General features: G+C 35.6%; 28 protein-coding genes and 4 long non-coding RNA genes across 46 annotated transcripts in view; 20 read left to right on the forward strand and 12 right to left on the reverse strand.

The window, feature by feature from the left end:
- LOC118435494 overlaps positions 1-7880 on the forward strand; it is a 26151-nt gene extending 18271 nt beyond the window's left edge. For both annotated transcript variants that reach the window (XR_004834806.1, XR_004834807.1), the window contains exons 2-6: positions 970-1348; positions 4401-4512; positions 6751-6824; positions 6918-6996; positions 7089-7880. This is a non-coding gene — a long non-coding RNA (uncharacterized LOC118435494). The remainder of the gene's footprint in view (positions 1-969; positions 1349-4400; positions 4513-6750; positions 6825-6917; positions 6997-7088) is intronic.
- Positions 7881-15612: 7732 nt separating this feature from the next.
- Positions 15613-18377, forward strand: LOC110849434. The gene is made up of 5 exons (XR_002547817.2): positions 15613-15807; positions 16740-17103; positions 17237-17903; positions 18024-18145; positions 18215-18377. It is a non-coding gene; the product is annotated as an uncharacterized LOC110849434 (long non-coding RNA).
- A 9267-nt stretch (positions 18378-27644) lies between these two features.
- LOC118435344 lies at positions 27645-28196 on the forward strand. The gene is made up of 2 exons (XR_004834722.1): positions 27645-27699; positions 27824-28196. It is a non-coding gene; the product is annotated as an uncharacterized LOC118435344 (long non-coding RNA).
- Positions 28197-66484: 38288 nt separating this feature from the next.
- LOC110848953 (ubiquitin-like modifier-activating enzyme 1) lies at positions 66485-72853 on the reverse strand. Its single transcript, XM_022096327.2, is given in 10 exon segments — positions 66485-66643; positions 66735-67247; positions 67341-67475; positions 67545-68252; positions 69556-69800; positions 69898-70500; positions 70586-70624; positions 70627-71353; positions 72447-72584; positions 72683-72853. Coding segments are annotated over 10 exon segments (3423 nt in total). The 3' UTR covers positions 66485-66499.
- A 5291-nt stretch (positions 72854-78144) lies between these two features.
- Positions 78145-78854, forward strand: LOC118435459. Of its 2 annotated transcripts, XM_035851550.1 has the most exons (4): positions 78145-78255; positions 78347-78436; positions 78515-78609; positions 78716-78854. In XM_035851550.1, exons 1-4 carry the CDS (start codon positions 78202-78204, stop codon positions 78729-78731), a joined length of 255 nt encoding a protein of 84 aa, XP_035707443.1. In that variant the 5' UTR covers positions 78145-78201; the 3' UTR covers positions 78732-78854. The 2 variants fall into 2 exon arrangements, with proteins under 2 accessions (XP_035707443.1, XP_035707442.1); XM_035851549.1 differs by having other exon boundaries at positions 78347-78609.
- Positions 78855-81603: 2749 nt separating this feature from the next.
- LOC110848954 (prolyl 4-hydroxylase subunit alpha-1) lies at positions 81604-87927 on the forward strand. Its single transcript, XM_022096328.2, has 8 exons — positions 81604-81748; positions 82762-82883; positions 82976-83185; positions 83657-83971; positions 84588-84851; positions 86480-86536; positions 86622-86772; positions 87713-87927. The coding sequence occupies exons 1-8, from the start codon at positions 81604-81606 to the stop codon at positions 87814-87816; spliced, it is 1368 nt and encodes a 455-aa protein (XP_021952020.2). The 3' UTR covers positions 87817-87927.
- Positions 87928-91598: 3671 nt separating this feature from the next.
- Positions 91599-96666, forward strand: LOC110849275. Of its 2 annotated transcripts, none has more exons than XM_022096674.2 (7): positions 91599-91895; positions 92512-92751; positions 92955-93154; positions 93216-93395; positions 93467-94181; positions 94510-95172; positions 95486-96666. In XM_022096674.2, the coding sequence occupies exons 2-7, from the start codon at positions 92616-92618 to the stop codon at positions 96145-96147; spliced, it is 2556 nt and encodes an 851-aa protein (XP_021952366.1). In that variant the 5' UTR covers positions 91599-91895; positions 92512-92615; the 3' UTR covers positions 96148-96666. The 2 variants fall into 2 exon arrangements, with proteins under 2 accessions (XP_021952366.1, XP_035706962.1); XM_035851069.1 differs by lacking the exon at positions 91599-91895 and adding an exon at positions 91983-92404.
- A 143-nt stretch (positions 96667-96809) lies between these two features.
- On the forward strand, positions 96810-102327 carry LOC110849371. The gene is made up of 9 exons (XM_022096777.2): positions 96810-98403; positions 98599-98938; positions 99197-99295; positions 99382-99543; positions 99806-99933; positions 100006-100144; positions 101499-101574; positions 101643-101696; positions 102107-102327. The coding sequence occupies exons 1-9, from the start codon at positions 98384-98386 to the stop codon at positions 102205-102207; spliced, it is 1119 nt and encodes a 372-aa protein (XP_021952469.2). The 5' UTR covers positions 96810-98383; the 3' UTR covers positions 102208-102327.
- Positions 102328-102498: 171 nt separating this feature from the next.
- LOC110848485 (protein MTO1 homolog, mitochondrial) lies at positions 102499-109793 on the forward strand. Its single transcript, XM_022095713.2, has 14 exons — positions 102499-102796; positions 102926-103009; positions 103064-103182; positions 103261-103435; positions 103619-103795; positions 103858-103970; positions 106870-107142; positions 107523-107729; positions 108105-108276; positions 108353-108530; positions 108663-108881; positions 108951-109011; positions 109405-109606; positions 109680-109793. The coding sequence occupies exons 1-13, from the start codon at positions 102604-102606 to the stop codon at positions 109543-109545; spliced, it is 2112 nt and encodes a 703-aa protein (XP_021951405.1). The 5' UTR covers positions 102499-102603; the 3' UTR covers positions 109546-109606; positions 109680-109793.
- Positions 109596-110917, reverse strand: LOC110848487 (pre-rRNA-processing protein TSR2 homolog). The gene is made up of 4 exons (XM_022095716.2): positions 110776-110917; positions 110605-110695; positions 110281-110546; positions 109596-109788 (listed from the first exon to the last, which is right to left on the reverse strand). The coding sequence occupies exons 1-4, from the start codon at positions 110857-110859 to the stop codon at positions 109651-109653; spliced, it is 579 nt and encodes a 192-aa protein (XP_021951408.1). The 5' UTR covers positions 110860-110917; the 3' UTR covers positions 109596-109650.
- Positions 110427-113827, forward strand: LOC110848486 (charged multivesicular body protein 7). Its single transcript, XM_022095714.2, has 8 exons — positions 110427-110561; positions 110957-111783; positions 111841-112036; positions 112105-112452; positions 112518-112637; positions 112734-112838; positions 112897-113110; positions 113380-113827. The coding sequence occupies exons 2-8, from the start codon at positions 111467-111469 to the stop codon at positions 113454-113456; spliced, it is 1377 nt and encodes a 458-aa protein (XP_021951406.1). The 5' UTR covers positions 110427-110561; positions 110957-111466; the 3' UTR covers positions 113457-113827.
- Positions 113828-115606: 1779 nt separating this feature from the next.
- LOC110848048 (retinoid-inducible serine carboxypeptidase) lies at positions 115607-120525 on the forward strand. The gene is made up of 8 exons (XM_022095143.2): positions 115607-115888; positions 115965-116034; positions 116112-116153; positions 116398-116855; positions 117743-118036; positions 118463-118817; positions 119206-119359; positions 120046-120525. Exons 2-8 carry the CDS (start codon positions 115968-115970, stop codon positions 120110-120112), a joined length of 1437 nt encoding a protein of 478 aa, XP_021950835.1. The 5' UTR covers positions 115607-115888; positions 115965-115967; the 3' UTR covers positions 120113-120525.
- Positions 120329-125799, reverse strand: LOC110848049 (BUB3-interacting and GLEBS motif-containing protein ZNF207). Of its 3 annotated transcripts, XM_022095144.2 has the most exons (9): positions 125618-125799; positions 125362-125488; positions 124521-125006; positions 123817-124089; positions 123683-123750; positions 123507-123615; positions 123183-123402; positions 121648-121775; positions 120329-121093 (listed from the first exon to the last, which is right to left on the reverse strand). In XM_022095144.2, the coding sequence occupies exons 1-8, from the start codon at positions 125656-125658 to the stop codon at positions 121684-121686; spliced, it is 1416 nt and encodes a 471-aa protein (XP_021950836.1). In that variant the 5' UTR covers positions 125659-125799; the 3' UTR covers positions 120329-121093; positions 121648-121683. The 3 variants fall into 3 exon arrangements, with proteins under 3 accessions (XP_021950836.1, XP_035706626.1, XP_035706625.1); XM_035850733.1 differs by having other exon boundaries at positions 121007-121775; positions 124548-125006; XM_035850732.1 differs by having other exon boundaries at positions 121007-121775.
- Positions 125800-125844: 45 nt separating this feature from the next.
- LOC110848047 (COP9 signalosome complex subunit 1) lies at positions 125845-129363 on the forward strand. The gene is made up of 7 exons (XM_022095142.2): positions 125845-126100; positions 126179-126366; positions 126816-127236; positions 127470-127702; positions 127982-128270; positions 128667-128837; positions 129056-129363. Exons 1-7 carry the CDS (start codon positions 125984-125986, stop codon positions 129122-129124), a joined length of 1488 nt encoding a protein of 495 aa, XP_021950834.1. The 5' UTR covers positions 125845-125983; the 3' UTR covers positions 129125-129363.
- A 2027-nt stretch (positions 129364-131390) lies between these two features.
- Positions 131391-134097, forward strand: LOC110848955 (Y+L amino acid transporter 2). The gene is made up of 8 exons (XM_022096329.1): positions 131391-131748; positions 132274-132427; positions 132513-132581; positions 132700-132812; positions 132944-133072; positions 133440-133614; positions 133740-133863; positions 133951-134097. Exons 1-8 carry the CDS (start codon positions 131391-131393, stop codon positions 134095-134097), a joined length of 1269 nt encoding a protein of 422 aa, XP_021952021.1.
- Positions 134098-134596: 499 nt separating this feature from the next.
- LOC118435195 (cystine/glutamate transporter-like) lies at positions 134597-136865 on the forward strand. Its single transcript, XM_035850731.1, has 4 exons — positions 134597-134663; positions 134787-134945; positions 135572-135800; positions 136549-136865. Exons 1-4 carry the CDS (start codon positions 134607-134609, stop codon positions 136629-136631), a joined length of 528 nt encoding a protein of 175 aa, XP_035706624.1. The 5' UTR covers positions 134597-134606; the 3' UTR covers positions 136632-136865.
- On the reverse strand, positions 136636-146272 carry LOC110848956 (sodium-independent sulfate anion transporter). Of its 4 annotated transcripts, none has more exons than XM_035850728.1 (14): positions 146136-146272; positions 145959-145994; positions 145752-145843; positions 144821-145644; positions 143923-144156; positions 143401-143430; positions 141738-141955; positions 141020-141215; positions 140616-140655; positions 140326-140509; positions 139584-140079; positions 139113-139253; positions 138487-138732; positions 136636-137545 (listed from the first exon to the last, which is right to left on the reverse strand). In XM_035850728.1, exons 5-14 carry the CDS (start codon positions 144071-144073, stop codon positions 137031-137033), a joined length of 2217 nt encoding a protein of 738 aa, XP_035706621.1. In that variant the 5' UTR covers positions 144074-144156; positions 144821-145644; positions 145752-145843; positions 145959-145994; positions 146136-146272; the 3' UTR covers positions 136636-137030. The 4 variants fall into 4 exon arrangements, with proteins under 4 accessions (XP_035706621.1, XP_035706620.1, XP_021952022.1 ...); XM_035850727.1 differs by having other exon boundaries at positions 146092-146230; XM_022096330.2 differs by lacking the exon at positions 143401-143430 and having other exon boundaries at positions 146092-146229.
- A 77-nt stretch (positions 146273-146349) lies between these two features.
- LOC110848659 (SWI/SNF complex subunit SMARCC2) lies at positions 146350-151242 on the forward strand. Of its 2 annotated transcripts, none has more exons than XM_022095924.2 (9): positions 146350-146491; positions 146601-146789; positions 146853-146972; positions 147044-147148; positions 147329-147630; positions 147812-148374; positions 148545-148972; positions 149041-149279; positions 149526-151242. In XM_022095924.2, the coding sequence occupies exons 2-9, from the start codon at positions 146676-146678 to the stop codon at positions 150853-150855; spliced, it is 3201 nt and encodes a 1066-aa protein (XP_021951616.1). In that variant the 5' UTR covers positions 146350-146491; positions 146601-146675; the 3' UTR covers positions 150856-151242. The 2 variants fall into 2 exon arrangements, with proteins under 2 accessions (XP_021951616.1, XP_035706619.1); XM_035850726.1 differs by lacking the exon at positions 146350-146491 and having other exon boundaries at positions 146503-146789; positions 149526-150863; positions 150963-151242.
- Positions 151243-152035: 793 nt separating this feature from the next.
- LOC110848037 (alpha-mannosidase 2) lies at positions 152036-159487 on the forward strand. 2 transcript variants are annotated; one of them, XM_035850734.1, is made up of 18 exons: positions 152036-152219; positions 152335-152738; positions 153158-153457; positions 153523-153670; positions 153760-153989; positions 154200-154443; positions 154587-154652; positions 154734-154857; positions 154921-155098; positions 155185-155375; positions 155532-155677; positions 155743-155791; positions 156008-156287; positions 156606-156760; positions 156840-157046; positions 157205-157386; positions 157654-158420; positions 158496-159487. In XM_035850734.1, the coding sequence occupies exons 2-18, from the start codon at positions 152613-152615 to the stop codon at positions 158652-158654; spliced, it is 3552 nt and encodes a 1183-aa protein (XP_035706627.1). In that variant the 5' UTR covers positions 152036-152219; positions 152335-152612; the 3' UTR covers positions 158655-159487. The 2 variants fall into 2 exon arrangements, with proteins under 2 accessions (XP_035706627.1, XP_021950812.2); XM_022095120.2 differs by lacking the exons at positions 152036-152219; positions 152335-152738 and adding an exon at positions 152952-153103.
- Positions 159405-165242, reverse strand: LOC110848038 (protein IWS1 homolog A). 4 transcript variants are annotated; one of them, XM_022095122.2, is made up of 8 exons: positions 165089-165242; positions 164788-164978; positions 164678-164711; positions 163846-163976; positions 163579-163780; positions 162714-163162; positions 161527-162280; positions 159405-161142 (listed from the first exon to the last, which is right to left on the reverse strand). In XM_022095122.2, the coding sequence occupies exons 4-8, from the start codon at positions 163924-163926 to the stop codon at positions 160091-160093; spliced, it is 2538 nt and encodes an 845-aa protein (XP_021950814.1). In that variant the 5' UTR covers positions 163927-163976; positions 164678-164711; positions 164788-164978; positions 165089-165242; the 3' UTR covers positions 159405-160090. The 4 variants fall into 4 exon arrangements, with proteins under 4 accessions (XP_021950814.1, XP_021950815.1, XP_021950813.1 ...); XM_022095123.2 differs by lacking the exon at positions 164678-164711; XM_022095121.2 differs by having other exon boundaries at positions 164678-164978.
- A 1629-nt stretch (positions 165243-166871) lies between these two features.
- On the reverse strand, positions 166872-170640 carry LOC110849214. The gene is made up of 6 exons (XM_022096590.2): positions 170496-170640; positions 170162-170251; positions 169984-170059; positions 169857-169909; positions 167823-168083; positions 166872-167371 (listed from the first exon to the last, which is right to left on the reverse strand). The coding sequence occupies exons 1-6, from the start codon at positions 170572-170574 to the stop codon at positions 166977-166979; spliced, it is 954 nt and encodes a 317-aa protein (XP_021952282.1). The 5' UTR covers positions 170575-170640; the 3' UTR covers positions 166872-166976.
- Positions 170641-170821: 181 nt separating this feature from the next.
- LOC118435429 lies at positions 170822-172571 on the reverse strand. The gene is made up of 2 exons (XM_035851470.1): positions 172071-172571; positions 170822-171750 (listed from the first exon to the last, which is right to left on the reverse strand). Exons 1-2 carry the CDS (start codon positions 172397-172399, stop codon positions 171051-171053), a joined length of 1029 nt encoding a protein of 342 aa, XP_035707363.1. The 5' UTR covers positions 172400-172571; the 3' UTR covers positions 170822-171050.
- A 658-nt stretch (positions 172572-173229) lies between these two features.
- Positions 173230-176051, reverse strand: LOC118435259. Its single transcript, XM_035850980.1, has 5 exons — positions 175937-176051; positions 174977-175511; positions 174391-174624; positions 173457-174150; positions 173230-173376 (listed from the first exon to the last, which is right to left on the reverse strand). The coding sequence occupies exons 1-5, from the start codon at positions 176049-176051 to the stop codon at positions 173230-173232; spliced, it is 1725 nt and encodes a 574-aa protein (XP_035706873.1).
- Positions 176052-176254: 203 nt separating this feature from the next.
- Positions 176255-181811, reverse strand: LOC110848958 (large neutral amino acids transporter small subunit 1). Its single transcript, XM_035850982.1, has 12 exons — positions 181499-181811; positions 180958-181111; positions 180830-180898; positions 180599-180720; positions 180411-180542; positions 180188-180344; positions 179161-179284; positions 178960-179078; positions 178397-178493; positions 178187-178336; positions 177248-177449; positions 176255-176476 (listed from the first exon to the last, which is right to left on the reverse strand). The coding sequence occupies exons 1-12, from the start codon at positions 181809-181811 to the stop codon at positions 176292-176294; spliced, it is 1824 nt and encodes a 607-aa protein (XP_035706875.1). The 3' UTR covers positions 176255-176291.
- Positions 181812-182095: 284 nt separating this feature from the next.
- LOC110848959 (Y+L amino acid transporter 2) lies at positions 182096-187061 on the reverse strand. The gene is made up of 15 exons (XM_035851615.1): positions 186680-187061; positions 186435-186607; positions 185722-186312; positions 185507-185526; positions 185310-185443; positions 184906-184974; positions 184720-184841; positions 184517-184645; positions 184013-184193; positions 183769-183892; positions 183511-183635; positions 183309-183405; positions 183096-183242; positions 182433-182637; positions 182096-182334 (listed from the first exon to the last, which is right to left on the reverse strand). The coding sequence occupies exons 3-15, from the start codon at positions 186164-186166 to the stop codon at positions 182213-182215; spliced, it is 1920 nt and encodes a 639-aa protein (XP_035707508.1). The 5' UTR covers positions 186167-186312; positions 186435-186607; positions 186680-187061; the 3' UTR covers positions 182096-182212.
- A 12-nt stretch (positions 187062-187073) lies between these two features.
- Positions 187074-188370, forward strand: LOC110848792 (LDLR chaperone boca). Its single transcript, XM_022096114.2, has 5 exons — positions 187074-187209; positions 187447-187665; positions 187731-187817; positions 187879-188039; positions 188103-188370. Exons 2-5 carry the CDS (start codon positions 187453-187455, stop codon positions 188272-188274), a joined length of 633 nt encoding a protein of 210 aa, XP_021951806.1. The 5' UTR covers positions 187074-187209; positions 187447-187452; the 3' UTR covers positions 188275-188370.
- A 94-nt stretch (positions 188371-188464) lies between these two features.
- Positions 188465-190481, forward strand: LOC110848137 (MYG1 exonuclease). 2 transcript variants are annotated; one of them, XM_022095273.2, is made up of 7 exons: positions 188465-188562; positions 188671-188868; positions 188943-189038; positions 189202-189432; positions 189501-189711; positions 189954-190129; positions 190221-190481. In XM_022095273.2, exons 2-7 carry the CDS (start codon positions 188714-188716, stop codon positions 190399-190401), a joined length of 1050 nt encoding a protein of 349 aa, XP_021950965.1. In that variant the 5' UTR covers positions 188465-188562; positions 188671-188713; the 3' UTR covers positions 190402-190481. The 2 variants fall into 2 exon arrangements, with proteins under 2 accessions (XP_021950965.1, XP_021950964.1); XM_022095272.2 differs by having other exon boundaries at positions 188498-188868.
- Positions 190482-191021: 540 nt separating this feature from the next.
- LOC110848138 lies at positions 191022-191982 on the forward strand. The gene is made up of 4 exons (XM_022095274.2): positions 191022-191145; positions 191230-191292; positions 191366-191573; positions 191643-191982. Exons 2-4 carry the CDS (start codon positions 191261-191263, stop codon positions 191880-191882), a joined length of 480 nt encoding a protein of 159 aa, XP_021950966.1. The 5' UTR covers positions 191022-191145; positions 191230-191260; the 3' UTR covers positions 191883-191982.
- LOC110848136 (proliferation-associated protein 2G4) lies at positions 191983-194771 on the reverse strand. The gene is made up of 8 exons (XM_022095271.2): positions 194543-194771; positions 194341-194469; positions 194167-194272; positions 193949-194105; positions 193632-193853; positions 193463-193555; positions 192902-193162; positions 191983-192814 (listed from the first exon to the last, which is right to left on the reverse strand). Exons 1-8 carry the CDS (start codon positions 194625-194627, stop codon positions 192686-192688), a joined length of 1182 nt encoding a protein of 393 aa, XP_021950963.1. The 5' UTR covers positions 194628-194771; the 3' UTR covers positions 191983-192685.
- Positions 194772-195184: 413 nt separating this feature from the next.
- LOC110848432 (KAT8 regulatory NSL complex subunit 3) lies at positions 195185-201924 on the forward strand. The gene is made up of 10 exons (XM_022095652.2): positions 195185-195555; positions 195620-196222; positions 196312-196565; positions 197030-197290; positions 197769-198030; positions 198727-199221; positions 199566-199879; positions 200161-200846; positions 200939-201033; positions 201112-201924. Exons 1-10 carry the CDS (start codon positions 195376-195378, stop codon positions 201772-201774), a joined length of 3813 nt encoding a protein of 1270 aa, XP_021951344.1. The 5' UTR covers positions 195185-195375; the 3' UTR covers positions 201775-201924.
- LOC110848961 (mucin-2) lies at positions 201810-203558 on the forward strand. Its single transcript, XM_022096334.1, has one exon. It carries the CDS (start codon positions 201810-201812, stop codon positions 203556-203558), a length of 1749 nt encoding a protein of 582 aa, XP_021952026.1.
- A 3492-nt stretch (positions 203559-207050) lies between these two features.
- LOC110849292 lies at positions 207051-207840 on the reverse strand. The gene is made up of 2 exons (XR_002547792.2): positions 207421-207840; positions 207051-207345 (listed from the first exon to the last, which is right to left on the reverse strand). It is a non-coding gene; the product is annotated as an uncharacterized LOC110849292 (long non-coding RNA).
- Positions 207841-253842: the final 46002 nt, after the last annotated feature.

Below are 253842 nucleotides of genomic sequence, written 5' to 3' on the forward strand. Positions count from 1 at the left end.
AAATTGTTTGGCCGGGTGAAAGTGAGACATTTGGAGAAAAGAGAGAAAGAAAACAAGTGGGCACTTTGCGGAGTGAAACATTTCCAGTCATCAAGGAAAAGAGAAAGTAAAATCGTTCCCGGCTTCCTTCCATCCAATAATAAAAATCGAATCCAATCCAACAACTGCGACCCAGCAGGGTGGGCCGTGCAGGAGAAATGGCGTTACTAAAATCATTACTGAAAATGGGAACAATTTTTTACCACTGAGTAAAAAAAAGAGATTTTTGAAATCCCGTTTTCGACTTTTATAATGATGAAACAGAGCTACGATTTATATACAATGAAACAATTCACGCAGTCCTTTCTAAATTTTTAAATATGTGCGTTTTGTAAAAAAAAGTCTTACAAAATAAAGAGGTTCGAGTTAGTTTACAAAAATTTGGAAGCCAATTTTCCTTACAAATATTTGTAAAAGTTTATAAAGGTTTGCAAATTTAAGGAATTTACGGATTTAACACAGTTACCACGCACTGCGTGAATTGCTTCAATTCATTGTTTTTCATGTACGAGAGAATTAGTTTGAAGCATTTCTTCGAAATTCATACCTGAATATCTTTAAAATTTTAGGCGACTTTATTAACAAAATTTTGTAAACTCTGCTTAAAGCAACCTGGGGAAAACTGTGTTGTGAAAATTTCGAAAAATCCGAATTTACAAAAAAATGCATTATGTAAAACGGATTTCCGCTCCCTTACTAACAAACAAATCCACCTCGCCATCCTTAACGCACACCCTTCCCCACCCAGCCATAGAATCCATTGTCTCCCCGACTTTAACTAGTTTTCCCAAAATGTTTCCTTTTCCATAAACTAAATCCAATCTCTTCCACTTTCTCGTCCACTTTTTCCCTAAAAAAAGAGAAATCCTTCTCCAACCCAACAAACAAGTTGAAGCAGTTGACCATTGTTTTTTCTTCCCTTATTTGCAGATCACCACATACATCGTGAGAAAAAGAGAGATGGACGAGACGAGGGCAACATCGCGGTCAGAGAGACAATTCCAATTTCCTCCCGATCTCATCCCATCCAGCTGAGTCGGGCGAAAATAAGGCGACTTCAAATCAAAAGAAGAAGAAAAAAACCGATCAGTTTCTACACCAAGCAAGCAATTTCCCAGCTGGGAGAAGAAGAAGTTGATCAAAAAAAGTATGGTGTGCTCCTCCTATAATTTCCTGACTTTCACTCTCAACACGCCTCATTGGCTGGGGAAGGAAGGCAGAAAAAAGGAAATGAGATTTCACTTCCAGGTAAAAAAAGACGGTGGGGGTCGGGCAGAAAGGATCACGGTTGGAGGCACGTAGTGCAGAGGTGAGCAAAATATTTTGGCAGGATTGATGCAATTTGCACAGTTCTTGGTAGAAAAATGATCTGAATTTATTTTTGCCTTGACTTTCTCTCTGCTAAAAAAATTAGACATGTTTGGAGCCAAAAGTTTAATTTTTGTTTTTCTATTTTATTTTAAATTAAACCAAGATTAGATAAAAAGCAATCGACAAATAGGCGAACAGTCAAAGTTTAAAGTATAATAATCATGTGAGTCACGCGGTCCCTGGTAACTTTGCAAAATCCGCAGGTAAAATAATTTTACATACTTTTACAAAATGAAGAGAAATCCTTGATCTGAGTAAGTTTACAAAAATTTGGAAGCAAGTTGTCCTCAGAAATATGTAGAATATTGTATAAAAATTTGTAGGTTTACACAAGTAAGTTTAGATTTTACACAGTACCAAGCACTGAATGAATTGTCTAGTATTTTGAGCTATTTCTTTCCAGGCTTGTATTTCCGGGGCTGTTACAAACGAGAATCTGCATACAACAGTCATTCGAAAATATGTATGGGGTTTATGAAATAATTAACTTTTTGTCGTGGTCAAAATTGCTAATTTTTAAAGTATCGTGGAAACAATGTAAATATTACCAATTCCTCCAACCAAGCTAGTTCTAATGCGAACTAGATTTTTGAGATTTCGTTCAAAAAATATTTTAAGTAAGAAATTTTCATTTTTTATGGACTTTTTAATTTTATTTTATTTACCTATTTGAACGCCATTTTACTAGTACATACCGTAAATACTCTATTTATAGCCGGGGCTAAAATCCAAAACTGGGTGTCACAGACCCGGCTACAATTAGAGACCCGGCTACAATTAGAGACCCGGCTAAAATTTGTTCCGCCGTAATTTTAGTCATTATAAAATTAGCGAATAATTAATGTTAACTCGATTTGAGTTATTTTATTTAGCAAAATATGACATCAGTTAAATATTCGCTTTTAATCTACTTTTTTAGACGAGGTTTTGTAGTTTTTAAAAACTTTGTGTTGTGATTATATGCATTCTTATTAAGATCTTCACACATAATTGGGTAAATTTTGACCTTATTCATTGATTAACTGGATGTTCAGTATTCTTCTACGATTGGGTATGAACGGGGACACAGCGAAAAATAGAGGCCATAATTAGATACCCGGTTATAATTGGGGACCCGGCTGTAATTAGAGACCCGGCTAAAATTTTGAAATCTTGGTCTCCAGACCCGGCTATATTTGGAGACCGGCTATAATTAGAATAGGGCTATAAATAGAGGTTTTACGGTATTTGGACAACTATTAATCGGTAAAAAGTACAAATTTAGATTACTACACGGTGTGCATCCGAGTAAAACGCAGCAATAAGTTTAAGTTTTAAACTTTTGCTAAAATTTATGTTTGTTTGTGAATTTTTACTTTGAATTTCCTGAATTTTAACTATGAAATTTACTTTAGCATAATTTGAACGCCATTTTGCAGATTAAAATAACTTTGTAGATATAAAATATATTATTAGATAAATGCTTTTGCTTCCATGAACATAATTTAAAGCAAAAAGTAGAAATTTTCAGAAATTTAAGAAACTTATACTAAAATTTATTTTTTACGAATTTATTGAATTTGAATTTTATTTTATTACAATTTGAAGTCCTTTTTACACATCAAAAACTGGTGACAAAAAATATTAACTAATTCATATAAAATACCCATCATCCACTGATCTTAATTACAAACATAGTTTATCAACTTTTTAATAAATTCAAAGCCGGCAGCAAACAAATCATTTGCACTATTTTATTAATACAAAAAAGGTAATTTTGTCGTTTTCTCATAAAATTGTATAAAAACTTTTCTCAGTGCGTTTGGTGGCATAATTTTACAGAATATGTTATCTACCAGCTAAGGCCTGCGTGAATTGCTAAAATGTATTTTGACAACGATAAAAAGTTAACTTCTTCACAAAACGCACGTAGTTTCGTGTGTCTTTTGTACGAATTGTAGTCTTTTTGTATTTACAACAGCCTTGGAACTAAAAAATACTGTATTTTGGCCAGCTCTGGACAGATTTACGTGTCAGAGAGAGGGGTTAAAATCCCCCAAAAACCTAGGTGCACGACCCTCCTCGGAAAATAAGTAGAGGAACGTGTAGTCTGGGAGAAAGTGGAGATTTTGAGCCAGGGGGAGAGCAATGTAGTGTGAAGTGAATTGGATTTGTGTGCTCCTCCGATATTTTGCCTGTGACAGTTTAAGCACGCTTACGTTTTCTCTTCAACTACATAAATAGTAAATTCCGTCGAAATCCTATTTCCCCGGTGGCGGAAGGCGAGGCAGAGATAACCGAACGCGACGTGGCCTTATCGAGCCTGCCACAACCACCCAAATCGACTTTTTATTACGAATCATTCACATTATTTGGGGGCTGATGGGGTTTTAACGTCCATCCACCAACCAAGTAAAGGGCAGATTTCGGCCGAAAACCGGCAAGTCAATGGGGAGGACTTGAACCCTTAAAAATGCTAGAAATCAAATTTTGTCCCGTAACCGGGAACCAAAATGCTCGACAAATTTTCAAGAAAACTTCTAAATTTCGATGTAAAACGGTCAGTAAAAATGCAGCAAATCAAATTTTCTTCCTCAACCGGGAACCAAAATTGTTAATAAATTTCCAAGAAAATTTCATAGCTGCGATGCAAGATGTAAAAATTCAACAATCAAATTTTGTCGTCTTTCCCAAAAATCAAAATCCTCGCAAAGTTACTAAAATTTTGATCATTTCTGGTAAAATTGTGCATTGAACCCTTAAAAATCAAACAAATCAGATTTTGCCCCCTCATTCTTAGCCGAATCGTTGATAAATTTTGAAGAAAATGTCTAAATTGCGATGTAAAATGATACCTTACAAACCAAATTTTGTCATCTTCCCCAAAAATCAAAATCCTCGCTAAATTACACCCAAAATTGTGTCCATTTCTATTAAAATGATACCAGAAATGTGGTCGATTTATGTATCTACATGGTCACTGAAAGCAACTTATTCCTTATTTCTTACAGAATTTCCAACTGTGTTTATCCAACTTGGTTGAGAAACGGCAGGAGGGAAAAGGGTTGGTTTGGTGTGGCTATTTAGTCGGTGGGTAACTTTAGTCGGTGGAGCCCGAGGCAGGTAAATAATAGTACTTTTGCTTCGTATCAGATTATTAACAGAGTCAGAAATATGGGAGAACGAAACTTGACGTAATTTCCTCTCCGCTTCGTATCACGTCCTACCATCTTTCCCCAGCAAAGTCTCCTCCACGGGTGCACACATCTTCCCCATTCCGTACATGCAAGATATCAAATTCCACGGCTAAATGTTTAACGGGATCCAGGGTCGCAGGCACGATGGAAAAAAATGTAGAATTTTTTTACAAGGTTTTCAGTAACCTATAATCTTTAAAGTGGAATCAATTTCATGAACTCTAAGATATACATACGTGCAATTTGCGTTAGTAGATAATTTTTAGCACTGCATGTACAAAACTATAGCTCTTTTTTTAAAAAAAAACATAAAATTTCATGCATTTACCATTTTTTAGAACAAAATTTCTCAAATAATTGAGAAATAACATGAGTTTTCGCGTCAAGTAGAAGTTCACTGTTCAGTTGCAAATGCGAATATTTAGCATATACAAAACTATGCTTTTGAAACAAGAATTTCTTGAGTTTGTCATTTTTAATAATAAATTTCCTTGCAAAATTGTAACAAAACCTTCATTTCTCTGTAAAAGCATGAAATTTATTCCATTTTAAGCATCCACTTGTTCATCTCAAGCGTATGATCTTCTCATCCCAACCCCATCCTTTCCGCACAGCCCCTCCGCTATCTATTCTCTCCTTTTCCAAAAGTTGTCTCACCTGCCTCAACTTTTTATTTAGCCTGGCAACCCAGTAGTGCAAACTAGACGAGCTGTTGATTGTCCTTGGAAATCAAAGTTGCTCATTTCCTTTTATTTTAAGACTGTGGAATAAAAGGGAAACAACACCTTTAACCTCAACCCTCCATATAAACCATCAAATCAATGACATGTCGTCCCCACCAAACGCCTTATTTTACGTTTATATTTCACCACCACCACTCCGACTTTATCTTGACTTTCACTCCGCTCGCCCTTTTGACCCACTTTATCGCAACGATGCGAAGTAAAATGAAAATGAAGACTGTTTTTACAGAAATACAAAATTTCTGAATTTATTTACTTACTTTTGTCTGTCGACTTTCTCTCTGCAAAAAAATTTTGGCTTGTTTGAAGTCAAAAGTTGAGTCTATTTTATATTTGAGCAAGTAAACAGATTTTGGTCAAATTTCAAAGTTAATTTTCGTTGGAAATATTCATAAAATTTTGTAAAAGTTTGTAAGTTTACGGAATAGCAGTCTTAAAAATTTTGAGGCAAATCACGCAGTCCTTAATTGGTAACTTTATAAAATGTGTAAATCTTGTAAAATAATTGTACAAACTTTTACAAAATACAAAGACCCTTGATCTGACTACGAGTGAACTTAAAAATGATTTTTTTTACCTATTTAAGCTATTTTTCCTGAGAAGTATTTGTAAAATTTTTGTAAGAATTACAGAATTTACTATGTCACCGACGACGATCGCCTCATGTGACGTAATTATAAATAAATTGAACAAGTTCGAAGTCAAAAGTTTAATTTGTGGAAATTATTTAAATTAAACAAACTAACCAGATAGTGTAACATGACACTGGTAACCTAAAAAAACTAAATGTTTCTAAAACTATAAGAAAATAAGCAAAACATAAAGAATTTGAGTTATTAAGGAGAAATCAGAGGCAATTCACCCATTCCTTTGTAACTTTGTATAATCGATGCGTTTCATAAAATAATTCGACAAGCTTTTCTAAAATATAGAGACGCCCTTGATTTGAGAAAGTTTTTAAAAATTTGTAAGCTAATTTTCCTTTGAAATATTACCAAACTTTAAAAGAATTTATGGATTATACAAAGTTACCAAGACCTGCATGTACAAACAAATTGAGTAAGTTTGGAGTCAAAATTTAATTTTTGGATTTTTATTTTGAACAAGATATATAAATAAATATTTTACGCTTTTCGCTTTGGTTGACACTTGCAAGTAAAAAATCACAATTTAAAAAGAGTGATGTTTCCACCAAAAAAGATTCACTACCGAATATACAAATTAATGAAGATTAATCACAAAAATAAATAAATTACAATTCCCATTTACTTCTTGTATACCTTTCTTGTCTTCATCATTCAATTAAATACAAGTTTCCCCGTCTGTGCAAAATGCGTATAAATAATTTCGCTAAAAAGTATGCACCCCATTTTTTCTATCTAACCCATAAATAACAAATTCTTGTTCTTAAATAATTTCAGGTGGGGAAAAAGCCTCTCAAAACATGACAGTGTCTCATTGATAGAAACTTTATATCTTGATTCAGTTTTCCCAGGTATGCAAAAACTGTAAATATTTGTGCAAAAAAGTATACATGCCATTTTTTCAGTCTAATCAACAACTAATCCTTCTTCTTAAACAATTACAGATAGGAAAAGCCGGTCAGAACATGATACTTTACTATTTTCGTCCAATTTACCGTAATTTTTTGCCTTCATCACTTTTCCGTGTGTGCAAAACCTCCAAACATTGTGCAAAAAGAGTACACATGCCATTTTTTAAGCTTAAATAACTAATTCTTCTTCATAAATAATTTCAGCTGGGTAAAAAGCCGGTCAAACCAAAAACATGACAGATTGACCAGGAAGAGACGACCTTCGCCTTGCAACAAAATAAGCGAACTGCATCCATCTATAACGTGTAGTGGAAATACATAAGACCGACGACCGACGCCGCGACTTGAGCCTCTGCCATGCCACGCCACTTGAGAGAGGAATAATAATAAACATAATAATAATACTGAAAATGCAGCTCGTCTTGATTAGATGTGATTGTCATGAGCATGGTCTAAATAAAACCTAAAGATGCGGATTAAGATAACCCACACACCATTCAATCCAACACCACGGCCACCACCGCCACTTGACTCCAACCAAATTATCACATCAAACTCCAATCATTTGTTTATCCCCAATCTTTACGGGCTCATTTCATAAATGCCCAAATTTTATCGACCCCTCGTTTTCCCGACAACCAACCAACCACGGGTTATTTATTCATTCATTCATTTCGGGTATACACGTTTAGGGGAGGATTTTGCAAGGAATTTTCACCGTGCAAATTTTATATGAAAAAACTTTATGCTCTGGATTTACAGGAATTTTGGAGAATGTTTTCACCCCTTTGTTGCATATTTTTTCATAAACTTGGAGAAAATCGCATCCTAATTTCACCCTGAAGAAGTTTCACGTCTTTCTCATATTTCCAAGATTTATGCAAAATTTATATTAATAACTAGATCAAATTAGACTACACAAAAAAGAATTTTATTTACAATATTTTTTTTGGACACAATTTTTACCATCAATTTCATAATTCTTTAAAACCTCACAAAAATGGAGAAAATTGTGTGCAAATTTTTAATATCTCTTGACTCTTTGCTCCAAATTTTCCATATACAGATAAATCTTTCCATAGTCTACATTTACAGGAATTTTGGACAATATTTCCACCCAATTTTCTACAAATGTTTTCACAAAATTCAATAAAAAAATCCTTCAAATTTCACCCTGAATAATTTTGACAAAATTTTCACCTCGAACCCTATCAACTTTATAATCCTTCAAAAACTGGATAAAATCTAGTCATAATCATTCCCTCATAAATTGAATTTTAGCCCAAATTTTCTTTCCCTTCTTTTTCCTCAAAATTTTTCCATAATTTTATTTTTGAAAAAACTCGATTCCATAATCGCCTGATCCATAATCACAGTCATTCCGCAGCTGTGTGTTGCTGTTGTTGTTGTGTTATAGCCATCAATTATTTTATCCTTGTGACATGGCATGCGTGCCTGTAACCACCTCCACCTTCACATAAAGCGCAATCAGTCACAAAATTTCGTAATTACATGGATTCTGCTGACTAATCAGACAGACATCCGCAGACATTGGCTGGCTGGCTGGCTGCCTGCTCATTCATGGCTTTGAAGTTGTTGTCCTCCTTGTTTTTTGGAGGGGCATTATGTACATATAATGAGCACTTTGTAATTACATACACGGCATGAATCATGATGTTGCAATGCAACTCTTTCACCAGAAAATAGACTATGTACATGACTGCCCAGGGGAGAGACGCGATCCAAATTCCGTACAAAGACAAACCCCATATTTCAACAGCAGCAGAAGCAGGATCATCATGAAAGTGGGACACTCTTAAAAATCTGGGGAATAAAATCGTTCGGGAAGCAATTTTTGTGGAACGAAATCATGTGAAGAAAATTTCATAAAAATGTCGATAAAAGATTATATATTTGGGCTCAATTTTTCCCCTAACTTTAATTTTACTAGCAATGTTTACTTATTTCGCATCTCGAAAATAATGGGGTATTAAAATGAGATTTTTGTCAAAGGAATTTGCCAATAATGATAATGTCTAAAGTTAAATAATAATACAATATTTTAGATATACAGGGCATACTTAAAAATTTTGGACTGGTTTTATTTTAAGTGTTAACAAAAATATTCATGTAATAAAATAAATCGTAAAATAATGAAGCAATTCACGCAGTCCTATGTAACTAACTTTGTAAAATCAGTACATTTTGTGCATGAACTTGCAAAAATTTTAGAAATATTTCCACCTTCTACATTTTTGTAAACTTGCTTGCTCAGAGATAAAGGCGCCCCTTTATTTTGCAAAAGTTTGTAAAGCTATGCTACACATATAAGCTACATATTTTATAAAGTTACCAAGCACTGCGCGAATTACCTTCCTCAAAATTTACTTTCACTGTAACCTTAATCAACTAAATTTTACAGAATTTTTACCCCTTTCCTAGACTCCATTCCCTTAAATACCACTCTCCCAATGTAAATTAAGTAGCTAGCTCTTTCTTCATAAAATACCAAACTCCCCCAAATTTCTAAGAGTGCCCAAAGGCTTCGACCGTCCCCATATTATTATTATTATTTCCACTTATTCGTTTATGTATACAATTGAATCGGACCAATTATCAAGATTAGAGAGGTCCACGAGTACATGGCTCGCTCAATAATTCATTTCCACTAGCATTCAGACCCTCGCCTATTCCTCCACCAATCCCGGCCCACATTCCAATCATCCTAAAAATTGTTCTACTTCATTTTTTTTACACAAATAATTGCCCAGACCAGAGCCGACTTGCTTGTGAGAGAATTAGATTTTCTTTCCTTCGTGAATCCAATCCAATCCAATCCACCTTCTTTTTCGAAACGAAGGAAGGAAAAGAAGAAGAAGAAGGAGGTCGTAAATAAGGTGAGGCTTCGTTTCCGAGGGAGGCGAATTCTTGGACGGACTATAAATTCAAAAACGAATTTACTCTCTTGTCAAGCCAGACCATTACATATTTCATCCCGACTGATTAACTCATGCGGCTTAACGAACCTCATAACGTGCACGGGGCAGGGGGCCCAGTTTTTAAGGTGTAGGTTCACCAAGGAAAAAGCGAAATGCTTAATGTAGAGCCCCCGAAGTAACGGAATCTTCTTGGGGTTTGAGATCAATAATAAATTGAAATCGTTACATGTACGAAGGAAGGCAAGGAACGAGTTGGTTCGATTTTTAATGCGGCGTGACGGCTGAAAAAAGTGTGAAAATAAATATGTATCCGTAGTGGTAATAACCAAGTTGCTCGTTAATGAAGTAAGTCTGTCGTGATGATACTACTCATTGTTGCCTTATTTTCATAATATTTTTCTTCTCGGGATGAATTGTGTGACACGGGGATGATTTGAGAATTGAGGATCCAATTATTTCTGCAGGGATGAGAGTGAGACGCGCCTCCTAAATTATTTGCGTTGAGAAAGTTGGACTCATTGTGTGCATGTGCATTCATTGTGCAACAAATATTTATCTATTTCGTGTCGATGCAAATTAACGGGTCAAGTATTTACTATGATCTGGTGCTGGTCAAACTCGTTACCAACTTGGTTACAAAGTTGTATCCATTTTTTGGTTAAAATACCTTGATACAATAGACTCTCATCCATGGGGGAACAATGGGATACAAAATTTCCGAAATTCCATGGCACATTTTTATTAACAAAATTTTTGCCTTTTTTCAATGCTCCAATTTTGAACATCTTTTATGATAAAATACTGTCCAGAGACTTGCACCATGAAGGAATAAAAAAATTCTCAAGGTCCGAAAACCACCCTCAATTTCTCGTTACCAAGTTCATAAACAAATTTCAGTTTTTTTAATGTCCAAAATTTTAAACATCTTTCACGATAAAATACTTCCAAGAGAGCTTCCCATCCACGAAGGAACAATAGTATACAAAATTTCCAAAAAATTCCACCCCACAAATTCCCAAGTCAGTTGTTCCCCTTACATTCATGTCTCAAGTTCCCTTCCGTTCCCGTCCCCGTTTTTCTGAACTCAATAAAAAAAGAAGAACGTTCTTTTTCTCTCTCTTTCTCAATTTCTTTCTCTCTTTTTTTCTTTTTCTTTCCGTAACAAATAAATTGACACCGGGTGGTCTGGTGAAAGTGCGGGTGGGTCCGGTGGAGGCAGCCGTCTCGTGGGAGTCGTCACTTCTGATTGGAAACAGACAAATATCAAATCGAGGGGAAACAAGAAGATGAGAAAGTTCTCTCAGGAATAGCAAACTTTGCACAAAAAGAAAAGAAAACGAGGCTGGAATTCTTAAAATGTTTCTTCTTTCCTCAACAAAATTCAACTTTCTTCGCTTTTTCTCAAATACACACTCAAAAATCGGTCAGATTTTACCGGAAATATTATGTTGCATGTCTCCAAGGCTCATCAAGTTCTTGGTACATCTGTATCAGTCTGTCAAGTTTGTTTGCTAATGGGACAAATTTGACGACCAAATTGGTCAGTTTTTGTAGCCAGTTTGGTAAACTTTTGTGACGAAATTGGTAAAATTTTGTGACAGAATTGGTAAAATTTTAATTCGCTCGAATTTTGTTATTAATCAGTCACCAAATTTGTTGTCGAATTGGTAAAATTTTGCTGTTAATCAATCACAGTTTTATTTACCAAATTGGTAAAATTTCGTTGCTAATTGTGCACCAATTTGTTACTAAATTGATAAAACTTTGCTGCGCAATTGTCAAATTTTATTCTAAATCGCTAAAAAATTTTCTCTAAATTCATCAAATTTTACTCCAAATCTATCACAATTTTGTCCCTAAAAGACCCAACTTTACCACCCACTCCTCAAATTTCGTCACCAACTCGGCCCAAACCAATCCCTTGCTCTCCTCACAAATCTCTTCCTCCATTAAAAAGTGTGCTTGTCTCTCCCCGTCGAGAGAAAGTAGAGAAAGGAATTATTTACTGAAGACCACACCCCATCCTCCGCAGCCAGACAAGTTTCTCCAACTTTCTCCATTTTCCTCAGCTCTCTCTCTCTCGAGGAGAAAGTTTCTTTTTCTTTCTCCTCCGCTGAGAGAGAATTAAAATGAATGAAATTCTGTCCACATCTCACATTCGCTTCTCCACTAAATTGGATTTCTCGTCTCGAAACTTTCCATTCCGCCCCAAATAAAACTCCATCATCTCCCAGAAACCAGTTTGTAGTCGAGACTCGTACCCAGAATTTCGGGCTCAGAAAGTGTAATTCACCACTGCTCCGAAGAAAGGGGCCCCCGTTAAGGGTGGGGCACCCTTAAGAAGTAAGTTCAAGTCGGGGTAAATCGAGGACATTGGTTTTGCAGGGTCCGAAAAGTGGAAGGAACGCGAGGAGCGAAGGAGAAGGAGCCGTTTAATTACGAGAACATAACATGAGCACCATTTCCTAATTAACCTGTCATCATTCGATCCCATAAATTTCAATTACGTCTCCAAAAACGGGAGAAAACCGACCTCCTGTTGCCGCCAGGGATGATTTCTTGAAATTGTGAAATAGAAAAAGTCTAGAGTTTATGAGAAACTTGAAAATATTTTGGGGTGGAATTTTAGAATGAATTTCAAATCTCAAATTTTCAGAGGTATAGAAATTCTAGAATTTAAGGCTTGAATTGAAGTCCAAATTTCAATTACATTACTAAAAACGAAAGAAAACTGGCCTCCTGTTGCCTCCAGGTTTCCAATCATTACTCAAAATTGTTCAAATTTTGTGAAATAAAAAAGTCCAAAATTTCACAAAATAAAGTTTTCAAAGTTTTAGTATTCAATTTTATCATAAATTTTAATTCTAAAATTTTCTAAAATACATAAAACACTCCACCCTTGAATTTAACCTAAAACTTCCATAACATTTCCGAAAACTTGAGAAAACTGGCCTCCTGTTGCCTCAAAATTCACTTCACAAAATTCTCAAATTTCTGTCTAGCATACACACACAAACTTTTTCGTGTTCCAAATTTAATCAAAAATTCATCCCCCGCATTCTTTCAAGAAGGGAGACTGGGAATTAATTATAATATTTCTTCCTTAATGAGTCCTCTCTTCTGCGGTTGCATGGAAATCATGAATTTCATAAGAGGAGCCGGAGACGGAGCGGAAATTTAATTATTTATCCGGCAATAAGTACCAGCAGAGAGAAAGAGCAAGCCGTGTCATTAATTTCTTGGGAAGGGCGCATAATATTATGCAATCCGCATCCACCAGTGGCCGCGGAAGTTGGGGGGACATGGGGACGTTAGTAAGTTGAGATAGAAGGAGGAGGGGCTTATTTAACATGAAAGATCATACCTGTTCACATTCATTCATTTTACTGATTATGATTGTGAATGATAGTGAATGAAAATGAATTTTCTGTTTGTTATTTGAATCAAAATGACTGAACTCATTTCAAATGAATGACCGTGAATGAAAGGATTTTTCACTAATTTCATTTTTCACCCTATGCTTAACGCATGGGGCGAAGCAAGAAATGAAGTCCGATGAAGTAAAATGAAATGAACTTGAATTTGAAAGAAAATAACTGAATGTGAATGAAAATCTTCAGCCAGAAATCGAGATGATTGACTTTTGAATGAAAACTAAATTTTTGAACAGGCATGGGCAAGACACGATTTTGCTGAATTTCTGAGCGAGCCATGTCCCCCTGCTTCCGCCGCCAATGGCATCTAAAGACGCCTGGCATCCCAAAATACATACTCCAATTTCGCCTCGTATCCACAAACCTGGGCGGCCCGAGTATGAAATTCATTTGTGGAACGACACCTTAAAATTAGACCCAGACTCGCATTCTCCTCTTTGTTCGAGGCTTTTAATTAAAATATAATTCATTTATTACAACGACGAGATGTCGGCTAAAATCTTATTTCTCGGGAAAGAATTATCGCTTCAAATGTAATCTCGAAATCCGGAGGAAAGGTCGCTTCTCAAAATAAGAAACCGACCATTTTTTCGAGATATATGTAAATTTGCCGAAAATAACTATAAAAAATAGACAGATAAGAGGGCAAAAATCTTGTACATATTTCGCATACCAAAAATAACGGGAGATGAAAAATATAATTTTTGCAATACAATTTGGTGAAAGAATTTGCCAATATTAATAATTCTTAAATTTTAATAATGCTTAAATGTTCTGATAGGTGCATAGATGTTGGGATTTGTCATTTACATTAATGGTATTATGTACCTGGTATTTTACCTATAGAAATGTAATACTGGAGAAACTAGCAAAAATAAATAAATAAATTAGCAAGTCCACGCCGTCCTCCTTCGTAACTTTGTAAAATCGGTGCCTTTTGTAAAATAATTTTACAAACTTTTACAAAATAAAGAGACGTCCGAAATAAGTCAAGTCAACCTTTATTCAAGTATAAATAGATATCAGATTACAAATCTTGCTTATAATCCGTTACACGTATTGACTATAAGATTTGTAAGCAAGCGTTTGTAAGCCCTTGATTTGAACAAGTTTACAAAAATTTGGGAGCTAATTTTCCTTCGAAATATTTATAAAATTTTGCAAAAGTTTACAGAGTTTCTCGAGTTCTCGGGTCGGTGAGTTGCCTCTCTGTCGCAATTACAAAGAACTCTAAACTGGGCAAGTTTAGAGTCAAAAGTTTAATCTTTGTGTTTTTATTTTATTCTTTACGAACCAAACAGATACGATCAAAAAAGTGGAAAAATAAATATAATCAAACAATTTAAATTTAAAGAATATTGAAGATTGATAATAAAGATAATATGATAATAAAGAATTACAAAAATTGTGAGCTAATTTTCCTCACAAATATTTCCAAAATTGTGCAAAAGTTTACAGAATTTCCGGATTTTACAAGGTTGCCAAGGCCTGCGTGAATTGCCTAAATATATTTTTAACCAGCTATTATTATTTCCCCCATGACTCCAGTTTTCCTACAATTTTATTTTTTAACAAATAAATAAAACTCTTTTTTCATTTCCAGTTCTACCACACCACCGCTGTGCTCATGATGAGCATTCCCATGGTCACATGCTAAGTGTACGTACATCGTGGATCGAGAGACCTGAATTTCTAAAATTAAAAGGGACCCCTCCAACCAAACCTAGTTCATATCCCAAATTTTGACCTGACCTTGCCGTCCATCAATTACACACAAAAAAAATCCTGGTTGGACGCCTTACTAACAATTGAGGTCTCCCAACGTATGCTCACCGATTTGGACCAAACTAGCGTCAATCGATCCAAAACATAATTAGTACGAAATTTGCAAATGGAACTATCTGTAAATGCTCAAGTTTAGCGGAGATATTTGCATAAAAAGAGGAGAAAAGCACCCCCAAGGCTGGCGAATTTTCCAATTTCCAAATTTGCTCCGCATTTTCCCTGCTTCGGATGCAAATATCTCCGCCAAACCTGCACATTGGCAGATAGTTCCATTTGCAAATTTCATCCTAATTATTATATTTGTGATCGATTGACACTAGTTTGCTCCAAATCTGTGAGCATACGTTGGGAGACTTCCATTCTTAGTAACCCCGCCTGTACAAAAATTACATCCATCCATCCTGCAAGGTCCCTTGCGAGAAGGAAAAGTAGAATTCCTCCAAGTGCCCCCAGGACGGTGGAAAAGTCTCTCATTATGAGCCATTTAGATTCCGAGGAGGGCCGGTCTCTCTCTGTAATCAACCCTTTCCTACTTCTCTACCTTATTTCTTCTCCTTCCTCCTTCAACAATGGGCACCAGAACCAGAACCACCACCACTACCACAACAATCATCACATATTATTATACAACGCCGCGGGGAAAACAATGGCCGACTGGTAACAAAGACAAAACCAAACCCTGTGCACAAGCAAAGTACCAATTATTTAGTAAAAAAAAAGAGTAGAAACAAGGACGAAAAGTGTAGGATTGGATTGGAATCGACGGTAGGTTTCTATTTCTTCATAATAAATCATTAAGCGTGAAGAAATGTTTGGGTGAAAATCTCAATTTCTGAAATCTACACGATTTCCGAAAAAACAAGATACAAAATTCTGTATAAATCTCAAAGGGAAAAATAAACCTTGAAATTGACAAGTTTTCTGAAATCTCTGAAATTTATATGCTTTCCAAATTTATTATAAAGTTCGGGAAAAAATCAGAACTGAAATTATCAATCGAATTTACTCCATCTAGGAATTTACAGTATTTTCAATCTCTGAAATCGGCCCGACTTTCAAAAATGCAAAATTCTGCATGCATTTCTGAAATCCCTGAAATTATCAACTTTTCTGAAATCCCTGAGATTTACATGCGTTCCAAAATTATTCTAGATATGCACACAAATCTCGTAGAACAACTAAAACTGAAATCAATTCCTAAAATCTACAAATTTACACTTTATTCTTCGTACGTAAATTTCAAAACAAACCTTCAACTTTTTCTACCTAATCTCTAAAATCTACGCCGTAGCAGCCAACTTCCAAATCTGCAAAAATAGACGGTACTTATTCGATCCCGTCTCAGATTACAGATTATGTCATGATTAATGTCCCCGTAATTTCATACCCGCCCAGCTACACAAGCATTGTTTATCATGCCGAGTAAAAAAATATAAGTGGATTTATTTCCCAATTAAAAGCTCGGTCGGGTTGCAATTAATTATTCCTCGAGAGAGCGCATAAAAAGAGGTGAGTTGACTCCTTAAGAGACCGGTGAATAGATTAGATTACAATCGCAACAAACCGACCATCCAACTTTTGTTTTCTTCTTTGTCACACAAAATAATTACAATTTTCTTCTCATGATTGCGTTTCATGCCATAAAATCGCAACCCACTCGAATAAGAAAACAACTTATCCACCCGATTTTTTAACAGGGAGGAGGCGACCTTAACTACCAATCCAATCCAATCCAGACTCGCAACAATGTCACACACAGTTAAAAATCCTATCAATCCCATTAACTTGGCAGGAGGAGTGCTCCTTCAGATGAGACATCTCTAATTTTAATGACTCCAATAAAACCAGTTTCCATCCATTTTAGTCATTGTCATTACACATTCGAAATCTGAAGAGATAAAAGGACGACAAGAAGAAAACAAGAAGAAGCACTTTTGAAAATGCGTAACGAAATTCACATCAAATCCAGTCATAGAATTTTATTTTATGCGTTTCATTTCATTCCGGCTGGAAATGAGAGTCTCAAAAACTGTGTCAAGAGAGGAAAAGGTCTCAATTTAGGTGAGAAGTAATAACTCACTCATTCTCAAGCTGCTTCTAAATAAAGAAAAAGAAAAGAAATGCCACCTTGATTGACATCTCAAAAAAAAACGGCAAAAGTGCCGTTACTGAAATATTGTTGTCTTATTTTCAGTGTCCAAAACTGTCCAGTCCCGTTAGTTTCCCGGCGTATTTAAGTAATGAAGACCTTTTTTTCTTGTTCTCTTATTCCCATAAAAATCCAGTTCAGGTAAAAAAAATCCACGACTCGATGAAAACCTGAGTAGTGGTGGCACGAATTTCACACAGGGCTTGGTAACATTGTAAAATCCGTAAATTTCTTAAAGTTACGAACTTGTACAATATTTCACCAATATTTCGAAGGAAAATTAGCTCCCAAATTTTTGTAAACTTGCTCAGATCAAAGGGCGTCTTTGCATTTTTTAATACTTTACAAAACTTACGGATTTTACAAAGTTCCTTATGGCTGCGTGAACTGCCTCTTTGTGAGACTATCGTTACAGTTTAGGATGGAGTTTTGCAAATTTGTTCATAATATTACAGGACTTTACGTAATGCGTAAATGATCTGCGATCTAAAATTATTTCATATATGAATTTATCAAGTTTTGCATTAATTGACGCTCAGATCTAACAAATTTTAAAAAATGCAGGTTAATTTCGCTTTGTAATCTTTGTAAAAATTGCGTGATTTAGCTCATTAGGAGAGACTGAAGTTACAAAACTATGGGAAAACTGGGCAGATATTTTAGAAAACATCATCTTTGTCGGAAATTTACTATTCTCTCGTCTTAAAAATAGGTCAGTCATCTCATCATCACATTATTGTCACCAATCGCCCGTGTAGATTTGACCTATTTTTAACTAACCAAAAGCCTTGCACGTTTCTCTCCTTTTTTTACAACCCAACAATCCCATCAGGTACTTGGAAGGGGAACAAAAGGGTAACAATGGCGGGGTCATGATGTCCTTCGATCATCCGTGATCATCATCGGTATACACGACAATAATGCGGCCATAAAAATACTTCGACCTCCAAAGAGGTAAGAATTTGTCCCCATTTTTAACCCCAAAACTTTGCTTTGTTTTCTCTTTTTTCACCCAATTTTCAGTCCAGTACTGGTCCATCGGCCAACCTGGGAAGAAATTCGTCCCACGATTTTAATTCTCTAAAAAATTATCAAAATTCTGGTTGGACTAATTTTGTGCGACTTGTGTTTAAGAAAGTTCTGAATAAAAATCTCTCGACATTTGAGACGTACAATTTCCTAAAAATTGTTTTTGTAAATGTGTGTTTCATACAAATTCTTCTCAGGAATCAAATTCACAATAAAATTGTGCCATAAAATCGCGAAAACCTGAAAATACCCTAAATTTCTCGATCGTGACAGGAGAATTTGAACTGCATCTTCCTCCTCCGTCCTTTATAATGCTCCAAAATTCATGAAAAAATTGTGCCATAAAATCTTAGAAACTTTTCAAAGCCGAAAAATCCCTAAATTACGGAACTAAATTCATGTTTGTTTAATTAAAAAATTGTGTCAGAAAATCGTAAGAACTAAAAAATTCCTAAAAGTTTCAGTTCCGTTTCCGTCATCCTCACGTCAAATTTCTCTTAACGTGAGAATTCCTATGTTGCAACTGCATCAGAACAGAACCAAATTCGTGAAAAAAATGTGCCATAAAATCATAAAAACTTTCCAAAATCAAAAAATAAATTTCTAAAATTTCCATTTCAATTTCCACCTCAACTTCCACGTTGCAACTGCATCTTCCTCCTCTTCTCGTCTTACTTCCACTTCTTCATCATCAGTTAAGTTTTACTCCCTCATTACGATTATGATTACAACTACTTGACGGAGAAACTGGGCAGTTAAGTTTAACTCGACATTTTAAAGTGTTGTTGTCTTCTCTGTGTGTGTGTGTCGCAGGCAGGCATTCATCCCCCATAAAAGTAATACTAATGGGGAGCCAGTTAAAGGGAGGGATAAACGTAAAAATAAAAATAAACGGAATGAAGTGTGAATAATGACGGGACGGTTTTGTAAAGTAAAGAAAAGTCATTGTCTCCTCCACCACGACGACTTATTCTTCATCCTCAAGAAGCACAAGTCATCACGACCAATTAAACTTCAATTAAAGCCGTCTTAACTCATCTTTTTGCCATTTCGGAGGCAACTTGCCTACCACCAAGTTCTTTTCTTTTGGGTGGGAAAGGACCCTTCGTAAAGGATGGAGTGGATTTTTTGGCAATAACTTAGCCGCTTAGATTCTTCGCTAAACGGCCAAACGTAGGATTTTGGGCTTGTGGAAATTTGCAGGGTTTTATGGAAAAAATGCGTGTTACTAAAAAAATATAGTTTTAGTGCGTCTTACGGTGTATTCTTATTTTTTACTGGGGTTTCCTGGACTTTCCTCCGTGTTAGAAGGTAAAATTGAGAAAATACAAATTTTCCAGGTTTTTGTCACGTTCAGAAGTCGGATTTAATTTGTGATAAAATATGATTTAATTTAAATAAGTTAGATTCATCCAAGAAGGAGGTGGTTTATTTATTCTTATTAAAAATAAATTCGCATCATCTTTATAAATTTCCGGATAAAATAATTTTACAAACTTCATCATCAAAATTTATAACTTTGTAAAAAATGATACATTCACAACGAGGCAATTCACACAGTCCTTGGTAACTTTGCAAAATGATTTTACAAACTTTTACGAAATAAAGGAACGCCCTTGATCTGAGCAAGTTTACAAAAATTCGGGAACTAGTTTTCCTTCGAAATGTTTCCAAAATTTTGTAAACTTTTGTACGTCTACAGAATTTACGGGGGATTTACAAAGTTGCCAAGGCTTACGTGAATTGCCTCATGGTTTGACGTACACATTGCATTAAATTTTACGCATGTAAAACCCTAATAAAATTTAAGTAGTAAAAAATCTACCAGATTTTACAAATTTGAACCCCGAGGTCGCAATACTGCCGAAAACTGACCTTAATTTGATTGCATCTTTTACGCATGGCCCCCTGATTACTCGACGAAATTTACGAATGCTTGACTGAGACAAGAACGGGTAACGAGAAATAAATTGAGAAAAGTGCACATGATTTATTCTCGCGAAAGCCTTTGTCGTCATGTCATCCTCGGCTCTTTGCAAGTAATAAAAGTGACGATAAATCTCCAATTAAAAGAATCCACTGACAAGAACAAAGGACGGGGAAGAAAAACAAAGTTGTCTGACCAAAAAAATTGAAATTTCTACTAAATTCCAGGCGTGTCTGGTTTTTAAATTTTCTCACGAAACTCCATTCTTCATTGACAAGTTGATTTTGATTAAATTATTTTAAACAAAGACAAAGTATGGCAGAAAAGTCGGCATTAAGGTGCTATTGGATATGACGATTTCATGCATCATAAATTTTAAATCTCACTCTACCCCTGCTCAATGTCTGTAAATGAACATTTCTAAAATTGCATCAATTTCGTGAGTTTTCAGATAAATGTATCTTTTCATACTTTTATGGAAAATGAATTTTTTTTATAAAACTGTGGATTTGAAAAAATTGCCAATTCCTTTGACATTTTTAATTCGCTATTTTTTAAAAATCGACAATTTTGTAGCATCAAAAATTAACTTCGATTAAAATATGAAAAGTAGGATTAATCTCAAACGCTTAGAAATTTATGCAATTTTAGAAATTTTCATTTAAGGACATTGAATCGGGGCAGATTGACGGAGTAACCTTATACGCAAATCGCATTCTTTACCTTTTAGAGGCAAAAGTTTTCCAATTTTTACCCATTTTTGATATATTCGACTCCCCATCCATAACTTGTTAAATTCTTCACCTTCTCTTCCTCCCCCAGCTTTCTCTGGAAAGGTGGAAGGCGAAATAAGTAAGTGGTTGATTTGATGTTGTGACCTGTTTGTGAAGTGGTGTCAATTTGAAGGGATTTAAAACTGCACAAAGTTGAACGGCGGAGCAGTTTCGTCTCTATTTTATTTTACTTTTACTCCACTTTTACGTTTATTATTACTACTACGAGCCCAGGGAGAGAGGGCGTCGTATAAAAACCATCCGCACAAAATACCCGGGCATTTAGGAGACGACGAGTGGGTGTAGTCATAGCACATCCGGTGCACTTTAATACTTTCTCCAGTTGTCGTTCACTTGATGGGGGTGCAAAATTTAACCCATATTTCTTACATAACCGGCTAAACGTATGAATACATATGAATTTTCTTTGTTACAATTAATAGCGAGCAGTTAACCTTGAAAATTTTGGTTTACTACGATAATTTTGGTGTATATTTCTCACTCATAAAGCCGAGATTTACATCGATGCAATTCACGTCGTCCTTGGTAATTTTGCAAAATCCGTACGTTTTGTAGCATAATTTTACTAATTGATACAAAATAAAAACGAGACGCCTTTGATCTGAGCTAATTTACAAAAAAATTGTGAACTAATTTTCCCCAGAAATACGAATAAAATTATGTAAAAGGTTACATAATTTACGGATTTTATAAAGTTACCAAGGACTGCGTGAATTGTCTCTATTTTTTCACGTCATAATCATTTCATAAAAGTTTATCCATTTAAATCACGGTTTTATGCAAATTAATGACAAGTTGATTATTTATCTACATTTATCGTATTATATTAACAAAATCGTTGTTTTTACAAATCGACTTCAATGTTCGACACTTGAACTGCATGAATTATTTAACTTTACAAAATAAAAAGCCTACCTTGATATGATCAAGTTTACAAATTTTTGTAAATTTGCTTTACTATATTGTACAAACACAAAACAGTTTGTTTGAATCTAGTTCATACGTTTTTATTCCATATCGAATATAATTTTTTCATGTGGCGTTGAAATTACTCAAATTTCATTTTTGTACCAAATTATTTTCGATTATGTTTGATAACGTTTTTGATAATGGGGTGAAACTAACTTCGAAGTGAAAACAAAGATAAATAATGCCACAAATATTCCTGAGGAAAATTAGCGAACAATTCTATATAAACTTGCTCAGATCAAGGGCATTTCTTTATTTTGTAAAATTATTTTACAAAATTTACGGATTTTACAAAGTTACCAAGCCCTGCGTGAATTTCCACCTCGTTTTCCCTACATAATTCTTCAACCGAAAAAAAGTTGTGCCTACCAAATTTTTCGAAATCTAAATTCCCTGATTTTCTTTATCTCCCCAAAATTTCCACGCATCTGAACATCACCCAGTTCGTTTCCCGTTTTCATTAGTTTTCGCTCGAACGAAACCACAAAACCGCACAAACACAGAGTAAAAACAGCTCAGTGTCTATCGCTAGTACTTGCATTATTCGAGAAAAAGCCTGGGTTTGGTTTTGGACTTTTGTTCCCTTTTGTCTAATGGAGCGGACGGAGAGATAGTGATAATAGCGTCGGAGAGAGTTGTTGATTTAGTGTGGCTCCAGCCTGCTTCACTAAAATTTCCTCCTCCTCCTACTCCTTTCCTCCGGCGGCACAATTTATGACGACGGCCTCGGAAGGGTTGAAATATGGAATGGCTTTTCCCACCAACTCCGAGCTCCTCTCTGACTCTCCATTACTGCACAAAAGAGAAAGTTCCCAGGGGCCGGGCAAAAAGAAGGTCGACACATAGTTTTCCTATGGGTGTGTTTTCACTTTGCGAAAAATGGAAATTTTTTTGCTAAAAATTCACCACAGAAAATAAGGCAGGATTATTTCAAAAACAGAAAATTAACTGGTTAGAGCTATTCAAAACCTATATATCTAATTGGGTGTCAAAATTGGGTGTCAAAATTTCATTTGGATGGGATACAATCTTGAAATTTCGCTTTTTTGGAAGACTTTCTCGTACATTGAGGCAACTCAATAGGCCTTGGTAACATTGTAAAATCCGTAAATTCCGTAAACATGCAAACTTTTATAAAGTTTGACTTATATTTCAAAGGAAAATTAGGTTACGAATTTTGTCAATTTGCTCAGATCAAGGGCGTTTTTTTATTTGGTAAAAGTTTTAAAAAAATTACAAATTTTACAAAGTTACCAAGGACTGCGTGAATTATCTCATTATTCTTTAAATACTCATTACTTCTTTACTTGCTTATTCTCATGTCCCATTCTAGCTCCTAGACATCTTTTCAGTTGGTAGAATTATATCAAAAAGTACACAATTTCAACTTTTGGCCCCAAACTTGCCCAAATTTATTTTACGGAGATTTTATAAAGTTATCAAGGACTGAGTGAATTGCCTCAATAACTTTTGGACGGATATATAGTTAATTTGCGTTTATTTTGTAAATAAACGCAATTTTATTTGTGTTGATTTAAAAAAATCTTACGTAAAAAAACAGTATCAACTAATAAATCGACACCCCTTCTGCAACACCCCAACTCTGAGCAAATACGAATTACAGAGTTAATTTACGAGGGAAATTTTTGGAGAAAGTATTTTTACAGGGGAGAGGACGCGGGGTAAAGTGCTGCCATATCTCTCGGCCGGGGAAAGCATTCCTGTCACGGCGTCGGCCTCCCCAACCCAAGCACGACCACGACCAGAGATATCGCCGCTGAATTATCCCTTTGTCTTCTCTCTAGCTCGCAAAATAACTTCTTTTTTTAACCGGAAAACTAATGAGGCAAAGAACAAACTCTTGAAAACGGACCAACTTTACATTAAATCTTTAGAAAAAAAATGAGAAAATTCGTTTCAACGCTTCGAAATCTTAACGTAGGGCTAGGCTCGTCAAAATCAGCACATTTTTAATCATTTCTCGCCTCTGGGAACTTATTTTAAAATTCTGGACGACATATTTGTAGTCAGAGAGCTGATTAATAGAATGGCGATTAGTTTTTTAAGCCAGTTTCGATGAGCTCCGATTTTTCTGAAGGCTTCATAACCTTGAGATCTTCTCCTTCAAAAAGGGTCAAAATCTGGAGTGTTTATTTATCAAAAATTGGTAGCAATTTACTGACTAAAAATTTGTCGGTCAGAAATTTAAAATAAATTTCCAGAGCCAAGAAATATTAAAAATGTGACGATTAGTCATCGAATACGTTAATCGCTTGTTTTATTTGTCACACATTTTTCTCACCTTTTCTAAACAAGAAAAAACTGCTACGAAACTTTTAATCCCGCGCAAATTTCCCCCAATATTTTTAAGAGTAAAAATATATCAAAAAAACTTTTTTTAAAAACTTGGACCGAGGACGAGAAGACGGGTTTATTTTATCGGGTTGATTTTTCATGGTGTCACTCCACACTTTCTTCTTTTATCTCGTCATTATTTATGTGACGACTTGGATTGCTTTCCGGGCATTGGATGGATGCTGCTGCTCCAAAATTGCTCTCGGGGAGAGAGAGAGCGAGAGAGCGAGAGACAAGTGAATAAAAGGACGCGATGGAGTCAGTGGCCGCGAAAGCCGTGGGGACATTAACATCATACCTGTTCACTTTCATTCATTTGACTGATTATGATACTGAATGAAAATGAATTTCCTATCGTTTGAACGAAAATGACTGAAAGATTCCATCATTTCAGATGAATGACTATGAATGAAGGATTTTTCATTTGTTTCATGGTTCACCCAAAGCTTAATACATGAGGCCAAGTAAGAAATGAAGTCCGATGAAGTGAAATGAAATGAAATGAATTTGAAAAAAATAACTGAATGTAAATGAAAATCTGCAGTCAGACGTCGGGATGACTGACTTTTGAATGAAAACTTAAATTTTGAACAGGTATGACCCCAAGTTAAAGAATAATTTCCAATCAGTACGGTAATAAATTGTTACCAGGTTTAAAAATTACATGGAAAACACAATACTATCTTCATACTTATTTCAGTTTACGAACTATTAAAAAAATAAATCTTGGCATTAAACATAAGCATTTAAAATTCTAGTATTTGCTTTAACATTTTATAAATTATAAATTGTCACAGATAAAAGTGTGAAAAACCGTGAGGACATTATTGTCCCCACCCATCCGCGGCGCCTGGATGCAGTCTCGTACATGCAGAAGAGTCCTTTTTCCTTGCATGTAGATTCTCTTCTCCTGGTCTCGAGAGTTTTGTTACTTTTGGCATTCTCTGAGCTTCATTTCCCTTTAAATACTCGTCATAAATTCACCCCCACACAGAGACTCGTTCAAAATTCGAATCCATTCCTGTCAACTGCAAAGCCTATTTATTACCTCGCCACGCCACGGCAAGCCACGCTACGCCGCTCTCCAGGGGACGGGGCAGGATGGAGGTCATCCTTTTTAAGGAGGGGGTGCCCTTCATTATTCAGGGCAGGGTTGCATAGGGTATTTATTTTCAATAATGGTTTTGTAGGCAGGGTTACATAATTTCGAAATTTTGAAAAATCAGATTAATGAAAATTTTAATCTGTGGGAATTTTGATGGGGAAGGGTTGTAATTTTAATGTAGGAGAATTTTGGAGTTTACTTAATTTTGATGATATGTTTTGCTTGAGGATAGCTTTGCGTCAGTAGAATCATCAAAATTCCTGTAGGTTAAAATTGCAACTTTTCAACATCAAAATTTTCACAAATTAAAATTTTAATTAGCCTGAATCTTCAAAATTTCGAACGTGATATGGGAACCTTCCGATCCAGCACATCCTTTACGAAACGCCCCTCCCTCGAAATACGGAATACTTGATAAATTTAAATTCAAAACCTACTAAACCCAACTTTTGGTAACAATGGAGCGACCGAGAAGTCGCTGGGATGCAATTTGGGAAATATTTTAATGGAAAATAGACACGTATGGGGATTTATTGGATTGGATCTTCTCTTCTCTTGATTTCTTGTGGTTCGTCTCCTTCTTTTTGGGGCGTTCATCCAAAAATGACTAGTTTTGAGACTGGTTTTTATTTTAATAAATTTTATATGAATATTCTTCATTTAAAAGATTTTACAAATCAAGGTCACCCAGTTATTAACGATGAATTATTAATCTTTTATTTCGTTCGGTATGAAATTAAGGTGAAATCACGTGTACATGAATTTGTACCAATTATTAAGGCAATTTGTAAATTCCGTAAACTTACAAACTTTTAGGAATATTTCGAAGGAAAATTTAGTTCCCAAATTTTTGTAAATTTAGTCAAATCAAGGGCGTCTCTTTATTTTGGAAAACATAAAAATGAGACAATTCGCACACAACTACAAGTATTGCTCATGCAGGATTAAAGTCGATTTATAAAAAGTTGATTTTGTTAATATTATATGATAAATGCAGATGAGTACTGGCTAAACTTCACGTGAGGTTTTAACGGATAAACTTTTATGAAATGACCAGAAATGAGGAAAAATAAAGGCAAATCACGCAGGCCTTGGTAACTTTATAAAATTCGTAAATCCTGTAAATTTTTACAAAATTTTAGAAATATTTCAAAGGAAAATTAGCTTACAAATTTTTGTAAACTTGCTCAAATCAAAGACATCTCTTGATTTAGTAAAAGTTTGTAAAGCTCATTATTTTACAAAGTTACAAACAAAATCATGAATTGCCTCAGAGAAACGGACTAAATTGGTACATAAACTCGATAAAATTTACATTTTTAAAAGTCTTGTTTCAATGAAAATTTGGAAACCTACAAAATTTTAAAGACTAAAATTTCCATAAAAAACCGGCTTCCAATTTTATAACCCATAACTATTTCGCAAAAATACTATATTTAAACTCACCCATTTTTTACATGGAAATTTTTCATGCATTTTTCTCTCGTCTATGTAAATTATTTCAACTTCATTTAAAACCCTGCCTCCTTCTCGAAACTTAACAAGCCGCACAAATAAGTACATAATGCATTTTATTTTTTAATGAATAAATGCATATCCGACCAGACCAGACCACCATCATAAATCGCAACATTTTTTTATACCCTGACCGACCGACCGACCGAAGGTAAAGTAAAGGCCTGCCTTTTACCTGGGCAAGGAACCAATAAAGCAGGCAGGGAGCGAAGAAGATGAAAAGATTTGTGAAGATGCTGGGCAGAGATAAATTGCTATTTATTACGACTGGACTGGACGAAAAGGGTGAAGTGAAGGCAGGTGGGTGGGTGCACCGACTCGATTCCATTGGTCGTGGAGGAAATATGTGTAAGCAGGTAAAAAAAACTAGCATACAGAATCTCCATTTATTTATTGGAGAGTGAAACTAATATGAATCGTAATCGTAATTATGGATTGTGATCTCATCGAGCAGCGTAAAGAAGAAAGGGTAGAAATAATAATACAAGTAGTTAATTCTAAATTTGCATGTATGTATGTGTGGAAATGATTATTAATTTAATGTATGTCCCAAATATCCCTACTTAATATAGATGGACAATGGAGGTCTCTCAGCGTATGCTCTGAGATTTTGAGCAAATTAGTGCCGATTAATCACAAATTTAATTAGGATGAAATTTTCAAAATACACGATCTCCCAATGGGCACGTTTGCCAGAGATATTTGCATCCGAAGAGGAGAAAACGCGTCCAAAAGTTGACAAAATTTATTAAAGTAAATTTCCAAATTTACTATGCGTGTTTTCTACCATTTGCAAATTTCATCGTAATTAAAGGTATGAAATTTTAAGCGTCATACATGCTAATGATTTTTCGGAACATTAGTAATAATAATAAAATATAGAAATTGTCACACAAAAAAATAGCTAATTTCATATTATCTTTTGTGCAAATTTATAGAACTGTATTGGCGAGAAAGAGTACTTTGCTTGGGACCGGCGGGGATATTCCTATTTATTCGGACCTGGTGGGGACCACCACGAGCGACTCTGTTTTTACCGTACACATGGAAATTACAGGATTTTTAGAATATCCCATAAATAATTTGGAAGCTATGTCGTACAATTTTGATGGATATCTCATTGAATTTGTATTTTTTTAGTTCATAATTTTATGACAGAAATTTACTGAGCTTAATATAATTTCGCAATTAACCCTAAACAACATCCAGACCTTTTAATGTAGTTATCTGTTAAATTATCCCATAATTTCTTTACGGAATAAAAGTTTGACAAAATTTGGAAATATTTTTATAATAAAACTAGAAATTGAAGGATTTTTTTAATTCTTAAAATTATTTTTAAACCCGTGTCGTGAAGTTGTATTTTTTTGTAAAGTTCGTAATTTTATAATAGATTTACAGAACGTAATATAATTTTGTAATTAACCCTAAACCCTGTAAACATATTTTAATATTATTATCAGTCAAATCTCTCCATAATTTCTGTATTGCGTAAAAGTATGCGACAATTTGGATTGTCGGATTTTTTTAATGCTACAAATATTTTGGAAGTTGTTACATGTAGTTGGATTCATACCTTATTTGCATTTTTTTCGTAAATTTCGTAATTTTATAAAAGATTTATGGAGTTTAATGCAAATTTGTAATTGCTGAAATAATTTAATATAACTTGTCAGTTAAATTTCCCTATGGGTTCTACATGACGTAAACGATGATAAAATTTGGAAATATTTTTGCTGGAAAATTCTAATTGTCTGATTTTTTTAACCGAATTTGGAAGTCGTATCGTATATATAAATTTGTAACTTACTCTGCACAAATACCGTATCTTTTAGTATTATTTAATAGTTAAAGTCATCCATAATTTCCATATGGCGTAGAAGTATGACAAACTTTTAAAATATTTTTATCTTTACGGTAAAAATGGAAATTATCTGATTTTTCTAAACGCTACACATATTTTGAAGTTGTGTCATGTAGTTGGATAGATACCTTATTTGCATTTTTCTCGCAAATTTCGTAATTTTATGAAGCAGCTTAATATAAATTTGTAATTGCTCAAAGAACATTGTTATCTTTTAATATAACATTTCAGTTAAATTTCCCTATAAGTTCTGTACAGCATAAAAGTATGATAGATGCAATCAATACTTTGGAGGCAGCTGAATCGATACGTAAAGTTTGTAATTTTATATAAAAAAATTATCAAGCTTAATATAATTTGTAATGAAATACAAAGAGTGTGACCAATCTCCTAATATTATTCGTTAGTTAAATTTCCCATAATTTTTAAATTGAGTAAAAGTTGACAAAGTGTGGGATTATTTGTACATTAAAAATGAAAATTGTCGAATTATCTTAAATGCTATAAATAATTTGGAAGCCATGTCGTGTAGTTGGATTGATATCTCATTTGTAATTTTTTGATAAGTTCGTAATTGTGTAAAAGATTAAATTTGCGAAAGACACGATCTCCAAATGGGCATGTTTGGCTGAGATATTTGCAAATTTAAGGACACTTCCACGCGGACAAGCCCCACCCCCTAATTTGTCAACTTTTTTACATTAAAAACATTTGGCCTCGAAGTTCTTAAGTTAAACAATTCCAACGATTGAGGTCGCCTAGCGAATGGTCTCAGATTTGAGTAAACTAGTGTCAATCGATCTCAAGTTTAATAAATATGAAATTAGAAACAGACACGATCTCCCAATGGGCACGTTAGGCAGAGATATTTGCATCCGAAGAGGAACAAACGCGCCCCAAGTTGGCAAATTTTACAGTTTCCAAATTTACTGTGCATGTTTTCTCCTCTGCGGATGCAAATATCTCCGCCAAACGTGCCCATTGGGAGATCGTGTCTTCTGCAAATTTCTTCCTAAGTAAATCTATGAACTTTTAAGCGTCATACTAATGACTTGTTGGAACATTCATAATTATAAAAATATGAGTACGAAGCAAATAGCTAATTTCATATCCTTTTTTTGTGCAAATTTATAGAAATGTATTGACCTCCTAATCGAGAAGGAATAAATTGGGACTGACTGGGATTCGTATGTTTTCGTACCTGGCGTCGTGTGCTTCCGTGGACCACGCCCTTTACACGAGCGACTTTATTTAAGAAAATAGAAATTGCAAGATGTTTTACAATCCCATAACTAATTTGGAAGCTATGTCACGTATTTTGATCTATGCTCATTTGTATTTCTTTGTAAAACTCGTAATTTTATAAAATACTGACTGACTTAATATAAATTTGTAATCGCAGAAAGGAAAGAAAAAAACCTGGTAATTAATATTAATCAGATAAATTTCCCCATAATTTTGATTTGGAGTAAAAGTATGACAAATTTTTGAAATATTTTTACGTTTTTTAAGTTAAAACTGGAAATTGAAGAATGTTTTGAATGCTAAAAACAATTTGGGAGTCGTATCGTGTAGTTGGATCGATGCGTATCTCATTTTCATTTTTTTGGTAAATTTCATAATTTTAACGGCGTAAAAGAGGAGAAACTTTTATAAATGTCATAAACAATTTGTAATTCGTGTAGTTTGATGGATATCTCGTTTGTGTTTTTTGTAAAGTTCATAATTTTATAAAAGCTTGACGCAGTAATAAACCCAAGGAAAATTCCGCACCTTGTAATATTAATTGCCAGTTAAATTTTCCCATAATTTCCATATGGCTTAAAAGTATAACATTTATAAACATTTTTACGTTTTAAGGTAAAAATTGAAATTCCAGGATTTTTTAATACTATAAATATTTTGGAACCTACATATGTCGTGTAGTTAGATCGATCCCTCATTTGTAATTTTTTGTAAAACTCTTTGTAAATTCTAAAAAATATTGACTGACTTAGGATTAATATAAATTTGTAATCATACATAGGAATTACGACACCTTTTGATAATATTTATGAGTTAAATTTCCCCATAATTTTGATTTTAAATAAAAGTATGACAAAATTTGAAAATATTTTTACGTTTTTTAAGGTAAAACTGGAAGGTGAATGATGTTTGGAATTAATTGGAATTAAGGATTTAGAAGAGAAGAATATTTCGAATTAAGGATACATTTTTTTAAAATTCCATAATAATAATTCGTAAAAGATGGCAAATAATTTTATAAATGTCATAAACAATTTCTAAGTCGTGTAGTTTGATGTATATCTCGTTTGTATTTTTTGTAAAGTTTGTTATTTTATAAAAGCTTGAAGTAATTTGACACAAAAATGTTATTGGGTTCTCGGGATTCATCTATTAATATTATTAGTTAACTAAATTTCCACATAATTTGTAAATGGAATGAAAGTATGACCAAATTTTGAATTTTTTTGATTGCTTAAATGGAAATCGTCGGATTTTTTAAGTGCTATAAATAATTTGGAAGCCGTGTCGTGTAGTTATATCTACCAATATATCTCATTTGCATTTTTTTGTAAAGTTCGTAATTCTATCAAATATTGAAGCAGCTTTTAAATACAAATTTTGAAATTTTAACCAGAAACCAAACAACCTTTTAATATTATTTATCAGTTAACTGTTCGATATGGAGTAAAAGTATAACTTTTTAGGAGTAAATGGAATAATAGTATGACAAATTTGGAAACATTTTACAGTAAAAATAGAAATTATTTTTTGTAGAGTTTGTTATTTTATAAAAGTTTGAAGTAACTAAAATAAAAATGTTATTGGGTACTCTGGGTTCACATCTTTTAATATCATTTGTTAACTAAATTTTCCCATAATTTGTAAATGGAATAAAAGTATGACAAAAGTTGGAAATTTTTTTGACAGTAAAAATGCGAATTGTCGGATTTAAAAAAAACCTAAATAATTTGGAAGCCCGGTCGTGTAGCTGTACCGATATTTCATTTGCATTTGTTTTTGGTAAAGTTCGTAATTTTATAAAAGATTTATGGAGTTTCATATAAATTTGTAATTAATGAAATAATTTAATATAACTTGTCAGTTAAATTTCCTTATAGGTTCCATATATTTTTACGAGAAAATTGAAATTGTCGGATTTTTAAAGCGATAATTTGGAAGTCGTATCATGCAATTGGGTCGGAAGCTTTTTTATAATCTTTTGTTAAGTTTGTAATTTTATAAAATAATTATCGGTCTTAATAAATGCATGTAAATTTGTGTTTTAGCTATACATAAATTACTAATCTTTTAATATTACTCGATAGTTAAAATCATCCATAATTTCCGTATGGCGTAAAAGTATGACAAAATTTTGGAAATATTTTTACCTTCTTCGGTAAAAATGGAAATTGTCTTATTTTTCTAAACGCTACACATATTTTAGAAGTTGTGTCATGTAGTTGGATTGATACCTTATTTGCATTTTTTGTAAATTTGGTAATTTTATAAAGCAGCTTAACATAAATTTGTAATTGATTAAGGAACATTGTAATCTTTTAACATAACACGTCAGTTAAATTTCCCTATAAGTTCTATATGGCGTAAAAGCAATAAACAATTTGGAGGCAGCTGAATCTATACGTTTTTCGTAATTTTTAGTGAAGTTCGTAATTTTATAAAAACAATAATCAGATTAATATATTTTGTAATGAAGTACAGTGGGGAGTAGCTAAAGAATGGATGTAAACAAACAGATCGGGGTGGGGTCCATCCAAAACAATGTGTATATAAGTGGCTCTATTGACCGTGGTCAGAAGTATTACTTAAAAATTATTGTGTAAATAATTGTCATAAAGAAATAATGAGAATTTTATGGTTATCGTAATTTGATGGTTATCATAAGGACATGGTACCTGGAACATGACACGAGTTTTAACCTCGCGGAATCTTATACATACAACACATGCCTCGTGTATGTTTGTATGGGATTGTAGGTTACTGTGCATTTGTCATAAGTTACATTAGCCGAATGAGTGAAAATGAGTGAAAATAACTGGTGTTAAATAATAAAATAATTCCGCTCATTCGGTTAATGTAACTTATGACAAATGCACAGTAACCTACAATCCCATACACACATACACGAGGCATGTGTTGTATGTATAAGATTCCGCGAGGTTAAAACTCGTGTCATGTTCCAGGTACCATGTCCTTATGATAACCATCAAATTACGATAACCATAAAATTCTCATTATTTCTTTATGACAATTATTTACACAATAATTTTTAAGTAATACTTCTGACCACGGTCAATAGAGCCACTTATATACACATTGTTTTGGATGGACCCCACCCCGATCTGTTTGTTTACATCCATTCTTTAGCTACTCCCCACTGTAGATAAAGAACTTCGTATCTGCTAAAATTATTCGTTAGTTAAATTTCCCCATAATTTGTAAATGGAGTTAAAGTTGACAAAGTTTAAGATTAAATATTTTTACAGTAAAAATGAAAATTGTAAAATTTTCTTAAATCCTATTAATAATTTGGAAGCTTCGTGTAGTTGGATTGATATCTCATTTGCCATTTTTTGGTAAGTTCATAATTTTGTAAATGATTGATTGGTATGGAATTTGCGAAAGACACGATCTCCGAATGGGCACATTGGCAGAGATATTTGCTAATTTAAGGCACTTCCACAAGGACAAGCCCCACCATAGTTTGCTTATAGCTCTCAAAGTTCCTAAATTTTGAATATATTTTACATCCCGTTCAACAAAACTACTTATATAGGATCTGTGACATTTAAATCATAAAATCATCTTTTTTACATTGGGGCTCCTCAGTCACATCTCAAAAAATTCGCTTGATTCGCTTGGTTAAAAATTTCGCTGCATTAAGCGAACTAGCGAAGTAAATCTGACTGAACTCTTTTCGCTTAATAATTCGCCCAAAGATTTGCTACAGCAAAGAGAGACAAACAGTTAAGGTGAGACTGTGCGCGAATTTTAAAATTCACAACAGCAGCAGATGAGGAGAGAAAAAGTAAGCGACACTAACTCTACTCGAGAGCCTCGCTTCCCCAGATTTTCGCTCGCTTAGAATGGCGAGCTCTGATTGGTTGTTTGAGTGACGGTGATGATGCACCTTCGCTAACGTAAGCGACATTTCTAACCAAGCGAAGCAAGCGAAATTTTTGAGATCTGTCTGAGGAGGCCCATTAAAAACATTTGGCATCGAAGTTCGTAAGTTAAACAATTCTAACAATGGAGGTCGCTCAGCGTGTGGCCTCAGATTTTGATTAAACTAGGGTCAATCGATTTCAAATTTAATAAATATGAAATTTGCGAAAGACACCAACTCCAATGGTCACATTTTGCAGAGAAATTTGCATCCAAATAGGAGAAAACCCTCTCTAAAGTTGACAGACTTTTAACTTTAGAAATTTACTATGCTTGTTTTCTCCTCTTCGGATGCACATATCTCTGCAAAATGTGACCATTGGAGTTGGTGTCTTTCGCAAATTTCATCCTAATTAAACGTATAAACTTTTAAGCGTCATACTAATTACTTTTCGCAACATTAATAATAATAATAAAATATGACAAATTGTCACACAAACAAATAGCTAATTTCAGATTATTTTTTTTGAAAATTTATAGAAATGCATTGGCAAGAAAGAAGGAGTACTTTGAGAACGACAAGGATATTCCTATTTATTCGGACCTAGCCTAGCAGCTCGTGTTCTTCCGCCGACACCCTTCACCAAGAGCGACTCTATTTTTACCGTACAAATGGAAATTACACCATGTTTTAAAATCCCATTATTAATTTGGAAGCTATGTCGTGTAGTTGGACTGACGTCTCATTTATGTTTTTTTTCGAAGTTCTTAGTTCTATAATCAATTTACAGAGCTTATGTTGTAATTAACCCCTCTGCAATATTATTGTTAGTTAAGTTTCCCCATAATTTCTTTACGGAAGAAAAATTTGACAAAATTTGGAAATATTTTTATGCTTTAAGGTAAAACTAGAAATTTAAGGTTTTTTTATGCTAAAAATTATTTATAGACAACGGGACAGCAAAAAAGGTGCATGTCTATGATTATGCTATCCAAGCGGACGAGGACTGGTATGACCTTAAGGATGACGGCACCATGACAAAAAGAGCTAAAGGCAAACATGCACCTCCAAATCGTCCCCGACCCAACCAACAACGACGCGATTCCTCAACATGAGGATTCGGCCGCCCTTGCAAAATTAATGAAATCCCTGTAAATAGCTCTACGAGAACGAGAATTATCTCGTGGAATGTGGATGGACTTCGGACTAAAGACTTCTTTTTTTATCAAGAAATTATTAATATGAACCCGGATATTTTATTTATATGTGAGACGTGGTGCTCCGACGAGGAGACACACACCACCAAAAACTTCCTGCCTTCTTACAACTTCGTATCGGTCGAGGCAACCAGAATAAATACTAAAGGGAGGAAAAGTGGGGGGCTCCTCCTAGGAATCAAGAGCGGAATCAAGGTTGTCCAAATCTCAACAACCAAATCCTCCATAAAGCTAGATTTAGATGACTTTTCCCTCCTCTCTTGCTACTTCCCCCCAAATGAACAAGGAGATTCCTATTTTAATGATTTTTGCGAGTCAATAGCTGAGCTAACAATTAACACACCTAATCTTATCATCATAGGTGACCTCAACGCTAGAACCGGCGAAATCCCAAATTTATCAGACACAAATTCCGAGATGAAACGTGAATGCCGTGACAAAACCAGTAACATTAGAGGGGCAAAATTGATAAACTAGTCCACTCCAATAATCTATGCATTTTAAATGGATTTGCAACCAACGACTCTCCAGGGCGTTTTACCTTTACCAACGCGAACGGTGCCAGCTCTCCTGATATTTGTCTCGTTTCCAATAATATTCTACACCAAATAATCAATTTTAATGTCAATGACTGCCTATCCGCTTACCATCATCCTATCCAACTTGAGATTAATAATAACAGCGCCTCTCCTTTGCCAACCTTCACTTCAGTAAAAGGAATATCTACGTCAACAATAATACGAGTAAAGTGGGACCCCTTCTTGACCTATAAATTTACAACATGCCTACCTCCAACAAATGATTCCAACCCATATACCACCTTCATTTCTAATGTTGTACAATCTCTCACTGTATGCGAAATGATTAAAGATATAAAAATTTCCCCCAGTACCAAAATAACGAAAGCAAGTTGGTTCGACACTGAATGCAAACTACTAAAACATCAAGCCCGCTCCAGTCTCCGAACCTACAGAAAAGATCCCACTGATGAATTACGACAAATATATTTATCCAGAAGAAATTCCTATGTGAAATGTAAAAGAGAGAAAAAACTACAATAAACCCAAGATTACGTCAAATCACTCCTTAATCATAAACGACCAGATAAATTTTGGGAAACAGTCAAGAAACTGCGACCAAGAGTCATTACCTCTTCACCTGTTACCCCCACCTCCTGGATTGACCACTTTTCATCCCTATTTAAAGAGAAATCTGCTCACACTCAAATTACTGGGCATCCTCGTCAAACCTACTCTGATGATGACGTTAGCTCCCCCATCACGTATGATGAACTGAATTCTGCCCTCAAACAAATTAAACCAAAAAAAGCCCCTGGGCACGATGGCATACCCTCAGATGTCTGGAAGGAATTAACATCGGCTTATATAAGTAACCTTACCGCATGTTTCAACAAAATCTTGGAGGACGGCTCCATCCCAGATGAATGGTCAGTGATTCTCCTCCAACCAGTTTTCAAAAAAGGAGATAAAAATGAACCATCCAATTATCGACCCATTGCTCTTGCCGCAACTATTTTGAAATTATTTACATCCATCCTAACAAAAAGGCTGCAAGCGTGGTCTGACAACAACAACAAGATCGCACCTGAACAAGCCGGCTTTAGAAAAGGAATGGGAACGCTGGAACATGTATTCTCCCTACTTACACTTATCCAATCCAGAATTCGAAAACCAGGAGGTAAACTATTCGCTGCTTTCATTGACCTTAAATCTGCCTTCGACTCTCCATCACATACCAAATTATGGAGTGTTCTCTCGGAGCAAGGAGTCTCCCCCAAAATTATTAGAGTCCTCAGAAACCTTTACAGCAAAGCCAAAGGTCAAGTGAAGACACCATTTGGCATTACGGATCCTTTCCCCATGGAGAAAGGTGTTTTTCAGGGTGAACCCAGCTCGAGTTTATGTTTCAATTTATTTATCAACGAACTTGTAACCCTTCTAGAGAAAAACCAGTTTCCTGTGACGATGGGTGACGCCAAGATTCACCTGCTACTCTACTGTGATGATATTTGTATTATTGCCGACTCTGCCCACGCTCTCCAACAAAAAATTAACATAGCTGCTAACTTCTTCAAGGCCAGAGGACTGCAAGTAAATATTTCTAAAACAAAAGTTATGATATTTGCGAAACGGAAATCAAAAAAGATGTGGAACTCCACGAAAATTACCTGGGATGGTGCAGAGCTAGAGATTGTGATGAAATATACATACCTCGGTGTCACTTTCCACTCCAACCTTGCTTTCTCCAAAACAGCACAGGACTTTCGTCAAAAGGCTAATGTAGCTCTCTCCAAAATCTGGGATATATGTAAGAAAACCAAAGTGCCCCCGATGGAAACTCACCTCAAGTTATATAACGCTATTGTACAATCTACCCTTTTGTATGCTGTTCCAGTTTGGGGGTGGGGACAAGAGAAAATTCTAGAAAAAGTTCAATCTAAATTCTTGAAGACACTCCTTCGTCTCCCCCCATCAGCGCCAAACTATTTTCTCCGACAAGAGACAAATATGCCACCAATTCAGATCCCCATCATGAAATCGACTCTGGCTTTTTGGATTAGAACTTTAAAAAGACCACCATCCTCCCTTCCTTACATTTGTCTAATGGAACAACTCAAGTGGTCTAAACAAGCCAACAAATTTAAAACTTGGTCATCACTACCCTTAAATATGTTTAAACTAGCTGGCTTTTCCGATGTGTCCATTCTTAAGGATGTCACTCAACTGACCAATCTTAAAACAGATATAGTCACCAATCTTCGAGAACACTTTCTCCAAGCAGATGAAAAAAGGATGCAAGTTTCCTCTTTCATCCCCCTATATCAATACATAAGGACCTGCCCTGATAAACCAAGCTACCTCTCCGGAACCTTTTCTATGCCCATCGCCCAACTGATGGCCCAACTCCGACTTAACCGATTTAGTATCAAATTAGGTCCAAACTATATAAAACTAGAAACAAAATGTACACTCTGCACATCTACCAATCTAACCTCAGCTCAACATTTCCTATTTGAATGTAAACCCCTTTCTCTTGAACGTGCAACTCTATTGTCTAGACTAAACTTCTCCCTTACTAATCATCACGGAACTGATCTTGTCAATTTACTGAAAGAAAGCATTTTAAACATTGATCATTGTAAAGCTATATTCTTATTTTGGACGTCCGTATCAAAAATGCTTGACATGTGCACTGACTAACATGCTTTAGTGTAAACTTTACGGAAAATCTACCCTTAATTATAATCATAACCTAAATTCCATACTATATATTATACAAATTTTGTAAAATTATTCTAATATTTCTGCAAGGGCCGTTGGCCGAATATGCAATAAATTTGATTGATTGATTGATGCTAAAAAATATTTTTAAATCCGTGTTGTGTAGTTGGGTGGGCATCTCATTTGTATTTGTTTTGTAAAGTTCAGAATTTTATGACAGATTTACGGAGCTTAATATAATTTTTTCAATTAACCCTAAAAAACCTCCAGACCTTGTAATATTATCGTTTGTTAACTTTCCCCATAATTTCTTTACGGAATAGAAGTTTGACAAACTTTGGAAATATTGTTAGTCTTTAAGGTGATGTAATTGGATTGATACATACCTTATTTCCCTTTTTTTAAATTTCGTAATTTTATAAAGGGCTTAATATAAATTTGGAATTGCTGAAGTAATTTAACATAACTCCTCAGTTAAATTTCTCTATAGGTTCTATATGGCGTAAAAGATGACAAAATATGGAAATTTTTTGACTGGAAAATTAAAATTGTCAGATTTTTTAAGCAATAAATTTTGAAGTCGTATCATGCAATTAACTTATGCAAAACTTATTTATAATCTTTTGTAAAGTTAGTACTTTTATAAAATAATTATCGATCTTAAGAAGTATATCAGATATGTAAATTTTTAATTTCTGCCATATAAATCGACAATCTTTTCGTTCGAATTATTTAAAAGTTAACCTCATCCATAATTTCCATATGGCGTGAAAGTATGGCAAAATTTTGAAATATTTTAACCTTTGATGTTAAAATGGAAATCGTCTGATTTTTTGTAATGCTATAAATAACTTGGGAATTGTGTAATATAGTTATGGATTGATACCTTATTTGCATCTTTTTTGAAAATTTCGTATTTTTATAAAGGATCGTGGGATCAAATTTCCCTAAGTCCTATATGGCGTAAAATTATGCTAAATGCAACCAATAATTTGGAGGCAGCTGAATCAATGGTGGAACCTTTTTCGTAATTTTTTGTAAAATTCGTAATTTTATAAAAAAATGATCAAGCTTAATATAATTTGTAATGAAGTAGATAAAACGCTTCTTATCTCCTAATACTATTCGTTAGTTAAATTTCCCCATAATTTGTAAATGGAGTAAAAGTTGACAAAGTTCAGTAATATTTTAAAAAAATGGAAATTGTCGAATATTTTTAAATCCTAAAAATAATTTGGAAGCCATGTCGTATAGTTGGATCGATATCTCGTTTGTATTTTTTTAACGCGAGCTCCTATTTTTTGGAAAAGTTCGTAATTTTTTAAAAGATTGAGGCGGATCACACCCTTCGCCACATGATTATTTGTCTGACTAACAAGAAAAAAATCTACTATGTAATGTCTAATGCTATATTCTTAATAAAACAATTCAGGAAATTACGTATCAAACGTTCACCTAGAAAAATATGCGATTAAAATTTGTAAGATAAAAACGCCAACCAAACTTGAATGTACAATTCGTGCACTATTTATGTTTAAGCTAGATGTAGTTCAATTGTTTCGAATAAATTTCCAAAGAAAATTTAACTCTTACATATCCACTCTAATAAAGTGGTAGTATGATCCCTGCCTGTCGTGTGATCGAGTCCAAGTTACCCCGTAGAGGAGACAAAGAATGAAGCGGAGCAAAAACTGCATGAATTGTATGCATGAATGAATGAAATGTACATACTGCTCTCTGCTGCATGAGTCTGAACTTCGCCTGCACGTGACTTTCACGTACGTACACTTGCCATCAAACTCAAATTAAATGCCTTTGTATCATGAATGTAAATACTATGTTAGAAATTCATGCTTTGTATATAAACACAGTGTGCAAGTAAATTGAGTGAGTGCGCAGCACACGATAAGAAATGTAGCTCTGTTAGATATTCCAAGAATATTCCAAGATATATTTTGTCGTATGAGTGCGCAGTATACATACATCACTCATCAATAGTGGTTATCATGATAAGTGATCGTGATAAACACTATTAATTAATTATTTTAGTTTGAAAAACTCCACCCACAGCGAGTAGCATATCAATTCGAATGTATTTTTGATGCTGAATCCAACGCCGCCAATGGTTTTGACCTCCGAGGCCCCCGTGACCTTCCCGTGACCGTGGGGTTCAAATATGGCTTATTCGTGATGTCGCATATCAATTCGAATGTATTTTTGACGCTGAATCCAATGCCGCCAATGGTTTTGATCTCCGAGGCCCCCGTGACCTTCCCATGACCGTGGGATTCAAATATTGCTTATTAGTGATGTCGCATAACAATTCAAATGTATTTTTGAGGCTGAATCCAAATCCGTCAATAGCTTGGCGTTAATTGTAGAAGTTAACGGGGTTTATGGAACTTAACGGGAGCGTGGGAATTTAAATAGTTAGCTATGCAGTTACTCCCTCGCGACGGGAATTTAAGTAATTAGCTATTCAACTACTCCCACAGGGGGAAATCAAATTGTACTGTGACCAGGTTAATTAAAAAGCAGTATGACTTGGGCAAACCCTCACTCTGATGTATGTATGTAGTATGACAAAGTCTCCACTGGGAATTATTTAAAGTATAGTATGACGGATTTTTCGCTTTGGGCACACCCCCTACTGGAACCCTAGAACCCGGCCTTGGCCGGGCTATACGCTAGTGTCGTATGAATGTAAGGAGACTCGATTTAACGACATGCAAGAGAAGCCAAATTTCCAGAGTAAGAATGGAGGTCTCCTAAAGTATGTTCTCCGATTTTAACGAAACTAGTGTCAATCGATCACAAAGCTGATTCGGATGAAATTTGCAAAAGACACGATCACCCAATGGGCACGTTTGGCGGAGATATTTGCATCCGAAGAGGAGAAAACAAGCCCTAAAGTTGGAAAATATTTTACACTTTCCAAATTTATTGAGCATTTTCTCCTCTTCGGATGCAAATATCTCTGCCAAACGTGCCCATTGGGAGATCGTGTCTTTTGCAAATTTGTTAAACGTATGAACTTTCAGCGTCATAATACTAATGAATTTCTGGAACATTAATAATAATAAAAACATCATAAATTGTATCAAAAAAATAGCTAATTTGATATTCTTTTTTGTGCAAATTTGTAAAAATTTATTGACTTCCTAATCAAGAAGGAGAAACTTGGGACCGACAGGGATTCTTATTTATTGGTACCTTGCCTCGTATGCTTCCGTGGGCCACGCCCTTCACCACAAGTGACGCTTTTAAAAATTCAAAAATTGCACGATTTTTTTTGCAATCCCAAAACTAATTTGGACGCTATGTCGCGTAGTTTGATCGATAGCTCGCTTGTAATTTTTTGTAAAACTTGAAATTTTATAAAAGATTGACTGACTTAATATAAATTCGTAATCGCCAATATGAAACGAAAAACCTATTAATAATATTTGTCAGATAAATTGCCCCATAATTTTGATTTGGAGTAGAAGTATGACAAAATTTGGAAATATTTTTACGTTTTTAAATGTAAAACTGGAAATTCAAGAACGTTTTAAATGCTAAAAACAATTTGGGAGTCGTATCGTGTAATTGGATCCATACACATCTCATTTGCATTTTTTTTATTTCCGTAATAATAATTCGTAAAAGGTGACAAACAATTTTATAAAATTTTAGAAATGTTATAAACAATTTGTAAGTCGTGTAGTTTGATGGATATCTCGTTTGTATTTTTTGTAAAGTTTGTTATTTTATAAAAGTTTGAAGTAACTTAACATAAAAATGTTATTGGGTTCTCTGGCTTTACATCTTTTAATATTATTTGATAACCAAATTTTCCTATAGTTTGTACATGGAACGAAAGAATGACCCAATTTTGAATTTTTTTTATGGCTTAAATGGAAATCGTCGGACTTTTTAAGTGCTATAAATAATTTGCAAGCCGTGTCGTGCAGTTATATCTACCAATATATCTCATTTGCATTTTTTTGTAAAGTTTGGGCACGTTTGGCAGAGATGTTTGCATCCCAAGAGGAAAAGACGCGCCGAAAAGTTGGCAAATTTTACCGTTTCCAAATTTACTAAACGTTTTCTCCTCTTCGGATGCAAATATCTCTGCAAAACGTGCCCATTGGGAGATCGTGTCTTCTGCAAATTTCTTCCTAAGTAAACGTATCAACTTTTCAGCGTCATAATACTAATGACTTTCCGGAACATTAATAATAATAAAAATATCATAAATTGTATCAAAAAAATAGCTAATTTCATATTCTTTTTTGTGCAAATTTATAGAAATGTATTGACCTCCTAATCAAGAAGGAGTAACTTGGGACTGACAAGGATTCCTATGTGTTCGTACCTGGCCACGTGTGCTTAGAAATAGAAATTGCAAGGTTTTTTACAATCCTATAACTAATTTTTAAACTATGTCGGCTAGTTAGATCGATAGCTCATTTATAATTTTTTGTAAAACTCGTAATTTTATAAAATATTTACTGACTTAATATAAATTTTCAATCGCCAAGAGGAACAAAAACACCTTCTTTATAATATTTTCCAGATAAATTTCCCCATAATTTTGATTTGGAGTGAAAGTATGACTAAATTTGGAAATATTTTTACGTTCTTCTAAAGTAAAATTAGAAATTGAAGGATGTTTTGAATGTTATAAACAATTTGGAGTCGTATCGTGTAGTTGGATCGATATATATCTCAGTTGGATTTTTTTTTGTAAATTTCATAATTTTAATGGCGTAGAAGATTGCAATATTTTATAAATTTTATAAAGATCATAAACAATTTGTAAGTTTGATCGATATCTTGTTCATATTGTTTGTGAAGGTCGTCATTTTCTCATTATAAAAATGTTCTTAATTAGAATCCCTGGTGTTGAATCTATTAATATTACTTGTTAACTAAACTTCCCCATAATTTGTAAAATGGAATAAAAGTATAGCAAAATATGGAAATATTTTTACAGTAAAATGGAAATCTTCAAATTTTTTAAGTGCTATAAATAATTTAAAAATTTGTGTGGTTGGATTGATATTTCATTTGTAATTTTTTAGTTAAGTTATAAAAGATTGAGACGGACCACACCACAAGCGACTCCTCCCGAAGACCATCTCCTCCCTGCACCACATAATTAATTATTATTCGTCTAACCAACAAAAAAATGTACTATGTAACATCTAATGCTATATATTGAACGAAACAAATCAGGAAATTACGTATCAAAATCTCTAGTAAAAAATGCGACTAAAATTTGTAAGATAAAACGCCAAACAAATTTGAATTTATTTACAATTCGTGCACAATTATGTTTAAGATGGATATAGTTTAACTGTTTGGAATATTTTTTTTTATTAGCGACAATTTACACTGGCCGTAGTAACTTTGTAAAATCAGTAATTTCTGTAAATTTACAAAACTTTACAAGTATTTGAAAAGGAAATTATCCAGGTTTTAAATTATTCGTATAGGATTCTCAACAATTTTAAATCTTTCACTCGGTATGAAATCACGACAAAATTTTAAAAATTTTTTGAACCTGTGAACATTTTATAGCTCATGAACGATAGCTCATTTATAATTTTTTTGTAAAACTCGTAATTTTATAACATATTGACTTAATATGAATAAACTTGTAACCGTACACAGGGACGGGGACAGGGACGGAAACACCTTTTGATAATATTTATCAGATAAATTTCTTTTTCTTCGTGATATTATTTGGAGTAACAGTATGACTAAATTTGGAAATATTTATACGTTCATTTAATTTAAAACTGGAAATTGAAGGATGTTTTGAATGCTAAAAACAACTTGGAAATCGTATCGTGTAGTTGGATCGATACATATCCAATTTGCCATTTTGTGGTAAATTTCATAATTTTAACGGCGTAAAAAATGACAAAGTATTATAAATTGTATAAAACAATTAGCGATTCGTGCAGTTTAATTGATATCTCGTTTGTATTTTTTGTAAAGTTTGTTATTTTATCTATAAAAGTTTGAGGTAACTTAATACAAAATGTGATTAGGGTACTCTGGTTTTACATCTTTTAATATTATTTGTTGACTAAATTTTCCCATAATTTGTAAATGGAATAAAAGTATGACAAAAATTTGGAAACATTTTTACCGCAAAATGGAAATTGTCGGATTTTTTAATAATTTTGAAGCTGTTTCGTGTAGTTGTATCTATATCTCATTTGCATATTTTTTGTAAAGTTCGTAATTCTATCAAATATTGAAGCAGGTATTAAATGCAAATTTATAACTTAAACCAGATACCAAACAACCTTTTGATATTATTTATTAGTTATCTAACTGTTCGAAATGGAGTAAAAGTATAACTTTGAAGTAAATGGAATAACAGTATGACAAAATTTGCAACATTTTTACAGTAGAATAGAAAATTTCAGGATTTTTTTACACACTATAAATAATTTGGAAGTCGTATTGCATGCAATTAGGTCGGAAGCTATATATTTATAATTTTTTGTACCTAAGTTTAAATGTTTCTAAAAAAAATTAAAATTTAACTTAACCCAAGCAGCTTAGCGAAAAATATCCTAAAATTCAATTCATCAGTTTCATTCGATAAGTAAAATATTTTAGAACATCAATAGCTTATCGAAAAGTCATTATACGCTTATCGATCAGTAATTGATTATCGATAATAATTAAATAAAATTTCTAGAGGTGGTTTGTAGTAAGTTTGCAAATAAATGCGATTATTTTCGCACCAATTTTGAAGTTTTACTTAATTAAGTTCTAAGTTTTGCAATAATTGTAAGATTTGCGTGCCTAGATGAGAATCAGTTAAAATTGTAATTTAAATTTATTACGTAGATAAATATGCGAAGAGGTTTTTAGCAAGTTTTTGTCTTTTTGCAAATGTTTTAATAATTTTATAGGATGATATTTAATGCAAAATTTCACCAGTCATCGTAATTATTTACAAAAGTGGGATCAATTTTGTAAAAACTATAGGTTCTTGAATGAGATGGTTTACAAAAATTGTAAAGTTTATGTGCCAAAATGAGAATTATTTTAACTTTGTAGGTGGTAATAATTTACGAAGATTAACGATTCCCTAATTTTTTGTAGCCCTGACGGCTAGTTATTTATTTCCGAATAATTAGACAATGCGCAAAAATTGAGTGCCAAAAATTTTGTCATCCAATATTTCCTAAACATTTTAACATACTTCTTACATACTTCCGCGACGATGGTGTACGGAGAGGATGACCGAGTTCTGTTACTGCAGGTCTTCGCTGGAGGTTATCATCACGGTCCGAGCAGTAGAGGACGATGATGAGTTGTTATCAATTTCTAAATCGCAATGCCAAACGGCGGGGACGCCACTAGCTTCAGAAAAAAATCATGAAAAGTTAAATGAATGTGGAGAGCATGAGATTAAAAATAAGTTGAAAAAATCCAGCAAAATTTGCCATGTTTTCATCGCGATCTGATTTTTGTTTCAATTGCTAAAAATTTTAAATTTTGTCAACTGAGATGAAAATATTATTGTAAATTTCAAAACAAACTAAAATGAGGCAAAAACTACGTTTTTATCAGTTTCAGTTTTTCACATGATTAAATAAATTACAAAAAGCTATCAAAGTTATTAAGTCTTAATCAATAACCTAATTACGGTCTCATTAAAGTTTTAATTACACAACAATTTAAATTTAATTACATGAATACATGGGAGAATTTTAAAAATCTACCAAAAGGCTCCTAAGCAACCTATATATAAATTAAAATAATATGATCTAAATTAAATTGTTCGAAGTTTCTCAACAATTTTAAAACTTTCACTCGGCATGAAATTACGACAAAATTATAAAAGTTTCTTGAACCTGTGAAAAAACCATTGATTTGTAAAATTAGCTGCAGACACGTTTAATTAAATTATGTCAAATTTGCATGCCGAATAAAATATTGTAAGTTTTTAAAATGATTTACATTAAAGTCAGATAGCGAAAAACCAAATTATTGGTCGGTATTAGTAATTGCAGACATAAAATAACTGCGTTTAAAAAAGTTGAAGTTAAAATCTATTTATAGGCTTTGGTCACTAAATATTTTCAAATTAATATTCTGGCGTAAAAACTTGATAACCAAAAAACTTGATAACTTCACAAATTCTCAAATTGTTTTTAACGCAAAATTTTAAAGGTTTCCTATGTTTTCCTAGTGGACAGGATCCAGGATTCAGTCCTTATAAATAATTACACTTTTTGAATTCTCGCCGAAAATGAGAATCAATATCAACACACAACGATTTCCGATGGATTTTGTAACAATTAGTTTAACTTATGTTATAACTTAGGTTATTGTGTAGCATTAAAACAGGTAACTTAATACAAAATGTGATTAGGGTACTCTGGATTTATATCTTTTAATATTATTTGTGTTAACTAAATTTTCCCATAATTTGTAAATTGAATAATAGTATGACAAAATTTTGAAACATTTTTACAGTAAAAATGAAAATTTCAGGATTTTTTTTAATGCAATAAATAATTTGGAAGTCGTATCAGGCAATTGGGTCGGAAGCTAATATATTTATAATCTTTTGTAAGGTTAGTAATTTTATAAAACAATTGTTGATCTTAATAAATGTATATATGAAAATTTTTATTTCTGCTACATGAATTTCCTCATATTTTAAAATTATTCAATAGTTAACATCACCCATAATGGAGTAAAAGATGAAAAAAATTGGAAATATTTTTTTTGCCGTAAAATGGAAATTGTCGGATTTTTTTTAAGGGCTAAATAATTTGGAAGGCGTGACGTGTGTAGTGTTTCTCACGGGTTAACCCGAACCATTACTATTAACATTCGGGTTTCGGGTTCAGGTTTCGGGTCCCATGTTAATAGTAATGGTTCGGGTTAACCCGTGAGAAACACTAACGTGTAGTTGGATCGAAATTTTGTGTTTCTCAAACCAACAAGATAAAATCTATGTAATATCCAATACTATGTACTTAATAAAACAGTTCAAGCAATTACGTATAATTTCCGACAAAAATGCGATTAAAATTTGGACGATAAAACGCCAAACAAATTTGAATTTACAAATCGTGCACTAATTATGTTTAGATAGGTATAGTTTAATTGATTGGAATAAATTTCTGCAAAGAAACTTGAAGAAAATTTACACTGGCCGTGGTCATGTAGAAGGTCATCTTTTGCCTGAATTGGACATACAGCTCGGCCAGACGTCCCTCGTGCGAGAGGAGTTTACTCTGCAGACACGTGACGACGGATTCTGTCGCTTTTTGGAGGCGTTTTCTCTCTTTGATGTCGACATCTTGCGTGTCTTGCGTCGTGATGGCGGTTTTCCGGTGACCAATTATCGTCGACCGAGATGATGAAGACGACAACGATGGACAGGTCGCACCCGAAACGGACGTTGGAAACGAGTCGCTCGAGCAGACGTCAAAATTATGGTCTTTTTTGGCATCCAGTGATCTAAATATTTAAATGATAACCTTATCTATGTACTTATCTGGACAAGTTCATCCTTGACCTTTGACCTTACATACCTTTCGACATCTTCATACTTATAAAACCGTGAATTTTTCAGGTTCTCCTCAACACCCAGGTTTTATTTTCAACATCATTTTTATTACAATTATTCTCCACTTGACATAAAATTTCATAATTTACGCTTGGTTTACATGAATTTTAAACAAAATCAAAGCCGTGACCGTGTTTCGCCATGCACCATAAAGAAAGAGACACATTCTTAAAAACAAACCTGTTTACGACTCCTAACTCAGATAAGCCCTCAGATAAGCTCCACTCCTCACGAAACAAAATCTGGGTCGAAAGCATGACCAAAATTTATCAAATCCGTTTTACAACAAAATTTCCATATATCGCAAAAAAATCGTAATATGAAACTTTATCTAGTTTCCTTGAAGAATCTATGTGTTTATAAAATGGTTCAACATTTATAACTCTGTCTTCTGGCATGCAAACTGTCCAAAATTTGTAAAAATACAAATTTTTAATTTTTACAAATTTTTATAAAAATTTCAAAATTTTATATTTAGGAATAACAATCGAAACATCAATTTTGTTACCCGTGTTGTGATAAGCTTGTAAAAATTTGTAGCCTGCATTTTGATTTGACATGCATCTCGTAAATCGTAAATTTTGTCGTGAATTAAATATATTCGAGTCACGTGCCAATTTGATTTTGCATGAGAATTTCACATAAAAAGCATGATTTCAGGGAATTTTTTAACTTTTTGTTTTTCATCGCATTAAATTAAAGTAATACATAAAATGCTTACAATAACTGGGACCAAACCTATTTATAATTTAAATGATCCACACTTTTAAATTACTTGTGTGGAATTAAAACTTTACAAATTTAGGAAATTGTATATCTCTAAAAACGCCATTTAAAACCAAATTCCAGGTTATTATTGCTTTTAGTTTTTCATTCATGCTGTCAAGCATGAATATTTCCGAGATAGATACTTGGCAAAATTTTATATTTTTAAATTTTCGTTTTAATACGAAATTCGATAATGCTACTAGATTAGTTTTTTTAATATTTATTTTTTTCCATGCTATTACCAAAACTATGAAATAAATATGGACATCAAGCTTCAAACTATAAAATTTAATCTACTTAAACAAATTCTCCAAGTTAATTGCAATTTATATCTAAATAAAGAACTTCAAATATTTAGATGACAAAAAACTTAGAAAATTTTCCTGTTCCTGAAACATCTTGTATTTATTTGAAATATTTGTATTTAGATTGTTTAACACTTATAAATATTTTATCCGGCATAAAAGCTTGACAAATTTTAATTTTAATTTCTGAAATTAATTTCACGATTCGCTTCTAAAACAAAATGCTTCGTCATGCAAAATATTTTGCTTTTGTAGGCAATTAAGAAAAGGGCACGTCAAAATTCAGAATAGATTTTGCTAACAAAATCTCCAATTTTGCAAATTTGCTAATTTAAGTTTTTCAAGGGTTTTCGGGATAAAAACTTGACAAAAGTTTATATTTCTCAAATCGTGGTTTTACAGGAACCCAAAATTTGACTGAATTCAACCATGTATAACTTTCCTTTGGAGCCATCCACAAATTCATCTAAATAATTGAAATTTATGTCTCGCAAAAACCTAAAAAAATGTAGCTGGCATTAAACATTTCCAAAATATTTCATTTCTGAAATTTTGGAGAACACGATCGTTTCCATGTTTCATTCAATTGTGTGTTTTTTTTTATTAATTTTTCGAAAATTCGTGCCATTAAAAGAGTTATAGTAAATTACAATTTATTACTATTTTTCATACAATGTGCGCCATGTGCGCGGACAACGATTCATCTTACTGTATTTAAAACCATTGTTAAATCTACTAAATTTTTTTTGTGGCATGTAAACTTTACAATTTTAAATTTCTGAAACACAAAAAAGTTTAACTATTTCTAAAAAAAACTAAAATTTAGCCCAAGCAGCCGATGTGCAGTTACCGCGTTAAGAATTCCATCTTGTAAATCCAATTTAGCGAAAAATATCCTAAAATTCAATTCATCAGCATCACTCGATAAGTAAAATATTTTAGAGCATCAAGAGCTTATCGAAAAGTCGTTAAGCGCTTATCGATCAGTAATCGATTATCGATAAGTAATTACTGGCAAAAATATATTTTTTCAAAATCCATAATTTTGAACCCCGTTCTACCAAAGGCTTAGATTTCTGAAGCTGTTACATCCACATAAAAACGGGAATCTAGATACATGAAGAAGGAAATAGTCATACGAAAATACACATTTTCTGATACACTTTTCAAGATAACTTGAGGCAATTCACGCAGGCCTTGGTAACATTGTAAAAGCAGAAAATTTTGTATTTTTGTCAAATTTTCATGCCAGAATGCAAATTTTTAGAATTTTGACTAATTTAATATGGAATTATTAGGTATGGTCTTAATTTCGGGTTGGTTGGGGTGACTTTTTGATGTATAAAATTATTTACAAATTTTATGAATGACAGACAATGAGAAATTGGAGATTTTGCGAATCTTCCGAAAACCGAAAGATATCACACCCTCAAACCCCCCACCCCCATATTTTTACTCGAAAAAAAACGTATCTTAAGATATTGAGTAAATAAAATTGAGTTAGATTACATGGAATTTTCTTCCTTGGGCAGAGTAAACTTTTTGCAGAAATGCGTAGCGAATTCTTGAATAAATGTGATGGATGTTGAAAAATGATAATTTCTTAAGTATAGATTTTATAATAATTTTAAAGCAATTATACTTAATTACATAATCAATAGTTATGAGATGCAAAGATTGTAAAGTTTACGTGCCAAAATAATAATTGTTTTGGAGTTTTGACGCAAAACAGTTGGTGAGGTTATAATTACTCATTTGATTTTTTAATAATTTCAACTATTAAAGTTATGTCTGTGAAATTTTGGTCCAAATTTTATCATGCCAAAAAAATATATAATTAAATTATAAAAGCATGTTTTTTATGAACGGTGCAAATTTTTAGAGGCGATTTGTAGTAAGTTTGCCAATAAATGTGATTATTTTTGCACCAATTTTAAATTCAAATTGGAATTTTTGCAATAATTGTAAGGTTTGCGTGCCACGATGAGAATCAGTTAAAAATTTGAGTATAAATTTGTTACGTAGATAAATTCTTCGTCAGGTTGTAACAATTTTCTTTTGCCTTTTTTGCAAATCCTTTAATAATGTTATAAGATCACATTTAATGCAAAATGTCACCGGTTATCGTTACGAAAGTGGGATCATTTTTGCAAAAATTATAGTTTCTTTAATGAGATGTTTTACAAAAATTGTAAAGTTTATGTGCCAAAATGAGAACTGTTTTAACTTTGTAGTTCTTCTTAATATGTTGAGATCGACAATTAGTAGACTCCTATGAATTTTTTGTAGTTTTGACGGCTAGTTATTTATTTCTGAATAATTAGAAAATGTGCAAAAATTTAGTGCCAAAAATTTTGCCATCCAATATTTACTAAACATTTTAATATACTTCTGCGACGACCCTGGTGTACAGAGAGGAGAGGATGACCAAGTTCCGTTACTGCAGGCCGTTGAAACCTCATAACGTTATCATCATAGTCCGAAAAGTGAAGGATGATGATAAGTTGTTATCCGACTCTATTTCCAAATCTTAATGCCAAACGGCGGGGACGCCGATTAATTCGGAAAAAAAATCATGAAAAGTTAAATAAACCGTTACAACGCATGTAACCAAGGGGTGAAAGGAGTGCGTCATACGTCAAAGTGAATATCAAATTATGCGAAAATTTGTTAAGATTGACACTTCTGACGTGTTTTCGAAGTTTGTGTCTTATTTGTGTCAAATTTAACTGCTGATAACCCTTATGTGACCTTTATATGACCTCTGAGGTCAAAATGGAGGTCACCATTGAATTTGGGGTTAAATTTCAGTTCAAATTGACATAGATATGTCCTATGACCTTTACATGATCTCTGAGGTCAAAATGGAGGTCACCATTGAATTCGACGTTGAAAAATAGTTAACAATGACGTGTCACATGCCAAAACTGACACGTGACACTTTTTCGTCACTGTGACGACGTCATCGTCACAAGTGACGTCCAAGTGCAAAATGACATGAATTTTCGAATTCCTCATTGAAAAATAGTTAAAAATGATGTGTCACATGCCAAAACTGAAATGTGACACGTTTTCGTCACTTTTCGTCACTGTGACGACGTCATCGTCACAAGTGACGTCCAAGTGCAAAATGACATGAATTTTCGAATTCCTCATTGAAAAATAGTTAAAAATGATGTGTCACATGCCAAAACTGAAATGTGACACGTTTTCGTCACTTTTCGTCACTGTGACGACGTCATCGTCACAAGTGACGTCCAAGTGCAAAATGACATGAATTTTCGAATTCCTCATTGAAAAATAGTTAAAAATGATGTGTCACATGTCAAGATTGACGCGTGACACTTTTTCGTCACTTTTCGTCACCGTGACGACGTCATCGCCACAGGGGACGATGTCACAGTGTCCATCTTCGAACTCGTCCTGTCTTTTGACGTTAGGAGTTAACGTTGAAAATTTCAAGTCTCTATGTCATTCCGTTCAAAAGTTATCGGAGCTACGGACAGACAGACGGACAGACAGACGGACATAACGATCTTATAAAGGGCTTTCGCCCCTTAATAAATGTGAAGAGCATGAGATCTAAAAAAGTTGCACAAATTCAGCAAAATTTGCCATGTTTTCATCGCGATCTGATTACAATTTTAATTGAGGAACTGTTAAAATTTTCACATGCAAGGATGAAAAATGACAAAATATACTAAAATTATAAAATGTTCAAACCACGAAAGAAAAGATTCGAAAGGATACAAAAACAACTTTTAGATTTTATTTCGTCTTCCTTCACCGTTCTACATCACAAGTATAGTTGTAGTTGTTGGACCAGGTACTGGGGAAACTCGAGACTTTTGCCCCGTATGCCTAAACCAACTATGAGGGATCCAGCGGCGTGCGTGCAGGGTATGATGTATTTTGAAAGTGGATGGGTTGGGTGGGTTGTGATGTCTTCCGGTTCGGAAGACTCACAAAATAAAGATTTTGCTTCGCCCTTCGGGCTCGCAAAATCTACTATTTTAGTTTTCACACGATTAAATAAATAAATAAAAACTCAATTCTACGAACTTCCTTGTATCTAATTTCATTTTTTAATAATTGCTCCACATATTTAATTTTCTTACCTGGGATGAAAACGTGACAATTTTTTCTAAATCTTTGCAATGCAAGAATATATTTTACTATTTCGAGTTTTACTTTTTATTAAAGAAATTGCAAAAATGTATTGAAATTCTGGTAAACTTCGCGGCGATCTAATTGCAGTTTTAATTACTTAAATTTTGTCAACTGAGCTGAAAACATTGTAAATTTCGAAATAAACTAAAATGAGGCAAAAAATACAGTTTTATCAGTTTCATTGTTTCATGTGATTAAATAAATTACAAGAAGCTACCAAAGTTATTAAAGTCCTAATCAATAACATAATTACGACCTAATTAAAGTTTTAATTATACAACAATTTCAATTTTAATTAAAAAATAATATATTAATTATATTTTTTGATCTAATTTTAATTGTTCGTAGTTTCTCAACAATTTTAAAACTTTCACTCGGTATGAAATTACGACAAAATTTTAAAAATTTCTTGTCAAATTTGTATGCCAAATAAAATATTGGTAAGTTTTTAGAACGATTACGTTAAAGTCAGATAAAAAAAATTGAATATTAATAATTTGTTTTGTCTTTGGTGCCGGAAAAAAAATTTTAATTTGTATTTAGACATAAACCGTAATTAAGTATGTAAGTCTGTTGATTTAAGTTAAGATAAATTTATAGTTGAGTTTTCGTAATGAACATTATTATTGTGAAATGTTTGAAAATTTGAGATTTTTGTCGTTTTGTTATTAGGTAATTGCTTACATAAAAACTGCATTTAAAAAAGTCGAAGTAAAAATCTATTTATAGTTTTTGGCCGCTAAATATTTTCAAAATAATATTCTGGCGTAAGAACTTGACAATGTGACAATTTCTCAAATCGTTTTTAACGCAAAATTTTAAAGTTTTCCTATTTCAATAACTTTTGAGTCTTAAAATTTAATAAAATTTTAAAGTTGACATACATATTTCTCTGCAAGAACTTGCGTTAGACGGAAAGGACTGAATTTTGACGAGTATCTCCTGAATCGTTATATAATTTTGATTGTCTCATTTTCAGAGACTTCGGCATGTGCACTTGTTTACAATTTTTCCGTCACTCATGAGAATTTATTTTTCGTAGCAAAATCCACGATTCAGTCCTTATAAATAATTACACTTTTGAATTCTCGCCGAAAATGAGAATCAAAATCAACACAAAATGATTTCCGATGGATTTTGTAACAATTATGCTTCCTTAAATCCTTAAGTAAGCGTGATATTATAATAATTTTACAATCGTTGTCATTATATAATTAAGCGTGGATTCGATTTGTGGTACAAACAAACATGTTTGCTGGGAAAGTGGGGAGAAATTTTCGAACATTTTTCAGAAATTTTGAATGATTCTGGGAATTTTCGAGCATTTTTTGTCTATTTTTTTTACAGGCGGTGTGAATTGTTTGAGATCTTATCCCCCCATTTTTCGGGAATACAGCAGAAATTGCACCCACGGAATGAAGCAAGTGCAAGGTTTTTGTAACGATTGTAAAATCTATGCGTCAAAATGAAAACAATTTTAAATTATTAATGCAAAATAGTCCTTCAGGTTTGAGGTTAGTCATGGTTGGTGCTATTTATTTTTGTTTTTTTGCAAATAAAGAAATGGTTAATAATAAAGCTGCCGCTGTGAAATTTTAGGTAAAATTTTATCGTGTCAAAAGTATATAATTATGTAAATGCTTCGAAAAATTTACACATTTTTATACCTAAAGTACATAAACGCAATTGTTTTTGTACCAATTCTAAATTCTTACGTATTTCAATTTGAGATTTTGAGACAATTGCAAGGTTTACGTGCCAAAATGTGAAACAGTTTAAAATTTTGTATGCGATTTTATTAGCTAGATACGTCCGGCAAACGGGTTTAGCTTAGCCATTTTCTTTTGTGTTCTTTTTATAAATTAATTAGTTACTAAATTTACAAAGTAATAAGTAAGATTTTGTATAGTAAAATTTCTTCGGTCATCGTAATCATTTACGAAAGTGTGATCAGTTTTGTAAAAATTGATTATGTAAATGAGATTTTTCCTAATAAATTTAAATTTTTCATTCTGTCAGTCATAAAATAATTGCACTTATCAAAATTGCAGTGAAATATATGCTCAATTGCAACAAGAATGTTAAATTTATCCACGTATTTATTATTCATTCTTTGACTCCAAATTGTATAATATGCGTTCTGGCATAAAAATGTGACAAATTTGTAATTTCTCAAATCGCTGAACTCTAAAATTTAAAGGGGTGCATGCATACTCTTTCAGAATCAATAAATTTAAAACCAGGTTAAAATTTCTTACATCGTTTTTAAGACCGAATTTTAAAGCTCAAAATATTTAAGAAATAATAACATTGCATTGTAGGTGCATGTTACATGGTATCAAAAACAAAAATTTATGTCTGTCATAAAAATGTGATTAATGTTAAGAAACACCCAATATTCCCATTTTTCAAAAATTGAGAAATGTTATCTCGACAAATGTTAGGCGAGAAAGTTAACTAAATTCAAACTTCTTCTTAATATTAAGCGAGAATACAAAAGAATTCAGGGGTTTGAGTTAAAACATTATATTTTAATCAAAAAGCCTGAAAATTCGTATTATTTTCACTTTTTGCCAAAAATATTAAATATTCGGTTTTTTTAAAATAATTTCCAATAATTTTAAGTCCATATTTCACCGAGTTTTCAGAAATATAATCATATTAGGTATGTTCCACATTTGTGTTAAAAACGATTTGAGAAATTTTTAATTCTGTAAAGTTTGTATTTTCGAAAATCAATTCGAAAATATTAACCAGCTTAGAAACATGCCTAGGTTCCTATCTAAATGGAACTGTTGGGTTAAATGAACCAAACATGTTATAAGTTCTGGATAGTTGCACTCTAAAATTTAAAAATTACATATTTCAGAAAATTTTTACTGATTTTGAACCCAGACTTACAATGGAGGTCTCCCAACGTATGCTCACAGATTTGGACCAAACTAGCGTCAATCGATCCCAATTATAATTAGTATGAAATTTGCAAATGGAACTATCTGCCAATGCGCAGGTTTGGCGGAGATATTTGCATAAAAAGAGGAGAAAACGCACCCCCAAGGCTGGCAAATTTTTCATTTTCCAAATTTGCTGCGCATTTTTTCCCCTTTTTATGCAAATATCTCCGCCAAACCTGCGCATTTACGAATTTCATACTAATTATAATTGTGATCGATTAACGCTAGTTTGGCCCAAATCTGTGAGCATACGTTGGGAGACCTCCATTGTAAGTTTAATTGCAACGTAGTTAAATCACTGAAATAGTACAGATGCTTCTGGTAGAAATCTTCAGATTTTTTTTATATTTTCGACCCCAAATCAGTTTAATTTAAAAATAGTTTTGTACTATACGTGTTCGAGGTACGTTAAACTTATAAAAAGCCGCAAAAAAACAAAAGATCAAAGATAAGAGATAAAATTTCTCAAATTATTGCAACATAAAATTTAAAAGTTTGAATATTTCAGAAAATTTGTACTAATTTTGAACCCAGGACCAGTTTAATTGAAACGTAGTTAAATCTGTGAAGTTTCGATGCCAAGCGAGTTTAATTTTAAAATAGTTTATTAAATTCGACATGTTCCAGGTGCACACATCACATGCAATTTGCAGGATGCAAAAAAGCCGACAAAAATGAAGAACAAATTGTAAAATTTTTCAGATCGTTGCACTCTAAAATTTAAAAGTTTACATATTTCAGAAAATTTTCACTGATTTGCTAACCCGAACCAATTTAATTGAAACGTAGTTAAATCTGTGAAGTAGTACAGATCGTTCTAGTAGTTTTTTTTTGCAAATTTGGACGACAAATCATTTTAATTTAAAAATAGTTTTATTCTATAAGTGTTGGAGGTACACAACAATTGCATAAATATAAAAAGCCTCAAAAGAAAAAAGATCGAAGGGATAAAATTTCTCAAATCATTGCAAAATAAAATTTAAAAGTTTAATTTTGTTTGCAAATTTCGACGAAATTGTTTGCAAATTTCCATATATGAAAATTCGGATTATTCGAAATTTGCAATAATAGTGCAGATTCCATTCCTTCTGCAACCAATTAATAAATTTGGGTTGAATTAGTTTCATACAACTTAAAAGGTTTGCTCATTCCCAATTTTTTAATTACTTAATTAAACAAATGGAGCTTATCTCCTTTGAACGTAACTCATCACTAAAATCGTAAAAATCAGCACATATTTAAGCATTTTTCGCCTTTGGGAATTTATGTCAAATTTCTGGACGATAAATTTGTTGAGCAGATCGTTGCCAATTTTTTAAAAATACACACACCAGATTTTGACAGTTTTTTAAGGAAACCTCAAGTTTAAGAAGCCTCCAGAAAATTTGAAACTCATAGAGACTTAAAAAAACCACCGCAATTAAATCAATCAACTCATTGACTACAAATCTGTCGTCCAGAAATTTTAAAATAAGTTCCCACAGCGGAGAAATTATTAAAAATGTGATGATTTTGACCATTTTGGTGATGAGTCATCGAGTCCTACTTTAGCGATTAAATTGTAAATAAATTAAGTATCACGTTAAGTAGTACAGATTTTGTAATCTCGCATTGCAAACTTGTTTTGGAAACAAAATTGCTTACAAAAACTTAACAGAGCAAATTTAATGTCCCAAATTTATAAAATTTAAAACGTTATTCCCTATTATTAAAATAATCTAAGTTACTCTTAGAGTGACAAATATTCTTTATAAAGTATACAATTGTATACAATTGGCAATTTCACAAAGTTTCATTAAAAATAGTGCGAAAAAGCTTCCGTATGACTTTAAGTGCAGGAATGGAACACATATTGCTAACATCATTATAAACACATTTTCTAAAAATCACTTCAAGACGTATATATTAAGCAATATCAAAATTTCACATAATTTTAAAAAAATCCAAAAAAATAGTACGAAAACAATTGCACGTATTACTGTAAACACAGAAACAAATCTCATCTGCAGAAATTTTTGCCAAATTTCGCTCAACTTTAATGCTTACTAAATTACAAAGTTCGACGTGAACCTGCCCAACTTCATGCAACCGAATTTCTTGGTATATTCGTAGATAAACAATGCTCCATAAAAAAGCGTCATTATTCTACACGAATTGTTTAGTTAATTTTTATACTTCGAGGACAATAAAATTTATACCGGGTTCATTCAACGCTTGAATTTGTATACTGTGTAAAAATAGTCAGAACTCTAATATTTTTAAGACTCCCTGTTCATTCACGCCAAGTATTGTAAACTGTGTAAAGACTTTACCAAATTTAGAGTAATCTTATTTCTGCTAATTTCCGACTCTAACTTTACGTTTTCCTCGCCATTCAAAAAACTAATTTATAAGGTTTAGCAATCGAAAAATTGACATTTTTATCAAAATCTACAGAATTTTGAAAATCTACTGAATTTACAAAGTTTGCTCAGTTTTTATCAATACTTACAAAAACCACTAGTTCTACTAATCATTCTGTTTGTTAAAAAATAAGCAAGGTTTTTATTATATATTTCGCAGATTTGTATTTTATTTAAGCAAATTTCGTAATCTTATTTAATTAAATTTATAAAATTACAAAGTTGCCGGTGCACATCAGAGCTCCACGCCGCCGATTTTTCGCCGGCGCGCCGCCGACGCCGACCCGATTTAACACGCCGCCGCCGCCGAGAAAATTCATCGGCGCGCCGAGGCGCTCCGCCGCCGCATAAGTGCCGGCGCGCCCCCGAGAAAAAAGATATTTCGTACAATTAAAACCAGTTAAAACGAGAAAAAATGTCAAATTTTGGGTTTTAACGGTTTCGTGATTGTGAATGTGATTGACATTGAGAAAATGAATAGTTTTTTCCCGATACGCATTTTTAATTAGAGATCAGTTCAAATTTTGACGCCACTTAAAGAATAGATAACGTATATTTAAAATATGATATTTTGGGCAATACAAATTGAGTACATAAATAGCCTGACTTTTCGAAATTGCTGTTTTTTGAGAATCTTAAATTTTGCTTAGTCCTGTGGTTTTTTAAAACTTACAATTACAAAGATACAAACATTCCATTTTATGAAAAATCAAGCAAACTTTTAAATTTTCGAATTTCCGTCAAGAATCGAGTTACATGGCTATTAAGGCTGATGGGTTTAGTCGAGAAATATTTTTGAAATTCTGTAATGCAGAAAACTCGAATTAACACGAATTAAAAAATGGGTCGGCTTATTTTTTTTCGCTGAACCAATTAAAATTAGCACGCGAAATACATTACTATGTATTAGAAAGCTAAATAAAGAGGTCAGTTATGATCACTGACTGGTAAACTGAGGCAGAAATATCGGCGCGCCGCGGCGCGCCGCCGCCGCCGACGGTTTTCACTAATCACGCCGCCGCCGCCGATTTTTCAACGGCGTGGAGCTCTGGTGCACATAATTTTTAGAGTTAATTTAGTTATCGTTCTTTCTTTAATTAAACTGAAACAATTGTTAATTAAATTAATCATTGGAATGACTCCAATTTACACCTTTGCCAAATTTCCTTCTATCCTCGTGCTAATTTTTTCTGCAAATTTTATCCCCATTGTTTTTGCACAAGAGGATTTTTTTCCATTGGATCAAGACCAAGCCGGCCATGACCCAAGCATGACCTTTCACCAGGCACCACCATCCGGCGTTGGCGTGCATTACGCCATGTCGCCCATCCATCTCACCTACTTGGCGAAAGGGGAGGCGCAAATCTACGAAACGCTCTCCCTCTACGAAGAAGCGTTGCAAAATAGGCTGGAAACAATTCGGAGGTAATTCACGTATAGATTTGTAACTCAATAAATTTCCGAAAGTCCTTAAAACATTGAGGCAATTCATGCAGGCATTGGTAACATTGTAAACTTACAAACTTTTACAAACTTTTATAAATATTTCTAACTTCTTCTGTGATAAATATTTCTGAGGAAATAAGCTCCAAAATTTTTGTAAATTTGCTCATCAGATCAAGGGCGTCTTTTTATTTTGTTAAAGTTTGTAAAATTATTTTACAAAACGCACTGATTTTACAAAGCTACCAAATTGCTTCATATGGCACATTTTATGTAATGTGTAGCAATTCAGTTCATATTTGTACAATAGTAGAATTTGTAAATAATCTTCATTGTATATGCTGTACCTGTTTGGTTACATTTGCGTCGATTTTTCTCAAATTAAACCGATTCGGCGTCTAAATTTTTAGAAAATTATAGAATTTTTTATTATAATTTGTCGTGGCCTGATACATTAAATTATAAAGAGAGACGACACCTTCAATGTCTGGAAACTATTCAGACGTATTTCACGTAAAGATGTGTAAATTCTAGAAATTTTGTAACGTAGAGGAAACTCAAATCGGTTTATTATTTAAACATTGCAACTTCTACGCAGATTTTTGTAAGGCGGTTAAATTCCCAAAATAATTTTCGATGTGAATCCCATTTTTATTTTTTGTTATAATTAAATATTGAAAATTTCAACATCTCCGAATTGGTCGTTGATATTCGAGCTAAGATTTGTAACTCCATAAATCCCGAATTTTTTTTAGTCTAGTTAAGTAAAAAAAATATGTTTGCAGAACGTTACAAATTTTGGCGTGGTCATGGCGTGTAGCAATTCACGTGGGTGTTCATAGTCTCGCAAACCCGACATGAATTATTTTAGAAATGCTCATCTTATTTTTATCTTTGGTTCAAAGTTACTAATCGTGGAATAAAATTCGAAATAAGAATTAAATATGACAAGAAAATCTGTTACATTTCACTTCGTAAATCATTTTCGTATTAAACAGATTCGGCGTCAATTTTGTAAAGGTTTTTGAAAATTCTTTGAATTTATAGTTGTGATTCAAGCTAATATTTGCAACTTAATAAATTCCAGGATTTTTTAAAACTCAAGTCAAGAAAAATTCGGTTTACAGAACGTTACAAATTTATTTTACACACATTTTTTACACACGCCGCGACAACGCTTATCTTTCTAAATTGGTGACATAACTAAAATTTTTAATGGTGTTAAAATAGGGAATTTTTGTTAGTGGAATTTATCGTTACGTGATAACCTTGTATGAAAATAAACTAAATAGAAGGAAAAAAAAATTGTTATAAATTTCCGAAAATTTCACTTGAGATTTTCATTTAGGTACTTGGAAAATGTCAATAATCGTAAAAATCATAGTAAAAATCTAAAAAAAATGGTAAAAACGTGAATTTTGGTTCCATTTATGTTCAAACTTTTTATAAAAGTTATTACAAAATTTTAAACTAATTAACTTTACGCAATACATTATTCTCCATCTTCTAAAGGTCTAGAAGGCAAACCAGGAGAATAAAGTGCATTTTTGTTTCACTTATGTTCGAAAATTTCTTAAAATGCGTATAAAATTTTGAATTAACCAACATTTTGGAAGTAATGAAGGAGACCTTTAATAATTTAGAGACTAAACTATTTGTTAATTTTTTAAAAATTGACGTCGAAATTTGTAAAAAGTTAAAATTTCAACATTTAGGTTTTTAGCATAAGTTTGTTAAAATCTGGGATTTATGTTGTTGTAATTAATTATGACATGATAGATATCAAATAAACTTGATTCAAAAAATTGCTGAATATTTCAAAAAGTAACTTTCACTGGAGATTTTCTTACTTTGAAAATTTCAGTAATCTTAAAAATCAATAAAATTTCAAAAAAGTTATAAAAATGACAAAGGTGCATTTTGGTTGTGTTTATCAACAAAAATTTGCTATATATTACTAGAGAATTTTTAATTAATTAACAATGTCATAGTTTCATCTATTATAATTTACGGGCTAAACTATTTACTAATTAAAACAATTTGGCGTTGTACTTTGCTAAAAGGTTAATTGAGGCATGAATAATTGATACAATTGTATCAATTAAGCTTCTAGTAGTTCCACATGATATCAAAGCGGCGCTCAAAGTTTTTTAAAATTTTCAAAAAGAACATTATACAAAACTGAATAATCATAAAAATCAGTTTAATCAATTTAAAAAAATAACTTTATGAGGATAAAAATAAAAATATGCCATTTTGGCTTAATATAGCTTCAAAAATGTTTTAAAATGCGTATGAAATTTTTAATTAACTTATTTAAATCACAGAGACAATGAGAGCAATCTTTTAAAGGGTAACAGCTAAGCCATTAAGCCATTTGTTAATTAAAATAATTTGGCGTATAAATTTACCAAAAAACAGTCTAAAAACCAGGTGTGCAAAAAGGCAGCCTTTTTGCTTTTTCTGCATGCCTTTTTGCCTTCTTGCCTTGTTCAATGCCCTTTTCCCTTTTTGCGGCCCTTTTGCCTTTTTGATGCCTTTTTGCCTGTTTGATGCCTTTTGCTCGATTTTTGACGATTGAACCCGATTTATTGTCGTTTATAACGTATTAAAGAAATTGCAGAATCTGCAATATGTTTTTAAAATTGTATTGGAGGGTTCTGACTTTCATCAATACTTCAAATTAGTTGAATACTTTTCCCTAGATATCTTCAGCGTTGTTTCTACATCGCCATCAGCTTAATTAATCAAGTTTTGACTCTGATGGTCATATTTTGAAAAGTATAAAAAAAAGTCATGAATAACTTTCACTTTAATTTTATCACGGAGTTTTCGTCTCATCTCGCCCCAAATTAGCAAAAGGGCAAAAAGGCACAGATTTTTGTGGGGCAAAAAGGCACAGAGGCAGGCAAAAAGGCACTGCCTGCCTTTTTGCTCTGCACACACTGCTAAAAACATCAACATGTAAAATCTTTCATGAATTACTTATTTGTAAAGTATAACAAACTGTAGACAGAATAAAATTAGTAAAATTGATGCATTTTGATTTCACTTATCTCCAAAAGTTAAAAAAATTAGTTTAAAATTTGTACTAACTAAAATTTCAAAAGTTTTAGAGGCTAATATTGAACAAACTTTTGAAAATTAAACTAATTTGGCATTGAAATTTGCAAAAAACATGATAACTTGAACATGCTAAGTTTTTTAAGTACTTAACTATAGACAAATAAAAAACTGTAAACAGATGTAAATTGATGCATAATATGCATCACTGTTGGTTTAATTTTTCCACCAAAATTTTATAAAATGATCAGAAAATTTTAAATTAGTCTAATCTCTGCACCTTACTCAAGAAGACAGCGATCTTTTATACACATATGGTTTCATCCCTAAACTATTATTTAAACTTAATTGGCTTCGATGTTTGCATAATATTGCATAATCAATGTGTAAAATCGTCTTTTTAACGTGATTTCAAGTAATAAAAGACCTCATGAGGATAAAAAGATATGCATTTTTGGCTTATTATACCTTCAAAATATTTTTGAAATACGTATAAAATTTATAATTAGCTAAACCCATAAAAATATTGAAAGTGATGTTTTTTAATTATTTGCTCATTAAACTTGAGATGTAAAAATGTTTTTGGTGTGATTTCAAGTTTAAAAAAACTTTATTAGGATAAAGATGTGCATTTTGATTTCACTTATGTTGGAAAATTTTTTAATAAATACAATTTTGAATTAACTAAAAATTTGAAAGCATTAACACAAAAATCTTTTACACTTTAAGCCCTAAACTATTTGCTAATTTTAAAAATTTGGCGTCAAAATTTGTCAACCGTGAAAATTTAAACATGTACACGTGATTTACAGCATAATTTAGTTAAAATCTAGAATTTACGTTGTTGCAATTTATTGTCACGCCATAGATATTAAAGTAAAAAAAATAAACTACAGAAACAAAATTTTTAGAAAAATTTGAAAAAATCAATAATCGTAGAAAGCAGTAAATTAATAAACAAGGTCCCAAAAAATGGGAAATCTTAGTGAGGCAGTGCAATCTCAACTCAGAAATAAAATTAAATTGCAGAATTTTTGAATCATCGCTCTCAGAAATACACCTCATTAATAGTAGGATGTGTATTTCTAAAACATAATGGTCCATTATATTTGATCTCAGTTAATTTAGCACATTTCTTTTTCACTAGTAAAAACGCATTAAATTCGCAAATTAAGATTGGAGAATTCATTCTTATAAGCAAAATTTAGTGCATCCAGTGAAAATGATATTCAGAGCGGTGATGCAAAAATTCTGCAATCTAACTTTATTTCTGAGTTGAGATTGCACTGCCTCACTAAGATTTCCCATTTTTTGGGACCTTGTTTATTTAAAACTTGTAATTCGGTTGTCAACGACATTATTGCACCGCATTATACTTGCATCCACAGTAATTTTACTAAATTTTTAATTTTCAAAATTGAATAGCGTCGTGATTTCTTAACCGATTTCGGTCAACTTGGTCTTAAAATGATCAGAAGGAATCAGTGTAACTTTTTCCAATAATTTAGGACAATGTGATGCTCTGAAATGGAACAATGGATGGAAAGGTGACTCCGAGTGCAAATTTTTGCTCTATTTCGCCCATAACTAGGGTAAAAATAAAAAATTCGCCAAGTCAACTAGTACATCGTTTTTAAATCCTGTAACAATGATGTATGCAAAATTTCATCAAAATCGGTTGAGAAATGGCCGAGAAATCGACTTATGTCACTTTTTTTGGGTGGGGTAAATGCATACTTAGTAAATTTTTTCCGTTGTTAGGTATTTGCCTCACTAAGAAAAAAAACAGAACATAAAAAGTCAATGTACATATGTATACCCATATTTATAGACAATTTTATTTTGCATAAATGCACAACTGCTGCGTCCAAATTTCCAGCAAAACTTATAATTTTAACATCTTGTCAACGTGAATAATTGTCAATGGTGGTCCAGGCGTATGCTCTCCACCCTCCGGTCCCGTTTTGACCCAATTCGTATCAATCAATCACAAATTTAAATGGTATGAAATTTGGGAAAGACACGATCTCCCAATGCGCATGTTTGACAGAGATATTTGCATCTGAAGAGGAGAAAAGTTGTCAAATTTTACACTTTGCAATGTTACTTTGTGCCCTTTTCCCTCTCATTTAAAAATATTACACACACAAATGCTCCGAAACTTCTTTTGTTTCTTGACCTAAGAGGTTAACCTCTTAAAGACTAATTACACACATTTGTGTAGTATTTTATTTTCCGTTGAGGACGAAATACACAAATGTGTGTACGTAAAAGTATGTATGTATGTATTTTGAGAGGAAGACTCCTCCTATCGTAGGAGCCCACTGCTCAGATCATCCATCAGATCTATTGAATTTCCTCTTACTTTACACCGTATGGCTATCTAGTTGCTCAGGTATAATCCCCATACCTATTGATGAGATATGGGGATCGAGAAACCATTTAAGGATAGTAAGATGGGAAGAGACGCCGGCTTGCCGTAAGCACCACCGCTCACCCCTGCACTTACGGGGCCAGTCCCACTCCGCCCATCCTCTACCCCATGAAATACCACAGAATATAGATTCTACCAGAAGAATCGATCTTATGTATTCGAGTGACGCTTAGGAAGAACGGGGAGAGCCAACCAAATAACTCGGTGTACATTTGGCCCACCTGGGGATGGCACCTCCGCATCATCATCATCACCACATCTCCTGGCATCAAAAAATGATGATGGAAGCACATAGGTGGCGGTGGCACCTCCATTTGTGCACCAGAACACACCATTCTGAGCTGCGTCTCCACGAATTTGATGCTCTACGAGGGTGTGTTTTGGTGCACAAATGGGGGTGCCACCGCCACCTATGTGCTTCCATCATCATTTTTTGATGCCAGGAGATGTGGTGATGATGATGATGCGGAGGTGCCATCCCCAGGTGGGCCAAATGTACACCGAGTTATTTGGTTGGCTCTCCCCGTTCTTCCATAAGCGTCACTCGAATACATAAGATCGATTCTTCTGGTAGAATCTATATTCTGTGATGAAATACTAATATCAAATGGAAGGGGAAACAAGGCTTTGTTTCTCCGGACGAGATTTCCTCGCCTTTTGCATGCACGCAGGTTTGGGCTGGCATGGTACTCTATGCTGTCTCACGATTGTCTCACTTTCCTCTCCCGATGCAGAAATAAATACGACACCACCACCACCACGACCAAAAATATATATTAAATGTTCATTACTTGGCACTAAAGCTTATAATAAATTTACAATTTTTTGTTAATAACTATTTACAATTTAAATCATTTCATTTCTCATAATGTCAAATTAATAACAAGTCACACACCACCAAACACACAATTATTATCGTTAATATTACAACATCGTATATCAATAGTTAAAACATGAGAATACACAAAGTAATAAAAATTACTAGTCTACTATTTTTTAATCACTCCTCATTAGGCATTACTGTTAATTATTTAATAGAGAGGGTGGTATTTCGTAGCGGACGTATGGTACTTCGACATCTTCCCCGTCCCTATCATTGCAACAAAGTTCGAATACAAGAGCCTTCACGTGCGGTTCGATGGGTCTCCTGGATACCTCCCTTACCACCTAAATAGATTATAAAGTTATATAATAAATATATTTTGTAATTAGGCTAAAAAATATATTAATTAGTTAATTAATTAATTTAACTAGTTACCTGCACCAGCGGAGATTTTAATCGCTCCTCCCTCTTTTCCTTCTGCATAAAGAAAGAGTACAGCATACAGACGCCTTGACTCAACATGGTGATTTCAAGGTTGTAGCGATCCTTGAAATGGTCCAAAAATTCCTTCAGGGTCATCTCTCCCTGAACTTCAAATCGATCCCATAAAGTAAATTGCGTGTCGTGATATTTGAGCTTAAGGGCGGCGATCGGCTCACTAAATCCGAATAATGGAAGAGCCAAATTGACAAAGCCGTTCTTGTACTTTTCAATGTTGGTTTCTCCCCCGACACGCTTAATGAGTTCCAAGCAGACGAGTCCCGACATGACAGAGGTTGTTGTGGCGATTGCAGGGATGCTCTTTCCAGCAATCAGTTTCGATTTGAGACGATCAGCCAGCTCAATCGAGTAGTTCGTGGCCCTGGCGTTGGATGCAGCAACAATAAAGTCCATGTGGAGATTGGAGTCGTCATCCTTCTCAAATTCGATTGGAGTGATCTTCAGTCCCTGAAAAGGATAAATTGCAATGCGTAATAAATACATAATACAATGCATGAAGAATAAATATTAAGTTAAAAAACATTTAGATCGTTAGTTTACCTGGAAATCTACACGATTTTTCAAAGTAGTCTTCAACTCCTCCAAACGATCCGAATCAAGAGTTCCAGACTGTGACTGGGCTTCAGCTTCAGTTAAAGCGATCCGCACCCCTGTCCTTGGCTGGAATACCGGAACCTATATACACCATAAAAACAAAAGCAAGTGAATAAATAAAACAATACAATTTTTAATTGTCTCCCTCACATGAACAGCAGCACCCATGTTACCAACAAGTGTCCTATCCCTAACTTGCGGAATTCCGTACATCTCTGCCCTCAAATTGGCCCCAGCGAAGACAAAGTCTACACACAAGTCATCTTCCGTGGTGAAGGTCATTGCCTTCGGGCATCTCTTGGGGGCTGACCAAAACGGCTGTCCCGTGCTGGTCGTTTGGTCTGGGGGAAAATTAAATAGCAACTGTTGGATTGTGTTGTTGAACGAATCCTCCCACAACAATCTTGCCCAGGTCACGCACCCTTGGAAATCTTTCGGTTGATCATCCATCAAGCACTTTTTAACCGATTCCAATATCTCTAATGGTTGACTACCCGGCAGCTTTAGGGTTCTCTCCAAATATCGGGGATCACTTAAAAATTGAGCCGCATTCTCCGCACTTTGTTTAAAGATTCCCTCAAACAAGTCTCGAGCCCATTTCAACGTGTGTTCAATTGCGTTTGGAAAATTTTTCAGAGTGCAGATTGGAATACTTTTTTCGGGCGGGTCTTGGCTCGAACTGTAGCTCTCAGTCATGTTGGGATTGACGACTTGCGTACTTCCTTTAATTCCTAACGTTCCAGATTCAAGAAGAGGTTTCCGATAGTAGACACATCTACGGTCCATATAAATTCGGGCGTCGACATTGTCTAATGCGTTGGCCACTCCACTCAAATTTTCAAAGAAATCGTCATTGTACTTAGTGTGCCATTCGGAAGTGTCAATAGCCATTTACTAAAAAACAGCTGGTCCAAATTCAAATCTAATAGGTGCATCGTGTTCCTCATTCAATTCTAAGTAAGTTTCAATGACTAATTTATCCTTTTCTAACAACCAGACGAGCATGGATAACCTAGAAATGAAGCGGGCGGCCATCATTTTTCATTACCAAAATGGGAAGACAAATAGCGAAATTGTAAAACTTCTAAAAAATTCAAAGGTCAATTATAACTTGGTCAAGCGGACCATTAAAAGGTTCCTTGACACTGGGTCCACCATTAAACGACGAAGAACTTACACTCCAAGGCCTAGAAGGACCCCTGCAATGCTGAAGGCACTGAAGGCCAGAATTCGAAGAAATCCACGCCGCTCCCGACGAAAACTGGCCTTGCAGATGAAGGTTTCAAGGCAAACTATCCAAAAAGCTCTTAAAGAAGACCTTGGACTGAGGGCTTTGAAACGTGGTACTTGCCATATGTTGACCATCCCCCAGAAGATAGCACGAGTGAAGAAATGTCGATCCCTCCTGAAGCGGTACGGCAAAAAAAAAGTGGAAAGGATCCTGTTTACTGACGAGAAGATATTCACTGTTGAGGAATCTTTCAATAAGCAAAATGACCGTATCTACGCAAGATCTGTCAAGGACATCCCCCAATGTCAAAGAAAGGTCAAAAGGACCCATCATCCAGGATCTGTGATGGTCTGGGCTGGTGTTAGTTGGTGGGGCAAGGCTCCACTTCATTTTGTCGAAAGAGGGGTCAAGGTGAAGGCAAAAAATTACTTGGACGATGTTCTCGAACCAATAGTACGTCCTCTTAATCAGTCTTTATTCAATGGAGAAGACTGGACTTTCCAGCAGGACTCTGCACCTGCTCATAAGGCGAAAATGGTCCAAAACTGGCTTCACAACAACATTCCAGACTTCATCTCCACTTCAGAATGGCCATCGGCATCGCCGGATTTGAATCCATTGGACTACGCTATTTGGTCAAACTTGGAGGCAAAGGTATGTGCTAAACCCCACACAAGTATTGAGGCACTTAAGAATTCTTTGACCATGGAATGGGAGAAATTGTCCATGAAATCGGTGCGTACTTGTATCGAGGAGTGGCGCCCGCGTCTTCAGCGCTGCATTAGTGCAAGGGGGGGAAATTTCGAAAACTAAATAATATTTCTGTTGCGAAATTTCACTGGCTTTCCAATAAAATTACCTAGAAATTTGTAATATCGAAATTGTAAAAGTTACATCGTTTTATTTGCATTGACACTTCCTCGTGGCCACCTAGTAGGTTGCTTCCGTTTCGGGACCAACTCTGTTGACATGGTGTTCAATGGTAATTCCGGGATTCATTTCTAGCACAGCTTGTGCAGCGCAGACTGACTTGGCCTGACCGACGTCTTTGGGCCGGAAGAGAAATTGACGATTTAGATTGGACCGCTCAATCAAGTCCATGTCAGTCACAAAAATTTTTCCCTTGTCGCCGCCACCGAGTCCCAACATTGCAAAATTTTTTAAGAGTTCGCATCCTAATTACATAAAAAATAAATCATTGTTATTAACTATGAATCAGTCAAATTAATTGAAAATCATGAACAATAATTAACAATGAAAGTTTAGCTGTACCGATTGCACCCGCTCCAACCACAAACCACTTTTCATCTCCCAAAGTTCGTTGAAATTTTTTCCCAAAAACTGCAATCTGTGAATCGTACCGCGACCCGCTCCCCTGGAAATCTGTCTCGTCCAGCGTACTCATGACCGCACCGGTCTCACCATCAAACTCGAACGGAAGGCACTCAATTGAATCAAAAAACATCCACTGGCAGAGAGGGTGAAATTTTCCGCTCACAGATTTCATGACTTCTTGAGCCGCGACGCCACCCACGAATCCATTCATAGGACAGACTTGTCCAGAGCAGATGAAACTAAAAATTCGGGCAACTTTCACATTAAGCGTGATTTCCCTCCTTGTAGCCAACTTTGCTGCTATCTTCACAAAACTGTCGGCATCCTCAGCGTTGTATGGACGAGGTCGGCAGCTGTGTTGATTGACGAATGCATCCAGGGCTTGGGAGGCAATGTTGATCGTTTCAGTATGGTCGAGCTTGCCCCAGTCCGCAATTATGTATACTGGAGCGGCGATGGATTCCTCCAACCTTTTGAAGGAGAGTTTCTTGACCATTTTTACTTGAGTGACAACGCCACCTCGTATATAGTTCGTCATGCCTACAAGTAATTAATAAATGAAATAATTATCATTTACTTGAAAAAGAATTAATTTTATTCACATTTTAAAATAAAATGTTCGCACCTCTCGTATCAAGCTTGAGTTTAAAAGTGTACGGCCCGTCACCTCGATCTGGATGGGAGGATGATCATTGAGTTCAGTCATGCCTTGAACTTCGAAAAACTTGACGAAATCTCCATCTTGAAATCCATCAGGACTTCCAAGACATGTGACCACCCCTTGTTCTTCCTTGGTCACGCCAGCAATCAGTGTCGTCACAGGATTCTCACCGTTGACATCAAGCACGCTGAAGTCTGGGCCAAAGTCGCAAAAAATTCTTGAGAAAAGTCCCTTTGTTTCAGCCAAGATGAAAGAAACCCCATTGTCGTGACACCAGTTTCCAATTTCGAGCAAGTTGGAAACTCCGCTACTCTCGGTGACGACGACCGTGCTGTATTTTTCTTTTCCTATGAGTTCCGGAGTTAGTGGTTCCTTCGAAGTGAGAACTGATACATCAGGATTCAGTTCGCTTAAATGTTTGAGACATTGTTCTGCCCGGTTCTTCCCAATGTCGGCTTTTCTCAAATAAAACTGAGAACATAGATCATCCCAGGTTGTAGTGGTGGCATCTTGCAAAGTAACAGACTTGACTCCAGATAGAATCACGTTTTTCGCCACTTCCACTCCAAGTCCGCCCAGTCCAGAGATTAAGATATTTGACGCCGCCATCCGTGCCAGAGCTTCTTCTCCGAGGACATAGCGTTGCCTGGAATACAGATTTTCGTCGATCCCTGCTCCGTTGTTGTTAGCGGACGATCCATAGTACGGAACAATGTTGACTTCAATTGGTTCCTAAGTATATAGATATTTCATAAATTTATATTAAAATGGCTTGAACTTCACGTGGCAAGGATTTTTTCCCAAAATAATCCCAAGCTCTCGGTCGCAAAATTTACCGTCAAGTGAGTTAACGTTATGTAGAAACGTAACTAACAATGGAACCTTTCTTCAAACTACACCGGGATCGACTAACGAGCAGGGGTGGGCAAGATACTTTGGTCGGAAGATACAAGATAAGATACTTTCTAGGATAAGATATAAGATAGAAGATACAACTTGTTCAAGTACACAAGATACAAGATACTTTCCTAAAAATTGAGTAGTCAAGATACAAGATATGTATCTTAAGCTACTTTTATACTAGATAAGATACTTTCTTTTTTAGCTTGGTATTCATGTCCAATTAGTCATGTTTAATTATTTAAACGAAAAAATCTAGTGAGTACAAAATTTAAAATCATTCTATAATCATCTTACAAGTTTTGTTTCCAGTGCTTATACTTCGAAAAATTTCTAAATTTGGAAAATCTAAAACTCTACGTAACATATTTACGTTTATTTTTAAGAAGTTGGTATTATTTTTACAATATTCCCTGCTTATTGAAACTAAGCCCTATAATATCCATACACTAGTTCAGTGTATGTATGTACATATCATGTAATGTGCAACGTATGTATGTGTACAAATGTACGAGTACACATGAACATATATACATATGCATATAAAGATATATATACAATATGAATATATGTACATATGTATGCATTTACAAGTTTGTTACCAATTGGAAAAACATAAACTAAAATTTCGCCAAAATCTGGTTACGACAAATTCATGGTCAAATTGGCTGCCAGTAGTAAAAAATTGACTTAATTTGACGGAATTTTAAGAAAAAGTATCTTGAATCTTGTCAACTATCTTAAGATACTTTTCTGCCAGGCGTATCTAGATAAGATACTTACACAAGATACTATTCGACTTTTTAAAAGATAGAAGATACAAGATACTTCTGTGATCAGGAGACGAAGATACAAGATAAAGATATTATCTTGTATCTTTTAATTTCTAGATAGTTTTGTCAATAAATAAATTAATGCAACGTACCTTGCTATCCAAATTGATGAGCAGGTCAAGGCCGCCACCATCGTCGAATAGGGATTCGTCGTAAATGACGCTAGGTCGAGGATGTTTGGGCCACTCACCGCAAATCATGCTCATTTCAGAGCGTTTTCTCTTACAACTCTGTAATTTAAAAAATAAAGAGAGATTTGATGTACGAAACACTATGTTGCATTTCTTTTCTGGCATTATTAGAACGGTAAAAACTAGTCATTACTTACGATTTCTCGAGTCAAGTCCGTCATGATAACAACCTCATACGGGCGATGGGTGCCTTTGGGCTGAATCAAGGGGACAAACTTCTTTTCAACTGCTTGGACGACCTCGGGAATTCTTGTCCAAGCCCACCCCTTTCCACTGCTTCGCTTAAAAACTTTGTTAAATTTGTCCATTCTACCACAAAATTAAAAGTAATTAAAGAACACTTCACTTTCTCATTATCTCACTTTTTTATACGTCCAAGAACTATTGATGTAGTCACAAATATTTACACAATGTATAATTAGCTTTCAGTTTTACTTTTTTAAAAGTCTGATTCGTTATCAACTGGTTGAATTATGGTCCGATTCCCATCTTTCAATTCTTTCAACAGTACATAAAACTTTATTCTCAAGATGGTACACACTATTTCGGTCCTGTGACTCAAACAACTTTCAGAAACTTTAGAATCCGTCAAAAACTTATGTACTGTGGAATCCTTCTTGAGTTCTCTCACTACACTCGTTCCAAAATCATTTTGAGATGACATCACGGCTGTGTGATACAGCTCGTTAACTTTGAGAAAAGTATTCTGATGATTTCTATGCAGCAAGTGGCCATATCCAAACTCCTTAGGGTTAGTAAAAACGTGGGGATCGTAAGCTTTTAATTCTGTTAAGGTTTCAGGATCAGTAAAGCATTGAGATGGACGATCATTTACGAATTCAAGGAGGTTGATCTCACACAAGTTGCATTTCTTTGTTTTGATAATTTTTTTAACAGCCCATGATGATAGATATATGGCTGCGTTTTCCGCTGCAGCATTGGTGACTTTTGCTATACCTTCAAAGTAAGAATTTATTTGGTAACTTATTCGGTCTTCATCGTTTGACTCATCTCCGTCAGATTCAAATTCGTCATCGGTTTCATCATTTGTAACTGATTCCTGCCTCGTTTGCCAAGCAACACTTTAATTTTTTCCATAGTCTCTTCGGTTGTTTGATCTTCTTCAAAGGACTCGCAATTCGCACCAGATGGAGATTTCATCATTGCACAAACAAAGAAATATCTATATGCTTGGCGAAATTGTTGTGCCGTAATCTTGTTGCATGGTCCAACCCGAGACTTTACGAATGAGAAAAAGTGTTCTAGAAAGTCTGATTGTATTCGCCTTGTGAAGACATAGTCGAACCCATCAAGTTCCAGGTCACTTAGAAGCATGTACATCGAGTGGAGAGTTAATTGAAAGTTTTTCAACGTAGGGACGTGAACGCGTCCATTGGATTTAATTACTTCTAGCTGGCTGATCCATGTTTTGTATTCTAGTAACTTATCTTTGTGTCTAAATATATCCTTGCCACGTTTCAATGGGTTACAATCATCGGGCATGCTACCGTTCAGTAAGTCGAAAATCTCATTGAACTTCTCAGCTATTACAGCGAATGCAATGTGGTTATAAGGAAGTAATTTCTTTTCTACCATGACTTTGATGCCGGCTGCAACGCTTCCGCTTAGCGTTTGAGCAGCCAAAGAAACTTTCATTTTTTCCCATCTGTTGGGTTGCAAATGACGCTCGGTTAACTTGGGAAACACCCTCGATGAGCCTTTCACATCCAACCTGTATGCGTCTTGTAATTGACATTTTTCTGCTTTCATTATTTCTGCACTGTACTCTCCGACAAGATGATGATGTTCTGGTAGGTTACCAACATCCACTGGGACGAGAAAGCCGTAATTGAACAAGTTATTGCGGATACATTTGATCAGATGTGGCACGTCGTACAGGGCATAGATCTTGTTATTGTTGTGCTCAAAGAAGGGTGCTTCCATCGTCACACCAAGTAACTTGTACACTCCTTGATTCGAACCACCTTGATCGACCACGGTAGCCCGAACTTGTAAGCCTATTTTCTGCAAGGACGAAATTGATTGAAGTAGCAATGACTTAAGGAGCTGAGGTGACATTGACGATTTGCTGAAGTGATAAGTCAACGGATATTTCCAATTTGTTGTAAGGCCTCTCACCATGATCACAAGAGCATGGTCAGCTGCGGTCATAATTGATCCATTCTGTGCATGTGTGGGGATGCCCTCGAGTGCATCAAGATATTTGTTATATTGAATAAGTGGGGTAATATCTGTTTCATCCATTGAAATAATGCAATTTCGTTCTTTATTATTAAGGTTTTTGGTAAGAGACAAATCAAGTAACAAATCAATGTCAGGTCAATGTTGTTAAATATGTATTGTACACGTTAAATATGCATATGAGCTTGTGTGCACGTCTAAACAAAATTTATATTTAGAGATTTAGAGATTTCTTTAAATTATCGTTATGTTTTAATGTATGCATATAAAAATGGCATTAAATTGTGCTGGTGTAGTTGTACATACATATTCTGATAATTCCTGGTTCGGGCTATGCAAAGTTGTACGGTGAGATTTAATTAAGTTTCCCCTCAAATTTATTTAGTGATTTAGCTTAGTGATTAATTTTTTTCCCAACTTAATTTTTTACTACTTATTTACTAATTAGCAATTAAAAATGAATTTAGTAAAATCAGTAAAACAGTAGTTAATTTCAGTGTTGTTTAACTACACATAAAAGTTGTTGAACTACAACTACTTCGGTTTCATGTAGTTAAATTTTTACATTTCTAACTACATTCTAAAATCTAACCACTAACTACTTTCAACTGCTTTTTAATTACTTTCATTTATCTACCTTTTACGGTGTAGTTGAATGAAAGGAAAACTTGTACCTACTTTACTTAACTTCTTGTTAAAATCATTAAAATAAGAAAATTATTAGCAACAGATTCATTGTAATTCCCTTAAAAACATAATTACGTTCAGGTAGTTGAGATTTTTACTGAATTTGATCTAGCATTTTATCACTTTCTGAGAATAATTAAGGCAGCTAGAACACCATGAATTTAAGAAGATTTGAAAACCCCAATTTTTCATTAAAAAGAAATTTGAGATTAGATGACATGTAGTTAAAAAGTAGTTGTAAAGTAGTAAAAATGTAGTTGGTCAACTATACCTTAATAGGAGAAAGTCGTTTAACTACATTTTCCAACTACTTTAAAAAAGTAGTTAAATCTTAACTATAACTATCTTTTGCAAAAAATTGTAGTTAACTACTACGAAACACACAAATTTAATTTAACCAAATTAGTTTGCAAAATCCGTCAAATAAAACGCAAGTTGTTTTATCATCGCAACTTTTCACACCATTCCAAAAATCCGTTTTATTTGCGAGTAAAATCATTCCATTCTCGTTCCATTCCATCCAAAAATCATTCATTCTATGGCAAATAAAACACACCCATTAATCAACCTAACGACGAAATTTGTCGCCCAGAATTTTAAAATAAATTTCCACAAGGGAGAAATATCCTGCTTTTGACATCGGGTGCTACGTCAATTAATCATATATGAGGAATGAATATGCAACTCACCTATTTCACAATCACGGTCTCTGTATCAGTCTTCTTTTTGGCTGCGGCAGAGCCTTCTTTCCACCCCGTTTTGGAGACGCGGATGACGTAGCTTTGCGTTTTGTCGCAGTTTTCTTCTTGTTGGAGTACGTCTTCTTGGCAGCCGTTGTTGTCGTCGCACCGGCACCACAAAAACGCAGCTGGCCCCCCTGAGTTTGGCGTAGGTTTTACCACAACAGCGACAGGGGAATTGGAGCGCTTCTTATTCTTCTTCTTGTTCGGCTTGGGAGAAGCTGATGCCTCGAGGGGAATAGACCCGTCGTCTAGTTAACCAAAAAAATCAGATAATTAACTCATTTTTCTCCGCTTTGGGAATATGTTTCATACCAATTAAATGTGTTATCGATTGAGAATAATTTAGTCAAAATCGTACCTCAGCCAACAACGTGATTTTGATAAATTTGCAAATTATTCCACCAAGACAGTTGATATTGTTGTCGTTGAATCAATGTTTTAGTAGTTATCTCGATTGTCTGCAAAATAAACAGTTGATTAGTGGAAATTCATTATCGTCACTTATGATGACAATCGAGCGACTTAATTACTTATTCGATTTCCTCACCAGAAACTGAGAGCCGGTAATTTTTCGCTGTCATTTCGTTATTTGATGTCCTTTGCACAATTACTGTGGGAGGAAAGGAAACTTTTGTCACGGCTTGGAACCAGACGGAGAACAAGGCGACGAACAGGGTCAGGGTGAGCCCAGTCAAGGACACGGTCTTTGAAAGACGATGACCTCGCTTGACCAACGTGGGCTGAATGGAGGGAATTTTCCTTGAAATGGCAACTGTAGAGTGGCAACTGCAAAGTTGCCTACAGCATTTGGGTATAACGCTTCACGCCTGAAACGAACAATTATTCATTATATTAATAATTGAATTAATATATTCCAATTTATGATCTGATGAAGGTATCTGTATGTGCCGAAAGCTTGTCAGTAAACTCAATTTCAAAGATGTGTCCTCCAATGCCGATCAATCAAATTATATATGAATAAATATATATTTTTTAGTGTACAATTTAAAAATACACATACCTAACACCCGACCTAATACAATGGCAAAGCGAATTGTCGAACTTTTAGCAACACAATCGATTGTAAATATTACTCAACTCATTTGACTTAAATTAAATTAAAGTCAATTGAATAAAATTAAAAAGTTAGTCAAGTAGATTAAATTTTGTGGTTAGTGTGGAGGAGAGAGAGCGAAGTTTGCCATGAGTTTGTTGGCTCAAAGTTGGCACACTTTTCTCTTGGCTACGCTGAGATCGGCGAGAAGTGTAGATGCGAGTACGCGACCCTACGAGAAAAAATACGTGTAAGTAGCCATCTATATAAGCGAAGCTCCTCAGTCATCAATGCCTCTACCCACCACTGCCTATTCAATTTTACTGTATGCCCCTTTGGACGCGAATACTACCATGGAAAGGTAAGTATGCTCAGTCCACTCTACTGAGTGTCCAGCTACAATGTGTGTAACTGGCACTCAGGGAGGGCTGCCCCAGCTGCCGAGATATGAGGGATCGAACCATAGACCTTCCGAGTGCTGAAAGCCACCGGTTCTCACCCCCAAGCCAAACAGCCATGGCTACGTAAAAGTACAAGTAAAAGTGTGTACGTAAAAGTAAGTTGATAAATTTTGCACTTTCTAAATTTAATGCGCGTTTTCTCCTCTTCGGACGCAAACGCCCCCACTGGTAGATCGTGTCTTTTCCAAATTTCATACTAACTAATTGTTAATACAATTGTTACGATGGACACTAATTTACTAAAAATCGGAGAGCATAAGCAGCTAGACTTTCATGGTTAGTAGTAGTTGAAAAGTACAAAAACTGTAGTCAGATATGGTCGGGGCATCATAATTAAAGCCGTTTTTACATGCATTGCTAATGTAAAAATAACCTTAATTTTAATACATCGACTCATAAAACTGATGCATTTTGGCTTCATTTATCTCAAAAAATTTTACAAATTGAGTATACACTCTTAGCAACTTGGTAAAGAATTCCTAATAAGCGTCTTTACCGAGCTCTTGGTAATGACGCGTCCTACAAAAATTATACCGGATTATTACCGTATCAATACCAACCGGGTAACTGGCCTTCCACCACAATATTTTAAGTTATCTTTATAATTTTGGTAATAAATTCCTACGAGCTGGTAATTATATCCTTCAAATTTAGATAACATTCTTTACCATAATTTTAATCAAGTGCACTACAAGTTGTGGTGCTGACGAGATCTACATTTTGGTGTGGTTTATTACCATAGTGGTAAGAATTTTAATACATTTGGTATGGATTGTGAGACGCTACACAGTGGCGCATTTTTCAGTTTTAGTTTCTGCTCAGCTCAACTCAAGTCAAAATGGCGAAATTAATCCTATTCTGCCCGTGGAAGAAAGTGATAAAAACTTCTGGAAATTATATAGAATTTTTGGAAACAGGTAAGTATCAAATTATCATATGTAGGTGCCTTGAAGATGGTGATCGAGCACGACCACCATCTTAATAGGAACGAGTAAATAATAATGTTATGTTTATTTTTTTCAGTGAAGCAAAAATTTGAGTTGGAAATCAGAACAGAGATTTTTCTGCAAGACGTCAACCGGTGTGGGCTCATCCAAAATCGACTGGAGATTCATCGGAATTTGAAGGGGGGACAGACGAGTGTCAAAAACCATAGTTTGCATTATACTTAAATTTTATACTTATGTAAGTATGTTTTAAAATGGTTTTACAATAAATATAATTGATTGAAAGATTATTGTAAAGAAAATAAATAAATGTATTATTTTCGGTGGAAATCTGCACAACATTTGGTAATAATGGGGTATACATATAAAAAGCATTAATACCGGTATGAGTAGCACGCCGTGTACAAAGTGGTATGGTTTATTACCAGGCGGTAGACATTTTACTACATATTGTAGTACATCTGTCATACATCACGGTATTGATTTTATCCCTAAAGGTGTTCTTTATTACCACTTCGGGTTCAATCAATTTCTTTACCAGCCGGTGGTTATTATTACCGTTTTTGCAGAGTCATATACGTGTGCATTTTGGTAATGATTTGGTAATGATTTTATTTTGAGTGTATTATTTTTACTAACTAAATTATTAGAAGCGGAAAAAGCAATCTTTCATAGGTAAATAGCAAAAATGTTTCAAATTAAACTAATTTGGCGTCGAAATTGGCAAAAAAAATCTGAAAACTTCAACATATAAAATCTTTCCAGTATGCATAGAGTATAAAACTGTAGACAGAAAGTTAGTAAGAGCGATGCATTTTGGTTTAATTTTTCTACCAAAATTTTATAAAAATTATTTAAAAAGTTTGAATTAACCTCGATTTTGGAACTGATCTTTTATTTGTACTGTTCACTCGTTAACCTATTTTTTAAACTGAATTGGCTTGGAAATTTTCGAAATATTGGAAACTCAATATATAAAATCTTTCTCACGTGATTTCAAGTTAAAAAAACTTTATGAGGGCAAAAACTAAAAATGTGCACTTTTGGTTTCACCTATATTCTAAAATTTCTTAAAATGCTTATAAAATTTTTAATTAACTAAACATTGAGCAATGAGTAGGATCTTCGATGTTTTATTAAGTACGCTATTTGTTAAATAAAATAATTTGGCTTCTAAATTTGCAAAAAAATTTGAAAATTTTATACATGTAAATTTATAACTGTAAACAAATAAACCTGATAAAATTTTGCATCCTAATTTAATTTTTCTACTAAATTTTTATAAAACAGGTATAAACTTTTAATTTTTATTAATTTAAAACTAAGAAGATTCAGCGACTAAGGAAGCAGAGCTAAAGAAGGATATTTCATAGTTTGATAGCCAAATTATATATTAATTAAACTAAATTGGCGTCGAAATTTGTACAATATTGGATTTTCGATATGGAGAATGTTTCTAGTGATTAAAAAACAGGATAATAATGTGAATTTGGATTTCACTTATGTTCAAAAATTTCTTAAAATGAAAATAAAATTTTGGTTAGTTAAAATTCTAGTGTCAACGAAGGGGATCTTTACATCTTACTAACTAAGCTATTTGTTACTTGCTAGGCGTCGAAATTTACAAAATAAATCTCAAAATTTTAACATAACAAACAAACAATAAACAACTTGTTTTTTATTTTTCTGATAAAAATTATGCATAAAACCCAATAATATTCTGAATTACGTGAAGTATGCTAGATTCCCATCTGCAATAACAGTTAACTTCAAACTATTTTATAAAATTGAACCAATTTGGCTTGGATGTTTTGAAAATTTGGTAAAATCTAGAATATTAAGTGTGATTTAATGTGGTCATTTTATTTTTGGGAAATTTGAATAATCGTGAAAATCATTGTAAAATTCTAAGATAAATCTATAATTAATTTTTTACTAATAAGCTACTTGAAATACTCATTTTTCTAAATTTGCGAACAATGGAAATTTCTACGTGTAAAATTCCTTGATTTAAATTTATTTAAAGTGAACAAACCTAATACAAATGTAAATTTTATTAAAAAGAGTACAAAATTCAGAACGAAATTAAAACCAAAATGTCCTTCAAAATAAGGTTTACAAAAACATTTAAATTGAATTTCGGATACAGATCGATGAAATATTTTATTTAATATATATTTACGAAAAAGCGTCAAAATATTTACGAAATATTATGAAAACAACCTTAAAAGTAAGAATTTTTACATTTGTATTTTTAGTACAAATTCTGTTGTTTTTGTGATCCAATTTCTTAGAGGAAATACTTACAAAATATATGTAGGTACTTTTTTAAAACAATTTCTAAAATATCTACGTCTTTTTTAAAATAATCTCGGCATTATTTATAAATAAATATATACATGTGTCTGAAAACTGCGACAATACATGGGGAAAATTTATTTTGTGATCTATGCATGGAACACACCCTCAAAGTTTGACCATCAGTCGTTAATAACGACTCGTTATTAAATGAAAATGTTGAAAATAAATTCATATCCGCCCTCTGTTAATAAATTCTCGAGATTTTAATTTAAAAAAATATATACTTTTCTTTCTCCATTTCCTACCTTCAGAAACTTAACAGGCTAAATAATTCTAAATTAAGCTCTTTTGGGGTTAAAACTTGTAAAATAAATTATAAACCTTACAAAGAAGCAATTTAAGCAATCTTTACTAACTTTGTACAATCCGTAAATTTTGCACCATAATTTTACAAACTTTTATGAAATAAAGTGACGCCCTTGATCTGAGCAAGTTTTAAAAAATTTGGAAGCCAATTTTCCTTCGAAAAACTTTGTAAGTTTACAGAATTTACGGATTTTACAAAGTTACAAAGGTCTGCGTGAAGTACCTCTTTGACCTTTTTAAAAATAAAATTTCGTCCTCAGGTATCGTATGGATTATGAAACGTCCGTCTTCCCAGCGATGTCCGGGTTTGGAAGAGGAGCGAGCGATTGGGCGACAGCGACGCACCTCGCGTCACACCCACTCCTACTTTTCCGCATGATGCAGCGCTACTCCGTCATCCTGCGCCAATTTTATGACGATGTCAACGATAACTTGGAAAATGGTAATTATTTGGTAGCGGAACGACCACGCGGTAAACTTTTACCGTGAAATAGTATTTTATAAAAATACCGAACTATTGGGAATTACTTTTAATACACGTCGTCATCATGGTACGGCTGGGAATCTTGTTACCAAAATTTTTTTGTTCCTAATCGTATCGGTTGTGGTAAATATTTTTGTTACCAGTTTGGTAAAAATTTATATCATCAAGTTAGTAAATACTTTTCTTGCATGTGAAAGATTTTCAAATTTGGTAAATATCGTTTTTACTATTTTGGTAAATATTTGTGTTACCAATTTGGTAAACGGTTCTGTTACTAATTTAGATAGTAATATTTTTTCTGTTACCAGTTTGGTAAATGCTTTTGGTCACCAATTAAAGTTCGAGTTCGGGTACAGTCTGTGCATCCTAGTGAGCGAGTTGACTTTTCCTGCTCGCCACTTACCAGTAATGTAAATGATTTTTGTCACCAAAACTTCTAATTTGCAGCTAATACAAAATGGATTGATTTCGTTTTGGTGGCAATAAATTCCTGAGTTTGTGCTTTACAATTTCCATTGGGCAAAAATTCCATAATAAATCTCAAAGAAAAGTATTGGACTGAAACATGTAAGTTATCATGTTTTTAGTCAAATACTTTTCGTTGAGATTTATTATGGAATTTTTGCCCAATGGAAATTGTAAAGCACAAACTCAGGAATTTATTGCCACCAAAACGAAATCAACCTATTTTGTATTAGCTGCAAATTAGAAGTTTTAGTCGGGATTGTTCTTCCTTTCTGGTTCGCGATGCCCCGTTTGGAGTTTGGGAACGGTCACTCTCAAAATCCAAAGCAACTTTTTACATGCAACTGCCTGCCTTGTTTACATGAAAATCAGCTGCTCTCTTCGCCCCGCCCCCCTCCATAGAAAAAAATCTCTCGGTACACAAGGAGACGCAACCGTCGTCTCTGTCTTTTAGTTATGAGATTTTTTCAACGTATATGCATTCTTAATGCAAAATTGTTTTGCAGATGTCATGCAGCGTTTAGAGAGTTTACGAGGGAACTACTTTTGGCCTTCTCAAACTGATCTGGGTGATATTGCTTCGGCAATTTTTCGACTTCAAGACGTCTACGATATCGATCCTTTAGATGCAAGTGAAGCAATTACAAAATTTCAAATTTTAATCACGCAGATAATACATTTCCGAACCGAATTTTCAAAAATTTTGAATTTATTTTCCAGCTTTCTGCCGGATACTTGCACGGAATTCAGACCAACGCCCATCTCACTGCGAGTCATGCGGCCGACTTGGCTGATCTGGCGCTCTCTTTCGGTGACTCTTTAACAGCGGGCGAGTGGCTAAAAGCTGCCCGGGAAAAGGTCGTGACCTTCGGGGACGAATCGGTCTTTCTCGACCAGCTCACCCACCCCTGGGGAAAAGCAGTCGCTCTGGTAATGCTTAATTGAATTTTTACCAATCAGTAATTATTTTTGGAAAATAGTGTTACCGATTTTTTGTAATTGATTTAGTTATTCGGTAGCAAATTTCTACTGGTTTTTAACTAATCAATCGATGAATTCGGTAAAAACGTTTACCAATTTTTACCAATTGAAAGTAAAACGTTTACCAATTTTTACCAATTGAAAGTAAAACGTTTACCAATTTTTACCAATTGAAAGTAAAACGTTTACCAATTTTTTTACCAATCGACGTAGTTATTCGGTAGCAAATTTGTATCAATTTTCTATCGATCAACCTACTCCTTCGCTCGGTAAAAATTGTGTTACTAACTTTCACACTAATCGATTTACTCCTTCGGTACTAAATATTTTACCAATTTTCTGTACCAAGTCTTGCATACTACCAAACCGGTCGATTTTTACCAATTTTTTACTACCAATGAATAACTAATTATATTTTAGCATGGAAAACTGTGGAACATCGACGACTTCCATATTCCCGATATTTTCGCCGAATCTCGCCGCCTCCTCCGAGACGCGCACGAAGCTTCAAAATGGAATCTGAGTTACATCAATCGCGCCGCAAATTATAAAGCGCTCTGTCGCGGGGATGACCTTCCTGGAAATCTGCGCCCAAAAAATGGGAACCAAAATGCAAAATGTTTCCTATTCCGAGGTCATCCATATTTTGCGGTGAATCCGCAATATGTTGAAGTACACTCCGCAGATCCCGTCATCCTCGAGGTGCACTACTTTTTTGGCGACGGCGTCATCCAGGTTCGCAAAATAAATCGGGTTTTTAATTAAATTAGCATAAGGCGGATATGAAAAAAGTATGGAAATATTTAAGAAAGTCAAACTATTCACGAAAAACCGTAAAAAAAACTTAAATTTAAACTTCACGTGCAACAGGACGTTAGATTGTAACTCGATTTCGAATATTTGGAGTTATTGAAATATTGACAAAGTTTTTGTATTTTGCTAAAAAAAGATCGAGGAGTAATGTTTATTTAAAATATGTAGGGAAACATGAATTTTCGTACAAAATTATTTGGTGAACATAATAATTCATATAATAATTCATTAGTTAAAAATTGCTAAATGTCGACGTCAAATTAAGTTTATGTTGAAATGTTTTTTTATAATTATAAATTATTCAAGATTTGTCTTCCATGAATCCTTTACGAATTGTAATTCGGTTTCGGAAATTTGAACTGGTTGAATCGACAATTTATGTGTTTTTGAAAAGTTGACGAAAAAAGTGGATAAGTTTCCCTAAAACGAAGCATTTCTACATCCTCAATTTTGCATTCTGTTCGAAAATTTCGAAAAAAATTGACTTTATGATTTTCTGTTAAAAACTTGACAAGTATTTCCATCAATTTTTTTATAGGACGTGAGCGACGCGGTATTTAACCCTCTCATGGAAGCTAGTGAGCATTCAAGCGGAAAAGAGGCCGCCTTCCTGCGTGACAAGACGACCGCGCCGGCCTGGATTTTCGCCAAGATTCCCTCCCTCGAAAGATCTTTCGCCAAATTGGAGAAAATTGTGGGGCGTCGTGTAGCTCGGAAGGAAGAGGAGGAAGAAGAACCATCTTTTTACATGCAGTCATACTCTGTAGGAAATTATTATCAGCCTTGCCTCCAGTGTGAAGAGGTTTGATAAGAATTTTGCACAGTTTTGCACACATCTTACAAGAATTTGCACACTTCTATTTGCTTAATTGGATTGTTTTCTTAATTTAAATATGTAGCGTGAAGACATTCTTGAAAATATTTTTTTTAGAATTTGCACATTTTTCCAGAATTCGCACATTTCTATTTCATTCATTTCAATGTGTGAGGAGATTTTTGCACATTATTCTTTTTAGAGTTTGCATAATTTGTGTAGACGTCTTTCCAGATTTTGCACATTTTTATGGATTTCTATTTCCTTAATTTGTTCGCTTTCTTCATTTCAAAAGTATGAAGAGATTTTTGGACATTGCATTTTTAGAATGTGTACACTTTTGTATACTTGTTTTCAGGATTTTGTACCGACCGATACCGATACCGATATTTGCCACGCTTCCTTCATTTTAATTCGGTATCCCTTTTAGCATGTCGTGCTTAACTTTGTAGATATAAATTTAAAAAATTCATAATTTTCATAATTTTTTTGTCACATTTTAATAATTTAATTTATTAAATTGCCCACGTAATTAGAATCAAATTTCAGAAATTAGAAGTCTACATGTATCAAATCTTGTTGGGTATTCGAAAATATAAAAATTTACGAAAATATCTTTTGGGCACATTGCTTACACAATTTTTGATATCAAATCTGTAAAATTTTGATAAATACGTTCATATTTCAGATTTTTTTCTATTTACGTTCCAAGACGAAAATATTTCTAATTTTAAATGTGCCGTAATTTACTTTTACATATTTTTTTGTAATTTCCACGCCTTTGTAGACTTTGGTTCTCATTTTCTGCCAAAAGTGGTCTAATTTTCGCCACTTTCTTCATTTTAATGCTGAATCATATTTTGCATGTATAAAATTTTGTAGACAAAAAAAATTAAACTTTTTTTGCAGATAGCTTTGCAGAATCCGATTCAAATTATTAAGTACAATTTTCTATATTTTTGTTATTCGTCTACTTTATCTTTTAGAACATTTCAATTTATTAAAACTTTCAAAAATATTTTTTGGGCACATTATTTTCACAAAAATCTATAAAATTATGATAAACTCTTTGCATAGTTCAGATTTCAAAATATTCTCGTACGTTTAAAAAACAAATTCGTTTCAAATACGTTTAAAAACTTTCAATTTTTCAATGTGGCAACCTTTACATTATTTTTTAAAATATTTTGTACACCTATCTTATCAATTTCTCCCGAAATTGATTAAATTTTCCTCACTTTCTTCATTTTAATTCTTAATCCTTTTTAGCATGTTGTATACTTTGTAGGCACAAAAATTCAACTTTTTTTAAACAATGTTCTGCAAAATCTGATTCAAATAAGATAAATCTGCGATACAATTTTCCATATTTTTTTTCTTGAACTTTTCACATCTAACGATCTTTTAGAATGTTTGCAAATATAAAAACGTTCTAAAATGTCATTTGGGCACTTTGTGTACACAATTTGTGGTATCAAATCTATAAAATTTTGCTAATTAAACACGTTCTTTGAAGAGTTCAGGATCTTTTGTCTGGTCCGAAACTAAATCATTTCTATTTTTTAATGCTTCATAATTTACATATTTTTTGCACACTATTTTTTATTGTTCATTAGGAGCTCCCCAACATCGTGGACAGAATTGGGGGTCGAATCGCCACGACGGAATTTATCGTATTTATTTTATTTTGTTTTAAAAATTATCAAAAATTTTTCGCAAATTTTTTAATCATGTTGCAAAAACCGACTGAATTTGCAGTTGGACGACACCGAGGCTGGAGGTGAGACCGTTTTTCCGCAAATTGGTCTCCGCATAAGACCGAAGAAGGGCTCTGTCCTCATTTTTCTAGACGAAGGCGTCGTCACTCAGGATTATCGGAGACTAAGGGCCTCCTGTCCGGTTCTTTTGGGTGGGTCACGTTCCAAACTAATTTGCATATTTTGTGTTTGGTAGTAAATGACCTTGAATTTGCAAAGCTAGTTGACCTTTACCCTTTCAAGTTTCAATTAAATTCACAGAGGTCGATAAAATAATTTTTTTAATTTCCTAGAAATATATTAACACGACACGATTTCGAAATACATACCCCTTCCCCGTCTTGTCTTCTTGGGTGGGTCATGTTCCAAACTAATTTGCATATTTCGTAGTAAATGACCCTGAATTCAGATATCAAAACCCGGGTGACCGTAACTCTTTGAATTCAGAGAGGTCACAAAAAGATTTTTTTAATTTCCTAGAAATATATTAGCACGATGCGATTTCGAAATGCATAAGTTGTACTCCTCCCCCGTCTTCTTAAGTGGGTCGGGTTCCAAACTAATTTGCATGTTTAAGAAGTGACCATTAATTTACATAAATCCACTAAATTTTATTGACCCTGACCTTGACCTCTTCATTTCACAAAGGTCAAAAAATTGGCCCGTAACATATTTCCATTGACGATTGTGAGATATTAAGATCTTTTTAGCTAGACAATTCCAATTTATCGATGCGTTTATTTATATCCTAACACTTGCGCCATAGTTAAACTATAATAACATGTGCGTAAGTCGTTGGTAACTCGTGAACTCATACGTAACAAATTATGATAGAAAAATGTATGTCAAAAATTTACGATTTTACCATTTCGCGAAATATAAAATTGAAGTGTCGCCGAAAACTATCTAACTTAGGATTTTTAATTATTCAATACTCAGAATTATTATCGACGGCGTTCAACCTTTATTTTTTTCTGCAAATAATTTTTTTTTCAATTTTTTTTCTGGCAATTAAAAAAAATTCTGTAAATTAAGCAAAAAAAATTATCATGCAAAATAAGTATATAAACTTTTTTTATTACATAATTCCAGGACAAAAATGGGTGGCGAGTAAATTCCTGTATGAGCGGGGTCAATGTCATCCTCTACTTCCGGTCGGTAAAAATGCCTTTTTAAATCATCTCGTAACTTCTTAATTCCGGTTTATCAACTCAAAATTGTCATAATGGGGTTGAAATTATTATAATTATTTGTTAATATTTCTGTTTTTATAAATGAATAAATAAACCGTTATTTTATTTTAGAGAGATTTAGTTAAAAGCGCAAATATTAGCATAATTTCGTGCTTGGTCAAAACGGCGACGCCGCCGATCGTACCCTAATAGCATTTTAGGTGCCGCCGATAAATCTAATTTCATATTCCTTCAACAATGAGACGCAGCCGAAATATTAGAAGAATTGGCGCCGCCGACGCCGCCGAAATATTAGAACAATTGGCCCCGCCGACGCCGCCGAAATATTAGAACAATTGGCCCCGCCGAAATATTAGAAAAATTGGCGCCGCCGACGCACCCACAAAATTGGACGTCACCCTCCGATTAATGTTATTCGAAGCCAATATTAGAATCTGTTTCCGGTCATTTAAATACAATTTGCTAATTACGCTTTTCATATACGTCGTTAAACAATTACAATTATTTGTAGACTTTAGGACAATATCAGAAGAAAATTAATTTTATTTCAAAACCTAAACCTATAATTCGAATTTTTTAAGATTTAGAAAATTATGGAAACATTCTGAATATAATATCGTTCCTGAAGTAGTCTGAATTTTTGCTGACGTCGTCATCGTCCATTAACCGAGATGACACAGCGACCAGATTTTGCCCACATATGGCAGTAATACCCTTTGCAGCACTTTTTAGTCCCCGAGTAACAGGGACGCATCCCGCAGCCACGCTGAAATTGAGAAATTTGATTAAATTACGATTTATTTCTTGAGCCAATTCACGCAGTTCTTGACAACTTTGTAAAATCTGTGCGTTTTATAAAACAGTTTTACAAACGTTTATGCACAAAATAAAGAGACGCCCTTGATCTGCGCAAGTTCACAAAAATTCGGGAGCTTATTTTCCTTCGAAATATTTGTAGAATTTTATACCAGTTAGTTTACGGATTTTACAAAGTTACCAAGGCCTACGTGAAGAATTTTTGATTTTCATACGTGATCTCCCACAACAGGAAGAAGGGTGATTGAACAGAGGAACCAAAAAATTATGATGAAAGTCGCCACAAAAATCTGTTTATTTGCCATGTTTGTGCAAATTGAGTGAGACAAATTAATGAAAAATGTTGGCAAATAATTTTTGTATGAGTATGGAAAAATTTGATGAAAAATATAATTTTTTATGATCCATTGTGTAACTTTGATAACACTCTATGCGACAATCGTAATAATCAAATTAATTTATTTGCGTCAGGTTGTAAAGTTTAATTCGAGAACTTTGCTTTTCAAGATCATACCTGTTCAAAAATTTAGCTTTCATTCAAAGTTCAGTCATCCCGATTTCTGACTGAGTATTTTCATTCACATTCCCTCCTTTTCTTTCAAATTCACTTCACTTCATCCGACTTCATTTCTTACCATGTACTAAGCATAGGGTGAAAAATGAAATGCATAAGAAATCATTTCATTCACGGTCATTCATCTGAAATAACGGAATCCTTTAGTCATTTTCATTCAAATCGCAGGAAATCCATTTTCATTCATTATCGCTCACCATCATAATCACTCAAATGAATGAAAGTGAACAGATATGGTCCAGATTCTAGCCGAAATGGACCATGGTCCACTGGACCAAAAATGGTCTACTATTGAACCACAAAAAAATTGGTCCATGATGGACCATGTCACGAGGTGGTCCATTTAGTGATCATTTTTTTCATGACCTCTCGATGGACTATGGACCAATTTATTACAAGTTATTGTCCAGACAAAAAAAAAATCAAACTCCAAAATGACTGAAAATATATTAAGGGGTGATCTGATACAGTCTCACCGATACCTGACGGGGAGTGTGTAACTATGTCCTCCCATAAGCTCCCATGTTATCGTTTTAAAAACTTTCAGCGTCGTCAAATGACCATAAAATTTCGATTTTTTGCATCAATCGACGCGTATATTTAGTCTCCACGAAGTTACAGAAGTTTTGATGGATACGTTGAGTATACATGAAAATATGCGACTTTTTCTGATTTTTTTTCGTGAAAAGAATTATGGTGTGACCATGAAAGCGACTTTAAGGTCAAACTCCAGTAACTTTGGGAGTTGAATATTTTGACACATTTTGCAACAAAAAAATCCGATATTAATGCAAAAACAAAGGTGCTCAAATGTTTTGAAAACTTGGTTTTTAGAAATTACAAAATAAACATGCCCGTCAATTCTAGATTCCCCAATTTTTGCTATGTTGCAGGTCTTTAGTAGTAGAACAATAGTCAAATTGGACTTATAGTCGAAATCGACCTGCGTGACCTTGTTTCGGCGTCAAAAGGTTGGTAGGTCAAAGGTCACCGATCCCCACAAATGAGGTATCATTGGAAAGGTCTCGGTGAGAGGATTCCAAATATATATACTTTGTTTGGTGTATGACCACTCCCTCATGTTCCAGAAGCAGAAGAATGCAAATCTGCAATTCTCCACAATTTAACACAGCAAGTAGATTGCGAGCTAACATGCAGTAGATGGGCACAAACTCAGAAATTTTCTCCGGTCTCTGGAACATGAGGGAGTGGTCATACACCCAATAAAGTATATATATTTGGAATCCTCTCGTCGAGACCTTTCCAACGATACCTCACTTGATAATAAATCCCAATTACAGTTTCGAAAAATTAATTTTAAAATAAAATGAAAATTGTATGAGTTGAACGCCAAGTGACTAGTGAAAATGTTTAATATTATTAGAATCTAAACCTCGCTCTTACCCCTCCTTAAGCAAATCATAATGTTTACATGAAATAAAAAAAAATAAAATAATCCTTTAAAGTCAACAGATATCAGTTAAAAGCAAACTGGTTTCCAATCTATGACTGTCCTTCTCACCATATAACTCTGGTGATGAGTCGGATCTTCTCACAGAGAACGGACTCTGCGAGGGCTCCCCTTTCTGGCATTGCCAGACCGTCTGGCCGGGCTCACCCAACCATGAGAGGAGCACCCACCCCGTACTAACACCGAGCCGAGTAGGATTAGCAAATAGCTTCCCGGACAGAGAGGAATCGAACGTGTGACTGCGTCGTGACAGTTCCGCCCCCGAACCCCTAAGCCAAAGGGCTATTGCTTTACATAATCAACGATATCAAAAAATTCAGCTAATTCGTTATGTTTGCAGATTGTGAGAATGAAGTTGACGAAAAAGTAAAGAATTTTTTTACGAGTATGGAAAGATTTTATGAAAATTCAATGGTTTACGATCCATTGTGAAATTCATAGCGCTTTATTTGGCAATCAAATTTCTAAATGGAGAAACCAAATTTATAGAAAAATATAAATCAGGTTGTGTACGAGCACAAAATAATTCAATTCGAATGCAACAAATATGCAAAAAATGCAAACAAATCGAAAAAGCGTAAAAAATTATTCATAACTCTTCATTTTTGTTTAGAGAATAATTTATAAAGAAACATCCATATGCCAAAAAACTTGGAAAACATTTATTGAAAAACTGAAATTAACAGCCATTAAAAAAGTTGCAATTTTTGACCTTCATATATCCAATTCACCTTGTACATAAAATATATCTCGCTCGACATAAATTTTATGAAACGGCATTAAAATTTTTCATTTATTTGCATTGTAGATCTTTCTTTATTTTTCGCGTATAATTTTTGAATATCGTCGGTAGCGTTTTTTTCACTTTTGAAAATAAATCCTAATAAAATCCAATTAATTGCAATGTCAATGTCATTTATTACATAATTTGCAAGGTTTTATTAAATATGTAGCTGATTGCTGGTAAATATTGCCCCACTGCAATGCGAGCCTGCCCGACTTTCGGTGGTGGTGGTGGACGGCTGGATGGACAGTCAGTCAGTTTTGGTGAAATGTAAATCAGCCGATCATTCGCAATAACAAAACAAACAAATCAGAAAATTAAAAATATGTCAAATTGTCAAATTACTAGTCGTTATATTAATTAATTCACACTTTAATTCCCGACATTAGATAAAGTTTCGTGCGAAGAATGGAGTGTAAGTAAAAAAACGGGGTCTGGTAAGTAAAAGTCTAAAAAATCGTTTTTAAAATTTTAAACACCATTTTTTTTAATTTTTCATCACAATTTTAAATTATAATTCATAATAATATTTAAAAGAGCCACAGATAACTTTAACTGTTCTTCCGTGTTGTCATTAACCTTTAATTTAACCCAAGAGACAGGAATTTTCCAAGAAGAAATGAAGTCGTTGTTCGAAAGTCGTGTTTGGTTTGTCTGTCCTCTTTCTTTTTAACTAGCTAACTTGCTTCATATTTTAAAAAAAGTTGAAACTCGGATCGGATCCTAGTTTATAATTAGATCGTCCAGATCGAATCGGATTTTTGCAAAGTAGGAACGAACGACCACCATTATTTGTTATTCTCGTTCTCGTACTTGTGTGGTTAAGGTTTTTTTAAGTTCGGTTCGGTGTGCGAATAAGTTTTCGCACATATATTTAGTGTAAAATCAGGTTATCTAAATGTCCCGGTAGAAGAAAAAGACAGGACAAAGTTTCGTCTTCTTCCGGGTATTGCAAATTTGATTTGTATTTCGTCTAGTTGATTAAATATTGCAGAAAATTGATATTTACAATATTTGCGAAAAATTTACCAAGTTTTTTTTCATATTTTTTAGGCCGTGCGAATAAAAACCAGTTGTGACGAAGACTAAAAGGAGGAAATTGTCAATCAATCATCACCTATTTTAAATTTGGACGTGGCGACGAAAAGGACGTCGCAATGTCGTCTTCATACAGAACGAATTTTGGTCCAGATTCAGTCCAAGAATTGACCGACAATATAAATCTAACACATGAAGATTTCTTACGGGAAGATGACCTCCAAAAGAAAGCCGATGCGCTGCGATATATGCAATGTAAGTAAAAATTAGGGATGATAAGGTTGGCGCAATGTATCGTTTTTACCGCTATTTCACGTAAAATTTATTTAACGATAAGATGATATTTTAGTAACTTACGCCATAGTTTTAAGCTATTTACAACATTGGCGCAGGTTGATACTCATTAAATTTATTGGTAATTATATTAATTATGCAAATTTTCCCCCTAATTTTCACAGCTTACGCCATGCAGTTCCTCTACCTTGTCCCGCACGAGAAAAAGTTCATATTTCCAGAAACTGAACGTGTCTTGCATCAAAGTGCCATGAATATAAATGACTTTGACCCACGTGAGGCGTCCGTGGCTTTCGAATTTTTGGGAAAATACGCTCAAAACATTTTAGACCAACCGTGGCGAAAGGATTTTCATACGATAAAGGTACAAACAAATTGAAAAATTGAAATTTTTGGGAATTAATGAAGGAAATTTATATATTTAGTTAACGTCCGGATTTTACGTCCACAATATAAACGCGCAATTAAGTAACGCCCACGAAATCCTAGTCGCGATGGGGTACGTGCACGTGGACGAAGTGACGCTTAAAGTAGTGCCAAAATTGGATGAGAAAAAGATCAAGAATGCATCCCGTGATATGATCGTGGCCAGTCAGGAGTGCCTCGTGCGTAGATTTTTGCATCGTTTCACATCTAAATTTTGCGAATAATATATAATGATTCAAATTATTTGCAGATCTTGTCCCAAATTTGGCAACGCGTCGCGGACCAAGAACCCGACTACCCACTCACGACGGGAGAAGTGTTTGAATTCCGGCGGAAATATTTAGGCGACACGGACACGATTTGCAAAACGATGTTGATGGACATTCGGCGTCGAAATTTTGAGCATAAAATGCATCGCAGCAGTGGCAAGAATTTCGTCCCCGTGGATAAACTGATCGATTACGAGGAGCGGATGGACATCGATGGTGGGAGTGGAGTTGACGAGGGCGATTTGGTCGAGAAAGTGATGCACAATACGAGACTGCTACACCTTCAGAAGAGAGAGGAGCACATTTACGACCCAGTTTATCCGGGGGATCGTGTCGTCAATATGGCAAATGGGTCGTCGTCCAGCTCCACGATGCCGTCGTATAATCGGAATTTCCCTCTTTTTCCGCACCGTGGCACGTCCGCCTTCGTCCCGCTGATACCGGATATTAGTTCGAGTAATAATAAGCCACACCCGTCCCGAGAATCGCTCAATTCTCCGCTGATTCCACAAACGGTGGCGAATTTCGTGTCAAAAAGTAGCAGTCGAAGGTATGAGCCGAGTAGGAATGGGAGTAGTCAAGCGTTACAGTTTAGTAAGATTTCGGCCGAGGACATGGCATCTTGGGTGGATAATAGAGACAGACATGTGCAGCAGCAGGGGGAGAGGAGAAAATCTGAAATTGGAGGGGCAGGAGGTACATACATAAATGTTTGTATATTAAAATACTGTGAATTTTGGGGTATATTTTTGACAAATTATTTCTAGTAAATTCAAATTTTTTGGTCTCTAAGAATGGTCCAACGAGGAAATGACTGTTGTCGAAATTTGTATATTTTTGGTCTAAAATTGTTGCAGTGTTGACAAAATTTCCATACTTTTTACCTAAAATGGTAGAAATATGGACCCATTATTGAAATAATAGTCTAAATATTTCCAAAATACAGATATTTCCGAAAACCTAGAAATATTAATCTAGGAATATTCAAAGCAATTTAAAAATTTTGTCTTTTAATTCCTTCCAGCGTCCGCAAACACTACGCTAAACTATTCAGAATGGTTATCCGGTGGAGGACAATCATCTTCCTCCTCCGACCAACAACCAGCCCCACACCGCCGCCGATATTCTGAACGTCCCGCACTTTCCGTGGATCCATCGTCCTCATCAAACTTGCAATATCTCGCTCAAGGAGGTGGTGACAGTCGATCCCGAAAACCCATCATGCCCGACGACGTGTACCGCGACGACTACTTTCCCCGTGTCATAAAACCCACACCGATTCATTCTTCGTATCAAGCACCGCGACAAAGTACGACGAACTCGAACCATTGCTACCCACTTTCTTCGCCACACGAGGAAAGTGGCGGGGAAGAATTGTTAAACGAGGCGTTAGCGTATCAATCAAAAGTTAATGGTTCTTCCGGAGCCAGAGCAGGAATCCGGACCAATCTGAATCATCACCACTCATCTGAAATTTCGTCCGCTGCGACGTCGCGTATGATTAAGAGCGATTGGGAAACGGACACGAGGTCAATTTCTTCAGGTTACTCGAGATATTCGGATAACGAGAATAATAAGAGATCACCCAGTTCACCGGAGGTGACGGGGGCAGATTGGGGCGAGGATACGACGGGACGACGAGAACTTCCTCATATGTCGCAAGCAGCAAGGAACAAGGCGATTTCAGGTAGGGATTTATTTCTTGGAGTCAAATTATCAATTTGCACGAATTTTATTGCTTAATTATGTACATGGCGCAAGTTAACAAAGTAGAAAAGTATGTACTTTGATACGAAAAATGACGGAAAAAATGCATATTTAATTTTTTTTCGGAAACATTTCGTAAATATTGGAGCGTTTTTTAAAAATAAACTACATAGACTGACTGACTTGATTCCTCCCCCACTTGCGCCACAGCGCCAGTGTTATAGTTTTACCATTATGACGCAAGTTAGTACAGTATTTATGAACCAAGACTGATTTTTCATTTATTTCTGCAGGATCGTCCTCCTCCTCCTCAAGCAGTGGACGTATCCCCGTCGAATCAAGAGAACCCTCTGCTCCACCCGCACCACCAACCTACCAAGCCCACTCCCACCCCCGCTCTCCCGTCGTAAATGCCCCCACCACCACCACCACGGGAATCAATACTTTGACCGACGACACTTTTCAAGCCGCCTATTACCAAAAAATTCTCGAAACTCAGCAGGCAGCTAATCGACACCTGCTCGATAGAGGTGAACCATCCACCAAGGTTTCCTCCTCCACGATGACGACGCCGCCACCACCGCCCGATGTGGACCCCAACCTCAACTCGATTATTCCTCCTCCCGGCGTAAAACCCAGCCCACCCGAGAAGCAAATTCTGATTCCTTGGGATTGCAGATTTTGTACGTTTCGAAACAAGCGGGCGGACCGGATTTGTGAAGTGTGTTCAAAAAGTAGAGATTTTGTGGATGAAGACGAAGAAGAAGAGAAATCAGCACCGCCGCCGGACGTGCCAAAGTTGTACTCGCAGCAAGTCGTCACGACCCCGGTGGAAGGGGATATGATTCAGTGTCCGCAATGCACCCTGCTCAACCCGAGGATTAAATTTGAATGTGAAGCGTGCTCCTACAGGCTCAGAAATTTGAATAATGCCAGCCCCAAGACGTACGTCTAGAGGAAAATAGTACTATGCAAATTAAGTGGTTATCATCAAATCAAAGTGAGAATCCCCACTTGTAGGAATATATTTAATTTTGATTAATATGCAAATATTAGCGATAAGTGTATACGAAAGTGAGAATTTGTTTTCTGAGAAAAATTGTATTTAGGGTAGATTTTTACTCTGAAAATGAAATATATTCGTGATGCTAAGGTGCCTTTTTTAGTAATTTGCTCCGCAACGTGTTGTGGGTTTAAATATGTATGGCGCAAGTGAGGAGTAAAGCTAAATAGTCATAGTCGGTCTCTCTAGTGTGTGATGTTTGTTTTCGCCAAATGATTTTTTTTGCCATCGATGTATTTAATTTACTGATTATTTAATACTTACTTAAAAGCTCAATAATTTTGATGTGTGGATCAACTATCTACATAATTTAGTAGGTAAATAATTGATCCGTTAATTTAATTGAGGAAGTAAAATGATAAGAATGAATCCTTTTTTGAGGGAGGAAATAAAATGATTTTATATGCGAAACGAAAAATAACGGGTTCCAAATGTCATTTTAAAAAAAATAATAGAATTTTTTTTAATGGGTAAAACAGGCAATTTAGAAAGTAATACTCTTATAATTTCGTTTTTACAAAAAACAGACATGTGTGAAATAACGGGGATGAGAGTTTTTTTAAAGGTGACAACATCGGTATTTTTTGTTATGATTTGCTGTCATTTCGGAATTTTGGAAAAATTCATAATACCATTAAAACAAATATAGATTTGTTACAATTTGTTGAGTAATTTATGTAAATGCTTTTGTAAGATGGCTCGAAGCTATTTTCTTTAAAAAAATTCCAGGTATGGTATTGATTTAAAAATGCGACCATTTGAAATTTGAAAAAAATCATGTGCAATTGCAATGCCATGATTTGATGCCAGTCCGAAATTTTTGAAAAATTACAAATATATAAAAACAACTATAGGTTTTGTGGGATTCTTTGAATAATTTATGGAACTGGAAGTTAAACGGATTTTATTTCAAGAAATTTCCTGCTGGTGTGATAACATCGCTTTGAAAATAATAGCGTTTGAATTTGCATGAGATTTCTTAATTCATTTTTTTTCTTAGTCCAATGATAAATTTGAAAAAAATCATACGCAATGTTATGATTACATTCCAGTAGAGAATTTGGAAAAATTCATAATGCAATTAGTGCAAAGATTTGATACGAGTTTTATCATATGACTTATCGAGTAATTTATGAAAATGCTTTGGCAAGCCGGCTCAAAGTTATTTTTGTCAAGGAATTTCCAAATAGTGTGATGATATCGCTTTAAAAATAATACCATTTGAAATTGCATTGGATTTTTGAATTCTCGTTTTGTTTTGATTCAGCAACAAATTCAAAAAAATCATGCTCATATTTAGTTATGATTTGCTGCCATTTCGGAATTTTTGAAAAATTCATAATGTCCTTAAAGCAATTGCAGGTTGGCAAGATTCGTCGGATAATTTATAAAAATGCTTTGGCAAGCCGGCTCAAAGCGATTTTCATTAAGAAGTTTCCAGGTTGTGGTATTGATTTAAAAATCAGTGCATTTGAAATTCCATGAGGTTTTTGATTTTATCTTGGTTCATTAAAAAATTTGAAAAAAATCATGTGCAATTGCAATGTTATGATTTGATGCCGGTTCGGAATTTTGAAAATGTACAAATATAATCAAAACAACTGCAGGTTTTTTAGTATCACAGTCCAAAGAAATTTGCTGGTGTGGTATCGCTATAAAAATAATAGAATTTGAAACTGCATGACATTTTTGAATTCACGGTTTATCTTAGTCTAATAAAAAATTTGAAAAAAAATTATGCGCAATGTTATGATTTGATGCCAGTTTGAGAATTTAGGAAAAATTTAGAATTTTTAAATGAGTTGCAGATTCGTAAGCTTTTTTTAGTCGTCTACTATTTGATGCCGGTTGGATTTCATAAACAAAGGATTTCAGATTCATAATTCATATATACACGAAGGTGTCAAGAAACGACGAAATGCTACAAATTTTGAGGACTAAATTATGTACAAAAAAAAACGAAATTTTTTTAAATATCTTGCATGTCGGAAATTAAAATTACAATTTGCTACATTTTCAAGATTAAATTGGTGCTGAAAATTTAAACAAAAGCGGAAACTTTATTAAAATCCTGCATTCAACAAACGTTGCGAATGACAAAGGGTGAAAGTTAGCAGCTTTCTCCATCATGACATGGATTCAAGCCTGGTAAGAAATTTTTCCGGAAAACCCGGAGTTTCTCGAGTCGAGTGAAAGCAGGGTGAAAGCAGATTTAGTTTCAATCTGGTTTTCTAAAATCGACCACATTGTCATATTTTCTAATTTGCTCTCTCTCGATGCATCTATAAATTTCCGAAAATTTGAAAATTTCCTAAAAATACATAATCTCATTATGTCTCCCAGCCCGAAATTGGAACCGATTGAGTCAGAAATATTAAAAATATTTGAGGATTGTAAATCTCGGGGGATGTCGAAAGAAGAAATTCGCGATGTTTTCGCCCCCCTCGGGCTCCCCAAAGTGGTCAACAGGTTGAGTGAGGTTGGGAAGAAAGGTCAAGGTCACGGGGTCGCAATGATGACGACCGTGCTAAAGGAAAAGGTCAAAGGTCACGCGTGGGTGAAAAGCTTGCTGATTTTTTTGACCGTTTTTGCGGTGGGTGGAGTTATCGCGGCGAGAAATGGGGAGGAAATGAAAACTTTGAGATTTCACGTGTTGGCCGTAGTTCGGATGGCGCTTATCAAGGTAAGGAATTTTTATGTAGGGTTTGATAAGCAAGTTATGTTAGGGTAAGATAATCAAAAATTCGATTTTGTGAATTTTTTTTGCAAAATTGCGAAAAATTTGAAGGATGAGATATTCAAAAATTTGATTTTGAATGGAAGATTGTAAATATTTTTTGCGAATTTTCGAATATTTTGAAGCTAATTTTGGCAATATGGAGATATACAAACATGAAAAGATAAATATAGCTTATCATAAATAATTGATTATCTATCGCAGATCCTGCCGTATTGGAATTGGACGGACATGTATTACACGCGATGTATGGTTCGAAACCCGTTTTTCGAAGCTCCCAATCTCAACTTGGATGATTGCAATGTACATAATTCTAAATAATAATAATTATTATGCAATTAATTTGCGAATTATTATAATGATTATTTTTTGCAATGGTGCATATTTAGCTTTGTGAATCTCTGGATGAAATTGCACGGATGGCGAACGTGTCGCAAACTCTTGTGAACGAGGAATTTATTCGACGCGAAAAGCCGTTCATTATCACGGACGGGATGGATGATTGGGATATCATGATGACTGATCAATTCTGGTTCGATAACATTACGGAGGTTTGTGTGCAAAAAAATTGCGAGAATAGTGCAAATTTTGGACAAAAATTAAAAATTGCAAAAATGAATTAGTAGGTTTGACAAAAATTAGCATAATAATTTACAAGAAAATAAATAATTACGGGGATAATTAATTTATAACAATTTCAAATATTGTAAAATTTAAAATGTGCAAAAATGAAAATATTAATTATTAGCATGATCAAAATTTCTGAAAAAAATACCCTCTCTGAAAAAATTATTTTCGTAATTTTGTATTTAGATTTACCTGCGCCAAGCCAATTTCCAAGTTTGCAATGTGAACACGAATTTGCGAATTTCTAACGGAGATTTTACCCGATTGCTGAAACGACTCTATAATCCGAGAACGCAAGGGTGGTTTATTCACTGGTTGGTAAAATTTGAATAATTTTAATAACAAATTGGAAAAAGAATTTGGCTAATTTTCCTATATTTTTACAGGGAAAATTGTCAAAAGGACATGGCGAAATCGGTGCGACAATATTATCGGCGTCCTTATTTCATTTCGGATTCGTTGGACTTCACCGGATCCAACTGGGTCTTGATGAGTTCCGATTTTAACGGCAGAGTCTACAAAAAGGTCAGTTTGGCATGCATAAAATTAGCATATAATTCATATGGAATTATCATTTAAATAAAAATAAGGTAACTTTATTCACAACGTTGATTAACTTAGCACATTATTCAAAATTAATTTTAAAATATATGTTTAACCAATTTTTCTTAATGAAAAGTTCCTTAATTTTGTTTTATTTCGAAAAAGCGAGGCTTTGAAGCCGTTAGCAGTTTTATTATTGGGCCTCCTCAGACACACGAAAAAATCGTCGTTTCTAATTTCGCTAAGTTTTTCGCTTGCTTCCTGATAAGCGAGCTCTGGGATAAGCGAACAGAAACTCAACTCAGAAGTGGGGTTAAGGTCGGTTAGCTGAAGTCGAAACAAAATTTTACAATTTTCATAATTCTTGCCATGTTATCGATAAGCGAAAAACAAAGCAAACTTCGAAGCGACGATTTTTTCGTGTGTCTGAGGAGGCCCATTATTTGTGAATGAATAAATAATTAAGAGGTGAGTTGACAGAATTGAATAAACAAGTTCACTGAATGAATGAGTAGTATTCAAATGAGTTTGTGAGTAACAAACTCATTTGAATACTATAATTCACTCATTTGAATACTACAAATTGTGAGTAAATGAGTTACAATTATAAAAAGATTTGTGAATGAATGGACTTATGAATGAATTAAGGAATGAATGAATGAATTAAAGAATGAATGAATGAATTTTCGAGCAAACAGGAGTTTTAAATAAAATTAATTTGTTATATATTTTTATTTAGTTCAATTTCGTGAAAAACCTATTTGAAAATTTTCGTAAGAGTATAAAATGATTAAGTTTTTATATTTATTAAAATTTACTCAGTTTACAACTTCAGAAATTAGAATTTTGATTTTACAAAGGACTTAAAAATACGCAAATCTGTAACATATCTATCCAAATCCGTAAATTTGACTAATAACATTTCATGAATGAAATTAGTAGCAGGGAAGCTTTACAAAATGTGATAAATTCGACAAGAAAATTATTGAAATTAATAAACATAAAAGTATTGTGAAGTCTTTATATTTAACAAAATTAAAAGAATTTACAACCTTGTAATAAATTAGGATTTCAATTCAAAATTCCAATTCCGTAAGGTTGTAAGTACACCGTGTTAAAATCGAAACTTCTAATGTTTGTACAATTTTGACCCAACCCAAAACCTTCTTTTGATTGATCCCACCTGTAATTTAATTTTACAAATAGTACAAACGTTTAAAGAATGAAATTAATGGCATGCAAGCTGTACATTTTTTTTACAAAATGTCTAAAAAAAAGTTTCAAATTTATGAAGACAATTTTTAAAATTTACACATTGTTCCACGCATTTATTTAGATCGAAGGGACGGACAGTTTAATGTTGCTGCATCAAGTTCGTGGCTCCAACCATGTGCGGATCAGTCCTCGCGAAGGTCAGGTCAAAAAATATATATTTTTTTAAATTTCGAAATCAAACCGAAGTTCCTCTACTTAATTTCAGCGTGTCGCGGACATTGTCCCGAACTTTTGGGAACATTGAATGAAGGCGAAATTCGTAAGAGAATTTTATTTTCAAAATTTAAACATAATTTTTAAGCTAAATTTGTTAGTGTTTTTTACCATTTGTAAAATTTTCATGCCATTAATCTCCTTCGTGAAACACTTTTGATCCAAACTTGTATTACAGATTCATTGTTTTCGAAAGGGAATTAAAATTCTAGTAATTTCGTAAAGGCTGTAAAATGTGTAAATTTTGTTAATTATAAAAACTTTATAATTTTCTCGATTTTCGAAAATTTATAATTTTCCAGTATTTTTTATTTGCTTTTTGTAAACCTAGTAAACTTTTTAGTCGCTTTTCCATTAAAACTTCCGTATAATTTAATACTTTTGGTAAAACGGTGACTTCCTCGACCTGACCCCACATGATAATAATAAATTTCATTTTCTTCTACGATTTTTTAGTCGTGGTGACGAATCTGGTCTGGATTTTGGAATACATTCCTGGCGAATTTGGCGACAATTTGGCCCTTGCATCAGAAGTTGCGTGGCCGTCGATGGAATAGAAAATTCGGGATCAAATGAAAGTGTGCAGATTTGTATAAAAAAATTAGACGAATTGTTAGTGGAGAAAGTAGTGGAGAAAGTACAAATGAATATATGATGAAAATAAATTATGAAATTTGATGAAATTTTGCACAATTTCTTTCATAATTATGTAATGCATTTTAGAAATGTAAGGTCTAAAATTGTATTGTGCAAAAATTTATGCAAAAACTTGTTTTATATTTTTGCATGCAAAAAGATACGCTGTTTTAGATTTTTTGCATGTCTCAGCCGATCCTGGAGCGGCAAAGGTTTAGATTTCCATTCCGGGTTGATTTTTCATGTGATTTTATTTTGATTAAATTCTATATTTTTATGAAATTTCGACGGATTTCGACATATTTTGTGTAGGAATTATGCACAAAATAATTTGGCGTGCCCGTTCGATTGACTTATCGTCATTGTTGGGTCGTGTGAAATTCCGTGTTAATTTGTTATCATCAAGGAGAACTTTATCCTTCCAGGAATCTCGACCTTATCAAGATGATTCTGATAATCGAGCCAGTTTTGACCGTGTCGAGGCTGCCGATGTCATCGTTGTTGGTGGAGGTCATACATATAAACTTTTCTGCTTTTGTTTCAATTGAATATTACATAAATTATTAAGATGCAAAATTTTTGCACGGAATTTGCGAAAATTGCGAATCTGATAAATAATTGGTCTTTGAAATACTACAGGTCACGCTGGGACTGAAGCGGCCATGGCGGCGGCGCGGATGAGGGCTAAAACTTTCCTTGTGACGCATAAATTCGACACGATTGGTAATTTAGAATGAAATTTACGAGGTTAAAAAAGTTAACCTTTGACATTTTTAGGAGAGATGTCCTGCAATCCATCCTTTGGTGGGATTGGGAAGGGTCACCTTATCCGTGAGATTGACGCGTTGGACGGAATTTGTGGCAAGATTTGCGACATGTCCGGCGTTCAATATAAAGTAAAAGAAAAACAAACCTTGATAATTACTTGGATGGATACCTTAATTTAATAACTAACTAAATTATGCAATGTCTAGGTCCTTAATCAAACCAAGGGACCCGCCGTGCACGGTCCAAGAGCTCAAATCGATCGGAAACTTTATAAACAAAATCTTCAAAATGTGATCCGCCAGACCAAAAATTTAGAAATTATTGAATCATCTGTAGAAGATTTAGTCTTGGAGGGGAATCGGTGCATAGGGATCGTGCTAGGTACTAATTTGCGTTATTTAATTATTGTTAATTAAGGGATTAATTAATTGCAAAAGGGGTGGCAAAATACATTGTTTATAAAAATACAACAGTATCTTTAGCTCCGTTCTTTGGAAATCTAAGTCCGAAGGACTTAGATTTCCGGTAATTTGTGAGTAATTGTTGTTTATTCTCTTTGTTCAGAAAGTGGTCGTCTCATTAAATCCTCCGCCGTTGTAATTACAACGGGAACATTTCTCCGTGGGGAAATAAATCTTGGGCTGGAACGCTACCCGGCCGGAAGAATGGGCGACAAACCGGCGATCGGATTGGCAAAAACGTTAGAAAATGTGGGATTTCGGATGGGGAGGTTGAAAACGGGTAATTTTTTTTAGACGAAAAAATTAATGAAGCGAATTATTGATTCTGGAAAAATTTTGCAGGGACGCCGCCACGCTTGGATAAGGGGACGATTGACTTTACGAATTTGGAAATCCAACCAGGCGACGATCCTCCGATACCGTTTTCTTTCATGAATGACCGGGTTTGGTTGGAGGTAGGATTTATGATGCAGTGCTCCGAACGGTACGGTATCGGTACGGTATCGGGACGACCCGATCGGAACGCTGTACCGATTGGGCCTTTCCGTTCCGTACCGATTCCCGAAGCTAGGTTCTTATCCCGTCCCGAACTGTCCCGATGATTTTTCCGAACCGATACCGTACCGTACCGAAAACCGACGGTTCGGGACGGAATGTCCCGATTTTTTTACGAAAAAGATTAATTAGTGGCGGGTTATACTATAGCAAAAATTTTGTTACACCAACATCAAATTTTAGTCAAGAAAGGACTTCCCCGCTATCCGCCTATTGACAACTATTATAAAAGTTGTCGTACTGATCTGATATTTTGTGCATGTAAACTAAGTAAAATTGTAAAATATGATACCGTGTAAGATGTTTCTCTAGTTTTTTTGACAAAATCTGTTTGCTATCCTATAAGTTGTTTTTGATTAAATAATTAAGTCGTTTGGCCCAAACTTGATTTAAAATGGCAAATGTTTTAAAAAGGCATACATTTAATGCCTCTCCAAAAAAATGGGAAGTACCCTCCCAATATTTCAGAAGTACCCTCCATTGAACCCTACCTCCTAATGTTATTTTTGAATTAGGATTTTGGTGGCAAAATACCTCTTAAAATAATATACGTATCTGCAACATATAATTTTGGAATTTTATGTAAAAAGCGTATCATTTATTTACAATTAGAGTTAACGCTGCCATAAAAACATACATTTTTAAAAACTACATGGCAATCAAGGCTTTTGTGGACTTAAAAGGTCCTCCAATCAAGCTTCCTATCGATACAAAGTGATACAGTTTTGGCTTCAGGACAACATAAAAAATTGTTTTTAATTTTCCGAAGTACATCTTTACAAATATACAGTACCAGTCTTAAAAAAACTGGCACGTTCATGTCGACCATTCCAATCAGTGCAGCAAAGTAGAACTAAGGGGTTAAAATTTTCAGAAATTGTCTTCAAAACGTGAAATTCGGCACGTGGTAATGCCGAATTTTTAATCTTAAATTCTTTATCGCTTCTCAGGAATGAGTATGAAGTAAAAAGTGAGCAAAGTGTAACCATGGTTGCACTTTGGGTACCCTAGCCCCTACACCTTTTATATAAGTTGCTATTTTCATCTTAAAAAATTGAGTATGGTGGGTAAACACTACTTATGCGTAGCACATACAGCCTTGGAAGTTTAAGATTTTAAAGAACTCCCACTTGTCAAGGGGAAGGACTTCTTAATACTTCAAAAATATGTTGCCAAATAATAGAAAATATCTAACAAACATTTAATCCCCACAACGGAGATTGGTAACAATCCGCCGGTCAATTCGGACAACAATTTAGACGCGGACTCTGTACAGGCTAAATGAAGTCTGTCTGCAGGTTTTCTATTTTGTGTTACTGGGCCTAAGTCGTCATCAGACCCAGAGTATGAATCGTTATCAAAATTATTGAGTCAAAAATATAATAAGACCCATCACAGTTAAGAAATTTACATAGAATTACGATATGCAAAATGAGAGGCTCCTTCCATTTAACAGGAGGGAAAATTTTGAGCATTAAGAGGTTGCTTTCCACTTAGGTAACTTCTTAAATATTTGGAGGGTGATTCCCATTGTTTTGGAGAGGCATTAAATTACTTCCTTTTAAAAAGTGAATATTTCACGAGGTTAATTTTGCACTAATGCTATCGAGTCAAATTTTAAATTCAACGAAATCCTAGTAAAATTCAGTCGAAATCACTAAATAGTGACCGGGAAAGCTTTCGAACCTAACCCTTAAATAAATGCGTTTTGATATTGCTAATTAAAATTAATAAAGTGTTCTAACTTGTTCATGGGCCTCCTCTTAAGAAGTTGTAGAGGTCATGAGTTTGAATTTATTTTTGTGACAAAACTAATTTAAAGTTACAAAAGTTTGAAAATGTCAATTTGCAATTGACGAATAGTTGAGCAGGGACACTCAGGCTAAAATAGGCTGCACTGGTTTCATAATGCAGAATTTAACTCGCCGTACTACGAGTTTACTTAAAGAATCCCTTCGTCAAAAACAAAATAAAAAAAATTTCGGAACGGAATCGGGAATACCGATCCCGATACCGTCCCGAACTTATCGGGACGTGGGCTTGTACCGTTCCGAAATCGGGATTTCCCTATTTCTTTTTCGGGACAGCGGATCATTTAATACCGTACCGTTCCGATTCCCGACGGTACGGTATCGGGACATACCGATACCGATAGGAGCACTGTTATGATGGTTTGAAATTTTGAGTTTTCTAAGATATTGCGGTGCATCGAAGTCAACCGGATGGATTTGATTTGAATTTCGGCCCGCCTCCAATCTTAATCAAATGGGCACGTGATTTTGGCGCGAAGAAATTCTGTCCGGTTGACTTCGATCCACCGCAATATTTCGAAAGGTGAAAATTATAGGAAATTTTCATGTCCAATTTCAAATTTTATTGGGTCTAAAAACTAACAATTTTCTTCATTTAGCGCAAAATACGACAGATTTTGTTAACTTTGTTAATTTGTCATTTTTATTTTGCAAAATTTTAATTTATTTTAATTTCTCCCCAGCATCTACTAGTACCAACCTATTATGGATTTAACTTATATACTTATCCTTACAAATTTTACTTATTGACTTTGAAATTCTGATTTTTAAAAATATCAAAATTCAGTTTTTACAAATAATGTAGTGTCATTCAGTTCAGGGTATTTAAATATTGGCATTTTTCATGATTATTTTTTTTACACAAAATGTCAACTTTTCCAACAAAATTTGTGAAAATCTAGTTAAAATTTTATTTTAATACATACGAGTAGATCCTTTCAAAAATAAATTGATTGAAATTAACCAACCTTTTTTTGCAAATCTGTAGGCGAAGGATCAACTCTTATGTCACATGACACATACCGATGAGCGAATCGAGGCCATAATTCGTGCCAATTTAGAGGCGAATCGCCACGTGCAGGAAGAATCGTCCTCCGGACCACGCTACTGTCCCTCCATCGAGTCCAAGGTGCTCCGCTTCTCGGCGAAAAAGGGGTCGCATCAAGTATGGCTAGAGCCGGAAGGGTTTGATAGCGACCTCATCTATCCAAACGGCTTGTCATGCACGATGGTCCCAGAAGCCCAGTTGGCCATGCTGCAGGTCAGAGGTTACAAATAATATCGAGTAATTGATATCGAGTTGAGATATTATCAAAAATTGGACTTAAATGTTTTATTACTTTTGAGAGGATAATTTTGATTTGAGCCAATCGTGCCATGTTTTTGGCGAATATTAGCAAATTTTGTGTCAGTTTGACAAAAAAATGCAATTAAAAAATTAAAAATTATATCTTGAATTTCAATATTTGTCGATAATTGTGAATTTTTGGAGAATACAAATATGGATTTTTTTTAAAGTTTTTGTCGAGAACTTCTAAATTTGATGTATAGAATTAGACGTTTTTGTGTAAAAAATTGTGAATTATTTTCCCACATTTAATTACTAATGTAATTTTGTAAATTGTTGTATTTTTCTTGCAGACGATCCGAGGTTTGGAGAAGGTTCGGATGGTTCGAGCAGGTTATGGTGTGACGTACGATTACATCGACCCCCGCGAGTTGGAGAGGGATACCCTGCAAACGAAGAAGGTCAAAGGTCTCTTTCTCGCAGGGCAGATCAATGGGACGACGGGATATGAAGAGGCTGCAGCCCAAGGTGTTCTTGCCGGTGCAAATGCGGCAGCCACGGTGCGTCATGACATTTTAGAGATTTAAATCGAAATTTTAAAGAAATCTGGCATTTTATGAATTTGTTTTATAGATTTTTTTATTTTGTAAAATCGGTGTGCTAAATTTAGTGAATAGAAGCTGATCAACTTTGCAAGTTTTTGTCAATTTTGTGTGTGATTTGTATTTTGTTTGCTTTGTATTTAATTGGATTTCGTACAATTTGGTTAATAATTTTAAAGATTGTAAAATCAGTCTCTGAAATTTTGAGACTAGAATTTGCTAGAAATTTTGATGCGACATGAAAATGTGACAATTTTGTATTTATTTTGGTTATACGATTTGTAACATGATTTCGTACCCGTGGGATAAAATCGTCACTTGTTTTTTGTGTAGGTGTTGAACCGACCGCTTTTAACCATTGACCGATCTGAGGGTTACATCGGCGTTTTGGTGGATGACCTGACGACACTTGGGGCTCCCGAACCATACCGAATGTTTACTGCTAGGGCGGAATTTCGCTTATTTTTGCGATCGGATAACGCCGATATTCGACTTACGAGGAAGGGTAATAATTTATAAAGTTAAAAGGTCTTCTGGTTTTGACAAAGAATTAGCTTTGAAATTTGCCAATTTTTTTGCAGGCCATGAAATCGGACTGGTGAGCAATGAGCGGTTCGAAAAGATGGCAAAGCTGGAGAGAGAGCTGGCCGAGAAGAGGTCCGTGATGGAAGGAATCGTCAAACCGTTGACGGAATGGGGGGATATTATCAAAGGAGGAAATTCCAGCAGTATAGTATTTTCCTCACGTGCTAAAAAAAGGTGACCGTTTTTTAAAAATTAGAATCGAATTTTTTTCATAAAATCCAGGATTTTACTGCAATTTTTCTCCGATGAAAAATAACTCGGCTAGAAACTCGACCTGTTTTTGAAATATTCTGTCGATTTTTTTAGCCTGTTTGACATCCTAATTTTCGACCACATCTCGATGAAGGACATCTCCACCTCGATGGCGTCACAGCTGCCGAGCGACTTTTTTGAAAATGGTGAGGTCATGCGTCGCCTAAAAATTGAGGGGACGTATGCCCATGCCGTCCTCCTACAAGGTGAAGACATTAACCAGCTCAGGCAAGAGAGGAGACTCAAGTTTCCGGAAAACTTTAATTTCTCAGAGTAAGTTTTTATTTTTTGGGAGATGAAATAGAATTCTGAAAATTTTTAAAATTTCTATTTTTATAATAGTCCAAGGATAAGTTTGTCGACGGAGGAACGGCAAAAATTGGAAGAAGCTCAACCCTGTGATGTACGTTGGCGAGTTTTAAGAAGTTTTGTCGAATTTATGTTTTTTTTCTGTAGAAAATTGGGAAATTCTGCTGCATAAAATTTCTGTAATTTGTTTCCCAAATTTCTAATTGTGCCGAATGCTAAAAAACTAAAACAATGTATTCCCAAATAGAATTTTAAGAGATTTTATCTTCTAGAAAGTTCGAAATTTGGGAAATTTTGGTAGAAATGTTTCCTAGAATAATTCCCAGAAGTTTCAATTATGACGAATTTATCAAATTATGACGAATTTGTCAACTTTTAAACGTGTCTCCGAATATTTGCAAATTATCAAATTTTTGCCTCAGTTTAGTATTTTGTCTAATATTGTTTTGTATGAAATTAATCCATTTTTTTCTGCTCCATGAAACAGATCGCCTCTGCCACCCGACTCCCTGGCGTCACGCCATCCGCCATCCTGCGACTAATCCACTTCCTAAAGAGGCACCACGAAGAATCCACACCTACCCCACCACCACCACAAATACCTCGACAAGAGGCGTCGTGTTTATGATAAGAAACACAAAAAACAGTGTAAAAATAACTAGTCAACGACATACGAGATTTTTTTATGGGTACAAAATAAAGATTTAATTATTAACTTTTAATTGTGGATTTGTTAATGTTTCTTGCTCGATTTGACGACAGTTACCCATCCTTCTTCGTCCGGTTGTGTGACGGTGTTGTCTCCAGCGCGGTGGGAGGAGGAGGAGTGACCATTTGTCGGAGTTGATCCTGTTTCCTCGGTCTCCATCGCCTGTAGAAAAAAAAGTATTAACTGTAATGATACTTCTTAACGGATATTTTCGGGGAGATTATTTAGATAAGCAAACGGGAGGGATCTTTTTGCAAGTTTACAAAAATAGATGTGTACCCTTGTAAATTTGCAAAAAGCAATTCTGATGCAGAATAGCAGAATTAGCCCAAAAATGGTGAAAAGTTGCGTTTTTCATACCTGCACTGTATGAATCATGTGGGGGTTTTGTATTTTTTTACTAATTTGCATAATTTACGAAGGAATTTGCAATTTTTTGACTAATTTACACAGTTTGCATACAAATTTGAACTGGTTAAGCCTATGGCTTAATTGCAACTGAAAATTGGCAAGTTTTTGAAATGGATTTTTCATACTTTGAATTTTTTGAATAATTTGCACAGTTTACGCACAATTTTGCGCAGCTTAAACAAGAATAATTAATAATTATTTGCAAATAATATGTAAGTTTTTTAAATAGAAAATTTTTCATACTTCTTCATCATCATCTTCGTCAGAATCAGACTCATCCCCAGGAGCTTGTTGATGTTGTGGGGGTGGTTTGACCGCAGCGGCTGCGGCATCCATCTCGACATGAAGTTTGGTCAACTCCTCCGTCTTCATGGGATCCATAGCGAGTCGAAAGTGGGCGCAGAGACGGTCGCCAATCTCATCGAGGGAATTATCGTCTACAATCGTGTCCAATTCTTGGTTCATTATGGTGGCGAGAAATTCTGCGACTTCGTCCGCCATGAGGTCATCTAAAAGGTCGAAAGGTCAGTTAAAATCATGATTAAATTTAAAAACAATGCGATTTACCATTCTGATAAAAGAAATCTTCCACCGCGCCGCGCATCCAGGTCGCTATTTGCTTCCCGTACGCGCCCCCTTGTCCATTCTGGACGGCAAGCTGGACAGTAGACATAATTAAGTTTAATTGACTACAAGTTAATTGTAGTTAATTTAATTAATGCTTATTATTTGATTTACCTCGAGAGCCGTCCAGCTTGTCAATATCTTATCGACGGAGAGGTGAAAGAGTGGAGATTTATTTTGAAGCGTGTACAACGGCATGGTTTAAATTAGTTTAATTAATTGAACAATTAAAAGTTAATTAGAAACAGTCACATTTTCAATTCCACAACTAAACACGTGCTGTTCTGTTTTACAGTCGGTCTTCTTTCCCCAATCCGCGGTACGAAATCTCGTTTTTGTTTTGGTTTCACATGTGCGACGATAAATAAATAAAGAATGCAAGTAATAATTTGATTATAAATTCAATCCTGGTTGGTCAGATAAGGGCTTATCTTTAATTATTTGAAGTAGTTAACGTAAAACAACGCACCATTTAATTTAACTATCGTGTTTGTCGGATTAGTTCCGATCTTCTATGAAAGAAAACATTAACTTTACAAATTTTAAAACTTTTAAAAATTAAAAATTAATTAATAAATAAATTAATAACTATTGCATCGAAATTATCCACAATTTTGCAAGACGTTAAGTAACGTCATCGTCGTTATCTTGCTTTTGGTATTCAAATCGAGCTGAAAATATTAACCTCAAAAAACTTTAAAAATCACAAATTACAAATTAATCCAAAATATCCTTAATTGTTTTAACCATTAATTAAACATTAATTAATCACCACCAAGTTCAAACTTGCATTGTGGTAATAAATATGTTCGGATCTCCTCGAGGTCATCATGACGCCAACAAGATATCCTCCCCCACACAAGAAGTGGTCCATATCTGCCCCTCAATTAGCACGATTGCCTCCTCGTCCGACCGTGTCAACGCGCTTTACTCCCCTTTTCGTCCCAGACCCTTAAATCCGGAAAGTTTCGACCTCAAGTTAAAATTTTGGACGAAAGCTCTCGACGAGTGGGTCACTTTCTCGGAAAGATTGACCTTTACCCTCAAAGAGGTCCAGAAGGGGATGATGATCGCTCAAAAAACTCCGGCCTGTTTGGAAGACGTGCTGGAATTTTGTGCCAAGTAAAATTTTTAAAATGAAAATTTTGACGAATATTTTTGAAATTTTTTTGTTTGCAGAGATGGTTCGATCGTTTCTACGAAGGAATTTTACGACACGTTATCCGCATCGATAAGCTGGGTCGCGTGGGGTCAAGTTAACGCGAAACGTTTGGTGGGAAAGGTCATCCCCTCGCTGCCCGCAGCCCCGTGGACTTATTTTACTCGTGGCAAAACCCCACCGGAACAAAGATATGTGCATGTGGGTCATTTAAAGGTGGAAATAATAATTTGTTAATTACTAATAATTAATTGTGGTTAACTAATTCGTACTTGATTTTTTAGGATCTCGTCGACACTCTGTCGAAATCGGCCCCCCTAAGGAATCGACTCCTCTCGCTGGACACTTTTACTGCTTTGGTAACTTCGCAGACGGGAATTTCTGACCCCGGGGAGCTGTCCATCTTGCTCGATTATCTCAGGGCGAGGAAGCTTATCGAAGTAGATAAGGTGGGAAAGGAGGACGTCGTCATTTTTGGGGATAGCTTAAAAATATCCGATGTCGACAAGGGCCGTTATGATGTCAAGAGAAGTATAGAAATTCATGAAGAGAGGTTGGAAGAGGTGCACGTGCAGATGGAGGAGGCCGTGATGAGGGCGAAGGATGCCCTAAAACAGGGGAGGAGGGCGAAGGTGGGTGGGAAATTAAGGAATTAATTAATTGGTTAGTTAGTTAATTAAGTGGTGGTTAATTTCAGGCCAAGTATGAATTGAAAAAGAAGAAAATGTTGGAGGCGAGAGCGGACAAATTATTGAGCGTGGTTGACAGTCTGACCGTGATTGGGATGAGGTTGGATGAGGCAGAGTCAGATGCGCAGGTGGGTGGGAGACCAAAATTTGGAGAAAATTTGTGAAATTTCATAAATTTGACTTATAAAATTCATAATTTTGTTAAAAAATCAACGAAATTACAGATTTTGCAAGCCTACCAGTCAGGAAAACAAGCATTGGCGGATGTCCTAAAGAAAAATAACTTGACCGTGGACGCCGTAACGGAAGCCATGTTGGACGTACAAGAGGTAAAAATTAGCTACAAATTACCATAACGTAACGAATATTAAAATTGCTGTCGTGTAGGTTTTGGAAGAAAGTGGAGAAGTCAGTGCGGCCATATCGCAACCCTTAGACGGAGGACAGACCGACGATTTGGAGGAATTGGACGCAGAGTTGGACGCCCTTTTGAAGGAGGACGCAGAAAAAGAGGCGGAAAAGAGGAAAGGTGAAGCGACAGAGGGCGACGATTCTTTCTTGATGAAGAGATTGGTCGGATTAAAAGTTCGCGAGGACGAGGGTAAGGAAATTGATGACCTAATTTTCATGATGATAAGCTAATTTCAGCGTAAATAATTCATTCATTACATTCCTGACATGGATAATTTCTCCATTTTTTTCAAACAATTTACGTTTGAATATGTTAAACGCCAATTCTGAATGTTTTATACTGTATTTAGTAGTAAATGAGATAAAGATGTGTTGTAGATTTGAAGTGTTGTTGAATTATGAAAAATAATTAGTATTTGGTAAATTGTTTTTGTAATCAATATTTTTTTTTGTTCACAGACGGTTTTGGCGACGCTGGTGTCGACGGTGATGAAAACGTCTCTTCACGAGACGCGGATATTTCTAGTGAAATGTAATACTCGAGGTCATGTTGGCGTGTCATCAGTCCCTTGTTTTAATTGGAGTGCCTTTTAAGAGAGAATTATAAAATAGTTTTAAAGTATTATTGTGCCTTTTAACTAAAATTGTGGAGAAAAAACAATATTTTTTAGCATCGCCAACGTCAACCTCCGCCGAGAAATAATGTTTAATATAATATGTGATATCTTATTATTATATGTATGTACATACAGCTAAATAATTAATTAGGGAATATAATAATCACGGATTTATTCACACACTGGATGCATGAATAATTGTATGCATACAATGCATGACATGACGAGATTTTCTTGTAATAATAAGTTGGACGAACAATAAACATCAAATTGTTGGATGTGCAAATGTATGTATATATAAACAAAATTCATGCGCATCATTTCCATGCATAAAAATATACATTAAATATGGGCAAAAAAAGTTGACCAACATCATGACCTTTTTCTACGAACGGGGGATCACAGGGTCTAAATTGTCTCCATTTTCATTGACAACTTCCACTAATGCTGGTTTTGCAGCCATCTCTGCTTATTAGCGACCTACGACCCATATTAATTTAGCAATTTTTCAATTGATCCGAAAAAAATCTGAAATTTTGCATATTTCATGGAAAATATACATTTATATTTGCATATTTATGCATATACATTTTGCATGGAAAAATCAATTTTCATACTAAATTATTTTTCTATAAGTGATCCATCTCATTTTCAAAATTCTTAATTATTCAAAGTACACTTGATAATTAAAAATGACTGGGTTTTAAATAAGTTAACTATTTAAAATAACTATGTTCATCTTATTTTGAAAGCTTTATAAATTATTTTGTTCTAAAATTCATCAGAATCAAAGTTGTAAAATGTTAACGCCAAAGCAGAATGATGTCAATTCTTTACATTGTTTGAAAATATTAATAGATAGTTTGTAAACGACGTGTAATTTAGCAAAATTTTGGATGCCATGATGCTAATTTTTCAGGATTCTTAAATTTTTTAAAACATTTTAAACATATTTTTTGTAAAATTCTCGTGGTACTTTAGCCAGCCTGCAATTGCTTTTGCAATTCAGTGAATTGCAAAGCATAGGAAAAATTAATTTTCATATAAAATTATTATTTTTATAAGTAATCCATCTCATTTTCAAAATTCTTGATTATTCATAGTACACTTAATAATTTTTAAAAAATCTCTGGGTTTGAAATATTTAACTATCGTGGTTTTAAAGCGTTTCAAATTATTTTGTTCTAAAATTCATCCGAATCGAATCTGTAGAATGTTAACGCCAAAGCAGAATGATTTTATTTTTTTGCACTATTTGAAAATATGATAGGTTATCATCCATGTTTTTTGTAATTTATTAACAAAATTTTGATGTTTTTCAGCATGTTTACAAAAAAAACAAACATTTTTAACATATTTTTTTGAAAAGTTCACGTGGTATTGCGATACAACCAGCTTGCTTTTTAAGATAACCTTGGGCATTACGAATGATTTCGTAATGGATGGAAACTATGCTATTTTAAAAAATACCTAAAAATACCCAAAAATACTAAAAAAATATACGCATAAAATTCTGAAAAAATACAAGTCTTATTTTTGTAGGTTCGTAAATTATTTTGTTCTAAAATTCACCAGAATCAAATTTGTAAAATTTGTAAAGTGTTAACACCAAATCAGAATAATTGACATTTATTACATTAAATAAAAAATTTTTTAGATAATTTAAATCTGGTTGTGTAATGTAATCCAACAAAATTTTGGATGCCAATTTTTCAGCATGTTTACACAAAAAAAAAACATTTTCAATATATTTTTTTGAAAAATTCATGAGGAAATTCATACAACCAACTTGCTCTGTAAAAGGGGAGGATTGCCCATTACAAATAATTTCATGATGGATGGAAGGAAACTATGCTATTAAAAAATGCCCAAAAATCCCCTGAAAAAATACTCAAAAATGTAAAAAAAATACCAAAAAAACCCAAAAAGTTGCAAGTTTGTGTTGTTTTCATAGATAGTGGTTGTTTTATAAGAAAAACGGTAGAAAGTGAGCATACCTTTACACAACATCTCTCTGTGCACATGACCAAATATTTTACATACATATGTGCATCTAGCCAATGTGAAATTCTCAGAAATAAACAGACTTTTACTGCTGCGGAGAAAACCAAGTAGGGAAATGCACATGGATCTCTTATCTCAATTTTATTATTAATTGGTCTCTTAATAAAATTAGTCATGATTCATGAATGAATAGAATGTGACAAGTTATTTATTACTCAAATAGTTGACGTTATTGAGTCATTTTAATTCAATTCAACATTTAGTTTAGACTCGAGTTTCTCGTGCGTGCCAAATTTGTGTGATTTTGCATTCATTTCATTACATTGTCACCCGGAAGTAAAATTTTGGTGAGTGGGAGGAATTTGTGCAGTATTTTTTTAGACTTGAAATTAATTCGAGTTTAATTTTTGTTTCAATTTGCAGAAGATGACGGCGATAAATATTTGGAGCAGTGCGTTCTTATCAGTGCTTATCTTGTGGAGTGGAGTAGATGGTAAAAATTAAACAAAGAACGTTACAGATAAGTAATTTAATTGGATTAATTAATAAATTATTTAATATTAAAATTAGGAGCTCACACGCAGCAAGACTCCGGAAAACAAACGTGGTCGTGTAAGTGTAACAAATTAAATTTTTAATACGTGGCGCAAATGGGAAACGCATCATAACTTTTAGAATTTTGAAAAAAATTAACATGTGGCGCAAACGGGAAACGCATCATAATTTTTAGAATTTTGAAAAAAATTAGCATGTGGCGCAAACGGGAAATGCATCATAATTTTTAGAATTAAAAAAATTAACATGTGGCGCAAGTAGGAAACATATAATTTATGGAATGTTCCCATTTTTTGCCCAGATGTGGAAGTTCGCCCCGGAGCCCACATGTTTTGGTGGCTGTACTACACCACAGCCCCCGTCCCCACGCCGACGACCCGTCCACTCGTCCTCTGGCTGCAAGGCGGCCCCGGCGCGAGTTCGACCGGCTTCGGAAACTTTGCAGAAATCGGACCGCTCGATGTTTCCCTGCAGAATCGAACCCACACGTGGCTCAATTATGTGAATCTCCTCTTCGTCGACAATCCGGTCGGATGTGGGTTCAGTTATGTGAACGATACGAAGCTCTTGGTCACGAATAATTCCCAAATTGCGGACGATCTGGTGGAAATGTTGAGCAAATTTTTGGACAAAGTTCCCGACTTTCAGACCACGCCGTTGTATATTTTTGCGGAATCGTATGGAGGCAAAATGGCGGCACAGTTTGCCCTCAGAGTGTGGAAATTGGTGGAGAAGGGGAAGATCAAGTGTAATTTGAAGGTAATTGATGAGTAACTTGTGCCATAGTTTGCGAAGTTAAAAAAAACAGGCGAAATACTTTTCTTAGTGAGGCAAATACCTACAGGGAAAAAATTATTAGCATTGCGATGACGCCAAAGGTCTCGCTCCGATTTAGACGAAACCACGATAAATATAAATACTTAAATAAGCACATGTTTCAGGATTTTTCATAACGCTCAGTTTCAAGTAGTTTCAACGAAGTCATAACGGTAAACGTGTGCTAGAATTTGTAGTTTTACTGTGAAATTTTTCTCGCGAGTGAGAAAAATTTATTTTAAAAAAATCGTTGATCTGATAAAATACCATTTTTTATCGTTTTTTTAACTGGTAAATTTCACTTTCGAAATTTACTGTGAGTTTTCATCTCTTCGGATGGATGTAAATATCTCTGCCAAACGTGCCTTTTACAAATTTCATATTGATCAAATTTATTCATAGATTTTTTACACGTTTTAATTGAAAAAAATAAAGTTGTCTTTGTGATTTTGTTTGACAAATAATTTTCAAAAATAATTTTTGAAAGATATGTTTAACCAATTTTTGATAATGAAAATTTGTTTAATCTTATTTTATTTCGGAAAAAATAGTGAGGATTTGAAGCCGATAGCAGTTTTATTATTATTTGTGAATGAATAAATTCACTTATTGAAGGATTGGAAAAATTAGTAGTATTCAAATGAGTGCGTAAATGAGTTTACTATCATAAAAAGATTTATGAATGAATGGACTAATGAATGATTAACTGTTTTTATTACAAATATCTGGTAACTTGCGCCATAACTAAACTATCTATAACATTGGCGCAAGTTGGAATATAAACTCGACTTGATAATCCTCCACTCCTAAATTTTACTCTTATCTTACAGGGCGTCAACCTTGGCGACTCTTGGATAAGCCCGGTCGACTCTGTCCTTACTTGGGCGCCCTACCTGTTTTCCACCTCGCTCGTCGACAATCCCGGATTCGCCGCGGTGAACGCGTCCGCCTACGCGGTGAAGGCAGCCGTGGACAAAGGTCTCTTCCCAGAAGCCACGGCCCTGTGGGATCAGACGGAAGAAATCATCAACAAGGTCACGAATGGAGTCAACGTGTACAATATTCTCGCCCCAGTTGACCCCGATGATGTCAGCAAAAGCAAAAGGTCACAAAATATGGTTGAGGTAAAATATAAATGATGAATTTTGTACCACTGGATTTTTGAGGGGGATGAGAAATTTTGTAAGGAGAATTAGGGAACTTTGGAAAGGTGGAATGTTTTTGAGGAAGAGTGAAAATTTTTGGGGGCAGAAAAATTGGAAATTTTGAGGAGGGGTAAAGTTTGGAAGGGAAAATGATGCTATTTTGATGATATTTTTGATAGATACTTTGTGACGACAGGAAAGGTTTTCAGAGAAAATGTATATAGGAGTTTTCGGTGGTTGGCAAATTAATGCGGGTTGGGAAATTTTAACTGGAAAGAAAGTTCAGGAACGGAAACTTTGAGATTTTGATGAGAATTTGAGAATTTGATTTTAAGATCGATCCAAATAATGCAATTTTATCCTGGAAAATGTGTTGCTTTAATTTTTAAAATGTAATTTTTTAAGGAACCTCAACCAAAATCACCATCCGTCGCAGAAATCATGTCGCAATTCTTCACTCATGGACAAACCGGAAGTGCGACATTGCCTCGTCACGACCATAAACGACCCTTGACCTCAGCTTATCTCCGGGCCACGTCGCCCGACCCCTTGACCGTCCTAATGAACGGGTCGATTAAAGAGATGCTGCGTATAATTCCACCCAATGTGACGTGGGGAGGCCAACAACACCTCGTTTTCGACGCGTTGAAAGGCGACTTTATGCGGCCGGTGGTGCACGTGGTGGAAAACTTGTTGAACAACACGCCCCTCGCGGTCAACGTGTACTCGGGACAGTTGGATCTTATCGTGGATACGATGGGTGAGGAAAATCGGGAAATTTTGGGAGAAAAATAAGTAACTTTTTGTGCTAAATTGAGAATTTTGCATGTAAAAATTAAAATTAAAATGAGTCATTTTTTGCGGAAGTATCAATTTTTCTTAAAAAAATGAAGGGAACTGTGTAATTTTTGTGTTGAATTAGGAATTTTAAATGTAAAATTTAAGGGAAAATGTCATTTTTTTTGTGCTAATGATGCAATTTTTGCTGCAAACTTAAATGAAAATTTGTCATTTTTTTTGCGCTGAATTAACAATTTTTGTTACAAAATTTAAAGAAAATGTGTAATTATTTGTGCTAAATTGTAAAATTTTTGTTGCTCTAAAAAAGTGCAAAATTTTGAAAGAAATATTTTGTTCTTATGCTGCAGGGACAATGAAATGGGTGGAGGAAATGAACTGGGCTGGCGTCCCGGAGTGGTCAAAGGCCAACAGAAAACCCGTTCTGGTCAACAATTCGACCGAAATCTTTATCAAAACGTATAAGAATTTCGGCTTTTACTGGGTTCTCAAGGCTGGCCACATGTAATTGAATTCTTATATTTTTTCCGGTTTTAAAAATTATTTATTGCTTTAAAAAAATGAATTTTCAAAAAATCGTCAAATTTTGACGACTCTAATGAGGTTTTATTTTAAATTGTAAGGCGATTTTTTTTAAAGATTTGTCTGTCGTTCAGTTCAAAATGATTGAATTGAATATTAATAATAAAGTCAGAGGTTTCAAAAATTCGAGAAAATTAAGTTTGGCGACCATAATGATATTTTTCAAAATTTATAATTTCAAAAAGCCTTAAAGGTTAGATAGACGCATTCGTATAATGATTTATTTGGTTTTTCGAAAATGTACAATTTTGACTATCCGAATTGGAACATTTAAAAAAATAATTACAAAACATTTTGAAGATGTACAATGTCGTCGTATTAATTAGTCCAGAGTGGTGTCAAAAATTCATTAACAAAATTTGGTAAAAAGTTGTAAAATTTTGACGACTCTAACAATATATTTCAAAATTTAGAATTACAAAAACAGCCTTAAAGATTCGTTGGACATCTTAAAAAAAATAGTTTTTTTATGTACAATTTTGACGACTCTGTTTTAACATTTTGAAAAATGTAGAAGTTCAAAAAAGTTCAAGATGACTTTACCACTGACTTTTCTTTCGTAAATTACGAATCGTAATTGTATGTACTGATTAAGCATCTAATTTTAGGGTTCCAGCCGACGCGCCGGAAACAGCGGCGGAAATGTTACAGATTATCACACAACTTAAAAAGTGAGCCTTCGGAAGAAGATAAGGTGACGCCAAAATGATATTCGAGAGACTGCAAAGCCTGATAAAATGGTGCATGCTTAATTTTAGGGCGAATTTTTTGCCAATTTCTGGTCACAATTTATTACCAATTATGGTGCTATTTGTATGTAAATAAGTATAACAATTTATTCATTCAGATTTTTTTCTTTGTAATTCATTTTATTTTTCATTTCGTAATTTATTTCATAATACATTTCAAAAAAAGCTAATATGTTTTTGTAAGTTTTTGCAAACATTGCACTTCCTGTTCTGTTCCTCCTCCATCCAGGTTTTAAAAAAATGTTACATAATATTTATTCCTCTTTGTAAACTATCTCTTAAAAAAACTCTGCAAAATATCAGTGCAGAAATCATGCAAAAATTGTACCCATTTAAAAAGTAATTATATCAGAATCCACGTGATAAATAATTTCGCACAGAAAATTGTTCCAAATTATAAGAAATTTATGAAATGAATTACCTTAATTTTTGCGAACGAACCATGAAACCTGGTCTGGACGCCGAGTGAGTGAGAGAGAATCTACAGATCACATTTAACTACCACGCGTAATATGTAATTAATTAATTAATTAATCGTTAATTAAATTCCTGAATAAATAAGTAATTAAATTACTGAAAAAGAGAGAGAAAGCTAAAAAAATCATCATCATCACCGAGTCGACCTCTGGGGGTCGGACTGGGGGCTTGGCGTTGCCGTAAAATCGCCCTATAATTTCCTAACTACACTTCTTTCACCAAGCCCAACAACATCGAAATGTTGTGACGATATGGAAATTTTATGTAATTTTGGAAATCAAGTGAGTGACATTTCAATGCCTACCTTTTTCGAATCAAAATACCCACACCGACAGAAACAGAGAGTGACAGAGGAGGAAAACACACCGACGACGATACATATTTCTTAATGTAATTTGTGGATGATGACGTGGTCCGTCGGCCGGTCCGCCTGCACATAATTTTGAATTTCCGGTCACACAAAAGTTTACACAAATCTACACGTGTTCTTATTTTTCTAACGTTCAAAAAATGGTCGTGGGGAAAGGATGGCATTATTAAAATTGACATTACTACAAAATTTCTGGGGACAAAATTTGCCATATTTTTATCACTACAAAATTTCCGGGGACAAAATTGCCACATTTTTCGCCCGACCTCATCATTTTATACACATTTTCTACTAATTTAAGTCTGTTTTTTTTCTAATGTCAAAAAATTCCTGTTGACATCACAAAATTTCCGAGGACAAAATTTAAGTTCCCATATTTTTCACACGACCCTATCATTTAATACACACATTTTCTGCTAAATTAATAATCTGATTTTACTTTAACTGTACATTTAATCAAAAACACAACAAAATTATAAACATGTTTTAATTACAAGAAGGAGGAAAATTCTAATTTCTGAGAAATAAACGTTAATTTCTAAATTTCTGCAAATCTACAAAAGTTCTTCTGTTATCTTAGGAAAACAAAAATGAAAAAAAATTCAGCACTAAACCCGATTTTGGTTTGGTTTCGGTGTCGTCGTTTTCTTTTAAAATCTTGGCATCATCATTCCCCTCGGTTGATTTTGGTGGTGGTGCGGGTTGTGGTTTCCGTTCTGTCCGTACCCGTAGCTCGGGTTCACTGTGGAAAATATTAGGGCAAAATTAGTCCACGTTTTTTTCGAAATTTTGTAATAAATTGTATCATTTTTATATATTTTTTAAATCAATACAGCAATACATACATACATACAACAATTTTGAGGATTAATTAAGACTGTGCACACACGATTTTTCATGAATTTGATGAATTTTGAGGGAAAATAAAATTAAAATAAAAGTAAAATTTTGCAAAATTTATTTTTTTTTGAGAGAGAGAAAAGCGAATTTTATTTAAAAGAAAAAACGTGGAGATATGAATTTATATAAAACCTGGCGTAAGTGGGAGTCCGTTTACACAGGCGTGATATCTGAAACAATGAGTTTTTTTGTGACCCACGCACCAACCACGAGATTTACATATGAGCACACACAACAACAGCACACGATTGAGATAACATGATGATGATAAGCAATTTAGAAATTTTTGAGAAGTTTCATAATTTTGGGAACAAATTAAATTTGATGTGATGAAGATATGTATGTACAAACGGGGGGTGGACATGTATTTATTTTATGGTGGAAATATTTGAGAAATAAAAAAAGGAAAATTATAAATTTCCGAACATTTTTTGCCAAATTCTTATCGTTACAAATTCAATACTCTAAAACCCACCATGTCATGATATCTATTTTTGTAACATAAAACGCCAAACATATTTTTTGCTTAAATATAGTCGTCGAATATTTACAAAATGAGAAATATTTTAGAAAATCTAGAAATATTTTATTTTTAAAAGATCTTGAAATTTTAGTAATAATCTCACAAATATCGAAAATAAATACATATCCGCCGTAAGAAGATGATAAAAAATTGAAGCGATACGATAAGCATCACAATTTTTAGGCATTTAAGAAAGCAAAGAGAACGAGTGGAAAAATAAAGTGGTGAAAGTAGTGACGCGAAATCTGGTATTTCTGCATAAATATCTTAAAAATTATCACGTGTTTGGTTAGCCTTACATATTTTTTGAAAAGGTGAAAAAAACGAATCGAAATTGGAGAAAGTTGAGGAGAAAGATGTACTATTTAGCAAAAGTCAAGTATTTTATAAGTAAATTAAAGCGATAGCATAAAGCATGTGATCTCCTTAATTTTTTTTCAGGGTAAACTTGACATCAAAAAATGTACAAGGTCAAAATCAGAACTCACAAGATCACATCCTCTATCTGTGCACAAGAGACAGTAAATAATGATAAAATTATAGAATAAAATTTAAATAGAAAGAATTTATCCAAGTTTTTTTTATATCTTAAAAGAAAAATATTTGGACTTAACTTATTCGACTCGAGAACGAGATGGCATATTTTTTTTTACGGAAAATGCATTTTTCTCTTGGCGAACTGAATGAGCTGATGATGAGCAAGGAGGAGGAATAGTTTGAGCTTACCTGGAGGACCGCTGTTGGAAGAAGAGGGGCGAGGAAACTGATTACCTCCTCCCCCAGAAAAATTACTGCCTTGCGGTGGCGGGGCAGAGCAGGAGGGTTGAGATTGTGGTTGTGGAGGGGCTGCTGCTGTGGTTGGGTTGAGGAGCATGGGTGGCGCCGAGATGGAGTGTGAGGGCACGACGGGCTTCTGGTATTTCGACATCCGGGCGCGGATTTGCTCCTGAGGAGAAAAATAGGTAAATAAATTGCGAAATCAGTGATCGGCTCATCGGCATATTTCTTGCGAATTTTTTTCGCGAACATGGCGATCACTGGATGACTTACGAGCGACAAGTCTTCGAGTGGGTGGATAATTCTGCTCCCAGATCCGGGAGGGATGATGGAGGGAGCTTTTTTCACTTCGACTGGTTTACTAGCAGGTGCAGTGGAGGATCTACATACCCAAATAATTTTTAATTTGCAGTTTTCTTTGCATAACATTTAGCACACAAATTACTCACCCGTACGCCGGAAATGTCGCGGAAGGTCGGGACCCCATCATATTGTTAAGCGCGGCGGCGGCGTCAATCTACAATTAAGATGGACATAAAGTTATGTGGAATGGAAATCGCTATTTTTTAGTTTCTTAACTGACCGCATTATTCGCCGCAGAATTATTAACGGCCGCCGCTGTGGCGGCCGCGGAAGGAAAGAGCGGTCTGACAGGGACGTGTTGCGGCTGCATTCCGGGATGAAATTGATGCGGGACGAACATTCCTCCCCCTCCGCCACCCATCATTTGCTGCATCTGCATCGCAGCCATAGCGTTATTCATCCCGGCCGCGCCAGCTGCCGCCATCATGAAGGGATTCGCCGTCATCATGCCGTGATGGAGGCCCATTCGGTTCATCATGCCGGCGGCGGCCATCTGGAAGAAGGGAGTAAAAAAATGGGTTAGACTTTCTGGGGAATTTACAATTATATTGAAATGGCGACACGGAAGGAATGCGATCGATTTTAGGGGGACGAATTGTGGTAAAAAATTTGAAATTGATTTTAACGCTGTAAAATTGTTGTAACAAACTTATGATAGATTTTGAAGATGTAAAATTGAGGTAAAATATCGTGGTGTCAAACTTGTTATCGATTTTGACCATATAAAATTTTGGTAACAAATGTGTGCTCGATTTTTTACCCTAGAAAATTTTGATGACACTGTAATCGATTTTTTGACGTAAACTTGGATAACAAATGTCATTAACATTAACATAAGACTTGGATAACAAATTTTGGTTACAAATTTCTGTACTAATCAATCACATTCTTTCCGCCCCGCTTTTTCCATATTATTCAAATAACTTCGTTCTGCACGGAATGTAAATATACATTGTTCATCATGTGGTTTTGCTGCTGGGGGGACATGATTTGATGGTGGGGATGAAATCCTGCCGCCGTCATGTTCATCATATTGGCCATGGCGGCGTTATTATTCATCGCGGCAAGGTTCATATTCATAGCGTTAACGGGAGCAAATTGCTGCTGGTGGTGGTGTTGGGGATGGTTTAGCATCATTTCCGGTTGCTGTTGTTGCGGAGGGACGAGGGAGACTTGTTGGTCGAGTTTGACCCGTTTTGGGGGCCCTGATTCTGGTTCATCATCCTCCTCGGAGGACGAATTGTTTCGTCCGGACGATTTGGAGCCGACCGGAATGCCTCCAGACTTTTTGAGGGCTTCGTGCTCCTTCGCGTCGGCGACGGGGATCCCTTCCATGCCATAGATTTCGATTTCTATATTGTTCCGGTGAGGCAGAGCGTTGGGGATTTTGTCGATGGTTTCTTTATGGACCTGGGACAATTGAGGGGGATAATTTTAGTTAGTTAGATAATTATGAAGAAAGAGAAAAGTAAACAATTAAACTGATTATGAGTTTTAAAAGAAACGTATGACAATAATAGCTTTTGGATCAAGTGACGGAGTTGACGGTGCGTAATTTACGTTAATTAGTTAATTAAATCCGACCAAGAATTGATCAAAGTAAAGTAATTCAGTTTAAAATTTTGTCTTTAATTCAAACGATTAACGTTTGGATTAAAAAGTGACTGGTTGTACCAATTTGGTAGAAAATTATAGCTTTTTTTGTTGGTACGGTGTGTTATTTTTATGGGAAATGAAGGACCACACCCACTCTTTCGTAACTGACCTGCATGCAATGGATGACAAGGCCGGGACCAGTATACAACTTCTTATGACAAACTTGACACTTGAAGTGTTTGGCTTTTTGATGTTGAATGAGTATTTTTTCATCTTCAAATTCCCTGTTGCAATACCTGTAAAGTAAAGAAGGTCAAGGGTCACGTTTTTATAAGACAATTGATTATGAACAACTAAGAAGTGCTGGATTATCAACTGGAATTAATTAATTGTCGAATTAAATACGAATTTTCAAGTTGACTCACCAACACCACGGCTTTAAAGGCTTCTTCTTCTTCCTTCCCATTTTTATTTAGTTCTATTCAAAGGAAACTAATTTTAATCACTTTAATTCAAATTTTACCCTACTTATTCAAAATTTTGAATTATTTCTTCTGGAAAAAAATTGTCAAATTTATCCTTCAAAAGTCAACTTTTTGATAAATCAACAAACTCAAACTTCCCGCTGAGCCGGGGTACCACGAGACTACGAGCGGCAGGCAAAAGAGTAAATAATAAAATGTAACATTGACAGTTTTCAGATTTTGCTTTAATTTTTAAAGAATAATAAAAATAAATTAACTAATTCAAGATAACCCAAGTAAGATAACGAGTTATCAATCTTTGCTAAAATGCCGGGTCCTGCCGATAACAATTTCTTCGCTGAGCCGATGCAAATTGATTATGAAAACGATAACGACAACGGTCAAGACGGGGAGGGTGTTTATCTCGTGGAAGATCCTACCCTGGTAAGATAAGCAGCTATCAAATTAACCAAGTAGATAACTAATCACTTAATTAATTACACAATCAATCTGTTCGTTCAGGATTTAGAAAACTACATCAACTCCTACACCGGCTTGGCGAAACTTTTTCGTCTTATTCACATTGCCGATCACTGCCCAGTTCTGCGCCTGGACGCCCTAAAAATGGCGATTGCCCATGTAATGACGACCCACAATGTGGCCATGTACCAGTCACTCCACGCCAAGATGAGAGAAACTGTCGCCATGATGTATGTAACAATATTAACGGCCGGGTTATTTTGTTTTAAAATGGATTATGGACCCCTCGCCAGCGATGAACAAAAAATACAGTATTTTCAGCTCCGTTCTTCCAGGGCTATTTTAACCAGCAAAATACGATAATTTATGACAAAGCAAGTCATACGAAAATACGTGTTTTGTGAAGAGATTAACTGCTATCGCTGGAAAAATATATGGTTTTCAAGATTTTTTTTTAAATAATGCATTTTGACACCAGTAAAAAGTTAATTTCTTCACAAACCATGTACATATTTTCCTTTCCCGTTCCTCCCCCAGATTAGATTAGATTATCATCTTTTTGTGACTCTAACAGCCCTGGAAATCCAAGCCCTTGGAAGAATGGAGCTCAAAATTCGATATTTTGCCTGCATGTGCCCCTCACCAATTATTTCTATCCTTAATTAATTAACCCCCACAGATTACCTCCACTCCCCGATGTTGCTGCTGGTCTTGATGACGTTGCGCCAAATAATGACCCCCAAATCCCGCCGGTTGAACTTCCCTCCATCGACATGCCCTGGATTGAACAACGGGCGAAAAAAGCTGCCCTCAAATTGGAAAAACTTGACGCGGATTTGAAAAATTACAAGTCGAATTCCATCAAAGAATCGATTCGTAGAGGACACGACGACCTTGCGGAACATTATTTGGACACGGGTGACCTCACGAATGCCCTGAAATGCTTTTCTCGTGCGAGAGACTACTGCACCTCGGCGAAACATGTGGTCAACATGTGTCTAAATGTTATCAAGGTGTCAATTTATCTTCAAAATTGGTCTCATGTCATGAGTTTTATCGCAAAAGCGGAAACCACGCCGGATGTGATGGATCAAGCGAAGGTGGGAGAGAAATTTGGAAATTGTCAAAGTTTTGAGTATTTTTTCATGATATTTGAGTCAATTTTGAAAATTTTTCCAAAATTTAATACGGGTTTTCATAATTTGTAGCCAATTTGACTCAAATTTGAGGATTTTTTCTCATATTTGACTTGATTGTGAATACTTTTCTGAAATTTTACAAAATTTTGAGCTTTTTGGTTTTCTATAATTTTAAATCACATTTTTTTGCGCAGTCTACGTCCAAGGAAAACCAGCAAATCGTCACGAAGCTGAAGTGCGCAGCAGGACTGGCAGACCTGGCACAGCGAAAATATAAAACAGCGGCGAAATTTTTTCTCGAAGCGAGTTTCGACCATTGCGAATTCTCGGATATGTTGTCCCCTAACAATGTTGCAATTTATGGAGGACTCTGCGCCCTCGCTAGCTTCGATAGAGAAGAGTTGAAAAAGTTTGTCATTTCAAACAGGTACGCATAAATTACGAATTGGAGCAAAATTTGAATTATAAATTTTCTGAAAAGTAAATAGAAAATTCCTTGAAATTCAAACAGATTTATTTTTTGAAAACGTCTTTGAAAATGTGTTTTAAAATTATGTAATTAAAAAATTTTTTGCAAAAAATACGACGTTTAGTTAATTTTGTAAGTCTTCACATCATTTTAGTTCTAAATCAGTTAAAAATGTATCTAAATTTCCCCAAATTTCCTAAAAACTTGCCCCGTACTAATTTTGATTTTGAATTCCAGTTCATTCAAACTCTTCTTGGAGTTGGAGCCCCAAATTCGTGACGTGATTTTCAAGTTTTACGAGTCCAAGTACGCCACATGTCTGAGTCTTTTAGCCGAAATGAGGGATAACTTGGTGTTGGACTTGTATCTCGCCCCCCACGTGCGGCCCCTCTACGCCCTAATCAGAAACAAAGGGCTCATACAATACTTTTCTCCGTACGAGTCGGCTGACCTCTCCCGCATGGCGGCATCCTTCAACACAACCATTTTCGACCTGGAAAACGAACTCATGGGGCTTATCCTCGATGTAAGTGAAAATTAGCACGACTTAATTGACACGTTTTTGGGGAAAAGAGGAAGAAATTTTGTGCACTAATTTTAGAAATTGTGATGACTTTTACGATGATTTTGTTTCATGAAAACTTAAAACTGCTACTATTTGGCAAGGAAATTGTGGATCCAAATGTGGAAATTTTAATAACTATTTTGTTGAATTTTGTTTAAAAAATTACGAATAATTGTTTTGTGCGGAAAATTATGTCCATTGCACGAAATGTTTTTGGAAGTTTGTGCAAGAATTGTGTAAACTGCTTTTCTTAGTTTGTAGTTTCAGTATTTTTTTAAAACTATAAATTTTGAAATTAGAATATTGTTAAACTTTTGCAATCATTTGTTTCTAAAATTTTGTGTTTAATTTTTTCAGGGTCAGGTCGAAGCGCGGATCGATTCTCATAACAAAATCCTATTCGCGAAGAAGATTGATCCGCGTAGTGTGACCTTTGAGCGCAGCCTCCGCGTGGGGGACGAGTACGAGCGGAAAGCAAAACTCATGATCCTCCGCGTCGCCATGCTCAAGGCGCAAATCCAAGTCAAAGTGAGTTGCGAATTACTTAATATGCAAAAGTTTGCAAATAATTGATTTCTTATTTGAAAACTATGTATTTATACAAATTTTGGACACAAAATAATGAAAGACATGGCTTCTTTATAATTAAATATGCAAGCTATTTGCAAATTGTGTCAATTTTTTTAGCAAACTATTTACAAATTATGCAAATTAATTATGGTACTAATTTACATACTTTTTTACAGTCCCCCGTCCTCCGCAATGGACAAGGTGACGCTCCTGGGAACAGCAATTACCGAATTCCACGCGAATAAAGAGAGATTAAAATGTGTATTAATGTACATAAATTACGTTTTGTTATCGTGACCCTGTTCAATTTGAAGATAATTTAATTACTTAGCTTATCTTGGTTGGTTAGCTTATCTTGACTGAATTTTTTTTTACAAACACCAAATGTTTTCGATATATCACAATATTAAATAAGTTTTAATTTCCGGTAATTTTTTTAGTCAAGAAATTAAACGTTAAATACAATTTTAGTCAATAAATAATATTTAAACGTGTTTTTCGACTGATTTGGTCTATTTTACAATTGCAAAAACATTCACTCCCAGTTTTATAAACTGTGTAAAGTAAAAATATTTATATTTTGTAAATTGTGCAAATTTAGTAACATTAATCATGTACAGGACATATACGAAATTTTTGCAAAATAATTAGAATAGATTTTTCACCATTTTTAGGCCTTTTAAGATGGCCTTATAGATTTACCCAGATGTCTGTCTGTCCGTCCGTCTGTGCGTCCGTCTGTGCGCACGATAACTCTCTTTAAACACATGCTATCGACTTGAAATTTTGCACACTTCATCTTCGGGCCAAAAGTAAGGACGAGTTCGGAGATGGGCATGATCGGCCAAGTAGTTGGCCGGTGGGGGTCTTTTCCACCCAAATGTGTTGCCACTAACTACCAAGATGGCATTAATGCCATCTTAAAAGGCCCCGCAAAGTTGCTTGGAGTAGGTTTTTCCTTTATAATCTTTGTAAACTGGTCAATTTTTTTTGTAATTTACTACATTACAAACGTCTGAACGAACTGGGGAATTTAGTCGACACACATTTTAAGTGAAAATTTTCGCTTGAAATTATTACAATTTTCCATAAAATAATTTTATGTTAAGCGATCTATGTTGTTCATTTTGCGGGGGAGATGACGCCAAATTATTATTATTACTCGTCGACATGCTTCGTTTCTGGGGCTCATCTCCGTCAAACTTATTTACCCTGGTGCGCTCAGCCTGCTCGGGCGGTTTGGTTTTGTCCTGTCGACACGAGGCGCAAGCGGGGTCGTTGCTGTCTGCCTTTTCTCGAGCGAAGAGGACGGTGTAGTAAATGTAGATGTGGAGGACGAAGATGATGAGGAGCATCTTGATCAGGCCGAACCATCGCGACACGGTCGCAGTCATCGCCTCTTTGGAGGAGGAGAGGCGAGATAACTCGATTATCTGAAAATTTAGGTCACAATTTTGGAAAAGTTTCATATTTTTCAACAAAATGGTGCTGAAATTGTGGAAAAATTGAAATTTTTTTGGACAAAACTGATCTTGAATTGTTAAACGATTTTAAGAAATGTGTATGGAGGATTTTTCTGAAAAAATGTGTAAACTTCTTGGAGCACAAATTTTTGTAAAACTTTGGAAGGACTCGAATTTACAGAAAATTTACAGGAACCAAAATTTCACAACATTTTAAGCAATGTTTTAAGCAGAATTAATGACTTTTATGCTAAAATATGTATGACCTGGTCTCCGAAAGGACAATGGTTTTTGCAAATGAAGGTCAACACCAACCCGGTCACGACAAGGAAAAAGGTCACCGTGAAGAGGATGCTCCACTAAAATAATGGTCACGATTATTACAAATTAGCACAATCCTTTTCGCCAATTTCGCGTGCCGAGCGACTTGTTTAGCAAAAAATGTAACATGTGGCGCAAACGGGGGGCATATTTAATGTCTTCTTACCACGATGACACTCTTCTTTGACGAGAACTCATTTCTGACCGAGAAGAAGGTGACCTGCACCAGGGTCAAGAGTGCGACGGAGCATCCCACCCCCACATAAACGGCGAGAGGAATGAGGAAATCTGAAAACGACTCGATTCCAGAGCAGCATAAATAAACCTCGAATCCGAGCAGGGCGATAGTGACGACCTGATAACAAAATTATGGAAATGACGACGACATTTAAAAAGATAAGATCTTATATGTACCAGAATTGGGAGGAGCCAGCACAGCAATGCCAACACTTGCATAGACCTGGCTTCACACATTTGCAACAACACGTGCAAATCTTTTTGCAACATTTAGCACAACAGCAGGATGACTTTTTCGATTCGGGTGGCATTTTGAAGGGACGCCCAGAAAAATTTTGCACGTGCCAAATTATCAAGAGGATGAAATAAATTATGCAAATTCGAAGTATCTTTAGTTACTGACTTCCGGTGAAAATGACTGATTTGTCGTCAAAATAATACTCATTTCAACTCATTTTCCTCATAATTTCCCAGAAATTTAGCTCCCAAAATGTCTAAAAACGTTCGCGTCTCCTCAAAGAAGGCGTTATTGCCTTTGCCTGAGAAACCCGCTGCCTCGCCATCCACTTCCGGAACCCGTCGTAAATCTACGTGGCTCACTTTGGACCATGATTCAGCAGCTCGAAGACGTTCCAAATCGATGTCACAGATTTCGTCGAAACCGTCGTCCATCCTTGGCCATCACCACCACGATCGTGACCGCTCCCCCGACGGCAGCGGCGGTGGTGGTGGGCAGACCATCGTCAATCCGAGAAGTCGCTACTATTCGGCGGACGTGGTAAACTTTACGAAAAAATATGGACTCATTAACGCCATCAAAATCCTGACCGTGGCGTGCATTGGATTAGGTGGGGATGAATATGTGTAAATTTACGCGTAAACTGTGTAAATTTTTTGTATGATTTTGACGCTGATAATGCGTTCCAAATAATTTTAAGGCTCGAATGGGTTTTTATCAGATTACATTCTAGTGAATTTTTAGCTTTTAGCAGATTTCTGAAAGATTTTTTTATAGATTTTAAGCATATTTTTCTACATTTTTACCAGATTTTTAAAACTTTTTATCAATTCTAAGAGATTTTTAGCACATTTAATTTTTATAAAGTTTTTTTCCAGTAGATTTTAACAGATTTTTACATGATTCTCAATTTTGCAAGTTTACAAAGATTGACATGAATTAAAAATTGTTCCATGTTAGGAATTTCGTTTACACAATTTTTTTCCGCGATTATACCAATTACAGGTTACTTACAATTCATTAACTGCTTAAAAATTTAGAGAAGTTTCTTTAACCCCGATTTTTGCAAATCTTGCCAATTTTGTAATACAATGTTCACTAAGGAAAGTTTATCTCCTTAATTAATTGGTCGCAGGACTGTTCACCACGCCGGGACGAATCTTCAGCGAGGTTCGAAATGAGGGAACGACGCTGCTCGTGTGGGGACTCTGTGGCGCTGGAGCGTTGCTCGGTTCCGTCGTTTACGTCGAGATGGGCGTCACTTTTCCTGCTTCGGGTGGCGATTATGCGTAAATATGCTAATTAGTCAATTTAAATAACGTGCTAATTAGTATCCAATTAATTTAAGTAATATGCAAATTATACTCTGCGCAGCTACTTGAATGAAGTTTTTGGCTCATCTATCGGATTCTTGTACCAGTGGGGAGCGAATTTTATTTTTGGGTGTGTCGTTTTAGTACTAACTTGCGCCATAATGTTATACTTTGACTATGGCGCAAATTAATGGACCTTATCACGAAGTTTGGTCTTATCTTATCTTGACGTGACATATTTTTTCTAGCCCTTGCACCAATGCAATCCTGGCATATGTCACGGCACAGAATTTGTTGGCCCCGTTTATCTCCAAGGATCAATACGTCGGGGTCACCATGCTTGTCGCAATTGCCGTGATAAGTAAGATAAGCACTTATCAAGACGATAGGAATTTCAGAATTTTTCAATTTGAGAATTTCAAAAATTTTGATTTTAATCAAATTACGAAATGAAATATGAAATTCCAATATTTTATTTGGGCTTTTTTTCAGTGTTCCTCTCGTACTTGGTGTCTGTGCGACCCACGTTTCCCGACGAGGTGCGAAATATGACCTTTTTCACGACCGTTTTCATCCTGCTGACCATTTTGCTTGGTGGGGTTGTCCACATAGCAAGATTTGGTTAGTGTATAATTAAAATATTTGCATATATTATAGCTTAATTTATTTATTACGAACTACCAACTTGCGCCAATGTTATATTATAACTATCAATGGCGCAAGTTAGGAAGAAGTGAAGTATTACAAACGCTGATCTCAGAAATTAATTCTATTTTTACTTGAATTAAAAAAAACTGGGATTAGATTAGATTTGGTTTAGATTTTCGAGATTATTTCTTCTTTAATTGGTCCACGATTGGGATTAATTAATATGTAATCCGGATTAATTTCGTGATGATAAGGATTAAAATAAATTCTGGATTACACAATTGTGTGCGATTTTGGGATTAACTAATCCGGATTAAAATGAATTAAACTTTATTTTTAGGTGCATTGACCCACACGCATTTCCGCATTAGAATAAACGACGTGCGGTATCCGAAGCCGACGCAAAAGTTGGGCAGCGTTTCGAACGTTTTGAAGGGGATTTATCTCGCCGTTTTCTCATTCTTGCCACTCAACACGCTCAACTTGATGACCGAAGAGGTCCGCGTCCCTTCAAAGTAGGCAAAAAAATACCATTTTATACAGATAAGGTCCTTCTGGTTATATTCACGATGTCGACGGGAAAATCTACGTCATAACCTTACGTAATTAACTAATTGATAAGTTAATTTTATGCATGAAGGACGCTGCCTTTTGCGGTGTTGGTTAGCATTCCGGTCGTCTTGGTGACCTATTTGGGCGTCACATTCCTCTACTTTGCCGTCCTGGATGAACAAATCGTGCTCGATAGTGCTAGCTTGCCAAATGTACATTTATAGAAAGTTGAACAATTCATAATTTTGCAGTGTGTCAAATTTTGACTGGAAATTTGTTCTGTTTTTGAAAATTTGTAGGCTTTAATCCAGCAAAGTTTCTTGACGCCGGGGTTCTATCCGTATACGGACGTCGTGATTCTACCATTGGTCGCATTCGTTGTCGGTGTCACGATGGCGGAAAGGATGACGACATTCGCACGGTGGGCGAAAGTGGCGAATTTTTAGTTTTCATACTTTACAGGAAGCCAAAATTTCATGAAAATTATAGTTTTTCGCATTTCATGGAATGCATTTTTTTGTATTTCATGAAATTACGATTGTAATTGAACTTGTATTCTTTGCATTTCATGGAATCCATTTTTTCTAATTTCATGCAAATTGCATTTTTTCTAATTTCATGCAAATTGCATTTTTTCTAATTTCATGCAAATTGCATTTTTTCTAATTTCATGCAAATTGCATTTTTTCTAATTTCATGCAAATTGAATTTTTTCTAATTTCATGCAAATTGCATTTTTTCTAATTTCATGCAAATTGCATTTTTTCTAATTTCATGCAAATTGCATTTTTTCTAATTTCATGCAAATTGCATTTTTTCTGGTATGATTTTTCTGAAATTGCATTTCTTATCAAAAATTCGGTTTTCTAAACAAACAAAAAACAGAATTTGAGATTGAACCAGCTTTTATTGCAGATTGATGTTAATCGGGACGAGGATGGGACACGTGCCGAAAATGTGCGGACTTCTCAGCGTGACTTCGTCCTTCCCCGTGGTGGCAGTGACATTAATGGTAACATATTTAAATATACAAACTTACCAACGCCAACAAATCGTTTAACTATGGCGCAAGTTACGGCGAAAGGAGTGAGTATATGAAGACATGAAGTATAAATTATGACAAATTTTTTGGCAGGCGTTGCTCTCCTGCTGTTACGTCGTCCTAATTGGATTTGTGGATTTGGAAACGTGGATGATCTTTGCGACCAACGTGAACCTCCCGTTCGTCGCCTTGTCCGCATTTTCCCTCATTTACATGCGCATCAACAAACCAGAGATACAGAGACCCCTCAAGGTGAGTATTTGTAAAACGCTGAATTTTGTACATTTCAAATGTGCAAAAATGTGCGTTTTTGGGAACAAATATTGTAATTCTTATAATTGTTTTCACCATTTTTATTAAACTGTACAATTGTTTGGATGGTTTTGACACCTCTTTTTAAAAAATGCAAAATTCTACAGGAGTTTCGCATTATTCTAAAGGTGAAAAAATCTTCCACGGTTTCGACACAATTATTTTTAAAATTTTGTAGGGTTTTAGCCACTCTTTTTTTTTAAAAATGCAAAATTCTGACTGTTTATACTAATCCAAAATTTTTGCATAATTTTTACCCTGTTTTTGTTTCAACTAGTTATCCAAAATACAGTATATTTAAAAAAATCTTTCTCTCTGCAAAATGAAACGCCAAGCTTTTTATTTTTCTCTTCTCTTAAATATCAACTAATTAAATAGTTAGTACATAAATGTCGTCTAAATTATCTACGAAAAATAAGTACTTTTTAATAATTGTATTTAAAAAAATTTGTTACATAAAAAACCTCGTATTTTTTCATATTTTGATTTTTCCGGGTTAGTTTTACCAATTTTGTGTGCATTTTAAAAAATTGATTACTAATTTAATCCATTTTTTTCCTGTCCAGCTGCCGCTCATCGTACCCACAATATTCGCCGGGATGTGCACGATCCTTTTCATAACGCCCATTTTCACGCTCCTTCTCGATGTCACCAACGGCATCAAGGATAACAAGAGGGTGCAAAAGTATGTCGGTTTCCTCGCCGGTCCGGCGCTCCTTGGCCTCACCGGAATTCCCATTTATCGCATCCTCATTCGTGGGGACAAGTCTCACCGCTGCATTCGCCTCGTACACGGTAAAAGTCGTCAATTTGCACCAAATAGTTTAACTAGGGCGCAAGTTAGAAAAAAAATCGCCTCGTGCACGGTAAAAGTCGTCAATTTGCACCAAATAGTTTAACTAGGGCGCAAGTTAGAAAAAACTTGCATCACTTTCGATATAACAAACTTAGAGGCAGAAGCCAATTTGTGTGCATAAAAAAAGTTGTTACCTTTGCAAACTTATTACGCCAATGTTATGGTTTTTAACTAGGGCGCAAGTTATAAAACAATTTTTGGCATAATTTACTACTCTTTTGTCAGTAAATTTTTGTTGTTGCGCCGAATTTTGGTTTAGATTTATTATGAAAATAATTTCAGAGTAAATGGTTAATGGTTAAACGCCGTTTGTAATAACTTTTGATAATTACATAAACGTTGTAGTATTTTTAGATAGTTTTATATCCGCACACAAAGATGTTTTTTTTGCATACATTTTTGCATACATTTTTGCATATATTTTTCCAAAAAAAAGACAGGTTAAATAAAAAGTTACTCAAGAAGTTCGAGAAAAAAATGCATAAAAATGCATTTTTTTTTACCGATAAGTGCGTGCATAAAAACAAAGTTGTTAACTTTGCCAATAAATGTTATGGTTTAACTATTTGCGCAAGTTTATGCAACAACTTGGCATCATTTCCTAAATAAAAAAATTCGAGACAAAAAGTTCATAATATTTTCAATTTTTTTCGGCGAAATAATTAAAATTGTGCCATTTTTTTACAGATAAATTGACCCTGTTGGCACAAAAGGTGTTCGTCGCCCTACCAGAAGGTGCCTTAATGAAGAATAAAAGACATAGCCGATAAAAAATATGGATAAATAAATATTTCTTTAATAAATTCGTTTAACAATATAACAACAATTTTTTAAATTTTCGTCTTTTATATAATTCACTAGAGGACTAAGTCGTTATTTTTTATTAGTGTACATATACGTGGATAAGGGAAATTCACCCTCTTTTGCACCATCCCGATAAGTACATAATTATTTTGCGTATCACAACAAAAAAATAGGGTAACAATAACATACATAACAATAATCATAATAATTGCGCAGCATTACGAGCACCATGAAAGTTAACGAGATACACAGCCTTTCAATTTCTCCTTAAATCTCACGCCAACACGTCGTTGGCACGAATTTCTTTTCATAAAGTGACTTGTTTTCCACTCTTGGCAAATATTTTTCTATCCAGTTATCACGGGTCAGGAGGATAAGAGTGGATTTAAACTTTCCTCTGCATCATCAGAATCATCGTCTCCACGACGGAATTTATTGCCCATGTTGATCTCCACACTGCCACGAGATCCTCGAGATCCGGACGGTGTCGGTGTGTTTGACGAGGAAGGTATCGCCGCCGCCGCCCCGTAATCTCCACCCGCTGGAATGTCCCCCGCCTTTCTGAGTGGACTTTTCTCGCCCTCTTGAAAACTGAGCTCTAACGGAGCAGCGACGTGGTTTTTGGTTTGGAGAAAATCGCCCAGATCGGAGAACGAGACAGGGGTTGCGGGACCAGAATCGGAATTTTCGGATTTTGGCGTGGATGCGGCGGCAAAGGCGTGAATCCATCCGGGAGAACAGTCCACGTAGACGAGTTCTTTTCCGTATTCGGATTTTAGCAGGGTCACGAGAGAGGTTAATGCAAGAACGACGGTGTAGTCGAATGTGTCCCACTTTTGGAAACTTAGCACGATTATGGGGACGGAGGGAAATTGGGTGGCTGGAAAGATAATAAAGATGGAAATTAGACATTATAAGAATTTTAATTTCATGAACTTTGATGATTTTTGGCAAAAATGGAACGATTTTTCTTAGGTGAAGCTATGGTGATCTAACGATTAAAAAACACCTAAGTATGCATTTACTACAACGTTCAAAACTGACAAAATCACATTACTTTACCATTTCTTAACCGATTTATGTGAAATAAGTTCCGAGAGTTAATTATGATGGTCTATTTTTGGATTCCAACTCTGGTCGGTTGTGAGCCTACCCATTCCTGAGATATTCTCAAAAAACAACCTCCAAAAAGTGACTTTGCTTTATACGAAAAAATTGAGGACCTAAATCAAAAATGTACTGTGAAAAAAAGTTTCTAAATATTTTTAGCTTTCAATTAACTTTGAGATAATCAAGATCGGATAAGAAATGGCCACAATATTCATAAATGCATGTATCATTGCTCACGTGGTGGTATTGCATATTGCTATGGTTCGTTGCTATTGCGAGTATTTTAATCGCACTTCCCTTGGCTAAGCCGCCCGTTTTAGGGATCTATCTTGTTACTTAAACACTTGAAGATTAACAAAAAAAATGTGCTCAAATGTCAAAACTCATTCCAAATGTCGAATAAAAATCGATTTTCTGCAAAAAAAAATCACTCCAAAACATTCAAAAACGGTAAAATTTATACTCATGAAACATGAGAATCAACAAGAAAATTATAACAAAAACCATAAAAAATTTTAAAATTGCATTCAAAACAACAATTTTCATATTTTCAAACTTTAGAAAATTTAAAACGTCACTCAAAACACAAACACTAGAAATTTTCCCTCAAATTTCTAGTCAAATTCAACAATTTCTAACTTTCTCCTCCCACAAAATATAAATTTCACACTAAAAAATCGTATAATTTTTTGTCGTAAAAAATTCACCCACCCAATTTAGCCACGCTGCTGCGAATATAATCCACACTGGGAAAATTGAGTCCACTCCGGTCGGGTTTAGCGTAAAGGAAATGAATATCAGAAACCGGGTCGTGCCTGAGCTCTGGGTCCAGCCCGGGCTTGAGTGACTTGAGGAGCAAGACGCCCAAAGACAGCGCCACGCCTAACATTATCCCGTACTCCATCCCGAGCAAAAGGGAGGCTACAAAGGTCGCCAGACAAGAGAGGAAGTCCATCCCTGCAGATAAGATGAGAAGCTAAAGGTTATCATGGCAAGAGGGTGTTCTGAATGTGTTCTGTAATTTCAACTTTTTCATTTTTTGATGATATAACCGACGGTCAAACTTTTTAGGTGTATCGAAAATATTTCAAAATATTTTTCATTATGGAATAGATTTATGTATAGGTTGTTTTCTGACATAAATATCTAGATTCTGCTGATATTTAAAAAATACGCACACTTTTTTGATATTTTTTTCAAAATACATATTTTGTAAATACTTCAACGACGTGAGACGAATTTAGTTTTTGCATGCAGATTAACGTATCAAAAATAGATACAAATTCATGTTAAGTTAAGGTTAGATAGAGTGCAAGGTTAAAGGTTAAATTATTTACGATTTATTATCCACATGACACGTAACGCCTTGACTTCAATCATTGGAATTACAGCGGAGATTATCACAGCAGCGAGACTAGCTTTCGGAATGTAGTAAAACGTCGGCGTCAAGAAGGAGAGAGAAAGGAGGACCAGGATTCCTGCAAGGGGTCAAAGTCAGGTCACTTAATTATACGTAATAACGCCTAGGGTCAAAGGTCAGTCTCATTATCATTGATATCTATGCGCTCAAAATCTACATTATTGTTGTTCTTGTTATATTTATTACGATCGACCTTTGACCTTACCAAATTTGTCATCAAGTCAAGGTGAAAGGTCAATCTTTCTTTTATTATCACAAAAAATTCAGATACATAGAAAACCTCCAAACCCTCTTGTCAGTCTACCCAAAATTTCACTCTATGATTCTATAATTTTTTATTGAAATCGACCTTTGACCCAGTTCAAAGGTCAAATCATCACCCACTCACCCGTCCACAACCCTCCCATCGGACTCTGCACCCCACTCGCCTCATTCACTGCGGACCTCGAGAAGGATCCAGAAATGGGAATCGCTCCAAAAAACGACCCCACAACATTACTAGCGCCCAACGCCAACATTTCCTGCGTGGCATCGATTCTCTGTCCACACGAGAAAGCCTTCGAAATCGCGACATTCTGTAAAACCGAGATCAACGCGACAATAACAGGTCCCGCCCCGAGGAGGGAAAACGACTGGATAACGGTATGACGTTCCGTTGAAGACGTGGAGTTTACGGGGAGGGCAAAACTTGGAATCGCGATGGGGGGAAAGCCACCCAAAACGGGGCCGGTCAGGGCGAAGGGGACCACGCCGGAGTAGAGGTAGGCCGTCAATGTTGTCGCGAGAACGACGAGGACATTGCGAGAGACGGAAATCAAGTAAAATATCTTCTTCAGAACGGTCCGTGTCCTGCTGTGGCGAGAAATTTGCAAGTCTTTGAGTCCCTAAAACAAAGGAAAAACAAGGCTTAAAAGGTTTTCTTCAACAAATTTTTGCGAATGTTGAAGGCTAACTATGGCGCAAGTTGGAAATAGATTGAAAAAATTCGAAAGTCTTCTAGCGTTACAGTTATGAGATCTTCGATTTAAAAGTTTGATCTGCATTTTTTTACCAAATTGCGCAAATGTTATAAATAATTTAAGTATGACGCAAAAGTCATACATTAATTAATTAGTATTGAAATTACGCACCCGCATGATCATCAACATTATGAAGGAACAGACCCCCATGACCGCGTCGGGCCAGCCAACGGAGGTAAAATTAGTCAGGATGGCGTCCCAGTAGCCGATGAATCCCGACCCTTTGGGACCCTTCAGGCCGAGCAGGTTCTTCAATTGGGAGGACACGATGGTCGTCGCCGCTCCCGCAGTGAAACTTAATTAAAAAGGTTAACAATTTCGTTAAAATTAGTTGAAATTAAAATTAAATCAGTCGCGTCTCGAAAAATTATATAAAAATGCAGCATTCTTTTCGAACTTACCCAAGCACAACCGGCTCAGAAATAAAATTTACTACCCAGCCTAAAATAAAAATCAAGAATTATAGATTTGTGAACTGCAAATTTTTAAATTTTAGTAAATCTGGGAATGAGACAGAAATCTCACCGACTGAGTTTACGAAATTTTGCAAAAATTTTAGAAAGAAACAAAAAGCAACTTCTACAAATTTTACGCAGTTTACGAAATGACTCAGCCCCAGATTATGAAAATCATGGGATGATCAAACGTGCGAAGTTGCATTTCGCAATTTTGGAAAGTTAAGAAAAATCTAATAGAGAAAAGGCACTCATTTCACAAAAACTGGGCGTTAGCCAAAAAATCTGTCCATATTTTTTCAAAAAAATTAATCAATTATTATGCAAATGAGTATATTATGCTGAAATACCGAGGTGAAGCAGGGCCATTACGAGTTCCCAGAAGCCAGAGTAGAACGCGGTGAGGATCGCGCACAGGGGAAAGTTTGCCCCACAAGTTTCGAACGTCAAGAGTCCCATTACCGCCGTCGGACCGATCGTAACTTGACGACACGAGCCAAATATCACGTACAAGAAACACCCCACGTACGAAGAGTAAAGTCCAAACTGTGGAAAAGATACTCAGAATTTGGAGAAACAAGGAGCAATTTTGCAAAATAATAATAATCAAATAATCATGTGCCAATTAAAATTCTATAAATCCTGAAAATTACATTTTCGAAATTTTGCGACTATGAAAATTAAGCATAAACTTAGGACACTCTCAAGTCTTTTTAGATTTCCATAATTGTGCAATAAAATTACATACGAATCCCGATAATATATAAAATATGAAACATGAATAAATATGAAATATGTTTTTAAACTTTGTCTCACCCTAAAGAAATTCTAAAATTTCCAAAATAATAATAGGTTTTGAATTCAAATTATGAAACGATTTTTCACCATTTTCGGATTTGTTCAACTATTATTTTTCAAAAATGTTTTAAAAATCATTGTACTATGTATGAGTCTCCGTATTTTTTAAATTTCGATAAAATGTACAATTTTGCAAATTCTTTCCATTGAAATTTGGCAAACTATAAATATTTTTTTTTAAATCGTTCAACATTTCAAAGTCTTGCTCACCTCCGGCGTAAGTCCGGCGATGGCAGCGTACGCCATGGATTGTGGAACAACGGTGAGTCCAACGGTCACTCCGGCGATGATATCCTGTCCAAACGCACGTCGTCCATATTTCGGGAGCCAGGTCACAATTGGGAGACGTTTCCTCAGTCCAGTTTTACATACTGACCAACAACGCCCCATTCTTCTCCCCCCGTCTAAAATGTGTGGGCCGTCGTCACCTATGCAAAACAATTAGCATAATATTTAATATTGGATTCCCTTCCGGTTTGTAAATACCAGCTTCTACGAATTAACGTAAAAAATAAGGGACAAGTGACGCCTCCACTTGCGCCACATGTTAAAAAAGCTGTGCATATAATGTTAAAGGAAAGAAACGTCAATTTTCCCTCTCCATTGCAATTACATAGCAATTTCCTTCCCTCAGGAGAAATCTTGTCAATGCGATTATCGTAAAAATAATGGATGCGGTGACGCCTCCATTTGCGCCACATGTTAAAAATCCTATTCATAAGATGTCAGAGTAAAAAAAATGTCGCTTCCCCCCATCGTAAATATTTCCCAATTTCTAAACCTGATCAATGCGAATTATCATTTAAAAATGTCCCACAGATTTTAAGTGACGCTTCGACTTGCGCCACACGTTAAACAAAAAAAACTATCTAAAGTGCCAGTGTAGAAAAAATGTAAATTTTTCTCTCCATCCAATTTCCTCCCCTTAGAAAAAATCTAGCCATAATCCTAATTAACTAAACTCACCCTTATCCCCAGCTTCTTTATCTCTCGACACCACTTCTGGTGTCGAATTATTATTGACGACACGTGTCATTTTTTAACCAAGACGAATCCCACCGACACGATCAAGGTTCAAGCACAGACTAAACGTATGACATCCTCTCAACCGGAAAATGATGATAAAGACGAAAATTAAGCGATAATCATGACACGATGTATTTCACCCCGGCCAGAAATAACTGGTCCCAAGAAAACTATGTTATTTTGCAGGGAAGGGATATAAAAAAATGATGATAATTTAACAAAAGGCTTGTGCTTAATAATTCTTATCGGAAATTGTGTTGACTTTTTGTCTCACATAAATAATAATGATGCTAAATTATCGAGGAGACGTGCCAGTAGACGAGACGAGACTGTAATTTCTTATTATTATTACGGCAAGATTATCCCGTTATGGGTGCAATTCTTATTTTATTATGCCTCCTTTGGCTTGCAGGCTAAATAATCCGGTAATAAATTTGGTAACAAAAAATCTCCTACTAATTTTGGTTGACGATCAAAATTTTGATTTTTTGGAAACTTTTTCGGCAAAAAAAATCGTTACCAATTTTGCTACAGCATTATTTAGGGTGCATGTATAAATAAAGTGAAGAAAGTAGAACGCATGCAGAAAGCCAGACCGGACGACAAAGTGCTCAACGCAGGGAAATATTTAATAGCATTCCTTTCAGATCCAATTTCCATACATGAATAAATTACCGGGAAGATTGACAGCATGCAAGAATTTTATTTACTTACTTGCGTAACTAAATTGTTATCATTACCATTTTATCTGTATGTCGTGTAAGTAGGCAGAGAAAGAAGACGAAATTTATTAGCAATGCGTCCCCCCAAAAGACGCTAATTAATTATATTATGTAACATGACTCACTATTTCTGCATGCAGAGGACTCATGCAAATCTAAAAATAAATAAAATAGAGATAAATATGTATGTAGATGAACAGAAGGAAGAATAAAATAAGTTAAGCTATTTGATACCTTGCGCCATAGTTAAACTAAAACATTGGCGCAAGTTGTAAGTAACGAGTCTAAGTATAAAGTCATCTACTGTTTATTGATAATAAAGAAACGCATATTTTTATGGGTATCAGGTGTGTCTATTTATACTTGACTCGTTGTTTCAAACTTGCGCCCATGCTATAATTTAACTGGCGCAAGTCGTGCACATCTAAAAAATAAATAAAATAAAGATAGATGAATGAATAAAATAAGTTACTATCAACAAAGAACAGCGTATATTTTGCGATAAAATCGAGCTTTTTACCAACTTGCGCCCAAGACATTGTAATTTACAATTTGTAAATTTAACTATGGCGCAAGTTAGAAGTGAGTTAAAGGATAAAGGCAGCTTTAATAAATATGTAATTGAATTAGTTCTATATTTTTTAAACCTTCGTCTTCATCGCCGCCATGATTTGAGAGAGGTGAGTCTGCTTGAGGAGGTGGTGGTGGTGGGGACGCGGGGGGAAGTCGAACCGCATGTCCGTTTCCAGTCGGTCGCGGGCCGGACCCAAATCCTCGCGAGGGGAAAGAAACTCGCATTCCGGGAGGCGATCAGATTTTCTACTTCTTTTTGTACTGTCAGTCTTCATTCATTCAGTGGAAACGCGAGACGAGGAGAGAATCTGAAATTAGGGGAAAAGTACAAACAGTAATTAGTTAACTGGTCTGGTTAATAAATTAATATAATATTTAACTAACTCTTGTGGAATAAAATGAGTAAAAACTATAATGAAGGAATTTGGAGAGGATTTTCGAATGACAGATTGGTTCGATTTACAAGAAATATTATCTTGGACCAAAACTGAGAAATTAAATTCTGAAAATAATTAAAAAAGGTGTCGAAAAACGTCAACAAACTTCCAAAATTGAAATAATAACGGCTAATTAATTAAAATTTTCCGAAAAAACGACTAATTTTGGACAAGAATTCAGTTGTGATTCAGTCACAAGATTCAGAATTGAGTTTGAACAATCTTTTGAAACTCATCTTCATACTAAACTTTTATGAGCATAAAGTACGAAGATAATGGAAACGGTGTCAAAGAACGCCTAAAAATTTCAAAATTAAAATAATCAGATAAATTTATCTTACTAATTTTTAAATAAAACTAATAATTTTTGACTTTAAAATTGTCATCTCAGATTCCCTATGTGGTTAGATGCTCATATGATCTAGATTGACTTTCATACATAAACATAAATAAATTGTGAACATAATGAAAACGGTGTCAAAACAAGTCAATATTTCTCATTTTTTTCGGAATTGAAATAATTAATTTTAATTACTCATTTTTTTTTTACAGAAGTCCCCTTGACCGTAGCTCTAATTTGATGAAGGCCTTGATACTTTGATCTTCGAGGGTGTCCAATTCCGCTAAAATTCGTTCCCTTCCCAATTCCGGATTGAGGTAGCGTTGCGTCAACCGCTCCACGTACTCGACCCACACGCAGTTTACGCACCCTGAGCGGCAACAATTCGTGGGAGCGGTGAGGTCAAGATTCCCGTCGTCAGAGTCGATCTGTTCTAACGTTGAGGAGAAGGTGACATCTTGTGGGGAATGGAAAGGTCGAGCGGGGTCACCGGAACCAAGGTTGATGGGAGATCCTTGTGGCTGAGGAGGAGAAGAAGGGGGTTCGTCAGGTGCGTAGAACGGGTCAACTGGTCGGATGTAGGTTTCCGTTATTCGAACTGGTGACGACGGATTGGGCGATGAATTATCCGATGATGGCAATGATTTTGGCTGATTTTCTGATGATTTCGACGATTTTGGCGGATTATCGTCCAACGAACTGCTGAAGTTCCTTTTAGCACAGTGACCTGACTTGGCCTTCTCAAGAATAAGGCGACCTTGACATTTTTGGCTGCCGTGTGAGCACAATAATTTTTGGAATGTTGTTTTTGACGAAAGGAAGACGAGGCAGCGAAGGGACATTAATTTCTGAAGGTTTCAATTTATGTACTTATTACTTTTGTGGTTAAGTAGTTTCCGAGATAATTAACTGACATTTGAGACAAATTAATTTAATTGGCTTTGTGGTGACTAGTTGAAATTTGGCAAACACGTTTCATTCAATGACAAGTTTACGGATTTCTTCGATTTCTTCTTCCTCTACAGAAAAAAAGTACAGAGGGTTAGATTATTGATACGCTTATCGGCTTATCATAAAATTATAACCAAGTTGATAAAATTATAATTACGTTAAATAATTAACTAACCTTTCTTCTTCTGTACCTCTTTATAATAAATGTGACATCAAATTGAGTCGTGCCTCGTGGATCAAATATTGTTTATTTAAGTACTGCAGGTTCTGAGTAATTAAAAAGTAAACATTAAACATTATTCATGACAAATTAATTCAACAAACTAAATATTGCTAATTTTAATTAGAATTTGTAATTAGCATTTCTTTATAAGAATCTTACCACTTAACTTCTTCGTCCTGTCGTGAAATACGTTATCTGATTCAGAATAATTAAATAATTTCTTAATTATCAATTCGTAAATTGTAAATCCAGAAAGAACGAAAATATAGATTGTAAAAACAACTTGACCTACCTCCGAATACACAAGAAAGCCTGACTAAATTTCAATTTCCTCACCTTTCCTCCTCCTTCTGGCGTATCATTCTCTTATCTCAAGACTGATAAGGACTTATCACTTCTTGTCACATGAAAAATCCAACCCGCTGAGAAACATGTGATGAGAAAATCTCACAAAATTTGAGATTTGTTCCCAAATTTCAGTCTCACTTTTCCGTCACCACCACCATCTGCCCGGCCACCACTGAAATTACTAGCGTTGTCTTCTTCCCACTTTTCCAGCAATCAAACAGCCGACAAAAAACTAAACAATAAATTTCCAAAGTTTCAAAATTTCCTACAAATTTAAATTACATACCATTAATTAATTAGTCAAAGTTTCTTAAAATTTAAAATTACTCCTTCTTCTCTCAGCGGTGAGTTTGACAAGGAAGGAACATTTATTTATTTATATATTCTTTTCTGTCATTTACCTTAAATACTTGTTTGTTACTTTGACGTTAAACTTATTCAATTAATTAATAGTGGATTGATAAGTACACAAACATCTGATCTTCTTATCTCCTGAGTGCTGATAAGCCCAACAAATATATTTACAAGATGCCGTTCGAAATGCGATCTTCGGGCGGTCCGAACACCAAGTTTTTGGAAACTCCGGAAATAATTGCACAATTCGATTCTGTGCGGACTTGGTTGAACAAAAATTATAAAAAGGTAGGGAATTGGTGTAAATATTAATTAAATGATCAGTTAGTTAATTAATTCCTTAATTTGCAGTATGTCCAAGCCGACCCGCCCACCAATAAGGGACTCTCCGGCCTTACCGGTCAACTCTGGCAGTTTCAGGAGGATCATTTCGGTCAAAATCAGGCTCGTCGACCTATGACGAGAATACCGGTGAGGCGGAAACTTATTTTAATTTTAATATTTTGATATTTTTCTTTACACCGGGTTTTCAATTTTTTTAGACAAAATTCTTCCTCGATTTTAAAACGGGTGGAGGTCTGTGTCACATTTTGGGAGCGGTTTATAAATTCAAGACGGAGCAGGCTTGGCGACGGTTTGACATTCAGGTGGGTGTGGTATTTTGAGAGTCAATTAGTTCTAAATCATGTCACGATTTGATATAAATTTAAATTCTGCATTAATCTCCGATTCAAAAAGTGTCAAAAACTGGTGTACCAAATTAATCCCAGATTTTACAAATATAATAAATTTGCCCAAACTAAATTTTAATATATCTTCCCTTTTAGGCGGCCGGAAAGGTTGATCGTCATGTGGAAATGTTCCTTCAAATTGAAACGGCCCTTCTGCAAGCGAAGATCTGGACCTTGCCCCGCATCTTCTTCACGCCCCTCTGCCTGGAAAAGGAAAAGGGCTCGATCAACAATTACAAAGAGATCGCGCGGAAACATAAAGCCTCCATCGTGGAGGATGAAGAGTCCGCGACCCACATTGTCTACCCCACCACCGACCCGGATGAGGAGTATGCACGGCCCGTCTTCAAAAGGGATAAATACGTCATGTTTCACTTCTACTATATGCCGGACAACAGGTGCGAATTCAATTGCTTTGTTAAATTGCAAAATTCTGCTATAAAATTCAAAATTTTACTATAAAATGCCAATTTCTGCTGTAAAATGCAAAAATTTCTCTTTAAAATGGAAAATTCAGCCTTAAAATTCTCTAAAATCACAAACCCAAAATTCCATTAAAACTTAACTGGGTAATTCTAGGGACACCTGGGAGAAGTGTGACCTGACCCCCATCGACAAAGTCCCCCCAGACCAGCTGCCCCACCACTTAATCTCCGCTGCGGATCACAAATGGCGCGTCGCCGCCAACTGGCTGACCGACATGGAAGATCACAACGAATGGATGAACGAGGAGGACTACGAAACGGATGAGAACGGCGAAAAGCTGACTCATCCCCTTAGAATGACCTATGAGGACATGGAGGAGGTCGAAGGGGGCGGCGAATCCTCCACCGATCAAAAGGTCAAACCCGGAAAGAAAGGGAGAGGCGGAGGTCAAGCCGACAAGAGGAAACGGTCACCATCTCCACCTCCAAAAAATAGTGGGAAGCGGACAAAGAAGGGCGCAGCTGGGGGAGCGGGTTCCAGCGCGGGGGCTGCATCAACTCCGAGCAAACAAGGCGCTAGTAAAGCGGTCAAACCAGAATTGGAGGATGATTATTCACGTGACTTTGATGACCCTCCTAGCGAAAACACTCTCACGGAGGTTGCCGTTCCAAAAGTACCGGTTAAAAAATTGGAATCGGATTTTACTCCGGTGAAGGGTGAGTATAAAATTTATAATAATATTGAAAAAATTAAAATTCGTGGTGAATTTTTGTAAAATTTTGCAAAAAAACGCAAAAATTCTCCGGGTTAAAAATTCAGGCGTAAAATAATGCAAAATTCTGTTGTAAAATTTAAATTCTTATCCAATATTATATTTTTCCTGTAGGTGGAAACCTCGCCGATTTGGATGAGGACACTCCGCCCGCGGACAAGGGTGACCTCGACCTCGTCAAGATGCCCGACCTCACGAAAGGTACCGATCGTGAGAGTGGCTACGGAAAAGAGGACGCCGCCGAGGACAACGTGACCGAGCAGACACACTGCATCGTCATCCCTTCGTACGCCTCGTGGTTTGACTACAACTCGATCCACACGGTGGAAAAGAGAGCACTTCCAGAATTCTTTAATGGGAGGAACAAATCCAAAACGCCGGAAATTTACCTGGCCTACAGAAACTTTATGATTGACACGTATCGTCTGAATCCAGACGAGTATTTGACTGGAACAGCATGTCGAAGGAATTTAGCCGGCGATGTGTGCGCGATTATGCGGGTGCACGCTTTTCTAGAGCAATGGGGCTTGATCAATTATCAGGTGAGCAAGGTCATTTTAAGATGAATTTGTGTTGCCTTGAATTAATTCTGTAACCTTTGTAACCTTAGATTGACACGGATAACCGTCCCACCGCGATGGGGCCACCACCAACGTCTCATTTCCACGTGTTGGCCGACACTCCGTCCGGTCTGCAGCCGATCAATCCTCCCAAAACGCCGCAGCCTTCGGCAGCTAAACAACTGTTGGATTTGGACAAGAAGAAAGACGATGAGAAAAAGGGGGATGGCACCAGCGGTGGCGTTGGGGGGACGAAATTGGGGACAGATTTCGGTCTAAAGATCGATCAGTGAGTGTGAATTACGAGTTATGATTTAAAATTAGCCAACCACAAAGCGGATTGGAATAATCCGATTATTCCAAAATGTCTACGATTATTATAATCGTAGACATTCCTAGATAAGCATTTAACATGTATTTGCGAAATATGACCCGATTTAGATTTTTGAAAATCTGAACAATAATCAGGATTATTTCGGAAATCGATTTTATACATAGTAAATCCTAATGCATTTTTTCTTTTGCATTCTTTCAGGTACAGTAAAAAGAGCGCCGTTCTAAAGAACAAGAACGTCGCCGCGATAACACGTGACTGGACCGAGCAGGAAACCCTCTTACTTTTGGAGGCGCTCGAAATGTACAAGGACGATTGGAATAAAGTTTGCGAACACGTCGGCACAAGAACGCAGGAAGAATGCATTCTCCACTTCCTCCGTCTACCGATAGAGGATCCCTACTTGGACGAGGGGGTTGTATCCAGCACCACAAATTCGTCACGAGGTGCTCCCACAATCCTCGGGCCGCTGGCTTTCCAACCGATCCCATTTTCCAAAGCGGGCAACCCAATCATGTCAACGGTAGCGTTCCTCGCGTCCGTCGTAGATCCAAGAATCGCCGCCGCCGCGGCGAAATCCGCGATGGAAGAATTTGCCAAGATTAAAGACCAAGTTCCTACATCCCTGTTGGACTCGCATATGAAAAGTGTGGCGAAACATGCCAAGTCGACAGGGAAGTTTGACGCAGCTGCAGGTCTGAGTGACAGCGGGATCGCGGGGACAGCGCTGGATAAGAAAAAGGAGGACGCCGAGGCAAAAAAGAAGGACAAAGATAAGAAAGATAAGGATGAAACGAGCGAGAAAACTATTAAAAAAGAAGTCGAGGAAGAACAAGACGACAAGAAAGATAAGAAGGGTGACGATGAAAAGATGGACGTCGACGGGAAAGAAGGTGACGTAGTAAAAGCGGAAGTTGATAAGGTAGCTGATGCAGAAAAGCCAAAGGAAGACGACAACAAAGAGCCCGAAGACAAAGTTTCTGACGACTCAGAGGAGGACAATTTAATGAAGGATGCCAACATTCAGGCCGCCGCGTCAGCCGCACTTGCCACGGCCGCCGTTAAGGCGAAACATTTAGCCGCCGTGGAAGAAAGGAAGATCAAAAGTCTCGTCGCTCTCTTGGTGGAAACCCAAATGAAAAAGTTGGAGATTAAATTGCGTCATTTTGAAGAGCTGGAAACAATTATGGATCGTGAACGGGAGGCGTTGGAGTATCAAAGGCAACAATTGATCGCGGAGCGACAGCAATTTCATTTGGAGCAGCTGCGTGCAGCGGAAATACGCGCGAGACATCATGCGCATCAAAGATTGCTGAATGAACAGCAGCAACAGCAACAAGCTGCCGCTGCGGCGGCGGGGAATAATCCGGAAGCGGCCGCGGTGGCGGCGGCGTCGTCCGTGGCGACAGGGGGAGGAGCCGCGACGAATGGGTTGCCACTACCTCCACCCGCAGCACCACCAGCGCCACCGGTGGTGGGAGGGGCTGGGGGTCAACTACCCCCGGCCGTTCCAGCGCCCCCAGTACAGTAAATTATTTAGTGGGTGAATTATTTGATTCTTAATTGTGATGATGATTAGTAATTCACGGCAATTAAGTTTTAATTAATTATTTAATTAACTGATTTCTTATATTCTAGTGCAAAAAAGGTGTTTTTTTATATAAATATTATCCTTTCGTGTTCCTCTTAAAGTTTGGATGGGATTTTGTGGTGGATTTGATGTGTACATTTATGGTGAATATAATTAAAAATGAATTATACAATTAAGGGCCCGGGGGAAGATTTACTTGATTTTATGTTAGCAACAATAATTGCCAGGGCCCCAAGATTATTATCGCTCTGTTAGGTTACGACCACAATTAATTGACACCGTTTCTATGGGACACTCACGTTCAAAAGCTTTGGTTTTGTCACTGCTTTTGAAAAAGTTTCCCTCAAGTCCCTCAAGTTTTTGAAAAAAGTTGTTTCTTTTGTTCCATGGATACTCAAAATGCAATTCCTGCCATTAATTTGGCAATTCTAAGCCAATTTGTCCTCACTTTACGACCAAATATCTCCACTGCACAAGAGGGCAGATCGTCAAAAAAAACTCAAGTAAAATCTAAAGATATGATTAACGCATTAAACATAATTTAAAAAATCTGCCCTCTTGTGCATTGCTGAATTTTATCGTCAAAGTTGACGTGATTTCTAAGCAACTTCCCCCAGGCCCTTAAATTGTGACCGTAATTTGTCGTGTTGATATATTAATAAATAATTATCGATGTGTGTAATTAGAATCCTTATCGAAGAGATCTGAAGGTTAAATTAATTGATTCCAGCTTAAGAAATATTTAGTTTTTAATTGCTAGAATGAAGTTTTGTACAAAGAAAAGTATTTGTGTTTAATTACAATTAAAATGATTTGCTATTATGACTTTTTCGCTGTTTTTACTTTAATTAATCTTATTTAATTAAGTCGTAATAAGTATTTGTAAAAATCCCGTTTTTATTCATAACAAACTAAATAAAAGTAGAAAAAATATCGAGTTTTTTTCTTCGTCCGAGTTATTAATATGGGTCAGATTTGCATGTGACAATTGACATATTGCTTATCAATCAATGCTTATCATCATCTCACTCGGGTAGCATTTCATTCATGCAAATAATCTCATCTCAAAAAAAATCTGTGGTGGTGGTGGTGGTGGTGGTGGTGGCCACGTCAAATCCGAAATCTCTCAACTTCTGCTGCTCACACAAGCTGATTCTTTTGACAGTTTTCTATTTATTTATTTGCAAATATTTAATTTACCTGTTCAAACAGTTAACAGAGTAATAAATTATTAATTGTGGTTAAATTTTTCATCTGCTAAGTGTTAGTTTACTTAAGGATTGGTTAATTGTGATTGGCATCAGGTGAGTGAGCGAGGTGAAAGAAACCGCAATTATTTTGACAGAGATTTAATATTTTTCATTACTAATTGTAATTTACAATTGGTAATAAATTTTGAATTATGGATCTTTTTCACAGCGAAGGACCGAACAAAACGGGACAGAGAACTATTTTTGGACCAGTCAAAGGACAAGGACATTAATTACTTTTTGATGCCGACGGGACGACAAATTCGCCACGATCATCGCCCCCCATCTTCGATAAGGAAGGCAGTGGTTCCTTGACGTCTTCACACTTTTGTGGATAGGTCTTCCTCATCCACGTCGCTCTTGGCCCGTTGTTGTTCTTATCTTCTATGTTTGACTGGCTGTACTCGTCGTCGCAGTAACACTCCTCCTCGTCACGTCGGGGTCGAAATGGTCAAAATGGACTTGAAAAAGGTCTTCGTCATCGGAACAGCCGGTTTCGTCGTGATTTCGCTTGGTCTCTTTTACGTTCTCACAAATTCCACGAGAATCACGTCAGGGCGGAGTCAGCGTGAGGTGAGAGATAACGATTAAAGATAGGTTGCTAATTAATTAGGTTTTTATTTCGAGCTTCGCACTTCTGAGGGTTTGGATTTCCAGGAATGTTATACCCACAAGTAGACGAGAACCTACAAGGAGAAGCCAACAATCCTACAAAAATACGTGTTTTGTGAATAATTTAATTTTTTTATAGTTGTCAAAATACTTTATTTAAAAAAATTTGAAAACACGATATTTTTATAGCGAGGAAAAGTTAATTGTTTCACAAAAACTTGCATTTTCGTATGACTGCTGCCTTCTTGATGTAAATTCTCGTCTTTTTGTGGCTGGAACGGTCCCTCCAACCTGCAAGCCCTCGGAAGAACGGAGCTTAAAATACTGTATTTTGGCCATCCCTATATTAACTTCATCAATTAACCTTTACTTATCTATAGGTCAATCTGGAGAACATGGAGAGGAAACTGCAGTCCCTCGAGGAGGCGTTTCAAAGTCATAAAATGTCGATGAAAGAGTTGGAAAAACTCGCCATGTCGCAGCAGCAGAATGGTGGAGACCATCCTATCGTGGAAAGCCCACTCGACAATAATAACATCGACGACAACCCCGCCGCCGTCGCCAAGAATAATAATGATGTCGTCAAAATTAACAACAATAATAATGCCGCTTCCGCCGTTGAGTTGGGGACTTGTTCTGCCTCGGTCGGTTTGAAAAACAAGGCTGCGTCTGACTTCAATGTAATTGATTAATCATAATTCGAAGATTTGGGATTATTATTTGAAATATTTGTGTATTGTTTTAGATGTTGGACGTTTATGACCTCATAAAATTCGACAATCAAGACGGTGGTGTTTGGAAGCAGGGTTTCAAGATAAATCCGGATTCTAGTCGATTTACAGAGGCAAATAAACTCAAAGTTGTCGTGATTCCACATTCGCATAATGATCCAGGTTCGTTTTCCCATAGATTTTAAACGAATTTTTATAAAATGTTACCATTTTTTTTTTGCACAAAAACCAATTTTTTATTTATTTTCTAGGTTGGATCAAAACGTTCGAAAAGTATTTCGAAGATCAGACGAAACACATTCTTGACAACATGCTTATCGAGCTGGGGGCAAATCCTGACCTAAAATTCATCTGGGCAGAAATTTCATATTTCAACCTTTGGTGGACGGACCTCTCGACCGCGCAGAAGAAAGCTGTCCAAAAACTCGTGGAAAATAAGCAACTCGAGTTCGTCACGGGGGGTTGGGTCATGCCGGATGAGGTAATAATTTGGAAAAAAATGCATGCAACTCTTAAATCGCAGCTCGCAAACAAAAATCGAAAACCGGTTTTCGAGCGTGATGAAAAACCGGCTTTTACCAAAGATTAGACTTAAACAGTAAAATTCAAAATCGTTTTTTCATAAGTTTTGCACAATCGGAAAAACCGATTTTGGATGACCTGTGACCTTGACCTATCTTTTTTATTTCAGGCAAATTCCCACTACTATTCAATCTTAACCCAATTGACGGAGGGTCACCAATGGTTGAAGGGTCATTTGAACGTTACACCAAAAAATGGGTGGGCCATCGATCCGTTTGGCATGTCGCCCACCATGGCGTACATCCTTCGACGGTCCGGTCTCGCCAATATGCTCATACAACGGACCCACTACGCGGTCAAGAAACACTTGGCCAACTTACAACAACTCGAGTTCAGGTGGAGGCAGGAGTGGGGTAAGGAACATGAATAAAAAATCTGGAAATTTTTGAACCAAGATTCCAATTTTTTTATTAAAAATTTCCTGCAAATCTAAACAAAAATGAGAAAACGTGTTATCTTTAAATTTTATGAAAATTGAGATAAATTGTTCTTCCAGATGATGCCGATTCTACCGACATTTTATGCCACATGATGCCCTTTTACAGCTATGACGTACCACACAGTGAGTTTTTAACACCATTTTGACAAAGTTGATCATGTTTTCGTTTTTTTTCTGACAAATTAATTTCAAAAATGATTTCAGCTTGCGGTCCTGATCCCAAAATTTGTTGCCAATTCGATTTTAAACGTATGCGAGGCGTATCGACCATGACATGTCCGTGGAACGTTCCCCCGCAACCGATCGTAACCCAGAACTTGAGGGAACGGTAAACCCAGAAATTAATAACATTACTATTGAGATTTTTTTACTTAGATTAAATTTTTCTTAGATCGCTCACGTTGCTGGATCAATATAAAAAGAAGGCGATGCTCTTCCGCTCCAATGTGTTGCTCATCCCACTGGGCGACGACTTCCGATGGGAAGACAAACCTGAATGGGACGCTCAGAGGACAAACTATGCCAAAATTTTTGACTACATCAACTCCAACAAGGAACTCAATACGGAGGTACTAAATAGCTACATGTGAAAGATCGAAGGGATTTGAGAGTTTTGTTAATTTTGTGGCATTTTTGTCTTAATTTTCTGTAACAGATCGGATTTGGGACGTTGGACGATTACTTTGCCGCTTTGGGTGGTGAAATGACTTCCGGTAGGTTTATCCCGAACGTTTTGTCCGGAGATTTTTTCACCTACGCGGACCGAGACGATCACTATTGGTCGGGCTACTTTACCTCACGCCCATTCCACAAGGCCATGGACCGCGAACTTATGGGTCACCTTAGGTCAGTGAGATTTCAAAAATTATAGGATATTTACGTCAACTTTTTGTAAAGTTCGCAAAGATTTGCGAATTTATTCGCCAATTTACTTGCTAATTTACAAAGATTGGCGTGAATTGTCTTAATTTATATCAGTGAAGTCTTAATTTTTATCTGCAGAGCCGCCCAAATTCTGTTTACCACTATGTCAGCCGAGTTGAGCAAGAAGAAGGGGGTGACCTTGGGGGGAAACACCTTCGTTCGAAGCTTACTGGGCAAATTGATCAATGCACGAAGGGCGTTGAGCCTGTTTCAACATCACGATGGTAATTTTTTAAGAGCGAAATTTATTAAAAGTTTACAATTTAACTAAGTAATTCTGGATGTCCAGGTGTCACTGGGACATCGAAGGATCACGTGATGGTCGACTATGCACAAAAGTAAGGCCAAGATTTACGTAAAGTGATGCGATTTGGGGTCAAATGTACCGTTTCTGGTTAGAGATTTGAGGTCAAAAATTTTGACCTCGTAATTTGACCATTTGACTGTTAATTTGACCCGTAATTAATATACAAAAATAAGATTTGACCGTTTAAAATCTCAGGAAAAAAATATTTTTGAATTTATTAATGAATTTCACCTGTTGACCCTTACAGACTTCATACTGGACTCAACGCGTGTAACCACGTGATGCAGAAAAGTCTCGAGGTCTTGACACACTTAATGGACGAGTCCTTAAATCTGGAGGCGCTAGAGGCAGGGGAGGAGCACCAGTTTGAGCCCGCATTCTCAAAAGACCACCACCATGCTTTGCCACACCACTCGATCATCACCCTCGACGGGGAAGTGACGGACCGTTTGGTCACCGTACACAATCCTGGAGCACATGCTCGCACCATGATGGTTACCCTGTATGTGTCCACGTATTATATCAAGGTGGGTCTAATGTCAACGTACAGGAAAATGTTGGCTTTTGTAAATTTGACATCATTTGGTTTCGATTTTTAAAGCAAGATTTGTTGTTTGAGGAGAAAATATAGATTGCTTAATAGATTTTAAAATGGCTTTTTGAAATTTAGATTGTGTATTATTGTTTGTTTGCCTAAAATTAATTTTTTTATGAATTTATTCAAGTTTTATATTGTATTTGGATTCGATTCTTTTATAATTAGGGTTTTAAGTAAAAATTTATTAATAGATTTTGTGTTTCCGAAATTGTTTTTGACACTATTTTTTGTATCCCTATTTACACAGGTGGTTGACATTGAAGGTGAAGTAATCGAGTCTGAAATCCTGCCCGTGTTCGAAGACCGCACAACTCTCTCGTCAAACACGTTCCAGCTCAACTTCGTCACCGAACTGGAACCCATGGCCGTCAAAAACTTTATCCTAAAACATGACCCCACCGCGTACGACAAAAACTTAAAACATTTCAGATTTCAGAAATCTAAGCAGGATTTTAAAAAAATCCAATCATTTTTTCTCTAGGGTTGTGGATCCCCCCGAAATCACGGTGTTCAACTCCCCATCGGAAATCTTTGACCATGACAAGTTCAAAATTCAGAGCGTGTACGCCAACACGGATCCCATTTTCATTTCCAACGACCACTTGACTATCAACTTTGGCGAGACGGGGTTTGCCAAATCGGTCATTTTGAACGAAAAAGAGATTCCGTGGGAGGTCGCGTTCTATTCGTGAGTGTTTTTTTACACGTGGTTTGCTAGTTTTCTGTACGAAAAATTGTGGTTAAAATTCGAAAATAGGGGCTACAATTCGGATTAGATTCGTACAAAGCAATAATTTCAAGGAAAAGAATCGAATTTATTAAAAATTTATTTTGTGTGTGGCGCAGGTATGGCGTTAGAAAAGGGGGTGAAACTTCCGGTTTGTATCTTTTCATTCCGGACGGTCCCGCCACCCCGTTGGACGTTGGGACCAAACCCTTCATCAAAGTCGTGAAGGGCAGGTTCCTCAGCTATGTGGAAGTTTGGACGCAACAAGTCAAACATCGCGTCGAACTCTACAATCATCCTGGTAATGAAATACGTAAATTACAATTTTGATATATGTAGCAAAATCAGGAAATCTATAAAAAAAATTAAAATTGTTCAGATTGAAACAATTGCTAAATTGTAACGTCAAAAGTACAATTTTTCAAGATTTTTAATAATCCAGGAGTATCAACAGATAGATTATTAGACTTGTGATTCTAATTTCTCAAAACTTGTCTTTATTTATTTTCAAATGTCAATGTCAATTCCCTCAAAACAACTAATTTCCTCCCTCTTTCCCTTTTTCCAGGATTTGAACGCCACGCCATCCGACTCACGAACACCATCGATATCCGTACCGAGAGCAATTTCGAGCTCGTCATGCGTCTCAAAACGTCCATCTCTTCCGCCTCGTCGCACACGGATCTCAACGGATTTCAAATGGTTCGGCGCAAACGTTTAGCTAAACTTCCCCTGCAAGCGAACATCTACCCGCTCCCGGCCGCCACATATATTGAAGATTCCTCCCTGCGTATGACTCTTCTAACGAGACAACCCGCCGGAACTGGATCCCTGTCCGATGGCGAGGTCGAAGTCATCTTGGACCGCAGACTTATGCAAGACGACAATCGTGGCGTCGCTCAAGGCGCCAAGGACAACTTGGAGACCGTCACGGCATACAATGTCCTCTTTGAAGAAGTCCGCTGTCACGATGGGGACGTCGGCGAGGGAAAAAAGGCGGGCATGTTGTCACTCGCCGGACACGCAAGCTTGCACGATCTACTAAATCCATTCAGAACTTTTGTCAAGCCGGGCGTCGTAACGGTGGAGGCGTTATCGAGGCTGGCGGATTATTCGCCGAGGGGAAAAATGGGGTCGCTGGATGACCTCGGGTGTGACATTGAGTTAGTTGACATGACCTCCCTGCCCGTTTATAAGGAAGCATTGGATGACGCCTCGTACGAGATGGGCAGCGAGGCGGGCGTAACGTTGAGGAGGGTCGGGTTTGATGGAAGGTTTTTTAACGGGGGGATTCCCATGGGGAGATGTAGCGTCGCAGAGGATAGGTTGGGACGCGTAAGTAGTAATATATTATGCTAATTTATGCTAATTTTAGCCAGTTAATTAATAAAGTGACCTTTTATTTTACAGTTTCAACTGAAGGAGTTGGTGGGTGACCTTTTTGCTCCCAAGTTGACCCAGATGACCTTGTCGTACACTCATGAGGGGAAAACGTTAACATCGGACGAGCCAATTTTGATGAAACCGATGGAAATTTACGCGTTTAGGACGTACTTTGTGAAAAAGTAGGAATTTATTTAATGAACTGTTGAAGGAATGTTGATTAATTAAGTTTGGTGGAAGTCAGAATGTTAATTAGTTCAGGTTAATTAACTAATTAAATGGTCGAAGTCAGGTTAAAGTTAACTGTTGTCTGTGATGTTTACTCAATTTTTGTAAATTTGTGACCCATTTTTTTAACGTGATTATAATTTATGACTTTTTGGAACTTTGTAAATAACGAAAAATCCTAGAAGTTTATGAGCAGTTATTTAAAGTTAGTCATGGTGCTTACCTATAATGATAACCTCGATGTATTATTATTATGATAACCCTGCAACGGTTTGCTTGCAAATTAATTAATTATAATTATAATTAAACTAACTAATTGTTGTTACCATGTTTTGTACTGTACTTTGTAAATAGTAGATTATACAATCAACCTGCGCCAAATGTTATTTTATAATTTAGCTGAGTGAAACGCAGCTATTTAGTCGCAGAATTAGAATTGAAGCTAGATAATTGTTAAATGATGGATGTGCTTAATTATTAATTAATAATTAAGTTAATATAAGATGACAAAAAACTTCAAGATTCCTAAATGTTTGTAAATTATCACAAAACTCAAAAGTATTTATTCACCCAAAAACATTCAAAATATAAAAAAAGAACAAGAAGAAGAACAACATACACGAATACGAGAACATATTACAATGATGAACAATTTAATATGTAAATTTAATATTTAACGAGTTGTTACCAATTAATTATAATATTTAGTTAATCATTATTAAGATCATTCTTGTTGTTTGTTGTTTGTTACCAAAAAATGGGACGAAATACATTTAATATCTCGACAAAAAGAATTATAGAATGTTGAAAGTTTCATTACAATTTTGGGTGTACATTTCTTTTGGAAATTTTTAATTTGCATATTATTCGTGATTTAAAAAGAAGACAATGTAATTTACATATAACTCGAAAATCGAGATTTTAGACGGAAAATAGTTTGAAATTGCACTCGGAAATATTAAAACGAAGAAAAGCACTACATTCTGGATCGAATTTTGACCGAATGGTGACAAATTTTGGATAAATTATTCACTTTTTTCAGGAATATATAGATATCACATTACACACGTATTTATTAATAATATTTAATATTTAACTATCGTCTCGTCAATTAATTAGTTAATTATTTATAATTTTTCGTCACACTACGTACATATTTCGTGTTACTACTTATTATGCGGTAAATACTCTCAAGTTACGATAATTAGGTCACACAGAGAATCAAAATGGACTCCTTTTTAATCTTTCGTCCGATGGCAGGGCAGCATTTTCTTATTTCGTGGTAACTGGAAGGAGATTAATGAAGATCAAAATTATTTCATACAAAAAAACGCGTCGATTTTGTTTTTAGAAGCGTTTTTTTTTCTTAAAATTTCTGAGGAATTTGAAAAAAATTAATAATTGAAGCTCTTGATCTTCTCATTCTTGCTGCGCACGCTGCGTCGAACTCTATCCCGTTCCAGTTGCCAATTATTCTTGGCCTTTTTATTATTCAGGTGACCTTTGTTGACCTCGTCGTCCCTCATCTCGGCACGCACCTTGGTCCGCTCGAGAAGCCAGTTGACATCGTCCTCCTTCTTCTGCTGGGCGGTGTCGTGGTATAAATTTCCTCCATTTTCTTCTCCGGAGGAGGATTTGTGGTGATTGTACTTTCTCCTCTTGTGGTCATCATCGTCGTCCGAGTCGAGGTCAAAGTTGACGTTGTAGCCGGTCCGTTTATTATTATTGTTGTTGTGGGGTGGTGGAGGTGACTTTGACCTTGACCTGCGCTTTTTCTTGTCCTTGTTCTCGTCACTTTTCTTGTCCTTGGATTCTCCGCTGGCTCGTTTTTTCTTGTGGCGACGATTTCCGTTTCCAGATCCAAATTCGGAAGATTCAGAGTCACGTCGGGACGATTTTTTGGATTTTTTACCCTTTTTCGCTACCTTCTTGAGTTCTGGTTCGGGTTCTTTTGGAGGGGCGGGAGTAATATTGAGGTCAACTTTTTCATCTGGGGTGACTACTTCTTCAGGAACTTTGACCTCGTCAGTTTCTTGTTCTTCCGTGGGTGCCATCCAGCTCTGAAAATCGAGCAAAGTATCGTCGTCACCTTCATCGTCACTCTGTGTGTTGTACTGTTTGAAGAAGGAGTCAATATCGTCATCTAATCTGTCGCCATGATTGTCGCTATTTTTTGGGAGGAACTTGAGCCGTTCTTTTTCCACGTCGATTTCCGCTTTGAAGGGATATTCTTCCATGAAAGTGTCATACTTGGATTTGAGGGCAGTTTTCTCGGCTTCTGAGTAATCTTCGGGGCGACGTTCTTCTGCCAAACCGAGGATTTTTTGTTCCCGAAGTTCGTCCCGTTCGCGATGGATGAAGGCTTCGTGGGCTGTTTTGAAGACGGTGAGACTGGCTTCAATAGTTCGGATGGAGTCTAATTCTTCAGGCGATTTTTCTCGTTTGTCTGGAAAAAGGAAATTTTTAGTGAGAAATTTTGAAATTTTAGGAAATTAGTATTAATATTGCTGGTCAGAATTTCTGTGAAACGGCAAAAAACAGATAAAATTAAGGACAAATCCTGCAAAATTTGAAGCTGATTGTGTGATACTTTTGTTAAAATTTAATATCAAAAGTTGCCCGAATTTTTTTTAATTTTCCGAAGTTTGTAAAAAAATCCAAACATTAAGTGTCGAAAATCCTCTAAAATTAATATCTTAATTTTGCGTTAATGTTGCCACATTTGTGTCAAAACTTTAATATCAAAAGTGTCCAAAATTTTTAATTAAAAAAAATTCCCCAAAAATATACGCAAATTCGTCTCCCCCATTATTTTGTCCTCTTTCCTTACCCGTAAACAACTCTGACGGATGGATGTCCTCCCTTCTCATGCGTTTCTCCAACCTTTCGAGATGTTTAAGTTCATCCTGTCGTGTCAAATAGTCGACCGTTTCTTCAATCCCGTCAATCAAATCGAGTACGAAATCTTCCTCCTCAGCCTCCTCCCACTTCTTGGCTTCCTCCTCCTCCTCCTCACTCGGAAAAGGGTGCATCACCTCATCGACAAGATGCCCGCCCTCTTCCTCGTCGTCAAAATTTTTTCGTAATGGCAGTCTCGTTGGGGGAGGGGGCGCAAATGCTTGGTCGTCATCTTCCTGGTGGTCATTATTATCCTTCATAACGACGACGCCACCCATTCGGCGCGTGTGGTTTTCAAAGTTGTCAATCTTTCTCTGCAGCGAGTCCAAAGTTTGCACGATTTTTGATAACGTTTGCATCTGAGCGGTGTACTGTTCACGGTCCGTTTCAATGTCGGGTTTAACATGTTTGACCTCTTCTGGAATGACTTCCTTAACCTCGTCCTTGACTTCGACCTTGACCTCGTCCTTAACCTTGACGTCATCATTTTGTGCGAGAGGAGGATCGACTACAGCGGATTTTTGTTGTGATTTGTACTCTGTTTCGCACTCGTTGTACGCCACGAGATTGCCCAGACCAAGACCGACGGCGAGCACGACAGCGATCAGAACGCAAAAGGTAAGCTTCTGGTTGATGCGTCGATTTTCTGTGAATCGATACTGTTTAGGGCCCTTGTTCCAGATTGGCTATAAAAAATAAGGTGAATTCAACTGTAACGTTGCGGGACAATAGCTTATTCATTGACTGATCAAAATAAATAAAATTCCGTATTTTGAGCACAGTTCTTCCCAGTGCTTGGGTTTCCGGGGCTGTTACAAAAGACGAAAATTCATGAGGGGAATACAACAGCCATGCAAAAATACAGGTTTGATGAAGAATTTAACATTTATCGCTGTCAAAATACTTTGTTTATAAAAAATCGTGAAAATATAATGTAATTTGACAGCAACTAAAAGTTAATTTCATTACGAAACCCGTATTTTCGTCTGACTGACGTGTTCTCTACGTGGACTCTTGTCTTTTTTGGGTGTAACAATCCTAAATCCACCTTTTGAAAGAACTGAGCCAAAATACTAGATTTTGACAAAATAGTTTGGTCACCCCCTGTTCACTACTCACCCCGTCATCCAAAACGGGCGCATTAGATAAAGGGTCCCCCGATCCTGACTCCGTTGTAGCGGCCATACTGGCCGTCATGACCTCGTCGTCAATAATTTTGGGCTTGTTCTTCGTCTTCCTCTTTCGGAGGGTGACGTTGACCGTGGACTCGTTCATGGTGACGTCCATCATTTTTATATCGTCGTCGTCATCTTCATCTTCGTCGTCACCTTGTTCTTCAGCTTCAATCTCCATTTCTCCACGGTCGGCGGCATCATTCACTTCGGACGCCCAGGACTCGATAACCTCTTTTTTCGACTTGTTCGCCCCCACGGCGGATTCGGGAGAAGAGGAAGCGATAGATTGGAGGAGAGAGGATGACAACATGCGTACCGTTGGTGACGAAGAAGTTGACATGTCCGTGGTGGTGGATTGATCCAGCAGGGAAGCTGCGGCAGCGGCGAGTTCCCCTAAAATTTATACACACAAATTAACTTAAGGGTACTGTTTAAACCAAAATTGAAAAAAATTAACTGTTGTTGACGCCAAAGTAAAATTCAATACAATCTGGAAGAATGTGTGCAAAAATAGCACAGTTTGTTTCGTAATTTCAAATACAATTCTTGATAATTACAAAAAATCGAGAGTTGAAATAGAAAATAGAAAGAATTTATAAATTCTGTGGACTATAAAAGCAAAAGCTTTTATAAATTGACAGAAAATGAAGAACATGAAAATGTAATTCCAGCCTTATTTCTCATTTGGTCAAATTTTTTGAAGAATTTTTTTCAAACTGCAGAATTTTTTTCCTCATTTCTATGTAATTTGATCATAATTTTCCATTGTTATAAAGTTTCTGAATAACGGGATAAATTTTTTGACCCACCTTCAATGCTCCCATCCCCACAGAGGACGACCTTTTTAACCACGGGTGACCTATTCTTGGCCCCGTGACGTTTTCTAGTGACCTGTTGAAGTTGCAGTTCCTCTTCATCAGCCTCGCTCCAGTTTAACGCCTCGATACTGCTCTCGTCGAATTCTTCCTCCATCGCGCCCGTCGTTCCACTCCCCGTCCCACGCTCAGCAACCTTTACATTTAATTAATATAGTTTTAACTAATCATAATTAACTTTAATTAATATTTATTACGTACGAGCGAGCTGATATTATTCACACTGGAGGAATTATCCTCCGATTCTCCACCCCCTCCTCCGGTCGGCGGTGTCGTGGACATTTTATATTTCCGAGAAATCCAGTTTAACAGAGAAGAGAGAAGTTTCCGGACTGAAAATAATTAATAATTACGTAATTAACTACCATATCAGAAGATTTAATTGCACGACAATTTCATAAATCTGTTTACCCTGAATTAATCAATAAATAATCGAAAATCGTTCACATTTCTGCCCACGGGAGACCGAATTATGCATGAATTATCGAATATTTGGAGCAATTAAATTAAATGTGAGTAATTAAATCGATCAGCAATTTTAGAGATTGTGAACTGAAACTGAACTGCTGGTGGTGAATGAATGACTCTTGCAATAATTTTCGCAATATTATTACGTTGACAAGAAGAGAGAAAGGAACTCCATTTACAATTCAGAATGCCGTCAAATCGTCACAATTAACTATTTTATATTTACGTGTGTAAGTAAATACCTATGAGCTAAAATCAGCTTGCCACCATCACCAACCAAACCACTTGGGTAAATACATAACTCGTTGTTATTATTACAATTTTGCCGTTATTATAATACTTTGATATGATCGGAAGAAGACGAATGAATGCCTGCCTCACTGACTGACTGACAAGCTGAGTATTAATTTGAAAATTTGCAAATTTAATGTTAATAAATTAAACAAAGACAAAGTATTAAAGATTCAAAACTGTTGAATTAATGACTAGCCTCGACATTAAACTGGACAACTCGCGAATTTAATTAAGTAAAGATTTTTTTTAACTATTATTAGATCGGTCTTACCTTATCGAATCAAGAAGTCGGATTAATTCGTAAACTATTTTGTCGACGTGCAATTCAAAATATAAAGACCACACTTGTTTCAACTGAACACTTATTATTACTTCACTTACGTCGAGGTCGACTAGTCTTTGTTGACGATTTTTGATACGTCCACGTCTCCGAGATCACTGATCACCAGTGGGCATGATACACGTGTATCAACACCTCAGCAATAATTTGCAATTCTTCGTGTTGCAAAATAAAATAGTCGTCCTTCGTCAATGTCGTCGTTTAGGATGGATGAACACGAACGAACGAAATACTGAAAATATCAAAGAAAAATAAACAATTACGCACTTATCAATCTCAACAGGATAGGATGACGACTTTATTACTGATAACTTATCAAAGATAAGTCTGAGAACAACTCACACAAAAATTTATTGCTGGAATTCTCTCTGCTGGAATGAAATGCGTTTTGTTTTGTTGTTCTTCCTTTCGGCTGCTGGCTGACTGGATCGTCTTTGTGTTGTAATGAGCACACAAGGGGGACGTGCGAAAAGGATGGGATTATTTTTATTGGGTCGATAGGTCAAGTTAAGATGACCTTTGACCCCAAAAGTGCCCCATTTGACATCGAATAAGGTAAAATTGACGTAACATCCTTTACGCACGGTTCCCTTATTGGATTGGATTGAGCATCCTCCTCCTCCACAAATAAACGCAAACAAACCAGCAAAAATCAAGCATGATTGTGTGGACTGGACGTGGACTGAACGTACAAAATAATTAATTTCTTGTGGGTGTGGTCAGGGGTTAGAGGTCATATGACAGGGGTCAATAATTAAGTGCAGATTATGACACTGTTTGAATTTGGACAAAGTATCAATTTAGTTCGAGGAGAAAAGAATTATTGCATAAAATGCGATCTAGTCTTATCCAGTTTTAGAAATAGGATACAATCATTGCAAATTAATTAGCACATATTTTATGGCTCCAGATTAAATGCAGTATGGATTTTTTTCCCAGATTTTCATGACTTAATGACTTAAAGAATTAAGCGAATAATAACGCAAAATATATTTGGAGTCCAAATTCTGTCCAAATTTTGGACAGAATTTGCATTCAGGAATTCAGGAATTTATATAACTTTTAGTAAAGAAATTCCTAACCAGATTCGTGCAATTCGTGCAAAAATTGTGTATTCCTGTACGGAAAGAAAATAGTGAAACAGTACCGCATTTTCATTTTCATGGCTCATTAGCTCAATAATTATGGTTCGTTACATCACAGTCTCATGATGTTGATCTCCTTTTCGCAAGTGTGAAATTATTCGTTCGTTCGTGTTAAAAAAAAGTATGCAGCCAGCGCATTTATTATTCGACACGATAATTAGTGCAGTAAAGGTTATGTTATTATGTATGATGGCACGGCTGGTAACAATATTTACTGACGAGCAGGCAGGCGTGACCTTGCATGACCATGAAAAAAATATAAAAGCTAACTTCCAGACCCCGTACGGCAAGGATGTCGTTGAGATTGACGACAAGATAACCTTGGGGTTATCTTGTCGAGGTCGAGGGGGACGATACCATATTATCAATTTAAGCGACCTCTCTTTGACCTCTAGAAGTGACTTATGACGAGAAAATGTGTGACATTTTGTATGTAAAGGACCCCGCCTACATAATTTCTGCTGGTGGAGAAAGCGGAGAAAGCGGAGAGATCATGTCCTATAGAGAAAAGTCAAGTGCTCGACCAGACCAGATCGGGAAGTCAACTTCATCATCTCGATCTCGACGACTAATTCTTGTTTTGCTAAAAATAGGTACTCCGAGTAGAAACAAAGTTGGGTCGGCTTCATCTCGACAAGAGGAGTGGAGAAAGTCGGATTGGTGAAAGGTGAACAAAAGCAAGGTTAAATTATATCAATTGTGAAGTACTTATTCGAATTTCATGAAATTATGGATTTTAAATTATGGTAAATTATGTATGAGTTTGGAATTATTTGGAATTATGAATTTCGCAAAATCATAAATTATGGTTCAATACAATGTCTAAAATTACGAAGGAATTATTCGAATTTCATGAAATTATGGTTTGAATTATTTTTAGCTATGAATTTCACATAATCATGAACTATTTAAAATTATGGTTATAATAAACCAATTTCCCGAAATCAAGAATCAATTTTGCAAAAATTGAATTTGCCAACTACATTTTAAATACTTTATTTTTTCCATTTCACCGCAAAATTTCCCAAAACCGTACATCTTCCCATTTACACATTTACACATATCTTGACCTTTTCCAATATTTTTTACATCGGGTTAATCCAGGCTGGTTCTACGCAAAGTCCGTAGACCGCGGTGTCTCGGAGGGAGCCATATTTCGACCCTCCCCCAAAAGTCTTGATGGTCGAGGGGTCAAAATACGTGCTCATCATGCTCGAACAGCACTTCATTTGACCGGGACAATTGTAGTCGCCCACGCAGCGAAGGTCAGTCACGACCCCATGACCTGGAATGACGCGTTCACGCGTCTGTGGCGTCTGTGGGGGCGGTCTAGTCGAATTCATGAAGGTGGGCGTTTTCATCGTGGTGGCCATAACTTGCAGCTCGATGGTGTTATTCGTGGGGGCGGGGGACGTGCTTTCCATCATTCTTCGGAAGTGGACAGCTTGCACTTGCATGGGGCACATGCCTGGCTTTCCGTCTGTAAAAGGGAGAAGGGAAATTTTGAAAAAAATGTACCAAATTTATTGGATGAGAAGTTTAGAAGTGAAAAACATAAGTATAAAATTCTGACAGAAAAAAGAGACAAAAGTTTGCAAAAAAGTTTGACCACAAAAATTTGAAAAGTTATGAAAAAAGTGACAGAACTGTGACCAATATTTGAAAGGTTGAAAAGTAAAAAAAAATTGGAAAATTGGAAAAAATTGAAAAGTGAAAAAATGTGGTGGAAATTTGTTGCAAGCATTTGAAAAGAATTAAAATATGACGGAAGGGCAAAAGGTGTGACTGGAAAAAATTTGGAAAATTAAAACAATGACGGAAAATTGTGAAAAAAATTGAAAAATTATGGCCAAAATTTGAAAATTATGAAAAGACTGATAAAAATTTGAAAAATTCTCTCTGAAAATTGATTCCGTATAGATAAATATTACCTCCATCGCACTGGAACTTGTTACAACAGCCGTGCTCATCCTTAAAAGCGACGCAGTTAGTTTTGTTCTTTGGGGGCGAGAGGCACGCCGGGGTCAACCGCTTCATCTGACAGGTCGACGTGGTCGAGGAGTTGACGCCACGACCTTCCTCACAGAAATACGAGGGGCAGCAGTCCCACGGACGAGAAAGCGTGTCAGGCTCGATCTTTCGACACGTCCGGTTAAACGGAGCAGAAGGACACGTCCGATCAGCACAGGCGTCTAATTTGCAAAGAATTTTGATACAAAATTATACCCACAAGATAATTTGCAAACATTTTGCAAATTTTGCGAGATATTTTTCAGGAAAACACTTTATGCACAAATTTGACACGAACAGACTTTTGACAAAAAATGTGCCAAATTGTATGCCTTACAGATTTTTCGCCAATTCGCAAAAACATTTAACCTGATGCAATTTTTTGCGCAAATTTACCCATTATGTATTTTCTATTTCGCAAGAAAAATTCATTTTTTTGAGTTTTGTCAAGTCAAATAAAATTCTTCCGGGTAAATGTTTTATAAATTGGTAAAGTATAAATTTGACGCCGATTATAAAATACATAATTACACGTTAATCTAAGGAGAGAAGTAGATCATTTTTAATTGAGGGACAATTTTGCAAGTTTGTGCGCAAAGTATATTTTTATTTTGCAATATATTTTCTAAATGAGCGAAATTTGGCGTATGTCCAAATCGATAGTAATAAAAAAATAGTATTTAAATATTAGTATAAGTAAAATAACATTTAAGTATTCCTATACGCATTTCTGAATAATTATATTTTGCAAATTGTTAAGTGTCAGTTTAACGCCGATTAGAAAATAAATATTTACTGTGGAATTTACGTACAAATTTAGATGCCTGTCGAATAGGACGATGGTTTCGGTAGTTTTCAATTTCGACGGTTTTTGGCACAAATTAACATGTTTCTAATTTGAAGATTATTTCTAAATGAGTTTTGAAATATGGAAGAAGTTGACGTGAGTATGACCATAATTCCGTCTCAACTTGCCTCACTTTTCATGAACCAGCAGAATCTCACTTTCCCTACCGAGTCTCAAACTATCTCCTGTACTAAATTAAGCAAGTATGTAAATTATGGGGTAAGTGTTTTCCTGAAAAATTTCTCGCAAAATTTTCAAAAAATCATTTCTAAATTTTTACCCGTTTGGTAAATCTAAATAACATTCCGTTGCTGAATATTTTGTTAATTACTAAAGTATAAAGACGCCGATTTGAAATAAAAAATTCTTGTAAGTTAACCTAAAATTTTAGATTTAAAGCCAATGTAATGGTTTTTAATTTTCCTAGAAAACTTTGGGATTTTGGTCGCAAATTGACATATTTTAATCGAATTTAGAAATATGGAATAAATTGATTTGAGTATGATAAAAAAAGTGAATAATTCCGTCTCAATTTGCCTCAACCTTTTTTACCAAGTAAAATTCCAATTCTAAATATTTTGCAAATTGCTAAAGTATAAATTTAACGCTAATTTGAAAAATAAATGTTTACTTGTGAAATGAACCTATAAATTCAGATTTAGATTCGGTAGACACCTATTTTGGGATTTTGGGTGCAAATCGGCATGTATTTATTTCCTAGATTAATTTCTGAGTATATATTGAAATGTGGAAGAAGTTGACGTGAGTGTGACGAAAAGTGAACAACTTCGTCTCAACTTGCCTCCCTTTTCGTGTACCAGCAGAATCTCGCTTTCTCTCTTGTGCTCAACTATTGACTATGCTATGCCGTACTCCGTATTATTTAGATTAGGTTGGAAATTTTGTGTGCAAATTTACCCAGTTATATAACTGGCATATTTTAAATTCGCAAACTATTTTCTAAATTTTTTTTGAAATATTGAACAAGTTGAGGTAAGTATAATAAAAAAAGTGACTAATTTCGTCTCAACTTGCCTCACTTGTCATGAACCAGCAAAATCTCAGTTTCTCCCAGGCCTCAAATTAAGTATGTACACTAAATTCTTACCTGGCGTTGACGACATGGCGCAGCAATCCCATGGCGTGGCGACGAGGAGGCTTCTGCATTTTTATTTATTTTTATTTTTATATTATTTTTAAAATTTTGTATTGCTATTTAAAAAAATCGTTTATACCTATCTTGATGTTCTGTGGGACAATAACGAGACAAATGGTCGGTGCATCTCTCTTTGTACGCGATGTTCACATTTTCTGCAAAATTATTAGGAAAAAATAGAACGCTTTTAAATTTTAAATTTTTCATAATTTCAATAGCTTAGTTTCAATTCAAATTTTTGTATGAAAATTTCTCACCAGTGCAAAAATAGATTGGAGCTCTTTGCCACGGAAGGCGAACGCTGATGCAAGTTTTGCCCGCATCTGCGTCCTTCTGACCACAAAATGCTGCCAAAAATAGTCAAGATTTTTATTAATTGGTTAAAATTTCGTTAAAAAAATTCAGGCAAATTTCTAGATGTAGAAGGACACATTTTTAAGTAAAATTTTACGAAAAATTAAACAATTTCGTACAAAAATTAGAAGAAGCACGAATTCTTTAAAATTTGCACCAAAATTCGAAGATTCTACGTAAGATGTTTCAAAAAATACAAACAATCTACATATATTCCTAATTAAAAATTAAACTCACATTCCTGATGCTCCGCAAGACTGAGACAAATTGTAAAAATTATAAAAATCCCGACCACCCGGAAACTTTCGAGTTGCATAATTATAAATATTTTTTGAAAAAAGGATCAAAATTTTATAACAAAAGTGTCGTAAAATCAACCTGAATAAAATCACAATTTGCTTGAATGGAAAGGATCTTCTCTTAAATACCAACCCGACAACAATTCTGATTCAGAATTTCTGAATCGTTTCAAGTTGACACGAAGTTCAGACGAGTGGCTGGACAACATCCGACCGGAAATTGGTACCTTTTTCGAGCAATGAAGTCGTGACAACTTTACAAAATTCATGGTCATCACTACATTTTGCAGTTTTTTTTATTCTGAGCATCTTATTGTACAAAAATATATCCTCAATTTTTATTATTTTACATATTTTTGCAGATTTACTGGAAATTATTGAAGCACTTCCTCGGTAGTTAGTATTGCAAAAATTCCTCAATTTTTTGCGTTTTATTTCTCATACAAAAAAAATCCCAAATTTACACACCTATTATTTCTCCACATTATCTTTATCATTCCGATTTTCCAGTTTTCCAATTTTCCTTAAAACATGGCTTCGGGGGATTCATCCCACCGTTCGGCGGACAATGCCAAACATTCGCAAATTCCTCCATCTGCATAAACCCGGACAAATTTTCGATGACGTGGCCCTTATAAAAATCCGACTCGTCATCCCGGGAGCGACAAATTTCTCGGAAATTTATCAAAAAGAAGAGCTGGGCTTCTGAAAATGCTTCAAATCCGATTAATTTCGAGTATCTGAGTTTCTTGCGGATTTTCGGGGTGAAAAAATCATCTCCCGGGTTTTCCCTGACGTCGCGGACTTGGCGGAAATAAGCGCGAAGCATGGTTTTCACGGGGAGCGAGGTCGGCCAAATTCCTGTCCCGGCCTCGACCCGGTCGTTATCAATGTGGTCGAAGGTGCCGGTTTTATGAAAGCCGTAGCGCAGGGCGAGAAAATGCGGGTCAAATGAGGTAAGCGCGACTCCCGCGAGCTCTGAAACATCGCGCTCTTTTGGGTGGAACCAGTTGTACGTGACGGCAAGACATCGCTTGTAGCTGGAAAGTGTAGAAACCCCTTCCCAGTACGCGGCCCCTTTGGAGCGATGACTAATGATGGATTGTTCTACGTTGTAATCGGCAAAGTCGAATGTAAGCGCGGTCATCCATGCTTTAGCGGCGAGGATGCGCCCACCGGCGAAGTTGGCGATTCTAGGGGGAGATAAAAATTGGGAAATTAGTAGAAATGTGGTGTAAAATTGTAAAAAAAGGTGAAATTAATGTAAATCAGTCGAAACTGCAAAATTGATGGAAACTAGTCGAAATTCATACATAAATTTTGCAAAATCGTGCAAAAATATGTAAATTAATCGAAATTAGCCTAAGTTACTTGAAACTAGTCGAAATTTATACAAAATTTCGAAATTAATGTAAATTTGTAACAATTCATGCAAAATTAATGAAAGAAAAATTTGGGAATCGAAATTCGGCCTAGAAATTTCGGAATTTTTCTAAAATTCTCGCCAACTCACTCCAGATCATTGTTCCAGAAGGGATGGATAAAAATTGACGGCGGAAATCGAATCAGCGATACGGACGTTGTCGACGGGGCTTCATACACGTTGATGTGATCGACCTGATAGAAGGCCTTGTACCAGACGAGCTTGCCCTGGGGTGACCCCTGCCGCCAAAAGTGGAGCGTCCTATTGAACGTGAACTGTCGCCAGGCGATAATATTCCGGACATGGGTGTTCCCTATGGCGAGGCTGGGGTGAAGGGGAGACTGTACGAAAGTGGGGTCATCCTCGACCGTGGGGACGATTATGTTGGTCGCGTCCTTGTCGACGAGCAGGCGGTACATCCGATTCCTATGGCGGGGCGAGATGTAGGACAACCCGCCTTCTTCCGGGGGACGGAATTGTTTCAAGAGTTCCCTTTAAAGAGAAGGTTAGAGGTAAGAGATTTATGTAAATGAGGCAATTCACGCAGGCTCTGGTAGCATTGGAAAATTCATAAATTCGTAAATTTTGTAAACTTATTTACAAAATTTTAGAAATATTTCGAAGGAAAATTACGTCACAAATTTTTGTAAACTTAATCTGATCAAGGGGTCTTTCTTTATTTTGTAAAAGTTTGCAAAATTATTTTACAGAACGTACGGATTTTACGAAGTTGACAATATGGATAATTGCATGAATTGCTTCATTGCGAATGTATCATTTTTTTCGAATTAATGAATTTGCTTGTAGATTTATTTTTTCCGGAAATAAAGTTGATGCAAACATAGGAATTTAACTTTAATTAAATTATTTGTTGTGCATTAGTAGAGTTAGTAGTAGAAATCTAATTTAATTATAATTAGTAAATTCTGTCAAAAAATTAAATCCGACTTCTGAATACTGGAAAACAGGAAAATTTGCACTTCAAACTTCTACCATTAAAAGTACACACATGTGCAACTTTTACAAAACTTGCTGAAAGTGATCCGAACCCAAATCACTTTCGGTAACTTTTGAAATTTTATTTGGTAACATGCAGTTTGTCACCAAAATATTTAAATATTTTTAAAATAAACACTTCAAATTCAATGTGAGCAAACTTTGAAGTATTTAAATATAAAATTTCCGCTACGATTTTGGGCAAATTTACAAGTTGTGATACTCAAAAAATATGAAATCCATTGAATATCACTTACAATGCTGCATGTCGAATGACTTTGAGCGCTTCTTCCTTCCGCGAGTCGACGGACCGGAAGTAATGGAAAACTGGGTAATATCCCATCGAGTCAAGCGTACTTTGAAAACAGCGTGACTCCTTCGTCCTTAAGTGATATTCTTCCTAATATAGAATAAGGTCAAAGGTCAGGAGCTGAAGGTTAAGGTCAACTAGTTGGACAAATTTTGCGCTTTCATTCGCACCTGATACACCGAAAAGAACCTATTTGCCTTATCGCCCAGCTCATATTCTTCCGCTGTCTTGGCGTCAGCCTCATGCACCAACTCGATGAGCAGTCGTAACGACCAAAACGTAGCGTAAAAGGGGCGCACATATTTTGCATCCTCCTCCTCTCCAAACGTATCCGCCACCCAGCAGTTCCAGTTTGAAATCAAGGCCCTGTAATTGTCCGCCATCGCGGCGCCCTTCAACGGATCCGGGGTAAGTTTGAGGACCTTGCCGTTGGTAAGTTTTGGCGTCGGGGACTCCATGTCGACATTTTCTTCGCCGTGATACGCGAGAAAGTAAGGCAGTTCGAAATTGTAGTCGTTATTTTTCCCAGTTTTCGCCATGAAGCTGTCGCTCGTGGGTAAATCGAGGCAAGTTTTACCCTCTTTGTCGACATAGTTCGGCAACCCGTGGAACATTAGCGCCTCCAATTTCGCCACCATTCGCCCCACTAAGAAGTCAAGTTTATCTCGAACTTTGAGTCCACGAATGTTCAAGGCGTCATAAATTAAGGGCAAGAACTTTGTGAGGTATTCCTTCTTAATTTGTCCGGTGAAAATCCACGTGGCGAAGATAACCTTGGGATAAGCGACGGGGGCGTAGACGTGGTAAAATCCATCGTCGCCAAAGAGGCGAATCATTTTTACGGCTACGCGTTCCAATTCGTACCTAGGGAAAAAATAGGGTTGGATTTTTTGCTTATTTTTTTGCACTCCTGCACGAAATTTGTTTTTCAGTAGTTTCTTGCAGTGTACATATTTTTTTACGGCAAATACTGACCGGAAATACATTTTTAAAATTCGGACAGAAATTGGTTTCGGAGAAATTAGAAATTTTTTCAAAGAAAATTTCAAATTTTTTTGAAGAATCGAAAACTTATTTAAAATGTTTCGATTTTGGATGCCTTACTTGTTTTCGGTCCCCCAGAGGTCAAAGTCTTGGTCGAAAATGTGTTGAATCAGGATCGTTAATGATTCGTTCAACTGGAGCGTTTCGGTCTGCCAGATTTTCATGCAGGTTTGATAATAGGAAATGACTCGTTGTCCGATAACATCGCCAGGTTCGGGACGAAGGAGGATTTTCGCTAGGATGGATTCCCCATTGGTGCCGTCGGATTCGAGACGGGCGAAATTTTTGAACCACCTAATTTTTAAAAAAATGTTTAAGATTCGGTGTAAAACCGGTTTTGCATAAAATATAATGAAAATTTGGGGAAATATTTAGGAAAAATTGAGAATCGGGTTTTGGGAAAATCTGGCAAAATCAGTAAAATTGAAAGCATGTTTTACGAAAATTTGGCAAAATTGGAAAAAAATCGACAATTGATTTCAGTAAAATTTGACAAATCTCTGTTAAATTGAAAAACTAATTTATAAAAATTTGATAAAATCAAAACATGTTTTACAATAATTTCTAAAAATATTAAAAATCGAAAATCTAATTTCCAAAAAAAATCCCAAAATCCGAAACCGTTTTTCAAAATTATAAGACATACCATTCCCACAAATCGCCCTTATCATTCGGATTATGCTTTCCGCACGTAAACTTGTAAAAATTGGAGCACGGATTCACCTCCACATAATCCGCCGAGCTGGACATCCATTTCGACAGGGCGCGACATTTCGGCGTGGCGCAAACCATGGGATCACGCACCTCAATTTGGGACCAACTCAGGAAAAAATATACCCCGGCAACGAACTGGATTAGAGTGAAGATGGCCAAAACGACGATTGTAGTGACCAATTTTCGACGCCATTGGGGCGAAGAGATCCACCAATGTTCCCACGACGAGGGACCAGCGCCTGCGCCGAAACGATTTAGACTTTTCGAGAGACTTGACGATTTGCTTTCGGCGGCGTGAAGGCCCCCCTTCTTTTTAAGGTTAAACTCGTAATGGTGGTCAGTTTCGGCGGTGGGGCGCATGCTGAGCCGGTGGGTCACGTCAATTGAGGAGGACGACGGCGTCTCACCACCGAAGAGTCGGGCGGACGCTAGTGTTCGACGGCGCGCGACGGTGGAGCGGCGCAGGGCTGGAGAAAGTTTATTATTAATTAATAATTATTAATTATTAAATGTTAATAGCTTAATTTAATTAACTGGTTAAATTCGGGAGACTTTTTCCTGGTGGAAACGGGGAACAAGTATTTTGGGGACGTTTTCTGGGGGAAAAGTTTGAAGGACACTTTTTTAGAAAAAAATTACAGGGGAAAAAAATTGAAGGACATGTTTAAACAAAGCAAGGCAAGAAATTTTAGGGCCATTTTTGGGGGGTAAACCCATTTTGAGGACATGCAGTTTAGGAAAAAAATAGCTTAAAAATTTAGAGGAAGTCTTTTCGAAATTTTCTAAAAATCGAAAAGATAAATTACTTGCAATTGCCAAAAAAAATAAATGCAATTAATGGAAATTTAACATGACACCCTCGAATAATTAAGTTAATTAATTAATTAAATACCTTCCGAGTTGCGGTAGCGCATGACGAATTCGGACGAGGCGGAAATGAGGGATGCGATATCCATCGAGGAGACAGGTCCCCCCAGGAGGGACGTCGTTGAGGAGGGTGACGTCATGATTATAATTTTTTGCATAACTTTTTTCCCTGATAAAACTGAGGTGTGAATTTTTCTGAAATTGTGTATATTTACGAAGCTAATTTTAGTTTAATTGTTATAGAAAATTTGTAAATGTACAAAATCGGACTAAAATACGCTATATTTGTCACACGTATCACAAAATTAATTCGGTATAAAATTAATTAAGTAATTGTCTCGTATTGTTTTTAATTGTAAATTATGTATTTATGTGGTTGATTAAGTCGACGTTTTCGCCGTGTCGTCGTCATTCTCGTCGACGGAGCCAGGCGAGCTGATTTTGGAAAGGGTGACATCACTGGAGGAGGACGCGACGAGTTCTTCCTCGCCTTCGTCATGATCCGGGGGGAGAAGCTCTTCGGGAATCACGAGCCACAACTTTTGACAAGTTTTCATCAGCCAGGCTGAAATTTTATGAGGAAAAAATATATTTCCAGAATATAAAACATCAAATTTTGATGCGACAATTTACTCAGATTTTTTTGGCTAAAACACTAACCAATCAACAAACTGACCACAAATTCGTCAATTTTTCGAGTAAAAATAACCCATTCGAGATGTTGTGAGAAGATTGGGGAAATGATAATATTTGAAATCTTATTATTAAAAAAATTATCTTCTTTTTGACGTTATATCGGGTATTATAACACGAAAGATTAAGGCATATTTTGGGGAGACTTGTAGCTATATTTCGCCGATAAAGAAAATTATTAATTTGTAATAAAAATTGAAGACGAAAAATTAGATTCGTGAAAAATCATACCCCTCACATTTGCATACTCCAATTAACGTAAGAGTCGATGAATTGTCTCTAAAATCGTCAAAATCAGCATACTTTGATTGAATCATTTTTCTGCTCTGAAACCCTCGTTTAAAATTCTGGCCGACAAATTCGTAAAGCAGATCGTTGCCATTTTTTCTATAAAAAACGTTGATCTCAAGTTTAAGAAGCCTTCAAAAAAATTGGAACTCATCGAAACTGGGTTAAAAAAGAAGTAATCGTCATTCTATCAATCAACTCACTGAATACAAATTTGTCGTCCAGAATTTTAAAATAAATTCCCGTAGCCGAAAAATGTTTAAAAATGTGCTGATTTTGACGATTTTGAGTCATCGAGTCCTACATTAACTCATGGTATGAATTATGTATTTGCATAGAATTAATTTATACGAACCGTTGAGCGGGATGAGTGGGGGCCAGGCGTGTCTGGGTCGGACAAGGAGGAGGTAAAGGGGTGTGCCCAGCAGGACGACGAATCCGATGCCTGCCACGGGATACAGCGACGTCTTGTAATTACTCCCGTCCACCAGCACGATCGGAATTACGAAAATCAGCGTCGATATCGCCGCGTACAATATCGGGACGAATAGTGGAAACTGAAAAATGAATAGATTCAAAATTATTGAAAAAATTGTAAACTAGATTTTTTGAAAATTTGAAAATTTTGGAGGATATGAGGTTAACAATTCTGAAATGCAAACATTGTAAAAAATATGTGAGGTTTGAAAATTAAATCATAAAAAATTGAAAGAGCAAAGTGTCAAAAATAGTGTAAAGTTGAGCGATTAAAAGTTGCTAACAGATTTGGGGACAAACTAATTGTAAAAACTAATTTACAAGACAAAAAAACGTAATTTGGAATCCACGCTTTTAAACAAAAAATTGCAAATTTTCGAAACACGAGGATCATAATTAAAAAAAAACATTGTAAAAAATATTAAAAGGTCTGGAAAAAGAAACTGTGTGAAGTTTTTGCAAAACTGAAATCCTAAGCAATTACTGGAAATTGGGTGTTAAATTAAATTACAAAAAAATACAAAAATTTTCTAACGTGACAATACAGAATTTTAAGTTGTAGTAAATTTTTGTATATTTTTAATAAGTTTTAAAATTTCCAAGAATTATAAAATAAAACTTAAGTTTTCTTGGCAAAATTATGGGTTTGTAAAACGCCAGAAATGTTTTTTAAAATTGGTTGCATTGTAAACAGTTACCAAGATCTCTCTGAAAATTAGTGATTTTGATGTGCATTCCATGTTTAAAAAAATAAATTCTTTAAATTAAAAAAATTAAAAATTTCCAACCTTTCTTCAAGATTTGAATAAATCCTTACTTTTATAGGTCTCGGAATATCTGGTCGTTTAAATCTGACATAAATGAGGCCGTAAATGCAGACACAGTTGAAAAATGATTCCAAGTAGGCCGCGACCAAAATGAGGTCAGGAATTGTGCCCACCATGGTAAAACAGGAGGCTAGAACGCCCTGAAACGTCAAGGTCATGAGTATCATTGACCTCATTATTGACTTGACCTGTGACCTTACGATAAGTATAATGGACACGACTGGAGTGCCATGATTGACATCGACGAGTTTGAAAATGGCTGGAAAATCTCCATTTCTCGCTCCCGTGTAGGAAATTCTGTGGAAAAAGTGGGTAAAATTATTTTCAAAAATTGACGACCTTTAACATAGGATTTGGTTATTCATCGCCAAAATCGTCAAATACACATTACACATTTTTAATCATTTCTCCGCTTTGGGAATTTATTTTAAAATTCTGGACGACAAATTTGTGTTCACTAAGTTGATTAATGGAATGGAGATGAGTTTTTCAAGCCAGCTTCGACGAGTTTTAATTTTTCTGAAGGCTTCTTAAACCTGAGATCTCCTCCTTCAAAAACTGCCAAAATCTGGACTGTAGATTTTTTAAACATTGGGAACGACTACAGCTCTGCAAATGTGCTGCCAAGAATTTTAAAATAAATTCTCAGAGTTCAGAAATGATTTAAAATGTCCTGATTTTGACGATTTTGGCGATGAATGAGCCATTGAATCCTATGCTAATTTTAAACCGAAGGTGACCAGGAATGACCCTACTGAGTTACCTCGAACACGTCAAAAAGTAAGAGGTCAACCCTCCCGTGACCGCCACGGCGACAAGGCTGGTCGCCATCCAGGCCACGTATGGCTCCACGTGGTCGGGTAGTACGGCACGGAACATGTTCTAGAATTACATAGGTGCGTTTTTAATAATTTGTCCCAAATTGTTATACTTTTAACTATGGCGCAAGTTAGGAGGCACTCACATCCGCAATTGTGGTCGTTGTCATCATCTCTTCCAGCGGGATGGTGGCGATGTAGCAAAAGTTGATGAAGAGGTTGAGGCAGATGATGATCGGCATCGAGATGCAGACGCCGATGGGGAGATTTCTATGTAAGGAAAAAGGAAATTCACGTCAAATTTTGTGAACTGTGTATTTTTAAATAGCGGGTAGGGTACAAAATTTAGGGGATTTCTTTGAGTAATTCATATGTATAGCAAGTTCGTAGACTGTATAATTTTTGTTCTTTACGTTACGAACTGGTATTTACAAAATTGAGGTGAATTAATGAACACGTGAATAAAATGGGAAGCTGACTTGTCAGAATTTTATACTTTCCTTTACATTTACATTCACATTGTTGCAATAACATCGCCTTTAATAAGGGATGTGAAACTGCAAAACTGTGTAAATGTTGTAAAATTGGGAAATTTATTAAAATTGTAAAACTATGTTTTTTTTATTGCTAAATTTTTTGCATGCGGCGTTTTACAAAGTTTACGAATTTGTAGATCTGTCTAAACGTTATAAAAATCATAAAATTTTGAAAATTTTGTCAATTTGTGAAATTATGTAATATTGTGTAAATTTTGTAAAATTGTGAAAATGTGAAATTTTCATAGTAATGTTATTTTAAAGCTGTAAACTCTATAAAATTGTAAAATCCAACATGGTGATCTTAATGTTTGTAATGATTAACTTTTTCCAAAGAGATTACAAAATTGGCGTGAATGAATACCAAATTTTCTTAAGATGAGCTACATACATATTTATGATGCAATTCACGCAGTTCTTGGTAACTTCGTAAAATCCGTAAATTTTGTAAATTAATTTTACAAACTTGTACAAAAATAAAGAGACATCCTTACTCTGAGTAAGTTTACAAAAATTTGTAAGCTAATTTTCCTTCGAAATATTTTTAAAAATTTGTAATACTTGGGAAGTTTGCGGATTTTACAGACGACTGCGTGAATTGTCTCATTGTTGGTTAAATAGCAGGACCAACCCTCACCTAGTCGGATTTTCCAACTCTTCCGTGATATAGTTGACGTAGGTATAGCCAAAGTAGGAGAAGGACGCTTGATAAAGAGCGTTCACCAAGTTGAGCACGTGCGCCTTCGCGTCCAGCCCAGGTTTCAATTGCAGCTTGAAATTGGCGTGAGGCATTCCTACGAAAAATAAAATAATATTAGGTTCAAATAAATATCGACATTTTTGACCTTTGACCTCGTCACCTTTTCTTAGTCCTATTGCTGTCAAGCCGCACACGAGCATGAGGGCAATCGCGGCGACGTTGATGACCATGAGTGACCCCTGAATTCTGCCCGTTAGTTGGGGATTCTTACAGTTGACGAGGACAAGGAGCACTGCACAAATACATAAAAATTAAATTATGCAAATTAATGGTGTCTGATGCACTCACTGATGAACATGATCGCTACGAGTCGTACGGCCCAATCGATTTCAGGACAATGGGAAGAAGGAATATTCGGGATGAGTAAATTCTTGGCGATAACGGTCCCCATGATTGCTCCGCAGACGGGACTTTTACAAAAAGGGAATGGAAATTATTCAACTTGCCCTCATGTCATCGTTTTAACTATGGCGCAAGTTAGTTATCAAGCAAAAACAGAAAATTAATTAATTAGCTCACCAGACTACTAAATTATGCGAAATCTGGAACAAGAATGCCGGATAAGAACCAAAACATTCGTTGAGATATCTGTACAAAAGTTTCAAAATATTGTAAAGAACGAGATACAAATTGATTTATGTATTTACGCATAATCTCCCCCCGATACTGGAAAAGTGCACCCCAACTCCACAAAAGATAGCGCCGCGATGAGCGCGATAAGACCGGCGGATAACCACACGAGCAAAGTGACGCCTGCGTTCCCCGTCATGTTTAAGATTCCTTGCGGAGCGGCAAAAATTCCTGAAAAAATATAGAAAAATAAACTTCCGTTAACTTGCGCCACGTGTTAAAAATTCGTAAAAAATTCACAGAACTTCAACCACGTGTCAAAAACAGAAATCTGCACGTGTCATTTGCGCTATGTGATGAAAATACATTTAAAAAAATTCTCATATCTACTAAAAATATATATAAAAAATCTTCCAATCACGTCCACCATGCACGTTTTAAAACCAGAAACATCTACACGCACAACTTGCGCCACATGCTAATAAAAATGCAAATAAATAATTCCCTTATTTGCACCCGTGTTAAAAAATTTTCCCATAACTTCCACGTATTGCATAAAAACATACACAAGTCTAGACGCACCATTTGCGCCACATGTTACAAAATACATCCACTCACCCGACCCCAAAACACAGCCAAGCAGAACAATGCAGCATCCGAGGAGACCAATCTTCATGCGATGAATCCCCCCTTCGTCGTCTGAATCTAAGCTGCCATGTAGCGAGGGGAGGATCAAGGGCCCCACAAAACCAGATCCATGCGCGTGAATGCCGATCGTGCTCTTACTCTTAAAACTGCGATTTGACGGGCCATCATATTTTTTGGAGAGGGTTATCGTCGAGGCGAACACTTGACTGTGCGGTGACGTCGATTTTAGCGAAAGTGACGAACCAACGCGGCCCCCTTCGTCGTCGTTGTGCTGATCCGCCATAATTAATTAATCAGACAATTTTATGTCGCGTGAAAAATGTGTGGATTAAAATTAAATGAATACACAACATAAGAAATTACAAGCTTAGCAACGAAATAGGGTAATTAATTAATTAAAAAAAAAAAAAAAAAAATTAATTAATTGCAATTGAATAATTATTATAATTATAATATGATTTTTATGTCACATCGAAAATATGTGGATTAAAATTAATAATTAAAATATGTAAGAAGATACGAGCGGAGTAAATACGGAACGATATAATTTGAATGCAAAAAAATATGTACGAATTTTGGCAAATGTTATACTTTATGTAGGGTTATCATGTATGTGACATGCTTATCATTTACGATTTAGTAATTTAGAGAGTATTATATTTGATGGGCGATACGTTCCTATCATTACTCGGGGATGGAGCTAGATTTTCTTGACACCAATTCGACGATATCTTGTTCATCATCAGCGATTATTTCCTCTTCGGGTAAAACGAGCCAAATCCTTTGAAAGAAGCGTTTCACAAATCCTGCAAAGGTGGATTTTTAATTTAGTTTGACCAAGCATTTTGACCACTTCTCTAGTCTTTAATTAAGTATGGCGCAAGTTGGGCGGCGTAATTTTTACCGTGGATTTTTTGAAGTGTGGGCCACGGTGGGGCTTGAGGACGGACGAGTAGGGCGTAGATGGGGAGGCCGGCAGCGAGTACGAAAATGGCCCCACCGATGGAAGGAAGTGTTCCCTTGTATGTGTGCTCGTCGAGGAGGAGGATGGGCGTGAAGAAGAGAAATGTCGCCAACGAGGCGTAACAAATCGGGACGAAGAGGGGCAACTAGAAATAGAGAAAGTCTTGTTAAGTGCAACGAGAGTTTCGAATCGAAAAATATGCAAATTACAAAAAATGTACGGAAAATATAAAAATGCATAGAAAATAGAAAATAAAATGCATATTGCATGTAAAATAGAAATCGAAAAATGCATGTAAAAATGATGTAAAATTTATATTAGATACTATTTAACTCTATGATTGAATTAGAGAGATTTGTAAAAGTGCAAGGACGACGAGAGTTTCGCATCGAAATTCATGCAGAACGAAAAACTCATGTATTTAAACCAGAAAAATTCATGTAAAATAGAAATAGAAAAATGCATGTAATGACAATTAATGAGTAAATGGAAATAATAATTAAGATTTGTTGAAGTGTGAGGACTACCAAAGTTTCTAATCGAATTTCGATACCAATTTGCGCCATATGCTAAAGTTTAACTACGTCGTAAGTTGAAGCCCACCTTGAAAGGTCTCGGCAGTTCGGGCCTTTTAATCCTGAGATAAATCAGGCCGTAGATGACCATGCAATTAATCGCTGACATGATATAGGTGAGAATTCCGATGAGCATGGTGATATCTAGGAGGCAATAAGTGCACCCGATCAACCCCTACAAAAATAATTTACATAATTATGTAAGTAATTATTATGCTAATTAATTAATTAATTAATTCACCATAAAGACGAGGGACACAACCGGGGTCAACTTTTCGTAATGCGTCATGGTAAATATTCCCGGAAAGTGGCGATTCCTCGCCCCGATGAAGGATACCCTGCAGCATACAGTAAATTATTAGTATTATTTCCTGCTAACTTGCGCCATAGTTAAAGTGATGTAATTAAAATATGGACGTAAAAAATATGGCTTGAACTTTGACCTCGAGCAGGTCAGCACGTTGGAGAGGAGACCACCCAACACGGCGATGGCGACAAGAGTAGGTCCAATCCAGAGGAGGTAATGGGGAAACGTGTCGGGGTCCTTGTATACCGACTTGACCATCTCCTGGAAAAATTAGAAACATAAAAGGTTTGCAAATTGTGTGCAGAAAACGTACAATTTCTTTACTCTGTAATTTTTTAAATGAAAAAGCAAACTGAATTTTTTTAGAAAATGCAGATTTATGTCGAGAACGTACACTCGCCACGGTTTGCGTTTTCTTTAATTTATCCAACGGTATGGAAGCGAGGTAGCAAAAGTTGACGAAAATATTGAGCACGATGACGATCGGGATAGAGATGAAGATGGAGAGTGGCACGGTTCTGTGGGAATCATAAATATGCAAATTAATAGCTTGTGTGGGTCACATTGAAATGAAAAATGCATAATTCTGTTAAATTTTACATATGATAATTTTGCGAAGCTTAATTTTTTTTACTGACTTGAGCGGATTTTCGACATCCTCCATGATATAAGTGACGTAGGAGTAGCCAAAATATGAGAATGAAGCCTGAAAAAGGGCCCGCACTAACTGCAACACAGCGAACTTGACCTCGTTCCCCTTGCTCTCCTTGTGGCTCGGGTGTGGCCAGGCTAGCTTAAAACTCGACTTGTTCTCAATCCCTGAAAAAATGGGGATATAATTTTGAAATCATACGAAAATTTGCATAAACGAGATGATCCATGTTTGTAAAAACTAAATTTTGCGTTATTTTTTCTCTCTTCGAAATGTTCACTTTTCTACTTAATTTGCTATTTTTTTGGGGAAAATCTGTATTTTTTTGTGAAAAATTTTGTTTTACAAAATCGGAAAACTCGTTAATTTTTACACAAAAAACAATTGGTGCTTTTTTGCAAACTTGAAATAAATATACTTATAAAAAGTATGTAGTTTTTGAACAAAATTTGTGTACTAAATGTGCTAATTTTTTGTTAAAATTTCTTACCGAATTTTGCAATATGAATAATACCACAAATAACGATCAGCGTAATTGTTGCCACGTTAATGACCATGAGCCACCCTTGGATTTTCTCGGCCAGCTCGGAACTCGCGTAGTTGACGTAGACGACCAAACCTGTAAAAAAAACGAAAAATTAAAGATTTGGTGAGAAAGAAATCGATTTTTAGAAATTTTCAGCATTTTGTTACAAATGAGCATAATCGCAATGCATCGGGTCGCCCACAAGACTGTGAAACACTTTGGATCGTCGACGTACGGATTTATTAAATTTTTCGCTACGACGCTCGACATTATTGCGACGACGGTGGGTCTAGATTAGATTAATTTGCATATTACTAATTGCAGTTTGAATGAAATTAATGAGAGTCGATCACATTATCACGAAATTTGCTGCCCATTGAAATAAAAAACCGGCGAGAGGTCCGAAACATTCGTTTAGATAGCTGAAATTAAAAAAAAAGAATACGAAAGATTTTGAACCATGTTTGTCATGTTTTGTAAACATTAAGCTGTATTTTGTTATAAAATTTCTCGGCTTTTGATGTAAATTTTGAAATTTCAACTTAATTGAAGATATTATTGAAGATATTAAACTTTGACGCCCGTGATTGATTTAGATATCTAAAGTATGAAAATTACACTCCAAAGGTGTGATCCTTCTTATTTACTCAAAAAGTGAACCATATTTTGTTATGAAATTTCTTATTTTTGATTTTTATATCAGACTTAATCTGAGCTATTTTAAATTGTAACCTTTTCCACTTGAGGAGAAACTTACGCATAATCGCCCCCCGACACTGGAATGGTGCAGGCCAGCTCGACATAACACAACGCTCCGATGAGGGCAATCATTCCATACGTGAACCACACGATGAGCGTCATCCCCGCATTTTCTGTAGTATCTAATATGACCTGGGAAATTAACTATGAATTAAACACGGTTAAATTTAATGGCGAGATAATTTAATTACGTACTTGTGGGGCAGCAAATATTCCTAGAGGGAACACATTTTGTATTAATAAGATGTCAAAATTGGGGAAATTAAAAAATAGTTTTAAATATAAAGGAAAATGAAATTCGGATTTAATTGGGATAAATTTCAACTTTGTTATTTGAAAACTTGGGGAAATTTGGATGAAAAATTGCGGCAAAACTGGACGGAATTTTTCGATGTATTGTATGACCTCACCTGACCCCAAGACGCACCCAATCGTAACCCCGATACAGCCCAAGAGTCGAATCTTCTTTCTACGTCGGGCTCCCCCCTTTTTACCCCCGTGTTCCGACCCCATCGACATGACCGATCCTTCTTCTTCCTCTCCTTCGCTAACTTCATCCTCATCCGACAAGAGATGCGCGACGATAAGCGGTCCCGCGATTCCTGCCCCGGCGCTGCGCTGCATCGCTGAACTCCTGCGACGCTCGATCCTTCCTCCTCCTCCATCGGTATCAACGGACGAAGTGAGAAGCGGTTCGTACGTGGAGCGTCGCTTGAAACGGAATCGTGTCCCGTATTGATCCGTGATAACGCCGGCGGGGTCATCGAGATCATCGGTGCCGACGCCTTTGGTGGACTTTTGAGAGATCCGACTGGTCGTGGAAGCGGTGCGTTTTAAGCCGGAGGTGTCGTTCATAATGGGAGATTTTTGTAAAGTGGGCTCTATTCTCTTGGTGGGGTTGGAAATTTGTTGATTTTTTGAAATTCAATTTTTTCAAAATTGAAGAGTTTCTTAATTATAATTGAGTTTTATTTTAGCTGCCCCCTTTGTCAATCTGTGAACTAATAGGAACTTGAAATTTGATTAAATAACTTCCACGGCGACTAAGCTTGACAAAATGCTAATAAAATTTAATTGCAATTAACTTAATTATGGTTAATTGAACAATTATAAGTTTTGATACCTTTGGCATCCTTGTCGTCAATCTGTCGAATTGCCACCGGGAACATAGTCGTGGTCATAATCCACAAAGTCTGGGCTTATCATGACGTAGCCGACAAGAGCGTCCCAGGAGAAAACGTGCCTAGCGGTGAGATATGCCATGAAGGTGAGGATCGAAACGGCGAAAAAGACCAACTTTGATATGAAATTTATAATTGACTAATTATTTTTATAATTTAATTAGTGATTAAATTTTGAAGGGCTCACCAACAAGAGAAAAGATACTTGTCGTGGGCGAAGGTGACCTGTCAAGCGTCCTTCATGTCGGCGACGACGAGTTGCCAAAAAAGATTGTGGGTAATTACGCATGGCTGAATTTAAATAAAATTGCGACACTAATTAGCTAAATTTAAGCTACAAATAGTGGTTTGAAAATTTATATTTCAGGTTTGGAAGTTCCAAATTGGAACTGCAAACTGAGGGGAGACTGATAACACCTTAGCTTATCGAGTATAATATAAGTACACGACACCAAAAAAGGAGTTGAAACTTGTGTAAATGTGACTGAAATTGAAAATGAAACTGATAAAATTTCCAATGACTTCGAAGAATGAACTCGATATGAAATGCAGGGAGAAGAAAAAAGCATGAAAAAACGATGCGGGAATTGCATGGAGTTCACAGGCAGTCAAAGTTTATTGCAAACGTGTGAATCAGTGATCGGTTAAACATTTGCAATTTGCGAATTGTACTTAATTATTTAGAAAATTAATAGACAGTAATTTAATTTAGTTGAGGTAACTGTGCTTTACTGAAATTTTTGTCGGATATTTTTGTGTAAAATGTGTGTTTTCAAAGTCCAGATTTGTTTGCTCGAATTGCAAGAAGTTGTTTTATTTTAATTCTCAAAAGAAATAGAAAAGTAGTTAAATACTTAATTATTTAGTTGTTTTAATTATAAAACAATACTTGGCATATGTATTTTGTCGATTTTTTACAATACTGAAATTTTCTAAAAATTAAAATAATTCCAGGCTATCATGCTGTCTCGGAGGAAGCCAGATCTTATCAAGTTATCCCTCCTCCCCTCAAAGTCGTCCCCCTTTCTCATGCTGGTGCTCTTAATAATCTGTGCAAATTTCGGTCTGACCTCGAGCAAAAAAGCGGATCCCGAGAATAAGCCGGCCTGGGCGAAGAAGGACATTCGAGACTTTGATGATGCCGACCTTGAACGGTTACTGGATCAGTGGGAGGTAATAGGAAATTGCTTAAATGCATGGGTGAACAAATGATACGAATTCTGTCCAATTTTTTACAGGAGGACGAAGAACCCCTCCCAGACGATGAGCTTCCAGAGTATAAAAAACCCCCAAATCCAGGAAACTCAATGCCACCGTTGGATAAGGTAAATAAGCTTAATTTTGCTAGAATTTAAGCAACATCTTGATGCTATTTGACCTTGGCAGATTGGCCAGATGTCCCCCGACGAGATAATGAAATTGACCAAGAAGGGGAAAACCGTGATGATGTTTGTCAACCTTAATGGATCCCCGAATCGACAGGAGACAGAAGAGTTGACCTCCTTGTGGCAAGGAGCCCTTAGAAATAATCACATCCAGGCTGAACGGTAAGATATGCCCTGCCTTCTGAGCTTATCTTTAATTTGGTCAACTCATATATTTTCTTACAGCTACGTGATTGAAGAGAATCGCGCAATATTTCTCTTCCATGACGGCGCCCAGGCGTGGGACGCCAAAGAATTTCTCGTGGAACAAGACCTCGTCAAAGAGCTGACCTTGGAGGGTCAAACACATTTGGGAAGAAAGAACGGTGGTGATACAAGTGCCAAAAACGAGTTATAATTATTTAGTCATATATTTTTAAATCGTTATACATAAAATTAATAGGGTACAATTTTGTTATGTTTGAATTTGATATTGATTAAAAATACATTTTTTCAAAATATTGGTAAAATGAATTATAAAATTAAAGCATATTTGCATGCGTTTTGCACAGAAATTCTGAAATTTTTAACAATTCTCATATTCTCCAAATGTGGAAAAAAATAATGTGCGGGAGTAGCGGCGCTCTTCTCGTCTGTCTTCACGTGGATGAAGGTTCGGTGTCACATAAATTTCGCAAATTAATTGGTAAATCAATCATATACTTTGCAAATAGTGAATGCCACCCGGTTTCTCGTTGCTAAAGTTAGTTAGAAGGGCAACAATAAAACCACTCCTCCTTTTCCCACGAAATAGAAAGTCCTGTCAGTTTTTTGGAAACAAGAAATTCGCCGCAAAAATGGAAGTCGACCCTGTCGCGAAACAGCGTAAAATCTCGTCGGAATCCAACGTCCGAGTGATTGGGACGCATAGCGGGTGCTTCCACTGCGACGAGGTCCTGGCCGTCGTCATGCTTAAGTTTTTACCAGAGTGGAAAAACGCGCAGATTGTGCGGTAAGAAAATCATTTAGTGTTGAATTAACTAATTATCTAATTTGTGCATAATTGATAAATTAATTAATTTACAGAACTAGGGACGAAGAAATTCTAAAAACTTGCGACATCGTTGTCGACGTTGGTGGCGTCTTCAATCCGGAAACGAAACGATTCGACCATCATCAAAAGTAGGTCCAAAAACCAAAATCCAATTTAAAATCCTTCATTATATTTAGTCTAAATATGTTTGTCGCAATGATAGTCAAATCGCCTGGCAAATTATTAATTAACTAACAATAACTAACCTAGTTATGTAGCTAATAATTAAATTTGTCCTGGGTAAATTTGCAGAACTTTTACCCACTCAATGTCCACCGTTCGACCTGGAACACCTTGGGTCACCAAATTGAGCTCGGCTGGTCTCGTTTACGCCCATTTTGGGGAAGACATCATCGCCCACATTCTCGATAAGGGGCGGGAGGACGAAGTCGTGGTGAAACTTTTTGATAAGGTCTACACCAATTTTATCGAAGAGATTGACGCGATTGATAACGGGGTCGCGGTGAGCGATGGGGAATTGAAGTGAGTTAATTATTGGAAAATTAAAACGTTTCACATTTAATTAATTAATTTGCCAATTAATTACATAGATATCGAATCACGACAACGTTAAGTGGTCGAGTGGGCGGACTAAACTCGTCCTGGCGTGACCCAGATCCTTCAGAGGAGAAGGACATGGTCAACTTCCACAAAGCGATGGAACTCGTCCGCTCCGAATTTTTGACCAAAGTCCATTTCTACGCCAACGACTGGTGGGAGGCGTACTCCATCGTGGCGGCGGCAGTGGAGGCACGATTCGAGGTCAGATTTGACTTTGAGGCTTCAGTGTGTCAAAATTTGGTTACAATAACAAATTTTATGTGTCTAAAATATACAATTTTGTGATAAAATTTCATATATTTTCCATCAATATGAAATCTTCGGTTAAAATATCCAATTTTATGTTAAAATTTTGAATTTTATGTAAAAAAAAAGATTTAGAATTTTCCACCAAAATGACATTTTCTGTTAAATAAATTAATGAACACTGTATGATTTTCCAGGTCGACTCTTCCGGCCTGATAGTTGAATTTCCACAGGGCGGCGTCCCCTGGAAGGATCACTTGAAAGATATCGAGGACACGACCGGTGTTATGATTGCATTCGTAATTTATCAAGACGGGTCAGGCATGTGGCGTATTCAGGCCGTTCCAGTCGCGCCAGCTTCGTTCACCTCAAGGTTATCATCATTTATTCATTTACATCATACTTACTTGATAGTTACTTGTTACATAGTTACTTGATAATTAATTATAATATTTATTTAACAGGGTGCCCCTCCACCCAGCCTGGTGCGGTCTGCGAAACAAAGAACTCGAAGAAATCAGTAAAATCCCGACCATAAAATTTGTCCACAGTTCAGGCTTCATCGGAGGAGCGTCTGATCGGGGGGATGCCATTCAAATGGCAAAATTATCCCTGGCAGCCAAAGGCGAGTGGAATGGGGATTAATGATAAGCGACACATTCAATTTGATTTCTGATATACAAGATTTATTTAAAGTTTTGAAATAAATTGTATAAACAACTACATTTATTTATTTATTTACTTAATTAATTACTTAATCTCCACCCCTTTGTTGTCGCGAGTCTCTGATAAAATTCGCCAACGCCACAGGATTGACGCCTTGTTCGCAGAGACGAAGACAAAGACCGAGCGATTGCGTGTCCAGCCCGGTGTTGAGAATGTCGGACATTTCTTTTAAAATGCGGAACGTTTCCTTTTGCTGGTCTGTCGACGTTTCCGTCGATGCTGTGGTGGAGGTTCGATTGGTGATATTTTGATTGGGTGGACCGCCACCGGCCCCACTCGAACTACTCGTGGGACCACCACTGGCACCACTGGTCATGTTTCTGTAAACAAGTTAAATAGATGACATTAATTAGTCGTTAGTTTATTATTTATTAAAATTTTGAATTTAAAAATATAGCGCATGAAATGAAGTGATTTACCAGGTTTTATTTTGGGGAGGATGAATGTTGATGACCAAGTGACGGTATGAATCTCCTCCCACTTTTGAAATTGATGCTAATTTGTTCTTTTGATGGAAACTTTGAAACTACTTTTTATAGAAATCTAGAAATCATTTCTTTACATTAAAACACAAAAAGTTGAACAGAATGAAGTGGATTGGCGCTGGCTCGGAGCAAAATTTTGAGTTGAGATCAGGTGAGATTGCGGCTGATCCTTTTTCTGGTGAGTATTTTTTTAAATTTGTAATTATTTAATTAATTAATACTTGTTCCAAATAATTATATCAGTGATACGTTTAATTACTAGGTTTGGAGGGGGTGTAGTATCAAGTTGAAACATGTCGCTCCGCCGATTAGGAAGACTTACAAGGTGAGAAAGAAGAAAGAATTTTAGGTTTTGAAATTAAATATTGAAGGACTGATAACGTCTTATCATTTGACAGAATCGGGACGAAAGCCGGCCTGGCTGGAGGGACGATTTACCTCTATTACGAAACCGGCCTTTGGAAAGGGTCCGACGAGACGATTCAAAATTACGAAAAGTTTAAAAAAGATGTCAAACTGTTGTACGAATCCACGCCCAGCGATGTCCAAAAGTGGGCAGAGTACGGAAAATCCTCCCTCACCGAGAATATCGCTCCATACAAGAAGGTAAATTGTGAAATTTTATTAAAATTCGTTCCCAAAATTCAATTTTCTTGATTAATTTTAAAATTTTAGTCCATCGCCGACTTCCGAGAACAATATTTGTCCTTTGACCTCTCCTTCTTGACCGAAGAGGGCGACGGAGTGCTGAAACCGACCTGGAACAAGGGGGTATCCTGGACGTTTGAATCGCTCCCTGGCACGTTGAAAGGTTGGGGTTCCTCGGGGTGGAAAATGGTGTCAGATTTAGCAACAGATAAGACCGCAGCGACTGGCGTCACAGCGACGGCGACGTCTCCAGCTCAGAAGCAATAGAACTGAATTTAATTTCTGAATTCGTATCGTAGTGTCCTTTCAAAATTCTGGGTATTTTATTTTCCTAGTCGATCAATAAAATTATATGTAAGTTCCGAACTTTTTTGATGTAAAATCTCTTTTTTTATTTCAAATTGTATCATTTTTCATGTATAATAGTCAAAAAACATACATCATCAATCAGCAGCAAAGAGTCAACCTTTGCACTCGCTACACAAACTTACCAAAACGAAAAACTGAGAATTATTTGAAACCGAATCAATCATTAATTTTTATGAATTTTTATAGAAAAGTAGAAACAAAAAAGTTTATCTAAATTATTAAAGGGAACTATTTTTAATTTGTGTCCAAATCATGTTATGGAACCTAAAATTATTCTAAAGTTCAAATTTTTTTGTCTGTCCATCATTTCGATAAGTACTAATAATACGAGTCAAATTACGAAAAAAACACTAAAAAGACGTAAACATATCCAATCGAAAATCAAGAATCTGCAGCTTATTGCATGAATTTTTTTTAGGCTCGTAATCTCGAATCGACATAATCGACACGAAGAATTTGTTTTTCTTGTTTTTGGGCCCAAAAATTTGGCGTTGGTTTTGTTATTTTATCCGAATCTTGGGAGTTCTTCGGTTTAGTTTTGAGGAGAGGGATTTTTTTGAGGGAAGAACGATCACAAAAATTGTGGAGAGAGAAGCAGATGGAAGATGAGTAAGTTTGGGGAAAGAGAGGTGACGATGATGATGAGTGGCGTGATGTGGGTTGGGTGATGGTTGTCCTTAGTAATTGTCGTCCTTAATTTGTTAAGCTTTCGACTCCCCGTTCGGCGCTGGGTCCACTTTAACAGCAGCCGCAGCGTCACCACCTGCAGCAGCTTTGGCGGCCTTCTTTTTATTTTTCTTGGCAGGGTTGACACCGGTGGCGAGTAATTTCTGTTTAAAAGGGGAAAAGAAAGGTCGGATTAGGAGGGTGAAGGGTTACTTTAATTAACTAAATTGTATAATTAGCAAATTTTGTACCTTGATCTCCTCGTCCTCAATCTTGTACTCGGACTGGAAGAGGTCAGGATCGACAGGAAGGCCGGTAATTTTATGGAGGCCAGAGGGCATGAGGAGGACGGTGAACTTGAACTGGGCCACGATCTCGTTCGGCTTCTCGTAAAGGACCTGATAAGGGTCGATCAGCTTTGTCTTGACGCACTCCAACACTCCCAACTTGGCTTTCTTCTCGTCCTCAAAGTCACGCAGGTTGAAGGCCATCGTGCCGTGTTTGGATTGAACCTGAAGCACAAAATGGTGAGATAATGTCATATTTTTTTTACAATATACACGATGCGGTACATTCGTACACAAGCGTTTAACATGACTTATTGCATTTTTTTGGTAAAATCAATCTAATTTTTTTGGATTATTTCAAAAATAAAGAGTGAACGGTTAACTCTGTTCAAAACTTATTGAGGCAAAGTTTAATTGAAATGCTGTAAAAATTCGGAGACTTTTAGAGACTTTTTTCCATTAAAAAACGCATGGTAAACGCTTATGATTATACGAATCAATATTTTGATTGGGTCATGCCCCCACCTCGCTAAAGAAAGCCCGTGCCGCCTTCAATTTTAACATGTACTGTTCTTCAGTCCGTTTATACACGGCTACTCGAGTAGTCATTTCCTTACCCTGGGAAAAAGAATAAGATAATTAATTACATAATTTCCACCTTATTTACAATAATTCTTTATGACCACTAACTGACCTGACCCTCGCCTGTGGAGATGAGCACATCGACCGCGTAAACCTCGTTCACTTCAAAGGTGCACTTTTCATACTCCTTTTTTTGCGCGTCGTTCGGATTTTGAATGATGGTCTTCTCCCCGTCGATCCGATTCTGGTGAAGCTGATGGGACAACATCCCTTCGATTGGTTTGCATTTAAAGGACTCGGAAATCGTTTGAACGGCTGCCGTCACTTTGTCAGACTGCAAAAATAGAGAGCATAATTATAATGTAAATGATGAGTAATTAATTAACATTAATAAGTAATTGGGCATCGAGAGAGTTAATTAATTTCTACCTCATTCGCCGGTCGCACTAATCTGAGCGCGGCTTCGGAGCAGTAATGAGCAGCTAGCATGACATCCGCCTTCCTCCCGGTCACTTTCCCTTGTGGCGCGACGACAATCGTATGCGCCACTACGGCGATGAAACCCGCTATGTGGGCGCCCATATCACTAAATAGATATGTAAATTAGTATTAGCATTCTTCATTAATAATTACTCAAATTAACCCACATTTTGCAAACATCTTCCTCCTTAAGGATGTAGTCAGGCTCGGTGGAAAGCGGAGAAAAGTGGCAAATGCAGTTATTTACTGAAATACAGGTCGGGAAGGCGATTCCTAAAAAAGAAAATTATTAGGAGGGCTATCTTCTTGATTAGTTTAAGTTTATCCAATTTTTATCTTACCCTTTTTCATATCCTTCTCCTTCTTAAACTGCTTTCCCGTCTCTTCCACGATGATCTTATCCCCGATAATGCAAAGGTCGCGGACCGAAGCGCCAATCACCGCCTTTTCCACTACCGTCTTGAGCGCCTCTGAAATAAAGTGAAATTCAGGTCAAATTCAGGTCGCCATATGTCACCAAAATCAATTTGTCCTCTTTCTTACTCTGTGTAATTTCCGCAGCCATTTTATACTTGGTCACGACCAAATCTTCGGCAATGGTCTTTTCGGAGTCTTCCTTGTCCCCCATTTTAATTTTTTTCACTCGGCGTTAATTACTTAATTAATTATTTGTCGGCAACGAACGAGGAGCACGTTGCTAAATAAATTTAATTTGAGAAAGTTGCAGTTTTAGTTTGGTTCGTGGTTTGATTGAGACGAGTGAGACGAGACAAAAAGACTCGTGAATGAATTTCGTGAATCCCTCGCGAAAAAGGTAGCGAGGAGGATCCAAGCATGGCGTGGTGGTGTCTCAAAGTACCCCAACCCAACCTGCGCGCTGGGCGGGAATATTTAAATTTTCATGCGAAATGTCCAAATCTTAATTGGCACAGGATTAATTAAAGAGCGATATAAATCTAGTAATTAGTGATATATCATTGTTTCAAAAACAAATTGTCAAATTTTTAGGAATCTTTGGGAATTTTTGGGTCGAAATTTTTTTTAAATTTTATTTCAATTTTTCAAAGAAGTAAAATTTTTTGAAAATTTATTCCAAAATTTTTATCACGTACTAAATTTCGAATCCCTTGTCACGATGCATGGAGAAATTCTGGTGGGGAATCTGACAGTCAGAGGGCTCACATATTAAATTTTATTTACCTTTTTCAAGCGGAGCTCTTCGAACGGGAAAACAAAACTTTGAATGAGAAAAGGAGAAGAAAAAGAAAAGCCATGAGAAGTTTTTCAAAAAACTGTGATTTAGTTTTTTCGTCTACTCCTAACTAGCATTTATTTTGATGGAGTAGTTTACTTAAAATTGAACATAATTCATTAAGATGGCAGAATTAGGGGAAGCGTTGACCGAGACGAAGAGCGAAGAAGATAAATTGCAAGTGGACAAGGTAGCGGGTAACGATGATGATAAGCCTGCCGGGGAAATAATTACGGATAAGATGGACATTGATATTAATCCTGGTTCGGATAAGGTAACGGAGGGTGAGGAAGATAAGCAACAGGTAATTGAAAAAATACAAGTATTTTTGCATGAATTTTTCAATTAATTAATTAATTAATTTGCAGGCAAGGTCAACTCCACCCGTGACCGAAATGGCGACGTTCGCAACTCTTGTCCCTGTTCCTATCGAGGCAGAACCCCCACCGGCAGCACTACCCCCACAACCGGAAGTGAAAATTGATGACGCTCCACCCGTCGTCCCCTCTACGTCCGCGTCTACCTCGTCGTCAGTCGATAGCACCATCGCCGCCGTGATTTCAGCCTCGTTGGAATTTGGTAAAGAAAATTCCTCCCTTGATTTGATGAAAGAGAAGAAAGTCAAAGTTAAGAAGCCTTCGACGTCCCCTCGTGGAAAGGATGGAGCAAAATCTTCTCCCAATAACAAAGTGTTCAAATCTGCCACTTCATCATCCAAGAACAAGAGTGTAAGGAATGCAAAGAAGTTGGGGAGCGGGGAAAAGAGGGGGCGAAAGACAAAGGAATGGTACGCCGCGTCGGGAAAAGAGCCAGGATTTTCGAAACTCAAGAGGTCAAAGAAGGTCTGGGATGATTGGGATGAACCGACTTTTGTCAGTACGAAGGGCGACAATAAGGCGAAAGCGGGGAGTAAGACGACAGTGGGAGGAGGAGGGACAGAGAAGAATTCTACTTCTGTGGCAAATGTGACGGTGAGTAAATTTGGAAAATTTGGCAACTTTAGGGCCATTTTCTCCTTTTTGGATTCAAATATCAAATAATTAATTTTACTAAATTGCAGACGAAGGAGTTGTTGAACGTGATCTCGTTGGACCACAATTACTGCCAGGTTCTGTACTCCATGTCGCGCTCGAAAGTGCAGCCCTTTCGCCACATTTTTGGTCCCAAGGATGAATATAAAGCCCAATTTTATCCGGAGAGCCTCATCTCTCCGAATAAGTTCCTTCCCCCGATGTGTCTCTCACTGCCTCTCCCACAACTAGACTCCCCCCTTCCACCACCACAGGCCAAGTCGAAGTTGGAATATTTGCTCAAGTAAATGCATAAGTGCAGGGTTTATATAGTGCTTGGATTTTTATTGGTTTTGAGTCAAAATTAGCAATTTTTAAGTGAACTTCATTTTGTCCTTGAGTTTGATTTTATCTTGAGGCAAACTCATAAAAACTTGCGTCGTTTTTATTGAAATTAAGTTTTTGTATTTTATAGCAAAAAATGTGATGTATTTTTGAAAGCTCTGTTAAAAACACTTCATTTCTGTCAATTTATTCAGTGTTTAGATTTCTTGTGTTGTTTTTCATTCAAACTTTTGATGATGATGATTTTATTTGTATAATTTTGATTTAAGATTACTAGTTGATTTAGAATCGTCGTGTTTTACACAATTTTGAGCTGAATTATCGAAACTTTTCCCACAGTTGACTGGAAATTGATAAAATTTTGAAAGTCTTTACCAAAAATTTGTAAAACGTTGAATTAATTAAGCTTCTCTTTTTTTGCAGGGGTGGTTCAACCACTGTGACGCCATGTTCCTCTCCCATCATTCAGCGGATCATGCCCCCAGCGGTGAAGAGATATTGGGACGTGCATGAAGAGACGGAGGACGAGTTGGACGTTGTAACCGTCGTTCCGGGTGAGTCTCCAGGCGAAAACGTCCCCTACGACACGACCAAAGCGAGGAATCTCATGCTCCAGTGCGACAAACATTCCCAAATTATTAAAACTTTGGAAGGCGAGGATGACTGGGAAGATCAGATCTTGAGGTACAAATATGTAGCAAAGATAGTGTAATTATTTAACATTTATAAAAATACTGAAAATATGAAATTTTATATATTTTTTCTAATCATTCAATGCTGAAGTTCTTAAGAATCTAAATTTGTTAACTTTCGTCTAAAATGGTCGAAATATTAACAAAATTTAGTACAAAAATAATATATGAATTTTTCAGAAAATGATTATTTTAAATTGAATGCTAAAGAATCTTTAGTAAAGACTCCAACGTTTCGTAATTTTAATTCGAAATAGTCAAATTATTGAGGTAATTTATGCATTTTTGAAAAATATACGAATCATTTCTGCACTTCAACTATGTACAAAATATCGATGTTTGTGAATTTGCCACTTGCAACTTGTTGAACTACAAATGTTAAATGTAGAGTTAATTAACCGGCAAGTATTTAATTACCTGGAAATTTAATTAACTAGAATGAATTAATTGATTGCTATATTATTTTCCAGAACTGGGTGGACGCCCTCGCAGAATAAACTATTTGACGCTGTGATTGCTGCCCTGCATGCCGAACATCTTGCCCGATTGGCGTACGTGGACCTCCCAGCGGAGCCCATTCTGCGCCGCTGCTCTCTCGATAAGACGACGCGAAGGGTGCGCTCTGCGTTAACGCACGTGCTATGGAAAACCCACGCCACGCAATGGCTACACTCCGTCCTGCTCGAAAATCTCAACCAGACGTATCTCTCCATTTATCTGGATGTCCTTCAGGTAGAAAACAAAATGAACAATTTTCTGCTAAGATTTTCAGATATGAAAAAAATTGATTTAAACAAAGTTACAAAGTTTTGGGATAAAAGTCGAAAGCATTTCGATCGCGTTTAACGCCGAAATATTAATTTTTAAAGATTTTGAGGTTTGTTATAATTAAATGTAGATTTATCCTCTCTCTTCTGGAATAACTTCTCAGAACTGTTTTAATTAGATAGATATCTAATTAAAACTGTTTTAATTAAAGAGGAAACAAAAATTGAACAAATTTCAGTTAAAATCTTACACATATTTTGAACGTTTTGTTCAAAAAGTACTTATATTTCAAAATATAAATTTCGAAGATATTAAAGCTATGGTTAAAATTAAAATGTAGGTTAGGTATCAGTTCGAAAAATTTGAAAGTTAAAACTTCAAGAGGAACATGGGCCAATTTCAATTTGAATTTTTACAATGAGACGATTCATGAAGTCATTCTAAAATCCGTGCGTTTTGTAAATTAATTTTTACAAAATAAAAAGACGTCCTTGATCTGAGTTGACAGAAATGTATAAGCTAATTTTCCTCAGAAGTTGTAAAATTTTGAAAAGTTTACGGAACTTTTTACAATGTTACCAAGACCTGTATGAATTGTCTCAAAATAAAATTGCATGGAATTTTTTAAATCCACAAAATTAATGTAAATTTTCTCCCCAGACTCTGAAATCCATCGCACCCAGTCTAGTGGACAAAATGATCGTCTTATCGACCGCTCCAGTCAAAGAGGGCCGTCACGAGGAGGCCTTTTCCGCCATGGAGGAACTCTCCGATCCGAACCACACCTTCCCCCCGACCACATTGCAAGTCCTCTCCACCATTTCGGACAACGTGGTGCTCCCTGTCGCCGGGCAGGAGGGGGACTCTTCCACTGGCGGCGAGGCTGCCGAAATTCCTGCTGCCAACGTTGCTGACACGCTGAAACAAGTCTTAGTCAAGAAGGCGACGCATCTCAGCGCGATTAGTGCCGACGCGTTGACGCTGTTGCTGAAAAAGCCGTGGGATCCGTTCTCTCCGGTCGTACACCTCTCGAAGATTAAAAAGTTGTCGAGCTCTCCAGTCTTTCTGTGGATTCCGTGCGTCACGCCGGCCAATACGCCCATGTCGTTGAGACGGTTCAAAAATTTTGTGGCGATGTTGGGTGTGATGGGAAAGGTGAGATTTTGGATACAATTTTGAGTAAAATTGTGATAAAAACTTGAAAAATTTGGGTTTATAAGCGAGACAAAAGTGGAAAATATGTGGAAATAAGTTTAACGTGTAATATAAAACTGGAACCTTTGTATGCAAATTATGGGATATTTCTAAATTGTAGTTTGATAAAAATTTTAGAAATTTGAGGTGAATTTCCATCCGACATTTTGAATTATACAGAAAAATGAAATTGGAAAGTTCAAAATTGCAAATTTTAATTTTAAGAAAACATTTCCCAATTTTCATTAAAAAAAGTTCTAATCTTGAAAAATTCTTAAAAATCATCCCTTTTTTCTGTTCTGCAGGTCTTTCAACTAAACATTATAGCCGCTCGGTGTTCATCAGTGGCGAAATTCGCCCAAAATCTGCTTGCCATGACAAAATCGAAGATATTTGAGATTCGGAAAACATTTCCCGACAAACCTCTGTTCCTGATTGGATGGGGAACTGGGTCGATTTTGGCGACAACGGCGTCCGTGACACATCCCGTTGATGGCGTGATAGCCATGTCGTTCCCACTCTTCGGACTGGCCGGACCTCGCGGCACGTTGGAGGACAACATCCTCGAGATGAAGAAACCCGTCCTATTCGTGATTGGGGGAAGGGCTTTAGATGTCAGGTGGGAAATAATTTAAGGCTACTGAAATCCCTTAACTTGCTAAATGAGTTGTGTGTGTGTACCGTAAATTTACTAATTTATTCACAAATTTGCAAAAATTGCGGAGGAAAATTAGGCTACAAATTGTAAATTTACGTAGATCATTGGCGCTTCCTTAATTTACAAAAGGCATAAAGATCGCAAAGATCGACGTGAATTGGTTAAAAAATTGGCTCGTTTATCCCCTATAACTCGAACGACGCAAATTAATTATTAATTTTGATTTATAATTTATTTTCTAGTTTGACAGAGATTGAGTTGCTCCGAAAACAGTTAAGTTGCGAATCCTCCCTGGTCGTGGTTGGATCGGGGGATAAGAATTTACGGATCTCACGTTACCATCGGGAACGTCTCCTCGTGACACAATCCTACGTGGACAAGTGTCTCATCGACGAGATCGCCTACTTCATCAATCTCCACTCCAGACATCAACACCACGCATATAATCCTGCAGGCGTGCGGAGTGTTGCGGGGATGAAGAGGGAGCCCGTCTGGACGACGCCGAAGGCTCCAGTCAAAAAGAGAATGACGAGCGGTCAGGTCGGAGAAGGGAAAGTTTCGACCCCTCCGACAAAGGCGTTGGCGACTTCGCCGTCTCCAGTTAAGCCGACTGCGTCTCCTGTTAAGGCGACTTCGTCCCCAGTTAAGTCAACCCCTGCGCTTGGCGAGGATAGCAATTCTAATAACTCGACGTCCTCCATTCCTCCAATAACAACGACGGCGACGGCAACGACACCATCTACAAGTCACAGTTTCTCAGCAGATTTCTTGGCGGGTGGAGGAACCACGGGAGTAACGTTGACTCCGACATCGACGGTGGCGGCAGCCCCGAAGAAAAGAAAGCAGTCTGGCGCGGATGGAAGTGGAGGAGTGAAGAAACCGAGGGGAGAGAAAAAGAAGAAATCTGGTGGAGCGGAAAGACCGCAGGGTAAAAATTTTGCGATTAAGAATTTTAATTGGGGATTAATATTTTAATTGTGGAGTAGGAATTTAATTCCTGGGTTTTATCTTTTGATGCAGATGTCGATCGAAAAATGGCGGTGAAATCGGACCCGCCCGCTGCGACGGACTATGTGAGCCCAGTTCTGACCTATTTAGGCGCCACGCCAGGCCAGGTATTTATTTTTGTATACAGAATAATGTTCAGAATAATGTTAAAATATTCATTAATTAATTATGTTACTTAATTCCAGGGTGGCTTATTACACAACCTCCTCAGCCCGACCAACACATCAAAACCTGTCGTCCTAAACATTCCCACCCCCAGTTCCACGACCCCACTGGTCCTGAAAGCCACGAAGAAACCAGCACGACCCAAATCCGCCAAGAAATTCACCCCGCTTCCCCCACTTCCCGCTCCACCAAAATCACAACTTATGGACCTCCCCGTCATCACGGTCCCCTCGGCGTCTACCCCTCCTCAAAGTCAAGCTCCTCCTCCCCCCTCCACAATTTTGGCCGGTGGCGCCACCGCGACTCCCGTTTCTGGCCCGGTAATCCCCACCTTCACTTCGGTCGATTCTATGCGCCAGTACGTCATGCAACATCAGCACGTGATGCAGCGACACTTACAAAACATGCAACAGTCGCCCAATTCTCCCCAGTTGTTGAGACTTCTATCGCCCGGAGGTCAAGGCCAAGGTCACCTGGCGCACCCAATGTACTCATCTTCACTCCCGAGCTCCGCCCCATACGCAGCGCCATCGATGGATACTTCTTCCCTGCCAAGTACACGTATCGACGCGGGCAATGTCGGGCTGCCGTCAGACGTGAATGTCACCTTGATCAAGCCCGGACCAGGGCAGGAAGGTCAGCCTCCTCCAGGGGTCAATATTCCCCTAGAATGCCCTACATGACAACGACACGACCTACTCAGCAAGTCATGACTACGATGTATCAATCCATCCTGCGCCCTCCCATGACCACAACGACGACTACGACCACCACCACATTTCGTGGCAGTGGGGGCGGGATTTCTATGCCGATGCCCGTCCTGGGGGAGGGCGCGCAGGCGAACGTCGTCTTCAAAACGGCGGACAAGACGATTCATACGACACTGAGTACGGAAGATGTGAAATCACTCTTTGCTGGGGGCGTGTTACGATGCAACGTTCCTGGAGAAAGTATGCCGGTGAATATCGTCTTGAAATCCCAGATGCCCGTGGTGTCCACTCATTTGCCGAGTGGGGCGACGTTTCAGCAACAATTTCAACAGACTACGTCCCTCGTGCGACCGACCGTGCCGACAGTACAGACGCCATCGTTGGGGACGATTTCTATCGCGATGCCGACCCAGCCGCAGCAACAGCAAAGTATTGTGACGAATGCGCCGATAATGGCGACAAGTACGGCGGCACAGTCGCCACAGTTTCCGATCATTACGGGGATCAAGTCGCTGGCGCCTCCGGTAGTTACTAGTACAATGGCGACGACAACGACGACGACCCCAGCGCCAATTTATGCAAAGAAATCTAGCCCTGTTGCAAATCCGAGTGCGACGAAGGAGGTAGTCGTGGAGGATAAGAAGATAGTCAAAGTGAAAAGGAATTCAGGGGTGGCGACAGGAAATAAGTCGACCATGGCGTCGGGAGAGAAGACGCCGGTGGCCACGATGGGAGAGAAGTCGACAGTGGCGAAGACGGGAGAGAAGAAACCTACGACGAACCGAAAACGGAAAGCTAGCGCGGCGACAGAAACACCCACGACGACACCAACAACGCCAAAAGTAAAGGCGAAGAAGAAAAAGAAAACGTTACAGTTTGACTCGCCTTCTTCAACATTGGGAATTTGCGCTTCGCCTCCAGGATCGCTGTCAGAAGTGGCGACCCCATCACCAAAACTGGCGAAGTTGGTGGATGAGGTGCCAACTAGCAGTGTGACGATAACGACTTCTGTTCCAACTGTGACCACGTCTACCACAACGGTTGCTACTGCTGCTGCTGCTCAGCCTGAAACCGTCACGAAATCCAATACTACTCCGATCAGCATTTTGACTCCTATCGTCAAGTCGAAACCAGCTAAAACCTACCCGAAAAGTAGACGTGCCAGCGGAGCAGCAGGAACGAAAGGGGCCAGCTCAGCAGCAGGATCCAAAGGGGTCGCCAGCGGAACTAAGAAAACGTCGCCATCAAAGAAAGTAACCCCCACACCACCAGCAAAAACTGTATCAACTCCACCACCACTCGACCAACAAGTCAGCAGTGTTACTCCTCCTCCCGAAAAGAAAGAAGAGGTCATCATCGTCACAAAGTCATCATCCTCTATCGTGACACCTGACCCTCCATCGACCCCAGTAGTCAAACAAACCACAAAAGTTGAAATATCATCTCCTCCTACGACACGAAACCGTAAAAAGTCCACCCCATCGAAACCCACCACGGGAAAACCGGTAGTCAAGAAGAAGAAGTCAACCAGGAATAATTCAACCTCGTCGACAACAACAACGCCGATTACGTCATCAGTCACGACCTCCACTCCTGTCGAGCCACTCGTTGTGTCCACGTCCACGTCCACAATTTCTGAAGCTCCCGAGATTCCAGCAACCATCACGACTCCACCGCAGAGTGATTCTCCCGACTCGCCGGAAGCACCGCCACGTCTCACACGTTCCATGAGGAGACAATCCTCCGCGAACAATTAGACTATTATTTACGTCTCTGTGTAAAAAATTTGGGACAATTTTCATCCAATTTCACCTCATTTTTGGTCCCGCTGTTGTTTCTTTTTTGAGAAAAATGTGTAGATTTGTTTAGAATTAATTGGTCTTTTTCTGTTTTTGCTGTAGGACTTTCTTTGTAGGGCCCGGCAGGAAAAATGTGATTGCTATTGTGTCGCGTTGGTGGTATGGTAAAACCTAAAATGTAGGTTATGCAGGGTCTCTAAATCTTATTGTATGACTTTTTTTGTCCTATTTTCTCTCTGTATTTCTGAATTAGATAGTTGTAAAATGATGCCTACCTTTTTTCGTTGAGGTTTCTTGTGTCGTCTTTTTTATTTTTTTCTGGGTGATGGGTTTGTTTCTTTGTTTATTTTTGGGAATGAATCGTTATAATAATAATAATAATAATAGTATTTATTATACTGATCTTATCATAATATGTGATACAAAAAAACACCTCATGTTATAAAATAGAGAAGGAGACTCTACCAACATTTAGTTAAGTAAGCAACATACATGGTTTCGACAGTTTACAAACTCTCTAAGCCACTACTATTAGTTGGAATGATACTTAACAATACTTATAACTAAACACAATTAACTAAACACAATTTTTATCTTTCAGCATTAGAATAGTTATTAGCATTAGATAGTTATTTTCTAGAATTTTGTGAGCACCGTATTTTTGATACGATATAAATTAATGAATTATAGTTGTTTACGTATGCAATTGAATGTATGGTTGCGGGTAATGAATTAATAAATGGTATAGTTTGTTGAAATTTGGGGAATTTATTGTTCGTTAATCTCATTATCAGAGGGCGGATATGTATTTACGAAAACTCGCGGAAATATGTATTTAATATTTATGAAATAAGGCCAAAATATGTACGAAAAAATCAGAATTTTCGCAAAATTCGTATTTTATAATATAATTCTCTGAATCTTTTGTAGTAGAATTTCTTTATGCGAAAAAATTTCGTCTCACATTGCATCGTTGAAATATTTACAAAATATACAAATTTTTTTTAAAATGTGTAAATATTCACAAAATATTTCCGTATTTTTCGAGTTCTTTGAGTGAAAAAAATTTCGTCTCATATCGTTGAAAATTTCAACCTGAAATGTTTACGAAATATAAAAATTTAAAAATATATATAAAAGAATTCCTTATGTCCATATATTTCAAACAGCGGAAATATTTGTATGTCTGAAAGCCCAGAAATATGTTCCAATACATAAAAATAGTTTGAAATTTTGGTGTTCTTTACACCGACAAAGTTTGACCTTCTGTCCTCATCAAATCAAAAAGATAAATACATACATAGCCGCCCTCTTCTGCTCCAATATTGTGTCCAATTCTTACCCACCCACGCGTAAAGAATGAATCTCCCGTATAAGCACCTCATTCCCTGTCACGACATTATTCAGGTTTTCCATTAAAAATTCATCACGGAAATCAAATCAAAACGCATCTCGTCGTTGGAAGAGGAGGCGTTTTAAATTGGTGAACTCATTGGGACAAAGAAACTTGTTAGTTTATTTTCTTTCCGGGTAAAACACGTAAAATACGGGTCGTGCGGGAAGGGTGTGATTGAGTTTGTGCAAATTCGGTTATCATGAAAGGATAACCTTTTACGATGATTTTACCCGGGTAGAATTTTCGTACGGGATCCTTCTTTCTAGGGAAAATAGGTACAATATTTAAGTGGTGGGTGGGGGGAACGGGATTTACGGTGGGTCCCCGATACCCGGGTAGTACTTTCCCGGTTTTTGAGAGTACTTCAACTAAATGATTTGAGCGGTTGGTTGGTTGGCAGGAAAGCTTTCTCCTTTCCATCGGAGAATATTATTTATTTAGTTTTAAAGAGTCCTTGACAGACAGACGACAATTTAGTAGGCAGACTTTCAGTTTACACCGGTAGTAGTACCACCACCACCACGGCCATGAATGGGGATGCCATGCAGATTTCCACTTCTGGGAACTATGTATGTATGTACTTATCAATATTTCAGATAAGTACTTATTTGTTGTTAGAGACGTGGGAGGAAACGTCACGAACCCCAAAACTCGAGGGGACGTGCATATAAAACATGTTGACCTTGATAAGCTTGGGTTACCAGATAGGCTGAATTTTGCTTGATGGGTGCATCTCGTATATATTTTGAGTGAGAATTTTCAAAAAATTGTCCTCATTTAGAACAAATGGGAAATTCGTAACCGTACTTTTTTTGATGTGCATGCATTTCGCAAATCTTAGGACGAGATTAATTCCACTCTCGGTTAGAAAAATTGGTACTGTGCATTTTTACGCCCATCAATTCCCCGTCACCGATTTCCCCCCATCGATTCTCACCCCACAAGTTCACCGCTTTATCAATTCCCCGCCATCAATTCCCCGTTATCAAATTCTCACCCGTCTCATGAAATGGCAACAATGCACCAAAACTGACGCTACCAAAACCATTCACTTTTAAAGGGTGATATGATAAAACTATCAAGCTTCAATATTATCTGCTCCTTTAACATCCAGGTAGTGAACAACTTCTTCCAAGTAAACCTAAAAAAACATCGTACAATATTGGTCAGTAAAATAATTTATTATTTATAAATAAAATAAAATAATTAATAATAAAATAATTTATATAATTTATTAATTAAAATAATTTATTTATTTTCGAGGAAATTTATTGTGATAAAAACGGTAAATAAATAGGCTAATTTCTTAAAAGTTCAACGTTTTGTACTACAAACAAATAGGTTCGTCCTATATAAATTGTTCAAAGTTGCATCCCTCTCAAAACTCATGAAGTTGATGCCATTTTAGAATTTGCATTTAAATAAATTGAACAAAGGTTGAGTGAAACTAAAAACTCTATGATGAAGATATTGGACCTTAATCAAATATCAAAAAACGACTACCTTGCAATTTGAAGTCTGCTTTCCCCGACTTTCACTTACTTGCTCACGCGCTCACTCAGTCAGAAACTTTTCACTATTTTTTTAAATAAAGAATTAAAAGTTTACTTGGAAGAACTTGTTCATTACCTGGATGTTAAAGGAGCAGATAATAGGTCCTCTCAAGGCTCAAAAAATGAGCGAAATGAGCAATGAGCAGAAAAATAAAAAATCAGATTTTTCTGCTCAAACCTTGAACGTACCACTTTTTTTATCGATCATAATTCTTGAGAATCGTGATCTTTATTTGTGGGAAGTTCAATTATTTGTTTATCATTTTAATGGTTCTAAATTCAGTTTCATAATTCATACAATTCCGAAAATAACTGAACGTCAAGAGATATGAGAAATTTTATCATTGTGCATGGCTTTAACATGGCTTTTAATGGGTTTCAACAACAGGCATTGTGAAAATATTGCAGGAGAATTAACGAACAGCATTATCTCAAATAATTCATTTTATATAGCAGCAGTAAACAATTTTATGTATAAATCAAATGCTTAAAATTTAGATGTAATAGTTTCCAATTTAATTTTGAGTTCCAGTATTTTTATTTCGGCTTCGCTGAATCGTAATTTTATCGCATTGAAAATCATTAGATTTGATGTAATTGAAAGAAATGACCGCACTTTTGTCCAGAGTTTCGTCTTTCTCAGGGTCAATCCCAAAACCCGACTGGTTTAACTTCTCTTTAGTCTCTGTGTACGTTTTAAGAAATCTGTCAAATCCATTTTTTATTTGACTTTCTTCGCAATTAAGGGCAAAGCATCTTGGAGACGACGAAGGAATTCAGTGCGGTTGGTCACCTGCTAAAATATTTTTTTGCGATTAAGGATTTGGTTATTCAAAATTACATGTGGATAACAAATTATCATTTACCTTACCTTAAATGAGGTGTTATTGTTGACGACATAATATGCCATGTCAATTTTTACTTGTGCTGTCCAGCGAAATATTTTTCGGCCGCCTACCTCCACGACGCTACTTTTGTTACAACAAATTACGGGATTTGCAACTTTTTCGACACTGGTACGCTTAACCTGGGTCTTGGGACCCATAATGATAAAGAATATGTTTTAGAGAACTTTACTTAATTTTTAAACGAAAAATTGAAGTAAACAAACAACTGATGTGCTGATGTGGAGCAGAATGAGCAGGATTATGAGAGAAAAAATCAACCCAAAACTCGATTTTTTTGTTGAGCAAGAAAATCTGATTTTGAGCGAAATCGCATGCGCACAGCCGAGCAGAAATGATCAGAATGAGCGATGAGCAGAAAAATCAGATCTTTTTTAGAGCTTTGAGAGGACCTAATATTCATGCTTGATCGTTTTATCATATCACCTTTTAAAGTGAATGGTTTTGGTAGCGTCAGTTTTGGTGCATTGTTGCCATTTCATGAGACGGGCGAGAATTTGATAACGGGGAATTGATGGCGGGGAATTGATAAAGCGGTGAACTTGTAGGGTGAGAATCGATGGGGGGGAATCGATGACGGGGAATCGATGGCGGGGAATTGACACCAAATCAGAAAAATTATGATATTTTTTTCGAAATCCTGCCCAAAATGAGACAGAAATTCTTGATTTAGGAGATGCACGTCAAAAAGAGTCTGTGAATTGTGTAAAGTTATGACAATTTTTTTCAGAATTTCAACTCAAAATTAAAAATTTACGATTTATACGTAAATCGTGAATTTGTGATTTTTTTCGCAAATTCTTGAATTTGTGAAACGTGACTGAATGCATGTACGAGATAAAAATTCGCTTAACTCGCACGTGGAGTCAAAATTGCTTTAAATTATGGCAATTTATTCGAAATTTATCATTTTCAAGATGGACATTCCCCAAACAAAAATCGAAAAATTGTTCCCTACCAAATCTTCATGATTCTGACCCATTTTCGAAAAAAATCCTCACTTCATGCACAACCCCATCGAAGGAAACAGAATATATTTATATCCCGGGGATGAATGGCAGCCATGTCATGACACACGATACAAGAGTTTCCTTTCTCTAAATTTTCCCCTTGTCCTTGAATTTGTTGGGATAAGTGGCTTATCAAACTTTGCTTTCTCTTTATTACTTTCTCCACAACAGAATGGAATTGATTCCTCAAACCAAGTAAATAAGATTGACAGGTCGACAATGTGAGAACGAGAAGAAGGGAACTGGAAATTTCTTCCACAACTTTCTCCACTACGTTCTCCCCAAGAAATCTGATACGCGTCGTGCAGAAAGAATGTGTTTCTATTTCTTGGGCGGACACGTGCCGATGTTTTTTTAAGAAATTGTGTAATTACTTAATTTATTACAAGTCATTAATTTTTGCTAATTTTTTTGCAAAGTATGCTTTTGCATGCATGCTTCTTGCCGTTCTTGATACAATTTAAATTAACCTTAGATTAAATGGGATTGATGCAGATGTTTTTTTTTGCAAAAGAGTACAATTAAATTGTTGCCCAATTAATAATTACTCTTTGCTAATTTTTTGCCAAGCATCCTTCTTAACCTTCTTGTCTTTTTATACAATCCAAAGTAACCTTAAATAAAACAGGATTGATCGCGTAAATTGGAAGGGTTGACTGCCGGTAAATCAGCAAGGTTGACAGTTTCACCTGTCCTAGGATAACTCTTCTGAAATAAACGCATGGAATTGTATTTACTATTCAAAACTATAACGTCGATGTTAAACCGAAACATTTACTATGAAATTGTTATTTATTGTTTTAAAGAAAGTTGAACCATGCCTTTTTCCTGAGAAGGTGCTACCAGCCGTTGCCATTTCGACAATAAATTGTTACTATTTTGAGATTAGTTCTGTTACAGGGATTTTTTAAGAACATTATTTTGTCCAAAATTTTCACAAGTTTTTTTTATACATTTGAACCACTTTTCTGTTCACAAATTTGTAGAGATTTTGCAAGCTTTTGCCAAGAATTTTTTGTTTAAAGATATGTACTACAAAAAAAATAGAACTATTATCAGTTTTGTAATGTTTTGTTACTACCATTTTGATAGTAATTGTTACCTGGTTGGTATCAGTGTCAATACATACTGTTGAATTTTGACCAAATAGTTCCCGAATCTTTGTCCTAGTTTATCGTTAAAGCTATTAAAAAGTACAGAATCGGCGTTAAACTGAAACATTTGTTAAGAAATTTGTAGGGATTTTTTTTGAAACTTTTGTCAAGTACTTTTGTACTTAAATAAACTATTAGAAATTAAGTACTATTACCAGGTTTGTAATGTAGTTACTATCTTTGATACTAAATAGGTGGTACCAATATGGTAATAGTTGCTACAAATTTAGTATTTGTTTACAAAAAATAGTATCTGCGCCACGTATCTTTCCACTTATTTTATGTTTCACACCATTCCAAAATCAAGTTTGGCATTAAACTGAATCATTTTTGTATGTTTTCATTAAATTTGTGGATTAATTTTTTTTTAAATAATATTAACTTTTTTGATAATTTTTTTAAGAAGTGTTAAATTCTGCTGTAAATTAAGTGTTTTTTTATCCGTGTGAGAATAAATACGAAGCATATGAAACGTGCACATAAACTATTACCAATTTCATAATATTTATTACCATCCCGATAAAAAATTGTTACCACTTGATTCGGTAATTATAGTAACTGTTGACCAACCTAGCATCTATCTACTAATCAGCTTAATAAATCATTAAAAAGTAAAAGATTGGCGTTACACCGACACATTAGATTTATAAATTTTTATTCATTTTTTAAAGAAAGATCAACCTTGCAGACAATAAATTTTTACCATTTTGATACATATTTGGTTTTAATCGTTTATAGTATTTTAGCAACTTAGGAGGGGAGCTTGCGAGGTTAATAATAACAGATCTTGATGCCCTTTGGATATGTAGTAGGGACCAATGAGTGTACTAAAACCCTGAAGTGGTTTGACTCCATGGCCACATTTGCGCCCGCCACACCCACTCAAAAATGCCCAAAAAACGCTTTTACTCCAGTTTTCACTCACTCAAATCCACGCCAAAAATCCAATTTTTGGATTTTGAAATTTCTTTCACCCTTATACTCCCAGATAGTTGCTTTCTTCAATACAATATCAGACTCAATTTTACTGATGATTATTTCGCAAAAATAATTTGTTTTGTTGATTACTACAACAATGCTCATTCAGAATTTTAAATTTTAAAAATACTCAAAATTTCGAAAGAATTGAGTTTGATATTGTATTGAAGAAAGCAACTATCTGGGAGTATAAGGGTGAAAGAAATTTCAAAATCCAAAAATTGGATTTTTGGCGTGGATTTGAGTGAGTGAAAACTGGAGTAAAAGCGTTTTTTGGGCATTTTTGAGTGGGTGTGGCGGGCGCAAATGTGGCCATGGAGTCAAACCACTTCAGGGTTTTAGTACACTCATTGGTCCCTACTACATATCCAAAGGGCATCAAGATCTGTTATTATCAACCTCGCAAGCTCCCCTCCTTAGTATTTTTTGTTGAAAAATGAATTGCTTTTTTTCTACCCAGCATTTGCTTACATAAAAATTTGAGTAGGAATGACATGACCACCAAAATAAACCGTCCCAAAAAACCATAGAAAACTGGCGTCACATAGTAAAATATATCTAAAATGACACTGCATGAACGTATGTGACCTATGACCTTTGACGGCCATGAGTTGGCCGGAAGTCGAGAATATTGAAGACGTTGATTTCGTGATAAAGTTTCATTTAAAATGACGCCCCATATGAAAATAAGATATAAATTAAATTTTGAACCACACCCCCCTCGCGCTGTGGCGGGTGGTTCGTTTTTCCACACTATCAAACTCGATCGAGATCTAAAAATAATTCGAAGCAAAATGGCGAACATTTGGCACATTTGATTATGCTGAGGGCCTTCGGTAGCTTTACATAATTTCATAATTTCCATAACGGCCAGTTTACATAATTATTAATTTGCCTAACTTTGTATAATAAGTATATATTGCATAATTTTCCAATCCCTGATACCAAATTCATTCTGTTGTCAGTAACCATTAACACTAAATATTGAGCCGTTTTGGAGATACACTACTTATGGCCGGACAGACGAACGGACGGACAAATCGATCACATAAATCAGTTGACGCCACTTAATAAATAGATTTTATTACATATGAATTAAGATTTGAAGAAAAAAAACCCTCAACTTTCTTTTTTACAAAAAAAAAGAATTTGACAAATGTTTGAGTTCGATGCCAAAATTTTATTTTTTCCATTATTTACAACAGAACCTAAATTTCAAGATAGATTTGATAATTGACTGAATATACCTAATAAACATACATATTTTTTAACCAGGTAACGATTTATTACCGATGAATTGATTACAAATTAGTATCAAACTTGGGGTGTGATGCGTTCAAGTGTGAAATTTCTTATTGCAAATATAAAACAAGGAAATTTAACAATGTTGCTTCTATTTAAAGAAAAATTTGAATTTGTTTAAACGACTAAATGACTTGGAGAACGAATTGAAAGCAGAAATCGTTTAAAGAATTTTGCCTGACATTTGAAACTTTCCCTTTCTTTCTGTCAACACAAGCAGATAGGAAAAAAATAAATAGATTTTATTACAGATAAAGTAAGATTTGAAGACAAAAATCCCTGAACAGAAATCTAAATAAATAAATCGCGACATCCTTCCTGCACGTGACCCAGCCTTCACAAAACTCGTACCAACTTTCTCCACGTCAAGATTTTAGATCCGCGTGTGCATCACATCGTCATCATCACATTGAAGTTACAAAAGAAGACTTTCTCCTCTCTTTCTATGAACGGATTACACATTTTACACGACACATATTACAGATATTGATGAGAAATTAAATACACGTTTACATACATATTATTATTTTTTGCAATATCGCGAAAATGAGGAATTAATTCGCACACAAGAAAAAGAGAAAGTTGGAATCGGATGACGTTCATAAATTGGATTGGAAGATGTAAAGTGACACCGAGTAAAATGAAAGTTTGGTGTTGGTGTAAGTTCTCTGATCCCATTTAACGAATTAGGCCTGACATTTGCAACTTTTTCTTTCTTTTTACCCACCCACGCAGACAGGAAAAATAAACGAGTGTCAACTTTCTCTTTCTTGGGAAAAAATAAGAGAAATTTGAGTTTGATGCCATAATTTTATTTTATTTTTTCATGGTTTATAACTTAAAAGAGATTGCAGATTAAAATTTGTTGTCAATGTGTTTAATTGATCCTAAATTGTTATCAAACTTGGTGTGTTCTTAATTTATTGCGCGTTAAAGGGTGAAATTTCTCATTGGAAAAATAAAAAAAGGAAATTTGACAATGTTTCTTCTGTTTTATGCGCAATTTAGATTTTTTTAATGGTTTAGACAGATAACCAATTGAACGCAGAAATTGTATAAAGAATTAAAGCTTACATTTGCAACGTTTTCTTTCTTTTTGCCTACCCAGGAAAAAATAAATAAGGGTAAACTTTCTCTTGTTAAAAAAATAAAATTTGACAAATCTTTGACTTTGATGCTAAAGTTATGGTTGTAACTGGTTTCTGACTAAAAATGAGTGTTAGATGGGTGCGATTGAAGTAAATTGCCAATAATTTATTATGTTCTTAATTTACTGAATTTACTTAATTTACTTGGTATTGCGCGTTCAAGTGTGAAATTTTTAGATGACAAATTCAACAAGGAAATGTAACAAATGCTTGAGTTCAATGCCAAAATATTATGTTTTGAAGGTTTAAATCATGGAACTTGTGTACAGATACTGCGTTCGTTCTCTAGTGGTAGAACCCATAAAAACAAAATTTTAACCCGGCAACAATTTATTTCCGGATTGACTACAAAATATTATTAAACTGGGTATCTTCTTAATTTGTTGCGCATTCAAGTGTGAAATTTCTACTTGAAAAATAACAAGGAAATTTACGTTTTTCCGGTTTTATGCCAAATTTGTATTTTTTTACGGAGAACGAATTAAATGAAGAATCTATGTATAATTACTTAAACTCTTCACTTGAAAAGTTGGATCTTAACCGGTGTCAATTTATTATCAAAATGGTAATAAAATGTTAGGCAAGGTTTGTATAACACTTTCTCGTTTCGGAAAAAAATACGGAAATTTAACAAATATTTGAGTTTGATGCAAAAATTGTTTTTTCATGGTTTAGAATGAAAATTAGCCGGACAACTTAAATTGTAACTTAAGCAGAGAAAAGAACTATTTTTTAACATAAAGCAATTCATGGTCCTGGTGGTGAACAGAAAAATTGCAACAATTAATTATAGAACTGATTATAGATTCAATTTCACCAAGTTATAAATTACAGATTTAAAATCGACCGTGGTTTGTTTCCCTTTTCGGAAAAAGAATAAAAGAAATTTACCAAATGTTTAAGTTGATTTGCCGTCTTTTAATGGTTTAGATAAGTACACAATAGTGTAAAGATAGAGTCACTATCGTGTAACAATTAGTTATTTGTAGAACCCGCAAACTCAATTTTTCTACCCGGTAACAATTTAATATTAGTATCTAACTGGGCTTGTTGCCTTTTCAAAAGTGTGAAATTTCTCATTGAAAAAATAAACTAGGAAACTTAACAATGTTTCTACTGTTTTATACAAAATTTTAATTTTTTTAAACGATTTACTGAAAATAAATTGAACGCTAAAATCATTTAAAGAACTAAGCCTGACATTCTCAACTTTCTCTTTCTTTCTGCCCACACATGCGGATAGACAAGAAAAAATAAACAAGTGTCAACTTTCTCTTTTTTGGAAAAAAAGCAAAAGGAAATTCGGTCTAATGTTTTTGTGAAATGTTTCGGTCTAACAACGAAATTTTATATTTTAAATTGTGCCCTGTGTACTTTCTGACAGGTTACAATACAGGTTATTGTCAAAGTGGTGATATTCATAAACTACTAGAAAATTGTAACAATGTATTACAAAAATTGCCGATGGATCGAGCTTAATTTCCATAAGCGATGAGTAAGTGTCAGCTCTGCTTTCTCTATTTGGTATAAAAATACATGAAAATTTATGAACTTGATGCCAAAATTTTATTTTTTTATGGTGTAGAACTAAAAATGGGTGCAAATATCGACGATCTTGGTGGTCGTAGTTGGTTATGGTATGAAACCCATACTTACACACAAGAATAAGATTTCCTAACCCGGTAACAATTTATTACCGACGAATTATTATCAAACTGGGGGTGTTCTAAAATTTGTTACGCGTTCAAGTATGGAATTTCTCCTTGAAAAATTAAACAAGGGAATTTAACAAATGCTTGAGTTCCATGCCAAAATTTTATTTTTTCGAAGATTTAAGCGTAGAAGTGATATAAAGATAGAATCAATTCATTTGTGTAGTTAATAATTAGTTTGGGAAGCTAGTAATGTTTCTGTTGTGTGGATTTTTATTTATTTTGTAAACGGTTTAGAGAACGAATTGAACGCAGACATCATTTAACGAATTGGGCCTGACATTTCCGACTTTCTCTTTGCCAACACACGCAAACAGGAAAAAATAAACAAGTCTCTTCCTTCACCTAAACCTTCTCTTTTGGGATAAAAGAAACTAGGGAATTTAAGGTTCCGTTGTATCTCGTGACCCCCTCCCAAGTTGACTTTCTCCACTCATTTAAAAAGCATGTAAAATTTCGAACCGAATCGTCGTTGTTGATATTGCATGAATTTGCGCACTCTTGTGCTTTTTGAAATCCAAATATATCTCTTTACAAAATGCGGACGTATGGATTCATTCGAATCAGTTTTGAATGAGATAATAGACAAAATTGTTTGAAAAACAACAAGTTTGAATATTTATTTAAAACGGTTTAGAGAAAGAATTTAACGTTAAAATCATCTAAAGAATTTAGATGATTAGAATAGCATGTTTTTAGGTGAATTACATGAATCACGTGAATTAAATGTTTTTAGGTGAATCTAGATGTTAACATTTTCTACTTTCTCTTTAGTTTTGCCCACAAACGTAGGAGGTCAGGAATAAACTTAAAAAAATGCCAACATTATCTTTTTTTGGGAAAAATAAATAATGGAAATTAAACAAATGCATGAGGTTGAGACCAAAATTTATTATTTTTTATGGTCTGCAGTTGAAAATGTGTATATTTAGATATGGCAGAACCATAAAAAGTAAGGTATTGGAACTACCAATTTGTTACCGATGGAAAAATAAACAAGTGTCAAGGAAATTTGACAGACGTTTGAGTTTAACGCCGAAATTTTATTTTGTCATGGTTTGCAATATGAAAAGAAAACAGATTCAAACTTATTTTAATTAGTGATAATTTGTTACCGAATTGATCAAAAGTATTATCAAACTTGGCGTGTTCTTAACTTATTGCGTGTTAAATTGCTAAATTTCCTATTGAAAAAATAGACAAGGAAATTTAACATAGTTTCTTGCTTTCTGCTCCATGTAAAATTGAGATTTATTTAAAACGATTTAGAGAACGAGTTAAACGCAGAAGTTGTATTTTTTTTAAGTTTGAGCTTACATTTGCAACTTTGCCTTTCTTTTTGCGCACCCACGCAGACAGGACAAAATAAACAGGTGCCAACTTTCTCTTTTCGGAAACAAAATAAAGAAATTTTGACAAATATAAGAGTTTGATGCCAAAATTGTGATTTTTAAATGGTTTAGGACTTAAAACAAGTGTCGAAACGTTCGTTTTTCTAAAATTGGCAATAATTTATTGTGTTCTTAATTTGCTGACATTCAAGAGTGAAGTTTTTTCATGAAAAAATAAAAAAAAAACAGACTTAACAATGTTTACGTTTTGTTTTATGTAAAGTTTTAATTTTTTAAACGGTTTTCGGAGTACGAATTGAATGCAGATCCGATTTAACGAATTAGGCCTGACATTTGCAACTTTCTCTTTTTGTTTTTCAGACAGGGAAAAATTAACTAGTGTCAATTTTCACTTTTTTGGAAAAAAAATAAAAGCAATTTGAAAAATGTCTCGAGTTTAACGCCGAAATTTTATTTTTCCATTGTTCAACTTGAAAGAGAGTACAGATTTAAGGTTTTCTTAATTGGTGGTAATTTATTCCCGGATTGATCCCAAAGTTTTGTCAAACTAGGCGTGTTCTTAATTTGTTGCGCGTTGAAGTATGAAATTTCTACTTGCATAATTAAACAAGGAAATTCAACAAATGCTTGAGTTCAATGCCAAAATTTTATAGTTTGAATGTTTAAATTATGTAACTGGTGCGTCAAGATAGTCTCTCCATGCTGAAGTTGTTGAACCGGTAAAAACATATTTTTAACCCGGTAAAAATTTATTACCGGATTGATCCCAAAGTTTTATCAAACTGGACACTTCCTTAAATTTCATCTTATTCGGTGGTGCATTAAATTTAACGCTCTTAATTTGTTTCGCATTCATTTGTTTCGCAGACTTGTATTAGAATAGCTAAATTTGTATTGAGCGTGTCTTGATCAGTGTATTTTGATGATCCGCAACAAAACAGCAAACAATTCCAGTATAGAATTTCTACTTGAAAGAATAAACAAGAAACGTTAAAAATGTTGCTGTTGTAAGAATTTTTTTATTTTTGGAGAACCAGCCAAATGCAGAAATTACGTATAATTAAATTCTTCAGTTTAAAAGCTAGATCTTCCTCGGTATAATTTATCATCAAAATGGTAATAAAATGCTACGGTTTAAAATAAACCAAGGTTTATTTACAACTTTTTCTTTTCGGAAAACTTTCTCTTTTCGGAAAACTTTCTCTTTTCGGAAAACTTTCTCTTTTCGAAAAAAATAGAAGAAATTTAACAAATCTTGATGCCAAAATTGAAGTCTTTAAATGATTTAGAAATGTAATTAGTGTAAAGATAGAATCAGTAATTGGTTGTAGGATAAACAAAACCCCATAAGCATTTTTTCCCCGGTAACAATTTAATACTGGATGCATCCCAAATTATTATCAAACTGGGCTGGTTGCGCCTTCAAAAGTGTGAAATTTCTCATTGAAAGCATAAACAAGGAAAATTAACAATGGTTGCACTGCTTTATGCAAAATATTTATTTTTTTAAACAATTTACTGAAAATGAATTGAACGCAGAAATCATTTAAAGAATTAGGCCCGACATTTCCAACTTTCTCTTTCTTTCTGCCCACACTCGCAGACAGGAAAAAATTAACAAGTGTCAACTTTGTCTTTTGTGGAAAAAACGTAAGGAAATTAAACAAATGTTTCAGTGTAACACCGAAATTGTATGCTCAAAATTGTGCCTTATGTACTTTCTAACAGGTCACAATTCTTTTTCAAATTGGTAATATTTATAGACCACTAGAAAAATTGTTGCAATGTATTACAAAAATGTTGATGGATTCAGTTGTGCTCTATTCCCATAAGCGATAAGCAAGTGTCAGCTATCTCTTTTTGGTAAAGAAAATACATTAAAAAGTAACAAATTTATGAGCTTGATGCCAAAATTTTATTTTTTGATGGTGTAAACTTAAAATGGGTGCAAAGATTGATGATGTTTGGGGTTGTAGTTGGTTATGAAACCTGTACTTACACAAGAGTAAGATTTCTTAACCAGGTAACAATTTATTACTGACGAATTATTATCAATCTGGGAGTGTTCTTAACTTGTTCCGCGTTCAAGTGTGAAATTTTGTACTTGAAAAATTAAACAAGGAAATTTAACAAATGCTTGAGTTCAAAGCCAAAATTTTATGGTTTGAAGGTTTAAATTATGTAACTAATGTAAAGATTGTAACTCCATTGTATAGTTGTAGAACCCGGTAACAATTTACTACCGGATTGATCCCAAAGTTTTATCAAACTGAACAACTTCTATCTATCTTCTACGTAGCAACTTCTTTCTGCCAAAACACGCAGGGAGATAACAAAAGTATATATAAAAATATTTCAAATTTCTCTATTTGGAAAAAATAAAAGACATTTTGCAAATGTTTGAGTTTGATGACAAAATTTTATTTTTTATATGGTGGACAATAAAAAGTGAACTTTAGATAGAGCATCTTTGTAGAACTAATGATCCTCAAATAAAATACAAACATAATATCTTTAACCTGGTAACAATTTATTGCCGAATTGATAACAAGGCATTATCTACTTGGGCCTACTCTTAGCTTGTTGCACGTTGAAATGTTAAATGAAAAAAATAAACCAAGAAATTTAACAATGTTTCTGGTGCATGCACAATTTGAATTTTTTAAACATCTTAACGAATTATCTTAACGAATAATACGCTGAAATCATTTAAGGGATTAGGCCTGACATTTGCAACTTTCTTTCTTTCTGCCCATACACGCAGGAAGACAAGACAAAATATACATATAAAAAAGGGTCAAATTTCAATTTTGATGAAAAAATAATAGCAATTTGAAAAATGTTAAAGTTCGATGACAAAATTTTATTTTTTCCATGATCTACAACTAAAAATAAAATCCAAGATAGATGATTGTCGTTTCGGACGAATATCTATATATAAAAAAATTAGCATAATTCTTCTAACCCGGTAACGATTTCTTACCGAGGAATTGATTTCAAATTATTATCAAACTTGAGGTGTGAACTAAAGTGTGTTAAATTTCTTATTGGAAACATAAACAATGAAATTTAACAATGTTTCTTCTGTTAAATGCAAAATTCTGATTTTTTTAAAGGTTTGGAGAACGAATTGAACACAGAAATCGTTTACCAAATTAGGCCTGACATTTTCAACTTTCTCTTTCTTTCTGCCCACCCACGCAGACGGGAAAAATTAGTAAGTTCCAATTTTCATTTTTTGGGAAAAAAGTAAAAGCAATTTGACAAATGGTTGAGCTTAACGCCGAAATTTTATTTTTCCATTGTTTACAACTTGAAAGAACGTACAGATTTAAATTTTTCTTAATTAGTGGTAATTTATTACCGGATTGATCCCAAAGTTTTGTCAAAGTAGACATTTTCTTAATTTGTTTCGCATTCATTTGTTTCGCAGACTTGTGTTAGAATAGCCGAATTTGTATTGAGCGTGTCTTGATCTGAAAAGCAGCGTATTCTGATGATTCGCGACACTTGAATAAACTTCAGTAAACAGCAAAGAATTCCAGTATAGAATTTCTACTTGAAAAAATAAATAGGAAACATTACTAAAAAAACAATGTTTTTGTTGTAAGCAATTTTTTTTAGTTTTTTGTGGAGAACCATCCAAACGCAGAAATTACGTATAATTAAACTCTTCAGTTGAAAAGCTAGATTTTCCTCGGTATAATTTATATCAAAATGGTATTAAAATGCTAAGTTTAAAATCAACCAAGGTTTATTTACAACTTTATATTTTCGGAAAAAAATAAAAGAAATTTTACAAATGTTTAAGTTTGATGCCAAAATTGCTGTCGTTAAATGATTTAGAAATGTAATTAGTGTAAAGATAGAATCACTTTCCGTGTAGTAATTGGTTATAGGATAAACAAAACCCCATGAGCATTTTTTTTACCCGGTAACAATTTAATACTGGATGGATCCCAAATTATTATCAAACTGGGCATGTTGCGCGTTCACCAGTGTGTAATTTCTTCTTGAAAAAATAAACAAACAAATATTAACAAGGTTTCTTCTATTTAATGCAAAATGTTTATTTTTCTAAGCGATTTACGGAAAACGAATTGAACGCAAAAATCATTTCAAGAATTAGTCCCGAAATTTGTAACTTTATACACACAGAAAGACAATAGCAAACATATAAAAATGTGTCAACTTTCTCTTCGTTTGAGAAAAACAATAGAAATTTGACAAATGTTAGAGTTCGATGCCAAAGTTCAATTTTTCAATGGTCTGCAAGGGATAAATGGATTTAAAGATTTCTAATGTTGGCGATGGATCACTAAAAATTAAACTTGATTTTTTTAACCTGTTAACAAATTATTACCATATTGTTAACAATGCATCATCAAAATTGAGGTATTCTTAATTTGTTACGTGTGCAAGTGTGAAATTTCTCCTTGAAAAAATAAACAAAGAAATTTAACAATGTTTCTGTTGCATGCACAATTTGAATTTTTTTAAACGGGTTTCGGAGAACGCATTGAATGGTTCACTTCAAGAATTAGTCCTGACATTTGCAACTTTCTTTCTTTCTGCCCATACTCGTAGATATATAAAAGTGCCGAATTTCTCTTCTTGAAGAAAAAATAAAAGACATTTTACAAATGGTTGAGTTCGATGCCAAAATCTTATTTTTCCATGGGTTAAACAAACAAAATGAGTTTCAAGATAGCTCGTCGCTCATTCTTGGTAAATATCCATAAGAAACTAACATAAATTTTTTAACCCGGTACAAATTAATTACCGACGAATTGATTATAAAATATTTTCAAACTGAGGGGGTGGTGGTTCAAATGTGAAATTTCTCATTCTAAATTACACTGGAATACTACAAATTATTTATTATTATTATTTTATTTATTTGAACTCATGATTACATATATATGCTTGTATATGAATGTACCTTCATGGGCCCGTAAGCGGCCTTAAAAGGATAGAAATAAATATTCATTCATTCATTCAATTTTGATTTTTCTTAAACTGTTTACGAATCGAATAATTCGATTCGAAAATTCGAATAATGCAACTTTCTCTTTCATTTTGCCAACACATGCAGATACAAAAATAAATAATCTAGGGTCTACTTTCTCTATACGATAAAAAATAAGAAAATTTACCAAATGTTTTGAATTTGATGGCAAAATTTTTGTTTTTAATGACCCGGGTGGCAAAATGGGTAAAAAGATTGTATGAGTATGAATTGGTTGTGAAAAAAAATTTTTTTTACAGGTGACAATTTATAATTTATAAAACGGTAACTATGGGCGTACTCACGACAACTTCTTATTTCGCATCGCAACTCATTTAGCAAACTTGCGAAGATCAAAATATTTCTGTCGTGAGGGGATTCGCAAAATATGACTTCGCAAAACTCCCTTATCTCGCAAATCTACAGAAAAACACCTATTTTGGTATTGTTTCATTTGTTTTCATAGATTTCTGTAATTTCTCTTGCAGAATTACTTTGCGAAATAATTTTGCGAAATAAGGACATGCTCAATTGCTGGGTAAATTTGCGAAAAAAAATCCCATGGTTTTCCAGCAAATTTTTTGCAAAATCTCGCATATCTCGCAAAACTTCGCAAGTTATCTTGCTATGCTCAATTTGCGAGATATGCGAGATATGCGAAGGTTGACGTGAGTACGCTCAATATAAAGATTCTTTAAAATGTTTGTGTTTGGTGCCAAGATTTGATTTTTGTATGGTTTAGAAGGTAGAATATGCAGGAAGGTGTAAAAGTAGATTCTTTTTCTCCTTGTAATTAGTTATTAAACCAGTAAAAAACACAAATTATTACCGAATTGGTAAAAAAATATTGTCAGACTGGTGATGTTTTATGTTTCTTGTACGTTTAAGTGTGAAATTTCTCATTGAAAAAATAAACTAGGAAATTTGACAATGTTTCTGTTTTATGAAAAAAATTTATTTTTTAAACTGTTTACGGGGATTGAATTGAACGCAGATATTATGTATAATTAAACTCTGCAGTTGAAAAGATATGTACGAGTTTGATGCCAAAATTATATTTTCTTAGGGTCTAGAATGCAAAATTAGTTGACAGATTGGTCCATTTTGGAATGACGTATTTAGTTGTAAAACCTGAAAGAGTAAAAACAAACAGGTTTTAATCCGGTAACAATTTATTACCGAATTGGCCCCAAAGTATTATCAAACTGGGCGTGTTTCTAATTTGTTGTGGGTTCAAGTTTGAAAGTTCCTGTGAAGAATAAAGAACGAAATTTTACATTATTTCGGTTGCATGCACAATTTGAATTTTTTAAGCAACTTACGAAGAACGAATTGAACGCAGAAATCATTTTAAATATTAGTCCTGACATTTACAACTTTGTTTCTGCCCATGCACGCAGCAGGACAAGAAAAAATGAAGCAAAAGTGTCAACTTTCTCTTTTTTGAAAAAATAAAACAAATTTGAAAATGTTCAATGCCAGAATTGTATTTTTCCCATAGTTTACAACCAGAAAAATAAATTTAAAGATCGCCTTTCCTTCCTAGCTTAATATCCATATAAAAGAACGATGCATTTGTAAGCCCAGTAACGATTTATTACCGACGAATTGGTTACAAATTATTATAAAACTGGGGTTGTTGTGCGTTCAAGTGTGAAATTTTTCAGTGCAAATATAGCAAGTGAAATTTAACAATGTTTTTTTTCTGTTTAATGCAAAAATTTTAATTTTTTAACGACTTGGGGAACCAGTTAAACGTTGAAATCATTTAAAGAATTAGGGCTGACGTTTGCAACTTTCTCTTTTTTTCTGCCCACCCAAATAGACAGGAAAAAATTAACAAGGGTCAACTTTCTATTGTTGAAAAAATGAAAGAAATTTTTATAAATGTTTGAGTTTGATGCAAAAATTTTTGTTTTAACGGCTCGGGTGGTAAAATGGACAGAAAGATCCTCCAGAAGCATAACATTGGTTGTAAGAAACACATTTTTTACGGGTGACAGTTAATTGTCAAAACAGTAACAAAATATTATAACTTTAAATGTTTGTGTTCAACGCCAAAATTATGGTTTGAATAGTCAGGGAGGTTTTTTCTTTAATCTCTTGGCAGTGGTGTATCAATTGAAAGCAAAGATAAGTTTTTTAACCCAGTAGCAATTTATTACCGGATTGGCTACAACTTAATATCAAAGTGAGGACATTGTGCGTTCAAGTTTGAAACTTCTCATGGAAAAAATCAATAAGTAAGTTTAACGTTTTTTGTTGTGTGCAAATTGTTCATTGAACTCAGAAATCATTTCAAGAATTAGGCCTAGAAATTTATAATTTCTTTCTGCCATTACATACTCGGACCAGGATTCCCCGTACAAGAGTTTGCGCTTTGAATTCTGGCGCCAAATTTTGCAGAGGTCAGTTTTGTTCATTGTCGCTGATAGCCCATCTTGTGCTTAATAACATACTACAAAAGTTTTCAAAAATATGAAGAATTGATCAAATGGTGAGCAAATTCACAAAGACGTCTGGAATTTTTCGGTCATATCTCCGTGAAACAAAAAATATGTGAGATTTTATAATTCTGAAAAACTCTGGAGAAAAATGACAGACGGTTCTCTCTCTCGGTACTATTTTTACTGGATGCAGTATAAATTTTTCTTTGCATATGCATGAATTGTTAGTTTTATTGAATAAATTGAGGAAGAAATACATTTTTACTGTGTAGTGAACGAGAAGTGGGTTAAATTAACTGAGGTAGATATGTAAGATATAATGACTAAATAATTATGAGCTACGTATTTGTTTTAAAAAATATACAAATTTCAATTTCATATATTAATTTGGCTACTCTATGCAAAATCATCGAACCTTTTGAGGGAGCAAGTGTTCTATTTAAACGATTAATTCTTCCAGTAAAAATGGTACCGAGAGCGGTGATGCAAAAATTCTCCAATCTAATTTTATTTATTAGTTGTGATTGCACTCCCTCACTAAGATTTCCCCTTTTTAGGGACCTTGTTTATTTATAACTTTTAATTGGGTAATTAGATTGCCCATTGGATAACTGCATTGCACTACCCCTTTTCAGTAGTTTGAGGCGGAATAATTTTATTAAATGCTGGGTGTTTAAAATTGAATAAATCCGTTATTTCTTAACCGATTTATATCATTTTGGTCAAAATGTCCGGCCTAGATTACTAAACACCTGATCTGGAGGTGCAAACCGAACAACAACAATTTCACGCAGTTTACCAAGCATGTTACAGAAACGACTAGTTGTGCTGTTTACAGTTTTGAATGTAATTTGTTTTCAATTTATTAGTCTTGCGTCGTTGTCAATGGCAATGATTCGTAGCACGAGCAGGAATTTCTGAACTTCAAATTGGAATAACTAAGCCAATTCTTAACAGATTTTGATATATTTATGCTTTAAATTTTCGGGATAAACTGCCCTACAATTCGTGGGTATCAAACTGTTGATAACGTTTGCTAGTAACTAGCAATAATTACAAATGTGTTTCTAAGGCTACATTTTTGCCCATAGTTCCGGTCAAGATCACGTAATCGCTTAGTCGGATCAGATCCCATTTCTATATTATGCAACAATAATCGGTGCAAAATTTCATCAAAATCGGTTGAGAAATGACTGAGATATCGCAGATGGTCATTTTTTTGGGGTGGGTCAAATGCATACTTAGTAATTTTTTTCGTTGTTAGGTATTTGCCTCACTAAGAAAAACCCACAAGCAACCTCTCCACCAAATTTCAGTTCGATATTATGATTTTTAAAAATCGGTATGGGTCACCCCATAGGATCACTCAAGATGAAAATTTTTCCAACTTGAAGTCATTTTTATCTAGTAGAAGCCATTAGCAACCTCTGTACCAAATTTCAGCCTTCTACGGCAATTTTGAAATTTTGGTGCATACTACCCCACCCACACCAATGACCTCCACCGGTCAACCACTGGACCAATTTCGCCCATCTTCGAACTCGTTTCCTAACTTTGTCCAATATGCATATGGTAAAAATTTCAAGTCAATCGGTTCAGCCGTTTTGGCTCTATCGTGCCGGACAGACAGACAGACAGACAGACAGACGGACGGACGGACATGACGGTTCCATAAGCCCTGACTCGGGCTAAAAAGTGAATTTCAAGATAGCTTGCCAATCCGTTGCTAGCAAATAAACTTAAATTTTGCAACCCAGTACCGATTTATTATCGATGAATAAGCATAAAATTTCTAGTCAGAAAAATATAATTTTCTTACATGTGATAATTTATTATCAAAACGGTAACAACATATTATAACTTTAAGGTACCACAAGAGGTTGAATATTTCAATTTTTTCTGGACTTAGCAACATGATTTTTTAGAGAAAATGAGTCAAGACATGAAGTACGGCTCTGCATAACAACAAGGGCATTGGGGCATTTTTAAGAGCTCCCCGAGATGGAGGGGATGGACTTTAAGGTCATAATGGTTGTCATTTGGAATCATTATATATTTCTGCAGGGTGTATAATCGGTTTGTGGGCTCATTTGTGTCTGGTAAAGAGATGTGAACCATTTTTGTCCTCAGAAACATAAAATAATATGGAGGGGCAAGTATAGAAATGCTATTTCGAAAAGTATGGAAGACAATATGGAAATGAGACCCATTATGCTCCCCAAGTAAAACTATTTCGCACGATGTGGGAGTCGTCCCACGTTTGTGCTCCGTATGGTTTTGACGCTAGGACGTTTTAAAAAAAATTCATCATGGTCGACTATTTTGGATATAAATACGTAAGTATAAGTAACAGCAGAAGGGGACATTTACCAAAATTTAGAGTAGTAATTTTTTTACAAAATTTGTATTTGAACCAAATTTCTACCTACTATAATTTCTGAGAAAATTACAATCAAACTGAGTGGTATAATTCCTTGCCAACTCTCTTGTGGTACCTTAAATGTTTGTGTTTGACGCCAAAACTATAGTTTTAATAATCAGATAGGTATTGCTATCAATAGATTATCTGCAGCTTTGCTAGCAGTTGAAGTAACAATTTTTAACTCGGTAACAATTTATTACCAGACAGACTAATCTCAACTCGTTATGAAACTGGGGGTGTTCTAAATTTTTTTGCTGGTGCCAATACGAAATTTATCCTTGAAAGATAATTTAACAGGAAGTTTAACAATATTTCTGGTTTATGCAAAGCTTTTTATTTTTTTTTAATGGTTTACGGAGATAGAATTGAAGGCAGTGTATAATTCAACTCTCCAGTTGAAAACGTAGATCTCAACCGGTATCAATATATCAACAAGTTGGTTATAGAATATTAGATTTAAAATCAATCATGGTTTGCTTCTAATTTTTTATTCTGGGGTAAAAATCAAGAAAAGTTAAGCTATGTTGGAATTTGATGCCAGAATTTTATTTTTTAATGGTTTAGAACTTTAAATAAGTGTAAAGATTTAAATCCTATATAAAATTAATTGCAGAAGAATAAAAAACGAAAAATATCTAGGGAACATTTATTACTGGATTGATTAAAAATTACTATCAAACTGGGGGTATTCTAAATTTCTTGTGCGTTCAAGTACAAAATGACAAAGAAATTTAACAATATTTTTACATTATGAAAAGTTGTTATTGTTTTGAACGGTTTACGGAAGTAGAACTGAGCAAAGAAAGTATATCTAATTAAACTCTTCAGCTAATAAAAAGGTAAATCTTACGTGAGATTTACCTAAGATAAGGTAAGATAACAAATTGATAACATGTTATCAATTTGTTACCAAAATAGTTGTAAAATTGCTAGCTTAAAATCAACTACGGTCTGTTTTCAACTTCCCCTTTTGGAAGAAAATTTAGGAAATTTAACAATTGTTTGAATTTAATTACAAAATATTATTTTTTTAATGGCTCAAGACTTAAAATGGGTGTAAAGGAGGATGGTTTTTGTCGTTGTAATTAGTTGTCATTGTTAAACCGTACAAACAAGAACAATTTTTTTTAATCGGTAACAATTTTTTATCACATTGATCTCAAATTAGTATAAAACCGGGGGTTTATACTAATTTGCAAAATGCTCATGTTTTTATACGATTTGCAGAAAATGAATTGAACGCAGAAGTCATCTAAAGAATTAGTCCTGCCTTTGCAACTTTCTCTTTTGTTAAGATAAATAAATAATGGAAATTTAATAAATGTTCCATTTTAACGCGAAAATTTTATTTTTTACTTGTTTAAATCTTAAAATGGGCGTAAAGATTCAAGAACATTTTTTAGATTGGTTATTTTTTACTTGTTTAAATCTTAAAATGGGCGTAAAGATTCAAGAACATTTTTTAGATTGGTACAAATTTCTTACCGAATTGACATTCAATTATCATCAAACCGCGTCCTTAATTTGTAGTGCGTTCAAGTGTGAAATTTCTCCTTGAACAAATACTTAAATAAGAAATTTAGCATTGCTTCTTCTGTTGTATGCAAAATGTTTGTTTTTCAAAACGATCTGCGGAAAACGAATTGAATGCACAAATCATGTAACTAATTCAGCCTGACATTTGCAACTTTCTCTTTCTTTCTGCCCATACACACAGGAAGGCTATAAAAAATAAAATAAAAAGTTAACTTCAGAAACAATACCTTTTAAGAAAGTTAACAAATATTTGAGTTCGATGCCAAAATCTTATTTTTGAAATGGTTTACAACTAAAAATTAAACTAAAGATAATTTGTAAGTAGTGTTGCCACAAACCCATGGGAGGAATAGGGAAAAATACTATACCTTTCATGGGCTTGTGGCAACACTATTTGCCAAGGGGAGAACAAATTTACAACACAAATTTTTTAACCTGGTAACAATTTATTACCGACGGATTGATTACTTCTGTTTTATGCAAATCTTTTAAGCGGTTTAGTGAATGAATTATCATTTCAAGAATTAGGCTTGACATTTGCAACTTTTTCTTTTTATGCACAAACCCAGGAAGACAAGAAAAAATAAAATATAATAATGACAACTTTTTTCGGAAAAATAAGAAAGTTTTCAAATTTTTGACTTTGATGGCAAAATTGTATTTTTTCATGGTGTATAATACCAGGCGAATATAGAGATTGACCTTTCTGGCATTCGTAGAAGTGTTAAAAACGATAATAAGTTTTTTTTAACCCGGTAACAATTTGTTACGGGATTGTTCTTAATATCAAACTGGGGACATTGTGCGTGCAAGAATGAAATTTCTGCTCAAAGAAATTAATAAGGATGTTTAACAAATTAATAAGGATGTTTAACAGTTTTTCTGTTGTATGCAAATTGGTTATTAAAAAAAGTTTAGAACGAAGAAATCCTTTAACGAATTAGGGGTGACATTTGACAACTTTCTCTTTCTTTGTCAAGACATATCCAACACATTTCATTCCCAACTGTTCATGCCCCCAGTTTATGCAAGAATTTTATTCTTTAATGGTTTAGAAGGTAAAATGGGTGTAAAGATAGCTTCAATTTCTCATGCTAATTTGTTGTCGAATACTTAAAACCATATTTTTAACCAGGTAACAATTTATTTATCACTGGAGTGATTACATTTATTATCAAACTGGACGTGTTCTTGATTTGTTGTGTTCCAGTATGGAATTTCCCCTTGGTAAAAATAAAGAATAAGAAACTTTAACTTTCTCTCGATTTTCGTTTTCGGAAACAAATTAAAAGAAATTCACAAAATGTTTGAGTCTGATGCCGAAATTCTTTATTTTACTATTTACAACGTACTTGTAGCGAGACTAAAGATATATTTGAAGTCGAAAACCCTTTACAAAAAAAAATAAAACGTTTTAACCCAGTAACAGTTTATTACCGGCCGATTTATTACCAATTAAATACTTACTACCAATCTGGGGGAGTTCGTTGTGCTTTGTGTGTTCGTTGTGTGAAATTTCTCTTCGAAAAAATAAACAAGGAAATGTATCATTATTTCTTGTATTTTATGCATTTTTTATTTATTTTTGAAACGGTTTAGAGACGTAATTTGCGTCTTTTTATAGATTGATAAAGTGTCAAATAATCTAGGATTGAATACTAGTTGTAGAATAAAAAAAATTGCCTGGTAGCAGTTTACTACCGGAATGAGTTTTTATTTCGTTGCTATTTCAAGTGTGAATTTTCTCCTTGATAAAATAAACCAGGAAGTTTAAAAATGTTTCTGTTTTATATAAATTGTTTATTCTTTTTTAAACAGCTTAGAACGAATTGAAAGCAGAAGGAGTAGGGAAATGTATCATTATTTCTTCTATTTTATGCAATTTTATTTATGTTTGAAACCGTTTAGAAAATGAATTGAACGCAGAAATGGTGTAAAGAATTTGGGCTGACATTAGCAACTTTTTCATTCTTTCTGCCACCATGTGGAGACAAACCGAAAAAATAGACAAGTCTCAACCTTCTCTTTTAGGAAAATTTGCCAAATGTTTGACTCTGATGCCAAGATTGTATTTTGTTCGTGGTTATAATTATAAAAATATGCTTAAAGATGTCAATTGTCCGATCTGTTGAACATCCCTAAAAAACGTTCGTGAACTTTTTTAACCTGGTGACAATTTCTTACCGAATTGTTAACAACGCACTATCACACTAGAGATGTGCTTAATTTGTTACGTGTTCAAGTGTGAAATCGAAAAAATACATAAGGAAATTTAACAATGTTTCTGTTGCATGCACAATTTGATTGTTTAAGTGATTTAGGAAGAACGAATTGAACTCATTTCAAGAATTGGTCCCGATATTTGAAATAACTTTCTTTTTGTACACAGAAGTCAAGAAAAAATATAAATACAAAATTTGTATCAGAGTAATCGGACGACATAATTGTTTTATATATATACAAAAGTGTCAAATTTCTCTATTGATAAAAAAAATAAAAGACATTTTGCAAATGGGTTAGATCGCAAAACTTTATTACAAAGGAATTTAAAACATTTTTACCTTATGCGAAGTTGTTATTTTTTGAACGGTTTATGCAGGAAGACTTGAGAAAAGAAATTATATCTAGGTAATTAAACTCTTCAGCGGTAAAGCTAAATCTTACCTGGTATTAATTTATTATCCAAATGGTAATAAAATTGCTAGACTTAAAATCAACAACGGTCTGTTTACAACTTTCCCCTTTCGGAAGAAAATGTAGGAAATTTACCAAATGTTTGAATTTGATATCTAAATATGAGTTTTTAATGTTTAGAACTTAAAACGAGAGTAAAAGGTGTTTTTTGCCGTTGTACGTAGTTCTAAAATCGTACAAACAAAAACAAACTTTTTTAACCGATAACAATTTTTTACCGGATTGATTTCAAATTATTATAAAACCGAGGATGTCCTTACATAATTTGTTGCTCGTACAAGTGTGAAATTTCTCCTTGAAAAATTAAACAAGGAAATTAAACACTACTTTTTCTTGTTATGCAAACTATTCGTTTTCTAAACGATTTACGTAAAACGAATTGAAAGCAGAAATCATTAAAGAATTAGGCCTGGCATTTCCAACTTTCTATTTCTTTTTGTGCACACACGCAGACAAGACAAAATAAATAAGTGTAAACTTTCTCTTTTCGAGAAAAATAAAGAAAGGCAAATGTGTGAATTTGATGCCAAAATCTTAGTTTTTCATGATGTACAATATAAAATAAAACAAAAGTATAGATTGATTGATCCTTCTGGCATTTGAAGAACCATTAAAAAGGAAATTCAGTTCTTTAACGCGGTAATAATTTGTTACCGGATTGGTTACAAATTTCTTTTTATCAAACTGGGGACGTTGTGCGTTCAAGGATGAAATTTCCCCTCGGAAAAATAAACAAGGAAGCTTAGCAATGTTTCTGTTGTAAGCAAATTTTTTATTATTCTAAAACGAAATGAACACAGAAATCAACTCAAGAATTGGGCCTGGCATTTGCAACTTTCTCTTTCGTTTTGCCTACACACGCAGGAAAACCGGAAAAAATCAACAAGTGTGAACTTTCTCTTTAGAAAAATTAACAATTGAAATTTAGCAAATGTCTGATTTTGGTGGCAAAATTTTATTTTTTAATGACTAGGGTGGCAAGATGGGTAGAAAGATCCTATGAGTGTAAAATTGGCTGGTGGAAAAACTGAATTTTTTTTATCGATGACAGTTTATAATGTATAAAACGGTAAAAAAATACTAGAATTTTAAATGCTTGTGTTTGACGCCAAGATTTATTTTTGTAATGGTTAAGAAATTTAAATATTTATAAAGATTGCCGATCGCTGGGAAGCTGATTGCAAATCAGGAAATTTAAAAATGTGTCAATCGAAAGCTAAACCGGTATCAAGTTATTATCAAAATGGTAATAAAATATTAAATTTAAAATCACCCGAGATATGTTTACGAAGTAGTAAACATAGAGAAAGTACTTTCTCTATTCCAACAAAAAATTCAATGAAATTAAAAAAATGTTTGAACTTAATACCAAAATTTTATTTTTTGAAGGTTTAGAACCATAAATGTATCTATAGATGGATTGTTTTTGTCGTTGCAATAGTTTTAGAACAAAAACAATCAAATTTTTATTAACCCGAAAAAAAATTATTACCGGATTGATCCAAACTTATTATCAAATAGAGTGGCGCATGTTCATTTTTTGATCGTTCAAGTGTGAAATATCTCTTTAAAAAATAAGCAAAAAAACTGCTACAAAACCGGTACCAAACTATTTTCAAATATATATTCCCCCATCTCAATTTCATGTATTACTTCGACAGAAAAAAAGAAACAAGTACTGTTTTAGGATCAAATTTTAATTTTATTTAGTGGTTTAAAGGACGAACGGACGAGAAGGCCACCTTATAGAGAGTTAGCTGTAAGTAAATTGAGGATAAAAAAATATAATTCTTAATCAGTGTTACTTCTGGTATCTTAATTGAAACAAAATACCCTCATTTTCGTAAATGTATGAAGGAGTTTCTATGAAAAAAACTAATTCTTAACCGATAATATCAACAAATCGGGAATAAAATATTCTCAAAGTGGCAAAAATAATTGAAATGCAAGAATTGTTTGGATTTGATGCCAAAGTCGATTTTTAGTAATGGGTAAATTTGAAATAACGTGAAAACAGGTAATTAATTTCCTTAGTTACAACAAGGTTAATAAAAAAAAGTTTTAATATTTGCGATTTGTCTTTAAAAGGGTAACATAGAACATCAAAATAGTCGGGTTTCGCTGAGGTTTTAATCAATTTTAGACACCAAACTGAATTTGTGGTAGACCAATAAATAGATTGAATGATTGACATCAGACAGTTTTATTTAAATGACTGAATAAATTTTAGGTGAAACAAATCATTGTTGCCCTTGCTGCGGATAAACATACTCAATCCGATCTACTTCCGGTTTACATCCTGGAGTAAATGATAGCATGGGAACTCTGCGGTTGAAGGTCTTGATGGCATACTCGTTCTGGGGGATGTAGCAGGTGGAATTTCCGGAAAAATCATTATTGACATACCCCGTCCAACTCTCCCATCCAGTAAATACGACGTAGACGGGAGTAAAAGGAATGTGATTAAGCCGCCCATTATTAAGGGGTGAAAGCCCTTTATAAGATCGTTATGTCCGTCTGTCTGTCCGTCCGTCCGTCCGTCCGTCCGTCCGTCTGTCTGTCCGTAGCTCCGATAACTTTTGAACGAAAAGACATAGACACTTGAAATTTTGAACGTAAACTCCTAACGTCAATGGACAGGACGAATTCGAAAATTCATGTCATTTTGTGTTTGGACGTCACCTGTGACGATGACATCGTCACAGTGACGAAAAGTGACGAAAAAGATTCACTTGTCAGTTTTGACATGTGACACATCATTTTTAACTATTTTTCAATGAGGAATTCGAAAATTCATGTCATTTTGCGGTTGGACGTCACCTGTGACGATGACATCGTCACGGTGACGAAAAGTTACGAAAAAGTGTCACTTGTCAGTTTTGACATGTGACACGTCATTTTGAACTATTTTTCAATGTCAAATTCAATGGTGACCTCCATTTTGACCTCAGAGGTCATGTAAAGGTCATAGGACATATCTATTTCAATTTCAACTGAAATTTAACCCCGAATTCAATGGTGACCTCCATTTTGACCTCAGAGGTCATATAAAGGTCACATAAGGGTTATCAACTGTTAAATTTGACACAAATAAGACACAAAAGTCGAAAACACGTCAGAAGTGTCAATCTTAACAAATTTTCGAACAATTTGATATTCACATTGACGTATGACACTCCTTTCACCCCTTGGTTACATGCGTTGTAACGGTTTATTATCTACAGAGATTAGTGATTAATTAATTGTGATTAACGGATTAAGAATTTGGATTAAGGATTAAATATTCTTAATCCCAACAATTTTTTTTTCAATTGGTCCTTAATCAGCAATCCCCACGCAATTAAGTTGATTGCAATAAAATGCAGTAAAATAAAACTTTCATTAATCCTTAATTAAGAATTAATTAGGATTAATCACTCCTTAATGGAGAATTCAGGAGTATTGTGGATTCAAGGGGATTAATCCTTAATCTCAGCAAATTGAATTATTTAATTAATCCTGGATTAATCTAATCCCGGAATGAGATTAATGCTTAACCTCACAAAAAAAATCATTAGTCACGTATCTCTGATTACCTATCATTATTTCCCACCCCCCTGGCCAACTGTAATAAGTGGGATGCTCCCAGTGTGCATTTTGGGTGACTGTCAAGCTCTTGGTAAGAGTATCGGCCGGTCCCACAAAACGAAAAGATTTGACAGGTCTGTACTCTGAAGCCAAGAACGTGGGAAAACAGGTCAACTCATCGAGAACTTGATGGCTGGTGTAGTGCAAGTTGTAGTTAGTTTCAGAATAGAAATCCCACCTAATCACAATTATTATGATTGTAAATAATTACTCAAATTTTTACGCTGTTTCTGAATATTGAAAACTGCAGAAAAACCTTAAACTTTCGAGAATTAAGAGCGTTCGAAAAGTAATTTTTTATATTACTCAAGGTTAGTAAAGATGTTAAATTTTTTAAATTGGTTTAAAATTCGAAAAGTTAGAGCCGTTTTGAAAAATTCTGATTTTAGGCTAAAATATATTTTAAAATTCCGCTAAGGGCGAAAACACGCGCATTCTAGAAAACCAAATATTGAAAACCAAATATTGAAATATGAGTCGGCTTCTTTCCTTGAGTGAAAAACTTAGATACCCACCTCACACAGAAATAAAATAGATATAAAACAAGATTTAAGTCTTGAGACTAAACATTTTCTTATGTACATAAGAAAAAAATCAAAATTGATCTCTTAACTTTGTAAACCTAAAAATTATCAATTTTTGGGGGCAATAAAATCTTCATTTTTTAAGAAACGCACGGCGTTGAACAGGTTTCAAAATCGCCATTTGAATACATGGAAGAAGGGAAAGTTGAGACACAAAAATTCAAATTCAAAACCCGCATCCAATGCCACCTTAACTTTACTCTACTTACGTTCCCGCAATACAGTAAGATTGCACGTTTGCAAAAAGGTTAGTCGGAACACTTGGATACTTGGAAGTGATAATTGTCTCCGTTCCGGTGTAATTGGCGCCACTGAACAGTCTTAACTCTTGCCTTAAGCTGGACACAAAAGGGACCCAAATGCCGACCAGGATTCCTAGCGGAATGAAGCCAAAGCGGAAATCCATCATTGCTAGAGGACTTTTAATTTTAGAACGTTCTTGAAATTGAAAGCGATCAGATAACTGTCATTAAATTGCGCGGATGTTTCCCTTTTATATCGTCTGCGACACCGACCCAATTCAAATTAATTGAAACAGGCTTTGTACTCGACAAAGAGTACAAAAAGGATCCTTTTTAAAGCTGATATCCGTTTAGCTGATGACGATTGAGGAAAAAATTTCTTAAATTCTTTAAAGCAAGCAGTGTGTTGCATATGCAAATCGGTGGAATTATTTATTTTTGGAATTACAAAAAATAGTTTGTATCTACGTGAATCTTCTGTTTGGCCTTGAAAGTTTAGTTGAGAATGGAAAATTTGCATAAAATATTGGTAGATTATTGGATAAATAAATACGTGTAACAAGAACGTAATCGACTAGAAATCTGTTATTAAATAAGTTAAGCCAAATTTAATCATGCGTAAATGAATGCGTCAATTCGATTTATTGAAATTTATTGACAGCAAAGCACTACATACGTATATCCATAAGTGGTGCGACTTTAATAGATTATGCTGTACAAATGTGCAAAAACGTGCAAAAATTAATTTGTAATTGTGATGGAAATTTTAGCATTTCTTACAATTAGTCAACTCACGTCAACCTTCGTAAGTCCGGAACCACGTAAAATTATGAAATTTACGAATTTTTGACGAAACATTTCTAAGGAAATGTTTGCTTACGAATGTACGACGATGTAAGATGCATGTTTTTGGTTCGTAAGCTGGTCTTCGCAAGTTTACATTGTTACGGAATTACAAAGGTTGACGTGAATTGCCATATGTCATATGAAACTAAGGCAATTATGAATAGTAGAATATTCATGAAATTTGTTTAGCCATAAATTGTGTGAATTCTTAATTATCCTCGGAAATGTAAAGAAAATTTTACGAATGCTTGAGTTTGACGCCAAAATTTTATTTTTTCAATTGTTTAAAAGTTAAATGGTTCTGAAGATAGATTACCTGATCAAATTAATGTTTATATTTTTAAACGGTTTAAGTACAAATTTTATAACTACTTAAACTCTAAAGATGATAAGATAGATATAAAATTTATAACCAGTCGGTGACAAATTTATGACCATGGTGGAGATTCATGTATGCTTACTTTCTTGTTATGAATAACCCAAATAAGTGTACTTATTGTGATGTCATTTTGATAAATTTTGAACGAATCAACTTTTTGCATTCCAAATTCCATTGACATCTAATTTTTGGAGTAACAGCGAACTCGTTAGCTGACCAAAGGTTACGGTGATGAGGTCAAAGGTCAATAAAGTCTGGCCTTTGGAAAACATACAGAAATAGATATTTGCCTCTGGAGGTAAGAAAAAGAACGCCCAGTAAATTTGGACAATGCGAAATTTGTTATCTTTAATGCTTTCTTTTCGTTTATATGTTTATCCCCGAGCGTTTTTTTATATGAATATTTTAAAATATAAAATATATAAATCATCATTTGAAGACATGGAACAAGGGACAGTTGAGACACAAAACTTCAAATTCAGAAACTCGCGTATAAGGCCACCTTAAATAAAGATTCTACTAACCTCAGAAAATTCACACTACAAATGTTATAGTTGTACGCCAGATTGTGTAAACTCAAAATTGTGTAAACTCAAAATTGTGTAAATATAAAAATATAACGGATAGATGTAGCAGTTTATGTTTTATAAATTTAAATAGTAAAATAATTATTACCATATAAATTATCAAAATGGTAACAAACTAATTTAAAATTGTAATAAAAGTTGGTAACAGATTGGTCAATTAAATATTTTTTTATGCTTTCTTTATTCACACCAGACCAGAAGAAAATCGAGTGTTAACTTTCTCCCCAGAAAAATTACGAAAATTTAACAAATGTTTCGATTTAATGCCGAAATTTATTTTTTTAATATTTCAGCAGGGAAACTGAACACAAAGATTGAAGTAAAAATATCAAGTAGTTTATTCAAATTAATCAAATTAAATCACCAGTTACATATCAAATTTTTAAAAAAAGCTAAACGACCAGCGTTGCACAAAAATGTCCCTATCTGAATACCGAAGAATATCGCAGTAAATCGCAGAAAAATCGCAGAAAAATCGCAGACCAAATTGTAGAAAAAAGCTGACTATAAATAGTACACTTCCTCCAGCTCCTTTCCTGGAGGAAGTGTGCCCAAAATCGAAGCAACGTTTCCACGTTGCGCGGCGAGCGACACCCGTTGCTGGAGAAAGTTGACGGCGTTGGGCTGTCCAGTTGTTGCGGCGATCCTCTGGCCAATCTGCAGAATGAAGGCTAGTCCTTCCTGGCCCCATACTCCCGTCGTCTCCATTGCAACAGGGACAAAAATATATCGGTCCTCGAGGAAAGCGTATCTTTTCTTTTTACGGTCTTCGGCCTTGCTGGCCGCCGCGCCCTGGTAGCGCACAGTGTTGGGGAGGTAGCTGGGGGCGAATGTGTCTGCGCATGTAAAGTCCCAGACAAGTGACCTCCCCCGCGTCCACGGGACAAGCGTCATCCCATCCGGACGCTTCCCGTCCGAAGTGGAGCACCCTGCTGGCTCCCGGATGCAGGGTACTTCAGCCGATCGGAGTGCTCGGGCGATGACGTCGTTGGCGGCCTCGTGGCGGGACCAACGACCTGCACTCCGGCGGCAGGAGAGGCCGTGGTAGCCTCGAGAGGTGACCTGCACCCCGCACGGACATTTATGGGGCTCGCAGATGTTGCAGCCGAGGCGGAGAGCGATGGCGACACGAAAGGTCTCGTTGGGGAGGAGGGTGCCGAGTTGTGGAGACGGGAGGGCGTTAAGCCACACCCCTGCGTACTTGTTCCGGAGGGAGCGAAGGCGGGCAGTATCCTCCGGAATGATTGCCAGGTCGGAGAGTTTGGACAAAGTGCTGTCCAAAATGGGGCGTTCCCATGCGGCCTGGACCCCTCTGACGGTGTCGGGTGGGAGGTCCGTAAGACCGAGATCGGTCCACCTCTGCACCCCCTCTGCCATGGCAATGTCGATGCCATGGAGGTGACCCGGAAGGAGACGTTCTACGTGGGGCAGGACGCTGTGGACCGACGCGAGAAAACACGGTATCGCCACATCCACAGCGTGCCTGACCCCGAGGCCACCTTCCTTCACGGGTAAGGAGGTCTGCATCCACGCAGCCACCGAGAGAGTGCAGTTGAGGATTCCCTCGAGCGCGTCCTTGAGCGTAGCGTCGTAGTGGACGTGGGCTTCCAACTTTCTCCACTATGGGGCACAGCGGAGAAAGTAGATGAGTCGCGGGATGGAGATGGAGGCGCGCAGGAGGAAAAACGCCGAATGCGCCGAGAGACTGAGGAGTCGTTGGGAGAAGGTGGCCAATTGCTGGGTCTTCGTGGCCAAAACCACTCCCAGCGCCTCGTTAGTAAGGGGGGCGCCTAGCAGCATCGCAGAATCGGGGGACATCAGCTGAATCCCGGGGGCGACTTGCTGGAATTGAAGGAGGATGTCGATGGCGTCATCCCGCCCCGCCCCCAGGATCCCAACTTCACATTTATCGTGGTTGAGGTGGAGGCCAACTTCACTGCTCATCCTACCAACGGTTGCTAGGGCCGCCAAAACCTTCTCCGGAGTGTCCCCAATGGCCCCATCGTCGAGGTACCACAAATTGAGCTCCGTCTCCATTGCCTCGACGATGGGGTGGATTACGAGGGAAAAGAGGGCGGGTCCTAAGGGGTCGCCCTGATGGCAACCAAGTAGGGAGGGGATGGGAATTGTCCCATAGAAGAGCGACGAGGGGTGGGCGTAGCATTGTGCTACAAATGGGAAGATTGTCGGGAAGTGGTCACGGACGGCGTGGAGTAGCGTGTCCCTCCTGATTTCGTTGAAGGCGTTCCTGAAGTCGATTTTCAGGAACGCCTTTGGGGAGGTGTGGGCGTGGCCGTAGTATATACGGGCTGCGTGGGCGCCGATTTCGGCACCCCCTTTGATACCCACCCCCAATTGGTGTGGGGAAAAATGTTGGATCAACTGGGGGGTAATTCTTCCCACGACGATCTTCGCGGCCAGACGCCGCCACGTGTTCCCCACGGCGATGGGCCGGATCCCGCCCGACTTTTTCTTCAGGGCCGTGAGGGACGCTCCATAGAAGAGGGGACAGAAAATTGAAGGGACTCCACCCGCGAGGATCTTGTTGTGGAAGGCCCTCATTGCTTCGGCGAGATGGTCGCCCCCCTCCCCCTGGGTACACCCCAAGAGATCCTTCAAAATCTGGGGCCGTAGTCCGTCCAGTCCCCCCGCGGAACCAGGCGGGAAAGAGGAAATAGCCTTGAGCAATTCCTGGTCGAGTAGGGGGGCCACTACGCCATCTTCAAGTGGGGGAGGAAAATCGGTCGGCATTGGGTGGGCGGGATGTTTTGTAAGAAGGGCGGCGAGGGTGAATTCGTCGGGCGGCGCGATAGTATCGTCGGAGCAGGCCAGGCGAATCGCTCCTCGAATGTCGCCGTCGGCAAGTTTGGCCTCAACTTTCTTGGCCGTCATGTCCGGTTGGGGTTTATTGGAGGGTGGGCGCGGCGGGAGGGACCGAGGGATAGTGAAGCCGGCCTCCCACCTTGATGTATGATCCTTGACCCACGCGGTCAAATTCTTCACCCGGTCCTGTTTCTGGGGGACCGGAAGTGTTGCGTAAGGGAAAAGCATCAACTTTCCCCAGCTTTCTTCGTCGTCTGATTCTGTTGCTCGTTCCAGAATCTTGGCAAGACACTGCGCCACAGACCTTCTCGCACCTCGAGGGACCCTTCGCAAGGTGGGCGTGGTAGTCTTGAGGCGGGCGAGGATTTCTCCCCAGTTGTATTGTTGTTGCTGTTGGGGCAAAGGGGGAGGAGCATCCGCCCACTGGATGCCCTCAAAACAGGTGTGGAGGTCACCTCTGGTTCCAATGCGACGAGTGGTGGAGTTGGGGAAGAGTTCTTTGATGTATTTGCCGAGGGTGGCATCGGAGACTCCCCCCTCCCCACTCTGGGCTACATATACCGAGTAGCGGGAAAAGACGTCCGCTTTTCTTATTCGTATTTGAGAGTCGACAACCACAAAAGAGTTGCGAGCCCACTCCCGGGCGGACGCAATGGTGTCATTTTTAGTGACACCGGGGGAAGTGGGGGAGACAGACGACCGACACGGGCGGGAGACGTTGAGTGACGTGTCCGAAAAAGAAGGGTGGTCGTGGACATAAATCGGGGCCGGGGTCGCCCCGTCGCTCGAGGATGGCTCATCATCGCCTAGACTGATGGCGGGAGGAGCGATTGATTTACGCGGACGGCCGCGGGGGCGAGGAGGTGTAGAGTCGTCCCGCGGCGGTTGTGAGGAGTTGGCGTTTTTTCGCGGAGTGGGCATGGTCTGCGGGGGGCCTCGAGCGCGAAGAGAGACCAATTAGTCCCACTCGAGGGAACAAAAACAATTAGATTCCCGAATTAATATAAAAAAAATAAATCTGGATTGCAAAAATCTCGCCTGTTTCAGGCATTAAAAATGCCAGAGAGAGGCCAGCCCCGAAGGAAAACGGTCACTCAGATTCCGCGCCGTTCCTGAGGGCGCAGGGACCTCCCCCTACACGATCTGAGTCGTGGGTAAGCCTATCCGGTCCTGAATCTGGTCAAAACTGGGAAAAATGGGGCCCTAGCAACCGTTGCTAGGGCCGACGGGGCGATTTGATACGTGTTGGGAAGCACGGAGCCGACTAAAACGGCCGGAAAGTTCCCAAAACAGGTTCCCCCCAGCAAAAAGCACTTCACTACCCACTAGGGGTCTAAAGGAACTAACTGAGAGGAATTTTTAAAAAGGGGGTGTCCCTGCTCTTTATTTTAAGTAAATCCAAAATCCTTTTATCCAAGCCAATAAGTTAGATTATACGTTTTCACTAAAAAAAATATTCACTTTCTTTTCCAGAACTTGATGAAAGTTTCCCAAAAACGAGAACACTTTACACAATAATAATTAATATGTAGTCTTCTTCTGATGCACTTTTCGTATGCATCTACGAACGGAATTATGTATCTTCCACAAAGAGGGTTACAATAACGTCACATGAATAATAAGAAACAACCTTCCTTGGATTGGACGACTTGGCTTGAATGAAAAATTGACTTGCTCTTCAACTGTAGCACATCAACCATCCATTCTTGAATCACACAAAGATTAGTGAATCCATGGTGCTCTTATAAAGCGGACTTCTTAACAGGCAATAACAATTTATTATCAAATTGGTAATAAAATTGTAAAAATTGTAAAAGTAATATTATAAAGTCGGAAATAGATTCCTGTGCTTTTTTCACATGCGCTGAATAAGGTTCAACTTTCTCCTCGGTTTCGGTAAAAAAATTGACAACAAATATTTGAGTTTTATGCCAAATTTTAATTTTCGACTGCATAACAAGATCGATTTTCGTATAGAATTACTTGTAAACTGATGAAGAATGCAGGTGTAAATTTATTATCAGAATGGCAACAAACTGAACTTCTCAGTTTCTTCTACTTTTCCTCAAGCCAACTTTCTCCTCCAAAAAATGAAATAACTTTAACAAAAATGTTTCGGTTTGATGTCTAAATTTTATTTTTTGACTGGTTCAAAAGGGACATTGAGTGAAAAGATCAATTGTTGAGTGTTTATGTCGACCCATTTTTATTTGCTGTGCAAATGTGTATTTAATATAATTTAAGTTTATAAAATTATAGAAATCCTGGGTTATAAAGGTCTAAGGATTGGCTTTTTAAAGGTTAAAAACATTAGGATTGATTGATATGCAGGTATTTTTTTATGACATGATTCACGTGTATTTTTCTAAACCGTGTTCACAAAATTTATTTAATCTTTCACCCATGTAGAGAGACAATTTACGTACATTTTTATAATCTGATTTTTTTCCGTAATTTTTATATAAAGTTTCCTCAGCGTTTATCTAGTCTACGAGGTTTAAAATATTAAGGCCCCTTTAAATACGGGTTTTGAGTTTGAATTTTTATGTCTCAACTTCCCCTTTTTCATGTATTCAAATGGCTATTTTGAAATGTGTCCATCTCCATGCGTTTCTTACAAAATGAAGATTTTATTGCATAAAAACCCATAGTTTTTCAGCTTGCAAAATTAGGGGGTAGAATTTTCATTTTTTCTTCCATGAGAAAAAATAAATAAAATATATGAAAAGCAATAAGAAAAATTTAATATTTTCTCCTGAAAGAGAAAACTCAGAATTCTAACCATCAAATTTTGTAAGCCGAAAAACTACCGATTTTTAGATGCAATAAATTCTCAATTTTGTAAAAAAACGCATGGAGATGGGCACGTTTAAAAATCGCCATTTGAATGCATGGAACTTTAGACACAAAAATTTAAACTCAGAACTCGCATCGAATGGAGCGTTAACCTACACATTAAACGAATCTATAATTGTACTGTTTTTTTGAAATTTTGATGAAATTGTAAAAGACACGTTGACAAATAACGTATAGTTTTTATAAACTTGGTAAATTTTTGTTAAATTATGTTACAATCTTTGTGGGGGAGATTGATAACGATTTTTTCTTCATAACCACAATTTTTTGAATGCAATCATTTTTCTTTCAGGCGTGTCAATCTTTTAATAATTTGTTTAGTATTGAAATAAACAAAATAAGCAAATGGCGTGCAACACCTGGAATTATTTTTTGTTCACACGTAGAGTTGCCAGCGAGTCGACTCATTGAGTTGTGAGTCAAAGCGAGTCGACTCATTGAGTTATGAGTCGAAGCAAGCCGAGTCAGAAGCAAGCCGGCTTGGCTTGACTCGACTCATTAAGAATCTGAGTGAGTCGAGTGAGTCGAGTGAGTGGAGGCAGCTATTGACGGAGCATATGTACATACGTGTACGTGCATTTTATGTTTACAATTTGGAGAGACCTGAATTTGTTTGTGCATGTGTGTAAGTACGAGGAGGCGGAGCCAGCCGGCTTATTGAGTGAGTGAGTCAAGCCGAGTCCAACTCACTCACAACTCGCAACTCAATAAGCCAACTCATTGAGTCGACGGCTTACTTGAGGTCAACTCGACTCACTCAATAAGCTGAGTCAAGCCGAGTTGAAGTGGCAACTCTATTCACACGTAACAAAAATGTATGCTAAGTAATCATGCGAAATAAAAATATGACTAATGGCTAGGCTAATTTGCGAACTAAAATCCCATAGAGCGTACTCACAATGGTACCTCTTTTCAAGCTACACCGAGATCGACTAGTGAGTTATGTCAAAAAATCAAGCCAAAAATTAGGAGTCACATGACACTTATCTTTCCGTTGAATGGCCCCTTTGAAGAAAAATATTGGCGCTTAAGTTCAATTTTTGAGCAAATTTTCCCTTGCTTTTTCCTCCACGGGGCGAAAACCAGGGAGAACTTTGACCCCAAATATTTTTCTTCAAAGGGGCCATTCAACGGAAATATAAGTGTCATGTGACTCCTAATTTTTGGCTTGATTTTTTGACGTAACTCGCTAGTCGATCCCGGTGTAGCTTGAAAAAAGGTTCCATTGTCAGTACAATGTCTTATTTCGCATCACAACTCATTTAGCAAACTTGCGAAGATCAATAAATTTTTGTCGTGAGGGGATTCGTAAAATATGGTCAAAAGGTCAAAAAACGTCGAAGTTTTAGACTGAGTCTGGCCTAATGGAAAGCATTTTACATAGATATTTGCATCCGAAGTGGAGAAAACGCGCAGTAAATTTAGATAATGTAAAATTTGTCAACTTTAAGGCCCGGTTTCTCAGCCAAACGTGCCCATTGGGAGATCGGGTCCTTTGCAAATTTCGTACTAATTAAAATTGTGACCGATTGACACTAATTCGGTCAAAATCGGAGAGCATACGCTGAGAGATCTCCATTGTTTGTGGTTATTATTACAATTTTTTTATGTTTTGGTTTAACGCGAAATTGATATTTTTCCATGGTTTAATCGCACTATGAGTTTAAAGATCGCTTAAATAAAGCTCCTATTCAACTCTGAAAACTAACAATGCGATGGTGTGAAGTGTAACCCTCCGATTTGGCTTAAATTTTAAAATTAGGTGGTCCAAGCCAATACAACTAACGTTTCTTCAGGCAGTTTGTGCGATGGTGAGAGTTACTCAAAATATTTGAGGTCAAAGTTCAAAAAACGGCCGACTTTTTTCAGGCGGAGTGAGAAAACTCCACTTCCAGTCTCTTCCCCTCGCTTTGATTTGCAGGTGTCTCGCTCACGCATACGCCTTCATGCACAAGCACAGGCTTTGATGCAAAATAATAAAAAATAAACATTATTAACTACAGCTTAAAAAGCAATTAATACGCATTATACATAATTTAATTCATAATTAAATAAGTGCGATTTTTACTTATTTCTAGTACAAATTTACATAAAAGTTAATTTATAAATTCGCCAACGGCAAATAAACATGGAAAAACTTAACTTGCTTTCCATTTCGAACGCGTTGGTTATTCTAATATTCAATTAATTTATATTTTAAGTGCTCCTGTGTTTGTTCCAATGATTCGATATTGTTGGTACTCGAGCGGATTATGGGGTGATGACGAAAAGCCCGAGTTTAAAAATGTAAACGACGTTTGTTTTAGAGAAAAAAATATTAGTTGCGACCTGAATTGTGGCAATCCCACATTCATCAAATTCAGCTGGTGCAGTTTATCGTATTGTTTTGTGGACTTTTATGAAAATAATCATATGGTCACATGTACAATGAATAATTAATATTTTTCTACAAAAAAAAATTAAATTTAAAATTGTTGAAATGAATTATTTTTCGGAGTGAAAATCAAAGCGAGGGGAAGAGACTGGAAGTGGAGTTTTCTCACTCCGCCTGAAAAAAGTCGGCCGTTTTTTGAACTTTGACCTCAAATATTTTGAGTAACTCTCACCATCGCACAAACTGCCTGAAGAAACGTTAGTTGTATTGGCTTGGACCACCTAATTTTAAAATTTAAGCCAAATCGGAGGGTTACACTTCACACCATCGCATTGTAAGTAACAGAACTAAAAAAATGTTACAGTTTTACGTCAGATTTTGTAAATTGATAATAATGTAAATTGAAATATAATAAATAGATGAAGTAGTTTACATTTGTTGAATTTTGTAAAGTAATTATTAACCCTTGATACGCATAAAAATTAAGGATTGGTTTTATAGAGTTTACAAACATTGGGATTGATGTACAGATTTATGAGACGATTCACGTGCATTTTTTCCAAACCCTGCAAATAAAATTTACAGCCCTGCTTTGCTTAATGCTTTACTATAGAAGGAAGATTATTTGAGATTTTGATTAATTTTGATGAAATAATAACGCGGCTTTTCTTCGTAATTTGTGTGTAAACGTTTCTCAGCTTTTGTTTGTTCAGTTTATGAAGTTTCACAGGACCAATAAATTTTTGTGATCTATAATTACATTGGTATTATCAAATTTATAAAATCGTATTAAAGTCGTCAAACTCTGAAACTATTTTATTCACAAAAATTATTCAAAATTCTGACGAAATTGTAACAGACGCGGGGTCAAAAGCGATATGATAATTACTGTATATTTATTTAAGCTTGGTAAAGTTACAATTTTTTCTTCGTAATTGTATAATTGTAACAATAATTTGTGAACACAAAATTTTGGATGCAACAACAATCTATCTTTTTAAACATTGTTTAACATTAAACTCAAGACAATGATGTAAACAGCGTGTAAACCCTACAAATTAATTTTTTACTTTGCACGTAACAATAAAAAAATTCGAGCGAAGGAATACTGCGAAGTACTTTCTGGAGAAATTTGCGAACTAAAATTATACAGTTTTCCTCCAAGACTTTTTCGAAATGTTGCAAATCACAAAAATTCGCAAGTTATGCTCAATTATTGAAGGTTTAAGACAATGAAAGTGTCAACTTTCTCCAAGGAAAAATTTAACAAATGTATCGATTTAATGCCGAAGGCTTATTTGTTGGCTGGTTTACAAAGAAAATTGTGAGAAAAGATGAGTGAGATGTTTGTGTGTCGTAAGTAAACAACTGGTTCTTAACAGGGAACAATTTTTTACCAAAGTGGTAATAAACTAATAGAAAAATTGTAACAATGCATTCTAAAATTGGTAATAAATTATTATGATATTTTCCTACGCGCATGAATTTTTATGACAATAAACTATTAACATTATCAATTGTTGCCAAACTGAAAAAAATAGAGAGGAAATGAAATAAAAAGAAACAAATGTGTAGACTTATTTAATACCAACCTTGTATTTTTTTAAATGTAAATTTTGAACGTGATGGAAAAAGCGTGTTTAACAGATTAAACTTGATGCGAGCAAATCATTGGGGCGTGGGAAGGAAAAGATGCGATTTTTACTAGGTTTACACCGTATTGGTAATAACTGGTTGAAATAGGGTACCAAACTTACGACGGTTTTACAACCAAGTTTGTATTAATTTTTTGGAGAAATGGGGAAATGATTTTTTAAAATTTTTGCATGGTTTTTTTATGAAATTTGATAAATTTGAAATTGATTTTGCGAGTTTTACCTTGGAACAACTGGTAATAAAATAGCTTACTGAGAATATGACCGATTGCATTGGTCTATAACCAAGTTGGTAATGATTTGTTGCCAAACGGGACAACGATTTTTCTTCACAAAATTTAGTAAATTTGCTACTCTTACGAAAGCAACGATCCAGTCGCGTCACAAAATTTGAATTTTATTACCAAATGGTTACCAAACTCGGTAACAATTTTATTACTACATGACATCCTTTATCCATGCTCCCTAGTGACTTTTGTTAAGAGAGAATCTCCATCCTCCCAGAAATTTAGTCATGTTTTTCTTTTAAGAAACTTTCACTCTTTTATAAACTAGAAAAATAAAACCGACTCGTGCGTCAGCTTTCCTTTGGAATAAAAGAAACAGTATTTTGTTTGTCGGTTTTGTTAAAAAGTGGTGTTTTGCATTTGTTCCAGGGGTGACAGCAGAGATGATGCGGATTAATCGGGGAGAAGCATGACGTCGACGTTGACATCTACGTGATATCATATCATAATCACAGGGCGGATATGTATTTACGAAAACTCGCAGAATATGCATTGATGAAAAGAGTGCCAAAATATTTACGCAATATGTACCAATAAAATAAAACAAGAATATTAATTTTCGCAAAAATTTATGCATTTATGAATGCAATGTTTTTGTAATTTCTTTAAGCAAAAAGACTTTGTCTCACATCGCTCAAATGTTAACAAAATATATGTATTTTTGAAAAAATGCAAAAAATTTACCTATTTTTCAAATAATGTCAGACATATTTACGTCTGCAAAGCTAGAAATACGTAAAAACCTACGCGATTTAGGGAACACGCGACAAAGTTTGATCATCGGTGATCAACAAGTGCAAAATCTGAAAGTAAATATATATTCGCCCTCTATCATAATAAAATAGACTGTTTGTCGTGACTGGTTTGCAGGTCGGGGTTGATTTGAGATATGAGATGGATCTCTTTATTACCTTCTTTCCTGTGCCATATATGAACTTTTTGAACGTATTTAGTATGTGACATGACTGCAACCACGTCCCTCGGCCCGGAGGCTTTACATATGTCCTCATTTTTGCAATAATTGGGGGAGGGAGATAATGAATATGGTAAAAATCTACAAAAATAGATACTGTTTTAATAGCATACTTTTATCCAGTTGGTACATGGTTTTTACCGGTTTAGTTATAAATACATGTAGTGTTTTAATAGCTTAAGTGGGTTACTGTAACCCACAAAAGTGTATGAAATTGGTCAGACAATTGGGAGAGGACTTGCCGCTCAGGTTTTCTTAACTATCTAATAAAACATGAAATTTTTTTTAGACGGGAAAATTGCAATTAATTTTTTAATATATATTTTAACAAAAAATAGACAAAAATTGGTAAAAATGGTGTCCCCCTTCTTGCACATTTTATTCACTTAAATCATCAGAAGTGGGTAAAATAGATACTTTGTTAAAATACAACAGTATTGTGAGCTCTGTTGGTGTGGATTTCCAAGGCTGCTTTACCCACAAAACGTCCATAACCCGGCAGGAAAATACGTCAGTCTCATGAAAATTCTGGTTTTGTGAACTTTTTGTCGATGGCAAACTACTCTATTTAAATAAAATCGCGAAAACAATGCACTTTGACATGAGGAAAAAATTGAATTCTTTACTAAATCTGTATTCTCGTACCATTGCTATATTCTCGATATATATGTTCCAATCTTTTCGTGGGTGTAACAGCCCTGGAAATCTAAACCCAATTGGAAAAAGCATTGAAAATAAAAGTTATTAATTCATAAATTATACGCCGGTCATGTTTTAACGTAAGGTTATCTAATTAATTGCAGGTTAGTCAGATGGGAAACTACGCTTGTAGGCTGCTGTGTATGAAATAGGGCTGGTCATTCACAAAATGTCGAATGAAGAAATATGGATAATTATGGATAATTGATAAGTTAAAAATTTTCCGTGGTGGAAAATTTAATGCGATGATTAGCTAACATTCCAAATTTTAGGTCATTTCTTTAACCACAACGACACGCGTAAAAATGATTTTTCGACACCTTTAAGGAAGGAGACAAAACCTATCTAAAAAAATTCTTAATCTGGATTTTTTAAAAGCGTTAAATCTGTGTTAAGAAATGCAAAAATTTAATTTGAAATGTCAGATTCTGGTTAAAAAGTGCTATTTTTTAGCACTAATATGACTAAAATCAGGGGAGCATTATGCATCTAATAAATTATCCTACTAACAATAGCCGTCGAAGAGATTGACGCATTTGTATGAAGTGATTTATCCACGCTAAAAATAATACCACTAATCCCAAAAACGATCTGTATTGAATTGAATATGTATCGCAATAAAAAAGCTGAAATCTCACCAAAACCAGAAATGATTAATAAAAATCCATGCTAAAAATAATACACCTAAACTCGATATCGGGTGCTATTTTCTTCCATAAAGTGTTAAACAGTTTGCAAATTTATGCGGTGTAAATGAAAATATCAGTGTGCCAAATTACAAAACCTATATAAAAAGATATATGGCAAAGTCTGCATATAAAATGCAATATCTATGCAAAATTATGAAAAAAATTTAAATAAAAGTTTCTTAAAAATCGCATTTTTGTTTGCAATACGTGACTAAAATCAGGGACGCATTACACAAATTGTGCCACTAATAATAGCCATAGAGCAGAATGACGCATATTATGAGTTATCCACGCTAAAAATAATACCACTAAAAACGATCATGTATGGTAATAAAAAAATCTGAAATCTGACCAAGACCAGAAATGAGTAATAAAAAAGAGGTGTCAGTGGCGGAAGGGGTGCGACGCAGTAAAAAAGTGTGGCGTCGTCGTCCTCTTATCGCCCCCGTCGTCCTTTATCCATTTGTAGGTACGATTTGAGGTGAAAGTTGTAAAAATGGGTAAACATATGATTCAACGGGGTGGTCAATATATTATGTAGCATTAGAATTAGGAAGGATTAGGAAAAAGTTGGGAATTGCGAAGAGGGTCGGACAGAAGGGATGTGAAAAATTTTGACAAAATTTGGTCTCTTGTGAGTCGGCCAATTTTGCGGAAAATATTCTCATTTTACAAAAATTATGAGTAAAATTTTCATCAAAATTCACGCAGTACCGAAGTTAAAAAAGTTTTTCCTATTCTTTTTTATCAAATTTTGGTAAATCCTGTGAAAGAGCATAATACAATTTGGGCATTTGTGTGTCAAATTTTGATCTTTTGTTAGTCGGACGACACAATTTCGTAGATAATATTCTCGTTTTACAAAAATAAAGGGTAACAATTTCATCACAATTGAGACAATTCATGAAGTCTTTAAAATATGAGTTTTATCCATTTTCTAACAAATTTTGGTAAATTTATGATTAAACATTTTGCAAGTTTGGGAAATTTGCCAAAGGAAATTAGGTATTATTTACGTTCAAAAGTTTTGTTTATTATAAACTGTAAAAAAAAATTGGTACAGAATTACGACGAAATTTATAATTATAATTACATAAGTTTAAATTACGACGAAATTTATAATTATAATTACATAAGTTTAAATTACGACGAAATTTATAATCACATAAGTTTAAATATATTAAAATATAGTGAGGTAGGGTAGGTTAAAGTCAATAATGTTTTTTAATAATGAATAAATCCCTCAAATTATGTGGTAAAAGAGCTTTATCTTCATTTTTAAATTAAAAATAAAAACTTTGGGTAAAGATTAACGACAAAATTTATATCTACGTAATTTTAAATAATTAGCGTAAACGCAAAATTAGCTTGTTTAGACCAAGGGCGCTTCTTTATTTTGCAAAAGTTTACAAAATCGTTTTATAAAATTTACGGACTTTACAAAGTTAACACAAGGCCTGCGTGAAGTGTAAAAAATTTCCCGTTTTCCTTCAGGTTTTAATTCTCAAACTTTCTCAAAGGATAAATATGACCTACATTTTAGTTTTAAAGTCGTCAAAATCTTCAAAATTTATATTTTGGCGTTAGAGTTTGAAAGGTAATTACTTTTTTTAAAAACAACTCTGCAAAATATGTGCACAATTTTAACAGGAATTGCCAACCTTTTGTTTCCTTTTTAATTAAAATAGTTTGCTGAAATTGAGCCTCTATCTTAATTGCAATCTGAAACTTATCTAAATCTTCAAAATTTATATTTTTAGCGTTAAGGTTTTCAGAAGCAATAAATTTTATTACAAAATCGAGCAAATTCTGTGCAAAATTTTAACACATATTTGTCCCATTGTTTCCATTTTAATTAAAACAGTTCTGAGAAAGTGACCCGATTAATCTACATTTTAAATTTAAGCTTGTAAAAATATTCAAAAGTTTCTCCTTTGGCGTTAAAGTGTATAGAAATGTGATCACTTATTTTACAAAATCGTGCAAAATTTTAGCAGAAATTTGCCCAATTTTAGTAGTTAAACAGTTCTAGTAAACCTAGTATTGATTTGATAAATCTACATTTTTATTTCAAACTTGAAATCTTCCAAATATATAATTTGGCTTTAAACGTTATCACATTACTTTTAACTTGCTAACTTTGTTTTCGATAAACTAGGGTTAAAGTGTGAAGCGTAATTACCTTTTTTTACCAAATCCGGCAAACGTGTGCAAAATTTTAGCACAAATTTGTCCAATTCTTGTTTCCTCTTTAATTAAAACAGCTCTCTACTCATCCAGTTTTGAGAGATAATTTATTGAGAGATAAAACAATATTTTTCCGAAAACTTATCTAGTTTTTTAATAAACTTGTCAAAATCTCTAAAATTTATAATTCGGCGTTAAACTTTATCAAATTACTTTTAACTTGCTAACTTTTTTTCTTTAAAGCAGGGTTAAACATAAATATAACAAAAATAATATAAAGTGTTTATTATATGTGCCACTGGTGGAAGAGCATGGTTTGTCACTGTAAACTTGTTAGACACCCGAATAAAGTTTCAATCAATCAATCAATTAATGAAAATAACAAATCACAAAAATTTAGCTTCATTCAAAAGTCAGTCATCCCGATTTCTGACTGAAGATTCTCGTTCATATTCAGTCTTTTTCTTCCAAATTCATTTCACTTCACTTCATCGGACTTCATTTCTTACTTCGCCCCATGTATTAAACATAGGTGAAAAATGAAACGAGTGAAAAATCTTTTCATTCAGACTTCAATCAATCATCTGAAATAATGGAATTTTTCAATCATTTTCATTCAAATCACAGCATATTCATTTTCATTCACTATCACTCACTGTCATAATTGTGAATGAAAGTGAACAGGTATGGATTTAAACTCGGTTCAATCTAGATCCCAGTTTTTTTATAAAAAAACAAAGTGGTCATACTGTAATGACGAAAATTTTTGTCACGATCTTACTGCACGACCCAGTCTCCTTTGGCGTAATAGTTTTGTGGTTTTGTTCCCCTGTGTCGGTCGTCGGTCGGTGGGCGTTAGGAGAGAATGGGCACGGAAGGAATAACGCGTACGGGGTATGAAAACGGGGTATGAAAACCAATAAATAAATATACGAGGATAAAACCAAACCGCAAAGTAATCCTGCTTTCACCCGACTTCATTATTGCATTCATCATCGTCGTCGTCACCACCACTTCATCGCCATAAATGAGTCCACTCGAGTGAAATGGAATGGAATGAAGTGAAATGAAGTACCTACTACTGTAAATGTGGGGAGAAAGGTTAAGCGGTTGTACATGTTGGTAATAATGATTTTAGGCTTTACCGCGCTGGTAATAATGGTTGTTGAGGAAAATTCTAATAAATTTGGGCTCATATGAAACGATTTGGTAAGAGTAATTGTTGAGGGCAATTCAAATCTTGTGACGATTTGGTGGCAATTATTGTACATGAAATTCAAATTTTATGTTTTTTTTAACGTCGATAACAAGAATTATGCATGAAATTTAAGCTTGACCACCGCTATTTTGTAACGGGAATTTAGGATTTACCACTTTAGTAGCAATAATTGTTGAGGAAAGTTTGAATTTTAGGCTCATTTACATATTGTGACCGATTTGGTAACAATTATCTAGAAGGCAATGAGGTTTGTATTCTGCGTTAATTTGTGGTGCCTTACCACTTATGCAAATGGCGGAAGGAATGTTGGATGAAAATTTACATGTATTTTGCGTACGTTAAGTTATTTGATGGAAGAGAAAGTAGAAGTGAAAGTGAGCCTTGTGGTAGGAAAAGTGGTCAGTTTTTAACTTTTGTGATTTATTTAGTAAAATTTACTTTCATATTTTGAGATTTCGAAGATTTTATTCTTGCAAATTATATAATTTAATTTTTACTACTTTCACAAATATTTGATTTCCGCATTTCTGCCCTATTTTTGAAAATGTAGACCCTCGATTTCTCCCAGAAACTATCAACTATGATAAAATACATTTCTGCCCTATTTTTAGAAAATGTAGACCCTCGACTTCTCCCAAAAACTATCAACTATGATAAAATACACCCTAATTTCATAATAAATTGGAAAATACGTTACACTTTTATTACAAAAATAGATCACTTTGACCTTCGCAAAAAAACACCCCCAGGAAATAAAATGTGGACTTTTTTTACAAAAAAATCGGGAAGATATATTTACGTAGCATGCATATTAATTATGTTCTAGTAAAATTTGCACTTTGCAAAATTTATTTACGTCAAATTTACACTTTTGGAAAATGTCAAACCCCATTTTGTATACTTATCACACTTAACATGTCGCAATATGTGATACGTTGCGGATGATAATTTTCGAGGGGGATGAGCCACGCGGAAAGGAGAAAGGGCAGAAAATAATGCCCACTCGCAATAATAAAATTGATACACGCTTAATAATCCGGGAACAAAAAAGTTTCTACTCGTTTTGTTAACGAGAAAAAATTCTGTCCGAAATTTGGATTTATGAAAATTTAGAAATTGATTTAAGAGTCGATTAGCAAATAATGATGCAGTTCACGCAGTACTTGGTAACATTGTAAAATTCCGTAAATTCCGTAAACTTGCAGCCTTTACATTTTTCTAAATATTTCTGAGAAAAATTATCTAAAAATTTATTGCAAATGTGTTCAAATAAAGTCTCTTCATTTTTATAAAAATGTGTAAAAAAAATTGCAAGTTTGAATGTTACAAATTGATGACCAGTTTTAAACAGGGATGTTTCTTTCACATTATCTAATTAGTCCTCGGCCCCTGTAATTTGCTAATTTTTAAATTTGGCACCTAATTCTGGCATCAAAATATTGAGGCAATTCACGCAGTCCTTGGTAACTTTGTAAAGTCCGTGGTTTTTGTAACGTAATTTTACAAAGTTGTTCAAAATCCGTTAACGAATACCGAAAACCAGTCGCCCATCTGATTATATTTTAGTGTATTACAAAATTTCGAAAAGCTTACAAATG

The sequence above is a fragment of the Folsomia candida genome, unplaced genomic scaffold (assembly GCF_002217175.1).
Source record: "Folsomia candida strain VU population unplaced genomic scaffold, ASM221717v1 Fcan01_Sc004, whole genome shotgun sequence".
NCBI classification, from domain to species: domain Eukaryota; kingdom Metazoa; phylum Arthropoda; class Collembola; order Entomobryomorpha; family Isotomidae; genus Folsomia; species Folsomia candida.

Bases quoted from the DNA above. Each gene is read 5' to 3' on its own strand.
- LOC110848958 (XM_035850982.1), bottom strand. From the start codon at position 181,811: ATGGCGGATCAGCACAACGACGACGAAGGGGGCCGCGTTGGTTCGTCA. The intron at 181,112-181,498 runs GTGAGTGGATGT...ATATTTTTTCAG, and splicing joins TGGCTGTGTTTTGGGGTCGG to GAATTTTTGCCGCTCCGCAA. The intron at 176,477-177,247 runs GTTCGTATAAAT...ATAAAATTTCAG, and splicing joins CCCACTCATCCCGCTCAACG to CCTGGCTGATGAAAACTTGT.
- LOC118435459 (XM_035851549.1), top strand. From the start codon at position 78,202: ATGACGCGTCCTACAAAAATTATACCGGATTATTACCGTATCAATACC. The intron at 78,256-78,346 runs GTAACTGGCCTT...CTTCAAATTTAG, and splicing joins ACCGTATCAATACCAACCGG to ATAACATTCTTTACCATAAT.
- LOC110848049 (XM_022095144.2), bottom strand. From the start codon at position 125,658: ATGGGAAGGAAGAAGAAGAAGCCTTTAAAGCCGTGGTGTTG. The intron at 125,489-125,617 runs GTGAGTCAACTT...TTTACTTTACAG, and splicing joins CCTTTAAAGCCGTGGTGTTG to GTATTGCAACAGGGAATTTG. The intron at 121,776-123,182 runs GTAAGCTCAAAC...TATTTTCCACAG, and splicing joins TTCCAACAGCGGTCCTCCAG to TGAACCCGAGCTACGGGTAC.
- LOC110848038 (XM_022095123.2), bottom strand. From the start codon at position 163,926: ATGTCCACGACACCGCCGACCGGAGGAGGGGGTGGAGAATCGGAGGAT. The intron at 163,781-163,845 runs GTACGTAATAAA...TTAAATGTAAAG, and splicing joins TGAATAATATCAGCTCGCTC to GTTGCTGAGCGTGGGACGGG. The intron at 163,163-163,578 runs GTGGGTCAAAAA...TATAAATTTTAG, and splicing joins TGGGGATGGGAGCATTGAAG to GGGAACTCGCCGCTGCCGCA.
- LOC110848138 (XM_022095274.2), top strand. From the start codon at position 191,261: ATGTCGCTCCGCCGATTAGGAAGACTTACAAG. The intron at 191,293-191,365 runs GTGAGAAAGAAG...ATCATTTGACAG, and splicing joins CGATTAGGAAGACTTACAAG to AATCGGGACGAAAGCCGGCC. The intron at 191,574-191,642 runs GTAAATTGTGAA...TTAAAATTTTAG, and splicing joins ATATCGCTCCATACAAGAAG to TCCATCGCCGACTTCCGAGA.
- LOC110848954 (XM_022096328.2), top strand. From the start codon at position 81,604: ATGTCCGGGTTTGGAAGAGGAGCGAGCGATTGGGCGACAGCGACGCAC. The intron at 81,749-82,761 runs GTAATTATTTGG...ATTGTTTTGCAG, and splicing joins CAACGATAACTTGGAAAATG to ATGTCATGCAGCGTTTAGAG. The intron at 84,852-86,479 runs GTTTGATAAGAA...ATTGTTCATTAG, and splicing joins CTTGCCTCCAGTGTGAAGAG to GAGCTCCCCAACATCGTGGA.
- LOC110848485 (XM_022095713.2), top strand. From the start codon at position 102,604: ATGCACAAAATAATTTGGCGTGCCCGTTCGATTGACTTATCGTCATTG. The intron at 107,143-107,522 runs GTCAGAGGTTAC...TTTTTCTTGCAG, and splicing joins CCCAGTTGGCCATGCTGCAG to ACGATCCGAGGTTTGGAGAA. The intron at 107,730-108,104 runs GTGCGTCATGAC...TTTTTTGTGTAG, and splicing joins GTGCAAATGCGGCAGCCACG to GTGTTGAACCGACCGCTTTT.
- LOC110848047 (XM_022095142.2), top strand. From the start codon at position 125,984: ATGCCGGGTCCTGCCGATAACAATTTCTTCGCTGAGCCGATGCAAATT. The intron at 126,367-126,815 runs GTATGTAACAAT...TAACCCCCACAG, and splicing joins AGAGAAACTGTCGCCATGAT to ATTACCTCCACTCCCCGATG. The intron at 128,838-129,055 runs GTGAGTTGCGAA...ACTTTTTTACAG, and splicing joins AGGCGCAAATCCAAGTCAAA to TCCCCCGTCCTCCGCAATGG.
- LOC110848432 (XM_022095652.2), top strand. From the start codon at position 195,376: ATGGCAGAATTAGGGGAAGCGTTGACCGAGACGAAGAGCGAAGAAGAT. The intron at 196,566-197,029 runs GTAAATGCATAA...CTTTTTTTGCAG, and splicing joins AAGTTGGAATATTTGCTCAA to GGGTGGTTCAACCACTGTGA. The intron at 198,031-198,726 runs GTAGAAAACAAA...TTTTCTCCCCAG, and splicing joins TTTATCTGGATGTCCTTCAG to ACTCTGAAATCCATCGCACC.
- LOC118435259 (XM_035850980.1), bottom strand. From the start codon at position 176,051: ATGACGTCACCCTCCTCAACGACGTCCCTCCTGGGGGGACCTGTCTCC. The intron at 174,625-174,976 runs GTATGTCTTATA...TTTAAAAATTAG, and splicing joins AAGGGCGATTTGTGGGAATG to GTGGTTCAAAAATTTCGCCC. The intron at 174,151-174,390 runs GTAAGGCATCCA...TTTTTTCCCTAG, and splicing joins CTCTGGGGGACCGAAAACAA to GTACGAATTGGAACGCGTAG.
- LOC110848136 (XM_022095271.2), bottom strand. From the start codon at position 194,627: ATGGGGGACAAGGAAGACTCCGAAAAGACCATTGCCGAAGATTTGGTC. The intron at 193,556-193,631 runs GTCAGTTAGTGG...TCTTTTTCCCAG, and splicing joins TCTCCACAGGCGAGGGTCAG to GGTAAGGAAATGACTACTCG. The intron at 192,815-192,901 runs GTACAAAATTTG...CCTTTTAAACAG, and splicing joins TTGAGGACGAGGAGATCAAG to AAATTACTCGCCACCGGTGT.
- LOC118435429 (XM_035851470.1), bottom strand. From the start codon at position 172,399: ATGTACCGCCTGCTCGTCGACAAGGACGCGACCAACATAATCGTCCCC. The intron at 171,751-172,070 runs GTGAGTTGGCGA...ATCTCCCCCTAG, and splicing joins TTCTGGAACAATGATCTGGA to AATCGCCAACTTCGCCGGTG.
- LOC110848048 (XM_022095143.2), top strand. From the start codon at position 115,968: ATGACGGCGATAAATATTTGGAGCAGTGCGTTCTTATCAGTGCTTATC. The intron at 118,818-119,205 runs GTGAGGAAAATC...CTTATGCTGCAG, and splicing joins TCTTATCGTGGATACGATGG to GGACAATGAAATGGGTGGAG. The intron at 119,360-120,045 runs GTAATTGAATTC...ATCTAATTTTAG, and splicing joins GTTCTCAAGGCTGGCCACAT to GGTTCCAGCCGACGCGCCGG.
- LOC118435195 (XM_035850731.1), top strand. From the start codon at position 134,607: ATGTGCGGACTTCTCAGCGTGACTTCGTCCTTCCCCGTGGTGGCAGTG. The intron at 134,664-134,786 runs GTAACATATTTA...ATTTTTTGGCAG, and splicing joins TGGTGGCAGTGACATTAATG to GCGTTGCTCTCCTGCTGTTA. The intron at 134,946-135,571 runs GTGAGTATTTGT...TTTCCTGTCCAG, and splicing joins AGATACAGAGACCCCTCAAG to CTGCCGCTCATCGTACCCAC.
- LOC110848959 (XM_035851615.1), bottom strand. From the start codon at position 186,166: ATGAACGACACCTCCGGCTTAAAACGCACCGCTTCCACGACCAGTCGG. The intron at 185,444-185,506 runs GTACGTAATTAA...TTAATTTCCCAG, and splicing joins GAATATTTGCTGCCCCACAA to GTCATATTAGATACTACAGA. The intron at 183,406-183,510 runs GTCAAAGTTCAA...TGTATGCTGCAG, and splicing joins AACGTGCTGACCTGCTCGAG to GGTATCCTTCATCGGGGCGA.
- LOC110848659 (XM_022095924.2), top strand. From the start codon at position 146,676: ATGCCGTTCGAAATGCGATCTTCGGGCGGTCCGAACACCAAGTTTTTG. The intron at 147,631-147,811 runs GTGCGAATTCAA...GGGTAATTCTAG, and splicing joins TACTATATGCCGGACAACAG to GGACACCTGGGAGAAGTGTG. The intron at 148,973-149,040 runs GTGAGCAAGGTC...TTGTAACCTTAG, and splicing joins GGGGCTTGATCAATTATCAG to ATTGACACGGATAACCGTCC.
- LOC110848956 (XM_035850728.1), bottom strand. From the start codon at position 144,073: ATGCGAGTTTCTTTCCCCTCGCGAGGATTTGGGTCCGGCCCGCGACCG. The intron at 139,254-139,583 runs GTGAGTGGGTGA...GACCCCTTGCAG, and splicing joins GATGGGAGGGTTGTGGACGG to GAATCCTGGTCCTCCTTTCT. The intron at 138,733-139,112 runs GTAAATAATTTA...TCTTATCTGCAG, and splicing joins TGTCATGTGGATAATAAATC to GGATGGACTTCCTCTCTTGT.
- LOC110848137 (XM_022095272.2), top strand. From the start codon at position 188,594: ATGCCACCCGGTTTCTCGTTGCTAAAGTTAGTTAGAAGGGCAACAATA. The intron at 189,039-189,201 runs GTAGGTCCAAAA...GTAAATTTGCAG, and splicing joins CGATTCGACCATCATCAAAA to AACTTTTACCCACTCAATGT. The intron at 190,130-190,220 runs GTTATCATCATT...TTTATTTAACAG, and splicing joins CCAGCTTCGTTCACCTCAAG to GGTGCCCCTCCACCCAGCCT.
- LOC110848792 (XM_022096114.2), top strand. From the start codon at position 187,453: ATGCTGTCTCGGAGGAAGCCAGATCTTATCAAGTTATCCCTCCTCCCC. The intron at 187,818-187,878 runs GTAAATAAGCTT...TGACCTTGGCAG, and splicing joins CAATGCCACCGTTGGATAAG to ATTGGCCAGATGTCCCCCGA. The intron at 188,040-188,102 runs GTAAGATATGCC...ATTTTCTTACAG, and splicing joins AATCACATCCAGGCTGAACG to CTACGTGATTGAAGAGAATC.
- LOC110848486 (XM_022095714.2), top strand. From the start codon at position 111,467: ATGTTCGGATCTCCTCGAGGTCATCATGACGCCAACAAGATATCCTCC. The intron at 111,784-111,840 runs GTAAAATTTTTA...TTTTGTTTGCAG, and splicing joins GTGCTGGAATTTTGTGCCAA to AGATGGTTCGATCGTTTCTA. The intron at 112,453-112,517 runs GTGGGTGGGAAA...GGTTAATTTCAG, and splicing joins AACAGGGGAGGAGGGCGAAG to GCCAAGTATGAATTGAAAAA.
- LOC110848487 (XM_022095716.2), bottom strand. From the start codon at position 110,859: ATGCCGTTGTACACGCTTCAAAATAAATCTCCACTCTTTCACCTCTCC. The intron at 110,547-110,604 runs GTAAATCGCATT...TCGACCTTTTAG, and splicing joins AGATTTCTTTTATCAGAATG to ATGACCTCATGGCGGACGAA. The intron at 109,789-110,280 runs GTATGAAAAATT...TTTTTTCTACAG, and splicing joins ACGAAGATGATGATGAAGAA to GCGATGGAGACCGAGGAAAC.
- LOC110849214 (XM_022096590.2), bottom strand. From the start codon at position 170,574: ATGCAACTCGAAAGTTTCCGGGTGGTCGGGATTTTTATAATTTTTACA. The intron at 170,060-170,161 runs GTGAGAAATTTT...ATAATTTTGCAG, and splicing joins TCCAATCTATTTTTGCACTG to AAAATGTGAACATCGCGTAC. The intron at 168,084-169,856 runs GTAAGAATTTAG...TTTGCAAATTAG, and splicing joins CGCCATGTCGTCAACGCCAG to ACGCCTGTGCTGATCGGACG.
- LOC110848961 (XM_022096334.1), top strand. From the start codon at position 201,810: ATGTATCAATCCATCCTGCGCCCTCCCATGACCACAACGACGACTACG.
- LOC110848037 (XM_035850734.1), top strand. From the start codon at position 152,613: ATGGTCAAAATGGACTTGAAAAAGGTCTTCGTCATCGGAACAGCCGGT. The intron at 153,671-153,759 runs GTTCGTTTTCCC...TTTATTTTCTAG, and splicing joins ACATTCGCATAATGATCCAG to GTTGGATCAAAACGTTCGAA. The intron at 157,047-157,204 runs GTGAGTGTTTTT...TGTGTGGCGCAG, and splicing joins TGGGAGGTCGCGTTCTATTC to GTATGGCGTTAGAAAAGGGG.
- LOC110849371 (XM_022096777.2), top strand. From the start codon at position 98,384: ATGACATGGATTCAAGCCTG. The intron at 99,296-99,381 runs GTACATAATTCT...GTGCATATTTAG, and splicing joins TCAACTTGGATGATTGCAAT to CTTTGTGAATCTCTGGATGA. The intron at 99,934-100,005 runs GTTGGTAAAATT...ATATTTTTACAG, and splicing joins CAAGGGTGGTTTATTCACTG to GGAAAATTGTCAAAAGGACA.
- LOC110848955 (XM_022096329.1), top strand. From the start codon at position 131,391: ATGTCTAAAAACGTTCGCGTCTCCTCAAAGAAGGCGTTATTGCCTTTG. The intron at 132,582-132,699 runs GTGTGTCGTTTT...TATTTTTTCTAG, and splicing joins GGAGCGAATTTTATTTTTGG to CCCTTGCACCAATGCAATCC. The intron at 133,073-133,439 runs GTTAGTGTATAA...CTTTATTTTTAG, and splicing joins TGTCCACATAGCAAGATTTG to GTGCATTGACCCACACGCAT.
- LOC110849275 (XM_022096674.2), top strand. From the start codon at position 92,616: ATGTCGTCTTCATACAGAACGAATTTTGGTCCAGATTCAGTCCAAGAA. The intron at 94,182-94,509 runs GTACATACATAA...AATTCCTTCCAG, and splicing joins TGAAATTGGAGGGGCAGGAG to CGTCCGCAAACACTACGCTA. The intron at 95,173-95,485 runs GTAGGGATTTAT...TTATTTCTGCAG, and splicing joins AAGGAACAAGGCGATTTCAG to GATCGTCCTCCTCCTCCTCA.